At 38.0% G+C, this 288,358-nt stretch overlaps 1 protein-coding gene and 1 long non-coding RNA gene across 5 annotated transcripts; one reads left to right on the top strand and one right to left on the bottom strand.

Moving 5' to 3' along the window:
- Positions 1-54,972: 54,972 nt before the first annotated feature.
- Positions 54,973-259,315, bottom strand: GLRA2 (glycine receptor alpha 2). 4 transcript variants are annotated; one of them, XM_034949729.3, is made up of 10 exons: positions 259,066-259,315; positions 258,460-258,637; positions 256,234-256,367; positions 214,388-214,455; positions 207,378-207,601; positions 184,281-184,363; positions 181,437-181,574; positions 179,510-179,724; positions 95,901-96,050; positions 54,973-56,558 (listed from the first exon to the last, which is right to left on the bottom strand). In XM_034949729.3, exons 2-10 carry the CDS (start codon positions 258,525-258,527, stop codon positions 56,280-56,282), a joined length of 1,359 nt encoding a protein of 452 aa, XP_034805620.1. In that variant the 5' UTR covers positions 258,528-258,637; positions 259,066-259,315; the 3' UTR covers positions 54,973-56,279. The 4 variants fall into 4 exon arrangements, with proteins under 4 accessions (XP_034805620.1, XP_003805749.1, XP_003805750.1 ...); XM_003805701.3 differs by lacking the exon at positions 259,066-259,315 and having other exon boundaries at positions 258,460-259,055; XM_003805702.3 differs by lacking the exons at positions 214,388-214,455; positions 259,066-259,315 and adding an exon at positions 214,229-214,296 and having other exon boundaries at positions 258,460-259,055.
- LOC134729785 (uncharacterized) lies at positions 94,247-96,401 on the top strand. Its single transcript, XR_010111214.1, has 2 exons — positions 94,247-94,540; positions 95,854-96,401. It is a non-coding gene; the product is annotated as an uncharacterized LOC134729785 (long non-coding RNA).
- Positions 259,316-288,358: the final 29,043 nt, after the last annotated feature.

The raw sequence follows: 288,358 nt of genomic DNA, 5'->3' as shown, positions 1-288,358 counted from the left end.
GGTGGTATTGAACTTCTCAACATTAATGGAGGCCTGATAGAGATGATTTTGCTACCTCTTGGACAATTTTACCCCAATCTGCTTCTTGCCTACTAATTATGAGGCTCCTTCTCCTCACTTTCTTATTGTAGACATGGAAAATTTTCTTTTAAGTGCACTTTTCCTCAGCTTCCTTCCCTTGTCATGCAGGCCAAAGAGACACTGAAAGGATAGCATTAGCACAAATAGAGGGTTAAAAATGTTTTATTTCCTTTTGGGGCGTTCATTCATATGTCAGGTTCCATTCTTGGCAAGCAATGATAAAGAGAAGTGTCAGACCCCCACCACTTTTAGATAATGGGTCCACTATGCCACAGTCCTCATCTAGGGGTCAGGAAGAGTCCTCTCAGCATATTTAAGGTGCTGAGACAAAGCTTTTTTCAACTTTTAACCATTGCCCTTATAATAGATGATGCTGTGAATCATCCAGGTTTTCATTTAGGACTGAAGCGCCTATCTCCCCTCCTCCCCCATCTGCTGGGTGCTGCTGGCTGACAGCTCTCAGCAGAGTTCCTCTTTGGGAATTCCCTTTGGCTGAAGAGAGCTACCTGCCTGGTGCATCACACCTGATTTCCCCAGAGAAAGCCACAGCCTTTGACTAGTTGATGTAGGAGTATAAAGGCCCAGCTCCCTTGCTTCAAGGCAGGACAACTGAAAGGACCATCTGAGCTCCAGAGTGCTCCACCTGGGCTCAGCTGAGGCCATGGTGGTGAAGACATTGCAGTTAACTTCTCTCTGCAGTTAACTTCTCTCTCTGCTCAACTGTTTACTCAGACTTTTCTAGGCATTCCCAAGGGCACTCCTGTAGCCATGAGGTTTGGTACCCGGAGTGGTCTGAGAAAGCACACTCTAAAATGGAATCACCCACCAGCTTGCCAGCAATCAGGACCCCATCACTTGGGGGAGGTAAAGGTCAGACAGCATCTGGCATACTGTAGTCCTGTGATTGTTAGAACTGTGATGGGAAGCTTTCATCTCCTGCAGCCAGATAAACGAGGGTCCCATCACAATATAAGCCTGCCAGGGAAGTGCTGGCCTCCCAAGAGAAAGGGGGACTATACCCCAAAGTTGCTGCCAGATCTGGTCAACATATGCTGCTGTTGGGAACCAGAGGAGGATTGTGCTACTGGATTTTGAGGACACTGGATCAAGGAAAGAGCAAAAGTTGGATCAAAGGGAGTGTATTGACTTAGGTGCATCCTCCTCTGATGCAGGATTTAACACTCGGTAAGAATGCAAGGAGAGTATGCTGATACACAATTAGGTTGGCTCATGGAAGCTTGGAGAAAGCAGTTACCTGCACCAAGTCAAGTAAAAATGGCAGAATTGCCATAGCAGGTGGTGTAAGAAGAGGTCAGAAAGCTCAAAGAAATGGGCACTCTAGCATGGATATATTGTAAGGCTGGAAAACCCAGTGTTAATTATATTCCTAATCCCAAGAACCTGTGCATATGTTACCTTACCCGGCAAAAGGGACTTTCTAGATGTGATTAACAATCTGGAGATGGAAAGGTTTTCCTGGATTATCTAGGTGGGCCCACTGTTGTCACAAGATTCTTTTTATTCTTATTCTAAGTTCTGGGGTACATATGCAGGATGCACAGGTTTGTTACATAGGTAAACGTGTGCCATGGTGGTGTGCTGCACTTTCAACCCATCACCTAGGTATTAAACCCAGCATGCATGAGCTATTCTTCCTAATGCTCTCCTTATCCTTTGCCCCACCCCACAGTGGGCCCCAGTGTGTGTTGTTCCCCTCCCTGTGTCCATGTGTTCTCATTGTTAAGCGCCCACTTATAAGTGAGAACATGCGCTGTTTGGTTTTCTGTTCCTGTGTTAATTTGCTAAGGATAAGTGACTTCCAGCTCCATTCATGTCCCTGCAAAGGACATGATCTTGTTTCTTTATATGGCTGCATAGTATTCCATGGTATATATGTACCACATTTTCTTTATCCAGTCTATCATTGATGGCATTTGGGTTGCTTCCATGTCTTTGCTATTGTGAATAGTGCTGCAGTGAACATATGCGTGCATGTGTCTTTATGGTAGAATGATTTATATACCTTTGGGTACATACCCAGTAATGGGATTTCTGGGTCAAATGGTATTTCTGGTTCTAAATCTTTGAGTAATCACCACACCATTTTCCACAATGGTTGAACTAATTTACATTCTCACCAACAGTGTAAAAGTGTTCCTATTTCTCTGCAACCTCGCCAGCACAAAGATCTTACTAAGAAGGAGGCAGGAAATTCAGAGAAGAAGATGAGAGGACAGAAGCAGAGGGTGGGGTGATATGATTGCTGGTTTTGGAGATGGGAGAAGGGAAGGAGTCATGAGCTGAGGAATCCAGGTGGCCTCTGGAAGCTGGAAAAGGCAAGGGAATGAATTATCCTCTAGGACCTCCAGAAAGGAATGCAGCTCTGCTCTGCCCTGCCAACACCTTGACTGTAGCCCAGTGAGACCTGTGTCAGACTTCTGACCTCCAGAAATGTAGGAGAATACATTTGATATATTTTTTTCTTTTTTGAGACAGAGTTTCGCTCTTGTTGCCCAGGCTGGAGGGCAATGGCGCCATCTCTGCTCACCGCAACCTCCGCCTTCCAGGTTCAAGCGATTCTCCTGTCTCAGCCTCCCAAGTAACTGAGACTACAGGCACCCACCACCATGCCCAGCTAATTTTTGTATTTTTAGTAGAGATGGGGTTTCACCATGTTGGCCAGGCTGGTCTCGAGCTCCTGACCTCAGGTGATCCGCCTGCCTCGGCCTCCCAAAGTGCTGGGATTACAGGCATGAGCCACCGCGCCTGGCCTTGCATTGTTTTAAGAAGCCACTGAGTTTGTAGTAATTTGTTGCAGCAACAATGGGAAACGAATAATTAATACAGACATGTATTGCTAACAAGGCACATTTGCATTCCTTGGCATTTATAGCTGTTGCATTCAAGGTAATGGGGCAAGCATCCAAACACTCCTGTCTTTTGTTGTAGTCAGGCTTGAGCCTTTTCATATTGAAATATGTGTTGTTTTATTGTGAATTCCATTCTTTTTATATATTCTTACCTTTTGGGTTCAACATCCTTAAGATCTGTTCCCAGAAATATCCCCAATTTTCTATCTTAAAGCCTCCATTGTATAAGCCTTCTCTTCCCTAGTTTGATTCCACACTCAAACCCTTTCCAGGCATGCTAGAATCTGATTATGGTTATTGACTGAGCGACAATAACTGGTGGGGTACAAATTACTTTGTTCTGCAAGGCAGCATAATCAGGCCAGGAAGTAACAGTTTCTTTAAGCAAGGATGGGAGAACTGCTCTGCAGGCCCAGAAGGCTGTGGGAAGTGCTTCATTGGGAGGTTGGGGATTTAGGGGACTCCTCAGAGTGTTTCAGATATTTCCATTTAAACTGCTGGGATTGTACTCTTTCCAGGTCACTGCCTTTGCTCACATCAAAGACCTAGCAGGGCTATGAATTCAACTGATACTGTGATTCAGCAAGCAAACTTGGATTCGATCAGATTCAAAGTCTGAGTTAGATTTTTGGATATTTCATTCTTTTTGCTATAAGGGATAAAATATTTTTTAAAGCATGGTTATAGAAAATCTTTGATTTTAATCTGTGCCTTGAGGTGAAAATTTAGATATATGAGGTTTTTGTTCTCCAGGCTTTAGGTTTCACACTGCCAATCAGGAGCAGCCATCCAACTTAATCAGCTGTTTCAGCCCTGCCTAATTTGAACTGCTGGGTTCCTGTATCAGATTATGGACATAAGGTTCGGTGCATTTTCCTTCCTTGCTACTCAGAATATGGCCTGCAAACCAGCAGCATGGTCATCCCCTTAGGAGACTGTTAGAAATGCAGCATCTCAGGCTCCATTCTAGACCTGCTAGAATAAGAATCTGCATTTTAAGAAGACCCCCCGACTAATCAAGAACCCAAGGTGGTCTGTATGCACATTAATGTCTGAGAAGCATGTGCCATACTATCTTGGCCAGATAAATATGGCTGGATTCTGAGTCTAGCTTCTTACCATCTCCTGGCTCTGCCTTCTTCCCTGTGGCTTTCAATTTGAGCTTCAGGTGCTGGCTCTAGCCTTAATATACCTCATATCCTCTCGGATTTAGGCCTAGGAAGAAAGGACACTCTCCTGTCTCCAAGAAGCCCTAGAAAAAGACTAATCACCTCTTAATAGTTCTGACTGGGTCACAAATTATTCCTGAACCAATCACTGTGGCCAGAAAAGTAAGATACACTGACAATGGTCAGAGTCTCGTGTTAAAATGAGGGGTGAGGTCTAGTCAGAAACATCTGCTGAACATTGTCCACTATTAGTTGATACGAAGTCCTAAGAGGATACCTAAGGGCTTGATGAGTTTCATTTTACCAGAAAGGTAAATAAATCCCGCAGACAAAACAACAGATATTGACTCTGCCTCCCTTTGGGTTTTTGTGCTAGCTCCCACTGAGAGTGAGTTCTCTTTCCTAGTGGGCTCTGCCCCATCTTTGAATGTCCCCCTGTCCAACTTGATTACAAACAGTGATATTTCTCCTTATTTTCTTCTGAGTGATGGATTAAGACCTCAGGCTAAGAGTCTATCTTAATGCCCTTTCTTCCAGAAAGGGTTGTTAGGACTCATCCTTTGTTGCATGAACAGTGCCCTCTTCACTGCTGGTGACCTTATCTAAAAAGCTACAGACTCACCTACACTTAGTAACTGCTCACAAACATTCTAAATTGGTCCACTTAGACCTGCAGTTGTAAGTTTTGATTTCAGGAGTTTGCTTTCCAATCCATGACCAACATTTCTTTCTGGGTGTGTGGCCAGTTGGATAAGGCCCCTAGGATATTGGCTTTCTTCTGAGTTTTTAACTTTATAGCTTGTGAGTGACCTTGCTTTTAGAATATTAATCTCCTCAAATCTGTGATTTTAGGCTCCCACAGAAATAGAACATTACAGAAATAAATGGTATTACCCTCTGTAGCAAACACTTTTTGTTCCTTGTGCCATATCCCCATGGCCCACTTGTGATGGTGGATGCTGCTCTGGTGGAAAGTTCCCAAGCTGGCCAGCAGTATCTCATCTTGAGTTCTTGAACCACCTCTTTACTTTTTTGCCTGGGGGCTTTTGCCAAAGCAGAGGGAGGTTTAATGACCCACAGGTGGGGGAACCTGAAGTGAAGGGACTGTATTCAGTAGATAATGACTCTAGCCTTCTGCCTCTCATCCTTCAGAGAGGCATTTCTAAAGCACATTCATCTTTTTTTTTTTTAAAGAAATATTTATTTTATTATTTATTTATTTTTTGAGACAGACTCTCATTCCATCACCCAGGCTGGAGTAGAGTGGTGTGATCTCGGCTCACTGCAACCTCTGCCTCCTGGGTTCAAGTGATTCTCGTTCCTCAGCCTCCCAAGTAGCTAGCTGGGATTACAGGCATCCACCACCACACTTGGCTAATTTTTGTATTTTTAATAGACATGGTGTTTCATCATGTTGGTCAGGCTGGTCTCGAACTCCTGACCTCAAATGATCCGCCCACCTGAGCCTCCCAAAGTTTTGGGATTACAGGCATGAGCCACCACGCTCAGCCTACAGCATATGCTACCAGTTTCTCAGAGAGTCTCTAGTGGGATAGAGCCCAACTGCCTGCAGTAACCAACTCAGCAACACATACTTTGTTGGTTTTTTTCTCTTTCTTGATATCTCTTTCTTTCCTTTTCTCTCTCCATGTTACCTCACTCTTGCTTCCTGGGCTGCCTCCCAAATAAACTGTCTGTACCCAAGCCCTTGCCTCAGCCCTGCTTTGGGGAAAAAATTGGGACACCAATTTCTTGGGCCAAATTCGTCCATTACCTGTTTTTATACAGCCTGCTTGTGAACTAGCAATGGTTTTTACATTTTTTTAATGGTTAGAAAAAAAAACAAAAAAAAAAAAACAAGAATATTTTGTGACACATGAGAATTATATGAAAATCAAACTTCAGTGTCCATAAAGTTTTATTGGGACACAGACATACCCATTATTTGTGTAATATCTATGGCTGCTTTTGTACCGCAATGCAGGGTTGAGTAATTGCAACAGAAACCATCTGGCTTGCAAAGCCTAAAATAATTACTATCTTGCTCTTTACGGTAAAATCTGCTGACCCCTGATCTAGGCAATAAATGTTAAATTAAAATTGAATTGTAACATTGTTAATCAAGTATAGACTGAACTCTAACCTTCTATGTTATTCACATCAAAATAATTTCTTTCAGAATGTTTTAGATAGTCATTTAAAAAGTTTAACAGAGTTTCTACTTGACTGTCATTTATAACTTGCTTTTTAGATCTCAAAGATTTAATGTTGTAGGTAACTCTTCTGTTTATATGTACAGAAAAGAGAGATTAAAAACTCAGAAAGTGATTTCAATATTCGACTTTAATATTTCCTTTTAAATAACCTATTCAGCGTTTGACACATAGTAGGGAATATTTAATAATAAACAAATAAAAAACGACCACACTTTTTCTGACATACCGAGTAGTTTTCCTGTTTCATGTTAGAAAATTAGCTTCTTATAGAGGTAAGTGTTGCATTTTGTAAAATAAGTGGTCCCAGGCTTCAGGAACACAAGTTTCCTTTTTATGGTTTGGCTATAATCATAGTTCAAAGTAATTTGGTCTAGTCATGTATTTCTGGAGCACAAAGCCCCTTTGTACAGAGAAAGTAATCAACACCTAAGAATTTTTCATTTTCTTTTATTACATTTTGCTGTACTTTCAGGTTCCCCATTACTTAGTAACACACTTGGAAAATGTCCAATAAATTATGTTTAGTATCAACTAAGGTTTATTAATGTAGCAATTCTGTTTCATGTGGAATGTTCTCTCTTACTGAAAAATTGTTAATAGTTTTCCATTGCTCACAGGATATATCCAAATACATTAGTTTGACTCATTCTGGGTACAGCCCATCTCTTAGACCTTATCTTCCACTATCATCTAGTCCTCACTTCCTTCTCTATCTTCTGATTATTATCGCAATGTTTTAGTCCATTCTGTGCTGCTACAACAAAATACCTGAGACTGGGTAATTTATAAAGAACAGAAATGTATTTTTCACAGTTCTGGAGGGGCTGGGAAGTCCAAGATTAAGGCACTGGCATTTGGTGTCTGCTGAGGGCCTTCTTGCTGTGTCCTCAAATGGTGGGCATGGTGGAAGGTAGAAAGGCAAGAGACAAACACTACTGCTTGAAGCCTCTTTTATGACGACCTTAATCCCAGTCATGAGGGAGGAGCCCTCATGGCTTAATAATCTCTTAAAGATCCCACCTCTTAATACTGTCACATTGGCAATAGCAGAATTTTGAAGGGGTACATTCAAACCATAGCACCCACCAAAGCCCAGTTAAATGTCCTCTTACTCTGAGAAGCACCCCAACCTCCCTGGCCCCGCAAGATATCTCTTCTTATGTGTTGGATTGGGTTCCCCAGAAACAGGCCCAGAGATAAGAATTTGTGTGCAAGTGATTTCTTAAAGAAGTGCTCTCAGGAGAAAATGGTGAAGGAGTTAGGGAAACAGGACAGGGAAGAGTGTGATTTTTGTCTTGCTTGGGTATTTCAACCTGATCATGCAGAGGAACTCTGGAGTGTAAGTTACTTCTCAGCCTTTGTCTTACCTTGAGGAACAGGAGTTGGACTTTTATACTCTCAAAGTCCTGAGTTATTGGTGAAGGACTGCTCAGGGGCAAGTAGAATCCCAGGCATCATGTGCTTTGCCCCATGCATAGGACCAAAGTGGCTTTCAGTGGTATCTTCTGAACAAAGTCACAGGTTATAGACCATTTTAAGCAGAAGCCATGGGAAGGACATACAGAAGTGGTAAAAGAAATCTCAATTTCTGTCACATGATTTCCTCTAGCATATGCTTGGCATGTGTTATGTACCACCTTCCATTTCCAAATTCTGTTGAAAGGAAAATGGTCTGGGATTGAACTCTGTCTCACTACCTAGCTGAGAGACCTTGAACATATGACTAAACTCATAGTCTTAGATTGTGCTTCTTTAAATGAGCATAGTTCTGCCTACTTCAGAGAATTATTCATCGAGTTGAAGGGGTTACCTGGGAAGCTGGCACACAATAGGTCTTCCACATATGTTAAATCTGAAATTGCCTCACTTTGCCAGTCTTTGGCAACCTCTTGCTCTTCTGGCCATCATCTAGGATTAATCTCTATTATATGACACAATGGAATGATTTATGAGCTTCTCTATTTTAGTACAGTTAAGCACCATTGACAAATGATGCATGATGTCTCAGTTGGGTTAGGTGGGAATTCTGAACCTCAGCATTAGTGACATTTTGGACTGGATCATCCTTTATCATGAATGGCTGTCCTGTGCACTGCAGGATGTTTAGCAGCATCCTTGACCTATACCCACTACATCCTAGTAGCACTTTCTGAAGTTAAGACAACCAGAAATATCATCAGACATTGAAACAAAATGTCCCCTAGGAAGCAAAATCACTCTTTGTTGAGAATCACTGGATTAAAGAAATCTCCAGGAGCTGTGCAGAATTTATTTCAACCTCAGAAACCATGTAAGTAGGTTAACAGCAGCACCTGTTAAATGCTAGAAAATGTCCTCCCTTTCCCTCTTTAAATAATAGAATTTTTCATACATGGTGGGTTTTTCATTTTTATTTTCTTTCTTATTATTGGCTATTGTTTTGTTCTGGACATTGAGGAGGAAGGCAGGGAGGAACCTCACATTCCAAATATAAGAATTTGGAGGGCCATGCTGCAAGCAACATGTAGGTCTTAGAGATCCAGAGAACTCACATATATCTTATAACAAGTCTCCAAAGGAGCCATGATTTTTGAATTCATACTGCTTTGCTCACTCCAGCATTTGGGAAGCAGTCATTGAAAGATCGTGATATCGGGTAGTGATTGATTGTTTCCTGTTACATTTTGTTGGGGACAGGAGGAGTAGAATGAATGTTATTGGGTAAGACAGGATGTGCCAATCTTCTTTGTAGAAGGAAAGCTTTGCAACATTTTGTTACTGTGATGCTAATGAGTCATATTTAGGAGTGAATATTTCCATACAAAATGCTGTCCGGTGATCTTACCTTTATATGACCTATGGGTTCTAATTTTACTGTGTTTCAGTCATCCTTGTCAAAGAGAAAGCCAGAGTAATTGAAATCATCAAATTACTATAATTGCAGCTTTATATGAATCCAGTAATTATCCCCTGAATTCCATTTTCAGCACTGAATATTTATCTATTTGGAGCAGATAGAATTTAAAAAAAAATTGAGTAATGCAAATTGTAATCTCAGGAATTTGAACTGGTAGAATAACATTACTTTCCCATCCTAGAAAAATAATATGCTATTTTCAATCTCTCCTGAAGTGATGATAAGTAACTGCCAACTGAGCGATAACTCTCAGCAGGTGTCCTAATAGGTAGACCCCTGTGAAAAATCAGCTAATTTACACTACCGGCAGACCTTCATTTAAGAGAGGCTTTTGAATCTTTGCGAGTTGAGTTTATAAACCTTTAAGTATTTCAGTATTGTAATGATTGGTTTTATTTTGTTAACCTGCTTTTAGACCCAGCAATGCCTGGCAAGGCTTCAGAAACAACACATTCTTACATGTGATAAAGCAGGAATGCCTGTGGAGACCAGTAGATGAGGCCAGTGTTGCCCCACTGTTCCCCTCTAGGCACCCTCCAGTTACTCTGAGCTCATTTCACATGAGTACCCAGTAATCCTCTTTCCTTGATTCCTCTTTCTACTTTATCTTCCAACCCTTCTCTCTAGCTTCAACACCTCGACTGCCTTACAAGCCCACCCAACGTGGCCCAGATGGCATGTCTTCATTTCTTGCATTAGTGAGTTCCATTTTGCCCAGAATCCTTAGGAAGTTCAGAATGGCACACCTGCAAGATAAACACTCCTCTCTCTTGCTAATAGTACCCATTAGTCCTCATAGCTCTACTGTGGTGTTTCCTTTGAATTACTATTTTGGTTAAGTGGTTGTCCAAGTTTATTTTAGCAGTCAAGTTTTTCCCTCAAATAAAAACAACTAAGTAGCTGCAATATGTGAAACTGACATGTATGCTGTTGCTCATGGAGAGGTGGGGCTGGGGGCCTAGGGCCATCTCAGCCAGCCTTCACAGTCCCCTTTTCTCAGCCCAGGCACTCCCTAGACTGGAGTGCTCTATTCAATACTATTTACAAATTGCTGATATAGCACAACCTCTTTATTTTACAAAGAAAAAACAGAGGCCCAGAGAGGTTTGGGCACAAATTCCAAGTCTCATTGCTCATTTCTGACAGAGCCAAGATTTGAACTGTTGCTCTTTCCCCAACAGCCCTCCCAACCATCCTGGCCAAATGTCCAACAGGTATTTTTGACAACCTGAAGCGGGTGGGCATTTTCCCTAGGATCAGAGACCCAAATCAGTCTGAACTACTTGCTTTGTCATTGCTGATGAAACAAAAAGCACTCTGAAAAAATACCACACCCAAGCTGATGATGTATGGCTTCTCAGAGGAAACCTCTTTTTTCTTTATTTCCACCATTCCTGCCATTGCAGGGCTCTCCTCCTCCCCTTCCCCCACCCCCACCCCAGTGATTTCGAGAGCTATCAGGGCATATCAGACGTGCCCATAAACAAATCACGAATTTTTCTTTCCATCAGGCCTGTTGGGCTCAGGCTCTGACTTGTCCCTGTGAGTTTGTAGGTATTGATGACCTGTCCACTGGGCACTGCTGTTCTTTCTTGAGGACTTGGTATGGAGTGGGTGAAGAATTTCCCTTTTCTCTGTCATCCTCTGCATAGCAGCTGCTTATGCCCCAGTGCCTTACAGAGCTCTTATGAATGTGACCAAGGACCCTCCATAAGTATTGGACACACTTGTCCAATTGTGGATGCTGGGTAGGGAGATAACTCTAAATAACTGACTCGATGCTGTACTCAAAATAGCCCCAATCCTCTGATCACTACATCTGGATCAAGCTTGTTGTGCAGGATTTTGTTTTGTATTGTTCTGTCTCAGGAGAACCCTTAAATGCTCAAACAAATAAGCAAAACAGATTTCTGGCACTGAGCCCACAGAGGGGCCCAGACAGCCTCAGTTCTCCTTGGTGACACAGCATAAGCTCAAGCTGAGACTCCACTGGACTATGAAAAGTGATTTCCACAGTTTAGGATTTGGCTACAGCTTGCACCCTTGCCTAGCCGGCCGAGCTCGTCTCGAATAGCTATCCTCCTTCCCTTACTGCTTCCCAGCAGCTACAGGAGTCCTGGCTGTCTTCGCAACACCTTCTCCTGGCTCAGCTAGTTCTTCTGAGTTCTTTTGTCCCACAATGCCTGGCCAAGTATCAATTGTATTGAAAGATACAGGAAGGCAGGCAGGGACACGATCAGCAGCAAGAAAGTCTTCAAGTATAGAAGCGCGAAGATGGGAGCTGGCAAGTCAAAGGAAGGATCCCCCAGAAGGAAGGAGAAATAGAAAGTCAGAATGACGGTACCAAAGTAAAAAAAAAAAAAAGGATTAGAGAAATAGAAATAACAGAGTGGAGGCCCGGCGCAGTGGCTCACGCCTGTAATCCCAGCACTTTGGAAGGCCGAGGCGGGCAGATCATGAGGTCAGGAGATCGAGACCCTCCTGGCTAACACAGTGAAACCCCGTCTCTACTAAGAATACAAAAAATTAGCCAGGCGTTGTGGCAGGCGCCTATAGTCTCAGCTACTTGGGAGGCTGAGGCCGGAGAATGGCAGGAACCCGGGAGGCGGAGCTTGCAGTGAGCCGAGATTGTGCCACTGCACGCTAGCCTGGGCAACAGAGCAAGACTCCATCTCAAAATAAATAAATAAATAAATAAAAATAACAGAGTGGAAATAGAAGGGAGCCTCAAAAAGAAATGTTATCGTTTACAGACAATAAAGAGACATGGCCAGGGCTTTCAGAATCTGACCCTTTGTTACCTGTGAAAAGATAGGAAAGACAATGACTATTAAAACATTTGTACTTTTCCTCTGAGTTATATACTTCACATAAATCATAGGAAAGTTTTTTCTACTTCTAGGAAATTTGTTCATTTTCCTTTCTTTAGTACATTTAAGATTTCAAAGTTTTACCTTTAAAATTGATCCATTTGGAGTTGATGTTGGTGCACACTGTGAAGTATGGAGCCAACTTTTCTTTTTCCAGAAGGCTACCCAATTGTCCCTATGCCATTGATTAAAAAGCCCAACTTTACCAAATAGGTTTGAGATGCCCCCTTCTATCATATGCTAAATCCTCATATGGATTTCTATTTTATATTTCTGGACTATTCAGTTGCATTGGCGTTTCTGGTTGTGTATCAGCTCCATATTTTAAAACAATTTTGACATTACAAATATGTTTTAATATCTAGTAGCACTTGTCATTCTTCATTACTTTTGTTATTCTTCAGGCTTTTGCCTAGCTATTCTTGTATATTTTGTCATTTAACTTTTCAATTAGAATGACTGGTTCTAGACAAAAATGATTGGCACTCATTGGGATCTCATTAAATTTATAAAACAATAATTTAAATTTTTAATAGCTACTTAATATTTTTCATACTCGAATTTATTATGCTGTTTTTGGACATTTAAGTAGTAGGCATTTATTATTTTGTCAGATCTTTATTTGCTCTCCTTCTTTGAGGCAGTTGCTCCTTTCTCAGTCTAATTATATGATTTGGGTGGGTCCTGTGAAATATAGAACCTCACCACACCGTTGTATCTGGTTCACCTAATGGATCTGTGTATCAGGCCAGACAAATTAAGACTCTTCCCCGGGACTTCTTTGAGAGGGAACCTCAATGGGTGTAGAGATGTGAGGTTGTGAACAAAGATGGTTTCACTTCATGGAGAAGGTACCAGGAAAGAAGAAAGTGGACACATACAGAGTGCCCTGGTGATATATATCTCCTGCTTCAGGTATCTCTCACTAGAGTCCCACTCTTGCTGTTTACAAGAGCCAAGCAATCCCATTCTGCTAAAGATAGTTTTATTAAAGGAATACTTAACAATATAAAGGTTCAGTATTCCTTTCCTCCCCTCCTCCATGCCTTTGTTTAGATGTGAGAATCTCATTGAGCATTGAGCATCCTCTAAAATGCAGTCATGGGCTCTGTACCTGTATTTCTCTCTCTTTTTTCTTCCAGCATCCTGCATGTCAGCTAAACTGCTTTATGACTATACTTTTGCCTTGCTTGCCTTTGAAACCTGTTCTAAATCTCCTAGATCCTCCCATTTTCTGATTCCCATAGTAATATTATGACACCTTACTATTCACAAGAGGTATGTTCAGAGCTCTCACAGACCCCTGCCATTGCTGACGTGAAATGTTTATTTAGGCTTTCTTTTTAGCTGCATTTTTGTGCAAGGCATGCATGCATCCTAGAGCCAGCTCTTCAATCATCACTAAAGTTTTAGCTTTCACTTAATTGCTGTTGTTCACAAACACCTTTTAAAAATCTCCGTATAAATTACTATATGCGGTACTAAATTAAAGAAAAATAGATTGGGATCCAAGATGGCTGATTAGAAGCATCTGCAGTCTGTGGCACTCATGGAGAGGAATGAAAAGGGGCGAGTGAATTCAGCACCTTCAACTGAGATATCCAGGTTCTTGCATTGGAACTGACTGGGCAAACAGCTCAACCCATGAAAAACGAAGAAAAGCAAGTGGGATGGTGGTGGGGGAAGGGGTGTGGCCATGACCCACCCGGGAGCAGCACGGAGCCAAAGGAACTCCCACCCCTAGCCAAGGGAAGCAGCGAGTGATTGTGTGACTCTGCCTGGGAAACCATGCTTCTCCCATGATTCTTTGCAACCCTTGAATCAGGAGATCCCCTCCTGAGCCCAGACCACCAGGGCCTTGGGTCTGGTACACAGAGCTATGTGGAGTCTTGGCAGAGCAGCTGCTCAGGCACACACCGAGATCCAGGAGTTTTATATACTCTGGCCCTGGGATCCCCTGCAAGGCAGGAAATCCATTTGTACATATCACTAGGAAGGGGACTGAATCCAGGGAGCCAGGCAGCATCATTCTGCATGCCCCACTTCCATGGAACCTCACAAGTTAAGACCCACTGGCTTGGAATCCCAGCCGTCCAACAGCAGCTGGTTGGAGTCTGCCTGAGATGGGTTCGAGTTCCTAGGAGGAGGGGCGGCTGCCACCTATGCAACTCAGTCAACTCAGCCACTCCAGCCTGCTGGCTGTGGAGAACACAGACAATCCAGATAAGGAAGGGTCCCCAAGAATGAAGCATAGCTGCCTTGCCAGATTGTAGCCAGACTGCTTCTTTAAGCAGGACCCCAATCCATTCTTCCTCACTGGGCAGGAGTTCCCTGTGGGGGCTTCAGCCATTCCAGCCAGGGTTCTATAGACAGAGCTTTGATATCTCCCTGGGATGGAGCTCCCAGGGAGAGAGCGGCCACCATCTCTGCAGTTCAGTGAACTCAACTGTTTCAGTCTGCTAGCTTTGGAGAATACAGGTGGTCTGGACAAGGAAGGCCCCCCAAACCCTCCAGCCCCCAACACAGCACATCTGCAGCCAGTCTGCTTCTTTGGGTAGATCCTTGATCCCATTCCTCCTGACTGACTGAGACTTCTCAATGAGGGTCTCCAGCCACCTCCTACAGGTATGTGGGGGCCAGCAACAGGTCAGTATCCCCCTGAGATGGAGCTTCTAGAGGAAGGAGCTGGCTGCCATCTTTGCTGTTTTGAAGTCTTCACTGGTGATACCTCCAGGTACAGGAGAAACTGAGGCAACTGGAGTCTAGAGCAGACCCCAGCAAACTGCAGCAGCCCTACAGTAGAATGGCATAACTGTTAAACACAAACAAACAGAAAACAACAACAACAACATCAACAACAAAAAATACCTCACAAAAAACTCATTCAAAGGTCAGTGACCTCAAAGATTGAAGGTAGATAACCCCACAAAGATGAGAAAGAATCAACATAAAAACACCAAAAACTCAAAAAGCCAGATTGCCTCTTCTATTCCAAATCACTGCAACACCTCTCCAGCAATGGCACAAAACTGGGGTGAGGCTGAAATGGCTGACTTGACAGAAGCAGGCTTCAGAAAGTGGGTAATAACGAACTACACTGAGCTAAAGGAGCATGTTGTAACCCAATGTAAAGAAGCGAAGAATCATGATAAAACAGTACAGGAGCTGATAGCCAGAATAGCCAGTTTGGAGAGGAACATAACCAACCTGATGGAGCTGAAAAATATGTCGGGAGAGCTTTACAATGCAATCATAAGTATCCATAGCAGAATAGACCAAGCAGAGGAAAGAATCTCAGAGCTTGAAGATGCTCTGTCTGAAATAAGACAGGCAGACAAGAAAAGAGATAAAAGAACAAAAAGGAATGAACAAAACCTCCTAGAAATGTGGGATTATGTAAAGAGACCAAACCTATGACTGATTGGGGTACCTGAGAGAGACAGGGATAATGGAACCAAGTTGGAAAACATACTTCAGGATATCATGCAGGAGAACCTCCCTAACCTAACAAGACAGGCAACAGTCAAATTCAGGAAATGCAGAGAACCCCACTAAGATACTCCGTGAGAATATCAACCCCAAGAAACATAATCATCAGATTCTCCTTGGTCAAAATGAAAGAAAAAATGTTAAGGGCAGCCAGAGAGAAAGGCCAGGTCACCTACAAAGGGAAACCCATCAGACTAACAGCAGACCTCTCAGCAGAAACCCTACAAGCCAGAGGAGATTGGGGGCCAATATTCAACATTCTTAAAGGAAAGAATTTCCAACCCAAAATTTCGTATCTGGCCAAACTAAGCTTCATAAGCAAAGGAGAAATAAGATCATTTTCAGACAAGCAAATGTTTAGGGAATTCATTACCACCAGGCTTGCCTTGAAGAGCTCCTGAAGGAAGCTCTAAATATGGAAAGGAAAAACCATTATCAGTCACTACAAAAACACACTGAAGTACACAGACCAGTGACACTATGAATCTATCACATAAACAAGTCTTCAAAATAACCAGCTAGCATCACAATGACAGGATCAAATTCACACATAACAATACTAACTTTAAATGTAAAACGACTAAATGCCCCAAATAAAACACACAGAATGGCAAGCTGGATAAAGAGCCAAGACCCATCAGTGTGCTGTCTTCAAGAGACCCATCTCGTGCAAAGACACACATAGGCTCAAAATAAAGGGTGGAGGAAAATTTACCAAGCAAATGAAAAACAGAAAAAAAGCAGGGGTTGCAGTCCTAGTTTCTGACAAAACATACTTTAAACCAACAAAGATCAAAAAAGACAAAGAAGGGCATAATGGTAAAGGGTTCAATTCAACAAGAAGAGCTAACTATCCTAAATATATATGCACCCAATATAAGAGCACCCAGATTCGTAAAGCAAGTGATTAAAGACCTACAAAGAGACTTAGACTCCCACACAATAATAGTGGGAGACTTTAACACCCCACTGACAATATTAGACAGATCATCAAGGCAGAATATTAACAAAGATATTCAGGACCTGAACTCAGGTCTGCGTCAAGTGGTCTTGATAGATATCTACAGAACTTTCCAACCAAATTCAACAGAATATACATTCTTCTCATTGCCCACATGGCACTTACTCTAAAATTGATCACATAATCAGAAGTAAAACACTCCTTAGCAAATGCAGAAGAACTGAAATCATAACACACAGTCTCAGTTCACAACATACTCAAGATTAAGAACTTTACTCAAAACAACACAACTACATGGGAATTGAACAACCTGCTCCTGAATGACTCTTGGGTAAACAATGAAATTAACGAAGAAATCAAGAAGTTCTTTGAAACAAATAAGAACAAAGAGACAACATATCACAATCTTTGGGATGCAGCTAAAGGAGTGTTAAGAAGAAAATTTATAGCACTAAATGCTCACATCAAAAAGCTAGAAAGATCTCAAGTTAACCTAATATCTCAACTAAAAGAACTAGAGAACCAAGAGCAAACAAACCCCAAAACTAGCAGAAGACAAGGAATAACCAAGATTAGAGCTGAACTGAAGGAGATAGAGACACTAAAACCCTTCAAAAATCAACGAATCCAGGAGCTGGTTTTCTGAAAAAATTAATAAAACACATGGACCACTAGCTAGACTAATATGGAAGAAAAGAGAGAAGACTCAAATAAACACAATCAGAAATGATAAGGAAGATATCACCAATGACCCCACAGAAATACAAATAACAATCAGAGAACATGACAAACACCTTTATGCACATAAACTAGAAAATCTAGAATAAATAAATTCCTGAACACGTAACCCTTCCAAGACTGAACCAGAAAGAAATTGAATCTCTGAATAGACCAATAACGAGTTCTGAAATTGAGGCGGTGATCAATAGCCTACCAAGCAAAAAAAGCCCAGGACCAGACGGATTCACAGCTGAATTCTACAAGAAGTACAAAGGAGATCTGGTACCATTTCTATTGAAACTACTCCAATAGATTGAAAAGGAGGGGCTCCTCCCTAACTCACTCTATGAGGCCAGCATCATCCTGATACCAAATCCTGGAAGAGATACAACAAAAAAAGAAAACTTCAGGCCAATATCCTTGATGAACATCAGTGCAAAAATCCTCAATAAAACACTGGCAAACTGAGTCCAGCAGCAGGTCAAAAAGTTTATCCACCATGATCTAGTTGGCTTCATCCCTGGGATGCAATGTTGATTCAACATATGCAAATAAATAAATGTGATTAATCACATAAACAGAACTCATGCCAAAAACCACATGACTATCTCAATAGATGCAGAAAAGGCCTTTGATAAAATTCAACATCCCTTCATGTTAAAAACTCAATAAACTAGGTATTGAAGGAAGATAACTCAAAATAATAAGAGCCATATATGACAAACCCACAGCCAATATCATACTAAATGGGCAAAATCTGGAAGCATTCCCCTTGAGAACTGGCACAAAACAAGGATGCCCTCTCTCACCACTCCTATTCAACATCATATTAGAAGTTCTGGCCAGGGCAATCAGGCAAGAGAAAGAAATAAAGCATATTAAAATAGGAAGAGAAGAAGTCAAATTATCTTTATTTGCAGATGACATGATTTTATATTTAGAAAACCCCACTGTCTCAAATCAAAAGCTTCTTAAGCTGTTAAGCAACTTCAGCAAAGTCTCAAGATATAAAATCAATGTGCAAAAATTGCCAACAGTCTTATACACCAACAACAGGCAAGCAGAGAGCCAAATCATGAATGAACGCCCATTCACAATTGCTACAAAAAGAATAAAATACCTATGAATACAGCTAACAAGGGAAGTGAAAGACCTCCTCAAGGAAGACTACAAACCAGTGCTCAAAGAAATCAGAGGGGACACAAACAAATGGAGAAACATTCCATGCTCATGGATAGGAAAAATCAATATAATGAAAATGGCTATACTGCCCAAAGTAATTTATAGATTCAATGCAATTCCCATTAAACTACCACTGACATTCTTCACAGAATTAGAAAAAACTACTTTAAAATTAATATGGAACCAAAAAAGAGCCCAAATAGCCAAGAACAAATCTGGAGGCGTCACACTACCCAACTTCAAACTATACAAGCCTACAGTAACCAAAACAGCATGGTACTGGTATAAGAACAGACATATAGACCAATGGAACAGAATAGAGAACTCAGAAATAAGACTGCACACCTACAACCATCTGATCTTCAACAAAACTGACAAAAACAAGCAATAGGGAAAGGACTGTCTAATAAATGGTGCTGGGAGTGCTGGCTAGCCATATGCAGAAAACTGAAACTGGACTCCTTCCTTGCACCATATACAAAAATTAACTCAAGATGGATTAAAGATTTAAATGTAAAATCCAAAACTATAAAATTCCTGGGAGAAAATCTAGGCAATACCATTCAGGACATAGGCACAGGCAAAGATTTCATGACGAAATTGCCCAAAGCAATAGCAACAAAAGCAAAAATTGACAAATGGGATCTAATTAAACTAAAGAGCTTCTGCACAGCAAAAGAAACTATCAAGAGAGTAAACAGACAACCTACAGAGTGGGAGAAAATTTTTGCAATCTCTCCATCTGACAAAGGTCTAATATCCAGAGTCTACAAAGAACTTAAACAAATTTGCAAGAAAAAAAAACAATAAAAAGTGGACAAAGGATATGAATAGATACTGCTCAAAAGAAGGCGTACATGGGGCCAACAAACATATTAATAAAAGCTCAATGTCACTGATCATTAGAGAAATGAAAAATCAAAACCACAATGAGATACTATCTCACACCAGTCAGAAAGGCTATTATTAAGAAGTCAAAAAAACAACAGATGCTGACAAGGTTGTGGAGAGAAAGGAATGCTTTTACACTGTTGGTGGGAGTGTAAATTAATTCAACCATTATGGAAGACAGTATGGTGATTCATCAAAGACCTAGAGGCAGAAATACCCTTAGACCCAGCAATCCCATTACTGGGCATGGACACAAAGGAATATATATCACTGTATTATAAAGATACATGCACATGTATGTTCATTGCAGCACTATTCTCAACAGCAAAGACATGGCATCAACCCAAATGCCCATCAAGGAAACTAGATAAAGAAAATGTGGTATATATACACCGTGGGGTATGCAGCCATAAAAAGGAAAAAGATCATGTCCTTTGCAGGGACATGGATGGAGTTGGAAGCCATTATCCTCAGAAAACTAATGCAGGAACAGAAATCCAAACACTACATGTTCTCACTTATAAGTGGGAGTTGAATGACAAGAACACGTGGACACATGAGGATGGGGAACAACACACATTAGGGCCTGATTGGGTGGGGAGTGGGGGAGGGAGAACATCAGGAAAAATAGCTAATGAATGCTGGGCTTAATACCTAGGTGATGGGATGATATGTGCAGCAAACCACCATGGCACATGTTTACCTATATAACAAACCTGCACATCCTGCACATGTACCCCTGGACTTATAAGTTGAAGAAAATTTAAAAAAAAAGAAAAATAAAGATGAGTTAATGAAAACACATATATCCAGGTAGTTTTATACATTGGCCTAATGATGTATTCTTCAACTAGCCTACAGTGACAACTGCTCTTCAAATGTTTGCCTTAAGAAAGTTACCCATTATTAGAATTATATTAATACAAAGCTTCGTTGAGTCAGTAGGATTTTGCTTCGCTTTACTATTAACTCTAAATTTTGTATTGTTTTGAAGGAAGAACACATATTTGATTCATCCCTCATTACTTCTGGGTGCTTACTAACTTATTTAATAGCTGAATGAATGAATTTCTTATGCATGTTAGTTTTTCCCAAAACACCTGGCACTCTGAAGCACTCAATAAAATTTTTTTGAATGAACAAATAAATGTATGAATATATGAATGTAGAATGAATAAATCAAAGAGCCATAGACTAGATCAATGAACTAAATATTTTCATAGTAGAAATTTCCTGAATACCAGAGAATTACAGCAATCTGTTTTGTCAGTATAACAAATAGTGTGTTTATACCTCTCTTAAGCAGGGTTTCTCAACCTTGGCACTGATGACATTTTGGGCTGGATAATTATTTGATGTGGGGGCAGTGTAGGATGTTTAGCAGCATCCTTGGTGTCAACCCAATAGCTGCCAGTAATACCTGCCCCTAGTGCTGACAACCAAAAATGTTTTTGTAAGTTGCTAAGTGTCCCCTGGGAGAGAGGGGAGAAACAGCCCCCATTTAAGAACCACTACTCTTGAGATCCTTTGGTTACCCATTTTTCCTTTCTTCTCTCCAGCTACATGTTTAATAATGTGTAAATCATTTTTAAACTTCTTTTCATTTCTCCAGCGGCAGAGTGGACACTGCCTGATCTCTCAGTTGTGTAATGTGCATTTGCCATTTTCATGTTTGCTTGAGGAACTGTGGGACCTTCTATTTACAGCAGACATCACTTGCCTGTCTGTCATCAGCATTTTTAGGCTGAATCAAGCTGTCAGGCTTTGTTATGTTGAAGCTGCTGTTGCCAACTTCAGTAAGTAAGAACAACAAAAAATGCCTTCTGACTTCCCTAACAAGAAGTCCTGTTTGACAGATTTAATTTGATTAAATAGATGCTGAGGCATTTCATTAATAAATGACCAACTTAACTGTCATTTCCGAGCTATCTTCTTACTCTTCAACTGGAGAACGGAGTTTGCTCCTTTAATGGTGGAACTGTTCTTGATGATTGTATCTCATAAAAAAGACAAGCTGGCTGGCCAAGATAATGGGGTAGACAGTTACATATTTTATTAGTCCTCTCTTACTGTGTAACAGATTACTCCCTAAACAAGTGGCCTTAAATAATAAGTATGTGTTATTTCACTCTCTGGGTGGGGCAGGAATTTGGGAGCAGCTTCCATAGGAGGCTGTGATTTAGGGTCTCTCCTAAAGTTGCAATTAAAATGTCAGCTGCAGTTGCAGGTCAGATGATTTGACTGAAGCAGGGCTTAAGGAAGCTTGGTCACTCTCATGGCCCCTGGCAGGTAGGGTTACCAAATTATGGGAAACATACACAAAATCAAAACTCAGGATGCCGAGTTAAATTTGAATTTCAGATAGACAATGAAAAATTTTGTAATATAAGTATGTCCCATGCAATATTTGAGACATACTTATGCTAAATGATTACTCATTGTTTATCTGAAATACAAATTTAACTGGCATTCTGTTTTTTATCTGGCAACCTTATTGGCAGTGGCAGTTGGTCTGAGTTCCTTGCCACATGGGGTGCTCCAAAGGGCTGTTGAAAAGTCCTCATGGCATGGTAGCTAGCCTTCCTGAGAACTAGTGACAAATAGGTGAACGTTGCATTGTCTTTTATGATCTAGCCTCAGAAGTCACATGCCATTACTTCTGCCATACTTTATTGGTCACATAAACCAAACATGATACAGTGTGAGAGGGGATTATACAAAGGTACGATCATTAGGTGCCATCATGGAGGTTGGCTCCCACATCTATGTTGTGGGATTTTTTTTACTCTTTTTGTGGCTGGCAGAATTCTAAGAGAACCCCAAATGAGTTATGCCCTTGTATAATATCCTCCCCTTGAATGTGGGCAGAGCCTTGGATTTGCTTCTTGCTTCTCACATGTCTTATTCTAGCCAATAGAATGTGAAAAAGGTGATGAGATATTTATCCCTTGATTAGGTTAACTTATAGGGCAGAGATGGTAGGATGTCATTTTCATAATTAATTCTGTTACGTAAGTCCCTTTTAGCTGACTAGAGCAACAGACAGTCCCTTGCTGGCCTTGAAGAAGCTACCATGTTGAGAAGCCTGTGAGAGGGCCTGTGAGACGGAATATGAGCAGACTCTACGAGCAGAGAATGGCCCTCAGCTGGCAGCAAGCAAGAAAGCAGGGATCTCAGTCGTACAGCTGCAAGGAACAGTATGGAAAGATAGACCAACAACCACAACCATGTGAGCCTAAGACCCTGAGACTCCTAAAAGAAATGCAGCCCAAGTGACACCTTAATTGCAGCCTTGGGAGACCCCAAAACAGAGGACCCAGCTAATCTGTGCCTGGATTTTTGAAACACAGAAACTATGAGATGATAAATATGTGCTGTATAAAGCTGCTAAATTTGTAGTAATTTGTTACACAGCAATAGATAACTAGTTTACCCTTCTATCTTTTGCACTGCACCAGGGCTGATAGTCTACCCTCGGGGAGTATTATTAAATCTTACTCCCTTCACATGCCCTCTATTAAAAGTTGTGCACTTTCACAATGTGCCTGAAAAGATATATAAAGCCAATTTGCAAAACTTGATTCAACAACTATTTGTAATTAAATATGAAGAGTTGTTAAGATAGGAGAACAACGGGGAACTTTGAACACACAGCATGATGAGCTAAAATAGTCTAAGAGTTTAGAAAAGAACTTCTGGAAGAAGTGATACTGAAAGTTGTAGGAGCAAGCATTAGCTAGGCAAAAGTGGATGCTGAGTAAGAAGGGAGATAATTTTTTAAAGTGTAAACTATCGTGATATGACTTAACAGAATACTGCATAAATTTTAACTGTGCAGCTTGACAAATTTTTACAAAGCAAACACCCATGTAACTATACAGATCAAGAAGCAGAGTTATAAGCTTCCTAGAAGCTCCCTTGTGACCCACCGTGCTTCTCTGCAATGGTAACCCTGCCCTGATTTGCAACACCATAGTTTAGTTTTGACTATTTTTGTACTTTATGTACTTGGAACAATATACTATGATTTCCTCTGTACCTGCTTTTCCCCCGCGATGCTAAGTTTGTGAGATTCATTCATATGGTTGCATATGGCCATATCTACTTTTATTTCATGGCTGTATAGTATTACCTTTTTAGAAGATACCACATTTATTTATGTTATTGTGAGTGATCTGGATTGTTTCCCATTTGGGACTATTATGTATAGTGTTGCTGTGAACATCCTTGTACATTACTTTGGTGAACAACAGCATATTTTGAGTAGATATTTAGGAGTGGAAGTGGATCATAGGATCAAGGCATTGGATTTTTGTAATCAAAGAGGGGGCAATCTAAAATAGCTAATGGAGGACTAAGCAATCTAGCACCAGCCTACCTTTCCAAGCTCAGTCTAGATCACTCTCTGAAGTACAAATATTCAGAGGAGACAGTAGTCTAAAAATAGAGGTTGGAAAGGTAGGTCAGTACTAGATTACTCACTGCCCCACAAGCCACAGTAGAATCTGGACTTTATCCTGATAAGTTATTAAAGGGTTAAAGTAAATAAAATGAAATATCAAAATTCATTTAAAATATATCTACCTGGTTACATTTTGGAAAATGAATTGGAAGGAGGCGAGCCTGATACAGGGAGAAGAGTTGGCTGCTATTATAGTAGTTGTGAACCACAAAAAGATTTGATCTTCTAAAGGTTTATTGAGTCTGGTGTTGATGTTGGTTTCTGAAGTAAAGGACCTTGCATTTAATTGTTGTCTTTTCCTGGATCAGCCAGAGGACTTAGTTGTCATTTCCCTTGGGAGAAATGTGGAGGTTGGTAGATTCAGTGGCTTGCTTTTGTTGGCTATCATGCACACCTGTTGTAGCTGTATGCCTGTTTTCTTTAAACATAAAGAAAACTGTAAAGAAAACAGGAGAAGCACGAGGGCCACAGTGGTCTGACTGTGTCCCTGAAAATTCATATATTAAAATGTAGTTGCCAAGGTAGTAGCATTAAGAGTTGGGGCCTGGCCGGGTACAGTGGCTTATGCTTGTAATCTCAACACTGTGGGAGGCCGAGGTGTGAGGATTGCTTGAGCCCAGGATTCTTAGACCAGCCTGGGAAACATAGGGAGACCCTGTCTCTACAAAAAATAAAATCAAAAAGAGTTGGGGCCTTTAAGAGATGATTAAGTCATAAGGGCAGCACCCTCATGGATGCGATTAGGTCCCTTACCAACAGGCTTGAGGGAGTGGGTTTATTTCCTCCCATCTCTTCTGCCATGTGATGACATAGCATTCTTCCGTTTTGCCCATCTGCCTTCCACCATGTGAGGATGCAACAACAAGGTGCCCTCTTGGAAGAAGGGAACAGGCCCTTAGCAGACAGTGAACCTACTGGCACCTTGATCTTGGACTTGTTAGCCTCTAGAACTGTGAGAAAATAAATTTCTGTTCTTTATAAATGACCCAATCTGTGGTATTTCATTATAGCAGCAGAAATGCACTAAGATGGACTCTACCTAACCTCCATTTTCATTCTCCCTACTCTACTATATTTTTATACATTGAGAAGGCAGTATTTTTTTCCCACTTATGCCTACAACCACTTTCAGGGATCACCCTTAGAGCCTTAGAGTCTCTGAGACTGTTGTCTATTCTATCAAAATTATGATCACCTTTCTGGAAAGTGATGATACTTGTGAGCTGAATGGACCCACTTTCCTTGGGGCTGGTCAAAGAAGCAATTGTTTCTTAGTGTTCTAAAAGTTTAGCCTTTGCCCAGATATCACAATCATACTGCTAATCCATTGTCTGCACCCTTCCCTGATCTGCAGGTGCTCAAGGATTAGGACTCCCCTCAAACCTGTTCCTGGTGCATCACTCAATTTGGGTAACACTGCCATCTACTTCTACCAGTGCTATGTTCCCAGTCCTTTGTAATCTTTCAATCCTATGCCCAATCATGAAATGCTGTACATTCTGTTTGGAGATTCTATCTTATGCCATCCTCTTTTCTCTACCCCCCTGCCTTAATTAAAACTCATCACCTCTGGAATCGTTTGCAACTGACCTCCCTGCCAGTATTCCCCTTGTCCAATTTGTCTTAAAAATATCCAGACTCTTTCTCAAATATTAAACTTTTATGTTGATCTTAAAAATCTTTTAGGTGGGGCATGGTAGCTCATGCCTGTAATCCCAGCACTTTGGGAGGCCAAGGCGGGAGGATTGCTTGAGCCTAGGAATTTGAGATCAGCCTGGGCAACATGGTAAGATCCTATCTCTACAAAATAAAAAATAAAAATAAAATAAACCTTTAAAAATTACCTCTATAGGGATAAAATTCAATCTTTCCTTAGGAGAACTGACCTACATTTTTGTTCTATTTATAGTTTTAATTTGTATTTTTTTGTTGAGGTAAAATTTACACAAGATTTATCATTTTAAAGTATATAATTCAGTGGTTTTTTGTTGTTGTTGTTGTTGTTGTTTTGTTTTTGAGACAGAGACTCACCCTGTCACCCAGGCTGGAGTGCAGCAGTGCAATCTCGGCTCACTGCAACCTCGGCCTCCCGGGTTCAAGCGATTCTCCTGCCTCAGCCTCCTGAGTAGCAGGAATTACAAGCTCACGCCACCACGCCCAGCTAATTTTTTTGTATTTTTAGTAGAGACGGGGTTTCACCATATTGGCCAGGGTGGTCTCGAACTCCTGACCTCAAGTGATCTGCCCACCTCGGCCTCCCAAAGTGCTGGGATTACAGACATGAGCCACCGCACCTGGCTGGCTTTTTTGTTTTTTAAAAATTGGTTTTAAATTGACAAATAGTATTGTATATATTTCTGGAGTACTGTGTGATATTTTGACATGTGTATACATTGTATAATGATCAAATCAGTGGGTTTAGCATATCCATCACCTCATACATTTATCATTTCTTAAGCAATTTTGAAATATACAATAGTGTTAATCATAGTCACTCTACTGCGCACTAGAATGCCAGAACTTATTTCTCCTAACTATGACTTTGAACCTGTTGACCTGTCTCTCCTAATCATCCTTTCCCCACTACCCTCCAAGCCTCTGGTAACCACTATTCTACTCTCTACTTCTATGAGATCAATGTTTTTAGATTCCACATATGAGTGAGATCATGTGGTATTTGTCTTTCTGTGCCTGGTTTATTCCATTTAGCAGTGTCCTAGGTTTATCCATGTTGTTGCAAATGTCAAGATTTCATTGATTTTTATGGCTGAATAGTATTCCATTGTGTTTATTTACCACATTTTCTTTCTTTCTTTAAGGTTAATATTGTTATGTGTGAATTTGATCCTGTCATTTTGATGTTAGCTGGTTATTTTGTCTGTTAGTTGATGCAGTTTCTTCATAGCGTCGATGGTCTTTACAATTTGGTATGTTTTTACAGTGGCTGGTACCGGTTGTTCCTTTCCATGTTTAGTACTTCCTTCAGGAGCTCTTGCAAGGCAGGCCTGGTGGTGACAAAATCTCTCAGCCATTGCTTGTCTGTAAAGGATTTTATTTCTCCTTGGCTTATGAAGCTTAGTTTGGCTGAATATGAGGCCATTTATAGTCAATGTTACTATTGAGATGTGAGGTACTATTCCATTCATCATGCTATTTGTTGCCTGAATACTTTTTTTTTTTTCATTGTGTTTTCGTTTTATAGGTCCTGTGAGATTTATGCTTTAAGGAGGTTCTATTTTGGTGTATTTCAAGGGTTTCTTTCAAGATTTAGAGCTCCTTTTAGCAGTTCTTATAGTGCTGGCTTGGTAGTAGTGAATTCTTTCAGCATTAAAGACTGTATCTTTCCTTTGTTTATGAAGCTTAGTTTCACTGGATACAAAATTCTTGGCTGATAATTATTTTGTTTAAAAACGCTAAAGATCAAACCCCAATCCCTTCTAGTTAGTAGGGTTTCTGCTGAGAAATATGCTGTTAATCTGATAGGTTTTCCTTTATAGGTTACCTGATGCTTTTACCTCACAGCTGTTAAGATTCTTTCCTTCATTTTGACTTTAGATAACTTAATGACCATGTGCCTAGGTGATGATCTTCTTGCGATACATTTCCCAGGTGTTCTTTGAGCTTCTTGTATTTGAATGTCTAGATCTCTAGCAAGACCAGGGAAGTTTTCCTCGATTATTCCCTCAAATATGTTTTCCAAACTTTTACATTTCTCTTCTCCCTCAGGAACTCCAATTATTCTTAGGTTTGGTCATTTAAAATAATCCTAAACTTCTTGGAGACTTTGTTCATTTTTTTAAATTCTTTTTTCTTTGTCTTTGTTGGATTGAGTTAATTTGAAAGCCTTGTCTTCAAGCTGGGAAGTTATTTCTTCTACTTGTTTGATTCTGTTGCTGAGACTTTTCAGTGTATTTTGCATTTCTCTAAGTGTGTTCTTTGTTTCCGGAAGTTGCGATTGTTTTTTATTTATGCTATTTTACTGAAGATTTTTCCCTTCATATCTTGTTTTTTTTTTTTATTTAAGATGGACTTCACATTTCTCTGGTGCCTCCTTGATTAGCTTAATAATCAATCTTCTGAATTCTTTTTCTGGCAATTCAGAGATTTCATCTTGGTTTAGATCTATTGCTGGTGAGCTAGTATGATCTTTTGGGGATGCTAAAGAACTTTGTTTTGTCATATTACCAGAATTGTCTCTCTGCTTCCTTCTCATTTGGGTAGACTATGTCAGAGGGAAGATCTGGGGCTCAAGGGCTGTTGTTCAGATTCTTTTGTCCCCCACAGGGTGCTCCCTTGATATGGTGCTCTCCCCTTTCCCCTAGGAATATGACTTTCTGAGAGCTGAACTGCAGTAATTGATATTTCTCTTTTGGATCTAGCTACCCAGCAGAGCTACCAGGCTCCAGGTCGGTACTGGGGAGTATCTGCACTGAGTCCTCTGATGTGAACTGTCTTTAGGTCTCTCAGCCGTGGATACAAGCACTTGCTCTGGTGGAGGTGGCAGGGGAGTAATGTGGACTCTGTGAGGGTCCTTGGTTGTAGTTTTGTTTATTACGCAAGTTTTTTGTTGGTTGGCCTCCAGCCAGGAGGTGTTGCTTTCAAGAGAGCATCAGCTGTGGTAGTATAGGGAGGATGAGGCGGTGGGTGGAGCCCTAGAGCTCCCAAAAGAATATGTCCTTTGTCTTCTGCTGTCAGCACAGGTAGAGAAAGACCATTAAGAGGGGGAAAGATTAGGCTTGTCTGAGCTCAGAGTCTCTTTGGGCAGGGCTTGCTGTGGCTGCTGTGGGGGATGGGGTGTGGTTCTCAGGCCAATGGAGTTATGTTCCCAGGGGCACTGTGGGTGCCTCTGCTGCGTCATGCAAGGCAGTGGGAAAGCTGTACCACGGAAATGGGGGAAAGCTGGCAGTTATAGGCCTCACCTGGCTCCCAAGCAGCCCAAAAGGCTGGTCTCACTTCCACCGTGCCTCCCCAACAGCACCTAGTTTATTTCCAGTCAGTGGATGAGCAGAGCTGAGAACTTGCCCCAGGCTACTAGCCTCCCAGCTGAGAAAGCAAGTAGGGCTTTCAGGTTTCATGCCTCTCCCTCTGCTGCCTGCCTGCCTGCCGTGGCTTCTGTGCTGTGTCTGCACTCCCGATTTGCCCTCTCCCCCAGGTTCTGTCCAGGAAACTTTGCATTCAGTCAAAAGTGTTACAAAGTTCAGCTGGAAGTTTTCTTCTCCCTGTGGTCTTTTCCCAGTTCCTCTGGCATCCCTCCCCAAGGATCCGCGTGAGACAGAAATGGCTTTCCTGGGGACTGAGAGAGCCCACAGGGCTCTTTTTGCTGCTTCTTCTACCCCGTACTTTGTTCGGCTCTCTAAATTCTTCTCAGCTCCAGGTAAGTTAAGATCCTTTTCCCGTGATCTGGACCTCCAGGTTCCCCAGTGAGGGTCTGTGTTTGGGGGCAGACGATCTCCCTTTCATTATTAGAGCACTCACAGTTTTTTGGCTGTCTTCAGGGGCTTGTAGCAGCAATCCACTTCCTTCAAAGGGTCTGTGGAGTCTCTTGGCTTTCCAGATAACTTTCCTGTGGTAGTTCTTGGAGCAAAAGTTCATGATGTGAGTCTCCACACACTGCTCTGTCCATCCGAGTGACAGCTTAAATTAATCCTCCCATTCAACTGTTGATGGGCATTTAGACTGATCCCATATCTTACCTATTGTAAATCATGCTGGAATAAACATGGAAATGCAGGTAGCACTTTGACATGATTTCCATTCCGTGGGATGTAGATCCAGTAGTGGGATTGCTGATCATATGGTAGTTCTATTTTTAATTTTTTAGACAACTTTTATACTGTTTTTCATAATGGCTATACTAATTTACATTCCCACGATAGTGTATAAGAGTTCCCCTCTCTACATCCACACTAGCATTAATTACTTTGTCTTTTTAATAATAGCTATTCTAATTGGAGTGAGGAGATACCTCAGTATGGTTTTCATTTGCATTTCCATGAAGATTAGTGATGTTAAGCATTTATTCATATCCCTGTTGGCCATTTTTGTGTTATCTTTGGAGAAATGTATATTTGTGGCTGACTGCCACAGCTACTACTTGAGACCATCACTATGACAGTTACTATTGTCACTACTTGAGACCGTCATTACAGCAGTTACTACTGTTACTGCTTGAGACCGTCATTATGACTGAATGAAGGGACAAACGTAGAAATGATAACATAAAACAAAAAACTGTTTTGAGGAAAGGCAACGTGGAGAGAAGAGAAGAGCTCCCTGCTTCTAGTGAGCAAAGACCGCCGCCCGAGCTTCTCAGCCCTTCATATTTATTGGGTAACAAGAGCAAGGAGGAGGAGGTAATGACCGGTCAGCTGCTTAATTGATCACAGGTTCATATTGTTACTGACAGGCTTCTGTTGTGCCTAATCATAAACATTTGTGTGGCCTCCAACATGTATTGAGGTCTTTTGCCCATTTCAAAATCTAAATTATTTGGTTTATTTTGGTATTGTTATTTTTCTATTGAGTTGAGTTGCTTATATATCCTGAATATTAACCCCTTGTCAGGTACATAGTTTGCAAATACTTTCTCCTATCAGTTGTCTCTTCATTTTATTGAGCATTATCTTTGCTGTGGAGATGCTTTTTAGTTTGATGTAATCCTGTTTGTCTATTTTTGCTTTTGTTACCCATGCTTATCAGGTCTTATCCAAAAAGCCTTTGCCCAGACCACTGTCATGATACATTTCCCCTAAGTTTTCTTTTTCTAGTGTTATTATTTCAGGTCTTTTATGTCTTTAGTCCATTTTGGGTTGATTTTTGTATGTGGCTGTAGGTAAAGGTCTAGTTTCATTTTTCTGCATGTGGACATTCAGTTTTCCCAGTGCCATTTATTGAAGAGACTGTCCTTTCTCCAATATGTGTTCTTTGCACTTTTACTGAAAATCAGTTGGCTGTAAGTATGCAAATTTATTTCTCTATTCTGTTCTTTTTTATATTCTGAGTTTTCTTTTCTGTTCCATTGGTCTATATGTCTGTTTTTATGCCAGTACCATGCTCTTTTGGTTGCTATAGCTCTGTAATATATTTTGAAATTACAGAGTGTGATGCTTTTAGCTTTGTTCTTTTTGGTCAAAATTGCTTTGGCTATTCAGGGTCTTTTGTGGTTCTATATGAATTTTAGGATTTTTTTTTCTATTTCTGTGAATAATGTCATTGGTTTTTTGATAGGGATTATATTGAATCCATAGATCACTATGGGTAGTATGGTCACTTTAATGATATTAATTATTCTAATTCATGAACATAGGCATAGCTTTCTGTTTATATGTATCCTCTTCAATTTCTTTCATCAATATTTTATAGTTTTCCTTGTAGAAAGTTTTTCATGTCTTTGATGAAATTTATTCCCATGTATCTTATTTTTATTGTAGCTATTGTAAGTGGGATTGCTTTCTTGGTTTCTTTTCCATTAAGTTTGGTACTGGTACGTAGAAATATTACTGACTTTCGTATGTTGGTTTTATATCCTGCAACTTTACTGAATTTCTTCATTAGTTCTAACAGTTTTTATGTGTGTGGAGTTTTAGGGATTTTTTTAAAATATATAAGATCATGTTATGTACAAACAGAGACAAGCTGATGGCCTCCTTTTCAATTTGTATTATTTTCTTTCTCTTGCATAATTGTTCTATGATCCCTGTACTATGTTGATTGGAAGTGGTGAAAATGAACACTTTTGTCTTATTCTAGATGTTAGAGCAAAAGCTTTCAACTATTTCCCATTTGGTATGATGCTAGCTGTGGGTTTGTCACATGTGGCCTTTATTACGTTGAGGTACATTCCTTGTATACCTAATTTGGTATCATGAAGGGACATTGAATTTTATCAAATGCTTTTTTCTCTATCTAATGAAATGATTATATGGTTTTTGTCTTTGATTCTGTTAACGTGATATGTCACATTTACTGGTTTGTATACGTTAAACCACATGAATGATCTTTTTAATGTGCTGTTGAATTTGGTTTGCTAGTATTTTGTTGAGGATTTTTGCATCTATATTCATCAGGGAGACTGGCCTGTAGTTTTTATTGTTGTTGTGTATTCTTTTCTGGTTTTCGTAACAGGGTAATGCTGGTTTCAGAGAATGAGTTTGCAAGAATTCCCTCTTCTATTTTTTTTGTTGCATCGTTTGAAAATAATTGACATTATTTCTTCTTTAGGTGTTTGGTAGACTATATTAAAAACCTGCATGTGTACCCCTGAACCTTAAATAAACATTAAAAAAACTAAAAATCTCAGAAAAATGGAATAGGGATTCTCCTCCAATGACTGTTATTCTGAGATTGAGTCAGCCCCTCTCATTTTGTGTGTGTGTGATATTGCCCATCAACCCTATTCACAGCAATTTAGCTCCATATTTTTGTTAAGGGCATGAGTCCTTACAATATCAAATATCAGGGTAACATATATACATTTCTGTGAGTTACTGTTAATCAACCAGCTTAGAATTATGTTTTCGTAATAGATTTTCATCTTAAAAGTAACATTCATTGCTTTTAAAAATACGTTTGGTAGAATATAGCACTGTGGCCATCATTCAGTCTCGTTACTTGTTATTGGTCTGTCCAGGATTTCTATTTCTTTGTGCTTCAATATTGGTAGGTTGTGTGTTTACAGTTTATCAATTTTTTCTAGACTTTTCAATTTGTTGGCATATAGTTCATAATAGTCTCCCCTATGATGTTTTTATGTCTTCAATTGTAATGTCTCCTTTTACTTCTCTGAGTTTAACTGCAGCAGTTCAGCTGGGGAACTATTGTATGTGTGTATGGTGTCATGGATGTAAAGCCACAGGGATGGGGAGATGCATTGGCTACCGGATCCTGGAGCAGGACACACTCTCACAATGCGTCTGGTTACAAGATGGCACCATGTTGCAGCAGCTTGGGTCATGGAGGGGGAGGGGGCAAACATTGGCTTCTCTGGAGCAATGCAGCTGTGTAAACTTCTGCCAGCTCCCCAAACTGTGCTCAGAGCCTGTGCATATTCTTTCTAATAGCAAATTCTTTCTTTCTTGAAAAAATATTTTATTTCTGGCTTTTGCCTGCTGTGGTAGATTATAAAAATGGCCACAGATCATTCTACTTCTATCTATGGTCTAGGGAAGTGCTCTGCCACACTGACCCTAGGCTGGCCTTGTGATTTCCTTTGGCGAATAGGACATTAACAAACATGATGCAAGTGAAGGCTTGGGAGGTCTTTGTTCATTGGGGCTTACTCTCTTCCTGAGCTTGGGAACTCGGTAATCACTAGTATGTGAATGAGCCTGAATTAGGCTGCTGAGAGACACATGGCTAAGTCATCCTTGTCACCCAAGCTGATATTCAGCCAACTGCCAGACATGCGAATGAGGTCATCCTAGACCACCCAGCTTTAGCCAACCTGGCCCAACCAGAAGAAGCATCTAGCTGAACCACGGAATAGTGAGAGATGAGAAGTATTTGTTCTAATAAATTTTTGTTTTAAGCCACAGACTTTTGGGATGGTTTATGACATAGCAATAGATAAGTCGTATAACCTAGATAAATAATTCTATTGTAAAAATAATGGCTTGCATTTTTCGAAAATGTCAGTATCATTAAAGAAAAGAAAGACCAAATAACTTTTCCATATTGGAGGAGAGTAAAGAGGCTTGAAAAGAAAATATAAAATGTCATACTGGATTGGATCTTGGATTGAGTGGAGGTAATGCTTTAAAGGACATTGTTGGGACGATTAACAGAATTGGAATGTGAACTGTAGAAAAGATAAAAATATGGTGGCAATATTAATTTTCTCAAATTTTATAATTGTATTGTGGTTATATATGAAAATATCATATTCTTAGGAAATGTACACTAAAGTATTATGAGGTAAAGTGGCATGATTTATGTAATCTCTCAATAGAGAAAAACTAATGTGTGTGTGTGTGTGTGTGTGTGTGTGTGTGTGTGTGTGTGTGTGTGTGTGTCAGAGAGAGAGAGAGAAAGAGAGCCAGAGACAGAGAAGAAGGAAGGAGGGAGGAGGAGAGAATTATAAAGCAGCTGTGGCAAAATGTAAAAATTGAGCAGTCTGGGTAAAGTTTTATGGGAGTTATTTGTACTATTCTTGTATTTTTTAACTTTAAAAAATGTTTCAAAAAAAGTAAAAAGAAAAACCTTGACAATTGAGGAAATAAAGACATAATTGATACAACTTCCTCTAGAAATTTCCTAACAATATTATCTCAGTACATTTGTTTTAGGCAAAAGCCAAGATACTCATTTATGTAGACATCAGACCTGGGGACTTATGATTGAAATGGGAAATGCAGAATGTTGGAATCATATTCATTTCATGTCAACTACATGTGAAGAGAAACAGAAGTCCTTTAAAGGTATGGGGTAGGGAAAGGATGCTAAATAGGGAAGAGAAAAATCTGGATTTCTTTTTCTTGGTCATACTGTATGTCTTAAAACAAGTTATTCAAGTCTCTTGGCCTTAATTTTATCTTAGACTAAATGGAAACGTAACCTCTTAAACTTCCCTTTGATGTTAACATTTATACAATCACTTATAAAAGGAAGCCAAATGTGTTGATCAATGATTGCTAGTGTTGTAATCTTAGTGGCCTTTTGTTATTATGGGATAACTCCACATGACAAGTATTTATGGGTGCCTTGTTCAATATGTAGAAGCATATGAGCATAAGCTTGAGTTATTACCTGTAGTTACCCCTGTGGAAACCAGGCTATCTTGAGGTGATATTAGCAGATAATGATTTTTACATGATTATGATATTGAAAGTCTTATTGGTGATTAGGGTAATATATAAATTGCAAGGACTGGCATTGGTTAGGATGACTCCCTACCCTTACAAAACACAAACATACACAGACACAACCTAACTCCCCCAGCATACCAAAATGACAAAGGAAAAAAGAATCACAATGACAGAAATGACAGGGTGACATATGGAACAGAAAGACACATTATAATCTGGAAGACATGTAGTGGATTGCCCATAGGGAAGACTTGTATTTTCAGCAGTGCTAAAACTTAGCCCAAATAAGAATGCCAGGGTACTGTGAAAAAAGTGACCTGGACCCTTTTGCAATTGTCAGGGTTTAGATATAACAGAAATGGCATGATTTAGAGAAGTGGTAGATATCTCTGGCTGTTGATACCCTGCAGCCTTATTGTGTGTCCTCACCCTCTCCTCCCTCTTTATGGCTTATTTTCACATTTCTCCCTTCTTGCTCCTTTTACCCTTTTATCCCCTTCCGAAGGCTGTGGTACTTGTGAGCAATATTTAAGCCCTTTGGGGGTCTCTCAGGGGAAAGACATTACTTTTAAACACTTTTTATTGATGTAAGTATATAACTTAGTGAATTTTTACAAACTGAGTGTACCCAGTAACTAACACCCCCATCCAAAAAGAGAACATTACCTGCATCCCACAAGCCATGTTCATGTCTATTCCCTTGCAATATCTCCCTCCAAGGGTAACGATCAATCATTCTCTCTCTAACGGTGCAGATTAATTTTGTCTGTTTGGAACTTTATATAAATGGAATCACACGGTAGGTATTCTGTTGTATCTTCTGCTCAATATATGCTTGTGAGATTCATCCATGTTGGTGCACGTAGCTACAGTTTGTTCATTTTCATGCTGTGTAGCATTGTGTGTAAGATATACCACAATCTGTTTATCCATTGTACACTTGGTGAGCATGAGTATATTTCTGCTTTTTAGCTATTTGAACAGTGCTGCTCTGAACATTCTGGTACTTAACTTTTGGCAAATATATGTATTTGTTGGCTGTATACCTGGGAGTGAGTTGCTGGGCTATGGGAGATGTATGTGCTCAACTTCAGGAGATGCCATGAGGGCGCTATTTTACAAGTGCCTTTTATGAGCCAAGCACTTGCCATGTCATTACAGTAATCTTCTTATTGAGGGTATGCTGCTGAAGACATTGAAGTTTGGAAGGGTTAAATAAATTATGCAAGGTCTCTCATTGCTTGGGCTGGAGCAGGGATTAGAACCTAGCCTGGCTTGACTTCAGTGCCTTTTTTTTTTCTTTTTTAAATAATGTCTTCCCATTAGCTTCTGATCTCTGGTTTAGAACTATGAAGGCCTATTTTCATATGATTTAAGGATAAATGTCAGCAGCTTTCTGAGCAAAGCTATTTGTTTTATTGGTAACACTTCTAGCTATAAAAACCTTTGATGTGTGTATTCCCTAGAAATGCTGGCAAGAAGCAAGGATACAAAACAGTAGACATCTGTGTTCTTTCTGTTCCCAAGTGAGGCATAGTGGTTTCCTGTCCCCCAGAGACTTGGGCTCCCCTTTCATAGTGTTGAGTTGTTCCTGGCAAACCAGGAACAACGTTTTCTACCACCCTTGTGCCTAGCAGAATGTATAAAAAGTTCTCACCACAGGAATATGAGTGGAAGTGATGTATGTCATCTCCAAGTATAGGTAGCTGAAAACAGGTGTTCCTCCTTCTCTTTATCTTTTCCTGTACACCAAACAGATACAGAGGATTTGGCAGTAGACTTTGAGCCCATGGTGATGGTGGAGCCATTGAGGGAGTCTGGATCCCAAATCACTGCTTAGAAGAGAGAAAAGCTACCTGCCAATCCGTTGCTTTGAGTGAATGACAGACGTCCGTTGTGTTAAGCCTCTGAGTTTGTGGGCTTATCTGTTAAAGCAGCTAGCATTACCTTAACTAATACACCAGGGAAGTCCCCACACTCATCCCACCATTTCCCCCTGCCTAAATCATTTGGATGCTGGAACTTCTCCCATGGCTGAAACCTGGAAAACATATTTGAGAATCATAGGAATTGAATGCTCTGCTTCACAGAGCCTCAATCTGATTATCTTTGTGAATCGTCTTCAGCCCCATTATTTATTGTACATTCTGTGACAATGTGATGCAATTTTCATGTTATTTTTTCCTTTGAAACTCTTTGCTCTTTGTAAAGGAAGCCATTACACACTGAAAAAGGGTCTTTTCATGGCTGCAATGGAAAACAGTGGAATCTCTTTTTCTGTGTAGCCAAGCATTTGTACAGCCCTTTAACACTTTTCAAACTTCAACCTTCACAGAAGCTTTGTGACATAGGACAGGCAGCTATTATTATCTTTATTGGGCAGTTGAATTACCAATATATGAAATGCAGAGAGGTTAAGTCACACTAGACTAGAATCCAGACTTGTGGCTCCAGTTCATTGCCCTTTTGGCTCCTCTCTGACGTGCCAGTGTCTGTGTCAAGAATCAGAGAATTATCACTGGATTTGCTAAACCAATTATGATAAGATGTTACATTTGGGATTCCTCAGCCTGGGTATGAGGAATCAGTAATTCAAATAAATTATTACTTTTTCAATAATTTATTTAAAGGTGGGTTTTTGTATATGAATTTTATGTATCAATTTCCAAAGCTTTATTAGCCTACCACACGGCTGTAGTGTACATCTGTATAGATTAAACACTACATAACAATATCTGGCAGCCAATATGGTCATATAAGGGAGGATCCTGCCACAAGATCCAGGTAAGGGTTTTGGCATACTCTAAGCACACATCTGAGCCCTACGTCTACAAGTGTGAGCCTTTCCTCTTTCTTTCCTTCTGCTTCAAGATTATGAAACTATAAAGTTTCCCAAATTCTGATGCCTGCCACATTTCCTGCCCACCCATTTATCTTATTTCCACATTCATTCTGCTTCCTGCCATAAAGTCTCACACAAATGTTCCTTGGTTTGTTTATCTACCAAAATTTGTCCTCCTTACCCTGCTCCTTGTAGGTGCCATTTCGCTCCAAGGCCTCTTCATCCTTGCTTTTCATATGAGCTTTAGGATGACTGACTGAATCATGGAGATTTTGATTTTTGGTACCCCTCACATGAGACACAGTCCCATCACTGTTCTTTCTGTCATATAGACTCCTTATGTGAAATGCCTTCCCTAACCCTACCCATTGTTTCAAGCCCTGCTTAAGTCATACTTTCTACATTCAGGGTTCTCCAGCCTTTCTGATCTTCCTGTCTTCTATACACTATCAAGAGATGTTGTGGAAGAGCCTTAGTGTAGGAGTCAGGAGCCCTTGATTCTAAAATGACACTGCCATGGTCCTGGGGAAGTCACTTAGCTCTTCTGAGCCTTAGTTTCCATTTCTGTAAAATGATGGGATTTGGCTAGTGACATCAAAGTTCCTTTCCGGATAGTGATGCTCTAAATTTGGCCTTGATTTAAAGTGATGGGATCCAACCTAGTTTTTGGCAAGTCCCCTATTTAGTTTTCCACAAATACCAGACAATGTTCAGAAAGTCATGGTCTATTTCCAAGAAGGAAGTATCTAAGTATCCAAATCGTGTGAACTCTTCAGGGAATAATTAAGTCATGCATTGTTGTTGTTGTTATCAGCATACATTTACTGAGTGTATTAGTTAGCCATTACTGCATACAAATTGCCTTAGAGTTTAGTGGCTTTAATACAACAAACATTTATTACTGCACAGTTGCTGTGGGTCAGGAATCTGTGCATGGCTTAGCTGGGTCCCCTGTCTCAGAGTCTCTCACAAGGCCACAATCAAAGTGCTGTCCAGGACTGCAGTCACCTCAAGGTTCAATTGGTGGAGAATATGGCTGTTGGCAGGATTCAGTTTTTCACAGGTTACTGGACTGAAGGCCTCAGTTGCTTGCTGGATATTGGCCAGAGGCCTCCCTCAGTTCCTTGCTATGTAGACCTCTCTGTAGGGCCATTCACTACATAGTAGCTTGCTTCTTCTGAGTAAGCAAGCAATAAAAGCCACAGAGAGGACAAGACAGATGTCAAAGTCTTTTGTAACCTGATCTTGGAGGTGACACCCTGTCACACTTGCTGCATTCTAGTTATTAGCTGGGGCCAGCAAATAGCCATCTCCTTTTTTCATTGGGTTGTTAACCAGTTGAAAAAATAAGACAAACAGGTAAGGCAGATGAGAGGCCCAAAATGCAGACATCTCTAGCTTGACATTGGTTTTGTGTTAATGAAATCAGTTGTTCTATATGAAAATACTAAAGGAGCCCTTTTCCAATTATTTTAAATAGGGAAAATTATTGTGCATTACAAATCAACCCCAAACCCCCAACCAACTAAAACACATTAAAATGTCCATGCATGAAGAAGAAACTGTCATATCATGAGATAAATGCTTAAAACATTGTTTCCTTGGTACCAAACCAACCGAAATTAATACGGCTATTGACAAACAGTTGCTTTGTCTGCAGTGATATTTTTCTTAGTGCTAGGAACATCCTAGCCACAAATCCCCTCTGTTGATACTTGGAGCACTTTAAAATAGCTATGTGTACTTCTGATTCATCTAAACTTGATTCATTCTAAATGCCAGTTGTATTTGGAGTGAAACTTCTGGATGTTTTTCACACATTCTTTTGTTAAAAATGTTGTATTGATTTTTAAAGGCATAAATGTAGTTTTTTTAAATGCAACCCTTATTCCACTGAGAAGTACTTACGTAAAGTTTAGTTTTTAAAAACCAAGAGGCATTCTCCTGAGAAAACATTAACCAAGGACAAATTCTGTGTGGTATACCTGTGTCAATTTTGTTGCAAATAGTGCTTATATTGGAAAATGTGGTTTATATCTGTGGACAAGCAGGCTTGAAAATTCTGCACTCTAGAATTAGTTAGAGTTACCTGTTGAGTCATAGATCATGTTGGAGAACTGTAAGCTTTCCCTGGAGGGAAATATTGAAAACATTTTTCTCCGTAGAAAACATTCCCATTATGTTGAAAACATAAGGCAAGACCAGAGCACAATATACCATTTTGGAGGGTAGGCATCTCCCAAGAAAAAGGAAAGAGGAGTGGGGCAGAAAAACACCTTCAAACTCCCTAGTCAGATCCAATCATTCTTTCTGTGGAGGGGCTGACAGAGGCCAGAAAGAATACCCTAGTGAGCTCTCTCCACATGTAAAGAAACCACTGAGTTGGGTAGAAATGACCCTCATCACAAACCATGTAATGTTCCAATTCTTTACATGCATGGATCTCACAATGGCCCATCGTAAATTTGGTGCTGCTATCCTTGTTCCCATTACAGATGGGAGAATTTGAGAGATGAAGCAACACATCAAAGGAACAGGAACAAAAAGGAAGAGAAAGTGGCACATTTGATACTCAAATATAGGTCTCAAATGTACTTAACCACAAAGTGATACAGCCTTACCATTTTGCATACTTTGCTTAACTCCTGATTGTAACTGGAAGTGGAATGTTGCTGAATATTCAGCTGGTAGCACCATGATTTTTGACAAATTTTCACTGGTAAAGTTTTTATTCAAGTTTCTAGGGTCCGCTTTGTTTCTGTCTTTGTCTAGGCTGGAAATTCTCCTTTGTTCAAATGATGTTCATCAGTAGATGGATCTTGTCACGTTTCAACAGGAATATTTAATTTCAAAACTTTAGAGATCACTTAGATCCATCCAAGGCTTTCCTGAAATCAATACCATAATTACATTTATCCTTTCATTCTTCTTTTATCCTTTCATCCCCTTCTGATCTCTTCTATACTTTGTAGTCAGAATTATGTGCTGAAATGCAAAATCACTCTTAAAATCTTGTAATGGCATCCCACTGCTTACAAGATAAATCCCAAGATCCTAAAACAGGCATGTGACTTCATATTTTCATCCCTGCTTTTCTCTCCAGCCTAATTTCTCATTCTCATTCTAGAATGACAAGATTCAATCATTTGAAACTATCTGCAGCTGGCATAGTTTCTCTGAAGAAGGATGTGGAATGCTAAAAGTTTTGACTGAATGATTTAGTGAAACTATAATGATAAAATCAGAGATCTCCAAAAGTTCTCAGACACATCTTCATCTTGCTCCCCTTAACTGCCCCAAAGGGCCCCTAATATATTAATGACAAGTTGTTGTTAGGGCTGTTTCTTTAAAAATCCAGAGTTTCGGCCGGGCGCGGTGGCTCACGCCTGTAATCCCAGCACTTTGGGAGGCCAAGGTGGGCAGATCACGAGGTCAGGAGATCGAGACCATCCTGGCTAACACGGTGAAACCTTGTCTCTACTAAAAAATAGAAAAAATTAGCTGGTCATGGTGGTGGGCACCTGTAGTCCCAGCTACGTGGGAGGCTGAGGCAGGAGAATGGCGTTAACCTGGGAGGCGGAGCTTGCAGTGAGCCAAGATCATGCCACTGCACTCCAGCCTGGGCAACAGAGTGAGACTCTGTCTCAAAAAAAAAAAAAAAAATTCCAGAGTTTCCAGTCATCAGTCTCAAGACTTTTATTCATTTTGGAGGTAGCCAGAGCCTCCCAGTAAAACACTGGGTTATGTGTTTGTCCAACCAAGGAGGGGAAGGTGTTGGTTGCAGGATTCTGAACTGGTTGGAAGGGAAGGGAACTGAGGAGTGTTAAAATAATTAATTGAGAGGCCATTAGATTGAGGTGGCTCCAGCACCCTGGATTCCTGCATAAGCAAACCAAAACCCAAGTCAGAGCAAATGGTCGTATCCTAGGAAATGAAACTTAAGCTTAAATAATAAGAAACAACCAACTAATTTCAAACTAGGGACTCTAAGGCTACTCTTCTACCTTAACCCATCAAATGTTTTCTTTGTTTTGCTTCCAAACTTTTGTTTACAAATGTTTTCTTCTTGCCCTGTGTCAGTGGAGCCCAAACCACTTGTAGTTTGGTGCTGCCTGATTCATGAATCACTGTCTGCTCAAATAAACTCTTTAAAATTTTAATGTGCCTAAGTTTATCTTTTAACAGGGGGAAGTATATCTGGAATTTTTAAAAAATTCATTTCCTTAATGGAGCTAGAGAGGAAAGATGTAAAATCAACTTTAATTCATTTCAATCCTGAGGTTTGGGGTCTTCCTGTTCCTGCAGCCACACCACAGGATGGATGGAACTAGGACACAGTAGCTCTTAGTTTTGCCTTGCTACTTCATTAACAGCTTATTAAATCAGTTACCAAAGCCATTGAGAAAATTAATGAGTGAACCATGCTGACATACATTAAAAGTTACCTTGAGATACCTCCCAGAACCCACTAAGAGGACCTTTTTGCCTGCCTTGATGTGTTCTGTGCAGGTACTTTGTAGTCTGCCGACCCTGACATGTGAGCCCATTTTAATGATAACTGAGACCACAAGAGGAAAAAAAAGATCCATCCAAGGCTTTCCTGAGATCAATACCATAATTACATTTTAGACCTTCCAGGTATTAATCTTCTATTTTCAGAAAAGCAATTCCATTTTCCTGGCATGGTCTCTTAGAAATTATACTGCTTCTCCATGGCTCTTTTTAATTTTTTCCCCTGAGGGGGAAGGGAAGGCAAGCCTTTTCCTTTTCACCTCCTTCCCTCCTACAGCCATTCTCTCTTTTAAATTGAATGTTCATTGATGCTCTAAAAATACTACACACAGAGAAAGGGTTGATGTGAGAATATTTTATAATATTAACAGCTGAATATAGGCTGTTTTAGTGCTTTCTGGAACTCCTTGCTTGCATTATTTCATTTAAAAATATTGTGTTTGCTGTCTAAAAATAATCTTTGTTGAATACTTCTTATGGACTAGTTATTGTTCTAAGCACTTGTTCTGAATTAACTAAGTTCAGTCTCATTAGAACCCTGTGAAATAGGTACTATTTTAAACATTAGGACTCCAAGGCGTAGAGCATTTGGAACCATCGCTTAAAGGCTCACAGTTGGTAGAGGCAGAAAGAATGTTTTTTTCCCAGGGAATTTTACTCCAGCACCTGCATGCTCAGTCACCAAGCTATCTCTGGCTTAATCTGTATGTATTTTACACTAGGGCCAGGGAATCTATAAAAATATTAGACACAGTTGGTGCCTATACTTGGTTGAATAGTGTGTACCCAAAATTCATGTTCACCTAGAACCTCAGAATGTGACCTTACTTGGAAATAGGATCTTTGCAGATATAATTAGTTGAGCTAAAATGAGGTCATACTGGATTAACATGGGCCCTCTAAGGTGTTTTTATAAGGAGAGGGAGTTTTAGAGACAGACATACAGAGAGAATATGGCCATGTAAAGGCAGAGGCAGAAGTTGGAGTGATGCAACTGCAAGCCAAGGAATGCAAAGGATTACCCGAATCACCAGAAGCTAGGAAAAGGCAAGGAAGAGTTCTTTTCCAGAGACTTTGGAGGGAACATGGCCCTGCTGACACCTTGATTTCATACTTCTAGCTTTCAGAATTGTGAGAGAATAAATTCCTGCAGCCCTAGGAAACTAATACAGTGACCTCAAAAGCTCATAGGCTGGTAGGGGAAATGGGTAAGGAAATGAATAATTAAAAATGATATGACAAGAGCTACAAAAAAAAAGAAATACACAAAATGTTACATAGAAGCCCTGGAGGGGAGTATAACTGATGAAGAGGGGAGGGTAATATAGCATTTTTTCCATCATAATAATTTATTTCATTGAAGCAATATGATGTGGTGATTAAGAGTATGGATTCTGTGGAAACATTGCCTGGGTTTGAATCTTGGCTGTGACATTTATGAGCTGTGTGCCCTAGCCAAGTTACTTAACCTCCCTGTGCCCCAGTTTTCTCATCCATGGAATAGTTTTCAGATACCTTTGACATTCATGGTTGAAAGGTGGGGAGGTGGGGCAAATCTCATCATTCTCATCTTATAAACATTGCCAAGAGCCACACAGCTAATACCTGATGGCAGGGCCCGCTTCTGTGACAGTGGACTAGTTTCTTAACCTGTGCTGTTTCAGTTTGCTTATCTGTAAGGTTATGATGATGGTGGTGGTGGTGTTGCTACTTATGGTTTTGATGATGGTTATTATGCACTGAAGGCCTACTCGCCTACTCCGTGCTAGTCTCTCTGATGGGAAACCATTATTCTTCTCCATTTTACAGAATAAACTGAGGCTTTGAGAGAAACTGGCCCAAGGCTGCCATCCCTGTGTTCACAGGATGATTTGGCAGAATTTATGTTAAAGCAATTTATAAATTGTACTGGCGCTACATCAATATTAGTTATATATAGCAAAAGCCCTGCTTATGCCAACATAAGCCTTTTTAACATTTCAATTAGGAAAATGTTTACCTTTCTGTAGTAGGTCAAAATGAAACAGTAAAAACCGTGTTGTCACTGTTTGCTAAAGAAGTTTGTCCAGACTGTCTCTAGATATGGTCTCTTCACTTCCAACCAGCCTTTTTGATGTTTAGGCAATGATTTAAAATTACGGTAGTTATAGTAGACCACAAAGGAATAGACTTCATTTATAGGCGATAGGTTCTGAATGGCATCATTAGCGAAGTAAAACATTATTAATTAACGGTGGGTAGGAAGGGAAATGAGAACTAGTATTTATTTAGTACCCACTAAGTGCAGGTACTAATCAATTTAAACCTCACCTGCAATTGTACAGGTATGTACTATTATATTTTACACTATCTTCTGTCCCAGGGCATTAAAGCTTTGCTCAAGGACACTCAGCAAACAAAAGACAGAGGGATAATTTAAATGCAAATGTGACTTCACAAACTGTGCCTTTAGAACTATGACACTTACCTTCCGAAAGAATGGGCAAATAATCACGAGGAAGTAGAATAACTTAAAGGAGAGGAACTGCCCTTTTAAACTTTCTCTACCTAGAATATATGGAAAAAGGCTCATGGGAATGGTTAGAAAGGAATCAGGATAGAATTCAGGGGACTTTGGTTTTGAGCTCAAAGGCACATTAACATGCTAAGTAATATGGGCCATGTCACTTTAACTCTCTGGGTATTGGTCCTGTTGAGGTATGATATTGATATTCAAATGATAGTTAGGCATTACATTTGAATTGCACTTGTCCTTAAGAAACTTGGAATTAGGCAAAAAAGATTACAGATGCTCTTTTAGTGTAGTGCTGGGCATGGCATGGTATTTTCTAGGCTATTTCACCAATAAGTAGAGGCAGAGATGAACTAGTAGAATTTTATCTAATAGAAACTCAAATAATTTCTGTCCAAAGAACAGATAACCATAAAGGTTACTGTTTATGAACTCTATTGGACATTAGCCCGTTTTTAAAAAAGTCTAACCCAGGAAACTTATCTTAACATTGCTTGTAAATACCTCGCTTCTTAAATGCTCTTTGGTCTGGAACATTTTACTGTTTTTTCATCAATTAATAAGCTAAATTTCGGACTTGTGCTAATTTTATATTTGCCTAAGAGTCATGATTTTATCCTTTTGAATACTATGAGTTAAGAGTATTTGATAGAAAACCTCAAGTGTAAAACCTTTCCTGGAATCTCTGCCTCTGCTTCATTCAGATGACAAAACAGTGATTTCATTGAACTGATACTGCTACCTGGCACTTGGTGCTTCTTGTGCCAGGGAGTCAGTAGGCAAAGAAGGGGGTTGCTGTACTAGCTGGGGCGATTTATTCTGACTATTCAGAGGAAAGTGAGTTACTAGTACATAGTGAGGGTAAGGAGAAATATGTTCAGAATGCAGGAGATCCTCTGGGGTACCTCTTAGAGAGCCCACATTTAGAATACCCATGCCATCTGATAAAAGTCATTGAAACTACAGTGACTCAATCCAGATAGGACTGCTAATGTCCCATACCCTTAAGGATATATAGTAGGGTTTTTCGGAACACACTTTAGTAAATGTTTATCTAGTGCAGTTCCTTCATTGTTATAGACTCAAAACCTACTTAAGTTTTGACAGTGATTTTTATCTAACTGGGTAAAACTGGGTTCCTTAGTTCTATCTCTAAGCCTTCCATACACCCAATTAACTCCCTAATAAATGTTAACTATTCAGTTATTCATTGAACAAATACCATATTGATTAAACATCTACTAAATACCAGGCACAGGTCTAGATCCTGAGAATACAATAATTAACCAGGTTCCAATTTCTCACTTAGAGCTGTCCTTCGTGTGTTCGTGTGTGTGTGTGTGTGTGTGCATGTGTGTGTGTATTAGAGAAAGAGAATAAACACATAAAAATACCAATTGTCAGAAAGTGTCAAATGCTGTGAAAAATATAAGGTAGAAATGGGAAATAGAAATTATTGGGAGGTGCTAATTTATACAAGGTGGTCAGAGAAGGCTTCTCTGATAAGAAGGCATTTGAGCAGAGGCCTGAATTAAATGAGTGAATAAGCCCTGTATGTATCTAGAGCAGAGATTGGCAATGTACTGTCGATAGGCCAAATCTGGTCTGCCACCTGCTTTTGTAAATAAAGTTTTATTGGTGCACAGCCACACCCACTTGTTTATTTAGTGTCTGTGGCTGCTTTCATGCTACAATAGCAGAGCTGAGTAGTTGTAGCAGAGATGGTATGGCTTGTGAAGCCTAAATCATTTACTACCTGGCTGTTTAAAGAAAACTTTTGCCAACCTCCTGGTATTGGAAAAGAGGGTGCCAGGTAGAGGAATTGGCTAGTGCAAAGGACCTGTGGTGGAATTGTGCTTGGCATGTTTAAGCACTGGTAAGGTGGCCACTATGCTTGGAGGGAGAAGGTATGGCCGAGCATGATGGGAGATCATGTAGTTAGATCATGTGGCCAAAGTGAGGACTCTGACTTGTTTGTTCTCTGAGCAATATGGGGAGGCATTGAAGATTAAAACAGTGACATTATCTGGTTTGTGTCTAAAAAACACCTTTCTGGCTGTTGTCTTCCTTTTATCTCTTCTCCCTTCCCTACTACCCTGCCCCTAAATATTTCTCCTCAAGAAGCAGAAATAGTATAAGAAATGATTATTCATTGAATTTGATGAACTCTTGGTTAGTCCTGATCCTTGCACGTGAAGGGTCTCCTTGCCCTTGGTTTCATCATTTTTGAGGACCTGGAGCTACTAATGAGACTTCAGTGTGTATGAGGACTGACCAAATTGTCTGTTCCATGAGCAGCCCTGGGCTCTACTGCAAGAGGGCCAGTGTGGTACACACTTCACAAAGAGCACCCTAGAGCTTTGCACTCCTCTTTGAAGCTACATTTACCTGCTTATGAATCATTTGTGCCAAAGTGATAATGTCCTTTCTAAATGCTAGCTCATAGTCTAAAAACATCCAATACACACTTCCATCATCTTGGGAAACTATATATTACTTGTTATTTTTAAACTGCATTTGCACCCAGAGTAGAAATAGTGCCTCTTTTCTCATGTGGGAGCATGTGTAACAAAGCAAACGTCATTTTCCCTCCTTCAAAAATGAAAATAAACGCCTTTGAAATGGAATTTTGTTGGTCTTTTTTTCAACCCCTGTATCTTTTGGGCCATTCAATCACACAAAATCTTGACTCTGAAGATGTTATTAATGCTGTATGCACAATTTTAAATGATTTCTCTTAAGCATTTTCAACAGAAATATTCTGGGCTCTCTTTTGACATTTATTTCGTCATTCATGAGCATGGATCAGTGGTACCATGACCTTTTACTTTCCAGGTTTTTCTTTTCTTAGTGTGGATATAGTGAAAGTGTATATAGTCTGAGGAGTTAAGAAACAAATTGTGCTGGATGTTCAAACTCTAATATGATAGGTGATCTTGGGCAAGGAGTTTAATTCATGGAGCTTCTGTTTATCTGTTGATCAAAGGGTGTATATTGACTCTTTGTGATCTGGGCACCTTGGATTGTTGTTAGGATCAAATGCTGTCATAGGCATTAAACATGTTGATATTTTGAAAACACTATGTAAATATGAGGTTATAGTGTTATCTTTAATTCTTCTACTTTATAATCTATGAAAAAATATATTGCTTGAATCATTCAAATTATACTTAAAAAACCCTAAATTGGTGAAAATAAGAAAAGGTTTAAAGCAGAGGTTGAAAGATTAAAAAAGAATTTCTGACAGACATATGGTTTAGATTCATCCCACAAATTGGCTTTAGGCTTAAAGTAGGAAATGCATAAACCCTAAAAAAATTCTGAATAGATTTTTTTATTTTCCAAAGCTGTGAATCATATGATATGGAATTTTGTGCTGTGTTTTGGTTAGAACCTTCTTATTTGATATTAATGGAGTAAGTGAAATGTAAAATGATATTCATTTAATCTTTATTGGAAATTTCACTTTTAGAATTTGGCAGTCCTGTTCAGTGGCATAGATGAGGAGCTTAAAGCTAGCGCTGCTTGGAAGGATTTTTAAAAATCTACAGCCAGTCTGGTTTGTAGCATCGGTTTAGGGCCAAGTTATTTGAGAATGCCATAAAGAGTCTCAAGCCTTAAGTCATCCCTATGTGTTTTTAAAACCAAGTGGTAGGAATTGAAAAATGTTTAAAAGACAAATCCTCCAGTAATCCATTATCTGAAAAAATGATGGCAGTAGTTAGTTACCTTCTGTAATTTCTGGGTTGGGGAAAACTTATGTGACTTTTTCAGTAGGCACAGCATATCCTCCTTCACCAATGTTTTTCTAGCAATAGTAATAATATCCGTTGGGAATTTGAGCTTTGGCAGGCATTGCGGATAACCAGTGGAAACATAGCCACTTTCTCCCAAAAGCTTCCAATCTAATGAAAACAGGTAAGAAGGTCTCTTCCTCAGAGCCATAATTGTACTTTTGAACTATTTTCCCTGAAATACTATCACAAAAGAAAAATGTCCAAAATAAAATCCCCAGTAACGTTATAAGGGAATTAATCTGTTTCACCAGCATATGTGGTACTCAAAATATTTTCTCTGAGATTTCATCTTATTTATATAACCCACATTGGTGCATTTAAGAGTTTATTTCACTGAATGTAGTCTAGAATCAGAGAAAAGTCAAGAAGTCCTCTTGCCATCCAAGACGCCTTTGCCTACTTTAGTGGCTGGCAGATATATTTTGGTGTGAATCTCTTCTCAATTTTCTAATGGGAGGACTGTACCTCCCTCCAAAATTATATGGCACACACATTGATTAAACATAATCAATTGTCTTAGGATTTTCTCCCTAAAGTGCCTACCCACTCTGCCATATGCTGCATTGGGGTTCTTCCTGGGATACTTATGGGGTTAGGCCCATCTTTGGGAGGCATGTTAGCCTCAATTTTACTGTTTTGCAGAGAAAGGAAAAGAATTGACAATAAACACTTCACCTTATTTGTCTGGAAAGGAATGACCAATAAGACAGAAACAGTATTTTAAAAATGATGCAAAAAGCATGTCATTGAACTTGACAAGGCTAGACGTTGTGAAGCTTCTTGCCCAATGGATAACCAATGCTATTCATAACAATAATTATTTTATTATCTTTTAGTTATTGAGAATTTAATATGTGTTAGACACCATGCTAATGGCTTTAGCTGCATTACTTCCAGTCAGTTCTCTTGAAACTCTATGAAACAACTATTCAGAAAAGTCAGGTAATTTATCCAAGGTCACACTGTTGATAGTGGCTGAGCTAGTCTCCCTATCTCCAAAGTGGTTAAAGGTGGTAGCTAAAAGCTCTCGTAAAGTTAAAAGTGGTGGCTTCTAACCACTCTGCAATATTCCTCTATATGAAAATTATTCAATATTTGAATAGGTTTAAAAGGCCGTAAACATTGTCTTATGAATCCATATCTTCCTCAGAATACTGATTAATATCTTTGGTTAAGGAAAATCTACAGGAGTCAACACGAATTACCTCTACTTCACAGGGGCTCTCATAATTTTTCTTTCGTCTTGGAACTCCATTGTTGACAAAGTTAGGATGGGTAGCTGAATGGGTTGGTAACTTAAGTTTCGTTTCACCTTAAGATTTTATGGTTCCTCAGTGCTCTTGGCTTTTTTTTGTTGTTGTTGGAGTTTTGCTCTGTTGCCAGGCTGGAGTGCAGTGGTAAGATCTCGGCTCACTGCAACCTCCATCTCCTGGGTTCAAGCAATTCCCTCGCCTCAGCCTCCTGAGTAGCTGGGACTACAGGAGTGTGCCACCACGCCAGCTATTTTTTTTGTATTTTTAGTAGAGACGGGGTTTCACCATGTTGGCCAGGATGGTCTTGATCTGTTGACCTTGTGATCCACCTGCCTTGGCTTCCCAAAATGCTGGGATTACAGGCATAAGCCACCATGCCTGGCCTCACAATGGTCACTAATACTTCCATTTCTCTATTTCTACAACGAGAAAAACATATTTTTTCTTTCTTCATGGAGATACTAATGCATCAATAATATAATAGCTGTACAACTGCTTCAAGCTTACGAGGAAAACCAGATACGAAAATCCAAGTTATCATTGTCATTTAAATAATCTACATTTTGGAAGATGGCCAAATAGGAACAGCTCCAGTCTGCAGCTCCCAGCGAGACCAACATAGAAGGTGGGTGATTTCTGCATTTCCAACTGAGGTACCCGGCTCATCTCACTGGGACTGGTTAGACAGTGGGTGCAGCCCACAGAGGGTGAGCCAAAGCAGGGTGGGGCGTTGCCTCACCTGGGAAGCACAAGGGGTCGGGGAACTCCCTCCCCTAGTCAACGGAAGCTGTGAGGGACTGTGCTGTGAGGAATCATGCATTTCAGCCCAGATACTATGCTTTTCCCATGGTCTTCACAACCCACAGACCAGGAGATTCCCTTGGATGCCTACACCACCAGGGCCCTGGGTTTCAAGCACTAAACTGGGCGGCCATTTGGGCAGACACCAAGCTAGCTGTAGGAGTTTTTTTTTTCATACCCCAGTGGTGCCTGGAATGCCAGCAAGACAGAATAGTTCACTCCACTGGAAAGGGGGCTGAAGCCAGGGAGCCAAGTGGTCTAGCTCAGCAGATCCCACCCCCATGGAGCCCAGCATGCTAAGATCCACCAGCTTGAAATTCTCAATGCCAGCACAGCAGTCTGAAGTTGACCTGGGATGCTCGAGCTTGGTGTGGGGAGGGGTGTCCGCCATTACTGAGGCTTGAGTAGGCGGTTTTCCCCTCACAGTGTAAACAAAGTCACAGGGAAGTTTGAACTGGGTAGAGCCCACCGCACCTCAGCCAAGCCGCTCTAGCCAGACTGCCTCTCTAGATTCCTCCTCTCTGGGCAGGGGATCTCTGAAAGAAAGGCAGCAGCCTCAGTCAGGGGCTTATAGATAAAACTCCCATCTCCCTGGGACACAGTGCCTGGGAGAAGGGGCGGCTGTGGGTGCAGCTTCAGCAGACTTAAATGTTCCTGCCTGCCAGCTCTGAAGAGAGCAGCAGATCTCCCAGCACAGTGCTCTAGCTCTGCTAAGCGACAGACTGCCTCCTCAAGTGGTTCCCTGACCTTTGTGCCTCCTGACTGGGAGATACCTCCCAGCAGGGGTCAACAGACACCTCATGCAGGAGAGCTCCGGCTGGCATCTGGCAGGTGCCCCTCTGGGATGAAGCTTCCAGAGGAAGGAACAGGCAGCAGTCTTTGCTGTTCTGCAGCCTCTGCTGGTGATACCCAGGCAAACAGGGTCTGGAGTGGACCTCCAGGAAACTCCAGCAGACCTGCAGCAGAGGGTCCTGACTGTTAGAAGGACGACTAACAAACAAAAAGGAATAGCATCAACATCAACAAAAAGGACATCCACACAGAAACCCCATCCGAAGGACACCAACATCAAAGACCAAAGGTAGATAAATCCATGAAGATGAGGAAAAAACAGTGCAAAAGGGCTGAAAATTCCGAGAAACAGAATGCCTCTTCTCTGCCAAAGGATCACAACTCCTTGCCAGCAAGGGAACAAAACTGGAGAGAGAATGAGTTTGATGAATTGACAGAAGTAGGCTTCAGAAGGCGGGTAATAACAAACTCCTCTGAGCTAAAGGAGCATGTTCTAACCCAATGCAAGGAAGCTAAGAGCCTTGAAAAAAAGGTTAGAGGAATTGCTAACTAGAATAACCAGTTTAGAGAAGAACATAAATGACCTGATGGAGCTGAAAAACACAGCATGAGAACTTCGTGAAGTATACACAAGCATCAATAGCCAAAGTGATCAAGTAGAAGAAAGGATATCAGAGATTGAAGATCAACTTAATGAAATAAAGGGTGTCAAAAAGATTAGAGAAAAAAGAATGAAAAAAAAAAAAAAACCGAACAAAGCCTCCAAGAAATATGGGACTATGTGAAAACACCAAATCTACGTTTGATTGGTGTACCTGAAATTGATGGGGAGAATGGAACCAAGTTGGAAAACACTCTTCAGGATATCATCCAGGAGAGCTTCCCCAATCTAGCATGACAGGCCAACATTCAAATTCAGGAAATACAGAGAACACCACAAAGATACTCCTCGAGAAGAGCAACCCCAAGACACATAATCATCAGATTCACCAAGGTTGAAATGAAGGAAAAAATGTTAAGGGCAGCCAGAGAGAAAGGTTGGGTTACCCACAAAGGGAAGCCCATCAGACTAACAGTGGATCTCTCTAAAGAAACCCTACAAACCAGAAGAGAGTGGGGGCCAATATTCAGCATGCTTAAAGAAAAGAATTTTCAACCCAGAATTTCGTATCCAGCCAAACTAAGCTTCATAAGTGAAGGAGAAATAAAATACTTTACAGACAAGCAAATGCTGAGAGATTTTGTCACCACCAGGCCTGCCTTACCAGAGCTCCTGAAGGAAGCACTAAATAGGGAAAGGAAAAACCAGTACCAGTCACTGCAAAAACATACCAAATTGTAAAGTTATATAAGTTAATTGGTGGCTTCTGAATGGTTACCCTTAAGTTTCATTTTGTTTCTCTAACATAGGCATTTATAAGAAATAGTCCAAGTTAACTTTTGTTTATGTTTGCAAATCAAGCAAGGTTAAGGTCATTTATGAGGACTAACTGGCTTTGTCTTCCCAAGGATTCTTCAGGCCTGGTCTCCATTTACTTTAACAGGACACATGCTCTAAAGGTAAAATTGTTTGGTTAAAATTTCAGTTTCTCTTTTTGATGAGACAGGTCTTCAGGCAAATTATTGCCTTCTGGTATTTATTTTAAACATTTTTTTGAAATACAGTAGATATACATAAAAGAATATTAAAATACTTTATACTCATTTCTCAAAATAAACATGTTAAAATGTTTAATTAAAAAATAAAACCATGGGTCCTATTCAACATAGTATTGGAAGTTCTGGCCAAGGCAATCAGGCAAGAGAAAGAAATAACGGGTATTCAAACAGGAAGAGAGGAAGTCAAATTGTCTCTGTTTGCAGATGACATGATTGTGTATTTAGAAAACCCCACTGTCTCAGCCCAAAATCTCCTTATGCTGATAAGCAACTTCAGCAAAATCTCAGGATACAAAATCAATGTGCAAAAATCACAAGCATTCCTATACATCAATAATAGATAAACAGAGAGTCAAATGATGAATTAACTCCCATTGACAATTGCTACAAAGAGAACAAGATACCTAGGAATACAACTTACAAGGGATGTGAAGGACCTCTTCAAGGAGAACTATAAACCACTGCTCAAGGAAATGAGAGAGGACACAAATGGAAAAACATTCCATGCTCATTGATTGAAAGAGTCAATATCATGAAAATGGCCATACTGCCCAAAGTAATTCATAGATTCAATACTATCCCCATCAAGCTACCAATGACTTTCTTCACAGAATTAGAAAAAACTACTTTAAATTTCATATGGAACCAAAAAAGAGCCCATATAGCCAAGACAATCCTAAGCAAAAAGAACAAAGCTGGAGGCATCACGCTACCTGACTTCAAACTATACTACAAGGCTACAGTAACCATAACAGCATGGTACTGGTACCAAAACAGAGATCTAGACCAATGGAACAGAACAGAGCCCTCAGAAATAATACCACACATCTACAACCATCTGATCTTTGACAAACCTGCCAAAAACAAGAAATGGGGAAAGGATTCTCTAATAATTGGTGTTCGGAAAACTGGCTAGCCACTTGCAGAAAACTGAAACTGGACCCCTTCTTTACACCTTATAAAAAAATTAAGATGGATTAAAGACTTAAACGTAAGACCTAAAACCATAAAAGCCCTAGAAGAAAATCTAGGCGATACCATTCAGGACATAGGCATGGGCAAAGACTTCATGACTAAAACACCAAAAGCAATGGCAACAAAAGCCAAAATTGACAAACGGGTTCTAATTAAACTAAAGAGCTCCTGCACAGCAAAAGAAAATATCATCAGAATCAACAGGCAACCTACAGAATGGGAGAAAATTTTTGCAATCTAGCCATCTGACAAAGGGCTAATATCCAGAATCTACAAATAACTTAAACAAATTTACAAGAAAAAATCAACCCCATCAAAAAGTGGGCAAAGGATATGAACAGACACTTCTCAAAAGAAGATATTTATGTGGCCAACAAACATGAAAAAAAGCTCATCATCACTGGTCATTAGAGAAATGCAGATCAAAATCACAATGGGATACCATCTCACACCAGTTAAAATAGCGATCATTAAAAAGTCAGGAAACAACAGGTGCTGGAGAAGATGTGGAGAAAAAGGAATGCTTTTACATTGTTGGTGGGAGTGTAAATTAGTTCAACCATTGTGGAAGTCAGCGTGGCAATTCCTCAAGGATCTAGAACCAGAAATACCATTTGACCCAGCAATCCCATTACTGGTATATACCCAAAGGATTATAAATCATTCTGCTATAAAGATACATGCACACATATATTTATTGCAGCACTATTTACAATAGCCAAGACTTGGAACTAACCCAAATGCCCATCAATGATAGACTGGATAAAGAAAATGTGGCACATATACACCATGGAATACTATGCAGCCATAAAAAAGGATGAGTTCATGTCCTTTGCAGGGATATGGCTGAAGCTGGAAACCACCATTCTCAGCAAAGTAACACAGGAACAGAAAAACAAACACCGCATGTTCTCACTCATAAGTGGGAGTCGAACAATGAGAACACATGGAGTCAGGGAGGGGAACATCACACACCAGGGCCTGTCGGGGGGGGTTCGGGGGCTAGGGGAAGGATAGCATTAGGAGAAATGCCTAGTGTAGATGATGGGTTGATGGGTGCAGAAAACCACCATGGCACGTGTATACCTATGTAACAAACCTGCACGTTCTGCAAATGTATCCCAGAACTTAAAGTATAATAAGAAAAATTTTCAAATAAAAAAATGAGATAAAGTAAATATCTACATTTTAATTCAAAAATGAAAACGAAAGCCTCTAGAGAAGTTTGCGGCACACTTAGCTTTATTGAAATGGAACAAATGCTTTTTAAAATAACCCCTTGTACAGCACATGTAAAATTTAATTATTATATTTTTACAGGTTGTCTTTTATCTGAGTAAGCAAAAATACGTCTTTTTTTTTCTTACTTAAAACATGTAGCCAGAATTCAAACCACGTAGCTCTGGTACCAAAAAGGCAACGGGTTATGAAAATCACAGTACAATTTTAAAATTCTTTAAGTTAGTTAAGGATATTTAAAACAATGTTCACTTATATTGACTGACAGTAGAAATCATGGGTCAGTTGACATTAGGACTAGTAGTTACACCTACAATGAGAGCAGAAATGGAAAGTTCAAGCTGACCTGAGCTACACTGTTCAGGACACACCATCTCCATAAATACTGTAGCTGAGTAGCTGCAATGACTAGTCACAGTTGGGCGATTAAAGTCACGTGTAAATATAGCCAAAGCAAAAATATATATATAATGCACTAACTTGGATATAAAATAAAGTGGGCATTTATTAAGAGGGTAGACTATCAAATTAATTACACAATACACAATTTAAGTTTCAAAATTTTATCTTGGAAAGAAAAATATTAAAATGCACACCTATATGGACAGTAAAGTAGAAATTTTTCTGTCATTGGTGTTTATTTTGTCATTGTTATTTACTGGATAAGTAGAAATAATTTACGACCCACAAAAGGCTTTCTCAAGTGAAACACTAATTACAGACATTGTAAAGAACATAGCTTAGGAGGCTTGTTTTAAAAACGAGGCAGCATTTTCCTGAAAAAGTTTGGTCCTCGACTCACTATAGGCTAGTCACTATGGTCAGATGGTTAAGCATTTTTGAAGTTTGTGTGTGTGTGTGTGTGTGTGTGTGTGCGTGTGTGTGTGTGTGTGTGTGTGTGTATATAGCTAACTTTTCAGTACCAGAATTAGTCAAAGCCAAACCAAACCAAAAGGACCAAAAGGCAAACAGCCCTTAAGAACTTGACCCCGCATATCATGTCTGAATGATGCACATATCATGTCTGACTGAAAGAACAATGCTAAAGATTATGGAAGGGAATTATTATGCTCCTGTGATTCTGCAACCCCTTAATTTTGTGCAGTTTTCTTCATCACCCATATAACTTGTCTTTTTTTTCATGTAGGTGCCAGGAAACCCACCCCCATGACCCTCCCTCCCCCCTCCCTCAATCTTCTCCTCTGTCAAAGTGATATAAAGACAATTTCACTGTGTATTTACAAGCACAACACTGAGGCAAGAAGGTCCCAGGGTCTGTAGGGCACATCTATTTCTTGTGGACATCTTCATGCCGAATGATCTTGTATGTGATCCAGTAAAAGATGTTGAAAATGAGGAAGGCCAATGGGAAGGCAGCTCGAGATATCGTGTCAATCCTTTTTGCCCGGTCCACAAACTTCTTCTTGATAGCATCTGCATCTTTTGGCGGTTGTGGGAGTGGGTTGGCAGGTGTGGCCTTGACAGCTGTTCCATCTTTCACTTGGAGGCAGTGACCCATCCCATAACCGCTAAAATTAAAACGACTTTCACGAGTAACGTCTTCTTCCTGACAGAATAAAGACAGAGGAAGCACAGATTGGTTGTCAGTCAAGTTAGATGGAAGATGCTTAAAATTCTTTAGAAGTAAAAGGATAAATCACAGTTAACTGGTGGTGTGGGAGGCTTTTGGAATAGCGAGTTCTCTTTCAAGTTCAACTCAATTATTCATGGAACAGATACAGTTCATTAACTTTTCAGACTGAGAAATTAAGGGTAAGAATAATGACTTTGTGGTCATTTTAATTAATTAACAAACAGAAACACCTACATTATATTCAGTACTGACTTTCCCAAAATCTAGTTTATTAATCCCTAGATAGGAATAGAGATTTTAAAGCAGTTCTCCAAATCCCAGTGTTACACTGTAAGTCTATGAAGAGGACCATTCATTCATTCATTCATTCATTCAGAAAACATTTACTGAGCCTGTGCTGTGTGCCTGGCCCTAAGGAACCTATAGTATTGTGGTTCATTCACAGCGCAATTCCCCCATTAACATTAGGTTTAATGTTGATGTTACATCTAAGGTGAGCCCCTTATATATATACCTATTCCCCCTCCAGCCCTCTAGTTCATCTCATTTATATAGCAGAGAATTAAGTATTCATTAATAATTTAATTTTTCCAGTGTTGATTTTTAACATTGATTATTTGGCTGGTGAATCATTTCTACCATATTTAAATGTGTCATTTTAGCTGATGTCAGTGATATTTGTATGATTATTTCTACATAAATTAGATAAAAGTCTGAAAAATTGTATTTATTCCTTGGTGTAAAGGACAAATAGCCTTAGAGAAAAATGTATGGGATCTGGGTATGTGTTTGGGTCAAAGGAGGGGGTCAAACGGTGGGGTTGAAAAGGTGGGGTTGAAAAGCTGGGATTGAAATGACTTAGCTGTAAACAGCCATCAATTGAATTATCTTCTTCTGTAACTAGATTACTGCCTTCCACAATAACATGCAACTCCTCTGAGTCACCAGAGGCACTAAACTCTTTATCTTGCCAGATAATAATAATGGTTATGTTTCCCAAAAGACAAGGAAACTTGGTATTAACTTTATTTCATTAATGCTTACTGAATGTCAGTAGTGTCTTCATCCACATATAAAAGGTATACTAAATGAAGGACTTAAAATATGAATGACAGCCTAAGTAAAACTCAAATGGTACCACAAGGACAATTTGTACCTTGTGTACTTAAATGAGTTTTGTAAGTTCAACAGCAGATCCCTGGAGAGGTAAGGAAGGTGAGAAGAGCTATTTCAGTTAATTACACTTCATCATGTGCAAAATGGGGAGTGAAAGAGCAGGTAACAGTTTAAAGAGTGGTGCAAGGACTTCAGAATAGGTAGATTAGATTATAGTATACGTGCTCAGAGGGGAAGCTGCAGAACCTGCAAGGCAGAACAGATTTGCTTCTATGTGGCTCATTTAGCTAAATTAGTGTAGTACCCAGGTGCCACCTCCCTTTGTGGGAGATACATGCAGCCTGAAAATGAAGAAGAGTTCAACGCAGTCCTTGAGGCTTTTGATTTATCGACATTGCCCATTGTGATACAGTATCTCTGGTGAAGCCAGCCCTAAACATGGCTGAACATTCCATTGCAACCTGGCAATGACTTGGAATTTGAGCTGGAGAGATAGCAAGTGTGAATAATTGCCAAATATTCCATGTCATCCTTCGCCATGTAAATCTGATCTCTAGGAAAATCAGGTGGGAAAACAGAAACCTCATTTGCTTGATACATTAGTAGGTTTTATTAATGACTGCACCTAGTGCTTCCAATAAAAAATTAATTATAACCTTTATTATTATTATTTTTTGAGACAGTCTCACTCTGTTGCCCAGGCTGGGGTGAACTGGCATGATCACGGCTCACTGCAGTCTCAACCTCCTGGGCTCAAGTGATCCTCCCGCCTCAGACCCCTGAGTAGCTGGGACTACAGGTATGAGCCACCATGCCCAGCTAATTTTTTGTTTAACTTTTTGTAGAGACGGGGTCCCACTATGTTGCTAAGGCTGGTCTTGAACTCCTGGGCTCACGTGATTTTCCTGCCTCGGCCTAGTTGTAACCTTTAATCAGACCATTATATCACAAAAATCAGACCAAATGTCTTTAAAAAGTAACTATAAAACTACTACTTTATAAAGCCATCTTTCCATACTTTTATTTATATGGGATTATCCTACACAAGTTGGCTAAAGGCACTCTGTCTCATTTCTTAACAAAATATAATAAAGGATTTTTAATTCAACCATTAATTGTTGAGTGTTGCCTCTGTGACAAGCATTGTACTAGGTGCTGGGAGACAATTGATGAAGTTGGACAAGGGCTCTATCTGCATGGAACTTTCAGAATCTGGCGGAAGGGGCCAAACTAAAGGTATTATCATATAAGGAAGTCAGCAAACAAAATCCAGCCTAACATCGGAGTACTTCCATGTGCTCAGCTATATAAACTCGATAATGAAGACTTAAAGTGGGACTCAGATTCAAATATTAAACCTGTTTTCTTTGCCTTAAAAATATGAATATTTTATGGATGCAAAAGTTTTAAATAAGTGAAGCCTTTCAAAATGTGGAATAACTGGATATATTAATTATTACAGTGTCATCAGTGTCCTCATAACTATCTGAAGACTTACTCAGTGCTTAGCAAGAAAAGGAAGCACATACAGGTCATTAGGAGGAGGGGACTTGTTATAGGCAGTCTTGGACTTCCCAACTACTACTAATTGGTAATTAGATCTCAACCAGTGTGAAGTAGAAATGATGCCAGTTGGTTTAGTAAAGAGAGATCCGCTCTGGGAATTTGGATATTTCTGTTCTGTGCCTGCTCCAAGGCTTATAAGCTGTGTTGACCTTAGGCAAGCTACTTATTCTTTCAAAGCCTCAGGGACCTCATGCCAATAATGTCAAGGCTGAGCTGGGATCTGCTGGGGAACTTTTACAAATACATGTATGCCTGCCTCCCCTCCCAGCCCTTTCTAGACCAGTCTCTGGGGATGAGAACTTAGGGTCTATTTTTTTTTAAAGATCCAGTGACTCTAATGTAAAATGTTGGAAACCACTGGTCTAGATGAGTTCCGATGTCCATCTCTAAAATGTACAACCTATTCTATATTTTTAAGTCTAAAGTTACTATTCAAATAGAAACAACCCCTCAAAATACCTTTCTCCTTATCTGCTCAAATTTACTGTGCTGTTTTTTTCCTTTGCATATCTGCAGAATCTTGCAAATTACAGCTCTCACCTCTATAAACCTTTAGAAACTCATGATTAAGCATATAGTTCACTGCCTCAGTAAGATAATGTTCTTTTAAATTCTGAAGCCCCTAAAGAAATAGAAAGGGTATGTAGGTAGTAAACTATTTTTAGCACACAAAAGGAAACTTAAATATACATGTCCACGTGTCCTTTCAGACTGACTCATTCATTTAATTTCTATAGTCTTTCATCACATACTGTGAATGGACAGCTAAAAAGATTAACTCATTCAATTAACAGAGCTAGAATAGAAGGATGTCAGGTTAGAATCTCATTATATTGTACATCGTCATGCAAACTGTGGGGGCTTAATAAATGTTTGCTGAATAATGAACAAAAGGGAATTTTAAGAGGGTTTTCCCTATGCTTGAAAATACTTTCCTCATTCATTCAACACTATTTCAAATTATGCTTCTGAGTATAGTTATAGCTAATTTAATCAATTCTTTAAAATTCTCTGCCACAAAAATAAACCTGTTGTGAGTAAAAATTATCCATTTAAGGTTTTATGTGCAGGAGGTATGAATGCTAGTTTAAGGGTCTTCTTATTTACCATTATGATGCATTCAATGCCTTTTAAATATAGAACTTTATGGTATTCACATCAAAGGAGATGGTTTTGATTCTGAAAACATAACTGCAACCAATTTGAATTTTTTTGTGTTATAATAAATGACTAATTGCCTTTCTAGCAGGTTCAGAATAAAATGTTATGGTAATATGACAAGATTCCTATATGAAATGAGCTTGAGTCATGGATAAACTGAAACTAAAATAAAGAACAATCTGTAGCCACAGCTGAGTTGAGCATATTTACAGGTAGACTCAGTTAGGTCCTTCCAGTAAGGAAATAATTAATTTTAGGCATATATCCTCCATTTCTTCTGATTAGCCAGAAACTCAATTAATTATCCATCATCTTCCATCTTTAGTAACTGAGCAATAAGCACTTCTAGCTGACCCTCTTTTGTTATTCACTGATTAGTTAAATTCTCACAGAAAATGAATCATCCAGTCAAGGTTTCAACACATGCAATTTTTATATCGCACTTTGATAAGATCTCCTTAATCCCGTCTGCTGTATAAAGCACTGCCATGGCACTGTGCAATTTGCTTGAAATTTATTATCTAATTTTATGTATTTTATGCATCAGTTTTACTTATTGTAAAATTTGCTCATTCCTGTGTTTAGAATAATTCTTGTCTAGATGGGAAATTGACCTAAAGCTCACTGGAGTTGCATTGTAGTGAATTGTTTGTCATAAGCAAATGATTTCAATATAATTAAAGAACATGGCACTTACAGATGAAAAGATTTTAGCAGAGTCTATATTTGTAATTTTTCTTTTATTCTTGAGAAAGGAGGAAGTAAAAGGACTCCTAAAAATCTTTTCATCGCATTTCTCACCCAGATTTTTTTATTGGACTGAGCCTCCTTTCTGTTGGGACAGGAAATTTCTCAGTTGGAACTGAAGGTTGTAGTGAGTCTCACTCAATGCAAGGACATAATGGACTCTCCAGTCTGTCTTAGGAAGCAATATGTGTCCAAATACAGTGGGTTTTCACTGAAAAAATCTCCCAAGCAAATGATGGTTGAATGATGCTTAATCACAGACCTGGATATAAGAGGAATGGCCTTGGGAAATTTTCTTCAACTGTTAAGGCTTCAATTTCCTCCTTTGTATCACGGGTACTTTGGGAATAGACATGAATAATAAATGGATAGCATTTATTAAGAGTCTGTACCATTCACTTAAAACCATGGTCAGTCCTGTTACTGAATTGATCCTTCAAGTCACATATTTCTTGGGGAAACTGAGGCCAAGAAAAGTTATGTGGCTTCCTATAGTTATAGTGCTAATAAATGTTGAAGCTGAGATTCAAATCCAGGTCTGTCTGATTCTAAAACTGATTCCAAAGTCTCTCGGTTTGATTTGTGTACGTTTTTGCCCCTATCAAATCCCAAATGGCTTCCATTATCAAATCCCAAATGGCTTCCATTCAAGATTATGAATGAAGAATCTGACTGAGCTTTGCAGAACAACAAAGTTGAAATAAACTAAACCAAATATAGCCCCTTGTTGCTTAATGACATGTGCTGAAATGAATTAAAACTGTCAAAGTGTCATTTTGGGCAGATTGTGAAAGGCAATTTTTCCAAAAGAAAAACATGTCAATGTATTATCTCTTTCTCAGTGCAGCATATTTTTATCATTGATTTTTAAAGAAGAAACTTCCAGGATTTATTTATTGAGCAACTGCCATTCTTCTTCTTGTTTTTTTTTTTTTTTTTTTTTTTTTTTTTTGAGACAGAGTTTTGCTTTTGTCACCCAGGTTGGAGTGCAGTGGTGTGATCTCATCTCACTGCAACCTCTGCCTCTTGGGTTCAAGTGATTCTCCTGCTTCAGCCTCCTGAGTAGCTGGGATTACAGGTGCCCACCACCATGTCCAGCTAATTTTTGTATTTTTAGTAGAGACGGGGTTTTACCATTTTGGCCAGGCTGGTCTCAAACTCCTGACTTCCGGTGATGCACCCGCTTCGGCCTCCCAAAGTGCTGGGATTACAGGTGTGAGCCACCATGCCTGGCTTATTTCTCACATTTTTAACAAATATTTATTGAGTACCTATTATGTGCCAGGTACGTGGTAGAGTTACAGCAATGAACAAGAATACAAAAGTCTCTGATTTTTTGGAATTTACATTCTAGAGGGGGAAACAGTAACAAGTAAACAAATTATACACACACACAAACATATTTATACATATACACACATATACATATACGAATGCATATACACACAAGACACACACAGATAATGATGGGTGCTTTGGAAAAAAATAAACAGTTAAGGTAAGAGACTTAGGCAAGTGGCATAGAAGGGAGTGTTTTAGATTGAGTGGTTGGAAAAGGCTTGCAGAGATGCCAGGCACTGTGCTATGTGCCGGGGATCCAGTGGAGAGCAAAATAGATTTGATTCTTGCCTTCAAGGAGTTTGCAACCTTGAGATGAAGGGAAACAATAAAGTAATTACATGAATACATAATTACTAACTATGATAAGGGCTCTGAAGGAAAATTATAAGATGCTATGAGAGCTTACTAAATGGGGTCCTGGTCTAATCTGACAGATAAGAGAAGCTTTTCCCCTAGGAAGTGATATTTCATTAGAGATTTAAAAAATGAGAGGCATTAAAGAGGTGAAGGCAGGGTTTGGCAATGTCTGAGATAGGAGGGTTTGCTGCAGTTGAGGGATGCAACTGAGGCCTGGAATACAGGGGGAGTGTGGAGTGAGACAATGTTTCAGAAATGAACCAGGGGCTACATCATATAGGGCCCTGTAAACCAGTGTCTGATGAAGCTTTATTTTGAGAACCAAGGGGAGCCATAACTGGCTTTTAATGGAGATTGCATGACATAACCAGATCAGCATATTGAAATAAATCACTTTGGTTGCCATGTGGATGACTGCCTAGAGGAACGCAAAAGTGAATCCAAGAAGTTACAAAGCTACAGCAATGGTCCAGATGAGAGATGATAATGATTTGGATTTAATGGGTGGTGGTATAGGTAGAGAGCAATGTGCCAACTAGAGACATAGAGGGGCAATCAACAGGTCTTAGAGATGGATTGGAAATTGTCAAGGTTAACCTCCAGCTTAAACCACTAGATGGATATTAATGCCATTCAATGAGAAAGAAGACACCAAAAGAGGATCACATTAAGTTTGGGGAAAATAATACGATTGAGGTGCACTTGAGACATTCGAATAGATACATGGGGTAGGTGATTGATTGCAATGGACAGTCTGTAACTCAGAGAGATCTCAGCTGGAGGCATACACTTGGTTATATTTTAATGCATGACTGGCAGTCTTTCTTTTCAACCCCAAACTGTTTGCAAGACAAAAAATACTGAAGGTGACTTATGCTAAAATCAGCCATTAGCCAATACAGTTAAAGTTATCTTTTAAATACTTTTCAAGTTTTACCCAGATAAGGCAATACTTGTAAATAATTTTGGATTCAGAATAAATCTTTGCTCTGATGCTGAGGATAAAATGAAATTATAAGTATCATTCTGCATGTCAGCTAAGTATTCCAAAGGAAGCTTTATGGAGTAGCCATGGTTTAGGTCAGCTGGTGGGATCCCCTACACTCATTCTGCAGGGCCCTCTCAAACTGGTCTGTGGATAGCATAGTGGCATGTTGGCAAGGCAAAGAGAAGAGAAGCAGTTCCCACTTCTTTCTCCTCTGCATGCTTCCATATGTCATATAGAAGTCACAGACTGTATTATATTGTGTTTGCCAAAGATAGCCACAACAATATCTCCCATCCCATATGCTTTTTTCTTAACAGTATTATCATTGACACTCTTTCCATTGAGACATGGGGTCTGTATCCCCTCCACTTGAGTCTAAGTGGGCTTGTGACTTGCTCCTAATCAACAGAATTTGGTGGAAGTGACACTAAGTAACTTCTAAGTCTAGGTCATAAAAAGTGATGAAGCTCCAATCCTGGTGTGCTTGGAACCATGAGCCACCATGTCAACTGTCTGACTGCCCTGAGACCACCATGCTATGAAGAACTCAAAGTAGCCCATGTGGAGAAATCACATGGAAAAGCCCTGTGAGTACATGAAGAAAGAATGATGCCTGGCCAACTCCCAGCTGTTGCAGCCCCAGTTACTGTCTGACTGCACCAAGAGGAGAGACCCCGAACCACAACTGCCTAGCTGAGATCTTCCCAAATTCTTAACACACAGAAAGTGTGAGAGATAATGAACTGCTTGTTATCGTTTTAAGCCACTAAGATGTTGGATGATTTATTATGCAGTAATAGATAGCTACACAGATAATTGATGCTGTATCAAAAACTGAAATGTTGTGGCATTATCTTTGGGACCAGGCAGCAGGCAGCAGGCAGAAGCTGGAAGGCCCTCAAGGAGGTTGTTGGAAGACTGGGAGGAAAGAAAGGCAATTGCTGTGGAAAGCTGGAGGATGGGGAAAAGTTTACCAACATTGTTTCCTGTGGTAACATGGAAAATAGAAAATATACTTAATAAACCTCATCATCTACCTAAGGAGATTTCCAGATAGAGCACTGAGGATACTGCTTGGCTTTTAGCTGCTGATACCAAACTGAGAGAGGACAAAGAACTGAAGAACAGGCCATTAAGTGTCCAAGTAGAAGTTGGAGGAAATGTAAAGGATCCAGAATAAGTCTTTTCAGCCCGCGAAGGGTCCTCAAATCAGAACAGGCCTCAGGGGAAAAAATCATATACAGGGTGGGACTGTACGATTCTTTGTTAAAACCTGAGAAATATCTAAAGCAGTACCTGATAAGCTCTTTCAGACAGGCAATAGGTCTTATAAGGATCATAAGAACATGCCTTACAGATTGTCTCCTCTAAACAATAAGCTTCTACGAATATTAAGGGTGTTGGGCCACACAGCACACTCACAGGGAGCCTAAGATAACAAGGGCTTATAATTGATAAATAATAATTGTATATATTTATGGAGTATAATGTAGTGTTTTGTTGTGGAATGATTAACTCAAGGTAATTAACATATCCATTACTTCACATACTAATCATTTTTTTGTGGTGAGAACACTTAAAATCTATTCTTTTAGCAATTTTGAAATGTACATTATTATTAACTATAGTCACCATGCTATGCAATACATCTCTAAAACGTAATCCTCCTGTCTAACTAAAACAGGGTTTATCTTGAAAATATTTGTGAGTATAGCTTTTGTCTAATGAAGTGGATTATAAATTTATATATAAACCCCAACAGTATTTTTTTTTTTTTTGAGACAGGGTCACACTCTGTCACCAAGGCTGGAAGTGCAGTGCCATGATCACAGCTCACTGCAGCCTCGACTACCCAGACTCAAGTGATCCTTCTGCCTTAGCCTCCCAAGGTGGACGGGTCATGTGCCACCATGTCTGGCTAATTTTTTTGTAGAGGTGGGGGTCTCACTATATTGTCCAGGCTGGTCCCAAACTCCTGGACTCAAGCAATCCTCCCATCTTGGTCTCCTAAAATGCTGGAATGACAGGCATGAGCCAACATGCCCAGCCCTGCCCCCAACAGTTTTTAAGGAATTGTATGTTTGGACTGAAAACAACAAAGATAGTATAAAATGAAAGGAGGTCTTTAGACTCCTAATCTTTTAAAGACAATAAATAGACTAAAAAGGTTACTCAGTGGCAAACAAGTGCCCCTTCTTATAGAAAAAGAAAGATGTTTCAAATAGCAGAATAAGAGTCCAGAGAGCAGACCCAAAAGCTAGAGAGGACAACCAAGGAATATATCCCCCAAACAAGGATCTTCCAACATGGACTTTTCTAGGTCTCAGAATTCCTGTTAACCAGTGACTGCTGTGTGCCTCTTGTTCTCCCTATTTTTGAATGGAAGAGTCTATAACAGTTATCCTCTGTATATCTCCATATTGTCTGTTGAGTAAGTGGAGCAGATACCTTGTCTCTTTAGTTCCCAGGTTTTCATTTTTAACTGTATCCAAAATGCTTAACCTGAGATGCTTCATTTGACTTACATGATGAGATCCTGAGTTTTGAGCTACATTTAAATTTTTAAATATATTTTAATGGACACATAATTGTACATGTTTATGAGGTAAGGGTGGTATTTCAATACACGTGTACAATGTGTAATGATCAAATCAAGTTAATTAGTATATAAATCACCTCAAAACTTAATCACTTTGTTGTGTTGATAACATTCAAAATCCTCTCTTCTAGCTCTTTGAAAAAAATACAATAAATTATTGTTTACTGTAGTGCTATAGAATACTGAAACTTGTTCTTCTTATGTAGCTGTACTTCTGTATCTGTTAATCAAACTGTCCCTATTCCTCACTCCTTTCTACCCTTCTCTTCCTCTAGTAACCACTATTCTACCCTCTACCTCTATGAGATCTACTTTTTCAGCTCCCAAAAATGAGAAATTGTAGTATTTCTCTTTTTCTGCCTGACTTATTTCCCTTAACATAATGTCCTCCAGACTCATCCATACTATAAATGACAGGATTTGATTTTTTTAAGACTGAATAGTACTCCATTATGTATGAACACTACATTTTCTTTATCCATTTATCTGTTGATGGATATGTATGTTGATTTTATGTCTTGTCTTTTGTAAATAGTGCTGCAGTAAATATGGGAGTGCAGATATCTCTTTAACATACTGTTTTCCTTTCCTTTGGATATAGAGCCAGTATTGGGATTGCTGGATTATATGGTATTTCTATTTTTAGCCTTTTGAGCTATACTGTTTTCCATAATGGCTGTATTAATGTACATTCCCACCAACAGTATATAAGAGTTCCCTTTCTTCTGTATTTTTGCTAGCATTTGTTATTTTTTGTCTTTTTGATAATAGCTATTCTAACTGGGGTGAGATGATATCTCATTGTGATTTTGATTTGCTTTTCTCTGATGACTAGTGATGTTCAGCATTCTTTCATATAACCTGTTGGTCATTTGTATGTCTTCTTTTGAGAAATGTCTATTCAGATACTTTTTCCATTTTTAAATTGGATTATTTGGATTTTTTGCTGTTGAGTTGTTTGAGCTCCTTGTATATTTTTGATATTGATCCCTTATTGGATGAAGAGTTTGAAAGTATCTTCTCCTATTCTTCAGGTTGAGCTACATTTTAGTTCAATACCTGTAATCAATGTTTCACCCATTGAAGTCTTTTATAGGTCATTAATTATTTCCCCTTACCCAGAAAATAAAATAAAACACCAATAACAAAAAACAGCTTTCTATTTTACTATTCCTGTAGGTGTGCATTTAATATTGGTGGTCTTGGAAAAGGGAGTGAGCATATTTTGCACGTGGGAGGGATGTGAATTGTTGTGGGAAGAGGGTGGACTGTGGCAAAATGTATTTGTCAAAGATGGCCACAACAATATGTCCCATTCACATGGTTTCTTCATTGTGACTTTGAAGCTCTTCCTACTGAGAGTTAGGGGTCTATGTCCCCTCCCTTTGAATCTGGGCAGGCTTATGTTTGCTTGTAAGTAATAGAATGCAGTGAAGATGACACTGTATGACTTCCAATGTTAGTTCATAAAAGGCAATGCAGCCTTGCCATGTTCACTGGTGCACTTGGGCCTGGAGTCTTGGGACACCATATAAAAAATCCAACTACCCTGAGGCTGCCATGCTGTGAGGAAGTCAAGCCACATGGAAAGACTATGTGTAGGCACTCTGATGAGCAGTCTTAGTCTTAGAGTTTTCCTAGCCTAGGCACCAGACATGTGAACAAACAAGTCTACAGATGACTAACTCCTAGCTGTCAAATAACCATGTGTCTTTGAATCGTCTGAGCTAATATGTCAGACATCATGTAGTAGAGACAAGTCATTCCTACTCTGCCTTTTACAAATTCCTGAGCATAGTAAGATGGTTGTTTTGTGCCAATAAGTTTGAAGTGGTTTATTCAGCACAGTAACTGGAACAGGCTATTTGAGTCATCATTGTGCCAAATATTACACTTTCAATAGCTAGTTATCTAAACCTAGAATTCCTGGCATAAAGTAAGATAAATATTACAAATATATGGGATTGAATGTGTTCCTGATTGACCACTGGTTGGCTTTTCAAATTTAAAAGTAGGACTAAAAATGCCAGTCTAAGTATAGTGTTGGTGAAAACTGCTCTGTAAGTCATGCTAGGTAAACTGGCTAGTGGCTCTCCGTGCAGTGAGCTGCCTGTATCTTATCTTAGTCACTTGAGATACAGCATCACTGCCTAAGGCTCCTATATCCACCCTACTATAGGAATCAATCATATCCCTGAAGAACTAGCAGCACTATAATGTAATGTCATATTGATAGAGAATGTGACTTCTGCTTGAAAAATAAACATCTTGACTTCATCTCAGTAATGATACATTAGCAGGAAACCAATGTCGTACCCGATGACATTCTCAGGGGTACCATTTCAGAGAATCACATTTACTCATCAGCCTATCTCTCCTCTGTTATAAAACCAAACACAAGTGTGTTTCCTTTCAAAATAAGTATCTGAACCATATAAAAGCAATAAATCAGTGGATGATTTCTTTGAAATTGGATTCATAACTGAGTAATCTAATGCGTGCTCAAAAAATTCTTGATAAATCCTTGTTTATTGACCGATGGGTTTTTTTTTTTTTTTTTACTTTACAGAAGGATCTTCCAGTTGCTAGTAAATCCAAGCTCACCTAATTCATGATGTACTCCATATAAAGTGATTTATACTTAACCTTTTCTATAATATCTGCATTCCACAGAGTTGAATGTACTCATAACTATATACAACTCTATGACAAAATAAACTTAAGAAAGAAAGATGATCTCTACAAATAAATATTAGAGCAGGCTTATACACAGGTAAAGATTGTGAATGAATGCAATCAAAACCTGACCTGGTTAGAAAAGTGAGCCCGTGTCCTATAAGGTAGTTTAATTATTTCAATTTAAAATGATCAATGAGAGGTAAAACTGTGTGTAGGAGTATATATAAGAATTAAGCCTAGGTAAAGGACTTGATATCTACTTTTTTTTTTTTTTTTTTTTTTTTACTTTCTTAAGTGAAGAAATTGGCAGAAGGATAAAAGAAATGTGAAATGGCAGAAGTATCTCTTGGATGTGGCTGACCCTGCTTCTCTCACCTTGATGCACTGAAAGCTTCTCTCTGTACCCAGGCCCTCCACTTGGAGGGTGCCCCCAGTTACACTGACCTCATCTGTCAATCCATTCAATTTATTGACCATCGGCAGTAATGTTGAATAAAGAAGCTCCTATTATAGGGCAGGCACTGGACTTGGCTCTGGAAGCATATAATTAAGATATACTTCTAAACTTTGGACACCTCAGATTTGTTGTTGCTTTTTTTGAAGGGGGCATAAATAACAAAATAGAGTATAATAGGAGACATATTTTTGAGATATGTACAAAGGTTTATTGGGGTTCAGTTTAGCCTGAAGTCTCCAGAGTTGGTGAAGGTATTGATGGTAACACTGCTGAGACATACAAGGCGATGTGCAAATCATCCATGATTCTCCTATTCTGAAAAAGACTTTCTAGTTACCTATTGGTTTTAGGTATTAATTTCCATTTTTCTTTTTATTATTTTCTTTAATATTGCTTCCCATTCATATTAAAGGATAGATGCCCAAGGACTCTGGGTTTTGATAGCTGATTTCCACTATTATCTTTGCTCACCAGAGGGGTGAGCTCCTGGGAGCATGTCAAAATTAACTCTGTAGCCCTATTCTCTAGAGTACATTGCCTGGTTCCTAATCATTACTCAATAATTGTGTTTGTAGTGATCCTCTTAATTCTAAGTAAGGACACAGAAAAGTCGTGCTCCCTGGGGGAAGGGAGAGGACAGCAGTTGTCTCCTGGCAGATAACTCTCTCTTTACCAATTGTAGTCCTTTCTGCAGCCTCTGGATCAATCTCTTCCCTCAAAGGACTTCCATCCTCTTCTACTCACTTTAAATAGACTGGATATTGCAGAGGAACAGAGGAAATCACTGGGCTAGAATCTGAAAGGCTTTGGTTGAATTCACATCTTTACTATAACCTAGATGTGTGAGGTTGGGACAGTCCCTCAATTTTTTTTTGTTCTTCAATTTCCTCATCTTTAAAATGGAGAGATAGGACATTTGGCCATTTTCTGAATTTGTGGGTATAGGACTATAATGCTGGCTAGTATGTTGCCTTGAGACTAATCTCTAGCTGGTTGATATATTTAAGATTTTTCTTCCCAACCAGGGAGTAGACACATGCAAATAAGGGTTTTATTGTCTTCTTTCAACCCCGGCCCTGAGACCTTCTGACAGGGTCAGCTTCGTGAGTATGCATACTATACAGTCACACAGTGCCCAGTGCTTAGAAGGGTCCTGTGCTTGGCTTAATGCTCTGCTATAGCCATGTTGACATTCATAATAATTTTTAAACAAGGGACCTACATTTTAATTTTGCACTGTGCTACACAGATTATGGAGCTATCCCTGCCTTCTACTTTAGTGGAATAGATGCCGTTGGACCATTGCTTCCATTTCAAGACTTAATACTTTTCAACAGTTTCTCATCTCCTTAATGACCACTCCCAAGCTCCTTTGTGTGACATTCAAGGACCCCCATGTCCTGCCTTACACCTACTTCTCTCATAGGATTACATGACCTTTGACTATAAACTGCTTCCCTTTATATAGAATAATCCTCACCTCTTTTTACCTGGTAAACTCCTTCAAGTCTTTTAAGATTCTACTCTGCCATTATTCCATTCAGAATGCCTTTTCTTGACCCCTGATCCTGAGCCATGGGTTCCTCCTTACCTCCTGTAGTACATGTCTCCATAATGGAATCTACTGCATCATATTAAATTCAACTATTTACATGTCTGCCTCTTTCATGTAACTTTCAAGTGCAGGGGCCCGTTCTGACATATTTTGATATCCCCAGTACCTAGAATAATACTTGGCTGAATCTTCCTACATTGAATGTATATATGTATAAAGTAAAGGCTTAAGTGAATGGTAATATGAAAAAAGTATTTTGTAACTTGAAAAGTCATTTCCTTGCTTATTTACCATATAGCTTATTTTTGCATACTGGATTTATATAAAATTAGGGCAAACCTAAGCTTAACAATGTCACTCAATAACTGAGGTATTCTATTTTTGAAACACCGTCCATTTTTTTGGCCAAGTATTAAGCTCGTGAGCAGCTACATAGTGTGAAAATTAGATTCACCCCGTTAAGAATCTTATAAGAAAGTGCATACTTATTTGCAAGGAAAACAAATGGAATAGACAAAAATTTTAGAATATAAAGACTTTTTTTCATTTGTGTATCTGTTTACAATTCAAAATAATAAAGCTAGTTAAATGAAAAGTCAATACATATTAGATATATTCAAATATTTTACCAAATAAATTTCTATCTTATCAGTTAACACCCATAGCAAAAGACTAAGGAGTATTTGTATAACATTAGGGTATTTGAACTCATATTCTATTCATTTGGGTTTAGCAAGGAAAGCAAAATCCCTGTAAATCTATAGTAATTACCAAACATCCGTTTTTAAGTCTTAAAATTCTAATTAATGGGATATTCTCTTCATAAATCTCTTAAATTAATACCTGCACTGTGGTGCTTTGTACCATTTAGCTATCATTATACAACATCACCTTCATTGCCTTGATCACACATGTTATTTTTACAAGCCTCATACATTTAAAAATGCCAGTAGGGCCTCTTATTCATGACAGACTTCACCCCCAGTAGTGGGGAAAATGTATGGGCAGGGGAGAACAAACAGAACTCAGTTGTGGTATGAGCAGAAATCTTGGAACTGATGTTGCCACAGCCTGTAAATGGCTGGGGTGGCGGCATAGGGAGTTGAGTTGGGCTATACAACTCCTAGTTACCACCAAAACCCATTCTTTATTTCTTCTCATAATGGTGGATCTTTCTTTAGTTCAAGGTTGCTTACCTGCAGGAATATTGATACTTGGGGCTAGATAATTATTTGTTCTTGGGAACTGAGCTTTGCATTTCAGGATGTTTAGCAGCCTACATGGCCTTTACCCACTAGATGCCAGTAGCACCCCGCCCCTGAACTGTGACACCAAAAATGTCTCAAGACATTGCCAAGTGTCTCCTGGATGAGTAAATCAACCCTACTTGAGAACCCCTGTTTTGGCTGGTCATAAATGTGTACGTGGAAAGTCTGAATATTCTAGCCTCCCCTACACCTATGTGGGGCTATGCAATATATCTAGTATCAGGAAATAGAATCAGTTCAAGCTTCAAACCAGGAAATAGAATCAGTTCAAGCTTCAAACCAGAACCTAATAACTTCTTGCCATCTCCAGCACTACATGCTGGTCTGAGCCACCCCTTGGTGGCTCATCAGGATAATTCCCACCAGAATTATTGCAGTAGTCATCTACATGGTCTGCTGGCTTCTAGACCTGTCCTCCCAACAATAGTGTCTATTTTCAACATAGCAAATAAATGGATTCTGTTAAATTTCCAGTCAAATCAGGTCATCTTCAGCTCAAAACTCTCCAGTGGTTCTCCTCATAAGTCCTTGTAACATCCCCTTTACCTCTCAGACCTTAACTCCTGCTGTTCTCCCTCTAGCCCAGGAGTCAGCAAACATTTTCTGTAAAGGGCTAGATAGTCAACTTTTTAGGCTTTGTGGGCCATGCAAACTCTGAAGTCTTTGTCTTTTCAATGTATATTTTGAATAGAATTTTCTATAGTGAAATATATTTTTCACTCTTCTTTGGATCATACCTCACCTACAGCACCACATTTTAAATGGACTAGAAGTAATTGTTTAAAAATAGTTGTTTGGCTTTCTGTTCAAAATCTATCAAGCAGAAATGTTTTCATTTAATGTCATCTGTAGCCTTAGAGAGTAGTTTAGAAATGGATAATATGGCTGTGATATTTCAGTTCCTCATAAGAGAAGCAATGCCTTGCATATGGAAATTCTTTCACAGCAGTTTCTGTCAATTCTGCTCTAGCTAGAGTGCTCAAAAGACACACAAAATTCTAAGAAGCATGAAGGTGAACATCTTCCATCTGGAGTATGAGCTGTTTGATTATTAATATCATTTGCCATCTGTTCAGGGTGCAAGGTGAATGTTGAGACTGGAGGGGTCAGGTGATTAGGGGATGAACCCACTACTAAACTCAAAACAATAATAACAGCATCAGTGACAAATCACATCAAGCATTTGCTTGTTTACTAACTTGGATGATCCTGACTGCCAAATTCTCTAGATCTTTATCGTGCTTCAACTTCTCTCTATATATATATCCACACACTTGGTGCCAAAGTGGTTATTGTATGGGATTATCTGTTGTTTATCTGGCACCACCACTCCTTAGGCATCTGCCTAAGGCTGGGAAGAACTACATTTCCCAGAATTCTCTTCTGGATTGGTTGCAGGTTAGGATTTTTCAGTAAGAGAAACTTGGAAGATCTGGAAAGCAGAAAGGAAGCAGAGGCTATTACTTTTGGGAATCACTGGGGTCAGAAGAGGCTGCTTTGTTAGACACGGTGGCTGGACCTTTCTGTGGACTCCCACTTTATGATCTTACTTTGGTGCCTAGACCTGGTGACTTCTCAGATTTTTCTGTGAACACTTGGTTTTCTACTCAGAACTTCATGTTAAGTCCCATCCTTTGACTATTGCCTTTTAGACCTTAATCTCCCCAGTTACTCCCCCACATTCATATAAAGCCTAATTTCTATATTAAACCCTTGATTTTGGTACTACTTTTAATGTCTTTGTCTTCATGACTATACCCAGATGGATACAGGTATACAGTTACTCCAGACTTTTAACTACAAAACGCCATTTTAATGCAAGTAACTATAGTTTTTTTTTTTCCAATTAAGAGTGATTATCTTAATGTACCAAGCGTTGGACAGAAACAAGGATAAAGAAGACAAAATCCTGCACTTGAAGTCAGTGTGCGATTAGTGGAGGGGATCTAGAACATGTAGACGAGTGATTCTCAACTAGGGTCAGTTTTGCCCCCTAGGGGATATTTGGCAATGTCTGGAGACATTTTGGTTGTCACAACTGGGAGAAGGTGTTTTACTGGCATCTAGTGGATAGAGGCCAGGATACTGCTGAACATCCTGCAATGCACAAGACAGCCCCCACCACAAAGCATGAATTATCTAGCATCAAATCTCAACAGTGCTAAGGTTGGGAAACCCTGATACAGACAAATGACTATAATATAATGTGATATCTGCTCTGGCAAAGGAACAGACCACCAGATACTATGGAAAAGGTAATGTTATGCCAAGGCAATTGAAGGAAAGCTAGATGGCATTTTTTTCTATAATAACATGACAAAATGCACTGCCTCTGCCATTTGGCCATTCGTTGGTATCTTTTAACCATCTGGCATCTTAATCGAGGAAGATTTGTTACAAAGGACAGAAACTCACTCATAGTAGCTTAAATAAATGGGACTGTCTTTAAGGAATTATTATAAGAAAATTATTGTAAGATAATCTCATAAGTTTCCAAGGATAGGGAAGCAATGCCCTGTAAAGGTGAGAAGCCTGGGCTCTGGAGCGAAAACTCTGGTTTCAAATCTTGGCTCTGCCACTAACCATTGTGGGAACTGGGTAAGTCACTTACTACGTGCCTCAGTCTCTTTTGTAGTAAAATAGAGATGGTACCTCCTTCCTTAGAGGGTTTTTTGAGAAGATTCAGAGAAATGTACATTAAAAGTTTACATGCCTGGTATATAGTGTATGCTCAATAAATGTTAGCATGATGGTATATACAGGGCTATCTAGCCCAGGAGCTCCAATGAGCAAGTCAGGAAGTGAGAGTGTTCTCAATTTCTCAGGGCTCATACTCTCTCCAATTTCTGCTCTTCTCTTACCAGGTTCCCATAATCATGCATGTTCCAATCAGGCCACACTGCCTCAGCTCTATGTGAAACTGTTCAACTCAAGTCCTCACTATCATCTAATTAGAGTATCAGAACCTCTGTTTGAATTCTTGAAAGAGAGAATCTCATTGATATTCCAATTTATAAACAGTTGTCCCTGGGTCACTGGATAGAAAAAGGGGTAGGATTATGAGATACAAACAGGACAGATGGAGAATAAGTTTGGGGGCAAGGGAACCCTCCCAGGGTGGTGAATGTTCCTGAAAGTGACAACACATGAGGAAGCATAGAAGGAACAAGAATAGAAGGAACAACAAAAGGCTGGCCTTGAGAAGAGATAAGCCTGGCTGATATGACAAGTATTTTCAAAAGAATGAAGGGCTCTTTTGAGTTCACTCATATTTGTATTAATGGCTCCAAGGAAACTAATCAGAGACTATTGGCTGATATTACAGGGAGACAGAATTCAACTCTATATGAGGATGAACTTTTAACAACTCTGTGACTGAACATGGAACATACCACCTTGGAAGGTAATGAACTCACCATTGCTAGAAATAGTCAAGTATTCAGCCATTTGTTGGAAATGTTGAATGGGTTAGGGGACTAGGTGAAAATTTATATCTCTTCTATTTATGGAGTCTCTGTCTGTAAAAACTGCTAAGTTAAGAAGTCTAAGAGGGTAAACCACATTGAAGGTGCTGACCCAAGTTCAGGAAAGATGTATTTGATAAGCTATGTCCTGCTATGGCCCTCCATAATCTCTCAGAAGTTTCTAGTCCAGTTTTGAGAAACCCTGTTCTAATATAATCAACCGTAACAACAGTTCAATTCAGGCATATTTTCCTCTTTCAATTATCTTTGACTTACATAATATTTTATTTCATCATTTTTAAGGGTTTTAATTAGGCAACAAGTCCCTTTGCTGCTGTTATAATTTTGAAGATGACTCTAATATAGAATATATAAAATATAGAATATAGAATAAGAAAACTCCTGATATAGTAACATGTTACCTCACATTATGTAAATAATGAATGTATGTCCTTTTAGAGGCTGACACATGGTGTTCACAGAGGCCTGTCTTTATTCTATTGTTTTGATAGCCTAGAGGCTTCAAGCAATGATATCAACCTTCCAGATAGCCACTGCTTTCTTTCCCCTCTTCCCTCTTACTGCTCAATTTCTGCTGGAAGTAGCTCAGAGGGATGAAAGTCAATGCTGTTTGCAGTGGAAGTTTGGTGAGTTGTTTGTTTCTGCAGGGGGCTCAGTAAACTCAAGAACTGAGAACTCAATCACTAGGATCAGATCTATATTTGGTCTGGCCCTCGATGTCTTCCTACCAACTTAGAAGAGACAGGTTAGGTTCATGATGAAATCGCCCAGGTGTGACTTGGAGAAGTGTTAGGAGGTTTCTAGCAGAGGGGCAGTGAGGCATGTCCTGAGGAGAGAGACATTTATGGGCCATCATGTCATTGCTTTCCACAGCTGCAGAACAAATGTGTTTCTCCAGGTGAAAAACTATAAACCTGCTTTCTCTGGCCAATCTTATCTCCTGAATATGAATGATGTTGGTAAGCTAGCTCTTCTTTAATGAATATGGACTGTAGGTTCTGGTTTAAAATTAGCAGTTACTGAAGCAGGTGAACACTGTAAACCATCAGGAGGCACTTTCCTATTGCTTCTCTCAAGGACATTCAAAGCAGCAGAGTAAGGAGGGGGTATAGCTCAGAGGTAGAGCATTGGACTGCAGATCAAAGCAGCAGAGTGAACCAGAAACAGTCTATGCTCCATTATTCTGGCTTATGATTTAGCTTTGCAGATCATCTCTGTCCTAGCTCCCTTATGCTTTCCCTGCAACCATTTGTTTGTTCACTGTCGCTTATAGCTTCTTATACGCAACTCTTGCTGGAAAAAAATGGAAAAAGAAAATGGAAAATTATGGATAAAATGAGAGTTTGTTTGGTGGAGTATCTGTAGTGCATTTCCAAGAGTTCCCCTTTTCTCTGCTTCATTATTACGCTTACCAGATTTAATATTTCAGAGAGAAAACTTGTCTATAGGCCCAGAGGGAAGATTGATTGAAGTAAACACAGAAGACAGATTGGTCACTATGGGAAAATAATGCCAGTATCTGTTGATCTAATTGTTGACCAGCTGAGTTGCTAGTTAAGAAAGTGTGCATGAAGGTATGTAACACAGTATTTGGCACATGATGGGGGGTCTGTAGCCCTTCCCTACTCCTTTTTAAAGAGACAGGGTCTTGCTCTGTTGTCCGGGCTGCAGTGCAGTGCCGTGATCATAGCTCACTGCAGCCTTGAACTGCTGGCCTACGTGATCCTCCCATCTCAGCCACTCAAGTAGCGGGGATTACAGGCATGCACCACTGGGCCCAGCTCTCCCTTTCGTTTTCAAAGATGTCAATACAATAGTTATAATCAGAGGCAAAAAGGAAAACCTGATATGGTTCTAAGACGATATATTTTCATAGAAAATGGACTTAACTCCTGAGTTGCTGTCTCTCTCTCTCTCTCTCCTTTTTTTTCTTTTTGTGTGGAGACGGAGTTTCTCTCTTGTTGCCCAGACTAGAGTGCAATGGCGCGATCTCGGCTCACTGCAACCTCCGCCTCCCAGGTTCAAGTGATTCTCCTGCCTCAGCTTCCCGAGTAGCTGGGATTACAGGCATGAGCCACCGTGCCCGGCTAATTTTGTATTTTTAGTAGAGACAGGATTTCTCCATGTTGGTCAGGCTGGTCTCAAACTCCTGACCCCAGGCCATCCGCCCACCTCGGCCTCCCAAAGTGCTGGGATTACAGACGCGAGCCACCGCGCCTGGCCTGATGTCTCTCTTTTCCCCCAGCTGTGTGCTGTATAATTGGGCAGATGTTGTGTCCAGCTGAGGATGACACAGCTTGAACTCTGAAGGCAGGTCACGGAGTGATGAGCCCACTGGGTCATGGGCATCATAATACTCCGGTGGCGTGTGAGTGTAGGCTGGTCAAACAAAAGCGAGGGCTTAGCAAGTTTTAGTGAGGTGCAATATAGTTAGTGCAACATATACCTCCTGTCCCTGTCATCATGGCGACCAAATGACCCCTCCTACTGTGTCTGTGACTGCCTCTTGAGGGTATGTGAGAAGGTTTAAGCCTGAGATGGTCAGGTGAATTTGTTTACCTGGCCTGATCCACCCTGAGAGCACTGGCCTTCAAAACTTTCTGCTGTGAAATACTACAGGTTCTCACTTATATGTGGAATCTAAAATAATCAAACTCACAGAAGCAGAGAGTAGAATGGTGGTTGCCAAGGGATAGAGTGAGGGGAAAGGGGAAGATGTTGGTCAAGGGATACAAAGTTTCAGTTCTGCGAGATGAATAAGCTCTGGAGATCTAATGTACAACAATGTGACTATAGTTAACGATACTGTATTGTAAACTTGAAATTTGCTAAGGGGGTAGATCTTTAGTGTTCTCATGAAAGAAAGAAGGAGGGAGGGAAGGAAAGAAGGTAGAAAGGAAGGAAAAAAAAGAAACTGGTAACAATGTGAGATGATGGACATGTTAATTAGTTTAATCATGGTGATTATTTCACAGTGTATACATATATCAAATCATCAAGTCGTATACCTTAAATATATATGATTTCTAATTGTCAATTATACCTTAGAGCTAGAAAAAATATAAAGACTGTCATCTAACAGTGCATGCAACACGCGCACGTGCACATACACACACACACACACCTTTTTTGCTGTCACTCAAAGTAGGAAAACATATTTTCCATTACTAACCAGGACACACATACACACACTTCCACACACATTAATATATCTAATGGCAACAAAAGTTTCACAAAGTAGTATTTACTTTTACAAAGCAGGATATACCATGATATTTTCTTTGTTGTTGTTGTTTTTTGGTTTTTTTAGAGGGTGGAGGGTCGGGGGTGGGTTAAAAAACTACCTATCAGGTTCTAAGCTCACTACCAGGGTGAAGGGATTCATGCTCCAAACTCTGTATCATGCAATATTCTCATGTCAAAAAGCAGGCGAAAGGAAGAGAAAGGAAATACTTCATAAGTATTGGCTGTATGCAAGGCACTGTTCTTCACGTGCATAATCTTGCTTGCTCCTAACAGCAGCCCATGAGAAAGGACTTTATTAGACTCTTTCTACAGATGAAGAAACTAAGACCCAGAGTGGTTAGGCCATGACTCTAATCACCCAGCAAATAAAGCACCAGCCAGGATTTAGATTCAGCCAGCTGGACTCCTGGCCCTAAGCATGTGTCACTATGTCATGCTTCTCTCTCATATTCTTTTTTGCATGTTTTGGAGAGAAAAAGTATATGTTACTAAGAGGACGGGAATTCAATGGCAGTAATTCCAGGAAATGGTGCTGTAATGAAACATATTGACAGGATAGGGTACTTGGCTGGGATGAAGAAGGCTGACTTTAAGACAGGTATTTTTGTAAGTTTTATTTTAATCAATCTGCCCTAAAAGACAGGAAGTGTGAAAGAACATTCAATGATTCTGTGTTGAATTAAGGCGTCTCAGGTCTGGCAGTCAGGAATTGGCTGTACGACATTCAGCAAACCTTATAAACTCCCTGTGGAGATATCACTGCCAAACTACCATAATTTGAAGCATTTTGTGCTTTCCAGAATGAAGTTGTATGACTATTTAGAATTATTGTTTTACTACAATGCATGTGTGCACTGTTCAATCTTGTTAACAAAGGTGAAGCTCCTCACTCTATCATGGATCCTGTTACATGCCATTTCAGATCATTTCCTCCTTGTGTATGTGAACACAGAGCTGAGAAGGAACCTTCTCAGTTATAGGAAAAGGTCTTTCATGGGGTTCCCATTTGGCTCCTAATACCAGAATGATAATCCTAGGCTACTTAGTGATTACTGTTCTTGAGGGAAACAAAACAACAAGCAACATAGGGTTAAATTACTCTATATGATTGAAATCTTTCACAATTAAAAATAAATAAAATTTAGTGCAAAACACAAGCAGCCATAGTAATAAACTTAATATTTCTTACCAAGTGAAAATAATTCTATTTAAAGCTTTGGAGCTTTTTACCATGTCTTAATAGTATGCCTTGTTTTAGACTGTGCATATTGCAACATGCATACAATTTAAAAGTGGACTCTCTGCGATATATTCCAGAGCAGCACTTCTCAAGCTTTAATGTGCTAGTGAATCTCCTGAGAATCCTGTTATAAAGCATGTTTTGATTCCACAGGTCTGGGGTAGGGCCTGAGAGGCTGCATTTCTAGCAAGCTGTAGGTGATGCTGATGCTGCTGGTCAACAGATGACATTTAAAGAAGCAAGGTTCTCAAACTTGGCTTCACATTGCAACCACCTGGGAAGCCTTATAAAACCAAGATGTCTGGGCTCTATACCTAAATATTCTGATTTAATGGTCCGAGGTGGGGTCTGGGCATTTAGATTTTAAAAAGCTCCCAGGTGTCTCTAGTGTGTAACCAGGATTGAGAACCATGCTGTAATGGGTTACCTTCTTTCTAGAAAATACCAGAGCTCATTTCTGGTATGACTTCTGTTGCTCTTGAACAAATCCTAGCAGCAGCAGATAGAGTGGAATGAAGTGGAGGCATTTAATAACTTAACCTCCTGATGTTTTTACACCCATGTCAACATGTCAACATTTTGAAAAGCAATTAAATCATACAGCCAACAAAATTCATGCCCCTGTTCATTACCAGTACAAAGGACCATATTTTGGATCCCTGATTTGCTATATGATGTAAATAAAAAGAACTTTATGTAGAGTAAAAGAGTTCACTTACAAAAGAGGAAATTCTTAATGAAAGGTTTTTCTGACTATTTTGTCAACTGGGTTATACTAGCTCTAATTAATTACTCCTGACAGGAGTGACATCTTTATTCATAAGCAGATTGCACTCATGAAGCTAAACCTCAGTCCTCTGTGTGCACAGCATGCTTCTGTCCCTTAGATTAGGGTTTTTCAAACTTGACACTATCCATATTCGGGTCAGATGATTCTTTGCTATGGGCACCATCCTGTGCACTGTAGGATGTTTAGCAGCATCCCTGGTCTCTACTCATTAGAGTTCAGCAACACACACAGTCCCCAACCCCAAGTTGTGAGAACTAAAAACGCCTCCATACATTGCCAAATGTCCCCTGGGGTGGGGAAAAATAGCTCCTGGCTGAGAACCACTGCCTTAGATCAAACAAAGCTTCCGTGTCACTGACTCTCACTTTCCTCTTGAAGGTCTTGGAGTGGGAAGCTCTCCAGGTTCATCTGATGTAAATGTGTATCAGCAAGGCAGGATAAGGCTACTTTCTAATGAGCATTAAATGCCACCTTAAAGAATGTAGTTTTCATTACCTATTTAATTATTTAATCTCTGTTTCATTTACTGACAATAACAAGATGAGTTTAGAATAACTTACAGTTAACATTCTAAGATAAAATGAACTTTACAAATGCTGCTTCTTTCTTGAGAATCTCCTCCCTCCTTAAGAGCTGGAAGTACACTATACTCTCCCTTCCTGGGAATTGCCACAGCTCCAACTATAACTCTCTTATGGTTCTTAAAATTCTCTACCTCATATTAGAATATTTTTGTACTTTTTTTCTTATATTGACCTCTAAAATTTTGTGAAAACAGGTTTCAAGCAGTTTTTTTTATCTGCCCCTTATCTAAAACAAAACACTGTACAAGGCAAGCATTCAAAAAATATTTGTTGAAGAAATGAAATCTAGGATTGTCTAGCAGCTTAGAATGAAAACTAAGAAGGCAGGGGTCGTTTGCTTTTACCCACTCCTGCACAGAGCCAAGGTCATTTATTTTATAAACGGTTATACTCGCGTCTGATGCTGCCTCATCAATCAGGTGGGAAATAACTCCATTTAAGCATATTGTCCCCAAATCAGCTTGTTAAAAACAAGAATAACAGTGATAGAGACAAATTACTACTATGATTAGGCAAACCCACATCTCTGATGTAATGCCAAGGAAGCACCAGACTTTTCTGTCATTTAGCTCGATCTTTTTATGAGAGTCCAGTTATGCTGAAATAACTGCAGCTCAAGTTGCCATCAAGAATCTTAAACCATTGTGCAGGATCTGGATTTTAAAGTGGAAAAAAAGAATCTTACACCAATTAAGAGCTAGATAGTGAAAGAAGAAGGTTCAAGGTTTCTGCCATCATAGCCTTTATGAAACACTAGTAAAGCTGAAGGCACAGGCTTGATTTCAGGGACATAAAGCAATAGAATTGTGTTATGAAACCTATTTTAGAAGCTCAGCAGCACAGAAATATTTTAGCAATGCCAACTGTAAGGTACAATAAACCATTGTTTGACACTTGCTGCTCCTAGATTCTCTCTGTTTCCACACTTTAGGCACAAAAAGTCCTCCAGAATCTGTTTGGTGTTTAGTGGGGAGGCCGAGGATGGGGTTCAGTGGGTTGTGATTCTCATGAGGTCCTTGGCCTAGGAGGCATTGCACCTTAGTTTGTTTTTGTTCTCTCCAAAGCAACCCTGAGATGAGGGATTGCATGCAAGAGGTTTACTTGGGAGGCAACAACAGAAGTGTGGTGAGGGAGTGGGGAAGTAGGACAAGGAAAGGAGAAAAGTCAATAAAGGATGTGTGAATAATCAGCAGGTGACCATGGTTGCCAAATGGGGCTCAAACCTCTGAGAGACTGAGACTTGACTTACCAAGGGTTGAGGAAGCTTGGTATTTGGCCACCAACTCCCAGTTCTCATTGGTTGAGGGCCACTCCTGTAGCATTCACCTCCTGGTACTTCTGGACTGCCCTGAGTGTGCATGGAGCATGCTACAGTGCCCAACGGATGCTCTCAGAGTTGCAGTGGAAACCATTGCTGTTTGTGGCAGGCAGGATAATGCCTACCAAAGATGTCTGTGTCCTAATCCTTGGAACCTGTGAATATGTTATCCTACAAAGCAGAGGGGCTTTGCAGATGTGATTAAGAAACTAAGGATGGGGAGAGGGCCCTAGATGATCTAGGTGCTCACAACTTAATCACATGACTCTTAGAAATGGAGAACCTTTCTCAACTGTGGTCAGAGGTAGACATGGCAATGGAAGAAGGGTCAGAGAAATGCAATGTTATGGCTTTGAACAACTTTCCCCTTTGGAGAAAGGGGACTATGAGCCAAGGAATGTAAGTAGCCTCTAGAAGTTGGAAAAGTCAAGAAATCAGATTCTCCCCTAGAACACTGTTATATAAATGAGCCAAAGATGGCCTCTGAGTATTGTCCCCTTGGTTGTTTATTTCCCCACTATAGGTTGAGACCTGTTATCTCCAAAGCTTGCTGGCACCAAACTCAAATTTTACACATTCCATTATTTTAAAAATAGCCTAAACAAGCAGATTTTTAGCCATCTAGACCCTGACTGCTTTGCATAGCCCACAAAACCATGCCTAGCATCTGCTGGCCCTTGCACTTATAAGGCCCCATGGCACTGCTGCTCTTTGAAGCTCTCTGACCCAGAGGCTCCCCCACTGTGCAGCTGAGCAACATCACCTAGACAGGTGAGCCCCCTCTGATTCACCTCCCCACTGGGAGTCCCCTTGTCCTCTCCTCTCTGTATGGTGGCCCCTGTCTCTAAGCCTCTGGATCATTTCATGCTGTGAGGAGCCACCTTTTCACGCAACCCTGTCCAAGTGCCACCCAGTAAACTTTGTTGTGTATTACTGCCTGCGTGGTCATATCTTTTTCTTTGATATGGCCCCCAATCCCTTGAACCCCCGTGACAACCCTCCAGAAGCAATGCAGTCCTGCCAATACCTTGATTTTAACCTAATGAGGCCCATTTTGGACCTACAGAAGTGTAGATAATAAGTTTTTCCTGTTTTAAGCCATTAAGTTTGTAGTGATTTGTTGCAGCAATGATAAGACACCTGTGTTACTGCAAAGAATTCAAACCAGAAAGCCACTTTTGTATTCACACTTAAGACAAGCTTTGGTAAGTTTATAATATACATCCCAGATTTGGAAAGCTAGTTCTAGCAAAATTACAAAAAGGCAAACTAAAATAGTAATAATGATCTATGCTTCTAGGGAGGGGCTTCAGGGAAGTGTAGACTACTTATAAAATTAAGGGTGTTTTTAAGTTGAAATGCTGAAGCAGCATTTTCCTGATCTTGTGCCTTATTCCAATCTGATCCTTTCTATACAGAGTGATATTTCCACAGTTCCAATCTGATTGTAGCATTCTATCATTTACTATCACTTATAAAGCCTTTTGATGGCTCCCAGTTCAAGAGCAACTGAAGTCTTCCTTCCTTTCAGGCCCCATGCTTTAGCACTTTCCCGACTCAACTCTTTATGATGTAGTGAAAGCATCATGTCGTTTCTAACATCTGAACCTCTGCATAACTGTTTCCTCAGCCTGGATATCCTCTTAATTTTCCTTTTGACCTGGCAAATTTCTACTCCTGTGTCAAGACCCAGACAAAGGCTCAACTCCCTGGCACTACCAAGTGGAGAAGATGCTTTGTCCTCAGTCATCACTTTAAATCATACACTTAAACCTTTCCCACAGCACACAACATTCTGCATTGAAATATTTGTCTGAGCCTGTCTACCCCAGTAAACAAAACAACACAAAAAGGACACTAGTTGATACAAGTTTTCTTTCTCATTTAAACATTGAACTCCCTTCAAAAAATCTGTAAAGCAAAACTCCCTTAAGAAGGTCTGTGCAAAACTAGAACTTCAACTAAATTTGGTAACTATAGAAATATAAAGAATCATTGAAATTAAAAGCTAGAGTTAACTGTTTTATTGCAAATAAAGAATAAATGAGTGGGCTAACTGCCACATTTTATTGCTTACATTTATTTCACTTATGTGTAAAATATTCTCCTTTCATTCTCATCTCTTCTTGACAATATCCCCATTTCTCTACCCTGCTTGGACCATCACGTGATTCATATTTTTATCCATTCATCCATCCTGTCTGGCAAAACCCTCAGCTTGGATCCAAGATTGGCTTCACGGGCATGCAACCTGTGCAGACACACAGGGTCCATACACAGAGGGGTGCTAGGCTTAGTTTAATGCTCTGCCGTTGCCATCTTGAAATTCTTAATTGTTTTTGAACCAGGGGTTGCCCATTTTTATTTCAGTCAGTCCTGCCTGGATCAATTGTGGAACCCACCATCTGGTTATTCTAGGCTGCTGAGCTCCTCTGGAGAACCTCACCGAATCCAGCACATTGATGCCCCTACATATCCAATTTCCCCTACGTCCGATGGACCCTAAGCCTGCTTGAGAAAACTTCTGTGGGTTCCTGGTGATGTATTTCGCAATTCACAAACATTTCAAAGTTTTCCCACTGTTCTCACACCTCCTACTCTGTCACCTCCCTCTTTATTCTCTGAAAATGAATGTGTTTCCTGTGTCACAGAAAACAATCAGATGCCATCATGTGGGGATTCCTTCAAAATCCTGTCCGCCTACCCACCCACCCACAAACTTGCCATGTCCTTATTCTTATTCCTTCTTTTGTCTCCCAGTTATCAGAAGGAATACCTTCTACTGGGTATGGCTAGTGGCTCCACCTAAGTATGCTCTCCCACCTTTCCTCAAAACTCCTGTAAGTAATATTATTCTCTCTATAAACAACTCTCTCATCAGCATTTAAATGTACTCAAGTTGCTCATTAAAAAAAACACTAAATAAAAAGCAAAAGAACCAACCAACGAACAAAAAAATCCATGGCCTATATGCCTCCTCAGCCACTTCTGTCTCTTTTTCTTGGATAAAATGGCTGCATTCAATGTCCTCACTTCCTCGCTGTCCACTTCACTACTATACTGCCTAAAATCTTGTGTCTGCCTCCGTCTCTCCACTGAGCCTGCTGTTGTTGAGGTTACCAATGTCCTCTGACTTCCTAAAATCCATGGCTGCTTCTTAGCTTTTATTTTATGTGAACTCCACATCTTTAGATACTATGAATTTTCTTCCTGAATATGTTTCTTTTTCTAGCCTCTGAGTAATTACATAGCCGTCTGACCTTCTCTGTCTCTCTCATGGGCTCCTTTCCCCCTGCCTGTCTCTGATATGCTGGTGCTCACAGGGGTTTGCCCTCAGCCCTCTGCCTTGCCTTACACTGCCTTCCCTTACACTGCCTTCCCCTTCCATTTCCTCTTCCTGCTCCTTCCCTGCCCCTTCCTGCTCTTTCTCAACCTTTCTCCTCCACTTTTCTTCTCACTCTGTACACTCCTGCTGGGTAATCTCATCCACTTCCATAGCTTTAACCTCCATCTATATCCTAATGACTTCTCAGCATGTCTGTCCAACCCAGTCCTCTCTCCTGAGTGCTGGACTGCCTCATGGACATCGCTACCTCCATCTCTCACATTTCACCTATCCCACACCGAGGGTCATGTCTGTAACTGGGGGTCTGTTGTACAGATTATTTCATCACCCCAGGTCTTAAGCCTAGTACCCATTAGTTTTACCTGATCCTCTCTGTCCTTCCACCCTACACCCTCCAAAAGACCCCAGTGTGTGTTCCCCTCTATGTGTCCCTGCGTTCTCATCATTAGCTCCCACTTAGAAGTGAGAATGAGTGGTATTTGGTTTTCTGTTCTTACATTAGTTTGCTGAGGATAATGCCCTGCAGCTCCATCCATGTCCCTGGAAAGGACATGATCTCACTCATATGTGGAATCTAAAAAATTTGATCTCATGGGGGTAGAGAGTATAATAGTGGTTATCAGTGCCTAGAGAAAATGAGGGGGAGGGAGAGATGAGGAGAAGTTAGTCAATGGGTACTATGTTACAGTTAGATAGGAGGAATAAGTTCTGGTCTTCTATTGCACAGTTGGGTGAAAATGGTTAATGATAATGTATTGTATATTTCAAAATATCTAGAAGAGATGATTTGGTGAAGAAATAAGTGTTTCATATGATTGATACAGTAATTATCCTGATTTGATCATAATACAATGTATAAAACCTTAAAACCTCACATTGTACCCCATAAATATATACAACTATTATGTGTCAATTAAAAACAAAATAGAAGAAAAATAAGTAAAAGGCAACTTGTCATTAGGTGGCCCACATGCCATAACCATGTTCTCAAGCAGCCACAATTTCTATTTAGTAGCTGAACAAAAAGAAGTCAGGGCTATCTGGGTAACTGGAAACATCTGAAATTAGGCACAATGCCAGAAGTAAGGTACGGTGCAGCCAGATATAAAATGAAAGTGGGAGATAATTGCAGGTGAGGCTGCATTGTAGAGAAGTTGTTATAACTTCACATGGTGCACATATTTCTTATTGGAGCAGAGGAGATAACATTAAAATAGAGTTTTATTGCATAGACCTGGGGCATCAGCTTCTAATAGACTGGGGTTGGCCAGTTCTGTCAGGGAAGATCTGGGCGTGATTGTTTCTGAGAAACTCTGTTTTGATAAAATTGACAGTGGCTGCTTTACAAAACCTAGAAAAGATAATCAAAGCAAATACACCTAGTTGCACATTGCCCGGCCACTCCTTGAAAGTGACCCCATTTGATAACTTGATTGCTCAGTAAATACCAGACACTCTTCCCATGCATGTAAATATAATCTCAGGTGTTCTCTCAATAAATACCTTCCCTGAATAAAGCTTAATGCCATTGTCTTTTTGGGAGATGATCTGCTCTTGTTTTTTGTTATACCTTCTAAAATATCAACCTGTATGTTATTTCAGAGGTCAGTTTCTCAGTAGGAAATTAAAGAGATGATATATTGCCTTGGGAATATTTACTTTTTTTTTTTTTTTTTTTTTTGAGATAGAGTCTCACTCTGTTGCCCAGGCTGGAGTACAGTGGCGTGATCTCAGCTCACTGCAATCTCCACCTCCCGGGTTCAAGCGATTCTCCTGCCTCAGCCTCATGAGTTCCTGGGACCACAGGTGCATGCCACCATGCCTGGCTGATTTTTGTATTTTTAGTAGAGACAGGGTTTCACATGTTGGCCAGGCTGGTCTCAAACTCTTGCCCTCAGGTGATCCACCCACCTCGGCCTCCCAAAGTGCTGGGATTACAAGTGTGAGCCACTGCTCCCGGCCAAAATATTGAACATTTTTAAATAATTTAAAAAAATTAACTCAGGCCACAATGCATTTCTGTGAAAATTAATTTAGTAGTTCATGACTAGGTGGGCCCCAAACTAGGGGAAAACAAGTGAGGCCTCAGGGGCAAAATCTGAGGGGGTACCCAAAACTCCAGTACTCAAATGATATTTAATGCAATGTTTGAAAATATCATTATTAATACAAAAAATCCATGGTGAACAAAACATTAAATAAAAAATGAAACAGGATCTGACCCTGTACTTGTGTGACTCACTTGCCTCACCCTATTTGCTTCACCTTGCCTCACCCTATTTTCTTTTTGCATTAGTTTCCTCATCTGTAAATTGAGATAAGAACAGTATCTTCATTGTTATTAGGTAATTTACTCACTTAATTTAATCCAAACAAGGACAATTTTGATAGTGGCAAGTGGCACTGACAGACATTACAACTCTATAATGTTGACTATTGCAAAGTAAAAAAAAGTTTTATCAAGCAATAAAACGTAGTTAAAACGGATTTATATCATACAAAAATGAAAAAATCACTCAATTATGAGCATTCAGATGCTCAACAGCAAGACTGCTCAGTTTTTCTTTCCTTTTTGTTTTATGTTTACAGAACCTGTGATTTTCCATGTTTCCCACTGACCCTACGAAGTGATAGCCCGGTGGCTTCATGGATTTTGCATGCCATGCCATGCCATGCCATGCCATAGAACAAGGCTGGTATCCCAAGTGACCAGTAGGGGCAGCAGTGACCCATCACTGATAGAGAGCAACATCTGTCCCCAGCCTCTGGTGTCCAATTGCACTGCATTTTATAAGCAAGCTCCCCTCCCGCAAGCTATCCTGGAAAGGGAGTGTTAGTTATGACACTGCATCTGGAACATATGAAGAAAAGATGCCTGGATAGTAGTGATTATTATTATTTTTTCGATTTCACCATGTGTTAAGGTGAGAACTCGTTCACTGCACATGCATACCCCTATACCGGAGGATCACCCTATGACAGAATCCAGGTCTATAAAGTGGAGGTCAACCAAACCCGTTTCCACTTATTTTAATGCAATTATTAATAAAAAACATTTTGTTTAAAATGAGTAATCCAGGACAAATTCTAAATCACACAAGGTATTGGAAAAATAGGCCTAAATCAAGACTTTCCCAGGTAAACTGGGCTGTATGATTGCATTACTCACACAGTTGTAGTGGTGATTAAATGAATTGCTATATGTAAAGTATCTAGAAGAGTACCTGGCATATAGTAAGCCCTCAATAAATGTTAGCTCTTGTTATCATTTTTTTTTCTAACCATGGTTCAGATTTTTTTAAAAAGCTGAAAAATGCTGCCTTTCCTAAGGGACAAATAATTGGAAATATTTCTTGCCTATTTTTTCAAAATTCAATCATCGGTGATAATTAGGAAACTTGACCGCAAAGCTTAAGCATGATTTGATTTGCTCTTCAACTCCCCCCAAGACTTAACTTAACTTTGGTAATAAAACATTATGTTCTGAATAGCCATACACAAACTTAAGAACATCTCCATGTCAAACATGCAAACTTGCATTTCTCAATAAACATAGCAGGGATTGTAACTGCCAACTGGCATCTCTAAAACATCTTTTAATCTAAGGTATCCTTTTTGCTCCCCACTGCAATGCCCGAACCATATCTTTTTCCTCCTTCCTCAAACCCAGATCCTTTGGCGTCTCTGAAGTTCAGGTCATTAGACTTCACTACTGATTTTCCTTATCACTGCTGTTACCTATCTGTGCTGTTACCCTTTATTAGTTGTACTCCTTTATTAGTTGATGACTTTAGCATCCATTTCCCTGTCAACCCAACACTCATACCAATGTCATCTTTTCTGGGGGATCTTCAATATTCATATGGATAATAGACCCCATCCTCGGCCTTCCAATTCCTGGACTGCCTTGCTGTCAATAATTTTTTCTCAACCCAACCTTAGTCACACATGCTTATTTATGATCATAACCTTATCTTTGTCTTTACTTCCTGTGAAATCTTAATTTTGAGTCTCTCTCTTTCTCTCTCTTGAATACAGTGTCTCTTCCACGTTTTCCCCTCTCTATCCACCTTAGAATTTCTGGTTCATCACTGCAGCTACTGCCATGCAACCTCCCTTAACTTCACTTCCGTCCCTCCCTCCCTCCATCCCATTCTCCCTCCCTCCCACTCTCCCTCCCTTCCTTCTTCTCCTTTCTTGGTTTCTTTCTTCCTTCCTTCTTCCCTTCTACATTCTCTTCTTTCAACTCCTCTATCATCTTCTCTTTGTCTTCCACTCACTTTCCTGCTCATTTGGCAAAACTTCAATTGTAGTTAAACCCAAGTACCTGTTATCTCAGTACCTGAATCTGATCCTGGAAGCTTGCTGGGGGGAAACATACCTCCTGATTTTTCACACTTCAAAGTCATAACCACAGTTCTCATATGGGCACTCCCACTGCCTCTGCCTCAGCATTCTGCCCCATTACTCTTCTTGGAGCAATGGCTTTTTTACCCTCCCAAACTACTATTTAATACTTGATCCTTCTTCCTCAAACCTATGTTTCTTTTTTCCACCATACTCTTAGCTGATAGCCTCAGAATTCATGGACATGATAGGAGCTATTAGTTAGGAGCTCCTACATCCTATCATAATTGGACATACCAATTGACTAGCAACCATAGTCATTCTCCCATTTTGTTTGTACAATGGTGAAGCACACAGACTCTGGGAACACCGTATCTCACTTCAGACCCACTACACCACTTCTTGGCTCATGAGAATGAGCAAGCTATTTAACCTCTTTGTGCTTTAGTATCTTCATCTATGAACTGGCAATAATTTAAGTCATTATTACAATGGATGAAATAGTTGTCTCCATGTAATGCCAACCCTGACCCTTTGCTTTGAATTTTATTTTTTCTCACCTTCTTAAGACATTTGTTCTTGAAATTATGCCCTCCTTTCACTGCAATGTGAATACCTCCCTTTTCCTTTGCCAAATGCATTCTTTTATCTTCCATTTTGGAAAAAATATATCCCCCCCATGAGCACACATTTTATTCCATACCATCTTCTATGTTCCCCTGCACAGTAAAGGCAATTGCAAGTGATATCTAAGGTTTGCCACCATTTCCTTTGTTCCTTTTTCTGCCCAATCCACTCTAGATAGGCTTTCTAAATGATGGAATGCTCCATTCTCAGAGCTTTTTTTGTTTGTTTGTTTCTGTTATCTCAATGTGTAATCTTACTTAGTTTTGTGGATTTAAAACAGTATCTGTTTGCTGGTCACTGCCAAATATACATTTCCAGATTTTATCCCTTTCTTGAACATATATTTCTATCTAATTACTTGCCAACTCTATTGAGATGTCTCATGGGCATCTGAACTTAAGAGCATAAAAATGTGACTCAAGTTCCACTCCAAATCTGCGCTTGTCACAATAGTCCCCATCTTAATAAATAGTAGCACTACTTACCCAGTTGCTTAAGCCAAAAATCTGTGAGTCATATTCAATTCATCTTCTCATCTCTTCACATAAAATGCATCAGCATGACCTATTGGTTTTACCTCCAAAGCATAACCACTAGAATGTAAGTTTCATCAAAAGGCTGCATTTTTTTCTGTCCTGTGAAGCAACGTATTCTAAGGATTTACACAGTGCCTGGCACATAGTAAGAAGTAAATAAATTTTTGTGGAACAAATGAAAGAATCCTGAACCTAACCACTTTCCTTCATTCTCATGACCAATACCATAATCTAAGCCATCAACATTTCCACCTATAGTTCTACAATAGCCTCCTAACTTATCTGCTGCTACTCTTGACACCACAACTATCCACTCAATAGCCTATTTGCTATATTGAAACTAACTAGTGGATTCCAATCACTTAGAATAAAATAAAATCCTTTATACTGGCCTGCAAATAAATCTTGAAATTACCTATTTTTCAACCTCATTTTCTACTTCTTTGTCCCTCTCATTCTCTACTATATTCACAGCTTTCCATGTTTAAGCATAGTAGGTGCTCAATAAACATCTTTTGAATGAATAAATATATATATTTAACCTGTGAGTAGTCTAATGATGACAGGGAGTGAGATTGTGCAGAAATTTGTTTTACCCTCTCTCCCTTTGAGAGCTAAATTTTCAAGTAATCTATACTTGCTTTTTCCATATCCTCACCTACCTTAAACTACTGCAATCTGGTTCTTCCCAAATGCTGATTTGAAAATATTCATGACAAGATAATCAGTAAACTTAATGGACCATTCTTTTATTTTATTAATTTTTGCTCTTTGTGTTTTTTTTCATAGTTTTTCACTCCTTCTACACTCTTTGGATTTAATTTCTTATTCTTCATTTTGTCTCCATGAAATAGATTCTTAGATAATCAGTTTTCAGCTTTCCATCTTTATAAAATATGCATTTGAAGTATACATTTTTCACTAAGCATGGCTTTAGCTCAGTTCATATATTTTGATATGTACAATTTATCTTTCAATTCAAAATATTTTCTAACTTCCAATGTGAATTCTTTTTGATTCCTGAATTATTTCAGAAGTATTTGGTTATTTCCCAATTTATAGAGATGTTCTAGTTATCTTTGTACCATTGATTTTTAGCCTAATTCTATTTAATCAGATAATATTATTTCAGTGTTTTGATATTTGTTATGAGGTGTGTTATAGTCCAACTCATGATAAATATGCCAAAATGTTTCTTCTGACTTGAAAAGTATATGTTTACTGCATTTGAGGATGTAGTTTGTTAATTATGTTGTTAAATGTTTTATATCCTTACTGATCTTTCTGTCTGCTTTTTTTCTATCAGTTGCTGAGAGGTATATTAAAATTCCTCACTATGAGTGTGAGTTTGTCTATTTCTTCTTTATATCTGTCAATTTAAACTTGGTGTATTCTGAGGCCATGTTATTCGTTGTATACATATCTATAGTAATCACATCCCCCTATTGAAGTGATCATTTTGATTATGAAATATCTCTATTTCTAGTAATAATTTTGGTCTTAAAGTCTACTTTATCTAATATTAATGGAGCTAAACTGGCTTTATTTGGTTAGTGTTTGCATGAGATATCTTTATCCACAGTTACTTTGAAGCTTTCTCTATCTTTATATTATAGGTGTGCCTATTGGAGGCTGACTAAAGTTGAGTTTTATTTTTAAATTTCATCCGAAAATGTTTGTCTTTTAATAGAGGTATTTATTCTATTTTTCTTTACTGTATTTATAATATATTTGGGTTTAATCTACCACTTCTCTATTTGCTTTCTCTTTGTCTGTCTTGTTCTGCATTCCCTCTTTCTTTTTTTTTATTATTATACTTTAAGTTTTAGGGTACATGTGCACAATGTGCAGGTTAGTTACATATGTATACATGTGCCATGCTGGTGCTTTAGATTGATTTTGTCTTTTTTATTATTTCATATCCACCCCCCCTTGTTTGCTAGTTATACTTTTTTAAAAATTAGTCTTTAATATCTGTTATTATGTAATGCCAGACATTGCTAATTGATGACAGATCTCATTCCCACAGAGCCCAGGTACAGTCTAAGAATCCTTCACACAGCATTTCAAAAATTCCCTAACAACTATTTAGAATTGGGAAGCAAAATGAAACCCATTTTCCATCTTTGGTCTAGGAGAGTATGCAGTCAGTAAGCCAGGATAGTGTTTCTTAAATTTATCTCATCATAAGAATCACCTAGAGTGCTTATTAAGGGTACAGATTCTTGTATTCCACCCAACTTTATAAATCAACATCTGAAAGGAATTTTGCTGAGAATTAGTATGTTTCACAAGGGTCCTAGGTGAGTCTCATTATGATAAGGTAAGTTTGGGAAACCTGAGCAGTATTACCATATGTAAAGGAAGTTGTTGAAGGACTTAAACCATCCACTGACTAATAGACAGTTGCAGCATGAATTCTTTTAACTCTGTACTGTTTTGTGTTGAAATACCATCATAATGTAAGAATATTTTCTAGGTGGCACAAGTGATCCTGAACTTTTGCTGCTGTGTGCTGGACTTCTGTGAATGTGATTAAAGAAACGTTAGCACCAACAGGGAGGCAGTGAGGAGAAAATTGAGAAAGGCACAACATTAAAAGGTAATGTACAGCAAAGAGGATATTTGTGCTTGTTTACTTGTTTTCCTTATCTATGGCAGGACAAAATGTTCCTGAGAGGTAGCGAAGAGTGAGACAGGGCAGCTAACAGGATAGATTTATCTCTTCCAGCCCAGAGTATGTGCAGGAAACCTTTCAGTGGATGCAGTCAGAACTCAGTGAGCTCATACCCACATAAACTCCTCAATATAAGCAATGTCTCACAACAAATATTCAGCTTTACATCTAGGTATTTGCAGCATTAATAGGGACTGTGAAATATTTTTGTTTTCATTCCAACAGAGTAGCATATAACTATTACTTCACCAGCAGGATTAATTTATCAAATATTTTCTGGAACAGATTTTGAAAAATCTTTCTCTCTCTACTGTACATAAAATGTTAACTTTAGTTCTCAAGCAATATTGTTACAGGAGGTAACATTCTTCATATCAAAGGGTATGTTTCTCTCCCAGAGTTTGAAATGGAAAACAGGTGCAAGCCTTTTGATAGCCTCTATGAGATTGGGTTATAAACCAGAACTGTGCTTTCCAAGCATGTCTGCACACCAGAATTGCCTGGGGAGCTGCAGAAATACAGAGGCTGGTGCCCCTCCTAACATTGAGGTTTAGTTAGTGTAAGGTGTGTCTAAGGCTTGGGATTTTTAAAATATCCCCAGGCGATTCTAATGTGCAGGCAAGTTTGGGAACCACAGGACTGGAGATCTTGAGCTATGCATTTCAAACCTGAAGTCTCTGGACAGTGTAAAGCTTAGAATTCTGCACTAAAGTTTAAGTTGAGATAATGAGACCAGTCTCACTGGATTTATCATGTTGCAGTCTACATGGGTACGGCATAATTTACATAAAGCCAGAGCAATTGATGAAAAAAAGTCAATCAGATCAGTGATGTACACGCACACACACACACACACACACACACACACACACAGTCAATATTTAGAAGAACCAGGATTTTAAAGTAACTTTGTCAAATCAAGTATATATCCCCAATTAGAGTTGCCAGATAAATACAGGGAGCCCAGTTACTTCCGAATTTCAGATAAACAATTTTTAGTATAAGTATGTCCCATGCAATATTTGGTATGTGCTTATACTAAAAATTGTTTCTTGTTATCTGAAATTCCAGTTTAACTCCATGATACGTACTTTTATTTGCTGAATCTGACAATCCTCCCCAATTTTAAAGGCCTAAGCTGAGCACTAAGTCAGTGTAGTAGGACAAATCAGAACAAAAATTAACCTTGGCTTCTTGCTTATTGTGTGCTCTTCTGTTTTCTGAATTACATTGCCTAGCTAACCAACTCAAGCTCTACATTGTCTGAACTGAGGAGCAATCATACCTTATTCTGCCTCTTCTGTCTTCTTCGGAGGCGCAGGAACTCCTTGTGTTGCCTGGAGACGAAGTTCACCGCTGCGTATTCCAGTAAGGCAGCAAACACAAACAGAAGGCACACCGCCATCCAGATGTCAATCGCTTTTACATAGGAGACCTGAGAGAGAGAGAGAGACACACACACACACACACAGAGAGAGAGAGAGAAAGAAAGACTATGAAAGCCTGCCAGGAAACCAGATTCTTAATGGTGTGAGCAGCAAAATAACCTAATTTCCTTGGTCAATGATTTTCCAGCGTTTTCTTAAGAAAGTACTTAAGCCATTGATTCTACTTTGAAGATTCTGGGCAGAGCACTGAAAGTCACATGCCCCTGAACCAGTAGCTTTATTCCTGAGACCAGCTCCAATGACTTCAAGAATTTCCTTAATGACAGATTTTAAGTGTTCTCACTACAAATAAATATGTGAAATAATGCATATGTTAAGTAGCTCAATTTAGACATTCCATGATGTGTACATATATTGAAACATGTTATACACCATAAATATATACAATTTTTACTTATCAATTAAAAATAATTATTCTCTTAATTAGAAAAGAAAAACAAAACTTTGAGGCAAAATAGATGGGTGCTATTATTAAAACTGCTCACTTCTATTTTTTAAATTGACATTTAAAAATCAATATAATTAAGATAATTTCAAAACATGGATGAGAAATAAACTATATATGGCCTTAGGCTCTTCAAAAGCCAATTTGTAATTTTCTTCAATTTACTGATCCTAACTGACATGAAAACACAGTTCTAAATAGTTTTAAATCCTCACAATTAAAGAGTATTCAACCAAAGTAAAATATCAGGAATACAGCCTTGAGAAGGTATCTGGTTAAAAAGAAAACTTTGATAACCCTTCAGTGTTCGCTTAAGTGTTTAGTAAGTCTTATAATTTGACAAAGTAGATTCTGAAAGCAAATACTTTTTGCTTGCAATGGAAAATGCCCCTCATCTCACTCGACTTACAATTATTTTTTCAAGTGTAAAAGGGAAAAATAATTGGAGGAAGCTATAAAATATTGGATCCTAGACCACAAAGAATACTTATTAAACTACCATCTGAATGTGTACTATTCAATTCTAATTTTTAAATAGAGTTTCCTATATTTTGATAGCTGTCAAGTGCTTGCCAGCCAGTAGTTTTAAGCATTTTACATGTGTGAATTTTTTAACCCTTACAACAACTCATCCCAATTTTCTGATGAGAAAACTGGGGTAAAGAGGGATGAAATTATTATCCAAGGTAACAAAAGTAAATGACAGAGTCAAGATTGGAATTGGAACTCAGTCTGACTAATGGATTTCCTTTCTGAACACACACACAAACACATTGCTAGGATCACGGTTTGTATCTTTGCATTTCCCTTTGACCTTTATACTGAGCATTTCCCATGTTACTTATTTTTCTTCTAGATCATAATTTCTAATGCTTGCCTAATGGTCTATACCATGATTAAACATTCTACATTGTAGGACATATAGGTTATTTTCTATCTAATATTTTATGACTGTAAGTTTTGCTGCTATAAACATTCTTCTCCCAAAATATTTGACTGTGTCCCTGATTATTTGTTGGATCAACTTTTAGGTGAGTTACAGAAGTAAAGATATGAAAATAGGCTCTTGAATTAGAAGGTTTGCAGGAGCACAGTGGACATAAAAGCAGAGATTCTGGAGTAAGATGCCCCAATTAAGAAATGCTGCTCTGCTACTATCTGTATAATTCAGTTATGTTATTTAACCTCTCTCCACCTCTATTCCTCATCTCTAAAATAGGAGCAATAATAGTACCTACCTCATAGAGCTGTTAAGTGGATAAAATCACTTAATATACATAAAGATTTTAGAATAGTTTCAGAAAGTAGTTCCAAGATGGCCGAATAGGAACAGCTCCAGTCTACAGCTTCCAGCCTGAGCAACACAGAAGACGAGGGATTTCTGCATTTCCAACTGAGGTACCGGGTTCATCTCACTGGGGCTCATCAGACAGTGGGGGCAGGACAGTGGGTGCAGCCCACCGAGCGTGAGCCAAAGCAGGGCGAGGCATTGCCTCACCCGGGAAGCGCAAGGGGTCAGGGAATTCCCTTTCCTAGCCAAGGGAAGGGGTGACAGATCGCACCTGGAAAATCGGGTCACTCCCACCCTAATACTGCACTTTTGCAATGGTCTTAGCAAGAGGCACACCAGGAGATTATATCCTGCGCATGGCTTGGAGGGTCCCACACCCACGGAGCCTCACTCATTGCTAGCACAGCAATCTGAGATCGAACTGCAAGGCAACAGCGAGGCTGGGGAATGGGCGCCTGTCATTGCTGAGGCTTGAGTAGGTAAACAAAGCAGCCTGGAAGCTCGAACTGGGTGGAGCCCACAGCAGCTCAAGGAGGCCTGCCTGACTCTGTAGACTCCACCTCTGGGGGCAGGGCATAGCCAAACAAAAGGCAGCAGAAACCTCTGCAGACTTAAATGTCCCTGTCTGACAGCTTTGAAGAGAGTAGTGGTTCTCCCAGAATGGAGTTTGAGATCTGAGAACAGACAGACTGCCTCCTCAAGTGGGTCCCTGACCCCCGAGTAGCCTAACTGGGAGGCACCCCTGAGTAGGGGTAGATTGACACCTCACATGGCCGGGTACCTCTCTGAGATGAAGCTTCCAGAGGAAAGATCAGGCAGCAACATTGGCTGTTCAGCAATATTCGGTGTTCTGCAGCCTCTGCTGCTGATACCCAGGCAAACAGGGTCTGGAGTGGACCTCCAGCAAACTCCAACAGACCTGCAGCTGAGGGTCCTCACTGTTAGAAGGAAAACTAACAAACAGAAAGGACATCCACAACAAAACCCCATCTGTATGTCACCATCATCAAAGACCAAAGGTAGATAAAACCACAAAGATGGTGAAAAAACGGCAGAAAAGCTGAAAATCCTAAAAATCAGAGCACCTCTCCCCCTCCAAAGGAACGCAGCTCCACACCAGCAATGGAACAAAGCTGGACGGAGAATGACTTTGACGAGTTGAGAGGAGGCTTCAGATGATCAAACTTCTCCAAGTTAAAGGAGGAAGTTCGAACCCATCACAAAGAAGCTAAAAACCTTCAAAAAAGATTAAATGAATGGCTAAGTAGAATAAACAGTGTAGAGAAGTCCTTAAATGACCTGATAGAGCTGAAAACCATGGCGCAAGAACTACATGACGCATGCACAAGCTTCAGTAGCCGATTCGATCAACTGGAAGAAAGGGTATCAGTGATTCAAGATCAAATTAATGAAATGAAGCGAGAAGAGAAGCTTAGAGAAAAAAGAGTAAAAAGAAATGAACAAAGCCTCCAAGAAATATGAGACTATGTGAAAAGACCAAATCTGCATCTGATTGGTGTACCTGAAAGTGATGAGGATAATGGAACCAAGTTGGAAAACACTCTTCAGGATATTATCCAGGAAAACTTCCCCAACCTAGCAAGGCAGGCCAACATTCAAATTCAGGAAATACAGAGAATGCCACAAAGATACTCCTGGAGAAGAGCAACGCCAAGACAGGTAACTGTCAGATTCACCAAAGCTGAAATGAAGGAAAAAATGTTAAGGGCAACCAAAGAGAAAGGTCGGGTTACCCACAAAGGGAAGCCCATCAGACTAACAGCAGATCTCTTGGCAGAAACTCTACAAGCCAGCAGAGAGTGGGGAACAATATTCACTATTCTTAAAGAAAAGAATTTTTAACCCAGAATTTCATATCCAGCCAAACTAAGCTTCATAAGTAAAGGAGAAATAAAATCCTTTACAGACAAGCAAATGCTGAGAGATTTTGTCACCACCAGGCCTGCCCTAAAAGAGCTCCTGAAGGAAGCACTAAACATGGAAAGGAACAACTTGTACCAGCCACTGCAAAAACAAAGACCATCGAGGCTAGGAAGAAACTGCATCAACTAACGAGCAAAATAACCAGCTAACATCATAATGACAGGATCAAATTCACACATAACAATATTAACCTTAAATGTAAATGGGCTAAATGCTCCAATTAAAAGACAAAGACTGGCAAATTGGATTAAGAGTCAAGACCCATCAGTGTGCTGTATTCAGGAGACCCATCTCACATGCAGAGACACACATAGGCTCAAAATAAAGGGATGGAGGAAGATCTACGAAGCAAATGGAAAACAAAAAAAAGGCAGGACTTGCAACCCTAGTCTCTCATAAAACAGACTTTAAACCAACAAAGATCAAAAGAGAAAAAGAAGGCCATTACATAATGGTAAAGGGATCAATTCAACAAGAAGAGCTAAGTGTCCTAAAGATATATGCACCCAACACAGGAGCACCCAGATTCATAAAGCAAGTCCTTAGAGATCTACAAAGAGACTTAGACTCCCACACAATAATAATGGGAGACTTTAACACCCCACTGTCAACATTAGAAAGGTCAACGAGACAGAAAGTTAACAAGGATATCCAGGAATTGAACTCAGCCCTGCACCAAGCAGACCTAATAGACATCTACAGAACTCTCCACCCCAAATCAAAAGAATATACATTCTTCTCAGCACCACATCACACTTATTCCAAAATTACTTCCACATAGTTGGAAGTAAAGCACTCCTCAGCAAATGTAAAATAACAGAAATCATTACAAACTGTCTCTCAGACCACAGTGCAATCAAACTAGAACTCAGGATTAAGAAACTCACTCAAAACTACACAACTACATGGAAACTGAACAACCTGTTCCTGAATGACTACTGGGTACATAACGAAATGAAGGCAGAAATAAAGATGTTCTTTGAAACCAATGAGAACAAAGACACAACATACCAGAATCTCTGGGACACATTTAAAGCAGTGTGTAGAGGGAAATTTATAGCACTAAATGCCCACAAGAGAAAGCAGGAAAGATCTAAAATTGACAGCCTAACATCAGAATTAAAAGAACTAGAGAAGCAAGAGCAAACACATTCAGAAGGTAGCAGAAGGCAAGAAATAACTGAGATCAGAGCAGAACTGAAGGAGATACACAAAAAACCCTTCGAAAAATCAATGAATCCAGGAGCTGGTTTTTTGAAATGATCAACAAAATTGATAGACCACTAGCAAGACTAAGAAGAAAAGAGAGAAGAATCAAATAGATGCAATAAAAAATGACAAAGGGGATATCACCACCGATCCCACAGAAATACAAACTACCATCAGAGAATACTATAAACACCTCTATGCAAGTAAACTAGAAAATCTAGAAGAAATGGTTAAATTGCTGGACACATACACCCTCCCAAGACAAAACCAGGAAGAAGTTGAATCCCTGAATAGACCAATAACAGGCTCTGAAATTGAGGCAAGAATTAATAGCCTACCAACCAAAAAAAGTCCAGGACCAGATGGATTCACAGCCGAATTCTACCAGAGGTACAAAGAGGAGATAGTACCATTCTTTCTGAAATTATTGCCATTAATAGAAAAAGAGGAAATCCTCCCTAAGTCATTTTATGAGGCCAGCATCGTGCTGATACCAAAGCCTGGCAGAGACACAACAAAAAAAGAGAATTTTAGACCAATATCCCTGATGAACATCGATGCAAAACTCCTCAATTAAATACTGGCAAACCGAATCCAGCAGCACATCAAAAAGCTTATCCACCATGATCAAGTGGGCTTCATCCCTGGGATGCAAGGCTGGTTCAATATACGCAAATCAATAAATGTAATCCAGCATATAAACAGAACCAAAGACAAAAACCACATGATTATCTCAATAGATGCAGAAAAGGCCTTTGACGAAATTCAACAACACTTCATGCTAAAAACTCTCAATAAATTAGGTGTTGATGGGCCATATCTCAAAATAATAAGAGCTATCTATGACAAACCCACAGCCAATATCATACCGAATGGGCAAAAACTGGAAGCATTCCCTTTGAAAACTGGCACAAGACAGGGATGCCCTCTCTCACCACTCCTATTCAACATAGTGTTGGAAGTTCTGGCCAGGGCAATCAGGCAGGAGAAGGAAATAAAGGGTATTCAATAGGAAAAGAGGAAGTCAAATTGTCCCTGTTTGTAGATGAGATGATTTTATCTTTAGAAAACCCCATGGTCTCATCCCAAAATCTCCTTAAGCTGATAAGCAACTTCAGCAAAGTCTCAGGATACAAAATCAATGTGCAAAAATCACAAGCATTCTTATACACCAGTAACAGACAAACAGAGCCAAATCATGAGTGAACTCCCATTCACAATTGCTTCAAAGAGAATAAAATACCTAGGAATCCACTTCACAAGAGATATGAAGGACCTGTTCAAGGAGAACTACAAACCACTGCTCAACAAAATAAAAGAGGACACAAACAAATGGAAGAACATTCCATGCTCATGGATAGGAAGAATCAATATCGTGAAAATGGCCATACTGCCCAAGGTAATTTATAGATTCAATGCCATCCCCATCAAGCTACCAATGCCTTTCTTCACAGAATTGGAAAAAAACTACTTTAAAGTTCATATGGAACCAAAAAAGAGCCTGCATCGCCAAGTCAATCCTAAGCTAAAAGAACAAAGCTGGAGGCATCACGCTACCTGACTTTGAACTATACTACAAGGCTATAGTAACCAAAACAGCATGGTACTGGTACCAAAACAGAGATCTAGACCAATGGAACAGAACAGAGCCCTCAGAAATAATACCACACATCTACAACCATCTGATCTTTGACAAACCTGGCAAAAACAAGAAAAGGGGAAAGGATTCCCTATTTATTTATTTATTTATTTATTTTTATTTTTGAAACCCAAGTTTTACTATTCTGTACATTCACGTAGCAAAATCCCATCAAATTAATGTCATAGACATTATAGGCCCATAATAAAATTCTTAGCTAAGAATTCTCCATGGCCCTACTGATTCTGCTTTTTTTTTATTATTATACTTTAAGTTTTAGGGTACATGTGCACAATGTGCAGGTTAGTTACATATGTATACATGTGCCATGCTGGTCCACTGCATTAAATAGGATTCCCTATTTAATAAATGGTGCTGGGAAAATTGGCTAGCCATATGTAGAAAGCTGAAACTGGATCCCTTCCTTACACCTTATACAAAAATTAATTCAAGATGTATTAAAGACTTAAATGTTAGACCTAAAACCATAAAGACCATAGAAGGAAACCTAGGCAATACCATTAGGACATAGGCATGGGCAAGGACTTCATGTCTACAACACCAAAAGCAATGGCAACAAAAGACAAAATTGACAAATGGGATCTAATTAAACTAAAGAGCTTCTGCACAGCAAAAGAAACTACCATCAGAGTGAACAGGCAACCTACAGAATGGGAGAAAATTTTTGCAATCTACTCATCTGACAAAGGGCTAATATCCAGAATCTACAATGAACTCAAACAAATTTACAAGAAAAAAACAACCCCATCAACAAGTGGGCAAAGGACATGAACAGACACTTCTCAAAAGAAGACATTTATGCAGCCAAAAGACACATGAAAAAATGCTCATCATCACTGGCCATCAGAGAAATGCAAATCAAAACCACAATGAGATACCATCTCACACCAGTTAAAATGGCCATCATTAAAAAGTCAGGAAACAACAGGTGCTGGAGAGGATGTGGAGAAATAGGAACACTTTTACACTGCTGGTGAGACTGTAAGTTAGTTCAACCATTGTGGAAGACAGTGTGGCGATTCCTCAAGGATTTAGAACTAGAAATACCATTTGACCCAGCCACCCCATTACTGGGTATATACCCAAAGGATTATAAATCATGCTTCTATAAAGACACATGCACACGTATGTTTATTGCGGCACTATTCACAATAGCAAAGACTTGGAACCAACTCAAATGTCCATCAATGATAGACTGGATTAAGAAAATGTGGCATATATACACCATGGAATACTATGCAGCCATAAAAAAGGATGAGTTCTTGTCCTTTGTAGGGACATGGATGAAGCTGGAAACCATCATCCTCAGCAAACTGTTGCAAGGACAAAAAACCAAACACCGCATATTCTCACTCATAGGTGGGAATTGAACAATGAGAACGCTTGGACACAGGAAGGGGAACATCACACACCGGGGCCTGTCGTGGGGTGGGGGGAGGGGGAAAGGAAAGCATTAGGAGATATACGTAATGTAAATGATGAGTTATCGGGTGCAGCACACCAACATGGCACATGTACACATATGTAACAAACCCGCACGTTGTGCACAGGTACCCTAGAACTTAAAGTATAATTTAAAAAAATTTTTAAAATAGTTTCAAACACAGAATAAGTCCTTATAAATGTTTGCAATTATTTGGCCATAGAAGGGTGTGATTTTGTTAATGGATAAATTTTGGAAGAGACAAAAATTAATAAGGAACATAAAACTCACCCACAATCATAATATATTCTAAGTATTATTTTTAAGATCACCACCTGCCTTACACTATTTGTCTAAAACAATCTGAAGTACTTGTGTCAGTTCCACATGTGTCGTGATAAAATGATCTAGCACTTTATCTCCAGTCTTTTAAACATATTATTCTTCCTACCTGGGATGGTTATTCCCACTCCTTCTGATTAATAGATGCCTCAGAATTCTTTAGGACTTAGCCAAGATATCAATTCCCCTGGGAATATCCCGACCTTTCCCCTTTCTCTCATCTGAGTTAGGGGCCATGTTTCTTTGTTCCCTTATCACTCTCTATTGAACTTATCTGTTCCTTCTTAGCCCACTTTTTACATGGAAGATGTCCCTCATCTCACTCAACTTACAATTTTATATATATTTATATATATACACACACACACACATACATATATAAATACATATATACACACATAAATATACATATATATACACACACACATATATATACATATACATATATATTTTTTTTTTGAGATGGTGTCTCGCACTGTTGCCCAGGCTGGAGTGCAGTGGCGCGATCTCGGCTCACTGCAACCTCTGCCTCCCAGGATCAAATGATTCTCCTGCCTCAGCCTGCCGAGTAACTGGGATTACAGGCACGTGCCACCACACCTGGCTAACTTTTGTATTTTTTAGTAGAGACAGGGTTTCACCATGTTGCCCAGGCTGGTCTCAAACTGCTGACCTCAAATGATTTGCCCATCTCAGCCTCCTAAAGTGCTGGAATTACAGGCGTGAGCCACTGTGCCCGGCCAGTTACATTTTAAAGTATTCCCTGACCCTACTCTTAGACTGTAGGTTTATTTTTTTGTTTTTGTTTTTAGTTTAGGCCCTGTGCAGTATTACTTTGTATCACCAGCACAGGACCTAGCAAATAGTGCATAGGCAGTAGTTATGTGGGATGGATAGATGGATTGGTGGATAAATACATGGTGGATGGATCTATGATGGATGGACTGATGGTTGAATGAATGAATTGAATGAAAGAAGGAAGGAAGAAAGCAAGGAAGGAAAGGAAGGAAATATCTAGCTATTTTTGCATCTTTGTGCTTTAATTTAAACAGTTATGAATGATATACTGTTACCCACGATTGTATATATTTGATAGTTCTAAGAGTGTACTATTAGTGAGTTTTTATTCTCTCAGCTCGCCTAACATTCCTGGAACATTTGCTTCCTTAATAGTTTGTCTTGTATTTGCTCTTCTGGAACACCAACATGGCACATGTATACATATGTAACAAACCCGCAAGTTGTGCACCTTTACCCTAGAACTTAAAGTATAATTAAGTTATACTATTTTCCTGTAATAATAGAACATTACCAATCACAGCATTTCCAGTTATATATTATTCAGATGGCCCATAAATGTTTTAAGACCCAGTAATGAGAGGAATGTGTTAATGCCCGAGATATGTGCCTACCAAGAGCTAAGTCCAGTAGAGCTGACCATCATTCCTCCTCTTCCTGGTGTTTACAGCATTCAGTAATTTCTACACCTTTTCCCCATCTTCTAGCAATCAGCAGAACAAGCTCATATTTGGCTTCTTTTATAGCTGCTCATAAATGAGTCCTTTCAGTCTCTTAATCATTTTGGTTGCTCTCTGAGTTTCCTCCAAATCATGAACATCTTTCCAGCATTGAAGTGCTGGCATTAAATGCATTATTCACATGGATTTAGAGGGTGTTGTGAGACATCTATCACATATGATGTGATGTTCCTTGGTGCTGGTTTCTCATAACTGAAATGCCTTTTTGTTGCTTTTACCCAGCTCTGATGTCAGATTCTCTTCTTTCAGCTGCTAATCCTTAGATGTTTTGAGCTCACATCTTCCCCTGTTACATTATTTTTATGATTCTTGGGCTTACAAGATTCCTTCTTGAACTACTTTCTACAAACTTGCAAGATAGTTTTAAAAGGTAATGAAGTTCTCAAAATGCTGTTATGATTAAGTTGGTATCTTTTCAGGCATATTTAATTCAGAAAAACAAAAACAAACATTGAGAGCATACTACATGGAAGGCTGTACTAGGTGCTGGTGGGAAATGGGGTAAAAGATACAAAGATGACTAAGAAGTATATTAATTCTCCCCAGGACTTCCCAGATTATATTTCAGGGGACCCCACTCATGCTGTGCTCCAGAAAGTATCATTCACATAGATCATGGAGCAGCATATTATAGTCCATGGATCAAATTCAGTCCACTGCCTGTTTTATAAATAAAGTTTTATTTGAAGACAGCCATATTCATTCATTTACATATTGTCTGTGGATACTTTTGAACTAAAATGGTACAGTTGAGTAGTTGTGACAGAAACCAAATGGCCACAAAGCCTAAAATACCATATGGCTCTTTACAGAAAACATTTTCCAGCCTCTGACCTAGACTTTAGTGTTATCTTGTTTTTCTTGGGGTTGTACATCTTAGTGGCCCTGCTTCACCACTTAAGAATCCCATGGTCTACTGAGGGAAACAGTCACATGAACATATAAGTGATATAAAGTAGATGGTTCCACATGACAAAGTAAAGGAAGGACAAAAAGTCGGTAGAATACAGGGAGGTTAATGTCGATGGAAAAATCAGTAAAGGCTTTATTCCTAGGTGGTGTAGCACTTGTTTTAGGCTTGAGGAGAGCCATGTCTTTGGTGGGTAGAAGAAGCTGTAAAATCAAAGCCATAAAGATGGGAGAGAGTATGGTGGTCTTGCGAATAATGAGCAACCCAGTGACCGGGATATGCTGGGCACCTGGGAGTTAACGATGAGGGGTGGACAGTTAGGCCGGGCTGGCAAAAGAAGGCATTGAAAGCCAAGCTGATAGGTTTGGGGTTTCAAAAATTTGTAAAGATAAGCTAATGGTTTTGAGGTGGAGTATAGATGTATAAGGTGTCTTTCTTTCTTTCTTTTTCTTTTCTTTTTTTTTTTTAACAATTATCATGATGCTCTTTGCCTCTGATGAAAGCAAGAGTCTTAGCAAAGTAGACATTATCCTCCTTATGGAAATTTACCTTCCGTCTTCTTGGCACTTTCACCTCTATATAGGTTGGTTCTCTTCTAGGCTCTCCAACATCTCTGAATCATCTGATCTTCCTTACTCTCTTTGGGACATCTTATTCCATTTGGTATTTCCATTTCTTGAACTCTCCTCCTCAGTTTTCACTCTATCTTCATATCCTCAATGAATTAATCCACTCCTATAGTTTTCTTCTTATTTCTGTGTGTCAGGGTGGAGGTGGTGGTGGTGGTGGTGTGTATGTTGAGCGCTGTAACAGAGACTGGCTATATTCTTCTAAATTTCATTTCCTCTACCAGTAAGCTGGATTTGCCACTTCTTTTGGATCCTCCATGGAATGTAGGCAGAAGTTATACATGTTAGGACCTCTAAAATCTTCCATGAGGCCCTTAAGACTATACCTTCTGCAGCCACCTTAGATGTCACCTGTTTAAGATGGCAGTGCCATAAGATGGAAGAAGCCTGGATCCCCAAAAGACCTAGGGCCACCAACCCCATAGTAGAGTTTAATGTGAGTGAGAAGGAAATTGTTATTTTGTCAGGCTACAGGAATAAGAAGAAAGCTATAGGAGTGGATAAATTCATTGAGGATATGAAGGTTTTGTGTTTCCAAAGCTCTCAAATTATTCCCTCAGCCCTGACCTCACAGCAGCATTCTGTGATAATACTAAAATAGCTAGTTAGTATTTGCAAAATTAAACATATTAAATGCCACCTCCTTCTTATTCATCTCATTTAAATCTTTCTTCTCACTAGCAACCTGGTTTTACCACTGTTTCCCCCTCCATTGTCTTCATCTCTAATACACAATCTATTGCACAGACTCAACATTTCTCTCTGTAAAGCAATCCTGGGTTTACTCTTTACTCTCTCCATTCCAAAGATGTCACTTTAATCCTATCCATCAACACCTAATGCCTGGTTATTATAACAACTTCCTAACCAGTCCCCCTGCATTCAGTTCTTCCCCATAGCACCTAGTCTTTTGCTTCTGTGAAATTAAATTTAAAACACCAATTTCATTTTGAAACACATCTGCTTAGGAATTACTGTGGCTGCCTATTGCAGTCTCTGGTATTCAAGGCCTCGCACAGCATGTGTCTACCCTAGTTAATCAATCTTATTGCACTCTTTCATAACACAAGCTTGGTGTTTTGTTTAAACAATTTTGCTTAGCCCTGAGTAAGCCAAATCCATTCCCACTGATGTCTTTGTCTACACCAGTAGTTCCTAAATGAGGTTGACTTTTCACTCCAGGGGACATTTGGCAATGTCTGGAGATATTTTTGATTGTCACAACCAGGGAGCAGTGCTATTGGCATCTAGTAGTTGAGGTCATGGATGCTTCTAAACATCCTATTATGCACAGGACAGCATCCAAAACAAAGACTTATCCAGTCAAAACGCTAATAATTCTGAGGTTGGAAAACCCTGAGAGAGAGAAAGCAAAAACAAAAACAAACAAACAAAAAACCGAGGTAACTATATCCAGTCCAGTGGTTCTCAACCAGAAGTGATGTTGCTCTGAAGAACATTCAGCAGTGTCAGAAGATGTTTTTGGTTGTTCCATCTGGGAAGTAAAGAGTTGCTCTGGTTTCTAGTGGGTTGAGGCCAGGGATGCTGTTAAATACCCAACAATGCAAAGGACAGCTCTTTATGACAAATAATTACCCCGTCCCAAATGTTAATAGTGTTATAAGGTGGAAAAACCCTGGTCTACACTCTTCTCCCAGCATATAAACATTTCCCACATTTTATATCTGTTTATTTCCAGATAATTCTTCAAGGAGTAGACCAAATTCCATCCCCAAGGTGATAATTTCTTTGCCTATTCTAGCCCACGGTTGTCTTGCCCATCTTTAGAATTTGTAACTCACTTAAAGATAGAATCATCCAGTTTAGTCTTCGCTTCATGCATATGTGTTTTATCCACCCAACTAAAGTATAGGATACTTGGGGGAATATAGATCCAGTAATGTCTTCTGTATCCATGCCACCAAGGACAAGTTTTTGTGCATATAGTAAGTGTCCCTGTAAGTTTTTGTTGACCGTCAAATTTTCCAAGTGCTATATAAATTCAAATTCCTTTCACAATTATTGCTTTATATAAAGGGTAAGCTACAAAAAAAAAGACAACTAAAAAGAAGAAAAATGTACTTTTGGTCTTTTAGAGATGATAGTTGTTTATATCCAAATTACTCTGGATTTATTTTCATTAAGGGAAAGGCGAATACTTATTATTTAGATGACTTTATAACTTATGTAGTTTGCAAATATATCTGGCGGGAAAGTAGAACCAGTCAAGTGGTTTAGGGTTTCATGGTGCTAGATAAGCATTTATCTGTTGTTTGAACAGATAAGTGAGATGGTGGAATTTGGTTAGTTGCTCAGTTGTTTCACATTGTATAGACATTTCTTAGACGTGTTTCCCATTAATATTCTTTTTAATACTGTCTTGGCATTTTTGAAAACTTTGGCAAGTTTTATTGAGTCAATTTTTTTCATGAATTACATCATTAGTTCAGTTTCAAAGTAGAAAATCAAGTCATGAATTTATTTACTTTAGCCCCACAATTTGTTTTGTCGGTGTTCAGACACTATACTGTTTCCTGTGCCATGAAGCCAGTTGATGTTATTGGTTGGGACATTTTCTACATGATGTTTATCCCCAGGACAGAAGAATGAGTCACCATTGTACAAGGATTACTTGAATGTCCTTACAGCTTGGATACCCTCTCCATTCCTCATGGGCAAGGCACTTCCATGTGATAATGTGCCAACTAAAGTATATTCACATTCCCAGCCCCTAGGCTGACCCCAGAGAACTGCGACATTCCTCCAGCAGCTAATCAAGGAGGATTGCTAATGAATGTGTACAGAGAGCAGTTCACTACAGTGGAGAAAAATCACAAATGACTATGATCAAGTGGTGTTTTGTAATAGAAAAGAAACAAAATGGAATTCATAGGGCAATCTCAAAATATTCAGATATTCCTTCTTTAAGTGGAATGATTCCTCATATCCACCTGCTTGAGTCAATGTTTAATTATTCTCCACAATATATCCATGTAACAAAATTGCACTTGTGCCACTTACATTTATACAAATAAAAATGTTTAATTATTCTCAAACTATGCCTGAAAACTATTGGTAAAGCAGAATAGAAGTTTTTTCTTCTGTACAGTACAATTTCATTTTATCTAATTTATATGTGGAAAATATGTAATTAACCTTGATTAATGGAGCTGTTGAAATGAGAGATAGATACCTGTTGGCCACAGTAGCCTGAGATGTGTTTCTATTACATAAAATAGAAGGCTTTTGTAGCTCCAATCAACTTATCTTTTATTGAGTGCTATAAAGTATACCATCATGCTTTCCATTCCCATTTTGGGGGGAAATTAGTTTATTAAATGCATATCTAAACTTTATATAGCTAGTAATTAACAGAGGTGGGAATGAGAATTCTGGCTTTGCTTTTTCTGTTTGATCTCTTACCTATATTCAGTAACTGTATCACGAGAAAAAAATATAGTCAAGTTAATCCTGGTGCCAAAGATTCATGGTGCTGTACAGTTTCATGTTTATAGTTTCACTGCCAAGTTGCCATTTTTATTGCCTAATTAAGGAGCTCACACCTGCCACTTAATGCTGGGGAAATCAGATTTCCTTGGCAGAGATGGATGATGACAGCACTGACTACCTGGCCCATCCCAGTGTCACCACCCTCACCCCATTTTCTCTCCATATCTAATATTGTTGAGTTCTAAACTGAGTAGTTGAGTAAAGAGTTACTTATTAAAGTGCTGTTTGCAGAAATAGACACTGAGTGGCAATGCCTCCAAGCCTGGTATCTGCAGGAACCAACCAATTATAAATGGACCTTTGGGGACCAATTAGTTTGTTGGGCATCGGATGGTACACAGGCCTAGTGAGTTGATATTCTTTCCAAAGATGAATACATTTCTCTCCATTATGGTGGTCAGAAAATTGTTTAAAGTAGCTTGCCAAAACTTACTATCCGTGTGAGTTTCATGAGTGGAGAGGTACAAGAAGAGTAAAACTGCCAGCCCTAGAATACACAAGCAACACCAGGTGATATCCATTGTTAGAGGCACCATAGGGACACTCTGCAGAAAGGCACCTCTAAGTCTCAGCCTCCTGCAAATGTAGGCATCTGAGAGAGTCAAGGTGAAGGAGGGGTTAGCATCTGGAGGAAGTAGGGCAATGCAGCATCTTCTTCCCTGTGCTTATATCTGCCACGTCACTACATTTTTGGCTGATAGACAAGCACATTGATTCCTGCCATAGTCTACTTCCTGTGCCTGCACCTTCAGTGACAAAACAAGTGATGTATGTTTATTATCTAACAAGGGCAGGATTAAGGGGGAAGTGGGGATTCGGAACAAATTGCCCACTGGTGGAAAAACAATCTCAATGAAGAAAAGACCCAATTGGGTGATCTCAGTATTGGAAAGACAACAATGGGCTTTGGGGAGATGATGAGATGATGCTTCACTTAATAAATGTTTGTGTAGTCAGAGAGTGTGTGTGTTTGTGTGTGTGTGCATGGGAGAGAGAGAGAGAAAAGGAGAAAGAGAGAAAGAGAAGAGAAAAACTGGGAGACTATGAAGATATGGAAGAAAGAAAAAAAGGAAAAATAATGAATATTTTTGAAGCTAGACCAACTTGGATTTGAATCCTAGGTGAATGACCAATGAATTTGGAAAAATTACTTAACCTTTTTGAATCTTGATTTCTTCATATCAAAGTAGGGGCCCACACATTCCAGTTTCATGGGGTCATTGAAGGATTGAATAAGATACTTTATATAAAACTTAACACTCATTTGGCAGATTGTAGATTCTCAGACACATTGGCTTGTAAGGGATGAGCCCCTGAAGACATTGCATAATTCAAAACTTGTGTAATTCAAGGCAGTTTTCCCCACAGGAATAATGTAAAGTAAAATATCTTGTATTTCATGTTTTGTGCATGGACTAAGACTTTGTTAGTATTTTTATATTGCTTTGCTTTAAATTCACATAATCTAAGTTCACATAAATGGAACTTCATTGCAGTGAGCACTCCTGTATATCATGGGGACTGATATATGCTGTTACAAAAAGAAAACAGAACAAAATCACCACCACCACTATCATCAACAAAAAGCTTACACCACCACCATTTTATGAGTTATCTCCATTATAAGGATAAGGAAACTGAGTTCACTCATTAACTTTACCAAGATCACACAGCAAAAGAATGGTTGAGCTGCGATTTGCATTAAATCCGGCTTGCCTCCAAATTCTGTGCTTTTCTGCCTCACTGACCCCTGTGGGAACCTCCCTCTCTGGCAATGAGTCAGAAGAATTACTCACAGACTGTGCTTACACCAGATGACAACATCTGATGTGGAAAAGAGGTGAGAAGGTACATGCAGTGGGACTGGCAAGCAAGAAACAGCAGTAGCACTGTCACATCTGCAGCCATGGACATACTGTGAAGATAAGTGTTCATAGATGGCAGATAACCGCAATCTTCATTTGTTTTCTCAGTCAGCAATTAGTGCCTCGACTACTTGTATACTATTTGTGCATTTACTCCCTACCCTAACCCAGGTTCAAAATTCATACTTACAAGCAAGGAAATAAAAGAGGGAAATTTAATAACTGTTATTTGGAAAGGCCTTGGAATGGTGGGTAAGGTTTATAGTGATGGGTAGAGGAATATGGAAGAGCTGACAGGTCTCCACTCCCTGGACTGAGCTTGTTGGTTTATGATTTCCAAGTTGCCTATGCCTCCTATAGTGGGATGAGGAGCCAAATCAGGAAGGAAGCAGTGGCCAAACCTTTCACCCCTGACCATTTCTCAAACTCAGAACCTTACCAGAGTGAGTGGGTGTACCTGTGTTAAGTGACTATGTGCAGATGCGTCATCATCTCATAACAATTATGGATGATGTACTCCTGAGATGAACAGTGGGTAAGATATGTAGGGAATGGGTGATTCTGGAGTACAAAATAGAGGCAGTCTTAGAAGCCCAGTTCAACTTGCGGTGATGGAGAAATCATTTCCCCAGAATACCTAGAATCTTGTGATAACTCCAGGATACAAAGAGGCCCCTTCTGGTGCTGAACTTCTCCACCAATGCACCTGAACCCTCTGAGCACTGTGATGCTACATCCTGGGGATGAGAACAGGGATTCCTTTAGTGGAGGGCCATAGAGTATTTAACATATGAGAGTATAGTGTGAAATATGAATTTCAATTGAATGGTAGAGTCAGTGGTAGCCGAGAAGCTTTCCCACCCAGACTCTGGCTTGTGGACTGATTTAGTGTCAGCTCTGTACTTTAATGTGAGCTCACAGTGGAGGCTGCAGATCATCAAGGATGTCTCGATAGGAGCCAACTTGCCAGACACCTTCCCTTCTTGGCATGGGACTCTGGGCGCTCAAGCCTAGTGTGTTCTAACCTAAAGCTCTTAAAGTTAATCAGCTACCTACTGTTTCATACTATTCAAAGTGAAACGGAAATGGAAAAATTCCAGGCATCCACCACGCTCCAGGTTCCATGTGGGGAGGAGAAAACAAGAAAAGGAGCTACAGGTCAGTCAAAGGTTTGTAATTAATGTGGTTCAAAAGCTTCTGGCTGGGCTGTTGATCTCACTTTTTGTTAGTTATAAATTACTAAAGATTATGTCTCTACTGTATCCACTTCCTATAGTTGAGCAGCATTTTGATACAAGTCAGCTCCATTCCTTTCTCCTTAACAAAAAAACCAGAAGCACAAATCACCCACTAATAGTTAAATACCTATTTGCAATAGCTACTAGCCTACAGGAGTCTGTAATGATTAAAAAGAAATCCTACTGCCTCTTGAGTAAAATGACATAAGTAGATGTGTAAGCTCTTTGAAGAAATAAAAGGCCATGCCATCAGATAGCATTATTATTTTTCAATATGGAAGTGTACAGAATGCTTAAAAGATAAAGTGTAAGTGTGAAAATATTTTGGTTGGGCTCATTGAGTGCCTCAGTTTCTAACATATCAGTTGCATACATCTGCTTCAGAAAGTTTAGATCAATCTCAGCCCCTTGGCAGAAATCAATCCAGTATGACTATCTAAAGTAAGAGAAAGCAGCAAGGCTGTGTTGGAGAGAGCCATGAGAAGATGCCAAAAATGTGGACCTCAGCTTTGCCACTGGCTCACATTGCAAATTTGGGCACACTATCTCACGATTTGGGGTCTCACACTCCCACTTGGGATATAAAAGGATCGGGCTGATAATTTCTAAGGGTTCTGCTATTCTAAGATTCTGTGACTCAAGGGAAATAAAAAGTGATGAGAGAGGAAACCACATCAATAGCAGTATGGGTTCCCAATTTCAAGGTGATCAGAGCTGTGAGTCCCAGTAACAGCCTTCAGGCCCTCTACTCTGCATTCTTAGCACTTTCAGTATCATCTGATAATGTCTATTCATTGAATGCCTCTATGTGCCAGGCAAGACTTGCCTAAAATAGTGAATTCCTTGCTTAGAAGCAAATAGTACTAATTCAGGAAAAACAATTGCATGTACAATACTATGTGCATAGCAGATACACTGAGTTTACTTGCAGATTCAATGGACAATTCTCACATAAACCCTCAGCAACTCACCCCAAGCTCTGCTTTTCTGCCTAAGAGATTTCTCTGGTACCTTGGAAACTTTCTTGACATGCATGCAAGGAAGCCTAGAACACTACCAGGGGCAGTCCTCAACCATGGAAGGATGGGGGTTCGTGGATAAAGACCCTGGATTTCCTGGTACTTGTTGGGGCAAGTCTGAAGAGAATTCTACACAGTTTTTGGAGGATCCCTAGCATAATTGAACACTAGTTGTCCCTCATGGTAACCAACTCAATAATACACTTGTTTGCCTTTTCTCTTTTCACTATTTACATTCCACATTCTCTCTTGTCTTTCTTGTCACCATCTTTCAAATAAACTGCATCCAAATGCTTGTCACAGCATCTGCAGTTTACTGAAACAAATGACTCAAACCCCAAATTAGATCAGGAGAGCCTATCACAAAAATGATGCCTGCCACATCATTGCCATTTAGAACCAGGATAGCAAAGAAACACATCCTGAAAATTTTTTTCTTACTAGCAAATATCCTATGCCTGGCTGGCTTGCCCATCACCAGTAAGAATGGAGTGTTGACATGAATCAAAAAACATTCTTCAAGCAGTAAGTACCAAATCAATTTAGGACCTATATTGCCCATATGATTTAACACCCATCACTTCCCGTTTTGCTCTGCACAGCTAGTTTTAAATTTATAAAATTAGAATAATGGAGCTGAAACAGAAACTAGTATTTCCTGTCTAATACTGTGCGAGAATCATTCAGCATATGCCAACTCTCCTGGGGTCAGATAATGAGAGCACCTTATTTGCAGAAATGTTATATAAATAATCTGTCCCACCCTGAGCTCCTTAAGAGGACAGAGTCACAGTTACATTTTGAGCCTATAAGGATGTGGATATTACGAAAGTACAAATTACTCCTGTTGACAGGACATCAGTTAAAGATTTTAACAGTGATATGGTTTGGCTGTGTCCCCACCCAAATCTTATCTTAAATTTCCATGTGTTATGGGAGGGACCTGGTGGGAGGTAATTGAATCATGGGGGCAGGTCTTTCCCGTGCTGTTGTCATGATAGTGAATAAGTCTCGCGAGATCTGGTGGTTTTAAAAATGAGAGTTTCTCTGCACAAGCTCTCTTTTGCCTGCTGCCATCCACATAAGATGTGACTTGCTTCTCCTTGCCTTCCACCATGATTGTGAGGCCTCCCCAGCCACGTGGGACTATAAGTCCATTAAACCTCTTTCTTTTCTAAATTGCCCAGTCTTAGATATGTCTTTATCAGCAGTGTGAAAACAAACTAATACAGTAAATTGGTACAATAGAGTGGGGTATTGCTGAAAAGATAGCCAAAAATATGGAAGTGACTTTGGAACTGGGTAACAGGCAGAGGTTGGAACAGTTTGGAGGGCTCAGAAGACAGGAAAATATAGGAAAGTTTGGAACTTCCTAGAAACTTGTTGAATGGCTTTGACAAAAATGCCGATAGTGATATGAACAATAAGGTCCAGGCTGAGGTGGTCTCAGGTGGAGATAAGAAACTTGTTGGGAACCAGAGCAAAGGTGACTCTTATTATGTTTTAGCAAAGAGACTGGAGGCATTTTGCCCCTGGCCTAGAGATTTGTGGAACTTTGAACTTGAGAGAGATGATTTAGGGTATCTTGTAGAAGAAATTTCTAAGCAGCAAAGCATTCAAGAGGTGACTTCGGTGTTGTTAAAGGCATTCAGTTTCAAAAGGGAAACAGCATAAAAGTTTGGAAAATTTGCAGCCTGACAATGCAATAGAAAAGTAAATCCCATTTTCTGAGGAGAAATTCAAGCTGTCTGCAGAAATCTGCATAAGTAACGAGGAGCCAAATATTAATCACCAAGACAATGAAGAAAATGTCTCCAGGGCATGTTGGAGACCTTTGCAGCAGCCCCTCCCATCACAGGCCCAGAGGCCTAGGAGGAAAATGTGGTTTCATGGGTTGGGCCTGGGGTCCCTGTGCTGTTTGCAGCGTGCAGTCTCGGGACTTGGTGACCTGCATCCCAGCCATTTCAGCTGTGGCTGAAAGGGGCCAACATAGAGCTCAGGCTGTGGCTTCAGAGGGTGCAAGCCTCAAGCCTTGGCAGCTTCCATGTGGTGTTGAACCTGTGAGTACACAGAAGTCAAGAACTGAGGTTTGGGAACCTAGATTTCAGAAGAGGTATAGAAACACCTGGATGCCCAAGCAGAAGTTTGCTGTAGGGTTGATGTTCTCATGGAGAACCTCTGCTAGGGCAGTGAAGAAGTGAAATGTGGGTTGGGAGCCCCCACACAGAGTCCCTACTGAGACACCACCTAGTGCACCTGTGAGAAGAGGGCCACCATCCTTCCAACCCCAGAATGATAGCTCCACTGACAGCTTGTACTGTACACCTGGAAAAGCTGCAGACATTCAATGCCAGCCTGTGAAAATAGCCAGGAGGGAGGCTGTACCTTGCAAATCCACAGGGGCAGAGCTGCCTGAGACCATGGGAACCCATCTCTTGCATCAGAGTCACCTGGATGTGAGACATGGAGTCAAAGGAGATCATTTTGGAGCTTTAAGATTTGACTGCCCTGCTGAATTTTGGACTTGCATGGGGCCTGTAGCCCCTTTGTTTTGACCAATTTTTCCCATTTGGAATGGCTGTATTTGCCCAATGCCTGTATCCCGATTGTATCTAGGAAGTAACTAACTTGTTTTTGATTTTACAGGCTCATAGGTGGAAGGAACTTGCCTTGTCTCAGATGAGACTTTGGACTGTGGACTTTTGAGTTAATGGTGAAATGAGTTAAGACTTTGGGGGACTGTTGGGAAGGCATGATTGGTTTTGAAATGTGAGGACATGAGATTTAGAGGGGCTAGGGGCAGAATGATATGGTTTGGCTGTCTCCCCACCAAAAATTTCATCTTGAATTTCTACGTGTTGTGGGAGGGACCCAGTGGGAGGTAATTGAATCATGGGGGCAGGTCTTTCCCGTGCTATTCTCATGATAGTAAATAAGTCTCACGACATCTGATGATTTTAAAAATGGGAGTTTCCCTGCACAAGCTCTCTTTTCTTGTCTGCTGCCATGTGAGACGTGCCTTTCATCTTCTGCCATGGCTGTGAAGCCTCCCCTGCCACATGGAACTGTAAGTCGATTAAACCTCTTTCTTTTGTAAATTGCCCAGTCTTCAGTATGTCTTTGTCAGCAGTGTGAAAACGGACTAATACAAACAGCATTACACTAAAAGACCAATGCAGAGTTAGTTTTATTACAATAGTGTGTGGTAGGCAGCCTTCTAAAATGGGCCCCAATGATTCGTGTCTCTTGGTATTCATGTGCTTGGATAATCTGCTCCCCTTGACTATGGGCTGACCTACTGACTTGTTTCTAACAAATACAATGTGTCAAAATTGATGGGATGTTACTTCCACAATTAGGTTATAAAAGACTGCCTTCCATCTTGCTTGCACTTTCTTTGGTGCTGGCACTCTCTTGCTGGCTCTTCTCATGTTGCCTTTGTGGAGAGGGCTACCTAGCAAGGAACTGAGGGTAGCATTCAGCCAATAGCCAGTGAAGAGCTGAGGCCTCAGTCTGACAGCACAGGAGGAACTGAATCTTGCCAACAACTATATGAGTGAGCTTTGGAAGTAGATCCTTCTCTAGTTGAGCCTTCATGTGAGACTACAGCCTCAGCTATGAAATCATGTGAGATTTCAGCCTTGTGGGAGACTCTGAAAGAGAGGTTCCAGCTGAGTTGTGCCTGGATTCCTAACCCACAGAAACTACAAGATAAAAATGCTCATAAAAACTGTAAGATTAAAATATTGTTTAAGCCACTAAAATCTGGCAGAAATTTGTTATGCAGCAATTGACAGTTAATATATGTTATCTTTGTTGTGGAGGAGAGAGAAAGAAATATAGATAGATAAAAAGGATGAGAAAAGGGAGATAAGTTGCTTATTTTGGGCCTCATGAATCCAGAATTTGGAAAAATTTGATTTTTTTTTTCTTTACTATTTAAAGAGAAAAGTTCAGTTTAAAAATAATAAGCAAGGTATCTGGGAGGATAATTAATCAGTATAAGAGAAGAAAAACCATAATATATTCATTTTTAATCTATCCATTCAAGTAGGCTCCATGCTTGAACATGTATAAAAGTAGCTATTCAAAATCAGTTTACCTAAGCTGAAGTCCAGGAGTCATCAAACTACTGTCCATCAGTTAAATCTGTTCTGCTACCTGCTTTTGCAAATACAGTTTAATTAGAACAAAGCCATACCCATTCATTTACATATTCTCTATGGCTCTCTAGTGTCCACTTACAATGGTAGAGTTGAGTAGCTGCAACAGAGAACTTGAAGCCCAGAAAGCCTAAAATGTTATCTATTTATCTCTTTATAGAAAAAAGTATTATGAATTACTGCTTTAATCCTATATTTTAATTCAAGCTAATCATTACCTAATATAGTTTGAATCAACAAATTTTCTCTAATTTTAATGATCATAAAAAGTAAAACTGGATAATTCATATCTTAAAACATTTCATTGTAAGGGTTTATTATGGAATCACTTAAATAAATTCTCATCTCAATTTCCACTTGTCATTGTATACACAGATATGGGGCCCCAAAATGAATTGCATATTTTCAGCAATAAGTCAACAAATCACTGTAGACTGTTCCTTGTGTGTGAAATGCTGAGAAGTATACAAAGATAATTAACATTTGGTTCCTGCCCTTGTGTAATCTGTTTTACAGAGGTAAATAAATACAAGAGAATAGATGATTGACTTGCACTCTATCAGTGCTGAGTTAGAGTGGTGATAAACCCTGTAAGCACTAGTATTGGACTTTGAGGGTCTAAATCCTGTCTTGCCTCTTCCTAGCTGTACAGTTTGGACACAATACTTAATGACTCTGTGCTTCAGTTTTCTCAGCTGAAAAATGAGGATAATAATGGAGCCCACCTAATAGGTTTGCTGTAAGTATTGAGATATCTGTGAAATAACAAGTAGGTAGTGCTTTAGAACTGGGCCTGGTACCTTGTAAATGCTCAAACATGTTAACTCTCATCATCATGGTGGAATTACCTTTTATACTTCTATCCGGCCATTAGAATCAATGCCCTGAGTGCTGCAAATTAGTTAGATTAATTAATAGTTTCATCCAATTTAGGATCTTCATTAAAGTTAAACGTGGGAGTCATTCTTGTGTGACTTCTTCCTGGATAGTAGCACTTAAGAGATATGGGAAAACTGCTGTATCTTGACATCAATGCTATCAGAGAGGGGCTAACTTTCCTGCTACAATTCTTGCTTTAAAATTACTGTTTGGTTTGAAACAGCTCAGTTTTACCTTTACATCTAAAACTATTAATTATTAATTTTCAGAAAGCCAGGCAAAATTATTTCCATGGAATTTTGGATAAACTGTATATCAACTGTATAGTCTCTCAAATGCTAGAGATCCATTTATGCTTTTATAATGCATAATTGAATTTGATCTTTACCATAAACATTTGTTGAGCTTTATCCAATGTTATGACTCATAGTGGTGATAATGAAGGCTTTTCATTAATGAGTAATATTATGAAAATACCAAGTTTGTATCATTTTGACTGATTTTCTCTCACATGAAGCACATTGTCACTGTGAACAATTAATATTATTATGTATTTTGTGTAGGATAAATTAATTTTTCAAAAAGTTAATATATAACTCATTCTATCTCTACATACAATACTTGTGCAAATACTGAGGTCAGAGAGCTTGAGAGATTTTCCCAATCTCAAAGAACTAGTTAAGAGAAAAACCAAGCCTGGAGCTAGATTCTTGGTCCAGCTTTATTTCCACTGTGACATCACATACTCATTCTAGTTTTACCACTTGGAATATCTTTTATTTTACTCTAATTCTTTCAGCATTAGTTTTCTTGGTATCTTGCACCTAGCAATTAATAAGAATATTTGATTAACCTACACTACCTTTTTCCAGGGGATTTATGTCTATGGAAAGGACATGGACCAGATGATCTCTTAGGCCTTTCTCCATTCTTTGTCTTTGATCATTGACAACCTATTTCTGTATTATCCACTGTTAAGATGATTTGTGCCATACCTCAGTGCTGTGGATGGTCAAAGACTGACTATACATCCCCTCCACCATGCCATCTGCCATTTGAGGATTTATTATGAATTCAATATTTGCCTTGCTTACCCTCAGCAGTTCTCCAATGGTGATTGGGGTTATTTAAAATAATTTACAAAGGCTAAATGACAGAACTTCAGAGCTGAGACAACTTTCTAAATCAGCTAATGGAATTTATCATTTTTCAGATGAGGAAACGAAAGGGAAAGAGCAAGATTGTATATGGCCGCCTCCAATAAACTATGCTGATTCCATGCATTCACAAAGTATGATTAGGCATGAAAGTGGAAGAGCTATTCAGAAGATGTATTTAGATTAGCAGGCTCCCATTTGGCAATGAAAATATGCCCTGAAAAATTAAGTCGATAGAGTCAGTCACAACTCCTTGCAAGTTACTTTAATAAAACCAATACTCAACTGAGACTGGCCTAATTGGAATTTTCATTGCAAAAGGGAGAAAAGGACTGAGGAAGTTTCTAAACATTGAAACCAGAATAATAATATGAGATTAGTGGTGTCTTCAGAGGCAGGGTGCAAAATTAGGGAAATAGGTAATGCTGGTGATGAACACTGGCCCATTTGCCATTTTTCCTGTTGCAGTTGGGCTGATGGCGTGCTACTGATCCATATCTGAGTACCAACGTGTTAGGCTGCCAGTGTCTGACTGAGAATTATAGAACTTGTTTGGAAGATTTTCCATTTGCCAGACACCTCCAATGTATCTATAATATTTTCTTCCCAGTGTCTCCTTCCCTGACCCCTCCCCTCCAGCCTTCTCTTTAAAGAGAAATTCTAAATGGGAGAAAGTTATAAAATACTCATCCATTCATTCAACAAATGATTTTGAGGTCATTCTATGTGCTAACAGCTGTCAGGTCCTGTTTTCAAGGACCTTGAATGTATGGACAAGTAAATTATAATGCAATGCAAGAATTGTTAAAGTAGCAGGAAATACAGGTGCTAGAAAAGCAGAGAAAAGGAGATCATCTGGCCTCAGGTTGTGCAAGTTTGAGAAAATATCTGTGGAAATCTCTAGTAAGCTGACAGCTGAAGGGAGATCAAATGGAAGATCTAAGTAACATAAGCAACACGGAAAATCTAACCGGTATTTTCTGAATTCTGTAAATAAAGAATATGCCTTCTTTGCAAGTGCCCATAGAATATTCATAAAAATCAACCATGTACTAGACTGCAAAGACAATCTCAATAAATTTCAAAAATTAAAAACAATATAGCAAATATTTTCCCATAATGTGATAAAACTAAAAATAAAACAACAAAATGTAGGAAATAAAAAGATTTTGCTTTCTGGGGAAAGCATGAATTTCTCAGTCCTTGAACCAAAGAAGAAATACAAGCTGAAATTGCACAGTGTCTAAAAAATAGTAATAAAGCAATTTGTAGCACAATTTATATGACCTATCTAGAGACATACTCAGAATGAGATTTAATATTTTTATCAGTAAACAACAAAATGGACTAGGGAAAAATAGAATAAAGGAATTAATAAAGATAAAAGCAGGAGTTAATGAGTTAAAAAAGAGTATCAGCTGAATAATAAATACAATGAAGAACTAGCTTTTTAAATAAACTAAACTGCTAGACTAATCAAGAAAGAGAGAAAATATAGCTATATAAAATAAGAAACAATAATGGGAAAGAACACAGAAAATTAAAAGACTCGTAAGAGACTACTTTGTTTAACTTATACATATACATTGGAAAATCAGGATGAAATGGACAGTTTTGTAGAAAAATATACTTTACTGAAACTGAGGAGATATTTTTTAAAAATCTAAGTAGCCCATTTCCCTAGAAAAATTTTTTCAAGGGCTACAGTTTTCAGCATTTAGCCATATGATTTTTCTCCTTAGATAAATTAACATGAAATATTTTAGTAATAGATTTTCTTATAATAAATTATCGTTGCATTATTAAATAAATCGTACTTGGTCATAACTTATTATTTTTAAATTTCTAGCTGAATTGTTTGCTACGTAGCATTTTTACATCCATTTTCCTAAGTGAGACTTGTCTTCAGTTATTTTGTGTGTGTGTGTGTGTGTAATCTTTTCTAGTAATTTTGGTATCATTGTTATGCTTGCTTTATGATTTAGAAGTTTTTCTTTCATACATTAGATTCTGGAATTGACAAAACAAATTAGCATCATCTACTTTTTCAAGGTATACTAGAAGTCTTCTATGAATCCATCTGCGCCTGGAATCTAATGCAAAAATTATATGATCAGCTACTGATATGCTAAACAGATTTTGCAACATTCAACCTAAATTCTTCATGAAAATCTTTAATAATACTAATTCAGGGAAAATATATATACAAAAGCCAAAACTATGTTTAATGGGGAAATATAGAATTATGACTAGTACCAGGAACAAGATAGGGATACCTACATTACCATTATTATGCAACATTGTACTCAAGGTAGACATTAAGGCACTTAGGAAAAATAACTAAAGGTATACAAATTAGAAAGGAGATGGTAACATGGTAGCTACTTGTGAATGATATGACAGTCTATCTGGAAAACTCAAGAGAACCAACTGAAAAATCTACTACTACTAGTATAAATATTTAGAGAGTTCAGTAAAGTAGTAAAATACAAAATTAATATATGGAAATTAATAACTTTTATTCATACAAAATATAATGAAAAATAACAGTAGCAACAGAAAAATAATAAAATATTTATGAATAAACTTAACAGGAAATGTGCAAGAACACAAAAGTTGATTTGAACAAATGAAAAGACATTCTGTGCTCTGTCATAGAAAAGTTCAGTATCCTATGTTTTAATCCTTTTATAAGTCAACTTTGTAACTGTAATGTGTTGGTAATAAATATATAAATTGTTTGCCTGTTGACAGAGATGCAAACTTAGGTACTGTGCCCATAGTATATGTGGTCAGGGAAGACTTTAAAACAAATCATATATAGCATTCATGTAAATCTATTCTTGTTCAGAAAATTAAATAAATATTTTTATAACTCATGTGTGCCTAAACCTTTAAAGCCTGAACATTCATATATATTTTGTTTGGAGCCTGGAATGCTTATCAGGATAATTTCTCTGCTTTCTATCATCATTCACATCTGAAATTACAGTTTTAAAAATGAGTTAGCTTAAGAAAATAGTGTTGCTCATCTTTCTGTGCAGTAATATATACTGAAATTAATGTAAAAAAATGTGAGCCAAGCTTTCTGCAACTCTGAAATCAAGTTATATCTGCTCCTTTAAATAAAACTGCCTTGTTGATAATGAATTTTTATTAATAGGTATCTGTGTATATGTAAGAGTGTGTGTGTGTGTTTTATTCTGCTTTATGAATTGCAAAGGAACAGAGATCTGAAAATGTATAATGTATTCTCATTTGTCACAACTCAACAGAAGGAATTATAGTAACAAACTTGGTAATATTCAGGAAAATAATAAATCTCGGTGTCCTGATACATCAGTTCTATCTACCAAACTATTCCATTCCCTTTCTTAAATAGGAGCTGGAAATTAAAATTGATAAAAATATTTATATTAGTATATTTATTTGGACAGAGTTGCTACTTTGAATACATCATAGGCTTGAGATATTATGAACCTCAAAAATTTATTAGTAATCTGCAAAAATATACTTAATTCTTAGACTGTGGATGATATTGGCAAATGTTTTCTACTTTTTTTTTTTTTTTTTTTTTCTGAGACAGAGTCTCACTCTGTCACCCAGGCTGGAGTATAGTGGCACAATCTTGGCTCACTGAAACCTCCACCTCCCAGGTTCAAGCGATTCTCCTGCCTCAGCCTCCCGAGTAGCTAGGATTACAGGCGCCTACCACCACACCCAGCTAATTGTTCATATTTTTAGTAGAGACAGGGTTTTGCCATGTTGCCCAGGCTGGTTTCGAACTCCTGAGCTCAGGCAATCCACCTGCCTTGGCCTCCCAAAGTGCTGGGATTACAGGCCTGAGCCACCACACCCAGCCATTTTCTACTTTTAAATTAAGCTATAATAAAGTTATCTACTTCCTAGAAGTTATTATTTTTCTCTTGTCTTAGTCTGTCAGCTATACATTTTTTTTTTCTCAGATGGATGAATATTCCTGACCTTTTACTTTAGACTTTAGTTACTCTGATCATCCAGCTTGTCTAGAAATTGACAACTCTTCTTTGATCAATATGAGTCATCCTCTTAAAGCAAGAATAACTTGGACTGTCAATATATGTATTATCTCTTCCTACAACTTAAATGATGGAAAAGATAGCACACTGCCAAGTTCAAAGTCCATATTTGATCCTTTACTATGATACCTGCTTAAACATGCAAGCTTTCTAAATACCATTAGAGGTAAATGAAACAACTTGAAGTCTTTTTCCTTCCACAGGAGGAAAATGTCCTTGTCTCAAAGTGCATAAGTTAGCGTCATAAAAGTATGTGTCTGTTCATTCATTCATTCATTCATTCATTCATGTAGCATCTTTGAACATCAGCAAAACACAGTGTTATTCATTATGTTTCTGGCACCATGTTAAGGGCTGGAGATAAATGAATGAGACAGGCTCTTGCCATCAAATAATTTACAGTCTAGTAAACGAAACAAAGAAATGCCAGGAGCTGTATTTCAATCAATCAGTGAAATTTGTATCTTTAGCCAAAAACCTTCTATTAACTCCACACTCCTATATCAAATGCCTATTCACTGACTCTACTTTGATGTCTCATAGCTGTCTACATTAACCTGTTCTAATTGCAGTCTTTCTCATGGTCAAGTAGGCACTAACTCCATCATTCCAGTTACTCCGCAAAACATTTAACTACTTTATTTCATTTAAATCCCATATCCAATCCATCAGGAAGTTCTGTTGGCTCTACTTCAATGTACACGCAGCAAAATCTGACCCTTTCTCATCTCTCCACTGCTAGCCACTGGTCCCAATCTCCATCTCTCGCTTTGATAACTTCAATAATCTCCTAACTGGTATCCTTGCTCCGTCCCTTGTTCACCCAGAGTCTATAATCAACAAAGCAGCTGCAGTATCCTTTTTAAAACCTAAGTCATACCACGCAGCTTCTTTGTCCAAAAACCTCCATGGCCCACATTTCACCTAGTATGTAAGCTGGAATCCTTTCAGTGGTCAACAAGGACCTACATGGTCCATCCACCATAATTACTTTGACCTCATTTTCTAATTATCCCTTTACTTTCTACTCCAGACACACTGTCCTCTTTGTTGCTTTCACCGTAGAGTTTCTGCACTGACTGTTTCCTCTGCCTGGAATGTTCTTTCCCAGACGTCTATGTGCCTTTCTCCTCACTCCATCAAGTCTTTGCTCAAATATTGTCTTCTCAATCAGGCATACCCTGACCATACTATTTAAAATTGTATTCCTCCATTTGTAGTCTCAATCTTCATTACACTGTTGATTCTTTCCTGCCCCCCCACAGCACTTAACTCTTTCTAAAGTGCCATATAATTTGCTTATTTGTTGTATATATTACTTATTATCTGTCTCCCCCTGATGGAATATAACCTATAAGAAGATTACGGAGGTCTTTAAATTTTCACTGGTAAATCCCAAGGGTACTTGGCACATAGTAGATGCCCCATAAACATTTCTTGATGAACTTGTTAACTAAAACGATTTGCCAGAACCCAATTTGCAGCAGATAAATCCACTGAATGATCTGCGTGTCATATTGAACAAATTTATCAAATTACCAAATTATTTTAAAACTATTTGTAGGTTGACAGAAATTAGTATTGGATGTGATAGTAGGACTCACTGATTAATGTTGTGAGTAGCTAGAATCCAGAGTTCTGGGCTGTCATACTCGCCCCCAGCTGCAGGGTCTCCTATCTTCCTGTGCTTGGCCTTTCTCCTTCTTTCTCCCAGGTTCACTCCTCTTGATGGCAGCCCAGGATGTGCTCTAAAATGGCTCTTCTCTCTGCCTTCCCCCAGACTCAGGGTCCCCTTTCTCTACCCCAAACCCTCCAGCTAACTCAGCAGGATGCAAGGGCAATGAGAAACTGAGCATCACTGACATATTAATTAAGAAAACAACATAAGAACCAAGCAAAGAAACCTTTGCAGAATGATTCAAAAGCTGTTAATTTCACCCAACACAAATTGCTTTAAATCCTATAAGTAGTTCAAATAAATATATTTTTGTTAGATTGGTAAATATAGTATGGTAAATGTCATAAATAATCTACAAATAGATATTTGGTGAATTGGCCTGTTTCTGGTTAACTGTAAGAGGTGCTATGAGGGTCTTCTAGAGCTGGAGTCAGCAAACTTTCTGTAAAAAGCCATACAGTAAGCATTTTAAGTTAAGAGAGCAATACAGCCTTTGTCAGAACTACTCAACTCTGCCTTTGTAGTGCAAAAGCAGCCATAGATGTATGTAAATGAATGAGTGTGACTATGTTCCAATAAAACTTTATTTGCAAAAACAGGTAGTAGGCTGGATTTGGCTCATGGGCCATAGCTCACTGACCCCTGCTATAGAGGACACTGGAGCCTTTAAGGCAGAGTGAAGAGATTAGGCAACACATCCAATAACTAGTCTGGCTAAACTCAGGGGCTTTTATTTACTCAGAGTAGGTTCATATTCTGGATTTGTATTCATTTACCCTATCACTTTGGGTAAGAGATAACCGTCTCTGATCCTCAATTTTTCATCTTAAGATGGCAAAAATTTAAAGCCATTTAAGAGTGGTGATGATAGATAAGAATATATATATGACAAGGGGAAAATATAAACATATGAATGGCCATTGCCTTTTCTTTTTTCTTCTAAGGTTCCTTTGTTGCTAGGGCTGCCTCTTTGATGAGGTTGGTTGATTCAGCTTTCATCTCATTGGGTGTGTAGAACTGCCAATGTGAAGAAGCTTAAGACACAGTAGATTTATTTACACTGGAAAGGATACAAAGCTACTGTAGAGAGAAAAAATAAACTAGATTTGGAAAGAAAAAGGAGGAAAGGAGGAAACGAGGAAGAGACAGAGGAGAAAATCAAACCTGGAATGAGTTTTGAGGAAAGATTTTTAGAGTTTGGAAGAAGTGGGATTGGATACAGCTCTCATGCATTGCTTATGATGAGGGAGGATGAGGACAGAGGGAGAGAAAGATTATCAGAAGTGTTCTGTGTTATGAATACTATTATCTTTCTGGACTTTTTAAAGATAATGCAATAAAGACTAAAACAATTTAATTTTACAGTATAGGACTTTGAATAAAACCATTTTATTGCATGGCCAGGAGGCAGCCTAACTTTATAAGGGTTACACAAGCACAACACCAAGCACAGAGCTTGACACAGAATAAGAACTGAAAATGATAATAATATAGTCTTTGTCATAGTGTGTATACCTGATGAGGGGCAGGTAAGAGAAATTTTCATTGAGAGTAGATTCTTGAGCCGAATTTTGTAAAATAAGTGGTTATTTCTCAGGAAGATATGCAATATGACTATGAACTCAAGCTTTGGAATCAGAAATGCTGGGGTTTGAGGCCTGGTTAAGTGTATAACTTTGGACAAGTTGCCTAATGTCTATGTGACTCACTTTCCTGGTAATGAAGACAGTGCCTAATACAGAAGGGGGATCAAATTTGATAACACATATAAGTTAATTAGAAGAGAGATGAAATGGAATTAAAGTTATTTTGTGTAAGTCAATGTTGTTATATTATAAATGTTTAATGTGCATTGCCAGAGTCAAATGACATGTGAAAAAGAGGAGACCCATTATGGTTACATTACTCATAATCATCATCATCACCAATCATCATCATCAAGCATTGTTCCTTTGAGGGCTGATATTTTAACTTCAAGATTTTGCAATTAAGGTTTCTATAATTGGGACACAAATCTATGGACCCTACATGGACTTTGGCAGCTGAAATGTAGAAATAAAACCATGATATCTGAAACAAAATGGTTCAAGAAGCAAGAGAGCAACAAAATTAATGCCACTCAGCCCCTTGGCTGGAACCAGAGACTCAAACAGTTTGGAATCAGAGCCATGCCCCAACACCCAGGACACCATGCCCAGAGGGCTGGCTGTTTGTGCTGATCCTTGTTTTCTGAGCAGTTCACTCAAAGGGGAAGAGACAGAAGCAGGAGGGTGCCTAAATGGACCTTTACATCACACAAGAGAGCAGGAGTTAATTTGCTGAACTCAAGGCACTGCCTAGAGAAGTAAATATTATCTCTGTATGTGTTTGGTCTCACGATCCTGCTGATCCTAAAGTAAAATATTACTATATTGGAAAGTACAGAAGTTGAGCCAATGATGATGACACTCTTGGTTTCTGTTACTTTTGTGCTGCCCCAATATTGGGCATTTATGCCTGCAGGTGATTTATGTTTCCCATAAGTGCTCTAAAACTTTGATACTTTTAAGACTTAAATACGGATCCTTTAAGTCATAGACTAGAGACATCCACAAAGAATGCTACTACAACCACCCTTGCTCTTTGTCTAGCGCTTGACCATCATTAGCTTGTTTCTGACCCAGGACTTTTATTCTTGGAGCCTGTCTGCTTAGAAAGATCTTTCCTGCCCCCAGATCTTTGCCTAGCTTTCCTGTTACACCATTCAAGTCTCTGCTCAAATGTCCCCTCTTCAGAAAGGTCTTCTCTGATAACCTAGTTAAATAAACTCTCCCCACTGTCACCTAACAATTTACCACGCTCCAACACTTAACTGTGCTCTATTTTTCTTCTTAGCACTTATTACTACCTATGCCTCTATCCTGCTTCATATTTTTATTTATTTGCTTGTTATTTATATCTCCCATTATAAGTTCTATGAGGACAAAGGCTTTTTCTGTCTTGGCTGTTGATCACTATCTCCTCAGTGCCTAGAACAGTAGCTGGAAAAGAACAGATGTTCATACACATTTATTATGTGAATGAATGACTGAATAACTACTAGAGTTAGAAGTCATTCACATTTGACTGAACAAAAACATTGACTTCTGAGAGGTTTAACTGATCTGCTCAGGGTCAAAGAGGTCATGGCTTACAGGGCCAGGACATAAATGCTAGTCATCTCCCTCCTGCTTTAGTACCCCATCAACCATGAACATGTCATTGAACAATGATTATACGCTTAACACCATACCAAGGATGATTTGGAGGATTCACAAAACATAGAAAATGTGGAAGTGGCCTTCAAGGATCTTCTAGTCTAACACAGAATATACAACATGTACAGCTAAAAGGGCACAAATTTCACCTAATATTGCTTATTCTAGGGAAGTGTGTTTCAGCTGTGAAATGAAGTAAATATGGAACAAACATAAAACTTGAAAATAATATCCATATTAGGGCCCTGCCTCAAATCAATTAAATTAGAATCCCTAGGAGTGGGACCCAACTTTGATATTTTTTAGAAGTTCTCCACGTGACTACTGTACAACCAGCTTCAAAAACCACCACTGTAGCCCAGCGTATTTCAAATTGTAATATGCACCTGAATCACCTGAGGATCTTGTTAAATTTCATATTGTGATGCAGTAGGTCTGGGACAGGGACTGAGATCCTACATTTCCAGTAAGTTCCCAGGTTATGCCTATGCTGGTTTGTGGATCACACTTTGAATGGGGAGGTTCTAGAGTGTAAGTGACCTGGGTTAGAAAAAAAAAGTATTTGCATAGTTATGAAATAAGTACAGAGAGCCACATTACAACACAGATGGACTCATGGCAAAGACCCCACACTTAATATGGAGGTTACATCATATTTGGGAAAAAAATGGGAAACCAACAATGTACAAATGCAGGCAACGAAGCCCAGTGGAAGCATAGCTCACAAGTGCTGGGAGGATGTGGAGGGAAGCAATTAAGAAAATATTCTAAGAGCTGAGAATAAGTACCAAGCTGTAGAAACATCCTTCTGGGCCTATTCTGAGAATGGAACAAATCCAAAAGTGCAGCTGCAGGAGCCAACTTCACATTTCTCTAGGGAACAGTGGACATCAAAGAGTCAGATAGGGAGTTTGTGCAGGAACCCTCAGTTTGGATTATTTTCATCAAGAATAACAGAGATTTAACATGGAGAACATAATCTGGCCATAACCTTTCCAAGTCTACAGAAGGAAGTAATTCAGGAGTGGCTGAACAAAAATGAAGTTAAGGCTGTTTCAGGTGACCTCGCCCAGAGTACAGTGGGGAACCCACCACTGCAAAGATAATAGAGAACCTTGGCAGACACCCAGCTCTGTGCTCCACAGATGCTCCACACAACCTAGCTTGCCTCCATCTCACCTAGTTTGTTTTTTACCTAACTTCTCCATATTTACAGAATGAAATTTCAGGATTCTGGGATTTACCCAAGTAATCACTTACTTCCATCTTTAGAGAAGTCCCCATGTGCAAGCAGTCTCTGCTCAGTGTCTATATTACACCTGGCTTATTATTATTATTTTCTAATCCAAACAGCTCTCCCTCTCCTCCATTTTGGAATACTGTTGATATGGTTTGGCTGTGTCCCCACTCAAATCTCATCTTGAATTGTAGCTCCCATAATTCCCACATGTTATGGGAGGGACCCAGTGGGAGATAATTGAATCATGGGGGCAGTTTCCCCCATACTGTTCTCGTGGTAGTGAATAAGTCTCACAAGATCTGATAGTTTTATAAGGGGAAACCCCTTTCTCTTGGTTCTCATTCTTTCTCTTGTCTGCTGCCATGTAAGATGTGCCTTTCACCTACTACCATGATTGTGAGGCCTCCCCAGCCATGTGGAACTGTGAGTCCATTAAACCTCTTTTTCTTTATAAATTACCCAGTCTCGGGTATGTCTTTATCAGCAGTGTGAAAATGGACTAATACAACTACTCTGAAAATCCAGGCTACCATGTCCTTCAACCAAAAATATTTCAGTATCCATCATGCTTAGGGCACTGAGTTTAAATGTAAGTTCACTAGAGGTGGATACTGATTTCAGAGAATTAAAATGCATTAGTGATAGAAAACATGCCCACATGCTAACTACAGGCATACCTCAGAAATATTGTGGGTTTGGTTCAGACCACTGCAATAAAGTGAATATTGCAAAAAAGTGAGTCAAACTTTTTGGTACCTTGGTGCATATAAAAGTTATAGTCTAATAAGTGTGCAATAGCAATATGCAATAGCATTATGTCTAAAAATGTCTAAAATTTTAGACATAGCATTATGTCTAAAACATAGCACAATGTAATAACATTATGTCTAAAAAACAATGTACATACCTTAATTTAAAAATACTTCATGGCTAAAAAATACTAACAATCATCTGAGCCTTCAGTGAGTTGTAATCTTTTTGCTGGTAGAGGGTGTGGTGTGGTCTTGTCTTGACATTGATGGCTGCTGACTGCTTAGGGTGGTGGTTGCTGAAGGTTGGGTGACAGTGGTAATTTCAGTGATTTTTGTTTTGTTTTGTTTCTTTAAGAGACAGGGTCTCATTCTGTCACTCAGGGTGGAGTGCAGTGGTACGATCATAGTTCACTGCAGCCTTGACTTCCTGGGCTCAAGCAATCCTTCTGCCTCAGTCTTTCCAGTAGCTAGGAATATAGGGGTACACCACCATGCCTGGCTTATTTTCAAACTTTTTGTAAAGACACAGTCTTGCTATGTTGCCCAGGCTTGTCTCAAACTTCTGGCCTCAAGTGATCCTCCCTACTTAGCCTCCCAATTCGCTGGGATTACAGGCATGAGCCACTGTGCCCAGCTGGCAATTTCTTTAAATAAGACAACCATGTAGTTTGCTGTGTTGATTCATTCTTCCTTTTACGAAAGATTTCTCTGTATCATGTGATGCTGTTTGATAGCATTTTACCCACAGTGGAACTTCTTTCAAAATTGGATTCAATCCTCTCAACTCCTGCCACTGCTTTATCAACTAAGTTTATGGAATATTCTAAATCCTTTGTTGTTGCAACAATGTTCACAGTATCTTCACCAGGATGTAGACTCCATCTTAAGAAACCACTTCCTTTCTTCATCAACTCCTCATCTATTCAGACTTTACTATGAGATTGCAGCAATTCAGTCACACCTTTAGGCTCCACATCTAATTCTAGTTTTCTTGCTATTTCCACCACACCTGCAGTGAATTCCTCCACTGAAGTCTCAGACCCCTCAAAGTCATCCATGAGGGTTAGAATCAACTTTTTCCAAACTCCTGATAATGTGGATATTTTGACCTCCTTCCATGAATCACAGATGTTCTTAATGGCATCTAGAATGGTAAATCCTTTCCAGAAGGTTTTCAATTTACTTTGCCCAGATCCATTGGAAGAATCACTGTCTATGGTAGCTATAGTCTTATGAAATTCATTTTTTAAAAAATAGTAAGAATTGAAAGTTGAAAATACTCTTTGATCCATTGGCTGCAGAATGGATGTTGTATTAGCAGGCATTAAAAAAAATGTTAATCTACTTGTACCTCTCCATAAGAGCTCTTGGGTGACCAGGTACATTGTCAATGACCAGTAATATTTTGAAAAGAATCTTTTTTTTTTCTGAGCAGTGGATCTCAACAGTGAACCTAAATATTCATTTAGGTGTTCCCTGGAGTAGCACTTTTAATTTCTTTCAATAACTTTTTCTTTGTATTCACATCTTGACTGTTTGGCACAAGAGGCCTAGCTTTCAACCTATTCTGAATTTTGACTTACGTTCCTTACTAAGCTTAATCATTTCTAGCTTTTGATTTAAAGTGAGAGATGTGCAACTCTTCCTTTCACTTAAACATGTAGACCATTGTAGGGTTATTAATTGGCCTAATTTCAATATTGCTGTGTCTCAGGGTATAGGGAAGCTTGAGGAGAGGGAGAGAGACTGGGGGACAGCTGGTTCATAGAGAAGTGAGAACACACACAACATTGATCAATTAAGTTACCATCTTATATGGGCATGGTTCCTGGTACCCCCCAAAAATTATAATAGTAAAATCAAAGATCACTGATCACAAATCACCGTAACAGACATAACAATAATGAACAAGTTTGAAATACTGTGAGAATTACTAAAATATGACACAGAGAAAAAGTGAGCACATGCTGTGGGAAAAGGGGTGCTTATAGACTTGCTTGGTGCAGGGTTGCGACAAATCTTCAATTTGTAGAAAATGCAATAGCTGTGAAATGCAATAAAGTTCAGTAAAATGAGATACGCCTATATATGTGGAGAGAAATGCAGAGGGACAACAAAAACAATGTTATTCTGCTGTGTCAAGGACACCAGGATGATTTTCTGCCCTTACTTATGTCCGGTAATCCCCTGACTCAGTTTCTGCTCAGACAAGCAAAGCAGTGGCTAGATGACAGTCTAGGTAAAGCACACTAAGCAAAGTTAGTTGAATATGTTCTAAGTTAGTGCCTTTGTCAGCTCTGACTGCCATAATTAAACACCATAGCTTGTGTGTTAAACAACAGAAAATCATTCTTTTACAGTTCAGGAAGCTGAAAGTCTGGGATCAAGGTCCCAGCACGGTCAGGTTCTGGTGAGGGTCCTCTTCCTGGCTTGTGAATGGCTGCTTTCTCATTGTGTGCTCATATGGGGGGGGGAGAGAAAGACAGCAAGTAAGCTTTCTGGTGTCTTTTCTTACAAAGGCACTAATTCCATTATGAGAGCCCTGCTCTTATGACCTCATCTCAACCTAATTACCTCCCAAAGGGCCCCATCTTCAAATACCGTCGCGTTGGAGGTTAGGGTTTCAACAAGAAATCTTGGTGAGGCACAAACATTTATTTCATAATAGATCTGATTTTACTGGGGGATATCTGGATATAATAACATGGCATTAGGCTATATACAATCACATGTCACCTAACAATGGGGATACATTCTGCAAAATGTGTTGTTAGGCAATTTTGAAGTGCAAGCATTATAGATTGTACTTATAGAAACCTAGACTGTATAGCCTACTACCCATCTAGGCTATATGGCATATCTTATAGTTCTTAGGCTACAAACTTGTACAGCATGTTACTTTACTGAATGCTGTAGGCAACTGTAACATAATGGTAATTATTTGTATATCTAAACATACCTAAACATAGAAAACACATGGTAAAAATACAGTACTATGCTTTTATGGGACCGCCATTGTATATGTGGTTCATCGTTGACCAAAAAGCTCATTGTGTGGTACATGACTGTATATTATAATAATTATATAATAATGTAATATCAATTTTACTTTGAAATTTCTCACAACTCAGATATTTACATCTAAAAAAACTACACTGCTTCCTATCCCCAGCTTTGGAATTACAAAGTATGGGAAAACAGTTTTCTGGAATTATTTAAAGCTCCTGCTTGAATTTTTTATTTATTTATTTATTTATTTATTTATTTATTTTAATTATACTTTAAGTTTTAGGGTACATGTGCACATTGTGCAGGTTCGTTACATATGTATACATGTGCCATGCTGGTGCGCTGCACCCACTAACTCGTCATCTAGCATTAGGTATATCTCCCAATGCTATCCCTCCCCCCCCCCCCCTCCCCACCACAGTCCCCAGAGTGTGATATTCCCCTTCCTGTGTCCATGTGATCTCATTGTTCAATTCCCACCTATGAGTGAGAATATGCGGTGTTTGGTTTTTTGTTCTTGCGATAGTTTACTGAGAATGATGGTTTCCAATTTCATCCATGTCCCTACAAAGGACATGAACTCATCATTTTTTATGGCTGCATAGTATTCCATGGTGTATATGTGCCACATTTTCTTAATCCAGTCTATCATTGTTGGACATTTGGGTTGGTTCCAAGTCTTTGCTATTGTGAATAATGCCGCAATAAACATACGTGTGCATGTGTCTTTATAGCAGCATGATTTATAGTCTTTTGGGTATATACCCAGTAATGGGATGGCTGGGTCAAATGGTATTTCTAGTTCTAGATCCCTGAGGAATCGCCACACTGACTTCCACAATGGTTGAACTAGTTTACAGTCCCACCAACAGTGTAAAAGTGTTCCTATTTCTCCACATCCTCTCCAGCACCTGTTGTTTCATATATAGATCAATGGAACAGAACAGAGCCCTCAGAAATAACGCCACTTACCTACAACTATCTGATCTTTGACAAACCTGAGAAAAACAAGCAATGGGGAAAGGATTCCCTATTTAATAAATGGTGCTGGGAAAACTGGCTAGCCATATGGAGAAAGCTGAAACTGGATCCCTTCCTTACACCTTATACAAAAATCAATTCAAGATGGATTAAAGATTTAAACGTTAGACCTAAAACCATAAGAACCCTAGAAGAAAACCTAGGCATTACCATTCAGGACATAGGCGTGGGCAAGGACTTCATGTCCAAAACACCAAAAGCAATGGCAACAAAAGCCAAAATTGACAAATGGGATCTAATTAAACTAAAGAGCTTCTGCACAGCAAAAGAAACTACCATCAGAGTGAACAGGCAACCTACAACATGGGAGAAAATTTTTGCAACCTACTCATCTGACAAAGGGCTAATATCCAGAATCTACAATGAACTCAAACAAATTTACAAGAAAAAAACAAACAACCCCATCAAAAAGTGGGCGAAGGACATGAACAGACACTTCTCAAAAGAAGACATTTATGCAGCCAAAAAACACATGAAAAAATGCTCATCATCACTGGCCATCAGAGAAATGCAAATCAAAACCACTATGAGATATCATCTCACACCAGTTAGAATGGCAATCATTGAATTTTATGTATTCAAAAATTCTTCCCTCATGAAGCCCTACAAGTTCTTTTGCAAGTGATAAATGTCTTGGTGTGGTTCACATTCAACAAAAGAGTAAAAAATATATTCATGTTTGTACAAAATTATCTCAGAGATGGCACACTCTACAGCAAATACTACACTATGATAGTTGGACTGTTGACATATATATTCTGGACTATAGAGATCTTTACTAATGTCATAATAAGCGAAGGACATAGGAAAATTCCCCTTTTCTACCCTCCAAACAAGAACACATTTCCAGCATCAGAATTCACAAAGGGATATCTTTTGATTTTTATGCATCAAAGCAAAGATCCCTCCATTCACTTATTCCAGATTATATGTGGACATTGATGAATTCCTTAAAACAATAAAATCCCATGTCAGAGAGTTCAAGCTTGGGATGCCGCAGTTAAGCTTTCTCTAGCCTTATAAATACAGGCAAATGTGGATCCTCCTGATTTCTCTTTTGGGATGCAAATGAAAGTAAGACCCTTGTGCACCTGGGAAAGGTGTGGAGATGGGGGAAATTGTGATGAAAGGGAAGACAAAGGAATAGACTGTCTATTATAATTAAAAATTGCAATGCACAAGTTACATTTTTTTTGGTCCATGGTAAATAGATTGCTGCTAGAATTTCTCAATGGGTAGAAAGCCTGGGTGCCCAGGCTTTGTTAGAGAGGAGGCTGGAAGGAGTGGTTGGAAGCTCTCTCTGAGACTAGAGACTTCCCGAAAGTGAAAGGTACAGGGAATATTCAGATGTATTTTCCCTTCCTGCCATATTTATTTGATTAACCTGTCACTAAAGAACAAAAGAGCAGAAGAGAACAAGGAAACAGGGATTTTTTTTTTTTTCTGAACAGAACTTAATTTGCACACCATGAAGAAAAATTGATCGTTTTCTTATGTCTGCTACTCTGTTGAGAGTGTCCTATGTAGAAAATCAATTTCCTTGTCTCAAGTTGGTTTGCCTATTTAATTAACTTAGCAGCTTAATGGAGGCAAATGTGATTAAAACACAGTTTTAAAAAGCTTTCAAAATTGTTATTTATTATATATTATAATATTTCATCAAAGATTTCCCTATAGTAATTATGGTGTGTTTAGATTTTGTTTTCCTCGCACCAATGTTTTATTAATTATTGAAGATGATTAGTTCAGTAGTCCTGTGATAATCAGAAACTAAAATATTCCTATTAAGCTTTAATGTATGCAACACAATACTACCTGGGCTGGAATATTATTTGTCATATGAATCTGTAACTTGGTAGTTTTTTGGCTTACCTAGAATTTTGCATTGAACAATCATTTCATAGTTGTCAACTAATTCAGAACAATGAAGTGTTTTAATGATCAACTTTTAGAAAATCATTTTATATCTGCTTAACATTTTTAAACTCCATGTTTTTTAGAGTAAGCAGTAAAAATCCATGTATCCTGATGAGAGGTAGGGAAGAAGACTTAGGAATATTTGGAGTCAGATTAGGCAGGTCAGAGAAAACTTAAATATTAGGAAGAAATATCATGTATTGCGTCTTGGACTTTATTTACTTTAAAAGTTATTTTAATCTCTCAACATTAAAAATACAATTAATTTAAAGTGGCCTAACTTTTTTAAATTACAAGGTCATGAGTTTATTCTTCTCCGTCTCTAATTCTTGCTAGATGTACTGTATCTGCATTGTCAGAACATAAAGCCATTATCTACTATGTTTTCTTCTTTATAGCCATAATTTAGTTTTAGTTCTATAGGTACACATATATTTAATGATCACCACCAGTCCTTATACTCTTAAAGTTCATAGTATAGATACACTACAGTATTCATACTCATCCTACTACTGATGGAATTTGGGTTGTGTATTTGGGAATATTGTAAAAATTACTACTCTGAACATTCATATACAAGTCTCTGTGTAGATGTATATTTTAATATCTCTTGGGTAAATACCTAGGAATAGGATCATTGTGTTACATGGTAAGTATATTTTAATTTTTTTTTTTTTAAAAAACGGAGTCTCACTCTGTCATCAGGCTGGAGTGCAGTGGCGCGATCTCGGCTCACTGCAACCTCCGCCTCCTGGGTTCAAGCGATTCTCCTGCCTCAGCCTCCCGAATAGTTGGGACTACAGGCACGTGCCACCACGCCCAGCTAATTTTTGTATTTTTAGTAGAGACGGGGTTTCACCGTGTTGGCCAGGATGGTCTCGATCTCTTGACCTTGTGATTCGCCCGCCTCGGCCTTGCAAAGTGCTGGGATTACAGGCATGAGCCACTGCGCCCAGCCACATTTTTTAATTTTATAATTCGCTACCACATTATTTTTAAACATTTTGCATTTCCACCAGAAGTGCATGAGGATTTCAGTTGCTCCACATTCTCACCAACATTAGATTTAATCATTCTTTTAAACTTTAACCATTCTAGTAGGTGTATAATGATATCTCATGATTTTATTTTGCATTAACCTAGTACTAATGATGTTGAGCATTAAATTGTTAAATTTAAGTTAAATTAGGCTAAATTGGCCATTTGTATACCTTCTTTGGCAGGGTCTGTTGAAATTTTTTGGCCCATTGTTTTTAAGAGCTCTTTTTTGTGTTTCGGATATAAGCGTTCTGTTCAGTTATGTGTCTTACAAATATCTTCTCCAAGTATATGGCTTGCTTTTGCATTTTCTTAAATGTTAGTTTAATTTTAATAAAGTCTATTTTATCATTTTTTAATGGTTTGTGTTTTTGTGATCTGAGAAGACTTTCTCTAACCCAATGTCTCAGAGATTTTCCCTGCTGTTTTCTTCTAGAAGTTAATAATTTTAGCTACTTTATTTAGATCTATGTTTATTCAAGATTTATTTCAAATATCATTTCCCATGTGATTCTTCCAGGAAGAGTTCATCAAACCCTCTGTATTTTCATAATATCATATGTACACTTACCTTAGAGTACGTGATTATTTATTTAAATGTTCATTTTCCCCACTAGACTGTAAGCTTCAATGCATAGTGATAAGTCTTATTTGTTTATGTAAAATGCCTAGACCATGCCTAATAAATAACAGACTCTCAATAAGTACTTGTTACATAAACGAATGAATACAATTATATTAATTTATTAAATATTTTTACAAAGCATTTTTGCATCAACTTTTCATTAAAATCTCACAAGAATTTCATGAGGCAGACATTGTGTTACTTCCATGTTGTAAACTAATGTTGGCTTTTCAAAGCCTAATGAATTAAGATCAGACTATTTAGCCTGGCATTTAAAGGATTCTATATTATCCTCCAACCTTTCCAGCTTTGTTTTTCACTATTTCCTTTTACATATCCATTGCAACACTTAAAGTGGACAATTCATTTTTCTTCATCTATGCCCTTAATTTCTACTTTTTTACATTCATTCAAGCTATCTCTTTCACCTTGGAATTCTCTCTACTTCATTTCTCCCTAAGAATATCATAGCCATCTCAAAAGCCACCACTTTTATGTACCTTCCCATGATCTGACTAGATAAATGACCACATAAATGTGAATGCTTCTTCATCTACATAACCACAAATATCCATCCATCTTTACCTTAAATAAAATAAGTGGTGTTTTTCCTTAGCTTCTCACCATTTTTCTCTTAATACCCATTCTCCTGACTTGTAGCATGTTTTCCTCTATTAGCAGGGTCCCATTGGTCTCCTGTTTTCCCTTTCTCCACATTGCCCTGTTCAGCCTTATGTATACACAGACTGGGAGTTATAAGAAATGGATTCCGACTCTGGTACTGCCAAGCACTGGTAGTAGGGCTTGGACCCTTAATTGCCTCCTTTGTAAAGGAGATCTACTCCTGCCTGTCTTTGAAGGCTGCTCTGGAAATTAATAATACAATGGATGGGAAAGTCATTTGTAAATTTAACATGTTATACAAACTCTTATAATCATGATTGAAATCAGTCTTTAGCTTAAATTCATGCATCTGTCAGCCCCACAGCTGAAGACAAATGTTTGGGACAAATGTGTTCTGGGGCACCCACATTGGTGTTACTTCCAATGGCTCTTGGCTCCTGAATCTCCCTGTACCAAGGTGAGCCCTGAGCTTGTAACTCTCCTGGTTCCTTCTGCACTTTTCTCTGTGTTTAATTAGATGCTTTTGGATCCCTCTGTGCACTGCCCAACATCTGTTCATGCTTCCCCGTGTCAGGCTCTGTACAGCTAATGTGAAGGCGGAATGTTGACCTATTTTGCCTGATTTAATCAGGTTTTGCAGTTGTAAAGCCCTGCCCCAAGGTGGTTGTCACTGTCTTTTACAAGGTCCTGGGACACATACGGCAAGAAGGGAAAGTGGAAGCCCAGAGTAAACAGTCACTTCTTATTTTTAACACAATTAAAGGATCGTGCCTCCCTAGGTAAAGCTGTGAAATTATTGCCACTGGGATACATGACTTTCTCCACTAATTGATTCTCTCTACCTTTGTTAAACTCCCACCTCTGGACTATATCACCCTAAGTCTTCTCTATCGTATGTCTACCTGCACATCCCAGTTATCCTCTTTCAAGTCCACTGGACTGGTATGAGACTGAGACTGGCTCCTCAAATTAAGTTTACTTTGCTGACTTCCTATCACAAGAAAGGTTCAAATTAGTTATTTAGTGATACAGGGAGAGGTAGCAGTTAAAAGTGCAGTCTTTGGAGCAAGATTTTCTGAATTCAAATTCTAGTTCTGCCGTACGTCCTTTCTGAAGATAGCAAGTTACTGAGATTCTCTTACCTCAGTTTATGAAACTATAAAATGGGCTAGTAACAGTCCCTGCCTCATTTGTTGTTTGATTAAATTAGTTAATTAAAATATTAATCAGGTAAAGAATTCAAAACAATGCCCAGTACCAAGTAAGCAGTCAATACAAGTACAGTATTTTGTGCCAATTAAAGGAACCTAGAATGGAGCCATAATGCACATGGCTTCAGAATTATAAATCTCTAGGTTCTCATCTTGTCCCTGCCACTTACTGGCTATGCAATCTAAGTCTAGACAATTAATCTCTGTAGGCTTTAATTTCTTCATGTATAATAGCAGTGTCTTCACCATATGGGGTTGTGTTAAGCATTAAATAACATAATATGTAGAAATCGTTTTTAGAAGAGGGCTTGGTACATAATTGGCATGCAATTAAATTGGCTATTTTTATTTCTTAGGATAATGTAATTCCCCTCCCTAACTACTTAATCATGGTCTTCTGGAGCATTGTCCAACTGTCTCCACTTTTTTCAGAGGAAGTGCTTTAATGGTGTATTCATGCAGTCAGGTTGGAAGGTAGAAGAGCTATTTTTTTGTAGACTAAATTTGTGATACTTCTCAGCTCACAGAGGATCAATGGAGGTATTGTACAAGGAAGACAGCAAAGCATGGGAATAGGCAAACAAATGGGCAGTTTTAATTAACCCAACAGATGAAAGCCCTTTAATTGTTGTTCAAGGCACATCTATCTCACTCTGTGGGAAAACAAGTTATCTAATGATGCACCAAGTCCAGCAAGCCCCAGGTGGACTCTACTGAAAGCTGTGGTGTGTTCTTGCTCTGGTTTTTCCTTTAGGTTAATTGCAAAGAGGTGAGATAATGAATTTAGAGTTGTGTTTTGTTTGGATCTATGTTCAAAGTATTTTGCTTTGAAAAATGGCTCTGCCATTTGCACGTATATTTGGGCACGGTGTCTAATTATGAGCTCAGAGGAAAGGAGGGAACATAGAGTTTACTGTCATTTCTCCATAATTTTCTCATTTTCTATTGATAAATAGATGATCCATCCCAGAGGAAGATACTGGGAAGTAGAACCCAATAAAAATATGAACCATGTGCAGCCATAAGGAATGGAGAAGAGAAAAATGAAAGCATCAACTAAATTCTCACCTTTACTAGTATAAGGAAAGGAAGACTATGTATTAGACACTTTGATCTGTATGTAAAGAGGGTTTGTGGCTCAAATCAAGGAAATATATACCCTCCACCCTACAATCATCATTTGTCTACCCAAGTCAATTAATCAAACCATGCACAGAGCAAACATGGAGTTTCTGTTCATCTTTACCTACCTATGCTATTAATATGGATCATGGAAGTCACATCAGTTCTTTAAAACCAACATTTCTCATTAATGGCCATATAGTAAAGTTGTGCAGGCCACAATTTCATTCGTGCTACCATCCAAATTCTTCTTCACATTAAAGATGAAGGCTTAAGTATTATGTTTTCAGAGATCCAACCGTGAACAGCATTTACAACACCCATTAAAGTGCTGTGATTAGTACTAGAGTTCAGCACTAGAAAGGTAGAAGATAAGCAAGTAGGAAAGAAATTGCTTTTATCAAACTGAAAAGCCGGTACTGAACTGAATTATTTTCTTCTGTTTGTCTTTCCCTCAAATCAGCATTTGACTAGCAAGAATGTTTAAGGACAGAGTAATACTTTAGATAATTTAGAACCACTCATTTAGGTAGGGAATAAAATTATTGCTTGGTAGAACAAGCCTTCTAGTTTTATTAAAAGCATGTTAATTTGAAAAAAAAAGCAATAAAATCCATTCTCTAAAATCTTATGTAGGCAAAAGAAACACTGTGAGTAAGGATAATAAAATAAATCACCCTGATTTGACACCCTGGGCTTTTTATTTTGAGATTTTGGCTGTAGAGAATGCCATAGTTCTTATCTCATTTGAAGTAGCAGGTCATGAAAACCACACTTTTTTCTGTAAAGAATATATCTATTATAATATTTAGAAAGCTTAGCATAGTCTCTGAAAGAGGGATTTTCTAAATATCTAGATTGCCCCCTTCATTTATGAAAATCCATGACCCTCAGTTTCCCTCTTCCTAAAAATAACTACTGTATTTCTTCATTCGACTATCCCACTAGTCTATCTAAACTCATCCAACAAAGCAAGAGATGTGACCTCTGTTGAGGAGAGTGCTTTGGAAAACAGCACTATTTGGGCACTCTTATGGAGAAATCTTTCTGAAAAAAATCTTATCCTGAGAACTGAAAGGGCTCTGTTCCTGGCCACAGAAGAAGGGCAAAGGAGGTCAGGAGTGTAGAGAAAATCCAGCAAGATTGGTGGCACATCATGGAAAGCAGAGCCCAAGGTGAGTGGACCACACCAGAGTAGAAGGCCTACACATCTCTTCCCAGGAGCTGCTGGGACAGAGAAGTGTATTCTTCTCTCTCAACAGTTTCTTATTTTAGCTCTGTGTTAGACACACCCAGGACCCATCCTTTCATCCTGTTTCTCTTCCAGGATTTCTGGATCCATATATTATAGTTTCCTGTAATGTAATTCTGGAAATCATTTAATATTTTTAATCACCACTTCCCACCTTCCACTTTTCTAGCACCTTGTGACACCTAGGCTATGTATGTTTTAATAGTGGATTTTGTGACAAAGACATGTAATGTCAACATGTTCCCATTGCATTGATGGAGCTGTCATGGCACTACTGAACCTTGCCTATGTTGTTACAGGAATGGGGAAGCACTCTATACACCAAATATAAAAGGAGAGCTCAAAAAGCAAATAACATTCCTGGTATAATTCAAATTTGAAGGAAAAATGGTTGTCAAACTCAGCACCTGGTGAACTCTTATGATAGCACTGGCAGACTTGATGTTCTTTCTTCCTTGTCTCAATTATATTGCAATAATTATGAGCATGATGGTGTCAATTGGAGTCTCTTTCTAGTGAAATAACCCCATGATTTCAAATAACCCAAACTAACCCCGGGTATTTCTCAGGCCATTTAATTTTTTCTACCCAATTATCATCTACTGGTCAGCCATTTAAAAGAATGCAATGAGAAGAAACCAGGTATGTTCCTTTTCTATTGCTGCCTAACATATCACCACAAATTTAGTGGTGTAAAGCAACACCCATGTATCAGCTCACTTCTGTAGTTTGGAAGTCTGACACATCATGGCTGAGTGTTTTGTGTCTCACAATGCTGAATTCAATGCATCAACCAGCTGTGTTTTCACCTGGAGCTTGGAGTCCTCTTCCAAGGTTATTATTCCTATTATTGGCAGAATTTAGTTCTTTGCAGTTACACAACTAACATACCTGTTTCCCTGATCACTGTCATCCAGGGGCTTCTTTCAATCCCTTAAGGCTGCCAACATTCCTTCTCCTGTGGTTACCTCTATTTTCAAGCCACAGCTGAATCTCTCTTATGCTTCAAATCTCTCTGACTTTCTCTTCTGCCAGAAATATCTCTGTTTTTAGGGGATAGTCTGATTAGATCTGGCCCACCTAGATGATCTTCCTATTTTAGGGTCAACTGTACCATATACCATGATGCAATCATGGAAATGATATCTTATCAGCTCACTGGTTCTAGGGGAAAAGGGCATGTAATCTTGATGGGAAAGGGGATTTTTAGAAATCTGCCTACCATACCTGATCAATAAGAATATGCAAAAGGACTCAAAGTCTATCTTTCCCTTGAGCCAAATAATTCCTGTGTCAATTTCTTAAAATTCAGGAAGTAGAAAGTTGAAAAAAACTAAGCAAAATAAAAACAATTACATGCTACATGGATATATAATAGTAAGAAATTAATATAGCTATAACATGATGTATTGTAAAAAAAAAATCATGACCAGATGCAAATCATTGCACATTTTCACATAAGCATTTATGGGAAGCTAATATCGTGATGGCATAGATTGATAAAGGATGTGATTCCCTTCTGAAATCCAGTGACTCAGCAGAAGAAGGACAGGCAGTCAGCGTTGTTCTCTGTCCTCTGCATCCAATGGCCAAGGAGTTGGGTGACTGAATAATCATACTTAGCTGTGCCTTGAAATGCACAGAAAAATTGTTTCTGACATGCCACTGGCACATGCAAAGAGGTAGAGATGAAGACTTATTTCTTCCAGTATTAGGAAGAGCAGATTCTCATTAGCAGAAGAACTGCCAGGCACCCAGCCCAGGCAGATGGACTTAATGAGAGAAAAACCCCATGGCCCCCTGTAAGTTACTGGCAGAGAGGAGGTTCTCTTATTTAGGCAATTTCCTCTCCTGTCACATTTGACTTGCTTTCTCTGGCCACTTGGATGCCCTGGAATATATAACCTTTATAGGAGTGTTACTGCAGATTTTACAAGATGATTCTTGTGGAACCTAAGTTTCTATTTTATTAAAGTGCTCCTGTGTCTTGGGCTGCCTGTAAAGGGAGCTGCTCTTTTCCTCCTAAATCTTTTAGTTTCTACCCAGAGCCAGACTGAACAATTTACCAGTCACGAATATGTATAATTTGGCATGGGCCCTCCTAACTCATATACCAACAGAGCCATTAGGCATATGGTGGGTCTGAAAAGCCAGATGGACCAGAAAGTACATTTACAACAGGCTTCAGTAATCATTTCAGTGGTCATTTCACACAGCTAGACCTGGAGATTCAGACCCAATCCACCCAGTTTATGTCTGAGTGGTCCAGATCAACACGTGAATGTTTCCCCAGTGTGTTGGATAATGTTCTAACCTTAACGGACACAATGAGGGCCTAATATGACACCCCAAGAATGTTACCAATAGCCAAACTTAATGAGGGCTTTCAATGTACTAGGCATCACCCAAAGAGCTTCATGTAGGTCTATTCCGATGATCTCCTCAACACTGTGAGGCAGGTCCTATTATTATCCTCATTTTATAGATGAGGTATCAGAGGTATGTAAATAAAACTAACTTCATATGGCTTGAACCCAAATATCTCATCTGAACCACTAAACGGTGGGATTTTATCTTACTTCTGATAATATATGCAAGACAGAATTCCTGCCATATAGAATGCTGCTCTTGAAAAAATGGTCCTTTTAAAACCACTGCTTTTGAAAACACCACAGAGAATTTCAAAAAAGGCAAAAATTATTACCTATGACAAACTTAATTAGACTGTTTTATTAAAATCATGTAGAACTCAACATAGAGTACTTGGATAAAGAGTTCAAATCCAGACTTGTGCTTGGGTAAGAAAATAATGAGCAAAAAGTTGGATCAAGCACTTCACAAAAGAAGACAACTAAATGGCTACTGAGCATGTGATAAGGTGTTTTCTTGGTATCATTAGTAGTTAGGAACATGCCAGTTAAAACCACAATGAGCTACCACTAAACATCATCTGAATGGCTACAATGAAAAAAGTAGCAACCTGACAATAATGAGTGTTGACATGGATGTGGAGCAATTGGAACTCTCATATTTTGCTAGGGGACTGTAAATTGTGTCAACCACTTGGGAAAACTGTCAATACACACTGGAGTCAAGCATGTCAATACCTTATAGCCCAGCAACTCTACTCCTATATATATATATTGTCAAGATAAACGTGTGCATATGTCCATCAAATGTATGTACCAAATTTTCATAGAAGATTTAATACATAATAATCTAAAACCTGGAAGTGATGCCCACCAACAGGAGAACGGACAACAAAAGGGAAAAAATTACAGTTATACAAACAACATAGATACATCCCACAGGGATTGAGTTTTGTGAAAGAAGCCAGTTATGAAAGAATACATACTGCAAAATTCCATTTATATGAAGTTCAGTAAGAGGCAAAAGTAACAATAGTTAAACAAGTCAGAACAGTAGTTACCCCTAGGACACTAGAAATATTCCATATCTTGATCTGAAATGTATACATATATAAAAATTTATGAATTGTACCCTTAACATTTTATGGCATTTTAATGTACATGGGCATTTTATGCATTTTAATGTATATGTTTTACTCTGAGAAAAAGGAAAAGAAGACTTTGTGTCTGACAAATGTTTTACTTGCGATAGAACAGGACATTTTAGCTCTTTTTTATTTTCTTTTCATTTGCATGATATTCCTTTGCTCATGGTACAAGCAATATATTTGCTGAGTGATTACGTTTTTTTGTGATGAGTTTACCATGTAATGTTAGGCATCTTCCAAGCAAACATGGTGAGGCATTGCACGTTTCCTTTCTTAAAAGTGCCTGTTGTATATTGCCTATCTCTTGGCAAAGTAGTGGGAAGTTTAAGACTTGCTTTAAAAAAAAAATAAACACAAATCCTTAAGGAAAGCAAACATTAAAAATTATATCAATTTAAAATGTGTATCCACATGCCATGGTTTGGGTTGGGCATTACTGTACTGTGACAATGCAAAGAAGGAGAAACCATGCAATGGCATAGGAACAGAGTTGCAAGGTATTCTTCCAATTGGGAATACTAATTGGATCACCAAATATGTGAAATTCACATATGAAATATACTTGTTCTATATATCATTTAAAAACTTTTTACTATGAATATTTTTAACATCTGTGTAGCAGTTCTTTGTATCATTACAAATATTCTGCCAAGTAATAAAGTTTTTAAATATCTATATGAAAACATTCACAGTAAAAAGAACAAATAAAGCAAGTGAACAAACAGGGATTTATTTAAATGAGAGTAAACTTTCCTCAAGTTTACACCAGTTTCAGTTGTTTTGGTAGGGTCTCCAGGCATTTGTTAGAATTTAGAAATTTTACAAAGGCAACACAAGTCTCAGCATTGCTAATGATGTGCAGTGTTTGAGGGGTAGAAAGCACAGGGCACAGAACTGAAGAGCTGGTTTTGACAGTTGTCCCTGGGGTTCCCACACTGGCACTAAAATAGGGAAGCATTGTCACTGAATAGAGAAAAACATAAGTAATTGCAGTGCAGGAGGGAATTTTCCTCTAAGACTCTTAAGTTGCCTAATTTAACTATTTAAATGTTAAGGATTTCCTTGTCTGATACAGGATTTCCTCCATTGGGAAATTCTTAATTTTCCTCTAGTTATTCATTCAACAAATACATATTGAACACCTGCTTCATACCAAGATGTCTGCTGTGCTGGGTACACAATGGGTCTCTGCCCTCATGAGGGATAAGGTCTACAGTGTCATATTTCTCAGCACTGGGAAGTGGTTCCCATTGAGTCTCCTGGGAAGGAAGTTTGAGTGACTCCTTGAGGAAGATTAGCAGGAATTTGAAGGAAGAGAGAGAAAGATAATTACCTTTTATTGAATATTCCACATTAGACTTTACTTACGGAATATATCATGTAAGACCTTACAGCAGCCTTAAGAGGTAGCAAGTGTAATAATTGGCTTGATCAAGGGTATTTACCAGCAACAAAGGATTCAGATCCAAGGAAGTATGAACCCTGGATGTTTTATCTACTGTAGAAGACTGCCTCACCAAGAATTTGAGTATTTAGGTATTCACTCAACAGGTGTTTATTGAGTGCCTACTTTGTGAGAGGCATTATTCTAAGCACATTATGGTATTTGAATTATATATCAAATATATATTTTAAATTCCATTTACTCTGTTTGGCTTTTAATATTAGTAAATTTTATTAAATTAGTCAAAACAGGAATGGACTATAATACAAGGAGATTTAGACATTTCTAGGAATTCATATTTCCACAACACATTGTGAGTAGAATAAATATTATACTTTCTATTTATATGCTCCTAATTATCAAATGCATATAGGTGCTGGTGTGAATGCACCTGAATTCATAGGAGCTTTTTGTGTTTGCAATTATATTTTCAGGAAGTTGATACCAAACATAAAATTACTTTCATCTAGGAGACATGGCATATTTTGATATTAAAAGGAAGGTCCTCAAACCCGAAAGTAATGGAAATCATTGGTTTATGGAAGGATAAAAATAATATTTCATTATTACCATTAATGTAAAAATAACAAAATAAAATTCCTCATTAGTAAATGGCCACATGTTTATTTGAATGAGAAACAATATTTGAAACTTGGCCTTCATATAAATAATAAAGAAGATCATGAAAGCTGTTAGTTGCAAAAGCAAGGAAAAATACCATGAAAATAGGTTTTTTTGAAGATATGGCAAAAGTTATAATTATAGGTTTTGAAAGTACATTGTGCAGATTCCTATATAGTCGACTCTACTCCATCCTCCCACCACCACCCTCCCCAAAAATCCTTGGCAAACCTTCCTTTTCATACTTCTCCAAATATCAAAGAAGCCACCTATTAAGTTGTTTTGTTACCCTTTTACCTACATGCTAACAATGCCAACTCAATAACCCTTTTTCATCTGAAATGCAGGGTGGCAGTTCAAAGACATTGGATTACTGGTTAGGAGACCTGGTACTCAGACCCTACCCTGTCTCTAGTAAAATCTTCTCTAAGTACCCCTCTTTTATTTCTAAAATGTAATACTAGTATTAGCCTTGCTTATATCCAGGACTTCTTCAGATGGTTTAAAAAAAGAGCATGTTTGTTTTCTTGTATGGTTTTTATTTTTGTGGTTCTTGTTTTCAGAGCTACATAAAAATGGACATTTATTTATGTGATTATGTGTAGTATTATAAATGTATCCCTTATATGAAACCTGTGGGAGCAATTATGCACTGTAACTCAGAGTTATCCAGATTTTATTAAGGTAATACTGTGACGTATACAATGTATTACATGCCCCTTACTCCCAGTGGGGCTTGGGGAAGACCCTGTAATCAAACACATTAATATTTCTTTGGAAAACAGTATGAATATTCACACTAAATGGGATATGCAAAGCCTATAATTAGCCTCCCATCAGTTCAGAACAGGTTTTGCTGCCAAATGAGCTGTGGGAAACCTTTTGGTTTTCAGAGCTTAGGAGATTTCATAAGTGTGGATAGAAGATTTTAGACCTGCATATTTTCAGAAGTGCTAAATATTTATGTTTCATATTAAGTCTACTCCCTCTCTCACTTAGATACTTTATTTTTATTCCTTTAGCTTTATTGGGTGGAACCTGTTCTGTCCTTTCCACCACTTTTCATCCTGGGAGAAGCACCTTTTCTTTCTCATTCCACCTCCCCCATAGTTCCCCACCATCCACAGGGGTGATACACTGGGAAGTCAGGTACATACATGTAACTCTACTCCCTTGATGGCAATTCATTTGTCCAGGGTGATCAGGGGACCTAAGCTAGGCTAATCAGAGTCCCTTCCCTGACCCTACCCCCATCACAGATGATAGGAATCAGAAGTGAACTCCTGCCTCAAAGTGAATGATCCTTTCCTCTGAGAATGTGGAATTGGGTCAAAAGAAAGAGCAGTTCCTCTCCAGGTGTCTAGTATTTTTTTTAACATGAATATCTTGGCACTGTCCATAGCCAGGCTTTCTACCTTTTGTGGATAAGGGACAAGGAAGAATGAGAGAGAGAATAGAACAAATTAGGTCTCTTATTCAGAGACAGAGAAAGAGCATTCCTCCAGATTTTTCCAGCCCTCCAGTCCATTTTGAATGCCTAAGCACACATCCATTCTTAGATTCTGAGATATTTCAGTTGCTTTCAAATACTTATCACTTTTTAAAATAAACTTTAAAAACTTTAGAATAGTTTTAGATTTATAGAAAGTTGTAAAGATAATACAGTTTTCATAAACTGCACACCTAGTTTCCCCTAGTGTTAACATCTTACTATGGCGTGGTACATTTATCACACCTAATAGATCAATACTGATATCTTAGTTTTTATCTAACTTTTTTTCTTACTGTTGTTCAAGGATTCCATCCAGGATACCATGTTACATTTAGTCATCATTCTCTCCTTAGGATCGCTTTAGCTGTGACACTTTATCAGACTTTCTTTAATTTTGATGAACTTAACAGTGCTGAATACCGCTCAGGTATTTTGTAAAATGTCCCTCCATTGGGAACTGTCTGATGTGTTCCTCATGATTAGACTGGGATTATATGTTTTTGGAAGGAAGACCACAGAGATAAAGTGCCCTTCTCATCACATCATACCGAGGTTATATACAATCAATATGACTTATTGTTGATACTGACCTTGATCACCTGACTAAGGTCGTATTTGTCAGGTTTCTCTACTGTAAAGTTACTCTTTTTTCTACTTTCCATACTGTACCCTATGGGAGGAAGTCATTATGGGCAGCCCACATTTAAGTAATAGGGAGTTATGCTCTACCTCCTTGAGGGCAGAATATATCTATATGAGTTATTTGGAATTCTGCATGGGAGATTTGTTTTTTCTACCTCAATTATTTTTATGCAATCATTTATTTATATCAGTATGACCTTATGGATATTTGTTTTACGATGTGGGTAATAATTCAATACTACTTTACTTATTTTGTTGCTTAAATAGTTCCAGCTTTGGTCACTGGGAACTCATTCAGTTGGCTCCTGTGTTTCTTGGACATACCCTATCATATTCATTTGACCCAATCTCAGTTGGTCCAGGAAATACCAGGAGCAGTGATTCTATTAGGGCACAAGGGGAAGCATCTCTTTGCTCTCAATTCAAACTGCAATGTTTGATCCCCATGATTTGGGGATAGGAAATATACAGTACTCAAAATTTCTCCCTAGGAATTGTTTTCAATAGACATAACATGAGACATACATTTCACATGATCTCATTAAATTCACATAAAGAACAAATTAATACTTCTCTGGAGGCCCTTAAAGACAATGACAGAAATTTCCTTGATTTTTCATATTTTGAAGTCTACATTGTATTGTTGCTAAACCGTCCATTTTCTCCTGAATAGTAACACAGTTTTTGGCCTTCATGTTTCTCTTATTTGCTTATTTGGTGACATTTACTAACAAAAGAACATTACTACTCATAAGCTACCACCTACGTAGTCTCAAAGACACACAAGCGTTATAGAAACAGATCCTCATGACGGATGGTGGCACTATTTGCTTCTAGAAAATCTTCATTAAATTATTCTGGGCCTCTTCTTCCCTCAGCCACATGTGTGTGGTCAGATTCCATTTTTGCTGTCTTCATTTTCTCAGTGGACATGACAGCTCATTTATAATTCTGCAGTTATTTACTCTCATTGCAATTCAAAAGATTTATTTAAATGCTAACTGCTTGGTGTTTTTCTTTAAAGAATTGCTTGGAAACTATGTCTGTGAAACATTATACATTTTAAAAAATGATTTCTATGACGATACTAGTGATTCCAGGAGGATTTGAGAATACTTTATTAGCAGCTTTCCTCTCTTCTCAGGTTAAACTTGACATAGACAATTTTGTCTGCTGCTACATAATAGAACGCATAAGCTTTTAACTCATTTCCTAAGCTTTAGTATTCATTTTAATATTATACTGATTTGATTTTAACCCATTTATTTATTCCAAATTCCATGCAAAATGTATTCAAACATAAAGATTAATTCACTTAATTAACCTTTTGATTAAAAACTAAAACCCCAGTACTTATCCATATGGAGTCTCTCCTCGAAACAGACTGTGGAGAATTGCAACTTAGAAGTTGTATTTCAAGTGGCTGCTAATATGGTCAAATCTACATTATGAGGGAATTAGCGCACATAAAGTTGAAAGATCTCTAACCAAAGCCCTTGTTGAAAAATAAAGGTGCTAATATAAGGAATGAACATTTTCATTCCTTGTCAGTAGGCTAGTCTTTAAACATTTCTGTAGGACCTCAATGTCTATTTGATAAGTCCAAATGGTTTGGGCTTGAAGTGGATGTTTTCATTACTAACCATGCAATATTTTTGCTCTGCTGCTGGGTTCTATCTCTGTGCTAGAAACAATGAGAATTCAAAGTTGAATGGGATATAATCACTGCCCTAAATGTGAAGATTGTCTAGTAGAGGAACAAACAGAAGTGCAAAAATAACCATAATATAAGGCAGAATAAAATAAAAGACCAAAGACAGGAGCTTCGCAGGTCTACAAGAGGAAGACATTATTTCTGCCTTGGTTTATCCAAAGACCTTACATTTTCCTTATTTTTCTATTACACTCCTTAGTATAATCAACATACCAGCCAAACAGAACTATGTACCTCTTCCCAAAATCTTCAGTGCTTACTCATCACTGTTAGTTATTTCAGGTTTTCTCCTGTGATATGATCTGGCTCTATATCCTCACTCAAATCTCATCTTGAGGCCAGGTGTGGTGGCTGACGCCTGTAATCCCAGCAATTTGGGAGGCCAAGGCAGGTGGATCACTTGAGGTCAGGTGTTTGAGACCAGCCTGGCCAACATGGTGAAACCCTGTCTCTACTAAAAATACAAAAATTAGTCGGGCATGGTGGTGGGTGCCTGTAATCCCAGCTACTTGGGAGGCTGAGGCATGAGAATCGCTTGAACCAGTGAGGCGGAGGTTGCAGTGAGCCAAGATCGTACTATTGCACTCCAGCCTGGGCGACAGAGTGAGACTCCATCTCAAAAAATTAAATAAATAAAAATAAAATATCATCTTGAATTGTAATCCCCATGTGTTGGGTGATGGACCTTGTGGAAGGTAATTAGATCATGGGGGCAGTTCCCCCATGCTGTTCTCATGATAGTAAGTGAGTTTTCATGCACTATATGGTTTTATAAGGGGTTGTTCCCCTTTTGCTCTGTACTTCTCTCTCCTGCTTCCTTGTGAAGAAGGATGTGTTTGCTTCCCCTTCCATCATGATTTTAAGTCTCCTGAGGCCTCCCCAGCCACGCAGAACTATGAGTCAATTAAACTCTTTGCTTTATAAATTACCCAGTCTCGGGTATTTTATTATAGCAGTGTGAAAATGGACTAATACACCCTGTCATTCCTGCTTTTTGTAATTCTGTCTAAATACATCAGCTTAGATATTGCTGCCTCTCTTAAATCAGTCATTTGTTGTTGTTGTTGTTGTTTTAGAGATACAGTCTCACTCTGTCACTCAGGCTGCAGTGCAGTGGTGCAAGCATAGCTTACTATAACCTTGAACAACTAGGCTCAAGCTATCCTCCTGCCTCAGCCTTTCAAGTAGCTGAGACTACAGGTGTTCACCACCACACCCAGTTAATTTTTTATTTTTTGTGGAGTCAGGGTCTCATCATGTTGCTGAGGCTGGTCTCAAACTCTTGGCCTCAAGCAGTCCTCCCAACTCAGCCTCCCAAAGTGCTGGGATTATAGGCGTGAGGTGCTGCACCTAGCCAATTCATTGTATTTACAAATCAAGTATTAAGATACGAATCTCCCTTCTTTAACATCCCATGACACTTGTTTCTGGTCATCTTTGTGATATATCTATTGTTCTATGTTGTGTTTCTCTGCTTTTTTCCATTGGATCAGGGTTTTATTGGAACATAGCCATGCTCATTTGTTTTCATGTTGTCTATGGCTGTCTTTGTGTAACAACTGCAGAGTTGAATAATTGTGACAGAGACCTTATGGCTTGCAAGCCTAAAATATTTACTATGTGGTCCTTTGCAGATGATGTTTGCTGACTCTTGTACTAGATCATAAATTCCTCATGGGGAAGAAACTATCTTATTATCTTTTTGACCTATTTAATACCTAATACAGTATGTGTACCTTGAATATTTATTAAATTGATTTAAACCAAATTAAAGTGAATATGTGATTTAGTGGCAGCATCCATGGCATTAAGTATGAACCATTAAGAAAAATGGTTCGTTGACATGTAGAAAGAGGTTGCTGGATGGGAGATAAGGTCCCCTACCCCCCAAAGCAGTCTACAGTGTATTATTTAAAAAGAGTTAAGAATCAGCAATTATAAGCCTAAATATGTTGAACGATATTACCTTGAAACAAACCTTTTGATGAAACATTTTGTAGAACAAAACTGATTTCTATTAGAATATTAATATTTATTACTGTACATACCAATTATTAATTCCTTTATAAAAATTTGTTCTCAGTCTTAGAGTTCATGGATGATATATTTAATAAATAGTCTTCATTGATTAGAACAACTGAACTAAGCATTTACAAGCTAATGCTAGTTGTGATAATTATTTCAATTATCTACATTGTCACATTCAATTTATTCACATTCCATGTCAAATTTTAAAAAGAAATCAAGGATTCAAAACCATGGCAGTGATTGCCACTTAACGTCAAGATGGAGTAACAGGGACCACATTTACCCTCCATCCTGAATCAACTAAAAAATTTGGTTAAAATATATTTGGAAAATGGTTTTTAAGGCAACAGACATCAAGTAAAAAAGGGCAGTGATCCCTGAAAGGTAGGAAACAAATGAGGTTAGACCTACTATTGTTCCAGTTTACTGTCTAGAGAAAGTTTCTAGGTCATGATGCAAGGAGGAGGAATCTAAGCAGAGCCCAACCAATTCCCAGAATTGAAAAGATGGATCTGAGGGTCTGTTGAGTCCACAGAAGCTGAAGTTCACAGAGAAGAGTACCAGAATGAAGACACTTGTATATATTGTCTTCATATACATTGTATATACACATATACATATATATGTCTATATATACACATATACATATATATGTCTATATATACACATATACATATATATGTCTATATATACACATATACATATATATGTCTATATATACACATATACATATATATGTCTATATATACACATATACGTATATGTCTATATATACACATATACATATATATGTCTATATATACACATATACGTATATGTCTATATATACACATATACGTATATGTCTATATAGACACATATACGTATATGTCTATATAGACACATATACGTATATGTCTATATAGACACATATACGTATATGTCTATATAGACACATATACGTATATGTCTATATAGACACATATACGTATATGTCTATATAGACACATATACGTATATGTCTATATAGACACATATACGTATATGTGTCTATATAGACATATACGTATATGTCTATATAGACATATACGTATATGTCTATATAGACATATACGTATATGTCTATATAGATATGTCTATATAGACATATACATATATGTCTATATAGATATATGTGTATATAGACATATACATATATGTCTATATAGATATATGTGTATATAGACATATACATATATGTCTATATAGATATATGTGTATATAGACATATACATATGTATGTCTATATATACATATACATATGTATGTCTATATATACATATACATATGTATGTCTATATATACATATACATATGTATGTCTATATATGTCTACACACACAAGACAATATATACACACACATACACTCTTCTCCCTCTCTCTGTCTATAGGGTGTATATGTATGTGTGAACTCCAGAGGTCTGCAGAGGATTCCTCTGGAGCACTCAGCAAAGTACTGATAAGTGCATGCATGTGAGAAGAGTAACTGAGGCTAGGGGAAGAATCTTCAAAAGAATTAGAGAAAACAGAACTTGCAGTTCTCAGTTCTTGTTTCCATAAGCCAGATTGGAAAAGTTGATCATTCATAAGGTATTAAATAGAGTGCTCAAAGGGGTCTTGCCTATCTAAAAAATCCTAAGAGCAAGACAAAAAAAAACCAAATTGTTCCAAGTAACTGTCCCAGAAAGTTTCAATTATATGTATATCTACCACCCAACAAGATAAAAACCACAATGTCTGGAATCTAATAAAAAGTTACCAGGCATACAAAGAAGCAAGAAATTAACACACATGATTAAGAGAAAAAGAAACCAATTGCAGCCAACCCAGAATTGACACAGATATTAGAATTAGCAGACAAGGACATCAAAACCTACTATAACTACATTCTATATGTTCAAAAAGCTAGATAAAAGAATGACTAGGTTAACAAGAGACATGGAAGACATAAAAAAGACCCAAATCAAATTTCTAGAGATGAGTACTATGTCTGAGATGGAAAATATACTGAATTGAGATTAATAGCAAATTAGACATTGCAAAAGAAAAGGTTAATGAATTTGAAAATAAGACAGTAAAAACTAAAATGAAACAGAGTGCTATGATTTGAATGTTTTGTCCTCTCCAAAATTTATGTTGAAACTTAATTTCCAGTGCAACAGTATTGGGAAGTGATTGAGTAATGAGGACCCCACCCTCATGAATGGAATTAGGTGCCCTTATAAAGGGGCTTAATGGAAGGAGTTCATCCTCTTTTGCCATTCTGCATTCTGCCATGTGAGGGCACAGTGTTCCTCCCTTCCAGAGGACACAGTGTGCAAAGCACTATCTTAAAAGCAGAGACCGCCCACACGTTGTGCACATGTACCCTAGAACTTAAGGTATTAAAAAAAAAAAAAAAAAGCAGAGACCGAACCTTCACCAGACGACAAACCTGCCAATGCCATGATCTTGAACTTTGCAGCCTTCATAACTGTGAGCAATACATTTGTGTTCTGTGTAAATTACCCAGTCTGTGGTATTTTGTTATAGCAGCACAAATGGACTAAGAGGAAAAATAAAGGACCAAAAAGAGAACAGATGCTTAGTAAGCTGTATAACAATGTCAAATAGCCTGATGTACATGTAATTTAAGTCTTTGAAGGAGAGGATACAGAAAAGGGTACAGAAAAATTATTTGAGAAACTAATGGATACATTTTTTCCAAATTTGATGAAAACTATAAATCTGCAAATCTAAGAAGCTTGATGAACTCCAAGCACAAGAAACATTAAGAAAATTACACTGAGCCACATCATAATTAAATTGCTCAAAACCAGATAAAAATGAAAATAGTTAAAATTACCAGAGGAAAAAAGACAAATTATGTACACAGGAAGAAATCTAAGATGACAGCAGATTTTTAAATTGGAAACAGTGCAAGTGTGAAGACAATTAGAGAAACATCTTTAAGCTACTTATTAGGGGGAAAAAAGGTCCATCTAGTATTTTATAACCAATAAAAATATCTTTTTAAAACAAACATGAAATAAAAGACTTTTCAGACGTATAAAAGCTGAAATAATTTACAGCCAGCAAACTTGTACTATAAAAAATGTTAAAATAATTCCCATGGGTAAAAGAAAAATGATACCAGATGGAATTATGTATCTACCCAAGAAATGAAGTACATTGGAAATGGTAACTACCAAGGTGAATACAGAAGATTTTTTCAAATTAGTGGAATAATTTAAAAGATAATTGGCTGTTTAGACAAAAATAATAAAAATGAACTGTGGGGTTTATGATATATAAAGAAATAAAATATATGACAACAATTGTACAAAAGCTGGAGGAGAAGAAATAGAAGTTTGCCTTGTAGGGCTCTTATACTATATGAGAAGGGATATAATATTAGTTGAAGGTAGACTGTGATAAGTAAAATATATGTACTATAAACCCTAAAGCATTTAAAAAACACAAAAAGTTATGGACAATAGGCTAACAAAGGCTACATGCATTAAAAAATACGATATCCAAAAGAAGGTAGGAAAAGGTTACAAAGAACAAATGGGACAAATGAAAGACAAATAGCAAAATGGTAGGTTTAAACCTAAACATATCAACAGTCATAGGAAATCGAAATGGTCTAAACATCTCAATTAAAAAACCCCTGAGTGGTGTTTTCTGCCAAAGGCTGATAGTCATGAACCTACGGTGGTGTCACAGAGGTAGGGCTGCAGTTACTGTTTCCTGTTGATGAAAACCACAGGCAATGAATTCTCCCACTACTTTTCTGGTTCAGATGGGCACTACTGAATCACACTGTGCTCCAACAATAGCCCTAAATGGGGAAGTATGCTTCGGTACCTAATGACACTAATTGGTAAGTAAGCTACAAATCAGTGCTTCTTGTGCTCCCAGTGCTTTATGGGGAAGGCTTTTCACTGTTCCTCACAGCCTTCCTTCTCTATTATTCATGCCTGAGTTACAAGACACCAGGTTGTACTCAAAGCCCCAATTCCTTCCAACCCTGATGTGTTGTCCTTCGGTCAAGCCTATGAGTCTTCATTTTTTCATCCCTTATGATGTGTCTTCAGTAGTTGGCTTTGGCCCCATTTCTGTCTCCACCAATTCCTTATATATAATCAATTGCTATGTCCCATTAATTCTACCTTCAATATTTATCTTGAATCCATTCACTTATCTTCATTCCGACAGCCAGTATCTCGCCTAAGCTACCTCTCCCTTGTTATAGCTGTAGCTCCCCAACTAGTTTTCCTACATCCACCCTATCCCCTCTCAAATCTTACTCTACACAGTAATCAGTGCAGCCCTTTTAAACAAATTAATTGGATTATGTTACATCCCCATAATGAGGAAACTCAAACTTCCTGCTAGGGCCCATGAGGTCCTGTGTGACCTATGTGCCTCCCTGTTTGCCATTTCCCCTTTTGTCCTCTACATTCCAGCCACACAGTCTTTCTTTCTAATTCTCTGAAGTTTACTAGCTCATTCCAACTTCAAATCCTACAGACCAGTTTCCCTTTCTGGGGTCGTCCTCTGCCACCTTTATATAGGTACCTATTATTAAGCCTTAAAATCCCACTTAGCCTTCACTTCCTTGGGAAAACTGGAAAAGCACCAGTTTCCTTCTTACATGTTCTCATGACACACAGAGTTACTTCTTAATAAGTATTATCTATTAATTTGTGCTTAATATTTCTCTCTACAGTGGGATGTGAGCTCTCTGAGGGCTGAGAACATGTCTGTTTTACTCACTTCTGTATGCCCAGTGCCAAGCACTGTGGCTGGCTCTAGAAGCTTAGGATAGTAGTTCATTAAATCTAAGATGCCAGCAATCATAAGATGCACCATTATTTTACATACCACTAAGGCAAACATCTCTAATTAAATTCTATTTTGCCTTCAATTTTAAGACGCAACCCAAACTCAGAAATGTGAAAATGTGAAAAAGTATGTCTTAGAATTCAGAATATATTGTAAATATTTTAAAAACTAAATAAATGAGTAAAAGAATCATCTTTGTCCTCATGTAATCCCCATTATGCCTGGCCCAACAAGCAATCCCCAATATGCCTGGACATTAGTATACCCCAAAATGAATTTACATCTTGGTGCTGTCAAACCACGATACCCTCACTATACTTGAAAGTCTGGACTGCTGTGTCTATGACCATTACCTAATTCTTGCCTGTTGAAATTATATTAGACTAATCCTATAATCAATGCTATTTCCGTATTTGTCCAGCATACTTTCTACAGAGTCCCACAAAAAGAGAAATCTACACATACGGTTTGGAACTAACAAAGTTCATTGTAAAATGAAATGGTCTTCCATATGAGCCAATTACAAAATATTAATTCATTTTTTAAGAACTCTTTTACTTAGGGTTACATAGGGCAAGAAACATTATTAGGTGCCAATTTCTGTTTAATATCTTGTACCTACCTTCAGATTCTCTCCAATGACAGAAAGCTCTTAATAACCCTTTCCATACGAAAGAGTTGTTCAGGAAGTGAGTAGGAAACAGTAATGGGAAGCTAAAGATAAAAGGTGGGACTGTTCCAGTGAGAATTCAGAACTAGATGGAGGATTTACTGTGATTACTCAAAATTGTGAACTTAAATATGGAAAGAATCTCTAGGCTGCCAAAACCCTCCAGTCCCATCAATCAACCCTTAAGCGTACAAGCTGTAACTGGCATGGAGGACATACATGTTAAAGGTTGAAGGGATATTAGTCACTATAAAATGAGAAGGAGAGCAGCATAGTGAAAAAGGAATAGGGTTTAGGGTCCAGTGAAGTTTGGATTCTGGCTTTGGCACTTATTAGTTGTAAAGTTTAGACTCAATTTACTTATCTAAGACCAATAATGTCTATCTTATAGGGTTGAGAAGATTAAATAATATATGAATAAAAAGCACTTAGAAGCAGGTCTGGCACATAGAGTGAATAAATATCAGCTTGTATTATTTTTATTCTGGAAAAGGAAAAAGAGGAAACTTCCTAAATTATGTGAGTGTTCTCTATTTGGATTCATTATTGTTGCAATCCGTTTTTAACTTTTTTTTTTAAATATTGAGAAGTACCCAGATCACAAGTGTGTAGTTTAATGAATCACCACAAAATGAACATAACCATGTAACCACTACCCAGGTCAAGAGATAGAACATTACTTGCTCCTGAAAAGCTAGCTCTTCATGGTCCCTCTCAATCGCTACTTTCCATAATTTCCAAATCCAATCATAATTCTGGTTTGAGTACCATAGATTAACTTTCCCTGCTCTTTTTCAACTGAATAAACATAAAATTATGCAGCAAATATTCTTTTGTTCTTGGTAACTTTTCCCCAACATTAGATTTGAGAGATTCATCTCTTGTTATGTGTGACTGCAGTTCCTTCATTTTTATTTACATCTAGTATTTTATTGAATGAATAGGCTACAATCTTTTTAACCATTTTATTGTCAATGATCATCCAATGTGCTTTCCTTCAACCTTTTAGTTGCCACTGAATGACAGTTAATGTCTTATACCTGGTTGGGCTCTTAACATAATCTCACATGCTGTGAATTGATGAAAATGATGGTTAAAATGGCTACAGCTGATAGAGGCAATAAACAGCAACTGAGTTAAACTGAGAAAGTGTGCTGAGGAGGAATGTGCTTGTCAACAAATCCAGGGTGCATACTGGAAGCCTCAGGAACCATTATAAAGTATTCCTAATATGAAAGAGAAAGGGCAATCAGGCAAGCATTGCCTCTTCAATAAAATGATAAACAATATGTGAACTGCATGTAATATACAGTGAATTCAGTATGCATAGCCAAAAGACAGGGATTTCACAGTCTAGAAAATAACTTATTTCACAAATAAGGGCTACCGCCTATAATTAGCATAGTATGGACAATGTGATGGGACTTAAAATTCTTAGTTCTTCCTTTTAGAGGATTTGAATTGACTACTGATTTAAATCTGGGTTCTTCACTTGCTACAAATGTAACTGTCTGCAAACTGCTTAAGCTATTTATGTTTTAGTTTCCCTACATATAAATTGGTGATGCAAAATACTACTTACCTCATATGGATGTCATGAGATAATCTATGTAAAGGGTTTAGCACAATGAAAGGCATCTAAAAGGAGCTCAATAATTGTTCACTATGAAAAGTGGTATGGCATAATGATTAAACACACCAACTTGGAGCCAGACTGCCTGGGTTCAAGATCTAGCTCTAGTTTAAGGTCTAGCTCTGTATGACCTTGAGCAAGGTATTTAACCCTTCTGTGCCTTAGTATCCTCATCTATAAAGTAGGGATAATAATAGTACCTACTTCGTTGGGTTGATGTGAACTTTAAATGACACATAGTAAACATAGTGAAAACACTTCCCCACATAACAGTAAAATTTAGAGTTACAGTTCTCAGCCCTGGCTACACATTAGAATCACTTGAGCAGCTTTAAAAAATGTTGATGTCTGGCAGTTCTCTCAGCAGAAACTCTACAAGCCAGAAGAGAGTGGGGGACAATATTCAACATTCTTAAAGAAAAGAATTTTCAACCCAGAATTTCATATCCAGCCAAACTAAGCTTCATAAGTGAAGGAGAAATAAAATCTACTTTACAGACAAGCAAATGCTGAGATTTTGTCACCACCAGGCCTGCCTTACAAGAGCTCCTGAAGGAAGCACTAAACATGGAAAGGAACAACCAGTACCAGCCACTGCAAAAACACGCCAAATTATAAAGACCATCGATGCTAGGAAGAAACTGCCTCAACTAACGAGCAAAATAACCAGCTAGCATCATAATGACAGGATCAAATTCACACATAACAATATTAACCTTAAATGTAAATGGGCTAAATGCGCCAATTAAAAGACACACACTGGCAAATTGGATAGAGTCAAGACCCATCAGTGTGCTGTATTCAGGAGACCCATCTCACATGCAGAGACACACATAGGCTCAAAATAAAGGGATAGAGGAAGATCTACCAAGCAAATGGAAAACAAAAAAAAGCAGGGGTTGCAATCCTAGTCTCTGATAAAACAAAATTTCAACCAACAAATATTAAAAGAGACAAAGAAGGCCATTACATAATGGTAAAGGGATCAATTCAACAAGAGCTAACTATCCTAAAGATACATGCAGCCAATACAGGAGCACACAGATTCATAAAGCAAGTCTTTAGAGACCTACAAAGAGACTTAGACTTGCACACAATAATAATGGGAGACTTTAACACCCCTCTGTCAACTTTAGACAGATCAACGAGAAAGAAAGTTAACAAGGATATCCAGGACTTGAACTCAGCTCTGCACCAAGCAGACCTAATAGACATCTACAGAACTCTCCACCCCAAATCAGCAGAATATACATTCTTCTTAGCACCACATCACACTTATTCCAAAATTCACCACATAGTTGGAAGTAAGCACTCCTCAGCAAATGTAAAAGAACAGAAATCATTACAAACTATCTCTCAGACCACAGTGCAATCAAATTAGAACTCAGGATAAAGAAACTCACTCAGAACCGCACAACTACATGGAAACTGAGCAACCTGCTTCTGAATGACTACTGGGTAAATAATGAAATGAAGGCAGAAATAAAGATGTCCTTTGAAACCAATGAGAACAAAGACACAACGTACCAGAATCTCTGGGACACATTTAGAGCAGTGTGTGGAGGGAAATTTATAGCACTAAATGCCCCAAGAGAAAGCAGGAAAGATCTAAAATTGACAACCTAACAACACAATTAAAAGAACTAGAGAAGCAAGAGCAAACACATTCAAAAGCTAGCAGAAGGCAAGAAATAACTTAAGATCAGAGCAGAACTGAAGGAGATAGAGACACAAAATACCCCTTCAAAAAACCAGTGAATCCAGGAGCTGGTTTTTTGAAAAGATCAACAAAACAGATAGACCACTAGCAAGAATAATAAAGAAGAAAAGAAAGAAGAATCAAATAGATGCAATAAAAAATGATAAAGGGGATATCACCACTGATCCCACAGAAATACAAACTACCATCAGAGAATACTATAAACACCTCTACACAAATAAACTAGAAAATCTAGAAGAAATGGATAAATTACTCAACACATACACCCTCCCAAGACGAAACCAGGAAGAAGTTGAATCCCTGAATAGACCAATAACAGGCTCTGAAATCGAGGCAATGATAGCCTACTAACCAAAAAAAGTCCAGGACCAGACAGATTCACAGCCGAATTCTACTAGAGGTACAAAGAGGAGCTGGTACCATTCCTTCTGAAACTATTCCAATCAATAGAAAAAGAGGGAATCCTCTCTAACTCATTTTATGAGGCGAGCATCATCCTGATACCAAAGCCTGGCAGAGACACAACAAAAAAAGAGAATTTTAGACCAATATCCCTGATGGACATCGATGCAAAAATCCTCAATAAAATACTGGCAAACTGAATCCAGCAGCACATCAAAAAGCTTATCCACCATGATCAAGTGGGCTTCATCCCTGGGATGCAAGGCTGGTTCAACAGACGCAAATCGATAAATGTAATCCACCATATAAACAGAACCAATGACAAAAACACATGATTATCTCAATAGATGCAGAAAAGGCCTCTGACAAAATTCAATGGCCCTTCATGCTAAAAACTCTCAATAAAGTAGGTATTGATGGGACGTATCTCAAAATAATAAGAGCTATTTATGACAAACCCACAGTCAGTATCATACTGAATGGGCAAAAACTGGAAGCATTCCCTTTGAAAACTGGCACAAGACAGGGATGCCCTCTCTCACCACTCCTATTCAACATAGTGTTGGAAGTTCTGGCCAGGGCAATCAGGCAGGAGAAAGAAATAAAGGGTATTCAATTAGGAAAAGAGGAAATCAAATTGTCCCTCTTTGCAGATGACATGATTGTATATATAGAAAACCCCATTGTCTCAGCCCAAAATCTCCTTAAGCTGATAAGCAACTTCAGCAAAGTCTCAGGATACAAAATCAACGTGCAAAAATCACAAGCTTTCCTATACACCAATAACAGACAAATAGAGAGCAAAATCGTGAGTGAACTCCAATTCACAATTGCTTCAAAGAGAATGAAATGCCTAGGAATCCAACTTACCAGGGATGTGAGGGACCTGTTCAAGGAGAACTACAAACCACTGCTCAACGAAATAAAAGAGGACACAAACAAATAGAAGAACATTCCATGCTCATGGATAGGAAGAATCGATATTGTGAAAATGGCCATACTGCCCAAGGTAATTTATAGATTCAATGCCATCCCCTTCAAGCTACCAATGACTTTCTTCACAGAATTGGAAACAACTAAAGTTCATATGGAACCAAAAAAGAGCCTGCATTGCTAAGACAATCCTAAGCAAAAAGAATAAAGCTGGAGGCATCACGCTACCTGACTTCAAACTATACTACAAGGCTACAGTAACCAAAACAGCATGGTACTGGTACTAAAACAGATATATAGACCAATGGAACAGAACAGAGCCCTCAGAAATAATACCACACATCTATAACCATCTGATCTTTGACAAACCTAACGAGAACAAGAAATGGGGAAAGGATTCCCTATTTAATAAATGGTGCTGAGAAAACTTGCTAGCCATATGTAGAAAGCTGAAACTGGATCCCTTCCTTACACCTTATACAAAAATTAATTCAAGATGGATTAAAGACTTAAATGTTAGACCTAAAACCCCAGAAGAAAACCTAGGCAATACCATTCAGGACATAGGCATGGGCAAGGTCTTCATGACTAAAACACCAAAAGCAATGGCAACAAAAGCCAAAATTGACAAATGGGATCTAATTAAACTAAAGAGCTTCTGCACAGCAAAAGAAACTACCATCAGAGTGAACAGGAAACCTACAGAATGGGAGAAAATTTTTGCAGTCTACCCATCTGACAAAGTTCTAATATCCAGAATCTACAAAAAACTTAAACAAATTTACAAGAAAAAAATCAAACAAACCCATCAACAAGTGGGCGAAGGATATGAACAGACACTTCTCAAAAGAAGACATTTATGCAGCCAAAAGACACATGAAAAAATGCTCATCATCACTGGCCATCAGAGAAATGCAAATCAAAAGCACAATGAGATACCATCTCACACCAGTTAGAATGGTGATCATTAAAAAGTCAGGAAACAACAGGTGCTGGAGAGAATGTGGAGAAATAGGAACACTTTTACACTGTTGTTGGGACTGTAAACTAGTACAGCCATTGTGGAAGACAGTGTGGCGATTCCTCAAGGATCTAGAACTAGAAATACCATTTGACCCAGCCATCCCATTACTGGGTATATACCCAAAGGATTATAAATCATGCTGCTATAAAGACACATGCACACATGTTTATTGTGGCACTATTCACAATAGCAAAGACTTGCAACCAACCCAAATGTCTACTTATGATAGATTGGATTAAGAAAATGTGGCACCTATACACCATGGAATACTATGCAGCCATAAAAAAGGATGAGTTCATTTCCTTTGTAGGGACATGGATGAAGCTGGAAACCATCATTCTGAGCAAAGTATCGTAAGGAAAGAAAACCAAACACCACATGTTCTCACTCATAGGTGGGAATTGAACAATGAGAACACTTGGACACAGGATGGGGAACATCACACACCGGGGCCTGTCGGGGGCTGGGGGGCAGGGGGAGGGATAGCATTCGGAGAAATACCTAATGTAAATGACGAGTTAATGGGTGCAGCACACCAACATGGCACATGTATAAATGTGTAACAAACCTGCACATTGTGCACATGCACCCTAGAACTTAAAGTGTTAAAAAAAAAAAAGAACAAATAATCAGAACAAACTTTTAGTTTTAAAAAAAAATGCTGATGTCTGGACCCTATGCCCAGATAGTTTGGTTTAATTTGTGGTAGGGTCTGGGAAACCTGTGAAATCTCCTCAACTGATTCTAATGTATAGCAAAGTTTGAGGTCCCTGCTTTAGAGACCCTTCCTTATTAAGACAAACTCCAACACTAATTCTTACCTTGATCACAGAGAATCAGGAGCCACTGAACACTGTCTCTTTACAGTACTTCCACAATAACTACTTACGGGCTCTTCTGTTTAAGTCATACGGGTCATGCAAAGTTGAAAAACATATGGCCTTCTCCAAAAGGAATTTATAGTACAGTTTGTTAGAGCAAGTACACATGGGCCCTGATCACTAAGCCCCATGTCAGAATGCAATGATTGAAAGTGGCATGGAAGCAAGAAAGTGTCGTGGAAGTAAGGAAGAGAGGCCATTTACACCTAATGGCAAACCATAAGGGGTTCATGTAAGAAGTGACATCTACTTCAAGTGGCTCTTGAAAAGTGGATTAATCTTCATCAACATCAGTTTTCTGATCTCTAACAAGATTGCTGAGGCCCCATGCTCTACTAACGCAGAAGTCTAAGATTTTATGAGACCAATCCATGTGTAATCTGGAATATATTTGATATTCCAGTTTCTTTAAGGTATAGTCATTTTTGGAAAGCAAACTGGAGTCCCAGTCCCCATTTTGTGATAAAGGATGGAAAATGGTTTGCTTTAGTTTGTAGTTTGTTTCAGATTGGAGTTCATGGCCTCTTAAGTCCTAGATGAAGTTCAAAGCAATCCTTAGATTCAAATGCACAGATAGTCTTTAATGACACCTTAAGATCAAGGAAAATAAAACCTTACTCAGTTCTTGCTAGATAAAGAAAAAGGTGCTAATTTTCTGGCATTTGGGCTCCTGTGGAAGAGTGTAGGACTGTACCTTTGGTCCAGAGCTGCTGTGTAGAGTCCAGATGAGAAGATCTTTAGCCACCTTTATCAGAATTCAGAGAATAAGCCTGCATCCTAAGAAACTGGAGAAGCGAGAAGGGACAATGGAGGCTTGCGTCAGCACACCGAGAAACCCCCAAATTAGTTGTGACAGTGCTGAGGAAGCAAAGCTGAGGTAAAAATAGTCTGTCTTGATGCCCTCTTATCTAAACCACTATTTTATTTTATTATTATATCTTTGATTAGATTACTCTGTAAGAAATATATATCAAAGAAAAAGAAATGTAACACTACTTGATACTATCAGAGAAGTGAAACTTATAAAATGTTATTATATTAGAATAACATACTATATGCAGCCGGATTCTCTGTGGTAAAGAATAACCAGTAAAAAAAAAAAAAGGGGGGGGAGCCTGGCTAGGTAGGTTCCCTTTTATTCTTTTCATATCTTAGATAAAGGTTAGATGGATAGTTCTCAGTGACCCAACTCTAGAGATGTAGATGTTCGTTCATTATTCAATCAACAAATATTTATTGAGAATATACTGTGAGCTAGATGCTATTGAAGGGAGCAAGCCAGATAAAGAACCCTGCCTTCATGGAGCTTATAATCAAGCTAAGGGAAACAGATAATATACAATAAACATAATCCATAATAGAGTTTGATATAAATGATAGTGTTGCTATAAGGTAATAAAGTACTGCGGGGAAACAAAAAAAAAATTAGAAAGTTGAATCAGGTCAGGGTATTGATGAGAGCCTAGGTCAGAGTGGTAATGACCAGGCTTTGCTGAGAAGATAAGATTTGAATAAGGATTTAGAGAAGGTAGAGAAGGTAGTCAAGTGGCTATCTGAGGGCAGAACATTCCAGTCACAGAAAACAATCATTGCAGGGGCCCAGAGCACATGCCCTCTATATTTGGGAAACAGCAAGAAGGTCAGTGTGCCTGAAGCAGTGAGCTAGGGGGTAGGTTAGTGGGATATGAGATCAAGAGGAAATAGGGGATAGATTATGAATGACATTGTTCACCATAGTGAGGACACTGGCTTTTGCTCTGAGTGGGATGGGGAGCTATGGCAAGATGTTCAACAGGGAGGTGCTAAATAGGACTTTTCTGGCTGTTGTGTTGAAAATACAATATAGAAGGCAAAATGGAATCAGGGAGACTATCCAAAGAATATTCCAGTACAAAGGTGTGGTAGGGAGAATTCTAAATCCCAAGACCCCAAGAGTTCCAGTCCTGGCTGTGCATAATCCTGCTAGTTATTCCATCAAACACTGATCTAGAGACTGTTATGGAGGGGTTTTACAGATATAATTAAGATCCCAAATTAGTTGACCTTAAAACACAGAGATTATTAGATGTGTCCGATCTAATTAACAAGCCCTTTGAATCTGGGTATAGAGGAAGTCAAAGATTTGAAATATACGAAGGAACTAATGTGCTGTTTCTGACTTGAAAATGGAAGGCACCACGTGTAATGAAATGTGTACAGTCGTGTAAAGAAATGTGTACAGCCTCTAGAAACTAAGAGCAGCCCCTGGCTAACAGCCAGCAGCAAGGAACGGGGGCCTCATCTCTACTGCTGCAAGGAGCTGAATTCTGCCAGCAACAAAAATGATCTTGGAAACATATTTTTCTTCAGAACCTCCAAAGAAAACCTCATCCCAGCTGACACTTTGATTTCAGCCTTATAAGACCCTGGGCAGAGAACCCAGTCATGCTAAGCCAGGCTTTTGACTTACAGAATTAGAAGCTAATAAATGGGTATTTTAAGTAGCAAAGTTTGTTATACAGCAACAGAAAATTACTGCATCAGCTGAAAGCTTTCTAATATTCCTTATTATGCTATATATATGTTTATTTTAATTCATAAACATAATGCCCTTTACATAAACATTACCATACTATATCTATGTTTAATTCATAAACATAATACCCTTTACATAAATGACTACATTATCATGCATGTATACAAACACATAATTCTGTCTCATGAAATGAGCATATTTAGTATAAGGATATGTACAAAAACGGAAACTTGCCCAATTGTTAGTGAGTGCTCAAATTGGTGTGTTTATCATCAGCATCCTGCTCCTTCCTGGGCCATGAGAGATATTTTATAAAGAGAGGTAGGCACATAACAATTGCCTAATTGAGGCTTCTTCTTATGGAAAGCTATGAGGAAACTTTTCCAAAGAATTTGAGAAAGCTTCCTGGAAGAAATGGTAAATTTTAAGAGTGGTTTCAAAATTAGAAAGAACATCACCAGACTAAATGGCGATATTCTTATATTCTTATCCTATATTCTTATTATAGACTTGTTCCAAGGACACTAAAGTTAATATCAGTCATTTTATTTAAAACATGGTGGTGGTAAGAATTTGTGTCCAAATAAAAACTTCATCTATTTTCAAAAAAATTTAGTTCAGGTGCTGCTTCCTCATGTCCCTTCTTCCAGGAAGTTCCAGACTAGACCAAGGATCCTTCTTAGCAGCCATAACTTTTGCTGTGTAACAAACTACCCCAAGATGTAGTAGCTTAAAATGACAGCTATTTATTTGTTCACCATTCTTTGGTTCAACTATTTGGTCTGGGCTCATCTGGGATGGATTGTCTCTGTTCCACATGGCAGTGGCTGGACACCCTCATGTGTTTGCATGGCCTCACCTGGTGGTTGAGATAACTGGGCCATGTGTCTCTTATCACTCAATAGGTTAGCCGGTCTTAGTCACATAGTAGTGGTCACAGCATCCCAAGAGTAGCAGGAGAGAGCTAGCTTCAATATGCAAGCAGTTTTTAAGCCTCTAGTTTTGCTGCATTTGCCATTGTCCCATTGACCAGGACAAGTCACATGGTCAAGTTTACAGTCAATGTAAGAGGAAGCTATTACCCAAGGGTGTAGACACAGGGAGGGAAATTATTATAGCCATTTTGTAAAAAAATCTGCCTTTACTGCACTGAATTATAATCTTCTATTTTATGTTTATGTCTTAAGGACAGAAGTTCTGTTTCTTCTTGTCTGTAATGTGATCATGTATTATAACATAGTGCCTGACACTGTGTTGCATGCTCCACAATAGTTCATTTTTTTCCTCACTGTGTGGTGTTTATAAGAACCCAAGCCATTTGGACCCATAGTTACCCATTTTAGTGAAATGGAAAGAGAAAGAGTTCAAAATAATCCTGAATTTCCATATGCCATCCCCAAAGGCTTACGAGCCTCACCAGGACTTGAGCAAAAGCCTAGCTTGGATAGCTTCTCTCACTGTCAGCTTCCCTGCAAAGGCTGCCAACAACATTCTTAAACTAAAGTACCAATGGTGCTTCAGCTCTCTCCCCAGAGAATTCTCACGTGTCATCTCTTTGCATATTTTTTTCACACACTCACTACATCAACGACTCTTCAATTTGCTGTGGCTTGGGAAATGTCGGGAGGGAAAGTTTATGACGTCTCCTACATATGCAGACATCTGGCTAAAGCAAGCAGGCCTGCAGATCAATTTGCTTGGCTTTCTTACTTTTTAATCTTTATCCAAGAACTTCATAAGATCCTGATTATGTACAAAAAATAATTGTTTCCAACTTCTTTCAGAAATACTGGGAAAGTCGTTTAAATTAGCTGGGGATATACCTGATTCAAGGAGCAATCATCTTTATTTTTTAGAGCTAAAACAGATATCCAAACAAATCTTTAAAAACTCCTACAGGTATCAGTCTTACTGTTTTCGTAGTTCTCTTACTGCAATCTCTAGTTAGAAGCATTCTGGTAGGGGGAATAAAGCAAGACCAAATGTGGCAAAACTATGTATGGCCTCTTTCGTTTTAAATTCCAAGCATGTCCTGGGTTTGTCAGCTGCTTGAAATGGTCCAGCTGGTCTTAGTTGACCAGATGGCTGAAAAGTAAGGAGAAATTTCCTTATATAGGAAATAGGCCATCCCAGTTAATAATGGCGAAAGACAATGCCTCTGGATCCTTGCTTCAAAGAGACAGTTCTGGACCTGTCAGAGTCGTCTGCACACCTAGGTCATTCTAGCTATCCCAGTGTTTGCTTTCACTTCTATAGTCTCTGGGCTTCAGCCACAAATGAGGACTCAAGACACACTTAGGAGTGGCTATAACTCATCTAGCTATGATAACAAACATGGAGTAAAGGAAAATAATCGTTTAATCTTATTTTGCCATGTGCAAAGCCTGCCTGATGTCTCAGTCTTCCATCTTCCATTCAATTCATCCTCATACTTTTCTGAGGGTGGGAAAGACAACATGCAGCCTTTAGTCTGCCACTAGAGGCTTTATGCTCTAAACGGTTAAAAGAAGTATTGCCAGCACAATAGCTTCTTGGGGGTTGGCAGAGATGTATGTTTAAAAACCAATTTTATAGCTTCAAAGGGAAAGATACCGATGAAATACATATCATGCTGGTATTTGATTTTCCTGTATTTAGAGAAGGGATTGAACTTCTGAAAAACAAAAAATCAAGAACAAAAACACAAAAAGTATTGGTTGGCAGGAAGATAGGAAATTAACTTGGAATCAATAAACACAAGTTTCTTACTTGAAACGTGTTTAAAATGTGTGAAGCATGTTTGAAATGTACCCAGATTTTTTTCTAGAAAGCCTTATTTTAAAAGTGTAGCCCAAATATTATGAGTAGAAGGTCCTCATTGCCTGGAATGCCTTTTACCTCCTCCTACTTCACCTACTTAATATGCCTCGTAGATTCAGCTCAGGCTTCCTCCTTCAGGACATTTTCCTAGGTCTGCTCCTGCTCTCTCTACTTCCTTTGCTCCTTCCCCCTCTCTTCTCTCCCTTCTTCACCCACCCATTCTTCCCTCCTCCACTTAATAGGTTAGGCATCTTACTTCATATATCTTTTTATTCTACATTGTTAAATAATCACCATTCCAAATGCCTATCTCTGGTCTAGCAGATTACAAGCCCCTGAGGGTAGGGGCTGTGTTTTATCTTTGACCCCTAGAAGAATGCATGGCACAGATAAAACATTCAATAAGTGTTAGTTGAATAAATAAATGGATGGATGAATCATCAATTGAATTATACTGGGAATACCCCTTGATTACAAGTATTTTCAACACTGTTCATTTATTCACTGATTTACTCTTTACTGAGCACCTACTGTGAACCAGGTGTTGTGCTGAGGGGTGGGTACACGAACATTTCCAAGAGCAATGAAGTCCTTGCCCTCATAGGGATAAAAGTCTAAAATTAAGAGTGTATATTTATATGTGTAACAGTATGGGAACAGGATATTCTTATTGCCTCAGCATTTTTACTAAAGCCTTACACTAAAGGGAGACGCTGCACATATACATGCCAGATACAGTCTAGAAGACAGAAAATGCTGTCTAGAGACTCTTATACCCAACATCCTGTATTATTACAGAAAACCAGACATTCGAAAACATTAATTGAAGTAATGGAATTTGTGGACGTTGACAGTGCTGTGGCATTCTCCCTGTTCTCCTAAAGATGGATAGAAGGTGGTTTATACCCACCCCTGTAAGAAAAGAGACTGGTATCTCTTCCATATGCCATATATTTGGTAAGCTGCTGAAATTCCAACAAGTTGCCCCTGGATCAGAGTTCTTAAGAGAATCTCTCATTTGTCTTTAGTATTTGGGTTTTATATGAAAATGTGAACACCAATATCTTCCTTACCTGAGTGAATTTTGAAGGCAGTAGGTTAGCTGGAATACCCATGATAGTAGGGTGAAAGCAGAAAGATTAGCAGTTGGTTAAGTTGCATTTCTATCATTTAGCAAGGCAATAATGCACAAGTTCTTAGTGAGCCTAATAAATGGTGTGGAAGATAGCCAAAGGTGAGTCATCTGGAAAATACATCAACCAGGAGGGCTATCTTATTAAGGAAGGGGACCTGAGGAGTAAGAAGTTGTATGGGATATACTGCTAGGAGGTGATAGCTAAGAGGAGATGGTAAGGCATCACCCAGAGAATACATTATTCATCTGGAAATGGTGTAGTATGTTGGATGCCCTGGGAACTCCAAAGAACTCAAGTTCACCTCACAAGAAATCCAGCATTTGGGGGCTTGCCATTAGAGAAGGCACTAATAGTATACCACAGCTTCGGTCACATGAGACTTTCCTCCATCTTTCCCATTACTCTCAGCCCTCAACAATGGTGAAGTCAGCAACATGAGTGAGGAAAAAAGTTGGAAATACAGGGGAGGAACTGTGAAGGAACAGACAAAGTGCTCCACATCGCTGTACATTTTCAAGGCACAAGTCAGGCCTGAGCATGCGGCAAGGGAAGAAAAGAGCATTGAATTGTACATGAGACTGAAGTTTTGTTTCAGACTAGATAATTTTTTAAAAGTCTGATAATAGACTATCCTAAAATATCTATTTTGTCACTGATACTTTAGCTGTCTATTAAATTGAAAAATACACGTTTGTACATTCCAGGTCTAATAGCATAGCATATAGTACTGAGAATCTATAGAATCCTCCAGGGGCAGAGAAGACATAGCCAAGTGAGGGTATTTAATGGTAGTGAGTGGGGAAAAATTGACTCATATCTTATTCAGACCCTCTGGAACTGAACCCATTTAATCAACTATCTGTAAAAAAACACACACGTGTATTTGTGCATACGTACATAGTTGCCCCCTTGGTATCCACAGGGGATTGGTTCCAGGATCTTTGCAAATACGAAAATCTGTGGATGCTCAAGTCCCTTATATGAAATGGGGTAATATTTGCATATAACCTATGCACATCCTCCCATATACTTTAAATCATCTCTAGATTACTTATAATACCCAATACAATGCAAATATTGTATAGTTGTTATGCTGTATTGGTTATTTTAGTTGTATTATTTTTATTGTTGTTTTGCTTTGTTTTTTAAAAATATTTTTGATCCATGGTTTGTTGAATCTGCAGATGCAGAGCCTGCAGATATGGAGGACTAATTGTATCTTGTACACACATACATATGACAAACTTTGGTTAATCTCATTGACAGTACAACTATAAGTGAATAGTGAGCCATCCAAAGAACAGGACATCTTCTATTCATAAGGCCCTTTATGCATTTTCTAATATAACCTCTCATGCCATGGAGCAGTCTTTTCTACTACATTATGGACAGGGAACAGTAAGAATAAAAATAACCAGAATGAGATGAATACCGACGATGTAGAAAAACTGGGCTAAACAATTTATATAAGTACTGCTTCATCTCATCCTCATTTAATTTTTTTAAGGGGTAGATAATAATGTTCTCATTTTATAAATGATGAAACAAACTTAGAGAGGTTGAGTGAAGTAAAGGCTCTAAGATTTAGATCAAGGCCTATGTTTCAAAATATGTCTTTGTTCATATTTTTATTATTATTATACTTTAAGTTCTGGGTTACCTGTGCAAAACGTGCAGTTGTGTTACATAGATATACACATGCCATGGTGGTTTGCTGCACCCATCAACCCATCATCTACACTAGGTATTTCTCCTAATGCTATCCCTCCCCTAGCCCCCCCACCCTCCGACAGGCCCCAGTATGTGATGTTCCCCTCCCCGTGTCCATGTATTCTCATTGTTCAACCCCCACTTGTGAGTGAGAACATGCAGTGTTTGGTTTTCTGTTCTTGTGTTAGTTTGCTGAGAATGATGGTTTCCAGCTTCATCCATGTCCCTGCAAAGGATATGAACTCATCCTTTTTCATGGCTGCATAGTATTCCATGGTGTATATGTACCACATTTTCTTAATCCAGTCTATCATTGACAGACATTTGGGTTGGTTCCAAGTCTTTGGTATTGTGAATAGTGCCGCAATAAACATACCTGTGCATGTGTCTTTATCATAGAATGATTTATAATCCTTTGGTTGTATGCCCAGTAATGGGTTCGCTAGGTCAAATGATATTTCCAGTTCTAGATCCTTGAGGAATTGTCACACTGTCTTCCACAATGGTTGAACTAATTTACTCTCCCACCAACAGTGTAAAAGCATTCCTATTTTTCCACAACCTCTCTAGCATCTGTTGTTTCCTGACTTTTTAATGATCGCCATTCTAACTGGCATGAGATGGTATCTCATTGTGGTTTTGATTTGCATTTCTCTAATGACCAGTGATGATGGGCATTTTTTCATATGTCTGTTGGTTGCATAAATCTCTTCTTTTGAGAAGTGTCTGTTCTGTCCTTTGCCCATTTTTTGATGGGGTTGTTTGTTTTCTTGTAAATTTGTTCATATATTCTTAACTTCGCAAAGTCTGCTTGAGAATTTTTGGAAAGGGAGACGTACTCTAGAGAAATTCCAGTCCTTTATAGTACATGTAATATTATTATGAGATTCTTCTGTATTAAAACTCAAATACTTTTCTGTGTAACTTTCACCCATGGATTCTGCTTCAAGTCTGATCTACTAGGTTGGTACAAAAGTAATTGCGATATTTGCCATTACTGTTAATGACAAAAGCCACAATTACTTTTGCACCAACTTAATATCTTCAACATGGCCTCACATGGGAGAACATGGCTGATCATTAATTTATCCATTCGATGAGAATTTATTGGTCATCTAGTCTAAGCCACATACTGTTCTAGGTGTTGAAGTTAACAGAATGAACAAGACAAAGTTGTTGCCTGCATAGAACATATATCCCATCAAATATCTTCTCATAGATCTTCCCTCATTCACTCTAAACATGCTCAGTACCTTCTTTTTTCTCATTGAAAGTTTTTAAAAATTAAAAACTATATATATGTTATCTAGAACACAGTGGGCTACAAACACTCTTATGCAAATGTATTTATAATTATCATACTTACAAAAGCAAAAAAGAAAACTCTAAATATCTAAGATGGTGTAAAAGTTTGATCTCAATTTTCTGTGTGTGCATGTGCGTGGGCTTGCCCATAAATGCACATGGGAAAAAGACTGAAAGAAAATACACCAAAGTCTTAACAACAGTTATTTAATGGTTGGTTAACATTAATCATGTTTTCTGTGTTTTCTGTCTTTTCTATAACAAACATCTTACTTTTAAAGTGTAATGTGCATGTGTACTCCATACGGGGCATTGAAGGAGGCCCTGAAGTAAATGTACAATCACCACAGTGGAGCATCTGGTCAGGGATTGCAGTGTTTATAAATTAAAATGAGTATTTACATGCATGTGCATGTATAAGTAACTGTATGACCAATTCTTCATTTTCCATGACTCACTTTTTATCCCATGTGTTTCACACCATCATCCACATAAGTTACATTTCCTCATGGTCAGTTGAAAGCCAACCATGTTTAATAACAGCATAAGAAAAGTACACAGAAGAAGATAAACCTAATGGTGGCAAAAGGATAACCACCATGAGTTCAGAGCCAAGTGTAAAATGATTTTTGATTTTACTCTCTTTTGGTTTATCTGAGTTCCTCATTGCCTTTACATACAAAGATCCCTGATCAGTGAACATTTATTTAGCAATAGTTTTGACCATTGATGCAGAATCATAACAGCTTTATAAAATGAATAACAAATTTATAAAAACTCTAACTCCCATTTTGAAGATAAATGACTACTCTTTTCACAGCAATGAGCAGTTGGAGGCTAAATGTCTTATATTTTGACATTATATGCTTACAGTTTGTCACCAGTACTTTAGCTGTCTATTAAATTGTAAAATATATGTTTGTACATCCTGAGGTTTAATGCCATGGCATGCAGTGATGGCAATAGCTAATGACTAAGAAGAAATAAGCAAATGAACCTGTTTGGGAGGGGCACAGAGTGGATTAAAAGTGCTATTAGGTAAAATTGATTTTTGATTATACAGGTTAAAAAAGCTGTTAGTATTTCTGACATCTGTATTCCAGTAGAAAAATAATACAGGTACATTATACTATTTGTTATTCTAGAAGATAAAAAACTATTAGAGATACCTCTATTCCTTTCTCTATGACCATATAAAACCTAATGTTTATCTTTGGAGGCATGGGACTTAATAAGTTGTGTAAATATTTCTCCAGTATTCAGCCCACCTCTATTATAACCACAGACCTCCTCCATATGTCATCTTATCTTCTGGACATGGGAGATAATGTGGAACATGATCTAACATTTCTCATTATGTCAAATTCAGCACAACCAAACATAAACTCAAGCCAGCAAAAACATGGAATTACATCTTCATTATTTTCCGGAAATGCATTTTGGAGAGACTGCTCAACCAGTATGAGACAATGTACACTGAATCCTAAATTGAACTCATATTCTGGAAAATTGAAGCCAATGGCTCAGTGTACTCAGTGAAATGGGGAAGCACACAAAGGCACACTTCTGGGGTGCTAGAGCATTTCAAAAGTGGGACATTCATCATTACTTGCTTAAGCAATATTTACAAATGCAGATGGCCTGCTTTTTATAAAAATAGATACACAGCCACTTATGGATTATTATTTGAGGTGCTATAAACTCTCTATATGTCCCTGATATCGATCCCACACTCCTCTGTCACCATGCCACATTTCTAGGAATTTTCACCATTTTAGATGACTCTACTGTTCCTTCTCTGGGTAACTGTGTCACTCAAAAATAGTAGCATATCAGCCATTAAAGGAAATTAAGGCATAGCAATGTTTCATATATCAGATTGCTGTACCCTAATATTGTACATTAATTTCTTACATATATTTATTGATATGGCTCTTCTGTGATTTCCAGGAGCCTAATTCAAATTTTTATTACTATAAATGACTTCACTAAACATATGAATTGCAATAGTTTCACCAATAAATACTTGAAAATATGGCATAAATTGCATCAGTCTTACTCCGATTCTTGCAAGCTTTATGTCTTATAAACAACCGAGATCAAAAGCACTCAGGGGCTTCCTAGAGTCTCTAAGCCATGTTTCTGCCTCTACTCATTTCTCTTCCCTCTCAATACTAATTTCCCTTTCCTCTAAATGATATGATTTTGAGGGTTCCCCATGTTCCCAGATCCCTGATTCTCTCAAACTCAGCTTCTTGTCCTCTTATTGCATTCATATCTATGACAGTGTCATAGGGTGGCCAACATTTCTGTCCTCACAGAACTCTCCAGCCCACAAGACCTTTGGGAAGCTTTCATGTCATCTGTTATCAAGCAAGATTTCTTACCTTTGGCAGAGATGCCCTGGAGCCTGAACTCTGGGTGGTCATCGTTAAGACTGTGGTGATGCCCAGTGCGACCCTGGCAGGGGCTGCATCCATATTTATCCAAAAGGAAACCCAGGACAAAATTACTATAAGCAGGCTTGGGATGTACATCTGGATCAAATAATATCCCATTTGGCGTTCCAGATGAAACTTGACCTCAATGCAGGTAAACTTTCCTAGAAGGAGGAAATGATCATTTAAAGTCCAGCCTGAATTTATATTTCCAATTCCATTATCCCATGTTGTTTAAAAAAAAAAAAAAAAAGACTACTGCAGATGGATTTGGAAGATTGCACAAAATGTTCACCCTACGTAACCAATTCAACTCTTCTCCAACTGAACCAGTAATAGAAATAATTACTGTGGAATAATAGTGATAATAATAGTGTGAGAATGTGTGATCTAAAGAGTCACTGGACCAAAACCATAAAGCATATTTAATTTTTAAAATCTGTGCTTGCTGCAGCTTGATTGTTTTAGACAGAGCTTCAGAATTTACAAGACCGACAGAAAATGACCAGTGGAAATAAAATATTCAAATTTTGGGGGGTTATAATATGTAATATATAGTATATTATATATTAATAGCATATACTATATAGCATATAATATGTAACACATGACATACACTGTGTAATAGTTGAAGCCATTTCCTCCAAAGTAGTACAGTTTACATAAAACTACAAAGTATTTAAAGAACTGTGTATTTATCATTGTGTTATTAATGGCAAGAGAAAAATGTACATTTGTATAAGCCAGTGTATAATCTAGTCATTGTAAAAATTTCCTAGCCTTCTGGGTAATTGCTTCAGGACATTTAGCATATGCTTAGGAACTACGTACAGTGTTTCTTTACCTGTAAAAAGGAGTTCATATAAAGGTATTAAAACTTCTAACATTTAAGAGATAGATATTCCTACCCCTTCCCACTTTTTTTCTCCTTAATTGACTTGGAGTTAGAACTCCAGAAGGTAATTTTGCTTAGTCCATACAGATTACAAGATATAGGGTTGAATTCTTCTTGGTCGGAAAAAAAACATCCTTGGAATCAGGTTTTGGTTACTTCATAAGTATCACTGTTGGCTGTTGGAACAAGTGTGCATAAACTGTTTTCCTCAGCAAGGGACCTAGACCAGTTACTGGACAAACCATCATGTCTTGATTGTCTCTCCATGATCAGCTTGCATAGTATTGAATGAACACCATGGTTTTTCTTAAGAAAAACCATCAACTTTTCTGGACAGGTAAAATCTTCCAGAAAACAACGGATGCCTATTTGTTGCTACCACCTCAAGTTCTTCCTTCACCACCTGCCCCCCAACCCCATGTGTCTGTCAGCACTACTGATAACACATGACTTTAGAGCCAGCTGAATTCCTGCCAGCTGACTTTCATCCAAACTTCTATTGCTATCCAGGACTGAAGAACACAACAGCTCTATTTCTGGGTTTACAAAGACCTGTGTTATTGTCCCTCTTTTCCACTAAGGCAGTAAGACAGTGGGTGCAAATTGACCTAAGCATCCAATGGCAAGAGCGGATGCCAGAAAGGAGCCAGAATTTATGTTTTCTGCACCACTAATGAGGTTTTCTACATCTTTCCTCAGACTCATTCGACAACAGATGGTCAGCTAGGAACAGCAAAAGATCCTAAATCCTCTCTCCTTCTCTCTATGTTCTGGAGAAATTAACTCTTGTGTTTGCTGACCTATTCCAGAGAGTATAGGAATCTTATCTGTTGAGGGAGTTTTGAGCCAAATCAGGTCCGTGCCACATAGGTCTATTTGCCTGGTAAATATGCAGCAATTAGAGTAATGAGATGTATACTCCAAACTGCAAATGGCGCTCACTTGTGTTTAACAGCTGAAAAAAAAAAAAAAGAAACTTACCAGTGTTGTAGTGCTTTGTACAGTAGCCAAGTTCCTTCTCTTCTTTCAAAATAAACTGGGGCAGGGTCAATCCTTCAGCAACTTGCACTGGACCATCACTTAACCACTCAAATATCAGGTCATTCATCGTGTACCCAACTGAGGTAAAGAAATCATAGTGAAAATTGAATATGGCTTTCCAAGAAAGCTTGAAAGTCTACCCATGTAAAGAAACAAACAAAGAAACTGTCTAAAGCAGACATACGCTCAGTCAATTCAAGAGCATTCTTAATAAAAGAGCTGCAATCATCACTACAACTCTGTGTCATTGGAGCCAAAGAAATTTAAGACAGAAAGCTACTTATGGATGGATTTTTTTTCTGTGTAATGAAAGAATGGAATCTAAAAAGTCTATTGATTTCTGCCTTTTTATTCACTAACTCTTTCTGAAGAACAAACAAGTGAACAAACATAAAAATCCTTTGAAGATTGTCTTTACTTGCAAGAGCTGAGGCTTTAGCAATCCAATAAGACAATCCAATCCACAGTGCCAGTCTTAGTACTTTAAATGAAAACCATTCTTTTTTTAAATGAGAATGAATTAATCACGGGCCTGCCTAAAACATTCCCATTACAGACTTGGCCCTCCTCCTAGGGTCTATTAGCTTTGCATTCAGAAAGCTTATGTTAAAGTCCTTCTACTTTAGCAAATGGGGAAGACTATTGGCAGGTAATCTAAGAGGAAATTATGGAATATGCAAATTAAGAATATTCATTTGTGCTAGTGTCTTGCTAAATGGGCCCACTCATCACAATTATTAATACGAAGTAAAACAGATTACCTATTATGAAATATCATATTTTTATATGACTTGAACCATCCAAAGTAAAATTGTTATCAGTTTGGTAATCCAAAGTTAGCTCTTAGTCTCCAAGCTAGGTCATCATCTGTCAATTTTTTCTGGATCTTTCTCTACCCTAGAAATGAAGCCTACTCTTCTTTCATGCACCATTTCTCTACCTTTTCCCTTTGTTTGTAATATTTGAACTTTTCAAATAAGAGTGATGAGGACAGAGGATATTATGTGAGGTCTCGGCTGGCCAAAATCCTCAGCATGTTTTTTTTTTTTTTTTAAGTTTATGGATTCTTATTCTTATTTACTGCAAGATAGTGACTCACCAGAGCTACCCAGAAATCAATGGCAAGTTTAATTGTAATCTACTTTCCTGTTTCTTTGGACTACCTTTTCAACATAAAGCCAAAAAAAAAAAATAATAAGAACATGGAAAGCAAGGAGATACAAAGAGGCCCTATACAAGCATTGGTGGTCCACAAAGAGAATGGCAAACCCTATCTGTGTGAGTACACCTTGGAAACCTCCAGCAAATACTACTCTAAGCTCACAAAATACCCCACGTTCTTGTCTGGTGAGCTTCTCGTTGGCCACCACAATAAAAGTTCTTGTCAGTCACCCTGAAGCCCCAGCATGGGGAAGACAGCAGAGGTAAAGAGGTGGGGATGAAGAAAGTAATATTGGGATAGAAAAGGAAAAAAAAAATAATTCCCACCCTTCACATCCAAAGTTAGTGGTAAACATGATGTTTCTTTGATTTCATTATTCATGCCAGGACTGAGCTTATTTACTAATTCAAATTTTCTAAGCCTTGGATGAACATCAGTTGACAGCTACGGCTACTGTTTTACAGAAAAAATAAAAGTGTTGGGTTGAGTCAGGGGAGATTTTGGAGCAGTAGAGAAAACAGAAAGAAGGAATCATGTAAGAAAATGTTTTTCTCAGCTTTTTTCTCAAGAGAAGGAGCGATAAGGAAAAAAATGAATACATAAGGCCTATTTTAAATCAGAAATTTTCATTTTATCTATGACAACTTCTTAAAATAAAGAGGTTTCATCATTTTGTTTATTTCTCTGGGATGTTTCAAGGGAAATCCATAGTGATTTTAGATGATCAGAATGAAATCAACCCTGTCACTACCTCTTTTTAAATAATAGATAAGTCTTTTTACACATATTCTTTTTCTAAACCAAGAAGTTAAAAGTATTTCCTTGCCCATGCCTCATTAAATCTCCTAACGTCCATGTAGGTCAGTGGCACTTATTATTCTCTGCATTTTACAAACAGAGAAACTGATAGACCAAGCCAGAAAGAAATTCATATCTCTTAACTGAAAATCCTGTTACTTTGGAGGCATCAGCAACTTATGGTGACACATGTCAAAGACTTTAGTGGCATCAGGGTTAGGTCATAAAGGGGACAAAGTAGATGGCCTTTTTCTACTTGCTTCACCATGCTTTTGTGTATCCACTGCTTATCTAAGAGAAATGCCTCTTATTCTGTCTTATTCCATCTCATCTCATGCCCCTCATTCTTACATCCTCCTCTGGCCAAGGTCCTTATGTCTTGTTCTCAAAGCAATTATCCCTTCCTGCCAGAATTCCTTTTGGGGAGATGGTCTATATGGGCATAAGATGGAAAGAAATTCAATTTTCTGATTAAAGAGTGATTCACTATAAAGATTTAATGACTAATAATTTTAATTTTCTCAGGAGACATTTTCATTTCAATGAAAAGCTTACCAAGTCAGGCTATTTTTTGGGCGGGGGGAGAAAGGCAAGTTATTTGGCATTTTACTTTGAAAGGTTGTCTATGCTGTATTGATAATGAGATTTTGTATGACACACACACACACACACACACACTTTGGTTTGTCTTTCCATTAGGATGTTGGGGGTTGGTCAGTATATAGGGAATGAGTGGTAAGGGTCCTTTCTCTTTAATGACATACTAAAAGAACCAGGTCATTGGTTAAAACAAGCAGGGAGTCATTTCAACAGTGGTGACTTACAACTCTCCAGCTGCATTGTACAGGTCTGGACATCCATCGGAAAGTTCTTCAAGTCCATGGGACAGGATAAGGTCAAGGTGAGTCTTAGCAAACAAAAAAAAATTAAAAACCATTTTTAAATCTATGAAGTCCAGTTGTTGAGAAACAAACAAAATACACTTGGCATTAAGCAAAGTGACATTGATTCAAATAATGAAATCTAAGCTCCAACTCAGGGCAGTGCTTTTTGTTTTTAAAATGAAGAACAGTCACTGATAAATTTTTTAAATATTGTAGTATTTCACCATAACCTCTTACTCTCTATTTTTCATCTTCCAGCCTCTGATTCTCCCTCCTTCCCCCAAAATGGTGCTGTTCTCAGCTTTGTACTAGAATAAACAAGACCACTGAGATATAACATAACAAAAACAATAGGCTCTTACCCACACCAATGTCCAAAAGATATAAAGTTTATACTATTTTAGAATTACACCTTGGACTTTGCTTCAAGGACAGAAATGATGTAATAAGTATAATTGATCATGGTAAGTGCTAGTTCTTCTTACATCAAATGGGCAAATGCTTAACTCCACAGTCTTCTCATTTACTGCATGTATGGGTTAACAATATATTGTAGCATTTATTCTAGAATTTTGATAATTCTGGAGCAAGTAGTTCTTGAGCTAGAAAAACCCATTTAAAGATCATGGTTTATTTCATTAAGTCCCACATATTATCTTTGTTTTTATTGCATTTGTTTTTGGGTTCTTGGTCATGAAATCCTTGCCTAAGCCAGTGTCTAGAAGGGTTTTTTCCAATGTTATCTTCTAGAATTTTTATAGTTTTAGGTCTTAGATTTAAGTCCTTGATCCATCTTGAATTGATTTTTGTATAAGGCGAGAGATGAGGATCCAGTTTCATTCTCCTACATGTGGCTTGCCAATTATCCCAGCACCATTTGTTGAATAGGGTGTCCTTCCCCTACTTTATGTTTTTGTTTATTTTGCATGGCAAAAGGAACAGTCAGCAGAGTAAACAGACAACCCACAGAGTGGGAGAAAATCTTCACAATCTACACATCTGACAAAGGACTAATATCCAGAATCTACAATAAACTCAAACAAATTAGCAAGAAAAAAACCAAACAATCCCATCAAAAAGTGGGCTATGGACATGAATAGACAATTCTCAAAAGAAGATATACAAATGGCCAAAAAAGATGTGAAAAAATGCTCAACATCACTAATGATCAGGGTAATGCAAATCAAAACCACAATGCGATACCACCTTACTCCTGCAATAATGACCGTAATCAAAAAAGTCAAAAAAAAAAAATAGATGTTGGCATGGATGTGGTGAAAAGGGAACCTTTCTACAGGGAATGTAAACTAGTACAACCACTATGGAAAACAATGTGGAGATCCCTTAAAGAAAGAAAAGTAGAACTATTATTTGTTCCAGCGATCCCACTACTGGGTATCTACCCAGAGAAAAAGAAGTTATTATATGAAAAAGATACTTGCACACACGTTTATAGCAGTACAATTCGCAGTTGCAAAAATGTGGAACCAACCCAAATGCCCATTAGTCAACAAGTGGATAATGAAACTGTGGTACATATATGTGATAGAATACTACTCAGCCATAAAAAGGAATGAATTAATGGCATTCACAGCAACCTGGATGGGACTGGAGACCATTATTCTAAGTGAGGTAACTCAGGAACGGAAAACCAAATATCACATGTTCTCACTCATAAGTGGGAGCTAAGCTATGAGGATGCAAAGGCATAAGAATGACACAGTGGACTTCGGGGACTCAAGGGGAAAGGGTGGGAAGGAGGTGAGGGATAAAAGATTACAAATTGGGTTCAGTGTATACTGCTCAGGTGCTGGGTGCACCAAAATCTCACAAATCACCACTAAAGAACTTAAGTCATGTAACCAAATGGGACCTTTTCCCCAAAAACCTATGGAAATAAAAAAATTGAAAAAAAAAAAAGGAAAAACAAACTACTCATTATCTTACAAAACAAACAAACAAACAAACAAACAATGGTTTGTACATAGTCTTCAGCTCTCTGCACTCAGAAGGTGTTACTCTGCTCCACTTTCCTCTTTCCTTAACTTTTTTGAACTCCAGTCAGCTCTGGCTGATCCTTATATCAGGATATTCGTTGAGCTACCATCTCATTTCCACCATTTCCCTTTTTAATCCTTAAGGGAATGATGCACACCTCTTGCTCCCCCACTTTTCTGTATCTCCAAGATTCAAGGAAGGAAATTAGGATTGAGAATTAGTAAATCTTGGTTCCCTTCCTAGTACTGCCTCAAACTATCTCTTCCCCCAAACAAGACCTTAAACTTGCTAAACATTTGTTTTGTCATCAACCAAATGATGAGGTAGGTAAGATGATGCTTATTCTCATTTGATCCTAATACTACAATCCGTATTTTTCTAAAGTTGACTGCTTCAAATTCTGTTCATCGTATCTCAAACACCTTTTATATCCAAAGACCCCTCGAATTCTCACACTGTTGCCTAAACTCTCCCTTGCTGTCATGCTCATTCTTGCTCTGCCTTCCTGCTTCCTTTATTTTTCCTTTCTCTGCTTCATTTTTACAATCTATTCAAGTAAAAGCAAACAAAACAAAATTTAGCACATGTATTTTAAAGAAAGGAAAGGGTTGCGATTTGAAGTCAGATTAGACAAAGAATCCACGCTGACAATCATCAAAATTATTAAAATATAATGATTGGAAAAAGAAAGATATAAAACAGTGCAATGTAAAAACATGTTTTAAATCTTGGAAATAAGCACACCATTATATTAAGATTAGATATTTTTGGTTAGTGGGATGATTCATATTTTGTTTTTATTCTTTATCTTGCATTATCTGAATTGAGCAGTATAAATTATTTGAAAATGTCCATAAAAACTATTCATATAACAGCTTTCCCATCTTTGTGTAATTAGCTGTGCCTTTCTTCAAACAATAACTGAAAGGTAAAATTACAAAATTCCATTTCGTTCAGTAATTTTTTGCTATTACAATCATATCATGATTATTAAAAATTTGCCACAAACCTACAGCATTTCACATTCATTGCTAAATAAATTAGCTACCTTCCGTGGGCTATTCTGAGAACCCAAACATGTCTCTAAAGGAAAAAATGTGGCTTATAGTTCTAAACAACTGACTTAAAAATAACATTTTAGGCAGGAAAAATTGTTGTCAATTATGGAGTTCATTTACAGATATAGCTATAGATATACAGATATTTAGTTTTTGGTTCCCAGCACAAAGACTTTGTTTTTTTGAAAACACAATTTTGTGTAGATTAATGCCATGAACTCTTTGAAATAAGGACAGAATGTAAGAACCAAAAAAAGTAAACAAACAAACAAAAAAAACAACAACAAAGCTGACACCTTATTAAAGGTGAAAAAAATTCAAAAGGATCCATGAGCTTAAAATTATTATTACCATAATGAGAATCTATTTTTTTTTCTATTTTCAAAGAAGAAATATTTTCATCATACAAAAATATGTTCATTCATAACTTGTCTATTATGAATAGTGCTGCAAAAGGAAACAAAGCCTCAATTAGACAGAAGGAATAAATTTTTCTTTCATGGAGATATATTGCATAGCATGGTGAAAATAGTAAATAATAATGCATTGTATATTTCAGGATTGCTAAGAGAGTAAATTTCAAGTGTTCTCACCATAAAAAAATAATAAGTATTTGAGGGAATGGATATGCTAATTTGCTTGATTTAATAACTCCACATTCTATTCTTAAATCATAACATCACTTTGTGCCCCATAAACATATACAACTATAATTTGTCCATTTACAATTCAAAAAATTAAAATTTAAATTAAAAAAATGTTCATTATATGAAAATAATTAGATGGCATATGGATAATTGGTTTCAGTGAATCAAAACCAAAAAATCTGGAAATTTCATTATAGTTTTGAAAAGTTTAAAGAAATTAATAATAATGAAGATGAACACAGCTTAAAAGAACATGTTCTTTTAAGAATGTCACAGAATTCAACTATATATTGGTTTGTTACTGGAAACAACCCAACTTTAATATTCCTAATCATAGGCTTGCTGAATTTGACTGTTTTGCAAAATGACCTTTTCACATTTCTTCAGGAAGCAGAGATCTCACACACAATTATTGCTGCCTTTGTGGCAGATCTAACTATCCTAGAGGGGCTCAGCATTTTGGGAGCCAAAACTATTAACAGCATGGGAGACCCCACTGAGAGAAATACCTAACAAGCATGACCCTATCCCTGAATCTTGTCTCAGCTGAGAACTCAGTGGGTTTTTTTTTCTTCTTTGTTTTTCTAATTTCCTTTCTAGATAGGTTTTGTATTGGAACCCAATGGGTGCCAATAATAAGGAGGAGAGTTAACAGTTCCGCAGTTTGTTAAATCATGAGCAAATAGAAAGATATTGTAAAGATCTAATAAGTCCCTGCCTGAGCCTCAGAGCTCATCATTTATGACATCCAGTTTACCGTGCATCTAAAGGCCTAAGATCTAGGTTTTTCCCTCTACTTATTTTTTCCTTTTTTTCTACTGAAGTGTACATTAAATACAGTAAAAAAACACAAATCTTAAGATACAGTGCAATTACTTTTTACATCTGTATTCACCTATTTAACAAGCTTTCAGATCCAGATTTAGAGCATTCCCATCACCCTAGAATATTTCATTATGCTCCCAGACAAGAATCTACAAAAGTGCCACCCCATTTGCTATTTAAAAAGGCTATTTTATGATTTTTTAAATATGAGTTTGGGGGAAAAAAAGAACTTGATATTATTTTGTACAGACATGCAGAAATTGCACCAAATAAGGCTGATATGTCTATATACCAATATATTAAAATGTGAACAATTTTTATCTCCTTTGCTCTGGCTTTTCACCCACTTTGGGTGGGTCTCACAGAATTAACTATTTTAGTCGGGAAGCCAGTAGTCTTCCGAACTTGCCTGGACACTCAGACTTCTCACTGGCAGACACTGACCAGCATGTCAGATTTGTCCTCTTCCCCGATAATCTGAAATATTAAGGCCATTGCACATGAAGGCATTGAGCTGAGGCTGCCCCTCTTCCTTTTGATTTTTGTTAAATAACTCATTTCCTGAAGCATTATTGTCCGTTCCTCCACTGTGCATTCAGGGCACCCCTGCTCCTGTTTGCACAAGGGAAGAAGTAAAGTTCCTTCACAGAGGCCCTGCTTCTTTACTGAAAGTAAGAAGGCTGAGCAAGCATTCCTATTTTAAAGGCAAAGAATAGAACAAAGCAAAGAAAGTCCGTCTCCCAAAATCTCACCTTTCCTGCCCTTTCCCTTTCTTACTACTTTCCTATTGAGTTCACCTTGCTCATAAAACCATCTCTTGGGTTTATACCTCACTTAAAATTTAAATGACTGATAGATGCAGACACTGTAAACTATTTCAGTTACCTTTACAGTTGTTAAATCAAATATTGTAATTTTTATATTTTTTATTTATTTTTCTTCCCTACTACAATGCAAGATTTATGAAGGCTGAACCCCTGTCTCTGCTTAGACCAGAGTAGGTATCCAAGAAATATTTATTGAACAAATTAATGAATCAGTATCCTAAAATTTGTGTGAGAATTTCAGGCTTTTATTCTGTGGAAATGGGAAAGGTTAAAGGATTTAGAAGGGACGAGGCCAGTCATCAGAGTCCACAGGATGCTGCTAAATTACAGGACTGTCAAAGCTTGCCTGGTGCCTCCGCTAAGTTGCTGGCAGATTCTCACTAGAAATAAAACAAATCAAGTTAAAGGAATGCCAGGAAGCCTGGCTGACTTGTCCTGGAACCTTGGTCAACTAGTTAGGGCCATGGCTGGGGCTATTTTCACATTGCTAGAAGAATGTAAATTAATCATTTAACATTACAATGTTATGGCAGACAGAAGGCTGCTTGACTCATAAAGCAAATACTGGTTCATAAGGAACTTAGAATTAGAACTCGGAGTTCATTCCCAGTGAAACTCTTGAGGGAAAAATACCATTTGAAGAGAAGATGAATTTTCAGGTACAAATACAAATTTTAATGAGTGATCTGCTTCCCTAAAGCAAGGATTGACAACATGCTATTTTTGGAGAGTTAATTCTAATGATTACAATAGTTTCTCTTGTTTAGAGAGGAAGGACAAGAGGATGTTTCTGTGTCTTTCAGGACGAACAAGAGAGTCTTGGGGGTATTGCTGTTCCTCTGTTGAGACCACATTTATCTCTCTTTATGCAGCACACCACAAACTTTCAGTGGCACATGGACACATCTGGGGGCTGGAACCTATGGTGCTCCTTTAGGATGAAAATACTTAGGCAAACTAAAAATTAAAGTGATGGTGATAATAGTATTAATAATCATAATTCTCAGAACACCTGCTGTGGGTCAAGCATTCTTATTATTTTATAATCACTGAGTATTATCACACAAGGCAGACAGTGTTACCTCCATTTTTGAGATAAGCAAATTGAAGCTCACAGAGTTTAAGCTTTGTTCCCAAAGTCATAAAACCAGTAAGCAACCGAAGTTAGATTTGAATACAGCTTTAACCGACATCAAATTCCCTTTATTATTTCCCACTCTATCACATTTCACATTTCCTCCTTAGGAAAATAATCTGTTACCAATTTATTATCCTCTTTTGTCTATGAAGCCAGCAGAGTTGGTCATAGACACCTTAGTTGCCTTGTACCTGCTCAGGGATACCCCTTTCATTTTTCCTCAGACACCCAGAATTCTCATGGCTTGTTGTTTTAAAAACTCCTCCAGCCTCTCCCGGCAACCCAGAAACCTGGGTGATAGACCTGGCTTACCCATAAAGAGCTATTTGATCTTGACTAAATCTCTGGGCCTCCCCCAGCAAACATCCCCATCCTGCTCAACATCTCTGTGATTATAAACTATAAGTGAAGGCAACCAGCTTGAAGGATTTCCTCTTATAGGTAAATTTACCCTCTTGAATATGATGAAAACTTTAAGTGCAAGTAACACTTCTTAAAATAGGAACTTCTTGGCAATCTGGGCAGATAGGTGAGACATTTATTGCTTCCATAGGGCTTTGTCATCCAACATCCTAGAACACTATTCACTCTTTCACTGAGAACATAAGGAAGGCCTTCCTGTACCATGTTGATCCGTTGAATCTTTCCTCCCAGTTGTACCTTGAAATTTCTGAACCATGTGACATTCTAGTGTCAGGGAGATTTGACAGGATGCATCAAGTATCAAACAAGAGTGTCATCTTAACCCACCTAGACCTTAAGTGAAATTAGCCTGGGGGCAAGTTAGAAGTCAAGTTAAAAGTGCATCATTAATACAGCCCACACATGGAGAGAGGGAGGGAAGATTAGGAAATCACTGGGATAAAAAAACACCGCTAGGCTGGTTGTCTGATCAAACATCTTTTAGTATAGTGGGTTTCAGTCTATGGTGGGCATAAGCATTGTCTTATGGGCTTGGTTAGAATGCAGATTATCAGGCCCTCTTGATAAGCAGCCCAGGTTACACCAATGCTGGTTTCCTGGAGCACACTTTAAGGAGTACTACTTCAGCATATCCCGAGGGATGACTTTGATTTCTGTCAATGTGATAGACAAAAAGGAGAAGGTTTTAAGAAAGAGGTCTATAATTTTTCAGTAACAGTAGCACTCCTTTGGGAAATATTATTATTATTTTTTTTTTCTTTTTGAGACAGAGTCTCGCTCTGTCACCCAGGCTGGAGTGCAGTGGCATGATCTCGGCTCACAGCAACCTCCACCTCCCGAGTTCAAGCGATTCTCCTCCCTCAGCCTCTCGACATTAGGGTAGGACAGTTAGCCTCAAGTAGGCTGCTAAGTGATTGGACTAGGGGTAATGATACAAGTTGGGGGTGTTAATCATGGGCTTCAGTCACATTGGAGAGGTATACTGGTTAAGTCAGGGCAGTGAAGCCAAAATCAGTCCACTGGCAACCAAGAATATGGTAGATGTGGCTAGGAAACTGGGAGAGCTGCTAAGAGGGTTAGGAGGACAGTTTCTAGGTAAGATAGAGAAGAAGCCAAGACCATCATGCCTTTTAACACATGCCAGTGTGCAAAGGCCAAAAGTAGGCAGTGAACTCTACTCAGGGCGATGGCAGCATATCAGATTACTGTCTCTGATGTCTGGAAAATAGGCCACCAAGAAATTTCAAAAGAAGTTAGGGAGGTGGCTGCAACCTGCATTGAATGAACCACAACAAAAATTTTAGGAAATCTCATGGTACTGGTCATAAAGAACAGAGTACATGGGAAGACTAGCTCTAGGTCCTATTGTGGAGGGATTGGTGTTAAGCAGGACTGCATCTGGGCTGTAACTTAGTATTATACATCCATTCAGCAATATTTTGGCAAATATTTATTGGGCACCAGGCACCAGACACTTAAAATAAGACAGTGTGTCTCTTGAAGGAGATCACAACTTAATATCAGAATTGCAGATTTGTATCCTAATAGTTTCAATTTATTATTGAACTTTTCGAAGTTGTTTCCAACTCTCCCACTTAAACAATACTTTTGATGATGTGAATCAGACACATGTGAACAGAATCAAGTAAAGGACCTTTAATTACTCCCTTGGGGCCCAGATAAGCACTCACAGTGATCGGGTAGAGCAGGTTATCTATTCTTACATACCTGGATCCTTAGAGGGCCCTTTTGGTCTATCAGAGAAGCATGCCTTGATGCTCCTGAATTGAACCTGAGGTACCCACATGAGGATCTTTATTCACAGAAAACAAAAGGAATTGGTCCAAGTCTGGTTAGGCAGGCAAGGAATGAAATTTTTTAACTTACCATTTCTGAAAGCTCTGTGATTAAATGGCTACTTTGAACTTACATCATGTAATGCATAGAGAGAGTCCTGCCTACTCCAGCCCTGAGCTTGGCACCTGGGAAGACTTTCCACCTAATCAAAGTTTGAAAAATTAATGGTGTATAAATTGTTGGGAGTTCCACAAAGGTCCCAATATATCCTTGCTCAAACACCTTCCAACTCTTAGCTGCTATATATAATAAATAAATACACATTTAGCTAAAGGCTTCTTTGACTATTAAGATGCAAAGGTAGGAAGAGAAATGTGTTTCAAGTACTGTTACTCATTTCCTTCTTTGTGTAAATAAATTGATAGATTCCCAGATTCCGTATTGATATCTCCAAGGGCAGACTGTCATACTAAGAAAATCAAAGGGAAAGATGAAACTAGATGAAAAACAGGGCTCAGAACAGTGTGGCTGGGCACCAGAGACACATCATTTTTTCAATATTGTCTAAGGCTGGACCTAAATCCCAGGTTGTTTCTAAGCTGTATGGTTAGACTCTTTCCTCTCTATTAATTCCAAATAAGCACTTTTGCTGTTTTTTCTTTTTTTCTTTTTTTTTTTTTCCTGTTGACCTTGGGATGTAGAGGAGATAAATGGCAACACTGCTTGGCTCATTAGCTGTTCTCCTCTCCCCTGACTAAAATCCCAGTGGCTGAGTAGGAAGGTCCATGTTTACCAAATATTATAAAGGCATCATAAAAAATACCCATATGCATTGAGCAATAGTAGCTGGGAAGGACAAAAATACAATATCTGTTCCCATCTGTGTGTGGTCTTTTCAGAAAGTGTGCACACATATGGTTGGCCCATGTTAATTAAGTCCAAATGTGGATTGGATTCAACTTGGAGAGCAACTGATAAATCTGCAGCTAAAGTTTTCCCAAATGCTTTGATATTTCCTGGATGAAAATGTTTTGAAGGTGTTGAATAAAAGAGGGATAAATTGAACACCATCAGAGGAAGGAACTCAAATTACCAAAGATTTAAATAATCAATACTCCCCCACATCTTAGTTACATTTTACATTTCGAAGTCATTTCACATCTAGTATTTATATATCCAAACATTGGTGAAGGTAAAATGTAGCCTGCACATTGAAATAATGAGAACTGCCTTTTTCATTGTTACTATGCGTCTAGTATTACAGCTATTTAATCGTGGCATTGAGGTGAAGAAAGGGAGAAAGTTACTGTACAGTGTAGCAATTTTTAAAATGTTTTGAGTTCATTTTACTTTAAAAAAAAAGGGGGAAGAGAACACGTGTAAGCATGCTTATGAACTGCAGATACCGTTTTGAGAAAACCAAAGTAACCTTGTACCTGTTGACAACTGAGGGCAAAATTGTGTTACCTGGCTGATATTTTACTGTGTTAAAAAGACTTCCACTGTGGTAACTGATGGAGACTTACTGACCACTGTTTCTGGTGGCAAAGGTTGGAGAGAGAATGGAGTTCTGGTCAGTTGATAGGATGGTCCATCCTTGACTGGATAACACTTTGAAACCAAGCATAATTCCTCAGTTTACTTTTAACAAGCAGCTAAAGGGGAGGAACAGCATCAGCTAAACTATTATCTGAAAGTAGATGCAACTGTCACCTCTGTTGTGAGCTACATGTCTCCCAAAAAGAGGAAACTCAAGGCAAGGAGAGTATCCATCTGCTTTGGACTAAGTGTGGAAAGTGAGTGGAGCCTGAATGGTACAAGTATGTCCATACGTATGTGTTAAGGAAGGTAAGGGGCGTTGTCGCCCTTACTTCCACCCTTTTATCCTACAGCCAACTCAGGGATAATTAAGACATTCATTGAACATTTATTGTGAATCTGGAACTGAGAAAAACTGCAGGTCAAAGAAAGGTTAAATGACTTTTTATGGTCATTTAGTAAAATTGGATTTGAATCCAAGTATTCCTGACCCTCAGAACTGACATTTGTCCCACCCCAATAGAATTCTGTCTTTAATCCCCTAGTGTACTTTTTGCTTTCTATCCTTCATCTGACTGCTCAAGTTTAGCAAAATATCCATACTAAAATGAAACATCAAATAAAACCTTTATTTTATCGTCATTTGAAATAACCAATCAATCAGAAATGAGATGGCTTTGCTCTGAGAGTATGTCTCATGTGGAACTTCACATAATTGTATTAATATACGTACTTAATAATCTTTTAATGACTGTCCAATGATAAATATCGTATCCTCTTTGATACAGATGTTGGTTTGTAATTTTAAACACCACAAGCGAGAAGAAACTTGTTGGAGAGACTGCTGAGATACGCAGATGGACACATTTTTTTTTCCATTTTAAAATAAAGTACCTTTTCCTTTGGATTATGTGCTGTGAGAATGCACTAAAGTAATTCATATGTTTCATAAGAGCCATGGTGATATTATGCATGTTTATTTTGGTATTAATGTCATCCAGGGAGCCTTTCAAAGCAGCAGTGTGGACCAGGTAGAAGCCCACATTAATGTAAGTTGAGCACCCTCACCAGAACCTCTGGTTTTCCTTTGGCTTTCTGCCATGAGAAAGTTCAGGTGATGAGTAATAATAGCAGACTAGCTCTTCAACTCTGCTGGCTCAAATCTACCACATGATTCCTTTAGTCTACATATTCAGTCAATTATTTTCCCAGCCAACCATCTTTGTGTAATTGTCTAAAAGTATATAAACCTATGTTTCATGAACATATTCTAAAATAATAGTTCACAGATATTCCTGGTGATTGAATCAGAGGGTACAAATGATCTAGTTTACGACTGGGAAGTTTCTCAGGGCACTTGATACTGAGTATTTGTCATTGTGTAAACTATATGTTGAATTTTTCTTTTTTTGAGACAGAGTCTCACTTTGTCATCAAGGCCGGAGTGCAGTGGCATGATCTTGGCTCACTACAGCCTCGACTTCCTGGGCTCAAGCTATCCTCCTGCCTCAGCCCCCTAAGTAGCTGGGACTACAAACACACGCCACCAAGCCCAGCTAGTTTTTTTGTATTTTTTGTAGGGATGGGGTTTTGCCATGTTGCTCAGGCTTGTCTTGAACTCCTGAGCTAAAGTGATACACCCTCCTCAGCCTCCCAAGTGCTAAGATTGCAGGTGTGAGCCACTGTGCCCGGCCATGTTGAATGTTTTAACGCTGCCTCTTAAATTACAGGTAGTCCAAACCTCCCTAACCTACTCCAAAATCAGGTTCCTCTTCTCAGGAGTTGTATATTTAATTCAGGAGAAAAGGGTTCAAAGATCCAAGTAGTTTAAGACAGGCATCTTGAAATTCTGAATCTCCTCTGCTGACTCAAGCCCTAAGGGACATGAAGAATGCACTCTTATTTACTCATCAGGAAAGTGTTTTGTGGTTTGGGAAGGAGAGGGACGTTATTTTGAGTTACAGACTTATAATAGTGCTAGAAGGAGCCTCATACTTGGTCTAAGTGTCTGGTTCAGTCTCATTTTATAGAGGAAACTGAGACCCAGAATGATAAACTTATGGAGCTGGAAATGCTGTTCTATGATCCTGGGAGATACAGTAAATGATGAAAGGAAGTGTGGAGATCACAATGCCCTGAGCCATCTTCTCAATATTCTGTTCTTTGTACCATTGCCTGAAGAGCAAACTGATGAATGTTAATGAAATGTAAGGTTACCTCTAAATGGAAGAAAACCTACTGGTTGCTATTGCTAGTCCAGTCATGTAAACAGTTAAGGACAAGTGGTCATGCTAGCTGCCATGTATTTCACTGATCAAGTCTCTCCTTTCCTCCAAACAAGCATAAGATCTGTAATGGTTAATATTGAGTGTCAAATTGATTGGATTGAAGGATGCAAAGTATTGTTCCTGGGTATGTCTATGAGGGTGTTGCCAAAAGAGATTAACATTTGAGTCAGTGGACTGGGAGAGGCAGACCCACCCTCAATCTGGCTAGGCACATCATCTAATCAGCTGCCAGCATGGCTAGAATAAAGCAGGCAGGAGAAGATGGAAGAGCCAACTTGCTGAGTCTTCCGGTCTTCATCTTTCTCCTGTGCTAGATGTTTCCTGCCTTCGAACATCAGACTCCAAGTCTTCAGCTTTTGGACTCTTGGGCTCACACCAGTGGTTTGCCAGGGGCTCTTGGGCCTTTGGCCACAGGCTAAAGGCTGCACTGTCGGCTTCCCTACTTTTGAGGTTTTGGGACTCAGACTGATCCACCACTGGCTTCCTTGTTCCTCAACTTGCAGACAGCCTATCATGGGACTCTACCTTGTGATGGTGTGAGTCAGTCAGTTCTCCTTAATAAACTCCCTTTCATAAATATATGTAATATGTAACTTGTAGTTCTGTCCCTCTAGGGAACCCTGACTAATACAAGATCCTTACTCTGTTGTGTCTGAATCAATATTAGGTCCCATAGTGTTTGTGTATTTCTAACCTGAGCAGGAGCTCAACAAAGCTTTCCATACTTTATGAGAGTCTGTCATACATACAACACACTTTCTGGACCTTCATATTTCTACCCTCAGCTATACCTTTTTAAAGAGCCCCTCTCCAAAAATAGCCCCTCCACACCACAGCTCCTGCTGAATCCACTAGCATATGTGCATGCCAGTGCTTCCCACCCTCCCGACCTTGCTCTCCTCTAGGAAGAATGGAATCATTGTGGTTTCCATGGCATTTCCCAGCACTTCTCTGAAGACTGCTTAATTCTGATGTGGACGCTTATGTTACAGACATTAATTACTTAAGTCACAATACTAATGAGGATTTGGACACAGAGTTAGAAAATGAGAATGTAATTTTGCCTGGATTATAGAACATAAAGATAAATAATGGTCCAAATATGCACAGCGAAAAGAAATCATAGTTTTTCATAGCTGCCTTCTAATAGAAAATACGGGCTTATGTGTCTCATCAAAATTGAGAGTAAGGTAATCAAAGCAACACCACTGGCAACATTTAAGGCAGGTCTCAGTTCATTGTACATTTTATTTTTGGCTCTGACATCTAAATAGAGAATGTCCTTATTCCCTATGCCATAAAAAAATATATAACTAAAGTTAGAATCTTTTGAAGTTCTTGCATCAGACTATAGGATGAGTCAAGGATGGGAGGCCATGTGAGAAAAGCTAGCCTTTTATGTATGTGGGTAGAGTTGGTCATTAGACAAGATTGTTTGGAGGAACACCGTTGGATGTCTGTCTAGAAATCTGCACTATACCTACTCTCAGTGGTGCCTGTAATCTATCATCAGAGGGAAAAGCATGTCAATCCCCAAGAGTTCTCTATTACAACTCAAGTACTACTGGGAAGGCAGAATACTGAATTATCAACACCCAGAATTGCAAATAGAATCAAAAGGGATTAACAAGCAAATCACCTCCAATGCCATAAAGTTTTAGGTGCCAATAAGTTTTAGGTCAGATAAAGGTTGATGATGAAGTAAACAGATGCTTTGGTGATATGGGGTGCTATTGTTGAGGGGCAATTTTATAATTATTTATGGTTTATTAGACGGTAGTATGAGGCCCCCAGATAACTGGTCAGTTTAATAACACACTGAAAGCAAACAATATTTCCTTAATCACTTCACCTTTAGGCATACCCATTCTGGAGGCATGCAGTAAATCTGGAAACAAAGCTCAAGCTCTTAACAGTTGGAGGGTCATAGCTTCTTTAATAAAGATAAGGACCTCTTCCTCTAAACAAACAAACAAAAAATAGCTTAAATAACCTAATGCACAAAATATGCATATATATATACATATATATACATATATACACATATATATACACATATATACACACATATATACACACACATATATGTGTATATATATATGTGTGTATATATATACACGTGTATATATATACATATATATGTGTATATATATACACGTGTATATATATACATATATATGTGTATATATATACACGTGTATATATATACATATATATGTGTATATATATACACACATATATATATATATATTTTTTTTTGAGATAGAGTCTCGCTCTGTTGCCCAGGCTGGAGTGCAGTGGCACAATCTCTGCTCACTGCAGCCTCCGCCTCCTGAGTTCCAGTGATTCTCCTGTCTCAGCCTCCTGAGTAGCTGGGACTACAGGCACCCGACAACATGCCCGGCTAATTTTTGTACTTTTTTCTTTTTTTTTAGTAGAGATGGGGTTTCACCATGTTGGCCAGGATGGTCTCGATCTCCTGACCTCGTGATCCACCCATCTCGGCCTCCCAAAGTGCTGGGATTACAGGCATGAGCCACCACGCCCTGCCAAAATATGTATATATTTTGAGGAAGGTTCAAGCAAAACCATATGATCATCCCAATAGACACAGAAAAATCTTTTGATAAAATTCAAAATCCTTTCATGGTAACAACCATCAACAGACTAGGAATCAAAGGAACATCGCTCAAAATAATAAGAGCAATCTATGACAAACCCACAGTCAACGTTATACTGGATGGCAAAAGCTGGAAGCATTCCCCTTGAGAACTGGAACAAGACAAGGATGTCCTCTGTCACCACTCCTATTAAACATAATACTGGAAGTCCTAGCCAGAGCAATCAGGCAAGAGAAAGAAATAAAAGGCATCTAAATAGGAAGAGAGGAACTGAAACTATTTCTCTTAGCTAATGATATGATTCTATACCTAGAAAACCCTAAAGACTCAGCCAAAAGGCTCCTAAATTGATAAATGACTTTAGTACAATTTTAGGACACAAAATCAATGTACAAAAATCAGTAGCATTTCTATACACCAATAACATTCCAGCTGAGAGTAAAATTAAGAACACAATACCATTTGCAATAACTACAAAAAAAATGAAATACTTAGGAATACAGCTAACCAAGGAGGAGAAAGATCTCTACAAGAACTACAAAACACTGCTGAAGGAAATCAGAGATGACACAACTAAATGGAAAAACAACCCATGCTCATACATTTGAAGAATATCATTAAAATAGTCATACTGCCCAAAGCAATTTACAGATTCAATGCTATTCCTATCAAACTAACAATGTCATTTTTCACACAATTAGAAAAAAAAACTATTCTAAAATTCATACAGAACCAAAAAAGAGCCCAGATAACCAAAGCAATCCTAAGCAAAAAGAAGAAAGCTGGAGGCATCACACTACCCAAGTTCAAACTGTACTATAAGGCTACAGTAATAAAAACAACATGGTACTGGTACAAAAACAGACACATAGACCAATGGAACAGAATAGAGAACCCAGAAATAAAGCCACACACAACCAGCTGATCTTTGACAAAACAAGCTGGGGAAAGGACTCCTTTTCCCAAAAAATGGTGCTGGAATGACTAGCTAGCCATATGCAGAAGAATGAAACTGGACTACCACCTTTTACTATATACAAAAATTAAATCTAGATGGATTAAAGATTTAAGTGTATGGCCTCAAACTATAAAAATCCTAGACAGGGCTGAGCATAGTGGCTCATGCCTGTAATCCCAACACTTTGGGAGGCTGAGGTGGGCAGATCACTTGTCGGGAGTTCGAGACCAGCCTGGCCAACATGGAGAAACCCTGTCTCTACTAAAACTACAAAAATTAGTTGGGCATGGTGGCATGCACATATAATCCAAGCTACTTGGCAGGCTGAGGCAAGAAAATCACTTGAACCCAGGAATGGAGTTGTCAGTGAGCCAAGATCACACCACTGCACTCCAGCCTGGGTGACAGAGTGAGATGTTGTCTCAAAAGAAAAAAAAAAATCCTAGACAGAAGCTAGGAAACACCATTCTTGACACTGGCCTTGGAAAATTATTTTTAGACAAGTCCCCAAAAGCAATTATAACAAAAACAAAAGTTGCCAAATGGGACTTAATTAAACCAAAGAGCTTCTTCACAGCAAAAGAAATTATCAATAGAGTAAACAGACAAGTTACAGAATAGAAGAAAATGTTCACAAACTATGCATCTGATAAAAGCCTAATATCCAGAATCTATAGGGAACTTAAGCCAATCAATAAGCAAAAAACAAATAGCCCCATTAAAAATGGGCAAAAGACATGAACAGACACTTCTCAAAAGAAGACATACACATGGTCAACAAACATAGGAGAAAATGTTCATCATTACTGGTCATTAGAGAAATGCAAATCAAAACCACAATGAGATACCATCTCACACCAGTCAGAATGGCTATTATCAAAAAGTCAAAAAGCAACAGATACTGCAAGGCTGCAGAGAAAAGCAAACACAAACTGTTGGTGGGAATGTAAATCAGTTCAGGCACTGTGGAAAGTAGTTTGGAGATGTCTCAAATAACTTAAAACAGAGATACTATTCGACCCAGCAATCCCATTCCTGGGTGTGTACCCCAAAGAAAATAAATTGTTCTACAAAAGACACATGAAATTGTATGTTCATCACAGCACTATCCACAATAGCAGACATGGAACCAGCCTAGCTGCCCATCAATGGTAGATTAAAGAAAATGTGATACATATATACCATAGAATACTACGCAGCCATAAAAAAGCATGAAATGATGCCCTTTGCTGCAACATGAATTGTGTGTGTTTGTGTCTTTGGACTTGGGTTGAAGTAAATGAGGAATTAATGTGGGGGTAGGAAATGACAGCACTGAAACAGAAGTTAAGAGCTCTGATTCTTGTCCTAGCTTTCCTACTTACTAGCTCCATTGTGACGTCCTTATCAACAAAACAAGGGTGTTGGATTAGATATTTTACAAGGTAACTTCAAATTTAAAAAAAATCCTTCTATAAAAGTCATATTTCTGACTAAATTCTCAGAAGCAATGGGATTTTTAAAAAGAAGACAATATCAGCAAAGATACTGTGGGCACGTGAGACGAGCTGTTCTTCAAAAACGCTACCTTCTCCTTTTTTCTTTCATGTTGTCCACCATATCCCATGATGTCCTGACCTTTATTCCAACTCATAATATTAAATTCAACAAATATTGTTTAAACAATAATATGTACAACCTTCAAGACTCACCTCACTATTTCAGTATGGATTCAAGTATGGATTCATTGTAAGTAATGTGAATTTAGAATTTGACTCTCTCTGAATTTAGAATTTGACTCTTTCCCCATCCCAGATGAAGGACCACATCTTACTCAGTACTTGATCTTTATTCTCTGGATTATTGACTTTCTCTGAAGAAGGTTTACAAATCAAAATGTATACTCTTGTCAGAGATGATCAATAATTAATGGGGCAGGTCAACAAACAACTTAGGAAAAAACAGAGAGTAAGATAAAACATTAGAGAATGAATATTAAAGAAAAATGGACAGAAATGGATTTGGTACTTTTTCATCAACAAAGATTGTGTCCTACATCACTGGATAAAAGGTTTATTAACACTGAGATAAGGCCTTTCCTTCCTATTTAAAAGATTTGTTTGAATTTTAGTCAAGGTACCCCAAGTGTTCATAAGGATGACACTTACGGAGTTCTGGTCTACTGCCTTCTCTTTTTTTTTAGACCCCTACCTTTTGGAATACAAATATATGAAGTATTAGGAAAGGTGATCTTGCTTGTTATGAAATCAGTGGACTGTATATTTCTATATTTGTTTTGTTTGACAATCAAAACCTTGGGCTTTGGTGTCCATATAGAGTTAATTCTACCCCTACACCTACAAAGCCAAGAAAAGCATGAAATTTTTCCCAGATTAAATGCAATTGATATTTGCTTTAGGTTTCAGGAAAATGCAAATACAGAGTATCAAGACAGAACATTACTTTTTAAAATGTGGACCACATGCTTACATAATTAAATAATTGCTTAAGTATTTACTGTGTATGTGGAGACAGTTTTAGGGTTTTTATTTGGTACTTCTAGCCCCTTCCTTGTATCTTTCCCAACCTTTCTTCATTCTATCCCATTTCTCCTCTTAGGAATCCAGTATGTTCATCCTCAGAAATAAATTTTATATAAGCTCTTTAGAGTTTAGTATGGATTTAAGCCAGTGGATTTCCTCTCCTGGGAGTATTTGTGTTGTAAACCTGAGTATGCAGGGAAATTACTTTCTAATGGAACTTCAGCAGGAACTTTTCAGCACCTTTAAGACATGGACACAACTGTACCCCCCTTGGCCTTAAATTTGAGTCAAACCTGCAGCTGGGCATATATTAGCATTAGTTACTCCTTGACCTCTAGTTAAATTGAGCCCACTGACAAACAGGACTGTGGATGCCAACTGCCAAATTCTGACAATATTTTGATCACATACTTCATTTGCAAAATTAGAGCCACTTTTGTTTTCCTTGTTTCCTATTTATTCCTATTACTTAATTTATCATGCATCCACCTGCCTTGTTAGACTGAAGTCATTCCAGGGGAAAGACCACATCTTACTTAGTTCTGGATCTCTAGACCCAGTACAGTATCTGGTTCATCAAAAGCCCTTCTAGGCAAATAATTAGATTCTTGCAGTTCAAATCTCCGAACAGCTTGTATTTTCTTAAAATGATATCCCCAATTCTCCTTTACCAAGGTTTTTTATTTTGATTTCAGAAAATACTCACAATGAAAGAAAAGTATAAAATAGCCTGCCACAGGACAATCGCCACCTAATCCAAAACAGTTGTTAGGGCATTTCAGGGCCTGTAATGTGCTATGCTTGGGAACCAGAGATACAAGAATTGCCTCTGGGTCTAGGCTTGGGAGCATCATATTCTTCATGATTCTAGAATGTAAAGACCTTCACAAAACAGCAAGAAAGCAACAACAGCAACTACAATCTGATTTTATTTCAGCAGTGTGTGATGCCTGGTATTCATTAGAGCAAATGCCACCCAAGGCCTGGAGGATTAGCTGGGGCAGCTGATGCTCTGTGCTGCTTTTTATAACTCTCCTTCCTAGCACCACACTCCACATATGTCCCATTTTCTCAGGTCCGATCAATTTATGTTGTGCTCAGTACTGCATTTTACACCAACCAAACACATCACCATGGAGAACGTTTTGTGTTTCCTTAAAAATGAATGGTCATTGGGGGAAGTTTCCTGGTTTTCTGTGCAAGCAGTGACTTTGCCGCTTTTTACAAATGAGCAGCTTCTCTTATTCCACAAGACATTGGGGCTGTCAGCCATCAGCATGCTGTGAAATTACTAGGTATAAGAATGGAATTTACAATACAGAACCAAATCATATATAGAGTTGTCAAATAAGGTGATGATGGTGAGTCTGCAAACTTGGAAAAATTATTTGCAAGGAGACTAGCTGTGTACTTTTTTGGTAATAAATTTATATAGCGAAAGGGGGCATTCTGTTAAGGACCTTTAAATGCCAATACTTTATTCAATGTACTGTCTCTCATATACAGTACATTGTCCTAGACATTTGGTAGATGTTACAAAAAAGGCAAAAACCAAATATCTTGAATTGAAAGAGCTAAGAGCTTACTACTGAAAAGGAACATTAATTTTTCTAAACGCTGATTTTAGGTTCAGGGATACATGTGCAGGTTTCTTGTATAGGTAAATTGCATGTCATCGGGGTTTGGTGTACAGATTATTTCACCACCCAGGCAATAAGCGTAGTACCCTATAAGGCAGTTTTTTGATTCTCGTCCTCCTCTTTCCCTCTACCCTCAAGTAGGCCCCAGTGTCTGTTGTTCCCTTCTTTGTGTCCATATATATTCAATGCTTAGTTCCCACTTATAAGTAAGAACATGCAGCGTTCGTACTGCATGTTCAATTGAACAGTACTGTACTATTCTATACTATTCACTGAACAGTATTCTTCTGTTCCTGTGTTAGTTCACTTAGGATAATGCCCTCCAGTTCCAACCATGTTGCTGCAAAGGATATGATCTCATTCTTTTTTATGTCTGTGTAGTATTCCATGGTGTATAGTGCCAGTTTTTGTTTTGTTTTGTTTTTTGTTTTTGTTTGTTGAGACAGAGTCTCACTCTGTCACCCAGGCTGGAGTGCAGTGGCACTATCTCGGCTCACTGCAACCTCCGCCTCCCAGGTTCAAGCGATTCTCCTGCCTTAGCCTCCTGAGTAGTTGGGACTACAGGCACGTACCACCATGCCCGGCTAATTTTTTATATTTTTTAGTAGAGACGGGGTTTCACCATATTGGCCAGGCTGGTCTTGAACTCCTGACCTCGTGATCCACCCATTTCGGCCTCCCAAAGTGCTGGGATTACAGGCGTGACCCACGGCGCCCAGCCGCCACATTTTCTTTATCTAGTCTACCACTGATGGACATTTAGGTTGATTCTGTGTCTTTGCTATTGTGAATAGTGCTGCAATGAGCATACATACACGTGCATGTGTCTTTATGGTAGAATGATTTATATTCCTTTGGGTATATATCCAATAATGGGATTGCCTGTTCAAATGGTAATTCTGCTTTGTTTGAGAAATTGCCAAACTGCTTTCCACAATGGCTGAACTAATTTACATTCCCACCAGCAGTGTATAAGTGTTCCGTTTTCTCTGTGACCTCACCAGCATGTGTTATTTTTTGACTTTTTAATAATAGCCATTCTGACTGGTGTGAGATGGTGTCTCATTGTGGTTTTTATTTGCATTTTTCTAATGATTAGAGATGTTGAGCATTAAAAAAAAGAACTTATTTTAAAATACAGATAGCCATTATTTTATTTATCAAACATTTACTCTGTGTCAGGCACTGCAGCAAGTATTTTTAATATATCTTATATCAAGGGTTGGCAAACTACAGCCAAAGGGCCAAATCCAGTCCACCATCTATTTTTGTAAATAATATTTTATTGAGACACAGCCATGTCCAATTGTTTGCATATTACCTATGGCTGCTTTTGAGCTATAATGATAGAGTTGAGTAGTTGCAACAGAGGCAATCTGGTCTGCAACATTTAAGATAATATCTGGCCCTTTACAGAAAATATTTGCTGACCACTACATTACTCATTCACACAAGAATATACAGAGATAAACATGGAGTTTCCCGTTTTAAAATTAAGGTAACTGAGGGTTATAGATTACATAACTTAGTAAGTGGCAAAGCTTGGATTTGATTCTAGATTTGTCTAATTCCAGAAATCCATGTTTTTATGCTATACTCATGAACAGCAGTAACCAAAATAATAAGGCAGGAAAAAATAAGAGCCTTACAGAGTCACAGATAAACTGCTATTAGATAGCAAAGACTTGGAACCAACCCAAATGTCCAACAATGATAGACTGGATTAAGAAAATGTGGCACATATACACCATGGAATACTATGCAGCCATAAAAAATGATGAGTTCACGTCCTCTGTAGGGACATGGATGAAATTGGAAATCATCATTCTCAGTAAACTATCGCAAGAAGAAAAAACCAAACACCGCATATTCTCACTCATAGGTGGGAATTCAACAATGAGAACACATGGACACAGGAAGGGGAACATCACACTCTGGGGACTGTTGTGGGGGGGGAGGGGGAGGGATAGCATTGGGAGATATACCTAATGCTAGATGACAAGTTAGTGGGTGCAGCGCACCAGCATGGCACATGTATACATATGTAACTAACCTGCACAATGTGCACATGTACCCTAAAACTTAAAGTATAATAAAAAAAAATATGGAAAAAAAAAGAAACTGCTATTAGAGTTCAGAAAAGGGGGAGATTATTTTGAGCCTAGAGTGATAACACTTCTGGAGAAGATCATATTTGAATATAAAAGCAAAAATGGATCTCAGGAATTGTCTGTCCCAGGCCCAAGTCCAAGAAAAGTTAAGAGATCAAGGTCACGTGTTTACTTAGAAGCAAAGCTGACATTGGAACCAGGTTTCCATGTATCCAGCTATAAGTATGTTGTTAATGACTATGCTGAGCTATTGAATTTGTGTGTGTGTGTGTGTGTGTGTGTGTGCATGCTTGAATGTTACAGAATGGCAGAATTATTGAAATGAGATTTTGTATATTATGCTTAATTGCAATTGAACGGAATAGCCTGTACTTCCTTTACTGAAGCAATCAGGAACACATTTGTGCAGGTGATTACACAATACCATTAACCATGTACCATCCTACCAAATACATTTTTGTTATGGAGAATCACATTTATGAGACCAAAGGGACTTCTGACACTCTCCACCAACTTTAAGATTCAAATGATAAACAAGAAACCACAAAAGTCAAATATTCATATACATCCCACCCTGCAGAATCAGGCAGCTCTACATTAGCGGAGAAATGGAGATGCGAACATGTGCAGCCCATGGAGGCTTACCTGATACTGTAGAGCACTTTGCCATTTTTCGAAATCCGTAGCAATTTGTTGTCAGTGGTGACATCGTGGAAGTTGGCACCCTTCTCATTGGCAAAGAACAAATCTGGTTTCCAAATGGAGTCTAGCATGGATGGGTCCAAGTCCAGGGAGTCATCTGGGTACTCACTGTACGCCAGCCGTGAATCATTCCACTGTTGTCTCAGAAAAATATTCACTCGGTAGTCCTACAGAAATGCCGTGGACAAGTGTTACTGATTACCCTGGCACAGGAGTTCTATTTGCATTTCTCTCTCATTCTTCTCCCTGATTTGATACAGCTTTGGTGTCCGAGTAAACCAAACTGTGTATACCTTGGTCAAAATAAACCATTTAGTTCTATTAGGAGAGGGGACAAAAGGGAGAAAGAAAAAGGAAGATTCAACCAAACCAGAACACCAATAAAACGGGTTGACTTGGTTGAATTTTTTAGTGTTTGAATTATTCATTTTGGGATGAAATAATACTAAAGCTGATTTTGCTACAGAAAAAGGTAAACAATGAACACGGAAATCAGTCTGTCATGGCAGATTGTCAAATAAAACTGATTTATTTTCCAAATCAGAAATCACATGATCTCTGATCCCTTTCTGCTGAGATGCTCTGGGCAGAAGGAAACCCACTGCATAATTTGAGTAGTGAAAATCTTATAAAACTATGACATGATGGGGCAATATTTTAAAATTTATCAACGTAAACATTAAGATCTTTCATGTTGACAAAATATTTTCCTTGCAGCTACTTACTTTTGAAATTCTTATCATTTTGTCTGAATGTGTTGTATCTACACTAGCCAACTTGACGCTTTATCCAGAGATGTTTCACGTTCTCAATCAGAACACTGTGGGAGACTTAGGTACACCCCTGGCATTCCCATTTGGTCTGGGAATTTTCTTCTGTTAATGAATAGCTTGGGTGCAGTGACTGCTCTCCTGGGGACTTCTACTCAAAGACCTTAGGTTCATTGAAAGTACTACTTCACTTGATAATCTGGACTCCGATTGAGGCTTCAACAGTATTCCCTAACCAAGCCAGTCTGTGGTTTCAGAGCTAGTAGTTATCCACTATTGCTACGTGTGACCACAAGTGTGATATATACTAATTCATTATTACTCTCTTTCCTTTACATTTTTTACCCTTACTTGCTCCATCTCCACATATTTGGCAACTGGATTTTTGGTCATTGTTTACGTTACTCTAATGGTGACTAACTTGTCCTGGTTTGCCTGAGAACTTCCCAATTTTGGCCCCAAAACTCTCACATCCAGGGAACTTCCTCAGTTTAGGCAAATTGGGATAGTTGGTCACTCTACTGGGAGTCACTCTACTCTGGAGACCATTTCAGGATGGCAAGTTTGGGCGAATTCCCCCAGGATCAAAAGGGAAAAAAATAATTAAGTTGTAAAGGGTGTATGGGTGTATGGAAAAAAGCTTCAATACAGTTTTTGTTTTTGTTTTTCTTTTTTACCTATTTACTAAACTACACAAATTCCCATGACTTATTTTCAAATACATTCATCCTGATGATCAAGTTCATAGAGCATTTTGGAGGCAGTAGCTCTTGGGAAGAGTGCCCAAAGTAGGCCTAATCTCAAGTCTGTGCGAGCTTTAATATGGGAAAGCTAACCTTGAGTTTGAAGTTATAGGGGGCAGTTACTTTATGATAAATTGAGGCTTTACCATTGCACTGCTAATTTAGAGACCAAGGTCACCTTATATATTTGTTTAAAAAATGTCAGACTTGGCCCAGGTGCTGTGGCTCATGCCTGTAATCCCAGCACTTTGGGAGGCTGAAGTGGGTGCATCACCTGAGGTCAGGTGTTCGAGACCAGCCGGGCCAGCATGGTGAAACACCGTCTCTACTAAAAATACAAAAATTAGCCAGGTGTGCTGGTGCATGCCTGTAGACCCAGCTACTCAGGAGGCTGAAGTGGGAGAATTGCTTGAACCCAGGAGGCGCAGGTTGCGGTGAGTGGAGATTGCACCACTGCACTCCAGCCTGGGCAACAGAGGGAGACTCCATTTAAAAAAAAAAAAAAAGTCAGGCTTGTAATAGATTCTTGATTCTTCCTTAGGAAGTCAGAAATAAGAAATGTAGCTACCTGCTATCCCTGATAAGTTAGCATCTTCTTATAACTTGTTTACGCAGCTATAGAATGAAAGGCGACCCATAGTCTCATTTCAGCAGTTATAGCACAACATGCATTCTAATAAGGGGCTGTCTATCTTCTTAATCTGAGTTCTTCAGGAATGTGATTTCAGATTGGAGATAAAACAACTCTTCATTCTGCAGAAGTAACCAGCAAAGCATGTGAAATGTCTGTTGTGGGGAAGGATTTGAGGGAGCTAGAATTATATTCTGGAGATGTTCTCTGAGCAGACACATTTTGTACACTTTGAGTTCACCCTCCTATCTGTTAAATAAGGAGCAGACTAGGATCCACTGCTGTAGCGTGGATAGTGTTCCAGCATCCATATGTCCAAATCACACACTATCTACCTACATCCTTCCAGGCAGTCATTTGGAAGCTGGGAAGAGAGCATCTTTTCTCTATTTTCTGATGGCCCAAACTTGTGGGAAAGCTATATACAGATGGTATGAAAGCACCCTTGACCCTTACTGACATTACTAAAATTCTCAAACGATGCCTTTATATCAGGAAATAGGGGTTGCAAATATACTCCCCATCCTGTAAATTCACTTGCCGTCAGAAACTAAAGAAAAGAGAAAAATAAAAGAAAACGGTAAACTCACATTTCAAAAACAGAATATAACCTATCTTATCATTTTCTCCTTATGAGTCATCTAAGTCTTTGGGACCACACAAAATTTGTTCCACTGAATACTCTTAATGCTGGGGCAACTAGCAATGAACACTAACAGATTTCTGTGTGTCTTAATGAACAAAAATGCATTTTTGAATAATATATCCATAAAAATAATGATACATAAAAATACTTCTTAGAGTAACACAAATGTGTTGTCCTGTGAGTACACATCTCTGACACTAACATATCAGAGTGAGAATTGGTATTGGGTCTGTAAGCAGGCCTCTACTTTGTGGGCAGGCAACACCTACAATAAATTAGTGGGACTTCATTAACCATAGGAAGGGCAGACTGGATAGCAACAAAGAAAGCCATCTTGACTTCTTGAAATATATAATCATTGCCTTTGATTTGGGAACAAATAACCCAAACTAAAACTTTTAATAATGCTATTTGGATAATGGGGTGAGAGTGAAGTGTAAGGGAAGAGAGGAAAGTCAACAGGTTTAGAAACTCAAAATTCTGAGGCATTCTTTGACATAATTTATTCCAGAAAATGTAGAGAAATCAAAACTATTACCCCAGAAAATAGCACCAAACAATGTCCTCAATGACCTCATCACTGTGCATAAAGCTAAGGATTCTGACTACAACTTAAGACAGTTCAGGGAAGAATCTGTTTCTGTTTAATTTTTTTGACCAATTTTTCTGAGTCAAATTTTGTGAAACTATCAGTAAATTCATGGATGGTAAAATCTTAGCGGTATGGTAAAGAAAGCTTGGGCTGTGATGACACTTTGGGTGTGCAATGGACTGAATGTTTGTGTCCTCTCAAAATTCATATGTTGAAATTCTAACCTCCAATGTGATAGTATTGGAGGGTAGAAGCGGGACCTTTGGGTGGTGATGAGGTCGTAAGGGTAGAGCACTCATGAAGGGGATTACTGCCCCAGATAATTTTCTTTCTACCATGCGAGAATACCAGAGGAAGTCAGCAGTCTGTAACCCAAATAGACTTCTCATCAGAACCTGACCATGCTAGTACCCTGATCTCACACTTCCAGCCTCCAGAACTGTTAGAAATAAATTTCTGTTGTTTATAAGCCAACCAATCAATCCTTTGTTATCACAGCCTGAGCTAATTAAGACTGGTGTACCAGGTGGAGTCCCAGGCAGGGCCTCAATTATCTTGGAAGATGAGGCCCTTTCTTGTTGGAGCAATTCTCACATTCTTATTATGCATCCACTTAAATATTGATGCCCTAAATCTGGGGCTGGCAACCTATGGCCTGTGGCCCAAATTTGGCCTCAGCCTGTTTTTGTAAATAAAACTTTATTGGTACACAACCACACCTATTTGCTAACTTGGGCCTTGGCCTGTTTTTGTAAGTAAAGCTTTATTGGTGCACCACCACAATTATTTGCTTACTATTGTTTATGGCTGCTTTCATGCCAAAGGGCAGAATCACATAGTTGTGACAGAGACTATCTGGCTCTCAAAGTCTTAGGTATACTGTCTGGCCTTTTACAGAAAAAGTTTGCCAATCCCTACCCTCGGTGGCCTGAGGATTTCTTCTTTGACAAGCATGATAGAGTTCCAAAAAATATTTTCTGTAGTTTTGCACCAAAGCCAAAATTGAATAAAACAAAAAATATTTTTAAAGCAAATGAAGTTTGTCATTATATCAAAGCTAAGAAGTAAAACAAAAGAAGCACAATATACATCAGTCTTCTAACCATGCAATTCAATCTGTGTTTTACAGCAGAATAGACAGGCTGTGTATGTTACCCTTGAGCAACAGTTTCCAAATTTTCTGGCAGGAAGCATGACAAAGGTCACTAAATAAGTGGCCAGGAAGTACCTGAGCAGCCCATTTATTAAACTTTCAGTAGCTGTTAAAGATAGCAGAAAACAAGGATATCCATAGCTTCCATTTTAATCTCTTTAAATGTTTAGCTTTTTTTTGCATTAATGAACATCGAAAAAGTGCACATTTACATTTTTGATTGAGAATACGATGCAATGAGGAGATTTAATCAAAGCAACATGGGAATCTAATTAATGCAATCAGCATTAGGTCGTGCAAATATTGTCATTGAATGCCATCGTGTAAAGCTGGTGACAGTGATTTGGGCTACTGGAAGCTTTGCCCCCTCTCTTATTACGATAAAGCCAAGAGGGGAGAGACAGAAACTGAATGTCAACCTGGGAGTTGATATACTCTTTCTATGTTTAGCTTTTATTATGAGTCATTTAATAGCCCTATCAAAACTATCCTATTTAGGTAAATTTTTAAATGCACTACATCCTGTCAAAGCCTCACAAGTCTCATTTCTGGGTAATAATGTTTCAGAATAATATCAAAATGGGTAATGGAGTTGAATTATGTCTAATTTTGCCAGTGGAAAAAAAGTGGTAAAGGTAAATTAATTCTTCCTAACATGAAGGACACCACAAAGAACAGTAATTTATTAAACATGATGTTAGTTGCCAAAAAGAGAAAATTCATATAAACAAGGAAACCTTTTTTTTTTTTTTTTACTTCTCAATGGCATTATGCTTATTATTTTTAGGACATCAGGCACCATAATACTTAGTCAAACTCAATTACACTTGATTTTGGTTTTATCAAATAAATGGTTGTAAACTTTACATAGTAATGCAAATTAGACTCAGCCAATTGATTTAGGACTTAAAGTAAATAATATGGGGACCAAGAAAATATCTCACCCAAAATGCAACCTCCATGCTGTAGCCAAGAACTCTGTGGGGGTAAGACTAATGATCCAATAGGCTATGTCACAGGTAACATGACCATGACATTTATGAAGAGTGTTGGTAGAAGCCTGGGTGTAGTAGTTAATGCCTTTAATGCTGGTGCTTTGGGAGGCTGAGGCAGGAGGATTGCTCGAGGCCAGGAATTTGAGACCAGCCTGGGCAATATAGTGAGATCCTGTCTCCACAATTTTTTTTTTAATTAACCAGATGTGGTGGTGTGCACCTGTAGTCCTAGCTACTTGGGAGGCTGAGGCAGGAATATCGTTTGAGCCCAGGAGTTTGAAGTTTCAGTGTGCCATGATCTGCACTCCAACCTGGGCAGAAGAGTGAGATCCTGTGGTGGCTCACGCCTGTAATCCCAGCACTTTGGTAGGCCGAGGCAGGTGGATCACCTGAGGTCAAGAGTTCAAGACCAGCCTGGCCAAAATAGTGAAACCCTGTCTCTACAAAAATACAAAAGTTAGCTGGGCATGGTGGCGTGCACCTGTAATCCCAGCTACTCAGGAGGCTGAGGTGGAAGAATCGCTTGAACCTGGGAGCCAGAGGTTGCAGTAAGCCGAGATCGTGCCACTGCACTCCAGCCCGGGTGACAGAGAGAGACTCCATCTCAAAAAAAAAAATGCACTGGTAGATTTTATAGTACCTGAAATCTTTTTCACATATATGAAACATGTTTACTCATACTGTATAATGAGCCTCTAATTAGCTTTAAGTTTATGGGGTTTTTTTTTTTTGGAAAAGGCATTCATATGGTATAATTGTTATGGACTTGGGACTACTTTCTCTTGTCAACAAAATTGTGTGTGTGTGTGTGTATTTTTCTAAGTTCAGCCCTTTGGAATATATCTTGAATGTGGCATCAAAGGGAGGCTCAACTATCTTAAAAATTCCATTACATGTAAAAAACTGGCTATACTATTACATCTCTCAAACTTTGAAATTTGTACTTCTGAAGCATTGGAGATGCACCTATTTAAATATCCATAACTATGCATCATGTTTATTGTGGATAATTCTACAGAAAACCATTAAAACATCAAATGTTTTAAAAATTTCTCTGGCATGATAGATATAAGATCACTGAATATTAAGTAATGAACACTTGACAAATGACTTTACAAAATAAAGAAGTATAAATTATTGCTTTTCAGAGGCGAGCAAAGTTGGAAATTGGCACTCAGTAAATGTCTCACAAATATGCCACAGTGCACTTCAATCCCACATCCCATTCCTTCACACGATGGCTTCAATGCTCAGTCCCACTCACCATTGTAGTTTCTGCTATTGACCCAAAGCTGTTGATAAATATGTTGCAGGTAACATTTACAGGAGGCCCTGCAAGTTGAACAATAGAAAATTTGACAGTTTGTGTTCACAGCATAATTGAGTTGTGTCTTTCTCTTGCCAGTGGCATTGCAGCACTTACCATGGTCGTTTCTGTGACTGATCCAAAACTGTTGATAAAAATATTGCAAGTAACGTTTACTGGAGGACCTGCAGAATGCAATGAGAATATTGCAATAGACATTGAAGCAAAAATACAGCTCCATTAACATCTGTGCAATTGGCTAGAGATTTGAATAAAATTAAAATGATGGTGAGATTGCCAAAAAAAAAGTTTTACCCAGAGGTGCATAATGATAACATTCCCACTTGTATTTTGGATAATGGCTGTTAAGCAATGGCAACTTACCCTGAAGAGTTTTGGATTTGGAAAATATAAGCTGAAAACCATTGAACTGGATTCATTGTCATAAGTTTCTATTAAAATAGCCTTTTGGGTGGTGGCTTTTTTATTTTTGACCTTAGGATCATCAACATTGTAGACATCAACAGCGGTTGCCTCGTAGTGATGAAATAGCCTGGTCATGAGGTCAAAATGGAGCTGCATTTTGAGTTATGGATGAGTCAGAAACACCCACCTCCTTTTGTATGACATTCTTTAAATCAGCAGGTTACTTTGATTTTCTTGACACCTCTGAATTTACCCCACTCCTTCTTTATATCCTCTGACCACCAATGAGAAATGGTGTACAGAAATATAACAAATAAAATTAACTTAAGACATAAACACATACAGTAATGTCAATTTACGTCCATATTGTTACCTTAGTAAATATGGTGTAAAGCAAGGATTATTGCATCCTAGATGTGCTTTGGACACAATAAGAGTCCATTGTTATCTCCAGAGATCCAGTGACTAGCCTGACTGCAGTTCTCTTTTTCTCTTACCTTTTGTCAGTAGGTAAATCACTGTCTGATGATTCTCTGCTTCACATTTTGCTGGGGAAGATATTTATTGCCTTTGTGAAATTTTCTCCTAATGCTTTCTGAGCTAATATTGCCATGAACTATCTATTTACTTGCTGCCTTCTCCTGTAGAAATGTGTATGTCTTCATGCAACAAAGGATCAGCAGCCCAGTGCAAGAAACACCCTAGTTGGCTCAGTACCCAACAAATCTGTAGGATCTGAAAGAAGAGGAATTTGGCTTGAGGCCTCCCTCAAAGGCAGTGAAAACACAAGTTATGGCAGCACTTAAACACTGCATTTTTAAACCTCTTCAGAAGTCCGTGTGGGGTTCTAGAAATGAGGAAATTTGGGGCACAATGGCTAATTTAACTCCCCAGGCAAAATCTTTTGGTAAAAGAAGGAGCAAGGAGTTGTGGTAAAAGAGATGTGTTGTTATTCTTTGAAACATAACTAATTTTTCTATTTTTAATGAAACAGTAATTGTGATTGTTTTTCATGTGTTTGCTCATGTCTGTGTAATCTTCTGCAGTGGGGATGTGAAAAGAAATGTACTGAGTTCTGTGACCCTTGAAAAACACCTTATACCCCTCAGAACTCTCTTTTCCTAATGAAAGTACAAGTGTGTTCTTATGCACACTTTTGTATAACAGGATTTATATTTAAAATAGTTTGGATACTTATTACTAATGAATTTTGATAGATGCAAACCAGGACTATCAATGTGTTTTTCTCTTCTTTCACCTCTTTAACTCATTCATTTGAGAGGGCCCCTTGTAGCCCTCCTTAAGTCTACCTTTTGAAACGTAATTGTGATTTTAAAAAATATATTTGTAGGCACAGAATAACAGGCACCACCATATTACCAAAACAATTTTCGGTAGACATCTTTGAAATGCTCCAACTATTTTTAATTTGTCCCGGCCCCTCTTATGTCAGCATCTGCCATGATGAATTCTTCTCCATGGTCACTTTCTACTCTGCTTGATTTTGTTTTTCTTTTTTGATTACTCAAAACAAAGCAAAATAGATACTTTCTCTTTCTTGGCTATAAAATTCTATTTTTAACAAACATTTTTCTGCTAATGAGAAATAAATTAGACAAGGCAGAGGCAAGTCACAAGAAATTATATATGTTTGCTTTTTCCCTTTCTCTCCACAATGAAATATTTCCTTCGAGATCATCCAGTTCAAGGTGGAAAACTTTCCTGAATTCTTATATGCAAGATAGATAGAAAAATGAATGATGGGAAAAATAAACAGGAAAAAGAGAAATGTCATTTAAAAGCATAAATTTGAAAATTTAAACATTGGTTGTCTTGTACATTTTCTGCTTCTCTAGCCTACCCAACTGGCTTGGAAGCATTTAGAAAGCTGGGTCATACCATTATATATTCGTTTTTATCTTTCCTGATAAGTGGCATTATGAGTATGTTGCTGGAAGTCAAAATAATTTTTAAGTTACCATATATTGCTGCACTGTGCTAAGTGCATATAAAAATTATCTAGTGTAATCCTCACAAAAGAAGAATCTGTTTATTGCTCTAGTAAATGTTTACAGATGAGGAAACATGGTGTTAGAGAGGTTAAACTGCTTGAAGTCCCATCACAGTAATTAGAAAAGCTGAGACTCAGTGTCTCATCATTCTGATTCCAAAAACCTAAACTTTCAACCTTTTTGTTGCACTTCCCTCATTTCATAATATCCTGTTGCCCTCCTGGCCTGCTAACCATGGTATTTTACATTGGTTTGTACCTTTCTTAATCCTTTACATCTGACTTTTTCAATTTTGGGCATTTTTTTTGCTTCAAGGTTCATTTGCATTTCTATATAAAACCTTAGAAAGAAAAAAAGTTTTTTGATGAGGGATTAGCACATGCATATACTAAGAACTGACATATATTTGAACCTTGCTGTGTGCCAGTGAATGTATTATTTCATTCTTCAATAATTATCGTCACCTCCATTTCTCAGATAAGAAAAATTGAGGCATAAAGATCATTAATTTTCTCAAGGTCGCAGAGTTTATAAGAGGCAGAAATTGCCTAACTTTAAGGATATTTTTCTTAACTGCAGGGGTAAAATGCCTGAGGCCAATACAATTATCCTAGTGATATAAGCTACCTAAATATGGAAGTTGACCTGCAAGTTCTTTGGGTTGAATTGTAGATAACTGTTTTTTTCCCCACTTTTAGGAGTTATCCTAGCATGTGTCAGCACAACCTTTCATCTGAATTTAGCACAATAGTCTGCTCAGGTGTTCTGATTGACAGGGACATGTTCTTAGATGTGATCACCAGTGAATGAATGTGCTCTGTAAACTATAGAAGGAAACATTTTACACTAGTTAACCCCATCTAATTGATTTATCAGCAAAGTGATGATATTCAAAAATGAGTTGAATGAGAATCTGACTGTTGAAAAGAATTATGTAAACATCTAGTTTTTCATGGCACTATCATTCCTATCCTTCGTTCCTTCCTTGTCTCCTATCTCCCTTCTTCCCTCTTCTTCCTGCTCCCCCCTTCCCTTTCTCTCTTGCTCTCATTTTTCCTTTTTCTCTTATTCTTATGAGAAAGAGTGACCTGGCCATAATTCAAGTATGCAATCCAAATATAAATGGAAGTAAGATATAGATCTGGCATACTTTAAATGTATTTGAAAAAATAATTCCACCTCATCTGCCCCCAGCACCAAGTATGACAATCCCCATCCCATATTGATCTTCTTTGTTGCTATATATCACTTTCTCAGAGTATCTTCTTTGGAATAAGGTATTTGTCTTAGAAACCCATGTAAAATTATAACTATGCTACATTGGAGACATAATAAATTATTGATTATTATCCATTAACATCTTTGCTTTCAGATCAGTTGATCAAATTGGCTATGGTAGGGAACAGGATCATGAAGAATAGTGCTATTCTTCATATATAGTACTATTATATCCCCTGCTACTCAAACTGTGGGCTGAGGACCAGCAGCATCAGCATCACCCAGGAGTTTGTTGGAAATGCCAAATCTCAGGCCCCATCTGAGCCCTGCTGAAGCAGTCTGCACTTTAACAAGGGGGACTTGTTACTGCAGACCATCTTTCTCCCTTTCAAAATTATGATCACTTGTACTTTGTTTCTATCTTTCATAAATGTCCTTGGAAATGTTAACTGTAGTCCATTTGTAAAACTTCCAAGGTCAAACAAGTTTGGAAAGCACTGTTGAATAGTTATGTAGTTTCTTTAATGTAGATTTTCCCAAAGCATTTTATTGTTTTTAAATCGTGGTGTTTTATATAGATATGTGTGTGTATTATGTATTATAACACATGTTATTTGTTTTATATAAATATATACTTAAACTATATTCAGTGGCATTAACTGCATTCACAATATTGTGCAACCATTACCAGTCTGTTTCCAAAACTTTTCAATCACACCAAATAACAACTCTGTAACCATTAAGAGATAACTTTTCCTTTCCCCTCCCTGCCACTTCTGGTAACCTCTAATCTACTTTATGTCCCTATGAATTTCTCTATTTAGGATATTTAATGTAAGTGGAACCGTATAATATTTGTCCTTTGTGACTGATTTCTTTTATAGCATAATATTTTCAAGGTTCATCCATGTTGTAGCATGTATCAGAATTTCTTTCCTTTTCATGGTGGAAAAATATTCCATTGTATGTATGTATAAAACATTATTCATCTGTTAATGAACACTTCAGATTGTTCTCATCTTTTTGACTATTATGAATAATGCTGCAATGAATATTTACACACAAGTAGGTTTGAGTCCCTGCTTTTAATTCTTTTGGATATATACTAAGAAGTGGAATTGCTGGGTCATAAGATAATTTCACGTTTAGCACTTTGAAGAACTGCCAAACTGTTTACCATAGCATCTGCACCATTTTGTCACAAGCAATGTGTGAGAGTTCCAATTTCTCCACATCTGTGTCAACACTTATTTTCCATTTTTAAAATTATTGCCATCTTAGGAGGTGTGAAATGGTATATCATTGTGGTTTTGATTTACATTCCCCTAATGAGTAATAACATTGAGCATCTTTTCATGTACTTACTGGCTATTTGTATATTTTCTTTGGATAAATATCTCTTCAAGCCCTTTACCCGTTTTTGAATTGGGTATTTTGTCATTTTATTGAATTGTAGTTCTTTACATGTTCTGGATATTAAACCCTCCTCAGACATGATTTACAAATATTTTCTTTATTGTTTTTTCACTTTCTTCATAATGTCCTTTGATGCATAAAAGTTTTTAGGGTTGTGGTTTTGTTTGTTTGTTTGTTTGTTTTTTTCTTTTTTGAGATGGGGTCTTACTCTTTCACCCAAGCTGGAGTGCAGTGGCACAGTCTTGGCTCACTGCAACCTCTGCCTCCCAGGTTCAAGTGATTCTCCTACCTCAGCCTCCTGAGTAGCTGGGATTACAGGCACCCACCATCATGCCTGGCTAATTTTTGTATTTTTAGTAGGGGCAGGGTTTTACCATGTTGGCCAGGCTGGTCTGAAACTCCTGACCTCAAGGGATCTGCCTGCCTCGGCCTCCCAAAGTGCTGGGATTACAGGCATGAGCCACCACACTTGGCCTTTAGTTTTGATAAAGTTTAATTTACCTATTTTTTCTTTTGTTTCTTATGCTTTGGTTTCATATCCAAGGATCAATTGCCAAATCCAAGGTAATGAACGTTTACCCCTATATTTTAAAAAGTAGCTTTTTGGTTTTAATGCTTACATTTAGGTAATTTATTCATTTTGAGATAATTTTTGTCTATGGTATGAGAGAGGTCCAACTTCATTGTTTTGCATGTGGAAATTCAGTTGTGCCAGCACTATTTCTTTTTTTTCTTTTTTTTTTTTTTTTGAGACAGAGTCTTGCTCTGTTGGCCAGGCTGGAGTGCAGTGGCACAATCTCAGCTCACTGCAACCTCCGCCTCCCAGGCTCAAGCAATTCTCTTCCCTCAGCCCCCCGAGTAGCTGGGATTACAGGCATGTGCCACCACGCCCGGCTAATTTTTGTATTTTTAGTAGAGATGGGGTTTCACCATGTTGGCCAGGTTGGTCTCGAACTCCTGACTTCAGGTAATCTGCCCGACTCGGCCTCCCAAAGTGCTGGGATTACAGGCATGAGCCACCATGCCCGGCTGAGTCCCAGCACTATTTCTTGAGGAGACTGGTTTTTCCTCATTAAATGGGCTTGCCAACCCTGTCAAAATCAACTGGCCATAGGTGTGTGGGTTTATTTCTGAACTATCAATTTTATTCTATTGGTCAACATATTTATCCTTATGTCAGTATGACACTGTTTTGATAATGTGGTTTTGTATTAAGTTTTGAAGTTAGGAATTGTGAGTCCTTCCGCTTTGTTCTTCATTTTCAGGGTTATTTTGACTATTCAGGGCCCCTTGCAATTTAATATGAAGTTGAGGATTGAGTTTTCCACTTCTGCCAAAAAAGGCTGTTGGAATTTTGATAGGGATTGCATTGAATCTGTAGATAACTTTGGGTAGTATTGACACCTTAAATATATTGTCTTCCTACTCATGACTTAATAAGGGATGTCTTTCCATTTATTTAGGTCTTCTTTGATTTTTTTCAGCAATGTTTTGTAGTTTTCAGTGTACAAAACTTTCACATGTTTGGTAAACTTATTTTTAGGTATTTTATTCTTTTACATACTATTATAAATGGAGGTACTTTTTTTCTAACTTTCTTGTCAAATTGTTTATTGCAGGTGTACAGAAACAACTGATTTTTGTGTGTTCATTTTGTATGCTACAACTTCACTGAATTTATTAGCTCTAGTAATTTTCTTTTGGATTCTTTGGGGTTTTCTATACGTAGGACTGTGTCATTTGTGAGTAAAGATATACTTCCTCCTTTCAAGTTTGGATGCCTTTCATTTATTTTTCTTGTCTAATTGCTCTGGATAAAACTTCCAATACAATGCCAAATAGCAGTGGTGAAGGCAGGTATTGTCTTATTTCTGATCTTCTTAGAAGGAAAAGCTTTCAATCTTTCACCCTTCAGTATGCCTGTTGTAGATGGCCTATAGTTGGATCTTGTTGTTAATTGTGAGTTTTAATAAATTCCCTTTATCATATTGAGGAAGTGTTCTTCTATTTCTAGTTTTCTGAGTGTTTTTAAAAATCATTAAAGGATGTTGGAATTTTGCCAAATGCCTTTTCTGCATCAGTTGAGGTGATCGTGTGTTTTTCTCCTTCATTCTATTAATGTGGTATATTACTTTAATTTGTTTCCTTATATTGAACCATCTTTGCATTTCTGGAATAAATCTCAATTGGTCATGATGTGTAATCCTTTTACTGTGCTGTTGGATATGGTTTGCTAATATTTTGTCAAGGATTTTTAAATACATCTTCATAAGGGTGTTTTGAATGAAACTCTATCAACCTAGCTGTTAACTACTGTCCCCCAGCAGCTAAGAGACTTGGACAAAAGAGCACCAGCAGAGGCAATCCACATCTGTACGCTTTGGGGCTGCCTCACTGTCAGGGGTCAGATTGCAAGAACAGCTTTAATGACACAACCACAACGTGAAAGTTTAAGAGTTTTTACTACTTATGTACCCTGGAGGGTACACAGCATGCCCAGAGACTGCACACATGTAGAGGTCAGGGTGCGCAGGCAGAGAGAGAGAGAAGGGACCCATGGGCCAATGCTTTTATTCAGTCTAGGGTGTTATCTAAACAGGCTTCCCACTGGGGGGCTTTAATTGGTGGTTTTAAAGTGAGCAGGTAATCGTTTCAAGCGGTCATTTTGTAACTGAGAGGTGATCACTTTAAGTTTGCAGGCAAATGTCTGAATGGTCTCTTTAAAGGACGTAGCAGGAAAGCAGGGAGTCCTCCCTGCTAGGCAGGAGAGATGCCTCTAAGTTTTACCTCTGGCTACCATTCAGGTGGGAAGAAGAATATGAGACTATGTCAAGGGTGACTGAGCCCTGTTTCTGGCATGAGAGAGTTAAACTTACATATAAAATGGATGCCAAGACAACATACAATTACAAGCACTCACTACAAAGGGATATTGGTCTGTGATTTTCTTTTCTTGTGGTGATTTTATCTGACTTTGGTATTAGAGTAATGCTGGACTCATAGAATGAGTTAACAAGTGTTTCCTCCTTGCCTACTTCTTAGAAGAGTTTGAAGATTCATGTTAATTTTTCTTTAAAATGTGTGCTAGAATTCACCAGTGAAGCCATCTGGTCTTGAACTTTTCTTTGTTGTGAGGTTTCTGATTGCTGATTCAATCTCTTTACTTGTTATATGTTTGTTGAGATTTTTAATTTCATCTTCAATCAGTGTAGGTAAATTGTGTGTTTTTACTTATTTGTTCATTTCATCTAGGTTATCTAAATTATTCGTAATCTTCTCTTAAAGTTATTTTTATTTCTGTAAGGTCAATAGCAATGACTCCATTTTCATTTCTGATTTTGGTTGAGTCCTCTTTTTTTCTTCGTCGGTCTAGGTAAATGTTTATCAATTTGGCTGATATTTGAAAGAACAAACTTCTGGTTTTGTTTATTCTGCAACTCTTTTTCTATTCTCTGTCTTCCTCCCCTCTAATCTTTATTATTTACTTTCTCTGATAACTTTGGGTTTAGTTTGCTCTTCTTATTCTAGTTCTTCAAGGTGTAAATTTATGTTGATTTGAGATTGTTCTTAAGTGTAGGCATTTATATTATACATTTTCCTCTAAGCACTGCCTTCACTGTATCCCATAAGTTTTGGTATGTTGTGTTTTTGTTTTCATTCATCTCTTATGTCCCTTGTGATTTCTTCTTTGATTTATTAAGACGGTATTATTTCCAAATATTTCTGAATTTTCCAGTTTTTCTTCTGTTATTGATTTTAGCTTCATTCCACTATAGTGGGAAAAGATACATTTTATTATTTTAATACTTTAAAACTTACTGAGGCTTGTTTAGTGGCCTGAAAACAATTATATTATATATTGATAAAATGGTCAACTCATTAAGATATAATAATTCTAAACACATATGCACCAAACAGAGCTCCAAAATATATAAAGCAGATATTGACAAAAATGATGAGAGAAATAAACATTTCTACAGTAATAGTTGGAGACTTCAACACACCATTTTTAATAATAAATAGAACATCTTTAGAGATCTCTCTCCATATATAATGTCATTCTTTGTCTCTTTTAACAATTTTTGACTTAAAGTCTATTTTGTCTGACATTAGTATACCACCTCAGCTTTCTTTTGGTTACTATTTCATGGAATATCTTTTTCAATTCTTCTGCTGTTAGCCTACTTGTGACTTTGAAACTAAAGTGAGTCTCTTGTAGATAGCATATAGTTGAACCATGGTTTGTTTTATCCATTCTGCCAATATATGTCTTTTGATTAGGGTGTTTAATCCATTTACATTTAAAGTAATTACTGATAAGCAAGGACTTACTTCTATCATTTTGTTTTTTGAATATCTCATAGCTTTTTATGTCCTACATTTCCTCTATTATGACCTCTTTTATGTTTAGTTCATTTTTTTTGTAGTGAACCATTTGGATTTTCTTTTCATTTCCTTTTGTGTTAACTTTCCACATATTTTCTTTGTGATTACCATGGGAATTACATTTAACAACCTAGATTTATAACAACCTAGTCAGAAATGATACCAACTTAACTTCAATAACATACGATAGCTCCACTCTTATACAACACCATTCTCTCTCCTTTATGTTTTTGTTGTTGCAGATTATATCTTTTTATTGAATGCACAATAAAATCAACTAATAATTTTTTATGCATTTGTCTTTCCAAGTCCTGTAGGAGATAAAAGTGCAGTTATAAACTCCAAATACAATAATAGTGTTTTTATATTTGCCCACACATTTACCTTTACTGGAGATCTTTATTTATTCATAAGACTTCTACTTACTGTTTAGCATCCTTTTATTTCAGCTTGAAGGACTCCCTTTATCATTTCTCGTAGGCCAAGTGGGAATGAACTCCCTCAGCTTTTGCTGGTCTAGTAATGTCTTAATTTCTCCCTCATTTGTTGAGGACAGTTTCGCTGGATATAAACTTTCAGTTACAGTTTTTTTTTTCTCTCAGCACTTTAAATATATCATCCCATTGTCTTCTGGCCCTTAAGGTTTCCACTGAGAAACCATTTGATAGTCTTACTAGGGATCCCATGTATGTAATGAGTTGTTTTTCTCTTGCTGTTATTACAGTGTCCTCATTGTTTTTGGCTTTCGACAGTTTGATTATAATATGTCTCAGTGTGGATCTCTTTGGGTTTACCCTACTTGGAACTTATTGTGCTTCTTGGATTAGTAGATTTACATATTTCATAAAATGTGGGAACCGTTATTTCTCAAAAATTTTTTATTCATATATTCTTTCCACTCTTTATTCTTCTGGAACTTCCAGAATGTGTATATTGGTCTATTTGATGGGTTCCCATTGGTATCCTAGGCTCTGTTTACTTTCATTTATTCTTTTTTCTTTCTGCTCCTCAGAATTGACAATTTCAGTTTTCCTATCTTCATTAACTGATTCTTTCTTCTGCCTGCTCAAACCTACTGTTAAACTACCCTAGTGAATTTTCAATTTCTGTTTTACCTTTCAGATACAGAATTTTTTTACAATTTATATTTCTTTATTGATATTCTCATTTTATTCCTACATAATATTCCTGATTTCCTTTCATTCTTTGTCTTTGTTTTCCTTTAGATCTTTGAGCATATTTAAGACAGTTGTTTTAAAGTCCTTGTTTAGTAAGCCCAGTGTCTGAACTTCCTCAGGGATAATTTCTATCAATTTATTTTGTTCCTTTGAATTGGCCAATACTTTCTTGTTACTTTTTATGCATTGTGATTTTTGTTGAGAACTGTATATTTATCATAATGTAGTAACTGAAAATTATCTACCTTCTCTAGAATTTGCTGAATGTTTTGACTGTTGAAGGGTATAGTAGGCCATTTGCTTAGTGACTTTCCAAAACTATTTCTGCAAAGACTGTAATATTCCTTCTCATGTGTGGTCACTATAGTCTTTGTTTCTCAGCCTGTGTTCAACTAGAATTTTATGAGAGATTTTCTTGAGTATCTGGGGCCAAAATACAAAGCAACCAATCAACCAACCAACCAACCAAGCAAACAAAACATAACTCTCCCAGTCTTTGCAGATTGGCTCTATGCCAGAGCCCTTCAACAACTAGCTGGGCTTGAACTGAATCTAGGGATCAGCCCAAGGTGAAAGCTAAGGGTTTGCTCGGGTCTTTTCTGAGCACACATATTTCCCTGAAAATGCAGTGGCTTTCTAAATTTGCCATATGCGTGGTCGATTTTGAATGTCCTAATTTCCCTAAGAAACTCTAAGTTTCACTTCCAAGCTTTTAGATGGTCTATTGTATATTTCAATTGTAATATTTTGCCCTTTAAGATTTTTAGTTTGACTTGCAGTATTTTTTTAATTAATACTCACTGCCTTTCCATCCTGAGTTAGGTAAAAACAGAGATGAGCATTGTCATAGGCTGAATTGTGTCCCCCCCACATTCATATGCCTTAACCCTCAGTACCTCAAAATGTAACCATATTTGGAGATAAGGTCTATAAAGGGTTAGTTAAGTTTAAGTGAGGGTTGGCCCCTAATCTGATATGACTGGTGTCCTTATGAGAAAAGGAGAAAAGAGACACCAGGGATGTGTTTACACAGAGGAAAGACCATGTGAAAATGCAGTGAGAAGGCAGATATCTACAAGCCAGGGAGAGAAGTCTCAAAAGAAAGCAAACCTGTCAACATCTGGATTTTGGACTTCTGGCCTTCAGAACTGTGAGAAAGTACATTTCTGTTGTTTAAACCACTCAGTCTGTGGTATTTTGTTATGGTAGCCCTAGAAAACAAATATAAACTCCTTGCATTTGTCCTTCTGGTAGCCTATAGAAAGGTTAGAACAGACACACAAAATAATTTGTGAATAAGGTTTGGTCTACTCCTTCCAGATCAAGGGACCAGGGCCCCATACTAGGAGTGTAGGCTGCTACCAATTTTAAACCAAAACTACTGCCATACTAGGGAGGGAATGGGACAAGGGCAAGTGGGAATACCACAAAACTTTCCTACCATTTCGAAGTTACCTTTTTCTTGATTTTGTTGACATTTGGTTGCTGTAAACTTTTGACTGTTTTCCAGAGTTCTGACAAAATTGGTTCTGACAGTTTCTACTCTTTTTGAGAGCTTGAGCTGTCTACTGTGCCGTTTTGTTGATGTCACCCTCCCTTTCTCCAAAACTTTAATACACCTATGTGAACTATGGTGTTCCTGAAAAAAAATAGTGTGTGTCATTATTTCCCAAACTTATTTGACTATAGATTTTTTGTTTTTTAGATAGACCATCCTTTTCGTGGAACACATTTCAAAGATAGCAAGCATTCTGCAAAACATAGCTTTGAAAATGCTGATCCACATTTTTTCATTTATTAATTCAATTAAAACATTCTTATTGAACAATATATATGTTAGATGATAACAATAGAACTATTAAAAGGACTAAAGGCAATCAAAGGGCTATTATAAAACTCTGTGCTCCTGCCAAGGAAGAAATGTTCTATTTGGGCTGCAGAGTAGGTACCTAGGATAGAGAGGCAATAGAAGAGGAAAATCAGTAAAGTCAGCTTAACTTTTCCCAGTTATCTATAAGTTTAAGACTAAATTTATGATTCTCTAGTCTGCAGATATAACTTATGGATGTGATTGAAAAGCTCTATTTGTAACTGGATTTGACAAAGTTATTAATTCCTGGCTGAGCTGTCTTAAAAACTCAGTGCCCTAGTCAACATCATTTTTTTAAGGGGCCAGATATTAAATAGTTCAGCCTTTGTGGGCCACAAGGCCTCTGTCATAACTACTCAATTCTGCTTTTGTAGTGAAAATAGCTGTAGACAATATGTAAATAAATGAGTGTGGCTGTGTTCCAGTAAAACTTTATTTACAAAACAGGTGGTAGGCCAGATTCGGTCTGTAAGCCAACTTTGCCTGGCCCTGCTCCTAATCAGACTAGGAGGCTAGAGAACAACAGGAATTATTATAAATTCCATGGTCTTTCCATAGATGAAATGAGGACTGACCATGGACATGGAAGAGCATAGGGACTGCCTGTAGGACTATCTACAATGAGTTTGATATTGTGCTCTGTAGCATGAACAAAGTCATAGCAGAAAGAATGGATGGGAAATGATGGCCTCAGAGCCAGATGCACTGGAGTGGGCTCAGGTGAAAAACCATCAAGCCTGAATCAGAACACTATTTATCACAAGCATTAGGAGGTAGTATGGAAGTGAAACAGGGCTAAGCCAGATAATATGGACAACAAATACTTAATATATACGACTCAGTTATTATAATGACTTACATCGCTCATAAACATACATGAGACTTCTGTATTTTGCATATTCAAAACCTAGATAACAAAAATGTTTTCTATTATTCATAATGACTATATTTTAAAACACTTGTTAATGTTATGTGTGTGTATGTATATATATATATGTTTGTATTTACCACAGATTTCTAAGTTAACAATAAATGTTACTATTATTCTTTTTTTTTTTTTTTTTTTTTTGAGACAGGGTCTCTCTCTGTCCCCCAGGCTAGAGTGCAGTGGCACTATCACAGCTCACTGCAGCCTTGCTCTTTTACCTCAGGCTCCCAAGTAGCTAGGACCACAGATATGCACCACCACGCCCAGCTAATTTTTAAATTTGTATTGTTTGTAGAGACAGGGGTCTCACCGTGTTGCCCAGGCTGGTCTTGAACTCCTGGGCTCAAGCAGTCCTCCCACCTCAGCCTCCTGAAGTGCTGGGATTATAGGCATGAACCACCACACCTGGCCAAATATTATTTTTTGAAAAGCATTGTGATGGATTCTATTTAAAAATAAACATTGGGAAATAATAGGGTATCCTGTGTAACACCAAGACGATTAGTCACTATTTGTTAGTTCTCCTTAGTTATTTCCCAGCATCCTTTTAAGGTAAAAGCCTACTTGAGAACAGAGGGAAATCTTTGAGTTCTAAGATGGAAATGATATTATTTTTCTCTCTTGTCACAAATAGAAAAAAGTGGCATTTTCACTTTGCAATTTCACATAAATAACTTAATGTGTCTTCAAGTACCACAATTGTTTTAATGTGTGGCCCTTGGATGGGAATAGAATATTAAATATATGGGCTTGACATACACAGAAATTAAATTTCCTTTAGAATAAAAAGATTTTGTCTAGCATAAAGATTCTTGCCATTAGCTCAATAGACAAAGGGGGAAAATAAAGCACACAGAAGAAGCAGGAAGATGTAGAGTTAAGGGTCAGAGCCTTGATATCTGAACATGAGTAAGCACTGTTTCTTATTATGGCTTCCTGCGTTGCATGGTGCTTTGATGCCCATGAAAGAGAGAGCCTTGGAGGATAGGAGGATCACAAGGGAGAGGGAATGACTTTTCTTCATGGCACTCCCTTTATGAGGGAGAATTTAAGTCATTTAATCTGAAAGAATAGAGAAATTTTTTAAATGTCATGATTGTAATTAGAAATGGCCCCACAATCGAGGCGGAGGTTGCTGTGAGTTGAGATCGTGCCATTGCAATCCAGCATGGGCAACAAGAGTGAAACTCCATCTCAAACAAAAACAAACAAACAAAAAAAGCTGGGTGCGGTGGCTCATGTCTATAATCCCAGCACTTTGGGAGGCCAAGGTGGGTGGATCACCTGAGGACAGGAGTTTGAGACCAGCCTGGTCAACATGGCAAAACTCCGTCTCTACTAAAAAAATACAACATTAGCCAGGCGTGGTGGCGGGCGCTTGTAGTCCCAGCTACTCGGGAGGCTGAGGCAGGAGAATTGCTTGAACCCAGTGGGGTGGAGGTTGCAGCCACTGCACTCTAGCCTGGTGACAGAGCAAGACTCCATCTCAAAAAAAAAAAAAAAAAAAGAAATGGCCCCACAATCTAACCCACTGCCACTGTGCTGTTTTAATCTCCTTGAAAATTCACCGTAAATTATGTATCGATTCTTCTGCTCAACTCATACGCAAATGGTTTTACCAGTCTTACTGCATTCAGCTTGTTTGCTGACATTCCAGGTTTGTGCAAAGGGTAAAACATTCAGAGAAGTAAACATGCTGGATGTTTACAGATTCCCACAGCCTGATGAGACTGCTTTGGACTCAGCAAAAACCATTTGCTTTGGACAAGCCATGTTGATAGAAATTAGAAAATTGCCATACAGATGGGTTGTGGTGGCTCACGCCTGTAATCCCAGCACTTTGAGAGGCAGAGGTGGGCAGATCACCTGAAGTCAGGAGTTCGAGACCAGCCTGGCCAACATGGCGAAACCCCGTCTCTACTAAAAATACAAAAATTAGCCTGGCATGGTGGTGGGCACCTGTAATCCCAGCTACTTGGGAAGCTGAGGCAGGAGAATCACTTGAGCTTGGGAGGTGGAGTTTGCAGTGAGCTGAGATCATGCCACCGCACTCCAACCTGGACAAAAGAGTGAGACTCTGTCTCAGAAAAAAAAAAAAAAATTCTAGACAAAGCAATTAATTAACACCTAAGGTAGCTTAAATATCAAGAACCAAATAGCATCTTCTGTGAGTCCTTCCCACAAATGGCCACCAGTTGTCAACTGCTCCCACACAAGGATAAGTAAATGGGCAAATAAACACATGGCTCAGATACATGTCAAAGGGCTTTGAGAATGCCAGCAAGTTTCTATATTTGCCTGATGTGGATTTCTCCAGTTTAAAGAGAAAAGAGAGAATCCATCATCTCATAAAGAGTGATCACTTTTAAGAGAAAGTGAGTGCTATTAATAATTATACAGGAAAATCAGGCAGAAACCAGGGCAGTCCTGAGAAAACCTGGAATTTGGGTCATACTACTTAAAGATATATTTGAAGTATGGTGGCTACTAGTCTGTTTTATCTTTAACACTAACTCTGATTATTACCACCTGTCAACTTTAAACAGCTGCCAAAAATTCTCTGAGCCTGTTAATTCTGCAGAATAGAAATAATGATGCTTACTTTGATGGTAATTGTGATAATTAGTAATAATGTATGGAAGGCATGTAATGGTTCCTTAATAGATCGTAGTTACTGTTATTTATAGTAATGGTAGTAGTATTACTATCATTATTGTGCGTTCATTGGATTGTAAAAATATGCCTGTGTAGGAAATACATTGTCAAACCCATTTTAATATAAACTGAAATCTTGGAGACTACAACTTAGATCTTCCAATATCCTCTATGCCAATCTTTACTGAAATAATGCCCATCTTATCCTATTTCCATTCTCTTTTCTCTGTAAACTTTGTTTTGTTTTGTTTTTTCTTCTTAGCTTTACAGGACTTCTTGGCAGGACCCAACCACCTTTTACACCTTTCTTGTTTCTGGGAATTATGCATAAACATTCTTCATGTCTGGAAAACCCATGTAGCCATCATGAATTTGAGATTATTGCAGCCAGCTTCTTTTTTTAAAATAGGCTTTCTCTACCTTGGGACTATTGGCATTTTGGACTAAATCATTCTCTTTTGTTAGGAGTTGTTCTGTGCGTTGCAGGGTGTGTAGCAGCATCCCCCTCCTCTACCCACTAGATGCCAGTAGCACCACTTCTCCCACACTCCCTGTTGTGACAATCAGAAATGTGTCTAAACATTGCCAAATGTCCTCTGTGAGACAAAATCTCCCCAGTTGATAACCACTAAATTATAAAAAGAAGGTAAAATTGCAGGATGAGTAGAAAGTTTATTTAACAAAGATCACATTTTATGTAATAACGAAATGAGCTTCAGTTTACTCTTCTGCTTCACCAAACAAATGCTAGTATCATATTAAAATATTTCTTGGTCATATGGCTTTCTTATGAGAAAGTCTCACATGTTTCAGCAAAGAGTATGGATTTTAAAAAATATTTAGAAATACTTTAGGTGGGCCGGGCGTGGTGGCTTATGCCTGTAATCCCAGCACTTTGGGAGGCCGAGGCGGGCGGATCACGAGGTCAGGAGATCAAGACCACCCTGGCTAACACGGTGAAATCCCATCTCTACTAAAAATACAAAAAATTAGCCGGGCGTGGTGGTGGGCGCCTGTAGTCCCAGCTACTCGGGAGGCTGAGGCAGGAGAATGGCGTGAACCTGGGAGGCGGAGCTTGCAGTGAGCCGAGATCGCGCCACTGCACTCCAGCCTGGGCGACAGAGCGAGACTTCGTCTCAAAAAAAAAAAAAAAAAAAAAGAAATACTTTAGGTGAAGACATGGCAGTATAATAGAACTTATACTCGTTTGTTGAGTTTGTTAATCAGAAAATTGAATTTGCAGACATTTGCTGAATTCTGTGTATTTTCATGTTACAAATCCTCAGTCGCTTATTAAATCAACAAATATTTATTGAGTACCCATTATGTGTCTAGTATATACTTGGTCTTCTACTACTTATGACCTACAAGTAGATGGTAAATTGTGGTGCTAAATAAAAGAAAATCAGGCATTAAGGACAAGTCAGAAACAATTTGCTGAAAAGCTCTTGAGTCACTCTGCAAGAAATGTCAGATGAAACAAAACGTGTCTGCCCAACCAAGCATCACAGAGAGGGCATTTTTACTAAGCCTTTTCTAATACAAGTGAACTGCTGCTTTTTTGTTCATTGCGGGATCATAGTGACCTTAAAGTGAACAGTTTATGTTTTGGGAGATTCAGAACACTTTGCTTGCGGTAACAAGCTTCATTTCCTATTTTAAAGATCTCAGAGGCTAAATGGAACCTTCAGGTTGAGAACAATTTGTAAGAATAATTTACATATATTTCTATTTATGCTATAATAAAATGTCATCAAAGAATTGCTGGAAAACATGGGATTCTTGCTATTTGGGATTGGGGTGAATAATAAATAAAGAGCCATTTAGCCTTAGAAGAAAATGATTTTGAATGCCATTTGGAATTAGTTTTGAAATATAAAGACCTGAGAATTTTTCATGAACCTAAATGACATATCCTTTCCTTTTAGGAAGTAACAAAAATAGAATTAAAGATGACTTTCTCTCATGTTAATTGAATCCTCTACTACTTTGTGAAATGAATAACAAGTTCACCAACTTGTTAGGCCCTGACAAATTGGAAATAGAATTTTTTGCATTAATCATTTTTAAGAAGAAACTATACTATGTTTAGAGTTATGATCATGGAATTGGCTGATAGGATACACACACATATACACATTTGTTTCCAAGTTAAAAACTTATCCTCCAAAGCCAAATGATACCTAATTGATGAAATTTTGCATGATTCTCCCTATATGAATATCATCTTTCCTAGCATTCCTATAACCCTATAACCCTTATCTTATTGTATTATGGTCGACTTTTATATGTGTCTAATCTTTTCTAGTTTGCTCTGGACAGGGCATGGATTTTATCCGATTCACTGTAGTGTTCCCTTGGCACTTAATATAGTACTGAGCACATAGTAGGCATTCAGTAAATGTTCAATAAATGCTATTAATAAGAATATAAGCCATTTTTATGTAAGGAACTTTTAGTGGCATCCCAGGAAATCTGATTCAGAACAACTTTTAAGGCATTTTAACCCAGTTAATCGGCCTTCATTTCTTCAGCTTCAAAAAGTAATTCATTTAAATCAAATGTTTAAGCTAAGCCTATGAGATCAGAAGCCAATTCTGTTTATCTCTCCAGAGCACTCAACAGAATGAGAAAATTATGACAAAAATATGACAATCACCGATGAGAAACACTGCTACATGCTTCTTCGATACCACTGCTGAACTGCCCTGTTTGAGGTGGGGATCAGGAAAGTCTTAACCGTTGCCCTCCATCCTAACATCATCCTTTACCAGTACAGTATGGCATAATGGAAAAAAATCATAAACTTCAGGGCTAAAAGACTGGGTTTAAATCCTGGCTCTACTATATACTATTTGTATGACCCTATGTAGGCTACTTAATTACTCTGGGCTCCCATTTCCTCATCTTATAAAAGGAGAAATATCTTCACCTAACTCTCAAGTTCATTGGGAGAACTGAATGAGATAATGTAAATGTGAAATATCAGCTACTTCTTTTCTGTTACCATCTCTTTCCTTCCCCTATCAAGGAAGGATCTTCCTCCTAAACCTTGAGATCTTTTTCTTAACAATCAGATGTACTTTTCTCAAGCATAGTATCTCTGCCCTGCATTTGATTACTCTCATCCCTATACACAGTGTTAAGAAAATGAGCTGGATTTTAAAAGTATAAGTAAGCTCTAGTAAAAAGTCTAATTCCCCCTTATTGGAGAAATATTGCATTATTAAATCTAACGATCGTGAGTGTAGGGAAAAATTATGCTTCAGTAAAAAACTATACATTGTCCATACAGCATACCTTTCAGTGTTATCAGACTCTGATTCTATGGGAGCTATTTTAAAACTCTGCAAATTATATAACTAATAGTAATACAAAATATCCCTTGCTTATAGGTATGGAAATTCTGTCCTGTAGAGGTTCAAGTGACTTCCTTCCCCCACTGTGGAAGAGGCTAATTTTGCCTCCATTTGCACATTTATTTCAATATTTTTATCTATAGATGTGTCTGTTCTTTGAGGTTTTTTTTGAACTGATTATACCATCTGCCTGGTTCCCTCATTGACTAATGAGTTAAATAAAATCTTTAACATGTATTAATTATATAACTGTATAAGAGTCATGATTTTACCTTATTTTGGAAAATTATTTTTTCATGTGAGGTTTTAAAAAAAGAAAGAGATTATTGCTCTTTGGACATCTTGGGCTCAGAGCCAAGCTTTAGCAGCTTGGAGACCTAAATCCTGTTCAAGGCCACTGCACTGCCAGGCAACCCAGCACTTTCTATTTAGCTGTCAAAAGAGATCTTAAAGCACCATGTCTGCCAACGAATAGTACCTAAGCTCTCATTTCCCTCCTCTGTTCCTCTGTGGCTTCCACAAATGGGGACTTGTTTCTTCCTTAGGCATTCTGCACCATTTCTCTGAGGGTGGGAAGGTCACTACAGTACTGTTAGGAAACAGGTTTTCTATGTCAGCAAGACGTCTAAAAATAGAAGCCAGAGCTTCCGATAATGTACTCTTCTCTACTAACAACTAGGACAGCCGCCTTCCCACTGCAAAGGGAAATCCTGAAATCATGGTGCTTGTTGTGTTTACAAGTGCTCAGATTTGACTGATAGGCTCCCAGCACTTACGTAGCATAGCACTTCCATGTTTTATCTCATGCTACACTATGCATCTTTGTAATTCAATTTTATTAAAAGGACATTTATTGAAGTCCTTCTGTATATTGGGTGCTTACGTAGTTTGTGTTCTCCTCGAGTCAAGGATTTAGGTGAAAGTCATTTGTTAGGGATGTAAGTAATATGCTGGATGAGACGTGGGGAAGTAAGACAGGTTAGGCAAACAATAAAAGGTGTGTTAATAAGTCCATTATTTTCTGATGGCAAATGAAGCCTTGTCCCATGAGCAACTCTGGAAGCCAGTATAGAAGGACTCCTCAGAGCTATTCTGCCCAAGGGGAGAAGGAGCTGGTGTATGTTAAATTGATTTCCATCAGTCATTGGATGAGAGTACTCTCAGGAGACACTAATTCACCTTTAATTCTGGTCTGCCACAAGGGTGGGCAAAATGGCTTGGATCAGAGAATGCCCTCAACAAAGAAATGCGGCTGCTACCATGTAGAAGTCAGGTTGATGTGGTAAGGGACTGGGGATATGGGAAAGACACAGACACTGATGCCTTGTAAGCTCCTGGGAATACCAAAATGTACTGAATCTTTGCATTAAAAAAAAGCCATAATCTATCAAGGCAGAAAGACATGGATTAGACTAATTACAATGTCATGTGATAATAACAATAGTGTTTAAGGGAACATGGCAGAGGAGGCAACAAATTGTGCATGAGAAAAAGAGAAAGGGAAAGGAGAGCAGAGGTTCTTTGCAAGGGATTGATGTATCTCTTCATGTGCAGAGGAGGGGGAAGATATGGCTCTATTTCATAGTGAGTATATATCACTAGCCAAAGTATAATCAGCAATTGAAGGCTGAATCTGCATAATTGCTCTTTATTGCATATCCTTTCTCTGATTTGAAGGCCACCACATTTTGTATTGTTAGACAGTCTTAAGGTGATGGGGAAACTGTTCTATGTCTGGATTTTGATATTACATATTTCTACCTCCATCTCAATGTGAGACAATCTCTGATAATGAGCCGAATACGGTTGTCCCTCCAAGATTGAAGAAGCCACACGGCCTCCTCTCATTCATCATAGTTGAGTTCACACTTGAAATTGAGGAGGTCATTCTCCCACTAGACACCATCATTGCCTGTGTGCTCATGATAATAGACAGTGACATCACCTTGGGACCTTGAGAGGGTTATAATTTGAGGACATGAGAGTTGCTAATGAAACAGAATAGGGTTTTTACCCATGATCTTTTCATGCTAGAGACAAGGTTTGTTGAGGCTTTAAAGAGTCTCTAATTTTGTGTGTTGTACCAGACACAATAGAGCAGTACTATAGAAAAGCAAGTCCTCTGATGAGAAATGGCCTCATTCTCCTACCCTCAGGCAATGGAGGTAGAAGGTCTGCCAGGTCAAAGGGGAAGAATCCTACTAAGAGTCTTTTGGGGTATTGGCTTGGGTTGATGCATACCTCTCAAAACATTCATCTCCAGTCATATGATCTGTATATTTGCAAACGCAGACACGATTAGCCTGCCTAGGCCACCATAAGGTGTAGTACAGTTGCTGAGTATGTGGGCCTCAGCACCAGACTGCCTAGATTTGACCAGCTTCTCTGTCTCTCACAGCTTGCCAGCTCTAAGGATTCTGAACATTAGCTTCTGGATTTGGAAAAAGGATATCGTTAACAGTAGTACTTATCAATTTTGTAGAGAACAAATGAGAGCATGCATATGACACACTTAACATGTTGTTGGGCACATCATGAGGAACACATTGCCTTTGCATACCCCACCCATACTCCAAGTCTTCACGTCATTTTCCACCTCTTCCTTACACTTCGGCCATTATCAATTCCCCTTATTCAGAACTTCTAATCTCCATGACATAATTCCATAGATAGCTGTACAATTATATAGAGAGGAGTTGGCTTCTGTTGCTCAGACTTGTTTTATGTCTGTTATTTCATTTGCTGAGGAAGATGATGCATTGCTAAAGGACAAAAGTTGCCTGTCACTGCTTCTATAAGTTCTCAAAGTTGCTATACGTTAGGCACATCATAAATGTCCCTCATAAATACTTTGTAATTAATTTGTACCTTACTACAAAGTTAACTTGAATTTGTACATAAGCAGCAAGTACTTCCTCTGCTTAAGAAAAGAACAAGTAAATTATTTCAGAGAGCAGTCTCCTTAGTTCTGAAGGAACATCATCCCAGCAAGCAGCCCCCAAACTTTTCCCTTTCCTATTCCCTGAGCAAGCTTGGGCTCTTCATGTGTGTTGGAAAGTAATAATAAAGAGAATAAATTATAGACTTCATGTCTCAGACTTACGGTTTTCTCTCACTATGCCCAAATGATTTGAGATTGTTAAATGAAAACATTCCTAGGGTCTGGAGAAAAACTCTATTTAGAAGCAAACTATAGGACTAGATAAAATCTCATATGAAAGGGCATGTTTTTGGTATATCATAGCATTTTCTTGAAATATGTTTAAGTACATCACAAATTTGCACTCAAAGATGTAAAAAAAAGTTTACAAAATGCCGTTAGTCAGAGACAAAGTCATGTAATGTGTAGCCCATGGAGGCAGTAGTCCCTGTATCTCTTCTGTTTTCCTTAGCCACCAACTGTTCTCTACCATACCTCCACCCCACGATCTACAATCTAGTTCCAATACATCCCAAGCAGAAAGCTGTTGGGTGATTGGAGAGAAATCATCTTTGCTCATTCATTTGATTATTCATCAAATATTTATGGAGGATTATTAATGTGCTCAAATCTGAGGATGTAAAGTTAAATAATAAACACATCCTTAGGCACGCCTCCAGATTCACAAGCCCCTAGCATGGCTGTAATTAAGAAATGATTATAGGCTTGGTGTATAACAACACAAATCTTTAAGGTTTTTACTATCCCACTAATAGCACTGAGGGCAGACTCATGCTAGACTGCCTGGAATCAAAAGCCATTTCTGCACTCTTACTAGCTGTATGACCATAAGCAACCAAATACAATTTCTATTCTATTTTATTATCTGTAAAATAGGGATGATAATAACCTTCTCTGTAAGGTTATTGGAAGGATTAAATGAGTTAATATGCAAAGTGCTTAAATGCTTGACACATAGTAAGGACTCATTAATATAAACCAACAATGTTATTATTAACAATTTCTAAGTTCCTACAATGAAAATGGTGTGAAATATATGCATGGGTGCAGTGAGGAATAAAGCACTGGCTAAGAAGTGAGCTGATGGATAACTTGGACACTAAGTCCCTTTACTTCTGTTCATCTTTTGTCTGAGAATTGTGCATAATACCTTCTGGCTTGATCTTCTGGGACATATGTTTGAAATACATAAAATATCTTCCTACTCAATAAGCCAACTGAGAAGTATAAATTTTTTTTTAGAAAAGTCTGTTTTCATGATGTGTTTAAAATTTTTAAATGCTTTTTGAATCTTTGTGGTCTGTCCTGGCGGCAAAGATGGCAGGTATCAAAGCATCAAGGGCCGGATGCTCTTTTTTAGCTTCATGGTGACTGTGCCCAGGACCAGCCCATGCTTGTGGCAGCAGCCCTTCTATGGCAGATGACAGAATACTACTTCACCAAGAAAATACAGATCACTGGATGTGAACTTATCTGACTACCTTCCCCTCCACCTGTAAAACTTATTATCAGAGTAAGGAAATGGTATTCCTCCTTCAGTGCAAAGGTAATCTCTTCATCTTCCTTATGAGATTGATTCCTCCTGCTCCTTCCAGAACTCTCCTCCATCAATTATCCTCTATCTCACTCGTACTTTCAGTCTCCCTTTCCTTTATTCTACAAATGTACCCTTCTCATCTTAATTTAAAAAAAAAAAAAACCTCCTTTCCCTCAAATTCTGTAATCTAGTATTCAATCCCTCTCTTTCTCTTTGGCACCAATCTTTTAAACGATAAATCTACAGACTTACTTTTCCCCACTTTCTCAAATCTCATTTACTCTACCAACTCAGTATGGGCTTTTGTATCACCACTCTAGGGAAATTGGCCTTGCTAAGGTCAAAAATGTCCCAGTGGTCAAATCCAATGACCTCTCTTGTTCTTTCTACTCAACATTCCTGCTGCACTTGTCGTGGTTGCTTTCCTCATCTGCAAAACTCTCTCTTCCCTTAATATCAATGACTGCATCTCTTTCTGGTTCTCCTCCAGATTTTCTAACCACTCTTTCTCTGTATCCCTTGTTGAGTCCTTCTCTTCCTCTTATTCTTTCAATGTTCATGCTCATGGAAATCCTATTCTTATTCATCTTCTATATTTATTCTACACATTCTCACTGGGTGATCTTAGCAATACTGTCATTATATGATGACTACTATTCCTATATTTATAGCTCTGGTATCTGTTCTTGGCTCCAGATTAACATTTTCAACTGTAGATTAGATATCCTCGTGTGTCCCTGACATGAATAAACAAAATCACTGTCTGCTCAGTTGCTCAAAATGGAACCTTGAGTCAAACATTACTCTTTCTATTGTACCCGCTACATCTTGTCTGATGCAATTTTACCTTATCTTGTGAATCTTGCCCCTGTTTTCTAACCCATTGCCACTCCCTAAGCCCAAACCTTCATCATCTCTCTTTTGTGGATGATTGTCCTGGAACCCTGGTCCCTTACCTTTTTCGTATATCCTTTGAAAGGTATCTTGAGTTATCTTCTTAGAAATCATATGTAATTATGCTCCTCTTCTGCTTAAAAACCTTGAATGCCTTCCTGTTACCTGTGGTTAAATCTATGTTTCAATAATCTTCTTTACATTCTGGCCTTAACTAACTTTATTCTGTAGGCTTATCTTCTATGATTTATCCCTTTCACTTCCTCTAGATATACTCATCTTTTATTATCCCCCAAACTAGCAATGTTCTTTCCAGACATGGACAGTTCTCTATCTGAAATTCCCCTTTTCATTCATTGAACACCTATTTGCTCTCAATACCAAATTCAAGTACCTCCTCTTTTATAAAGCCTAGAGCTACTTCTTTTTCCTCCTCAGTGAACTGAGTTCTCCTGTACCAAGGGCCCTCTAGAGAAAAATAAAGGTCATCACTATTAGTGGATACCTTAGTTAGCCCCCCTAGTCTTTTGTAAAGATTTTTGGTTCACTGCCTCATAATCTGGGAGAATCCTGTACTTGAGAACTACTCTTCAATTTTTTTGTAAAGCTGGAAGATGAAGCTCAAGAGGAGAATTTCAGAAGATGCCCAACCACAGACTCACTGGTTGGAAGGAAGTATGGGCCATAACCATGAAGTGAACCTGAAATTACTTTAGCAGTCAGAACTCCCTGGCAATTCAGGTATATCCAATATTATCAACATGTATGATTTATGCGCCTTTGGTTTTATTTACTGAACACTGCAGACACTGAGTAGGAGAGTGCCTTAGGCCAGGGATTCTATTTGGATAAGTTAGATGTCACTATCCATCCATGTTCGGTATTAGGCATGGAAAAGAAAACTTTTTATAAATGGGATATTGGTACTGAAATAGTGGTAAAGTAGAAGAAGGTGGGATAGTAAAGTTGCAGGTTAGAATGCTGATAAGTTAACAATTCTTCTTTGAATCACCCTCTACTTTGTACTTAGCGCAGTGTCCTATGCATAATAAATGCGTGATACATGTCTACATGTAAATAAATCCACTTACTCAACATTAAATATTTATTAAGCTCCTAGATAAACAGAAAGTGCACAAAAACCTGGGGCTTCAAAGATAAATTCAATTCAACCTGTAATAGAAAGGGCAGCAGCTGTGTTACAAATATATTCAATAAAGTATTGCAGATGGGGAATGAGTGTCCCTGTTGTCATTTTCTAATGACTTATACTCCCCTCCATCCTAGGTTATATATAAGGAAAGGTAGTGTTTGTCCAAGTCCTATTTGGCAGCAGGATAACTTTTTCTTCCCCTAAATAACAAGAATGATAAAATTCTGGCTGTTTTCTATTCAAGAAAATGCAGTGAGGAGTCAAATGAGATGATACATATGAAAGGACTTCATGAATTTTAAGTGAATCACAATAATTAGCAGATAATAATAACTTAGTTCAGTTCTTAATATTCAAGTTTGCATTGGTACAGATTCTGAGATTAAGGATTAGTATTATCAATTTTTAAATTTACTTGATAAATGTCTATCGACAACCTACCTACTGTTACATGTTGGAGATACAATGTAGAATGAGATAAGCTCAATCCTAACCTTCTTGAACTAGTCTAGGATGGAAAGAAATAGAGAAGCAACTAATCACAAGACAGACTCTAGACTGAGCACGTAGGAAAGGTTGGGATTTGTAGTTTAAGAGAGGCTTTCTAGAGGAAATGACATTAACCTGAAGTCTGAGTAGAGAGTAAGCTGTTGGAAAGGCAGGGATGGTAGAGAGAAATGCAAGTGCCAAGCACCAGAAATAAAAGGTTTGAGGAATGGCAAATGGGGCATCGAGGCTGGAACATAGAGTGGGAAGGTGTGGCTTGAGATGTGGAATGAAGATGTTGAAATTGACAATATAGATGCTTGGCTTTCCTACTTCCTTGTCTCATTTCCTCACTCTCTTATATGTCTCCCCTGATTGCTTATTCTTAATAAATCTCTTTTGCACAGGGTCTGCTTCTTGGAAACTCAACCTCAGACAGATGTAGTAAAGAACCTAAACACAGAGATCTTTGTGAGACATGTACAAGTGCATGCACTTTATCCAAAAATGATGAGAAGGCCTAGGAGAGTTTCAAGGGTCATGAGAGACCTAGAATATCAAGGATACTAGTATTTTGAGCTCTGCACTCCCTTGGGTGACAGCTCAGCTTCCTTTTTCTGTGCATTCAGATAAAGATATAGGCAATCAGGCACCCCAGAGCAGCTGCACTATGGATTTTCTAAAAAAAGTACAGGAGTTTATTTTTGATGTTAGCTTTCCTTTAGGATCTATTTATTATGCCATCTTTATTTCTTTGCCTTCTTTGCACCTGCCACATCACCCATCTAAAGTCAATACTATTTTTTAAAGGTGTCATTCTGTGATGTATATAGCATATTACATGATGTCACTGATGGACACTTTTTGTTAATACCCTCAAGTGCTTTGCTCTATCACTGAAGCAGATAATTTATTCTGGCATTTATATGAAAAGTTAGACACTGAGAGGGTACCTGCTTATTTGAGACTTTATGTATGCATGGTTTATTATGGCACATATTGTTAGCACATGGCTCCAAATTTTTATGTAATAATTATATTCTTTTCAATATGTGGGGGAATGAGAGAGGCCCCATGATTAAGGAATAACTCAATCATGAAAGCTTCACATGTCAATCCACTCTTACTGAGCGTCACAAAGATTCCTTCAGCCAAACTACAGTGCTGTTAACTATAAATTGGCACCTCTTAAATGAACTCATTCTGGGAGATGGAGGTGCTATAGAATACTTTTTACCCAGGAGCCATTTTCAAACCCAGTTTCAACTGTAGGCAGAAAAAAAAAAATCCCACGTGTGTAATTATCCTATTTGCAGAGCTGGTTGACAAGTAGAATCGTGGAGTTTTCTCCTTGAGATAAGTGTATTCTTTTGCCAAGGAAATCTTTTTTTTAATGGGGTTTAGGATATTTGCCCCAAGTCACAAATTCATACACTCTGCGGAAAGCCCTGCGTGTTATAAACTTTGTTGGCATTCAGATCTATGGAACAGGAAGCCGCCTGCTGGGTTTTAAGTGGGAATATTTGCTCAGAATATTTGATTAAAGGATGCACTTAAATGAGGCATATGTGCATGATAAACAAACGTGAGTCAGAAACTTGGGGGAAATAAAAGGAACACATATTCCAGACTGTGGATAATTCCTTTTATGTTGGGAGAGCTAGAGAAATACATCTGATAATATAGGATTAGTTTGATAAAGATCAGGTTAAGCATGCCACTGGTTACAGAGTGGGCACGGATTCTAGGAAATGAAATGGTAATATTTCAGATAAAATAAATACTGAATAGTATGGCAACCTTATTAACAAACTGTGACCTTAGATTTTGGAGAGAACAGGTAGCCTGGCATTCATCTATTTAAAAAGGCCTCTGAAAAAAGTGAAATTTTCAGTGCCAGGGCTTCCTATTCACAAGGCATGACCCTGGGCATATGTAACATTTCCTTTCAAACAGGGATGATGTCTTAAATTTTTATATTTTGGGAAGACACTGTATATACTTCCTTTGGAAAGCAAATCTCAGGATTCCAAAGAAAATCTTATCCTCTTGTTCATATTCCTTGACATCTATAACTAATAATTCAGCAAAGCCACCTTCTCATACCCCAATATCTAATGACACCGTCTGTCCCTTGGAAATGGAGAAGCTGTGACCCTGGAAGCAAATGATAGCAAAGGATCTAAGTCAGGCACTCAGATTATATAAAACAAAATTTGAACTCAAAGTAAGCAAATGTGTGCATGCCCAAATAACTTCTTTATAGTTAACCTTTATTCAGTTCTTCTTCAAGATGCAGTGTATCTAAGACTGCCAACCTCAATCAAAAGACAAACTTAATCAGTGCTGTGGTTTTAATGTGTCCCCCAAAGCTCATGTGTTGAAAATTTAATCCCCAATTCAATAATGTTGAGAGGTGATGCCTCTAAGAGATGATTAGGTCATGAGGGCTGTGCCCTCATGAATGGATTAATGTCATTGTCATAGGAGTGGGTTAGTTCTCACTGGAATGGCTTCCTGATAAAAGGATGAATTCAGTCCCCTTCCCCTTCTTCCTTATGCCCTCTTGCCCTTCTGCTTTCTACCGTGGGATGATGCAGCAAGAAGACCCTCGCCAGATGCAGACTCCTCAGCCTTGGACTCCCAAGCCTCCAGAACTGTAAGAAATAAATCTCGAATCTTCAAAATTACCCAGTCTATGGTATTCTGTCATAGCAACACAAAATGCACTAAGACAATTGGTATCCCATTATCTGTGGGCTGTACAGTGGAATACTAGCAATGCTAATGTCATCACTGTGGATACTTTGTCTCAAATAAAGGATTAGTTTGATATAGAATGTGTAGGGGCTCCATCACCAATGTGTTTTCACCTAGTGTGTAAAATAAATGACATGAATCAGGAGCCATTGATTAAGTCTGAGGTGGCATCACTATTTCCCTACCCCTACTCTGTTATTTATCTCTTCCTAAGAGCTTGGATTGAGAAGAAGGAAGAAAAAAAATCATGCTTGCTTACTTGACAAACACTCTCAGAGAAAGCATGGAGGAGGAACTAGTAATTTAAAAGTATATATTATATTTAAGAATATCTATATATAATCATCCTTTCCCCAAGACATTTAGTGATATTTCAAAGACATTTCATTTTCTGCATCCATCTTCATTGCAAACAATTTTCAATAGTTTTTCCTTGGAATTTATATATTGAAGTATATGAAACATTATCATTTTTAAACAGAGAAACTTAGAATGATTTAATACTAATAAATAGGAAGTTAATCTTAAATCTGCACAAGTTAAGATAAATATTGCATAATTTCAATTTTAAATAAGATTTTTGGTATAGATTTAAATTTTTAAATTTCATTGCAAGGAAGTGATGGAAAAACTATTCTCAGCAAATGAGTGGAAATTGCACAACTACAAGATTTACCCATTTTTGAAAGCTGCCTGAAAAAGAAGATAGCAATCCAAAAGAAAATTCTTCATACAGGTATGAAACTTTGTCATATACTGCTGAAGAAATATCTCTAATTCAAGGTTAAAGGTCACTTGTTTAAATGTATATATTTGTCAGCTTTTGTAAATCATAAAGACTAAAACAGTAGGTGATTATTAGATCCAAGTATTTTGATGTATTGACTAATTTCTTTTCTCTAAGCTTTTCAAAATACCACTGTTTGTTTATTTATTCATGTAGATGAAGCAGGAGAAAAATAGACTGCAATAATATTCTAACTTGTAGAGTAATTCTCTTGTGGCATCATAATGCTAATGTTGACCATGAATCAAAATGAAAGGCTCATTTACTGAATGCCGGGCCCTTCTCACTCTTATGAATATTCTCTTTCTGGCAAATTATTATATTTTATGTATATTTAAGTTCCCCATCATCTATTTTCATGGCAAAATTTGTTTAGGTTTCTGGATTTTACCAAAACTACATTTTCCAAAATATTCCATAAAACACTGGTTCTCCAGGATGTTACTCATGATAAGGAATCTGTGATCAAGTGAATATCAAGCAAACCCCTGTGTAAAAAAAAGTTTTTAAAATATTTATTTGTGTATTTATTTTTACTACATATTTTCTCACAACTTTTTAATATGCTAATGGATATTAAGTCTCTCTCAGAGGATGTTTTGCAGAATTTCCTATACTTATTTTACATTTAAAAACTTAGAGAACATTTCATGGACTACAGTTTTGGGAAACATCTTTGGCCAGATGCTGAATTAAAGAAACTTGGTAGCTACATTTCCCAGAAGCAGCCTTTGTACATGAATTTGCTACCTCTAAACCAAGAGCAAGGCAAAAATTGTAATAGCTTATTTCTTCAGTAATCTCCTCATAAGTTTCCAGGGTCTTCCCTGCAATAACAATTCTGAATGAAATACTGGGACTTGAAATAAGGTAGAGATAACTGTTAAAAATGCTGGACAGAATTAATAATTTCCAAGAAAGGAAACATTATCTAGGAAGATTGGGTGCATCCAAGTTCTCTGGGTGAGTCAACAATTTACAAAAGGATATACCCAAAGATATTAATTTAGACTATTAGAACCAGGGACCATCAAAGTTAGAAATGAAGTAGAGAGACATCTTGTTCTAAGTCCTTTTTTTTTTTTTTTTTTTTTTTTTTTTTTTTTTTTTTGCAGATGACAAGAGTGACTCCCAAAGAGGTTAAGTGGCATGCTCCAGGTCATAATTGTCAAAACTGGAGTTAAAATCAGGCCTCATGAGTCTCGATTTAGATATTTTTTTCTCTTGTGGGATTTTCCCCCTTCATTTCGTAAAACAATATAGGCACATAGGATCTTGGGAAAAATACTATAAAGAAGGTATCATCCTTCTGATATAAGGGCAAAAATGTCTTATTCTAGTCCTGTAGGTCTTAACCTGTAGGGAGTAATGACTTTGTTAAAGTTGTAAACTTAAAATCCTAAGCCCCTACTGACTGAATGGGCCCTCTTGTAGCCAAGGGGACTCCAGAAAAATCTTAAAATTGAGTTCCCAGCCACAATGGGACAGGAGGTTAGACACAACTCATTATACCTCCTCTCTTTTGGCGTTTAGACACAACAACTGACCAGCACTAATGTTAAAGTAGAGATCATAAGACTGACAGAACAGACTCTTTATGGCAATGAGATATGAAATTATATACAGGACCTAAAACCATGCTGGGCAAGGGGTAAATCATGCACCCCTACACTTAAAGAATAAACTATGTTCTAACTGCCACAGGGTTTTTTTTTTTTCTTCTCTAGCAGTTAAATAAGGACTGGTCTCAAGATAAGCAATATTAAAACAATTACAACTCATCCAGTTCACAGATGCTAACTGATCCCCTGTTCCATCAACCATAACTACAGCTTTGACCGGACAAGAGACTGATGTCAGTAACTTTCTCCTAATAAGAAGACCACCAACCATGGACTGATGATTCTGGCTGGTTTAAAGAGATCACTCTTGCATGCCCCTGTGTCCTAAAAAGGCCTTTTGACATACAGGCCCTAATTGTAAGACATTTAAATGTTAAGTCTCCACCTCAAAGTGAACATGGGTTGTATGTTACATGCATGTTTGCTTTATGCACATGCATCAGAACCACCTTTGTGAATATTCGTAGCCTTCTATAACCTGTTGAATATGTATGTTTAGCCAACCTGTTCAACATAAAGCTGCTATCCCAACCGTTTCTCCTTTGAAGTGCCTGTCTCTGGTCTTGTCCAAAGACATGCTTCCCAGGCTGCAGGATGGTCACTTTGCAGACTATAACCCTTTACAAGAAATAAAGTCTCCTTTCCTTTTCCAAATTTATAGATTTAAGTTGACAAAATGAATACTCCAAGATCCCATAATCCATATATTCTGTAGATGGAGAGGTGTGGGGCCCAGGATTTGCCTTTTTAACCAGACTCTCAGGTGGCTTTGAATCAGGTCTTCTGAAAAACATGGCTTGAGAAACACATCTGGTTGGTTGCTAATTTGTTTTAGTATTAAATCCTAAATCCTTTGATTTCGCATACTATATACAAACTTATGTAATAAACCAGAGTTAATTCAAAGGAAAAAGTAGAATATGAGAAATCCATTGTCAGCACCGTACATTATATTTATAAATTTTCCTGAATCACATAATCTAACTTAAGTTTGGTTTGCCAAATGTGTGCCTCATTCACTTTTCAGAGACTCTGAGATTCAAATATAAATAAACGGATCCCTTGTTTTCTGAATACATTTATTTGGGTGGTGGGAAATGGGCAAAATGCTTTTTCTAATAGAAAGCCTGATAAAAGAAATCTTGACTGTCTTGTTGGTCATGAAGTGGTTATTAGAAATCAACATCTTGAAGTATTTAAATGCAAATAAATTAGAAGAAGATACATTGTATTACCTTCTGTGTATGTTTGGTTTAAAAATGAAGTAAAAATTGTGTGGTAAAGTAGTCCTGGGCTTTTCCTAACATAGGAGAATTGCCAAGATGAGTAGCTGTATTTCAAGTGTGATAATCAAACCAGCCAAGGAGTGGGAAATGAGCAACTGTTCCCAGAACTCTCCATTTCCTGGAAATGCACACTACTCTGCCCCTGGTCTTCATGCCTTTTTAACCCCTTACCCAATCTTTTCTTCTAACACCCTTTCTCAAGGTCTATGCAGAGCAGAAGAGCATGAAGGGAAAGAATTTATCTCAAAAATGCTTCCCCAGAGAGACTTGGCATTAAATCTTCTGCTCAAATCCAAACCCACAACACATCCCAGCATGGGGAGCCTGGAGGGAATTACTGTAGGGACAAGCACATTAATATTAGCAAATATATTAAATCAGACAGAAAGGAAACTGTATTAATTATTTTCGTATGCTCCACAGGAAGATCTCTCTTTTTTTTCTCCCTCCGCGTCTCTCTCTATCCCTTGCTCTCTTTTTCCTTTCTCTCTTTCTCTCCCCCCGTCTCTTCCTGTCTCTCTCCCTTTATTTCTAGTGCCCCCCTCCCTTTCCTCCCCACCGTGCACCCTCCCCAGTTCCGTCCTTCTTTCTCTTTCTCTCGCACACACATATACACCAATCCATTTATTGCACCTCTTCCTGTTTTCTATTTAGGAGACAGAACAATCACATTACACTATATTTATCTCTCTTCTCTGCTTTTGGGGATAGCACTTATCTATTGGGATAATATATCCAAATGGTCTCCAGACTGATCAAAGAAGGCTTACTAAATTTGTCATCAGTGTTGGAGATGTCTGCTCAACCACCTGAATGGTAAGGGGTGAGTTTGCTCTTAAGTTGACATTTGTGCTGGTTGTCTTCCATTTCCCCACCCCAACCCCTCTCTTCTCTTCTATTCTCTGTAACCTAGGAAACTGTCCTTCAGGGTTTGTATCAATGGGCTCCCTTGCTCTCTGACTGTTAGTTGAATCTGGCTAATGAAAGGCTTCCACAGGAGAATGGAAAACAGGAGGAGGGCAAGGTCTGGATATTTATTCCCAGGCTTACTTCCTGCTAGGATAGCACAAATTGACTACATTCCTCCACAGGTTTCATTAGGTGACCCTTCTGTATAGCTGCCTTCACCAGGTTCTGGTAATCACTCCCTCCCTTGCTTCTTCAGTTCTGTTGATAGTCCCAGAATACTACAGTCTCCCTTTAAGGGTTGTTTTTTTCTCTCACACCATTGAAATGTGTGGTCTCTTTCCTGCAAATATCCTGGATAATAAGCATTCAACCTACAAATTATATTCCAGTTTTTATTTAAGTGAGATAGTAATAGTAAGAACTGACATTTAAAAGCTTAAATTTCTATTTACCACTCTATACTTAGCACCTAACAATGGTACCTGGCACATGGTGACTAGTCACTAATTATTTATTAAAATAATTAACAAATTAACTGTGTTTTTAGATTCAACTATAAAGATGTAAAACCATTACATGTAATTCTTTGTGCCTACATTTATGCTCCCTTGCCACAAATTTATTCTATTGCTTTGACAGTGCATAGGCAAGTGTGGCTTTTCTTCCCCACAAGAAAATATGTTCCACCATCATCAGAAAAAAAGAAAAAATAGAAAACAAGACTTATCCAGTCATATACATACTTCACAGATAGGTGAAGATGCCTTTTCTCAAATGATAATTGCCTATGGACTTTTCATACTTTTACTGAATCCAGAATTCATTTTGCCCTTTGGATGAGTATACAGAGCCACTATTTGGTGTATCATATTAATAATGGAATGGTGGATACACAAACCATAGCATGAGTCAAAGAAAGGGTCCAGCTTCTCTCTTGTATTTACCTCATAACCACTTTGGTTGGCTGGCCAAACTAGACTCCAAGTGAGTAACCTGGTGACTTTGTTCTTACATGTACTGCACACATTAGAATATCCATTTGAGGCCTATGCCTTTTGCTCATATGCTCCCTTTAGTGGCTTCTGCATGGCTGAAAGTGTCTGTAGTCAGTCATAAGTGTGCAGAGTAGCTCTCTCAGGAAAGAAATCAATGAGCAAACGCTTCATACAACGGTCAGGGCAGCATCCTAGGCGTTAATTCCAAAGGAAGCCCAGAATGCTTCCAAAGACCTTGTTATTGAGGCTTCGTCAAACATAGTTCCATTTTTAAGACCCTGTTCCACAGTGTCTGAGCAACACACCAAGAAAAATATCCAACACCATCAAGAACAAACTAATGACTTATTTTTTTTCTCACTCTAAACCTAACTGCCCCAACTGAACACATTATACTGTCCATTCATTGAGCACAAAGAGACCTGAATATTGATGCCATTTAAGTCTCAGATTATCAGCAAAATTGACTGAATTATCCTTCAGGACGTGGAGGACCAGCAAGCTCTATAAACTAAGGATAAAATATTTAAGTTCATTCAATAATGAAAATTAAGGATATGGGGTCGCCCAGAATCAACCAAGGAGCAATGCAGTACTTTCTCAAAGACTAAATTATGGGCTTCCATTTCTGGTACGCTTAACCTGCCATGTTGTGAGACCAAATGCTCTCTTTTAAATACTTATTCTAAAATAGGAAATCATCTCAGTACTATTGTGCAGTGAACCTTGCAACTATAGTAACTGGACAAGAAAATACATCAGAAATGGCAGTCATATTATCTTCAGTTAAATTTAAGGTCCTCCTTTATAGGACTAAGTTAAATTTGTTCTACTTCTCTTATTTGGTTTATTTTTTAAAATGAGTCCAAGAAAATAATCGGAGATGGGATTTGAATGGGTAAAGATAATTCCTTCCCACAAATGGCTCCCTCATTGTTTTATATTTAGGAATATGAAATAGCCGTTTCAGGTTGGAAATTTCCCCACTGAACTAATATAAGGAAAACCAACTGAGGCTTATGACCTCTACATTATGGTTACTCTGGTAGGAATCTAAGATGCCCGAATTTCTCTAACTTGTTTCTTTCCATTTAGAAAATCAAGCAGCTGTTTTCACAATACACAGTAAGTGTTGGCTATGAAAGAAAAATGGTGGAATTGCAATAATAACTCAAATTATCTGTATAATAGTAACAGTTGAAAACAAATAATTCATGCTCATGATATCATTTGATCCTCAGTACAACCCAAGTGAGGTAGGTAAAGGCAGAAGAAAACCTGAGGCACAGATAGGTGAAGACATCTTTTCTCAAAAATGGCTGAACCAGGACTTGAACCTAGGTCTTCTGGATCCAAGTTCAGGGCTCTTTCCACTATACTACCCTGTCACCATGGAATGAAAGACATGCTGACAAACTTATTGCAATATGCTTTACCAGGGTGCATTAGAATGCTGTAGATGCCCTCTTGATGCCACTTCAAATCCCTGAAAAACCTTGTGGGTCCATAGTAGGAGCCTAGTATATACAAATGTGTTGTTTGGTGTTCATACAGCACACAAAAGCTGTATGAACACCAACCAACACGTTTGTATAATAAATTGTGACACAGCCAGTGATTTTTGATGTTCAAAAATCTTCATCAATATTGTCTCTGAATGAAACTATCATATATGTTTCCCTTTGTTACTCCCAGCCTTTCCTTTCAATAAGGAAACAATATTTTATTTCCTTATTGATAATGTTTTATAATGCCTTGTTTTATAATGCCTTGCACCATCAATATTCTTCCCCAGTGCCAGACTACAACCAAATACTCTCATTCAAATTATGGAGTAAAATACTAATTGGGCTTACTGTCATTTCCATCAAGTAGTTTTAATATGAAATAAAATATTTAATCCAAGAACAGAAGCAACAGTGCTGTAATTTTAGCCATTATAATAGCAAGCTAGGTTAGAATAGTTATTGGACAACAGATTTCTTTCAAGGGCTTGGGTACTATTGAAATCAGGCCACGTGCATGTTACTGCACTTAAAGTAAGAGTGACACTGACTCTAATCTGCCACCATGGACCATACTACCCAAGAGAGGCGCTCCCTTGAGCTTTACCTCTCTAGAAGTGCTTAACAATTAATTACCCTTTTGAATTGGAAATACATATAATGATGAGCATTCAAGAAGCATGCAGAGAAAAGTAACTTTTCTTCCTACCCATCTCCCTGGCATCCAGTCACCTTTCTCAGAAGCACCTGATATTTCCACTCTCTTGTGTATCTTTTAGGGACATTCTATTGCATATACAAACACAACATTTGTGCATATATATAGACATACTAATATATACATAGTCCCCCATGCTATATGTACTTTGCAAGGTAATTTTATAATAATTTGTCCTAAAATAAATCTATTCTTCCTTTCCTTCTTTCTATTCTCCCTTAGTTGTCCTTTAATTTCTTCAATGAATGGTTCCCACTGATAACTATAGCCTATGTATTTAGCCAAGAGTAATTGCCCTAATGGGAGTGTCAACTGTCTCGGAATTGGGCTTAGTTCTAGGCCATTTTAAAATGACTGCTTTCATAATTAAAAGATAATGTCTCAAAAAATCATATGCTGTATTCTTATCATTTTAAAAGTTTTATAATTGACAACTCTGACTCATACTTGACATTCGTAGACACCTGAAAACTCTTTTTTTCTGTATACTTTTTAACAATGACTCTCATATTTTTTAATGTGGGCTTAGTGCCATTAGGGCTTTTTTTCATCTCAGCCATTAAAGAGTGATTTACCTCAGGCCTCTTGATTAATTAAGGGAGACCTAGAATTAAGGGAGAATAAGAATTCTTCTGTGAGGAAGGTAACTGTCAAGCAGATAATCCAGATAATTCCATAATCACTTCCAAGGTGATTTATAATTGAACCAATTACTGTCTGTATTTCCTAATAAAACCACAATGTCAGCATGGCCATGAAGTTACTTTTTCAGGTGCCTGTAGGCTTCTGCTACTTTCTGCACTCAGGCACAATGCTTCTGATACTTGCAAGCATTTTGGTCTTCTTTCTCAGGTTCCATAGTAATGTCTGATGCCAACCAGGCTGATCAAAGAAATGGTGATGCTGGGGTTGCATTGTCACTAACTTAAAGAAGCACCCTTTCCAAGTGTCCCTGCTGGACGCTTGTGCTCAAGCACCTTCTACAGGGGTTGGTATTCACAACATTTGAACTTTAGCTCCACTTGACTACAGACATGATCATTTTCCAGGGGCAAAATCTGAAAACCTCTGGTTTCATGGAAGTGGATCTATGATACTTGAAACACCTCTTGAGCTGCTAGCTCTTTGGAAATTGCAGAAAAACATATTTCAGGCAAATGTAGGTTTTAATGTCACACATTACACTTTCTAACTTAGGTCTCTAGATGTGGGAAAAAAATAGTGTGCATGGCAGGCACAAAGAAGTGGAATGAATAATTATCTCCTGGCATTATCTACTCTAGATTCTATCCCAAAAAGAATGTTTTAGTGAAATGTATTTATTCACATTGGGATGAAAACTAGAATGTAACGCTAAGTTAATTTTATTTTCAAAGAAAATTTCATTAAAATAGATAAAGGCTTCGTTTCAAAAAGAAAGAAACGGAACTAATGCATTTTGCCCAGATTTGAACATTTCATTAAAAGCCTAATGTTTAAAGTGCATTTTCAAGATACAATAATACTGACAGAAGAATATCTGATAGGATGATGGAATAACACCATGATAAATCAACTGAAAATGAGACAAATCACCTAAGTGGGGAAAGAGGTTCATCTCTTGATATAGAATCAACATTTACCATGGTTTCAGAACCAGGTAATTGTGAATGGATATAGCTTGTGTTTTTATCTGAATTGAGGATTTTCATTAAATGTATGTTTTGACAAGATCTGAAACACGTGTCTATGGATCTTATAGATAAAATTCAATTGACAACTCTGACTCATGACTTTGTTTATACACTTGTGCTTCAACACATCAGAAAAGCTATTTTTTCCCTATAGTTTCCAAGAATGTCTCTCAATTACAGAGTCTAAGTCTGAATCATTTCTGGTGGTTATCTTTTCTAGCTTACATCCATTTTTCCTTCTTATATATATGCCCATTATGACATCTTTCAAAGCCCATCAGGAATATGGAATAGACATGCAATATTTTACTGACTTGAAAGTATACAGGAAAAATTCTTTCCAATAAGAAAAATTATACTTATGCATTTCTTTTTCCCTTGCCAATGCAGGGCAGCAAGGAAAACAGAGAAATATGCTAATATTTAATAAGAATTCTAGAATAACCATTCTGTTTACCTCAGTGGCCCATATTTGGCTCTTGGTTTTATTCTGGTGGTCAAATTTTGCCCTTCTATCTTCTTAACAGTCACCGTTATTTTAATTGTCAACATCATCATCACTATCATGTTTATAGTTATCACAGAAAATTGCTTTTTCACATTTACAGGGAGACCGTTACTATTCTGTATGCATTCACATTTCCTAATCTCCCTTCATTTCTACTGACTATATTAAATTCCTCGTTGATACATTGCTAATCAACTATGGTAAGTATTATAGTGTTTATCTAAGCCTCCTCCTTGTTACAAGTTCCCTATTTTCTCTGTCTTTTCTTTCCTTCTCTTCACCTCAGCTAAGATCATCTTTGCTTGCCACTATGACTACTGGCTGGTCTCTCAAAAGTTACCACCCTCACATTCTACTACAACAACCAGTTGGAAGCACTAATCTTCATTAATTGATCTACCTTTTCCTCTCTGTCTTGGTTCTAATTTCCTTATCCTGGAGAAAAGGATCACTTATTTTCCCTACACTACCAATATTTTATGTATGTGTGTATATATAAAATAAGGTACTTCCCTGCCCTCTCAGATGTGGTGTGAGAATGGATCAATAAAATATACATATGTAGAAGGATCATATTAGACATATAAAATTCCATGGGAACATCAAGAAAAAATTATTGTAGTCTAAAATAATGGGGAGTGTTTTAAATCCAGGAATAATCAAGCTCCCCCAAGTGAAGAGAACTTTGGGAGATGTCAGATAATTGATCTGATATAAATGGTCTATGTAAATAAATTTTATGAAAAGGTAGCAGTGTTCATTGAATTGGAGAGTTAAAGGGAGAGGGAGATAAAACTCAATGAATCCCACTAATGTTAGAGTCTTCTGTGATATCCACCCCATTTCTTTTTTATAAGTCATTAAAATATCCTGTACTTAGACTTTTAAGTAGTAGATAGATCAAAAAAAAACATGGCCACACTTTGCTGAACCTGACATTCTCCTCATCTATTTATCCTTTGGAACCATGATAAATATCATTTCCCAAAGGTAATATCCCCGGAAGAACCAGGAAAAAATTGGATGTGGAAATGATGGCTCAGTCTTGTGTGGTCACTTAAAGTAGCAATGTCAACATGGGTGTGTTTTATTACTCTTTGTACTTTCCTGCCCTTTTGAAAAAGTATTTCTAGAAAGAAATGAATAACAGCTATGAAAGAAGATGCTTGTAAACTGGAAACAATTTTCCATCTCTGGACCTTCTCTATAAAGCTTTCCATTAATATCTTAATAGGAAATTATCTTTCCATTTCTTAGAATCCTGTAGTGATTTACCTATATTTCCTAATGGTACTTTCCTATTTCCATCTAATAGTAAAAGTATTCATGTAACATCTCCTCCCTCCACTAAAATTTTTGATAGAAGCACCTAAACTGTTTCATCTCCCAATTTTACAAAGCACCCAACAGTTAGTATTTTGCAGATAGTCCAGACTCAAAAGTTGTTCAATGACTTAGTGGATAAATATATGAATGAGCAATCCCATTGAAAGCTGGTTCTCAGTTTGTTACTCACAAGATTTTATTTCAAATATTGACTTCCAAAGCAATGACCACAAAATTAAGAAATGGGATGAACATGACCATATTTTTTTTTTTTTCAGAAAAATTTATCTCTGAATGTAGTTCAGTTATCTCTCTTGGAGATACTTAAAAAATACTATTTCACCATATTTCTTTGTAAAATATGCCCATACCTGGGTATATTCAGAGGTGTAACATTTAAAGAAGAAATGAATTTAAAATTTAGTTTTCATGCTTATATTTGCCAATAATAAAAATCAACACTGAAGAAAAGTGTGCCATTAAATTGCTAATAAACAAAAGTAAGCAATGCATGAATTGCTACATAATATCCAGAACATTATAGGTTTCTCCTTTTACAAAATGTTATAAACACTTCACAATGCATTATGTTAAATTTCATTACAAGAAAAAGACAACATCACTTAAACTATGTATTTAAAAATTAAAGCATCAACATGATTCAGTTATTAGTAATTGATTCTTATTCTTTTTTTCTGATTCAGAATAAAAATAAACTAAATATATTTAAAAAGCATTTCTGCAGACTATTTAGTATATTTTTGTAATGTTCAACAAATAAAAACAAAAAATATTGGTTTGCTTCTAATTGAACAAAGAAAGTATCCACCATCTTTGACATGTGCACTTTAAAATTCTGTGATCTTTGTTGATTTCAAATAAACAATTTCAAATAAACAATGAGAATGCTTAAACAAAAAGGAACAAAAAATTAGAACCTCTTCTTACGAAGTCTAAAAATTAAAGAGGCCTGAAAGTATGTAAAGTGGCATATTTTATAGAGATTTAAACTCTACTTTGATGTAGGTATTTAAAATCAAAACCAAATATTTTGGAGTAACCACTGAATCTTGCATGCATCCTGGTAGATATTCAAGCAAGTCAAGTCTATCACTTGCTCTTGTATTCACTTTCAGCCACACTCCCACTTAAGAAGAAATAAGGACTGTGGCCATAATTTGTGACACTAGTTTTATTTGTGAAATAGAACACAAACAAGGAAAGTTTTCAAATGTGGGAAGTGACAGGTAAAATGAAAATATCAGTAACTAATGCAAAAGAATACCAAAATAAAATGAACACTATACTTGTCATTTTCATTTTATAATTAAAAGCCCTGAAAATGTTTTTCAGTTAACTATTCAAACATCTAGAAGATTTCTCAAAGGCTTAACGTAAGTTTAAGTGGAACCTACCTTTAAAATTTGGCCTGATTCTTGCATCATATCCTGATGTCCTTCCCATTAACTTGTCCAAGAAATCTGAAGGAGATAGGGTCTGTGAAGGTTGTTTTCCAGACCTGGAGTCATGGTCTTTGCAGAAAGCCGTCCTAAACACATCATTAACTCTTTTAGCAACAATTTCATTTGCATCCCTTGAGAGCTAATGCTCACTGCATTTTTAACTTTACATTTTGGTAAAGATATTTGATATGTTAGTATGAAGAAAACTAGAAAAATCCAAACTCTTTGGCCAACTTCTGAACTTGTACATGTTCTAAAGTTAACTTTAAATGATGAGAACTATAAATCCTGAGTCGTGTCACCCAGGTTTCCAAACTTTAACCATAAGATGTTTGAGAACAGACAATGTATTTAGTTTTAGGTTGTAGATTTTATGTATATATAGTTAAAACTATTCAGAGAAATTAGATGATATTTTTTAAAATTCATGTGATTGTCTTAAAATCATTTCTATCTGACTTAAAAAAATTTTTTCAGCATTTCAGCCCTAAATATAAGTCATCTACCTTTTATAAGAAATATATAATAAGATGGGCAGAACAAATTTATTATTTCATTGCTTATTTTTCCCATCTGCTAGTTCTAATCCAACTATCAACTATTAATATTTTTCAATGTGATATCTAAAAGAGAACCTTCATTTGGACATTTCATTTCTTTTTAAAATAGGTCAACAATGAGCATGTATATGACTTCTATTATTTTATCAGTTATTTATATATAAGCATTTAAATTGTTGACTCTCTAAAAAATATTGATGAAAACACACTTCTAAATCATTTTGACTTTTTATCACCAAAACACTGAAAGTTGGTGAAAAATTTCTCAGATTTTCATTTTCCTGTTAAAAGTAATAAAGAGCTTATTAAACATAGCATATTTGGTTTGTAGCAAAATTAATTATTTCACAATACATAGTGGTTAACTGAAATTTCTTCCCTAAAGTATACATTTTATAAGCTTTGTTTTCAATAGTTTAACAAATAGTGTCTTATGAATTCTATCACTAAGAAAATACCACATTCTTGCCAGCTTTTCAAAGAAGGGGTATTCAAAATAAGTGCAAAGATGATATAAATATTTTGTAGGAGTTAAAAATTGATATGAGCATGCATAAATACTCACATTCTCATATGCAGATTCATCTGATTAATCAAGTATTATTTGATTATGATGGTGGTGGTGGTGAGGATGATGATGATGATGATGATTCTAATAAAAACCAGCCTATATTTTTTCTTAATCATAGTAGGAGGTGTAAACCTGAAAGGAACATAGTGGGTTTTCCCAGTATTCATAGCATTATTACTATGTGTTCCATTTATCTTGGTTCTGTGAAAAAATGCCATAAAATTTAATGAAAATTAAATTTAGAGTCCTATACTTTGTTGTAAGAGCATCTCCTGTCTCTGCTAAGTCTTCCACTCTCTGTTATTAGGTGACTATTTCACTTACTGGTAATGATTTGATATTTTGAGGTATCAATTGATTTGACAACTATTCGTAAACCATGTAGAAAATGCAAGCATGAAAATAGTAATTTCTCACTTTTTAAAATTATGCATGCTCCACTTCTCATATGTACATAAATACAATTATGTCATATTAACTAAATTTTGGTAGGCAATCCATTTCCAAACAGATTGAATAGTAGAATATAGTAGTAAAAAGAAATTTTTGATATTTCAAGAAAATTCCTGAATTGTAGTCCTCATAGTATGCTTCTAGTTTCTGAAATATAACAGAAGTCCCAAGTTGGCTGAGAATTAGGGATCTTTTATATTTTATCTAAAATGAGCATGCTCCTGCCAAATTAATACAATCATCTTATATGAAAAACACTGCACCCAATAATCTCTTTAAATTACTTTCAGAAAAATAATTACCCTTATATAGAAATGTAAAGAGCATGCAACTCATCAGACTACCTTAATATCACGTTGGCTGTGAAAATGTGTGTTGAATTGCATAGAGTGCGGCTATGCATCATAAAACTTGCTTTTGTGAAAAATTTACCACCCTCCCACAATTATTAGGCTTTTTAAATGAACAAAAGATATCTAACTTTCCTCTATAAAATTAAAATAATATAGTCCAGGGCACAGATAAATACACAATTACATGACACATTCTCTTTTAAACAATTTAAATATCAACATGCAAAGTCGTTTCACCTACCTGAAGTGGTTTGTCTCTAAGAAAAATGCAAACAAGGCTGTCAAAATGTTCACTAGCTGCCGGTTCATTCCTGTTTCTGTGTTGCTTGTGGAAAATATCCCAAAATGATTCCAGAAAGATGCTAGGACAAAGTGTCTATTTATTGTCCAGATTCAAAATTTGGCAGGAACCTAGTTTCCTTGAAAATCAAAAAGAGATTTGGTTTTGTACAGTTTGCTGAGAAAAAAGAAAAAGTGCCAGTCCTGGGCATCATGGTCAGGTCAAACCGAGGCTTGGGACCATCAGTTAACCCAGAAAGACAAAGCCTCAGAACTGATGAATCCCCCAGCTGCTTTTCCTGAATAATAAAAATGCTGCTACCTTAATCGCATCACCATGCAAAGGGAGTTGGTGACAATGCCATGCTAGATAGCTGTGGCTTTTGTTTTATATCTTTTCTGTTTAGCAAAGCCCTTTTTCTAGAAAATGTTTTCTTTTAAAAAGAAGTTGTAAATGAGAGAGAAGAAAGGACTCTGCGCGCTGGAGTGGGTGGGGGGAAGAGGGAAAAATTGCTGAGATCCTGTGCTGGAATGAGGGCTATAGAATGAGACGGAGACGTGATCTTACCCAGCCTATAAATTTCAGCACTCGGACAGCTCCAAGCTCTGAAGTGCGCATGTTTCCTTTTTCAGTTGCTTGGGGCGGGGGTCGGGGAAAAGCATTCAAGAGGGGACGTGCCTGCTGTTCGAAGGCAAAGAGTGACTGGCCGTTCAGCGAGGGGATACTGAAGGGGGTACGATGACAGCAAGAGGAGAAGAGAGGTCGGGAGACGGAGAGGGTGAGGGAAGTGGGGTCTGAGCTCCTGGAAATGCTAGGCTGTCGGTGGGTGGGCGGGACGGGAGTTTGAAGCAGAAAAGGGAAGGGAATAAGGTTTAATCGTGGGAAAACGAAATTGGGGGAAACAGAGAACAGGATTCAGAGTACTGAAATTATAATAAGGGTGTGGACAGTTCACTCTTTGTCAGTGCAAGCCGGAGGCAAAGAGGAGTCCTGTGCCGAAGAGAAGGGAACATTTCCTTGGCACAGAGAAGCCCGCGTGCAGAAGAAGGTTCATGAAGATCGATAATTTAATTTAGAAGTCCTTTATGCCTTCCTCGCCTTTTTAATGTTTTCATTTGATTTTAGCCGCCTAGTCCCAAAGGATCTCTCTACCTCTGTACTAGGGAAAGCCCCTTCCAACTGAGCTTTCTTCAGTGGCTCAAAATCCTTGGGCATCCGCAAGTCACAGATTTGTAGAAAAGGAAATGAGACAATGGGCCGGCAGGGGGCAGTAGCAATCTTTTCTTGCCATGGTTAAAGGTTAGAGCAGGGCTCCATGTTAGAAATGGAGCAAGGAAAAGTGCAACTGGGAGTTTAGTTCATCTGCCCATTCCAGATGTTAATCACTAGGAACAGTCATGTAATAAAGTGCATATGCTATTCTCCTAAATTGGCTAAAGGGACTGAAAATAGTGGAAGTTCATAAATCTGTACAAAAGTCTGACGGGTAACCCTGCTATTTCAAATCAAAATTACAAATATTATTATTAATAAAAAAGAGGAAGGGTAGATAGTCCAATGCGGATAATTAGCAGCTTCTGGGAAGGGGGAATGAAAAATGCATGTCCTACCATAAGCTAGGAGAGTAACCTACTTTTTGTGGAATATTCCTTGTTAGTCACCTATGTGCTTTACTGGAGGTCTTAATTTTAAAACAAAATAATATGATTAATTTTTACTCCGTAAATGACTAACTTTGGATCAGTTTAAATATCATAGTAGAGTAACAATGAATTCTATGTTTTTAAGAAGTAGATTCAGAGAAAAAAGATGGCAAGTTCTTTTTACCTTTTAATGTTAATATAAATCACCAGAGGATCTTATTGAAATGCAGATTATGATCCAGTAGGTCTGGGGTGGGGCCTGAGATTCTGCATTTCTAAGAAGTTCCTAGCTGAAGTTGATGCTGCTTGTCCACAGATCACACTTTGAATAGCAAGAGTCTATATGCCCTTTCATAAGATTTCTATCCCAGTAAGACAGTGAAAATATAGGAATCTCTTTTTAGATGAAATGCAGTAGTGCCCAAGCATTCTATTTACATACAAAATCAATTCTTCAAATATGTTTTCTTAACTTTCAAAGCCTAGAGAAAATGATTCAATTTAAAAGAAAAACAGTATGGTGTAGTGTGAGACATCCCTGGACTGCAGCTTCAAATCTGTTCACTTCCAAATTCATCCACATGGAAACTCTAGACCTGATTTTATCCCTGCTGTCCTGACCCAAAAAAATATATAAAATCAATTCCTGGAAATATTTCTTCAATTGGTTCTACATGGAAAAATAGCACAGATTTTTTTGTGTTCAAGATTCTTTCCAAAAGAAAATATAGGTATAAAGATAGAAGAAAATTATTTCTCTCAAATTTAAGGTTGTAACGATGCTTAAAATAATATAGTCTTTGTAAATCATTTCTCTTTTTTTTTTTTTTTTCCCCCCGAGATGGAGTCTCACTCTGTCACTGGGCTGGAGTGCAGTGGCGTCATCTCAGCTCACTGCAACCTCCACCTCCCAGGTTCAAGCGATTCTCCTGTCTCAGCCTCCTGAGTAGCTGGGACTACAATCACATGCCACCATACCCAGCTAATTTTTGTATTTTTAATAGAGACAGGGTTTCACCATGTTGGCCAGAATGGTCTTGATCTCTTGACCTTGTGATTCGCCCACCTCAGCCTCCCATAGTGCTGGGATTACAGGCGTGAGCCACCGCGCCCAGCCAAATCATTTCTTTTAACAAGAGTTGTGTTATTAACCAGGAATAGGATGAGTAAGGAAATCTGTGACAAAGGAGACTCAGGCCAGCAGCATGAAATCACAGCATTATATTATTGTAGAGTTGTAAGGGACAGTAGAGAGGATCTAGTTTAGCCTCCTCATTTTATTTCTCAGCTCTCCTAAATTTGGATTCCAGCCCTATCAATCCACAGAAACAGCTCTCACTAAGTCTGCCAGTGAATTTCTTGTAACTAAGTCCAAAAGACATTTTTCTGTTCTCATCTTACTTGACATTTCCATGGTACCTAATGTCATTGGCCTTTTCTTCCTCCTCGAAACACTTCCCTCTATTGACCCTGTGACACAGTGCACTCCTGGATTACCTCCTATTCTGTCTTCTTGGCAGGCATATCCTCCTCTACCTGGCCTATAAAAGTTGGATTTCCTAAAGGCTATATTCTAGGCTGTTTCCTCTTCTTGCAGTACACTCGCTTAGAAAATATTATGGTAATATAATTTCCATTATCATTTTATGTACATGACACAGAAATGTATATTTCTACCCAGACCTATACATCCAACTGCTTTCTAAACAATTCCTAATGTATGTCTCAAAAGCTGCTTAAACTCTTCATGTCAAAACCGAACTTCTGATAATTCCTCCAACTCCTACTCCTATTCTACTGTGTCTGTTTCATTGTTACCAACCAAAGGCCAAGGCATCATCTCCATCATCCACTATATCTAGTTCTTCACCAAGCCCTATTGATTTTTTTCTCCTAAATCTTCTCACTTCCCTCCATCTCAACCTCCATGACCCCAGTTGAGATATCTTTATCTCTTGCCTGTACTGCTGCAGCCATCCTCTTACTAATCTACCTGAATCAACAGCTGGTCTTCTACTACCTCATCCTGTATGCTGAAACCAGAGTGATTTGTTCAGAATCAGAATCTGATTATGTCACAGCCCCTGGTTAATACTATGGTTCTCCATTGATATTTGTGTAGAACAAGGAAACTACTCAATGACCTAAAGGTTCCACATGGTTTGGCCCATGCCTACATTGTTCCTCATCTCATCCACTAATCATCTCATTTCTTCCCCTGTAGCCATATTGGTCTTTTTTCTTACTCCCTAATGCTTACCGTACTGTTCATGAAGTATATCATGTCCCCCATCTTTGTCTGGTTAACACCAGCCTATTTTTCAAATCTCTGGAAGGCCTTTCCTGACCTGCATTACTCTAACAATTCTATTACAGGCCTTCATAGTGCTCTCCAACTCTGACTCAAGGAGCTCGTCATCATTGTATGTATACATGTGTATGACTGTTTGCTTATGTAGCAAGCTTTGCAATGGACAGAGACAGTACATGTTTTGGTCGACCATTATATCCCCATACATTCAATGATAATGACAATCATCATAATGGTATTGATGATAACTAGTATATAATTTTAAATATATACCAGAAATTTGTGGCTTAAACAAAATAAGTACATATGTATAGTCCACAAATAGTTCTTTCAAAAAACTACTTGTTAGGGAATTAACAAGTTAAGATCTGTGATTATTTGAAAGGAAACCAAGTTCAGTGGCGCAGCAGTCTAAAGCATAAAATTAAATTCAAAGTAAGAGATTATTAATTCAATATCCTTGATTCGAGTTCTACCTCTAATACTCATTGGTTATGTGACTGGACAAGTCATTTAATCCCTCTCAGTGTCATTCTCATAATATATAAAATTTATATAACATAAAGTGTTACATAATTACATAAACACATATGTTACATAAAATATTTCCATGTAGAATACTCTTGAAAATCACGTGAAATCAGACCTGAGGATGTGTTTTCAGAGTCTTAATCTCATTTACTTAATTTATTTAATCTCATCTACTTACTGTTAAAATTCATATTTTAACTTTGTTCATTGGACAATTCCACTTTCAAGGACAGTAAGATTTAGGAGCTTTGAAAAGGTTTTATTTGCAATGCAATGGAAACTGAAGTCTAATTCTCCTGTGCCTCTAACTTACCAAACTATAACTGGTTGAGGTATGTGGAAACTTTATTCTGTACTCTTTTTACAAGAGAAATGAAAAGATTGTGACCCATCCTATGTCATAAGGACCAACACACAATATTTGGTCTATATCATGCTACATATTAAACTTTAAAAAATAGATATAAAAAATAAAAACACTTTTCTTAACATCAGTATCATTTACTGATACTGATAAACCTTAAGAACTCTAACATATACATAATGCTTTATAGTTTTCAAAATACCCACATTATATGGCAGAAAAATAATTGATATCTATATATTTTAATGAGGAATCTATAGTTTGTGTAAGTTTATCAATTTTCTCAGGTCTATATGATTAAGTGACAGTCATACTTTTTATATTTACTACCCATCAACAAAATTATTTCTCATTATGTGTGATTGCTGTTATTTTTTAAGTCACTGAAAGCCTACTATATGCCCACAACTACTTTAATAATTATGTTTTTGTGATTCCATTCCATTAAACTTTGGTTACTATTATATTAAGATACACACACACACACACACAAATATGTTGAATGGAATGCCCACATTAAGAGTCTTAGAGTCAATTTCCTCAAAGAAAGAGTCAAAAGATATCCAATATATCAATATCCTGTGTCAGGACTTTTACTGAACGGGTTTCCTACAGAAAAAACATCCTCCTCAAGTACAGACATTCTTTCCTCCACTTGAAAATATGAAGAAGTTAAGAAAAGACTATTAATTTACAATAGACACCCACCAAATAGAGGTTTGAGGCAAATTAGAGAAGGCAAGAAGTTGTTTTTACCAAATCTTTCGTTGTTAGAGATGCTTTCCCAGAGAACAATAAAGACAATTTCACCTTGATAAAATGCACCTCCTGAATTTTAGAAGAGATTTATTTGTCTCAAATAGACTCTCTTCTCACTATAGGGCCATAGATTAAAATAGATTTCTAGATGAGAAGACCTCTGGCATGAGGATGCATGGCCATTATGATATTTACTAAGCCATATGGCTTGTGATATCAATATTAACGATTGCCATTTCTCAACTACCTATAATATTGTATTAGAGCTCTCCAGAGAGACAGAACCAATAGGATATGTATATATAGGCATACCTTGTTTTATTGCAATTTGCTTTATTGTGCTTCACAGATATTGCATTTTTTACAAACTGAAGATTTATGGTAATCCTGCATTGAGCAAGTCTGTTGGCACCATTTTTCCAACAGCATGTGCTCACTTTGTGTCTTTGTGTCACATTATGTGACTGAATTGCTGCAATCTCATGATAAAACTTGAATGGATGACGAGTTGCTTCTTACGGACAAGCAAAGAAAGTGGTTTCTTGATATGGAATCTACAGCTGCTAAGGATGTTATGAACATTGTTGAAATGACAACATTCTCACAATCTTTCAAACTTTTTCATTATTATATCTATTATGGTGACCTGTGAATGGTGATCCTTGATGTTACTACTGTAATTGTTTGGGGGCACCATGAACCACACCCGTATAGGATGGCAAACTTAATCGATCAATGTTGTATGTGTTCCGACTACTCTACTGACTGGCCATTCTCATTTCTCTCCCTGTTTTGGGGCCTCCCTATTCCCTGAGACACAACAATATTGAAATTAGGACAATTAATAACCCTACAATGGCCTTCAACTATTCAAATGAAAGGAAGAGTCATATGTCTCTCACTTGAAATCAAGCTAGAAATGATTAGGCATAATGAGGAAAGCATATGGAAAGCTGAGATAGGCCAAAAGTTAGGCCTCTTGCACAGAGAGCCAAGTCATGAATGCAAAGGAAAAGTTCGTGAAGAAAAATAAAAGTGCTACTTCTGGGAACACATAAATGTTAAGAAAGTGAAACTGCGTTATCGCTGATATGGAGAAAGCTCAAGTGGCCTGGATTGGAGATCAAAGCAGTCACAACATACCCTTAAGCCAAAGTCCAATCCAGAGCAAGGCCCCCAACAACTCTTTTCAATTCTATAAGGCTGAAAGAGGTGAGGAAGCTGCAGAAGAAAAGTTTGAAGCTGACAGAGGTTGGTTCATGAGTTTTCAGTAAAGAAGCCACCTCCATAACATAAAAATGCAACGTGCTCGAGTAAGTCCTGATGTAGAAGCTACAACGAGTTATTCAGAAGATCTGACTAAGATCATTGATGAAGGGGGTTAGCGTAAACAACAGATTTTCAATGTAGATGAAACAGCCTTCTATTGGAAGTAGATGCCATCTAGGACTTTCATAGCTAGAGAGAAGTCAATGCCTGGCTTCAGTGCTTCAAAAGACAGGTTGACTCTTTCATTAGGAGGTAATGCAGCTGGTGACTTTCTGTTGAAGACAATGCCCATTTACCATTCTTAAAATCCTAGGGTCCTTAAAAAGTATGCAAACTCTACTGTGCATCTGCTTTATAAATGGAACAACAAAGGCTGGATGACAGCTAATCTGAACATTTAGGTCCACTCTTGAGACCTACTGCTCTGAAAAAATATTCCTTTCAAAATATTACTGCTCATTGACAATGCACCCAAGGGTTCTGGTCACCCAAGACCTCTGATGGAGATGTAAAAGGAGATTAATGTTTTTCTCATGCCTGCTAACACAACATCCATTCTGCAGTCCACAGATCAAGGAATAATTTTGACTTTCAAGTCTTATTATTTAAGAAATACATTTTGTAAATCTATAGCTGCCATAGACAGTGATTCCTCTAATGGAGCTGGGAAAAGTAAATCGAAAACCTTCTGGAAAGGATTCACCATTCTAGATACCATTAAGAACATTTGTGATTCATGAGAGGATGTCAAAATGTCAACAAGAGTTTGGAAGAAGTTGATGCCAACCATCATGGATGACTTTGAGAGGGGTTCCAGACTTCACTGGAGGAAGTAACTGCAGATGTGGTGAAAATAGCAAGAGAACTAGAATTAGAAGTGGATCCTGAAGATGTCACTGAATTGCTGCAAACCCATGATAAAACTTAAACGTATGAGGAGTTGTTACTTATGGATAAGCAAAGCAAGTGGTTTCTTGAGTTAGAATCAACTCCTGGTGAAGATGCTGTGAACACTGCTGAAATGACAACAAAGGATTCAGGATATTCCATAAACTTAGTTGATAAAGCAGCAGCAGGGTTTGAGAGGATTTACTTCAATTTTGAAAGAAGTTCTACTGGGGGCAAAATGTTATCAAACATCATTGCACCCTATAGAGAAATATTTCATGAAAAGAGGAGTCGATCTATGTGGCAAACTTCAATATTGTCTTATTTTAAGAAACTGTCACAGCCAACCCAACCTTCAGCAACCACCACCCTGTTTAGTCAGCAGCCATCAACATAGAGGCAAAACTCTTTACCAGAAAAAAGATTACAATTCACTGAAGGCTCAGATGATAGTTAGCATTTTTTAGCAATAATGTATTTTTTAAATTAAGGTATGTGCATTATTTTTAGACATAATATTGCACACTTTAATACACTAAACATAACTTTTATATGCACTGGGAAACCAAAAAATTTGTATGACTCACTTTATTATGATATTCACTTTATCGCAATGGTCTGGAACCAAATCTACAATATCTCTGAGGTATGCCTGTATAGATATATGACAGAGATTTATTGGGGTAATGGCTCATGCACTTATGGAGACTAAGTCCTATGACCATCTGCAAGCTGGACCATCTGCAAGCTGGACACCCTGATGCTGGTGGATGGCTCAGTCCATGTCCAAAAACCTCAGAACCAAGGAAGCAAATGGTGTAATTCTCAATCTGAAATTAAAGGCCTAAGAATCTGGGAGAGGGCACTGATGCAAGTCTTGGAGTCCGAAGGATGGAGAGCCTGGAACCCTGATGTTCAATGAAAGGAGAAGTGTGTCCTATCTTCGAGAGAGAGAGAGAGAGAAATGAATTTGCCTTTCCTCTGCCTTTTTGTCCTATCCAGGACCCCAGCCTATGGAATGGTGCCCACAACATTGAGGATGGATTTTTCCCACTCACTCCACTGACTCATATGCCAATCTCCTCTGGAAACACCCTCCCTCACAGACACACCCACAAATAATGCTTTACCAATTCTCTAGGTATTTCTTAATCCAGTCAAGGTGACACCTTAAATTAAGCATCACAAATATCTCAGGGATCAGATAGAGAGTCTCTCTCTCAAAGTGAGACCTCTGAGTTACCACTGCAGAGTCCACAATGGCTCTTGACTTTCATGGCCAGTGATTGGCCCATATGTCCTTTATTTCCTTGCATTGGTTATATTGGAAATCAAAGGCATATTAAAGAGCCCACTCTGTTGGATTAGATAAGTTGTTAGAAGCATAGTAATAAAAAATGATGAAAACAAAGCATAGTTTCTGTACATTGATTTGTGCAGGCTGCTACAAGCATTGGTACTGATGAATTTAAAGCTGTTTTCAATGGCCAGCAATGTCCATGGAGCAAGAACACTTAGAGCTGATGTCACTCTGCATTTACTCTCTCTAATTTTCAAAAGTCCAGCTTGCTTCTCTCCTTTTTATTTTGCAGAAGGCATAAAGATGCCCATCATGCAGAGAGACAAGCTTCAAGGACATGAAGCCTAAATGGGAAATCACTGCTCTTCCAGGCTCCATGCAGGCAATTGGATGTCTGTCCAGAACATTTCTGGATTAAATTGTTTGGAAGTCAGAAAAATTATTTTAGGACTGGAGTTCTGCTTATTAGTGTTCAATGTTCACAGGCCATAAATGTGTCAAATGCTTGAAACAATTTATATTTCCAGTGATGATTCATGGCAAGTGATTGCTTCCCTGTTGGCTAATGTGAGAAATGCAGCGTTTCTTTTCACAAACATTAACAGGACAAACAGTAATTTGGAGAATAAATAAAATGTAATTCCACTTGGATGCATTAGAAAGATTTCTCCTTTGCTACAATTCTAAAGATGATAATAATGAATAACAATGAGATTGATTGTTGCAGTAGCACTTGTCTTAGAATCTTCTAGGTTTTGTTCTGCCACTGATGTGAAAAATCCCTTGACATCACCTTCGTTATCATGATACCCTCGCTGAAAATGTATTTTGGGGAGTTCTCACATTTGAAATTTTTGTTGTTGACTTCATGAGTATCTAACCCCCATTCCATAAAATGTCTCTTCTGGATTGCCTTGGATTCAGAGAATGCTGAAAAGAAGCTGAATTTGGAAAGAGTGAATTATTTGAAGTTGAACAATAGCAATATTTTTATATTTGCAAGTAAGTTAGCATTTTGTAGCTGACATGGAATTACATTCATTATAGACAATGATGACTTTATTATTTTGAAGCATAATATAGATGCTAACTCATTAGTGCATGTGTACCCAACAGTCCTATACCAATCAACCAGTCAACGAATATTAGTTAGGCATTTACTTTATGCAAAATACTGTTATTTCTTTGAAGATTAGACAAAGTAATATGAAGCATTATTTCTTCTTTGTAGGGACTTAAGACCTATCTATATGTGAAAATAAGGAAAATAAATATTATGAAAGCGGGGCTCTAGGTTACAGTATCTAGGGAGATCAGCTTACTGATACCCAAGACGTTTCAAAATGTGGCATTCATCCATGTATTCTTCACAGTCTAAATCCTGGTTCTTAGCCTTGCAGGTTTATAAAATTAATCTTGTTAGAGCCTCAAATATGTTATTAATCAGGAATGTGACATACTAATTCTATAATACCTAATAACCTGACATATAAGCCAGAATGAAAATATAGCCACTGGGCTGCCAAGTAACCCATAGGCCTGGGCAGTGTGTAAGCTTCCTAGGTACATGCTGCCTTGGAAGGTTTCATGATAAATATGACATTAGAATAATGGGATCTGACTATAGTTGAAATGTGAAAAAGCTGTGTGAAACCTATATAAAGTAGACTGAGGATGTCACCTCTAACTTTTAAATACTCATTTGAGAAACTGAATATTTACATCTGTTCCCATTACTCATTTCTTGGATTGGGATTTATCTCTCAGACTTCTTTTTAAGCTTCATTTTTGATTAAGTTCACCACTAATTGAAATATTCATTGCATTTTGAAAATGGCATATGATGAAATATTATACACTTACACAACTGTGTATAATACATATAAATTATACATAATAATAAAATAAATTGCCTTGTAGCCACAGATAACATAAGACACAAAAAATCACCAACACTTCTGAATCCTACTGAATGGTAATCTATTACCTGATCTCTTTTTTTTTTTTTTTTTTTTTTTTTGAGACCGAGTCTGGCTCTGTTGCCCAGGCTGGAGTGCAGTGGCGCAATCTCGACTCACTTCAAGCTCCGCCTCCTGGGTTCACGCCATTCTCCTGCCTCAGCCTCCCAAGTAGCTGGGACTACAGGCACCCACCACCACACCTGGCTAATTTTTTTTTTTTTTTCAGTAGAGACGGGGTTTCACTGTGTTAGCCAGGATGGTCTCGATCTCCTGACCTCGTGATCGGCCCGCCGTGGCCTCCCAAAGTGCTGGGATTACAGGCATGAGCCACCGCACCTGGCCACCTGATGTCTTATGTCAGCTTTCCTACTGAAAAATTTTCTTAGCATTTTGTTTTCACACACACACACACACACACACACACACACAGTTTAATTTCTCATGTTTTAGACAGTACATAAATTGAATGAGAATGTATTCTGTGATTTAGGTCAATATTATGTAATTGTACATATCAAGGATTCATTCCTTTTCATGCTGTATTTCTCCATCCTTTGAACATTACACAATTTCTTTATCTGTTTCACTGCTGATGGGCTTTGGATCATTTCCAGTTTTGTGTGTTTTTTGCTATAATAATGCTGCATAATATTCTTATACATTTCTTCTGTTGTACATGTGCAAAGTTTCTCTAGCATGCATATTTAGAGGAAGAACCATTGGGTCCTAATATATGCACAGCTTCCATTTTATTAGAGGATGCCAAGTTGTTTTCTGAAGTGTTATAAAATTTATGCTCTTGCCATAATGTAAAAAGGTTATAACTAAGTAAAAAAGATATAACTTTATATCTTTACCAACACTTGGCCTCTTCAGACTTTAATTTTTGCCAACCTGGACAATGTTAAATAGTATCTCACTGTGATTTTGGTGTACATTTATCTGATTACTAAGGGTTCAGTACCATTTCAACATGTTTACTGACCATTTGTGTTCCATCTGTGAAATACCTGTTAATTTTTTTGAAAACTATTCAATTAAGTTGTTTCCTTTGTCTTCTATATGTATAAAGACTATTTTATAACAATGCTTTGCCAGTTTATGTCTTACAAATATTTCCTGGTTTGTGGCTTTTCACTTTCTTGATATTATTAAAATAAATTTTATAAATCAAATATTAATAAATTTATAAACGTTATAAATAAAATATTATTGGTAACATTTGTCAATCTTTCCCCTTATGGTTTTTACTGTTTTTATCTTGGTAACATTTATTCATCTTTTTCCTTATGGTTTTTACTGTTTTTATCTTAGAATAGAAATATTTTTCAATACTGAGATTATGAAGATGTGTTCTTATATGATCTTTGATATGGTTTGGCTGTGTCCCCACCCAAATCTCATCTTGAATGGTAGTTCCCATAATCCCCACATGTCATGGGAGGCACCCGGTGGGAGGTAATTCAATCACGAAGGTGGTTATTACCCCATGCTCACTCATGATAGTGAGTTCTCACAAGATCTGATGGTTGTATAGGGGGCTGTCCCCTCTTTGCTTGGCACTCAGTCTCTCTTCTGCCACCATGTGAAGAAAGACATGTTTGCTTCCCCTTCTGCCATGATTGTAAGTTTCCTGAGGCTTCCCCAGCCATGCATAACTGTGAGTCAACTAAACCTCTTTCCTTTATAAATTACCCAGTCTTGGGCAGTTCTTTATAGCAGCATGAGAATGGACTAATACAATCTTCTAATGTTTTTTAAATGGCACATATTTAAATAATTAATACCTAGAGTAAATAGTATCTCTATTAGTTATCTATCTTCATATACTCATAGTTGTTAATTGATGTGCATAGATTATATATGATGCAAAAATTAGGTGCTCTTGTTCAAAGAGTTTGAAAATTAAAATGCCTTATAATATCAACATAGCATGTTAGACTACAGATTTGCAAAGAGATACAAGGGCTACTAATTCAAAACGTCTTGACTGTTGATCTGGTAATGTATGGTTGTGTAATAAACGATCCAAAAACTTACTGGCTTAAAGCAATAATTTGTTAATATCTTTCATGATCCAGTAGATTGAGTGGGTTCATCCAGAGATTCTTGTTTGGAATCTCTCTAGCTGTTACATGGAAGCTGAGGCTTGAGTCATCTGAAGTTTCAACTGGACCAAACTTCCAAGATGGCTTGCTTATATGACTGGTATTTGGTACTGGCTGTTGGATACTGAATAGGAGTTCACCTGGGACAGTTACAAGAGGACCTACATGTGGCCTCTTTCTGGAGGTTGGGCTCCTTATACCATGGTGCCTGGGTACAAGAAGGTACATCCCAACAGTGAGCATTCCAAAAAAACAAGGAAGATGCTGCTACAAGGCTTCATATGACCTAGCCTTGGGAGTCATGTAATGTCACAGTTTCTTGCATTTTACTAGTTATGTATGGCCGGCTCAGTTTCAACATAAGAGGAGACTTCTCTAGGGTGTGAATTCCAGAAGGTACGGTTCACTGGGGCATCGTCTCTGAAGATTAGTTACAACAGTTAGGTAAAGGGATGGCCAGTATTAATATTTGCAGAGAGAGTTCTATGACATCATCTAATTCAAGCAAGAAATAAGATTAAATAGATTGAAAAACCTCTCACTACAAAACATCTAAATTTTATGGATAAAATGTATGTTTTTAAAAACAAAGGTGAATTGGCCATGAAGAAAAATTCTCAGAGGTCCAAAACAAGAAAGCATAGATTTAGAGTAAAATTTAAATGCTAAAGACAGATTAGCTTAGAGTACCTTTTGATCCCAGACACCTATGACTTTAGTTTTAATGCACATTGGTGTGGGAGGGAGGGGATAATAGAGAAACGCTAGAGCCAAGGTAAGGTGGATAATCTATTTGAAGACCCTCTACTATATGAGCCATGAAGTGTGCTATACAAAAGGAGGGATAGCAGGCAACATGCATATTCAAAACTTGACTCTAAATGGAACTTAAAAGCCTCTGAGAGTTTGTGAACAAGGGAAAACATCATGTAGGTTTGTGACTATAATTAGTAGTAACTCTATGATCAAAACACCTCAAACCAAAAATTTATTTAAAGTTATTTTAAGTTGGTGATCCCAAGTATCTCTGATAGAAGCAATGAAAATTCAGTTGGGGGAAACAAATTTCAACACACATCTCAAGGTTTTTCTTCAGCTAAAGTTCTAATGGATATGATTTGCAAACACAAATCTCAAGACACATGGCATAACAAGGACCTCATGAGTAAGAGCCAGGAGAATTTTTAATACATGTATTAAATATGTCTAATAATTACAAAGGCAAAGAATGAGTAAGAAACAAGTGACTCAAAAATAACCAAATAGAATATCTAGAAATGAAAAGCATAATAATTAACATTTAGAAGTCTAACTATTTAAAATAATATTAGATTTAACTTGTAAGTATTGACTTGGAAGATAGACCAAAAGTTCTATTCAGAAAATAGCAGACAGAGACAAATAATTTGGAAACATCAAAGAGAAGTTAAGAAACACCGGGGATAGAAAGACAAGATCTAACACGTATCAAGTGGGTGATTCAAAGAAATAACAGCAGAATTGATTTTTAAAGAGGCAATGGCTAAAATTTTTCAAAATTGATTTAAAAAAACTGGGATCATCAGGATTAGGAATTCCAATGAAATTCAGGAAAAATTCTGAATATCCACACCTAAATACATTGTACTGAACGTGAAACTTAAAAGCTAAAGACAAAGAAAAAACCTTCAGATCAGTTGGAAATAGATTTTTTTAAATTACTAGGTGACAGTTGAATGGCTGAATTATCAGCAATAATAACAGGACAAGAAGACAGTGAAATGACTTCATATACTCAGGGAAGGTAACTGCCAACATAGGATTATATATCTGCAAAGTTATTTTAAAAAACAAAACAAGAGTGAAATAAATATACTTAACAGACAAAACTGAAATGCTTGCTACCATTAGAACTCGAGGAAGGGAATAAAAGAAAAATAAAATAAGAGTAAAAGACTATTTCAGGAAGAAGAAAAACGCTCTCAAAATGAAAGTATAAGATGCAAAAAAAAGTGGTAAACATAGAAATTGCTATACAAATGGGTAAATATAAACAGTATATAGCATATTAATGGGTTTTAAGGCAAAAAATGAGATTTTATTAGGAAAGGCAAGGATTGTACACAGATTAATCTGATTAAAACTATACTATGACACCACACTGGAATAAAGCAGAAAGAAAAACCAAGGAAGATGAAGACAAGTAAAGAGAAAAATAAAGGGAGTAAAAAGTTGAAGGGGCCTCCTGAGAAGTTTTCAAACGCTAAAAAAAATTGTTGACCAGAATTAACATTTTTAACTGGAGAATTAAAGAATCTTTCTTTCTCTGGCTTTTCTCCCTAACCCAAGGCTTGCCTGGTATTAATCCTACTCCAAAACTCTCTACCACTTTAAAAAGGTGTTGCCAAATAGAGAAACAGGTTCTCAGAGTCCAAGATACTGGAATTATTTTACCTTATATGAAAATGTTAAATGACAATTTAAATGTTGTCTTCAGCAATTTAAGCTCCATTTCCTTTTTCTTTTTTGTGCCTTTAATGTTTCTTTCTCTTTTCTTTTTTTAAAAAACTTACTTTTTATTTCCATAGGTTTTTTTGGGGAACAGGAGGTGTTTGGTTACATCGGTTCTTTAGTGGTGATTTCTGAGATTTGGTGCACCCGTCACCCAAGCAGTATATACTGTACCAATTTGTAGTCTTTTTTGCCCTCACCCCCTCCCACCCTTTCCCCCGAGTCCCCAAAGTCCACTGTATTATTCTTAAGCCTTTGCATCCTCATAGCTTGGCTCCCACTTATGAGTGAGAACATATGATGTTTGGTTTTCCATTCCTGAGTTAATTCATTTAAAATAATGGTCTCCAACTCCATCCAGGTTGCTGCAAATGCCATTATTTTGTGCTGAGTAGTATTCCATGGTGTATATATATACCACAATTTATCTACTCATTTACTGATGGGCATTTGAGCAGCTTCCATATTTTTGAAACTGCAAATTGTGCTGCTATAAACATGCATGTGCAAGTATCCTTTTTGTATAATAACTTTTTTTTCCTCTGGGTAGATGCCCAGTAAGGGGATTGCTGGATCAAATGGTAATTCTACTTTTCGTTCCTTAGGGAATCTCCACACTGTTTTCCATAGTGGTTGTATCAGTTTAAATTCCCACCAGCAGTGTATAAGGGTTCCCTTTTCACCACATCCATGCCAACATCTATTATTTTTTGATTTTTTGATTATGGCCATTCTTGCAGGAGTAAGGTGGTATTGCATTGTGTTTTTGATTTTAATTTCCCTGATCATTAGTGATGTTGAGCATTTTTTCATATGGTTGTTGGCCATTTGTATATCTTCTTTTGAGAATTGTCTATTCATGTTCTTAGCCCACTTTTTGATGGGATTGTTCGGTTTTTTTATGCTAATTTTTTTTAGTTCCTTGTGCATTCTGAATATTAATCCTTTGTCAGATGTATAGATTGCAAAGATTTTCTCTCACTCTGTGGGTTGTCTGTTTACTCTGCTGATTATTTTGCTGTGCAGAAGCTTTTTAGTTTAATTAAGTCCCATCTATTTATCTTTGTTTTTGTTGCATTTGCTTTTGGGTTCTTGGTCATGAAGTCTTTGCCTAAGCCAATGTCTAGAAGGGTTTTTCTGATGTTATCTTCTAGAGTTTTTATGGTTTCGGGTCTTAGATTTAAGTCTTTGATCCATCTTGAGTTGATTTTTGTATAAGTTGAGAGATGAGGATCCAATTTCATTCTTCTACATGTGGCTTGCCAATTATCCCAGCACCATTTGTTGAATAGGGCAGGCGTTCTTTCCCCCACTTTATGTTTTTATTTGCTTTGTTGAAGATCAGTTGGCTATATTTAGCTTTATTTCTGGGTTCTCTATTCTGTTGCATTGGTCTATGTGCCTAGTTTTAGACCAGTGCCATACTGTTTTGGTGACTATGGCCTTATAGTATAGTTTGAAGTCACATAATGTGATGCCTCTAGATCTGCTCTTTTGGCTTAGTCTTTCTTTGACTATGCAGGCTCTTTCTTGGTTCCATATGAATTTTAGGATTTTTTTTCTAGTTCTGTTCTGAGAATGATGGTGGTATTTTTATGGGAATTGCATTGAATGTGTACATTGCTTTTGGTAGTATGGTCATTTTCATAATATTGATTCTACCCATTCATGAACGTGGGATGTGTTTCCATTTGTTTGTGTCATCTATGATTTCTTTCAGCAGCGTTTTGTAGTTTTCCTTGTAGAGGTCTTTCACCTCCTTGGTTAGGTATATTCCTAAGTTTTTTTTGCAGCTACTGTAAAAAGGGTTGAGTTACTGATTTGATTCTCAGCTTGTTCACTGTTGGTGTATAGCAGAGTTACTGATTTGTGTACATTAATTTTGTATCCTGAAACTTTGCTGAATTCATATTTCAGTTCTAGGAGTTTTTTGAAGAAGTCTTCAGGGTTTTCTAGGTATGTGATCATATCATCAGCAAACAGTGACACTTTGACTTCCTCTTTACTGATTTGGATGCCCTTTATTTCTATCTCTTGTCTGATTGCTCTGGCTAGGAATTTCAGTACTATGTTGAATAGAAGCGGTGAAAGTGGGCATCTTTGTCTTGTTCTAGTTTTCAGGGGAAATGCTTTCAACTTTTCCCCATTCAGTATTATGATGGCTGTGGATTTGTCATAGGTGGCTTTTATTACCTTAAGGTATGTCCCTTCTATGCTTGTTTTGCTGAGGGTTTTAATCATAAAGGGATATCAGCTTCATTTTCTAAAATATGACAAACCAGCGTATCTCTATCTCCTTTCTGGACAGCCATATAGGGGCCATAATTCTAAAATACATAAATGGTAGGAATTCTTGCCAAATGGTTGATGGCTGTACTAGCAAAGAAATGGGTGGAATCTCCATCAACAGTGCTTTTCAAAAAACATGTATATCTTTCATAAACCCACTTATCCTCTTACAGGCCTGTGCGGCTGTGGCACGTGGTATTAATTGGAACATTCAGAAGATATATATTAAAGTTCTACCTCTTCTGCTTACTAGCTATGCAGTCTTACACAAATTAACTCTCTGAGCCCCAGTTTAGTAGAATGGGAAATAATACCACTTTTCTTCTTGACCATCCTGGTTGTAGCAAGGATGCAATGACATGGATTGTAGGGCTATATAAACTTCAAAGACTCCAATAAATATAAGTTGTTATTCTTGAATAAATACTTTTCATTATCACAATCACATGAAGCTATTTATGTAATAACCTCCTTAATTCTAAAGAGATGATTACAATTTGTTTTCAACTTTCACATTAATTTAGGAAAATAGATAAAAAGAGATGCATTTTCAGTGATGATGAATAGTACATGCAAAATATATGTGAATGAAGAAAACAAGATTCTATTATTTTTCAGCTGAGCAATTATCATATGAGCCTCTGGAGAGAAAATCTAATTCAACTTTTAAGTTACTAACTTTAGTAATTCTAAGCATGTTTAACAGTCATGACAAATGACTTAGATAAATTGCTAAATATGAATAAAGGGGAGAATTCTATTGATACAAAGGAAAGGTATTCTAGTCAGAGAAAAAATTTAAAGGGGGCTTCAGATAATTTAATGTAAATATAAGACTAAGTCTGTGGAAAATATTGAATTGTGTTTGCTTCTTGACTAGCACACCAAAAACATAATCAACTAAAGAGATTGAAACAAGTGAGTAATCATTTCTCTTTCTCCTTTTAAGGAAAACTATTTCTGTTAGAGTTTTGAAAGCCTTAAAGATAAGGCCAAATAATATTACAAAACTAAATCAAGTTTTTGCTAAATACTAGACAAATCCAGTTGTATAGGCTTTTATCATATAGTTAGAAAATAAGCTTTTCTATTTATTTACACTCTGGGGAGGGATAGCATTGGGAGATATACCTAATGCTAGATGATGAGTTAGTGGGTGCAGCGCACCAGCATGGCACATGTATACATATGTAACTAACCTGCACATTGTGCACATGTACCCTAAAACTTAAAGTATAATAATAAAAAAATAAATAAATAAATAAAAAACCAAAGTGTTATAAAGGAGGGATGAATGTAATTCTCAGTGTCTTGTCTACAAAGTAGCATTGATACTAATAAGAATGAGAAATGGGATATGAACAATGGATGACAAATGATTTTCTTGAGTCTCCAGAAGCCACTTAAGTATTAAAATAAAATGATGCCATAATTCATATTTTGTGCCATGAGGATATCAAAAACAATGTGACTGTGGACTTCAGACTTTTTTATTCTGTTTTGTTGAATAGACTCATTTTCCCCAGGAATATGTCCCTTCACCATGGAGTTCCAGCTCCTTGCATCAGGATGGTACACTCTTACTTTCCAGTTATGTCCTACAGTCTATTTTGTTTCTGGTATTTTTTCATCACCAAGGGCCCATGACTCCTGAGCACTCTGTTTTCCCCCTTTGTCCCTCCAGATTCCCTCTCCACCTTTCATCCTGCTCTATACCTCTGGGGGCCAATGTTAATGGACTGCAAAAATTAGGCTTCATTGACATTTGGCTTACAATTCAGCTCAGCCAATATAAGGTACCAGCAGGAGTTGAGAAGGAAAGATAAATTGGGGTGTTTATTTCACCAGCTTCCTCCCAGCTCAGCAGAAATTTGGTGGTGGCTTTGTCCTTCTGTTGAAGGCCACAGTTCCTGAAAGATGACTCTCTTCTATCGCTACAGCTCTTCCTAGTTTTCAGTGATGGTTTTCTACTCCTGTGCTTTTAGACCTAGGACAGTAACGGCTCCCTGCTATTGTTGGTCCCCGGGTGTTTTACCATCCCTAGTTTTCTTCCCTTAATTTTAACCACAAACTTTTATATATAGTCCCTTTAATAAATCCTCTCTAATTTACCCTATTGGGTCCATCTTGTTTCCTGCCAGGACCCTTTCCCACATAAGCCTACCACTGCCTATGAGATAATCTTTAAACTCTTCTCTCTGATTTTAACTCACTTTGCTATTTGTCACCTTCTATTTTTGCTAGCTGTGAGCAAACATTACTTTCCCCTCTTCTAAATGGAATCACCTCTAGCACACATTTTTTCTGCTCTATTATGCCTTTGCACTTTACTATAAACTCAGGTATAATCATTAACTTAGGTGTAAGATACATTTCATCCAAAAGATGACAAAGAAATTCATTCTTCACACTTCTCATAGCATCTAATCCAGGAAGAGACACTAGTTAGGAGCTGGATTTGAAATTTTAATTCATTATTCCTTGATTTGTTTCTCTTCCTTTCCAGCCTTCGTTAATTTCTTTCCATTTTAACCCACGCCTTCATCCCTATTTTTCTCTTGGCCTCAATTTTTACAACACTTTAAGCCCTAAGCCCCACTTTATGAAGCCACTACATTAGATTATTGATGTCAAATCAAGGAACTCTGAGTTTATGAGTCTGAAAGTCCTTTTCTTCCTCAATATAACAAAGTCTGAGTCTTCCACGCCTCAGGGCACAATACAGAGCTCATCTAATTTTTGGTTGTTTTTGCTGATCAATGAAAGGTGGTCCGTTTTCTTGGAAAATGTTATCATGTTTACTTAAACTAAACACCGTTGTTAGTTCTGTTACTGTATTACAAATATTCAAGTGAAGGAAGCTCAAGGGTAATAATATAGTACATGAAGCTGTTGGAACAGGGAAGATAAAGATAAGACTAGAAAGAATTTTTAGAATCAAATTTCACTTTGGCTTTTTTCTTCAATCTATTACAGTAATCTCTACTTTTGTATCCCTAAGGGCTAGCTTAGGTTATTTAAGACAAAGCCAGAACACATTCCATAGATGAAGACAGAGAAATGGAAGCCTTCTTGCCCACAGTAAAAGCATCCAACTTTATCTTCCTAGTAGTAAGTTTAAGAAGTGCCACTATACATTCCTTTTTAGAGAGGAGTGAGAGAAGTGAGGGGTAACACAGCCTCAGTGAAATCTGGGGAGTGGGTGGCCTAGATTAGATATCCTAGGGCCACTCTAATGTGAAAACCATGACATTTGTTTCTGGTGTCATCTCTGCAGCAGGCTGTAGTAGGATGAGCATGAACTCTGGAGTTAGACAGCTTTGTGTTTGAATCCTGGTTCTACCATTTAGCAGAACCAGGTATCCTGGACCAAACCAATGACAAAACCATGTTTCTAGAGGTATTCTATAATTGGTGACCTTGAAATTCATTTTTTTCATTCAACAAATATTTGATTGAATGCCTACTGTGTTCCAGGCCCTATTCTAGGCATGAAGTGTATTAAAAATGGAAGTAATATGAAGTCCCTAATCTCAAACAATTTATCATGATTTTGCAGGTTGGCCTTCTCTTCAGCCATCAATTGACCCTAAAAGTGCTAGATGGCACAATGTCCCTCCTGTGTCTATAGGCACTCATGCAAAATGCACTAATTAAATGTCTCCATAAGGACTGTGTGCTGCAGGAATGGCCCAGTGCCAATGCCTTGAAGTCTGTGCTCCAAATGCCACTCTTGTCCTCAAGCTAATGGATAAAGTGACCACAGCATACATTTAGAATTGATTGTTTTCTTTAGATTTAATCAAGCCCTCCTCTCCTCCGCCAATGAAAATGTTAACGTTTTCTTTCTACTACAGTCACTATACCTTAACATGAAAAGAATTAAAGTTTCCTCTCTGACTTTTAATTATCCCCTGACAGCTTTGAGAAATGGCATGAGTAATACAAACCAGAAATGCCAGTTGGCTTTGGAATGCATCCCGTGTGCTTTTGAAACAGATTTTCTGAGCTATGTTTTGAACAAGTGTTAATGTTAATTTGTGTTTCTTTAACAGACACCAACAGATGAGCAAAAAAGAGAAAGAGGTCCTTCACAAATGTAATAGTATGACAGGAGGGCTTTCCAGGATTGACAATACCGTGAAGACAATCAGCAGCAAAAAAAGGAGAAGTCATTGAATATCCTTAAGAATGTCTCGCAGTGGCTCACGCCTGTAATCCCAGCACTTTGGGAGACCGAGGCGGGTGGATCACTTGAGGTCAGGAGTTCAAGACCACCCTGGCCAACATGGTGAAACCCCCTTTCTTCTAAAAATACAAAAATTAGCTTGGTGTGGTGGCACGTGCCTATAATCCCAGATACTTGAGAGGATGAGGCAGGAGAATCGCTTAAACCCAGGAGGCGGAGGTTGCAGTGAGCTGATTGTGCCAGTGCACTCCAGCCTGGGAGACAGAGTGAGACTCTGTCTCCAAAAAAAAAAGAATGTCTTTCGTAGTGATATATTTAAGTGGTCGGACATTTTCTCAACTGAGGTTTCAACTACATTGGTGCTTCTCAAAGTATCTGTGAGGAAAGAACCAGTTTTTTAAAAAGAAAATTTTCCAATCTAAAAGTTTCTAAGGGCTGACTCTCAATTTCTGTACTTTTTCATCACAGACCAGTAACAAACAAGCATCACTGCTCCATGAACCACATTTAGAGTAGTCCTGTTTTATATAAATAACGATTGCTGTTTATGGGGCAGATAGCGTGCCAAACATTTGATAAATATAATTTAACGTTCACAACGATCTTATGTGGCAAATCTTTCCCACTTAACGGCTAAAAAAGTGAGATTTAGAGAGTTTAGGTAATTTGCAAAGACTCATAAAATTAATCAGTGGTAGAACATTTCATCCTAACTTAAATCTATTCATTATCATCTTTTAAGAATCAGGAGCAGCAAGGTTGGATAGTTCAAAATATGCAGAATTATTGACAGAAGAATGACATTGCAAAGAGTCAGATCTGATAGTCCAAGGACACAAATTAATGAGGAAGCAAAAGACCAGGAAAATCTAGTTGGGCATGAGTCAAGTACTAGGTAATTGAAGAAAAGAATGGTTGAAACTGGGTTGACTGCTGGAATGTAGAGTGTAGCTTGTGAGCAATTACTCAAATAAAGATTTTTCCTTTTGTTTAGTGTCCTTTCTTCCTAAGGTAACAAAACATATTCTTATTAATAGCTGTCACCTGATTCTTCCACCACCTTCCAATGTACTGTGTCTGGGGCTTGCTGTACCTCTCTGGTCCTGATCCTTTTAAGGTGACATGGTCATCAATATCTATCCATAGAGTTTGATTACACCCAGCAAAGGGAGGGATACATCCCTTGGCAAGATCTGAGGCTCAATTAGAGGGTCTTCATCCTCTGGGAGACCAAATGGTGCACCATCTAGGATTGTCAAATTCAAGGACTTGGCTCCTCTTTATTAGAACATCCTTTTCACAGGGAAGCATAGCCTGTGAGGCCTAATGAAGTGGGAATGGATCACCCCTTAAGTCTTAGAGGTGTGTACAGCATGATTACTAAGCTATTTGCAAGGAGAAAAGAGGCCTTTGGCCGGGGAATTAGCTTGTAGGGAGACCCACTGGAAACAGTGTGGCATGTTCAGTCCCCTAGGAACAGGGGACGTAAACACTAATTTATGAAATTAAATTATGAAACTCACATTGGAAGCCAACATGGCAAAGGGAGTCCAAATGCAGGGTGGAAAATGATGTAGGAGAAACTGAAAACGTGCACTGTGAAAGCAAGGATGCAAGGCAAAAAGGAGGAACCAAGAAAAAAAAGTCTCTGGGGAGGAGGAGGTAAGTAGATCAAATAAAGTAGATGAGGCCAAACCTTGTCCAAGCTCCAGGGTTTTGCATAAGATCAAGTAAATAAATATATTCAGATTGTAGATAATACAGAAACATAGGCACACACATTTTTATGCAACCACAAGAAAAAATCCATTACCCATATTCATACCACCCAGAGATGATGATTTAATTATGTTTTCTATGCATTGTTTGACTTTGAGAGTAAGCAAAGCCCAACCAAGCTTGTTGCCTGACTGTATTCTGATAGTGTGTGTGCTAGAGGGAGGGAGAGATAATTGAGGCAGGGACAGTTAATTCACTTCTGAAAAAATCGGTGTAATGTTGCAGATGGCCAAGGCATCATGGGATTTCTGACCCAGAGAGAACTTGAAGATCATCCAGCTGATGGTTTTAAAACTGTATTTTTCAGAGCCATATAGGTCCAGCACAGATGCCTCAGGGGCTGTCTGGGGGCAGAATTGGGTGTACAGCCATGTGGTCAGGGTTATAGGTCTCCCAGCCTGGCTTCAACCCAGCAACTCTGCTTTATCTGGTTTTTATATTCATTTCTGGGTAAGGTTTTATTTGAAAAAAATGTTCTGCTGCTTTCAAAGGAGAACAATAAAAAGATTTAAAGTCATTGCCCTAATCCCAAGTATTCATTTTGCAGCTAAGGAAATGGAAACTGAAATCCCAAGAAATAAAAGGACATTCAGAAGAATGTCTAACCCATGGCCAGATGTGTTAGCTATAAGGTACATTCTTGATTCCCTATTTATTCTCTGACATTCCCCTCAAATTGTCTGTATCTCTTTATAGTCTTCCTTAGAATAGGCCTCCTCTTACTCAGAAAATGTTCAGTCTTGGCTCAGGATTATATAACAACAGAATAATCAACTGTTTCTGTTTTCCCAGGACTGAGAGGCTGTCTTTGCGTACAGGACTTTCAGTGCTAAAGCCAAGAAAGTGCCACAAAAACCAGAAGGGTTGGTCTACCTATCAGGAAGCCTCCAGTTCCCAGATCTTTTCTTACTAACAGCTCTGTATTTGTTTCTGAAATTCTAGGTAAGTTTGTCTCACTTTAGATTTCTGACTCATAGAATCCTTCAGCCTTTGGAACTCAATATTTGAGTTTGGCTTCCTAATTTCTGCTTCCTGACCTCACTTCTGATTCATGCCTGTGTAGACACATTCTACCTGCTTACTTCTCTGTGTCATGGACAACACACTCTACCCAGTCTTTATTTTTTCTCCCTGGGATCTGATTGTGTGTAGTCTTTGAATATGTCACTGTCAGAGTGTCATTTGCCATTCATGTGAATTGAAGTAACTGCTGACACCTTACTAATCAATCAATACTGCCCAACTTCTGGTACATTCTAGAAGTTCCTAGACCCATACTCAGACTTTTCTCAGAGCTTCTTTCCATCATCTTTTCCCTTTACTGCCAACAGGCTTGAAAAACATCATATCTTGGCTGCTGGACATCAACAATATATTTTATGCCCCATGTGGTTCATGAACTGAGTGTCCCAACCTAACAGATTAGTACCAGATAATTTTTTAAACTGCATTCATTAATAGTTAGCATCTCTTTGGATCACTGCTGATTAGAGTATCTAAATTATTCTCACAATTTTGTTTTACCTTAGGAAGACTTGCTGTATATAATTCAAAGAGGGTTTTATTAAGTAACTCAAGCATGGGATTTTAGTGTCTCATTTGATGAGAACTCTGCCAAAGTGTCCCTGTTACTTCACTCATCATTTGGCCTGTGGGGAGAGCCTTGTGGACTTTGCTCTGCTCATCTGCCCACTCAAATTTATTCTAGGTTTACTTTGTAGATTTTGATCTGAACTATTTTTCAGAATCCCAGACAGGTTCTTTTTCAAAAACAAAAACAAAAACAAAAAAAAAACCTGTTTGGCTAAACTCAGTGTCTCTTTTGCTCTTTCTAACCACAGTGATGGCACTCAGATCTCAGTGCTCAAGGGATGTGATTAGAGACAGAAAATGGCATTGAAATTCATGTCACAGAGCATTTAAGTTCAGCTATCATGTGAAAGATCATAGTGTTTTTGTTCCCATTCAGTATACACTGAGTTATATTTTTGCCTCTTTTGTTTTTGTTTCTTTGGAAGGAAAAACATCACTTTATTTTCTTCCAAACTTGTGAATAGGGAGACAGACATCAATGATGTCGTAAACATACTGTGGGGAAGAAAATCTATTAATTAGCATATTTCTTATAGTAGCTATATTAGTAGAAAAAAAGACTGGAGGAGGAAGTGTCCCGGTAGTTTTGAAATGGAATTTAGGATTGTAGCTTACAGCATATTTTCTTGGGACTCATCAGATGCCAACATCTTTTTCTATATATGAGTAAATTGAAACACAAATAAATCAAAGTGGTGGTTCTCCACTCTGGATACACATGACATTCATCTGGGAATTTTTTAAAAATAATTTAAATTTAAGATGCCTGGGACCCACCCTCAGAGCTGATCTGATTGGTCAGGGATAGAGCTTGGCATTATTGGTTTTTGAAAACCCTCCTGGAGGTTCTCATGCGCAGAGGAAATTCAGAATCCTTGTATTAAAGTTCAGTGGCAGAGTGCGGAGTAGAACAAGTCCATATGAGTCCCCAACAGAGATCTGCTCACTGCCCTCATGCCCTCACCTTGAAGAATGCTGGCTGTTGGCATTGAAGAGAGCACCAAAAGGTTAGCGACACACGCTGAAGAGGGCAAGTATTGCAGCCAGGGACTATTTGAGTAAAAGAGATAATGCTATTTCCATATCAAGTCAAGTGCAAGCATTTCCCAGGAGACAGAGGACACACAAAAACATGCTGACATACTACATAACTCAGTTTGAACTTCACTAGGGTCTTCCCCAATTGTGGTACCCTCTGGAAATAGAAACTAATCATCAGAAAGTGGAGTGACAGCAGAGCTCCTTCAGGAGGCAGATACTTGGAATCCTCTTCCTCCCCAGAGGATTCAAAGAATCAGAACATTTCTGTAAACTCCTTAAATCAGCAAGTCACTCATTAAGTCCCTCTTTTGCCACCCTACTGCTCTGTCCTCTGCTAGACAGTAAGCAACACTAAAGCAACTGCCTTGTTCTGTAGTGTGCCCTAGAACCTAATACAGTGATTGACATTACTCTAGGATTCTCCTTACTCTAGGATTCTGTATTTGTGAACTAACTTACTTGCCAAAAATTATTTGCAACCCCCAAAATCAATAGTAGCAGCAGTTTCATGGTCATTAATGGATATGTGCTAAGCAATGAAAAATTTTAGTCTCTCAATATGCATGCATGCTCCCAGCTGAGGTTGAACAAGGTGACACTCTGCCTTCTTATTTCTGCTCTCAGACTCTAAACAAGTGTCCTTTTGTAGTCTATTTACTGCCATGGTTTTTTTTTTTTTTTTGCATTTTTGTGCTTCTTCTTGGTAATTTCACTGTTTAAAATGTAGCATAGTGCTGGAGTGCTGTCTAATGTTGCTAAGTACAAAAACGCCATGATATGCGTTACAGAGAAAACACATATGTTAGACAAGCTTTGTTCAGGTATGAGTGATGTGCTGTTGGCCATGAGTTCAATGTTAATGAATTAACTATATATTAGATAAAGTGTTTTGAAACAGAAATACACATAAAACAAAGTTATATATTGATCAGTTATTGAAAATATTGTGGCTAGAGGCTTATAGGAACCTAATCCTGTGTTTCTTCTAGGAGCAATGGTTCGGTATTAAATAATTCAGTGTTCACAGTGACTTTAGAGAACATAACCAACACAAATCATAAGAATTGACTGTATACAGTAAATACTCGATAAATACCTGTTAAGCAAATGAGCAACTGAATAAAAATCTCACATTTGCATATTTTTACATATATCAATATGTATTATGTGTATTTGTATTGGATTCTGTATTGGTGCTGGAATGTCAAAGATGCTAATAATAGTTAACCTTTATGGAGTGCTAACTATGAGTCAGGCACTTTGGACATCCATTTTTATTTAGTCTTCACAACAGTTCTGTGAGGCAAATACTTCATTTAATGGAGAAGGTAACTGAGGCCAAAAGAAATGAAGGAACTTGCTCAGATTCCCTTAGTTAGAAAGTAGTGAATATATGTTTGATCCAGGCAGCCAAACTTCTGTTGTGGGCTCAACTGTGGGTTCTCACAAATTCATATGTTGACATTCTAACCCCAGTACCTCAGAATGTGACTATATTTGGAGATAGGGTTTTTAAAAAGTACTTAAGGCTAAATGAGGTTATTGGAGTGGGCCTTAGTTCAATATGACAGGTATCCTTATAAGAAAAGATTAGGACACTGACACATGCAGAGGGAAGATGTATAAAGACATAGGAGGAAGACGGTCATCTGCAATCCAAGAGGAGAGACCTCAGGAGAAACCAACCCCAACTACACCTTGATCTCAGACTTCTAGCTTCCAGAACTTTCAGAAAAAAAAAAAACATTTCTATTGCTTAAGCCACCTAGACTGTGGTACTTTGCTATGGCAGCTTGAGCAAACTAATACAACTATAATTACGATTCCTGGCTGATAAATAAAACATGCCCAGAGCCTCCAAATTTCTTAAGTATAGCCACTTGCTATAATCCACTTGAGATATTTTTCTTCAAAGGGAGAGCAGTATGCTGTGAATGAGGCTGTGAATAAATTTGAAATTCTGGAACTGCTCGTAGGATAGAGCAAGTGAAAAAAAGTTGCTGGATCTTGAGCCAAAGCCAAGTGGAGCATAAATGTGGCCAAGCCAGAACAAAGCACAAGGAGGGGTGCCAAATCACAGAAGTACAAGCGAAGCAGGGAGGGGTTGTACTGGATGGAACATAAGCCAAACGATCCAGTCAAGGAGGAGGACCAGGTCACAAAAGCAAAAGTTTAAAAAGCGAAGCACAAAAGGCATAAGACAATAGGAGATGGATCATGAGGACTATTTTATGGATGCGTAGCCCACCTGAGACCCAACTGGCCACAATATGTAGGTTTAAAAAGTTTAAATACACTTTCCTTTCATGTTCCTTCATCTGAATAAAAAACGGTGTTGAAATTAAATTTTGACATTCCCATCAAAATATGGTTGAGTGATAGATCATTACTGTGTCATGGTGGGTTCCGCAGAAACAAATGCTGAGAGGGAGATTCTGGAATACAGCAGCCTTTAATTTTAATAGCAGGTAGGATAAATCTTTTTTTTTTTTTTTACTACTTTTTCGAAAACATTCTTGGCAATTTTTGCATACTTTGTTTTCTTATGAAAAATCATTTTATCAATTTTATAAAGAAACCTTGTTGGGTTTCTGATTGAAATGATATTAAATGTATTTATTTGAAAAGAAATCACATTTTTATTATATTAAGACTTTCTGAGGACTTCCAGTTCCAAAATGGTGGTGTAGATATAAGCTGGCTTCATTCCTCCCATCACTACAGAGAATCAAAAACATATACAGTGTCAAGATGATCACCAGCAATGTCTAATAATTAAAATATGAGGATGAGACCATTTCTGGGGCCACAGGAAAGTGAAAAAACTCTGAGCAGATGGGAAGAGAATTGGACTTGTACATCTGTGACACCCTTCCCTGCAATCTGTCCATCACTAAATGCACAGAAAACTTTTCCCTGACCCATGGTTTCCACACTGGTGAAAGTAAGACAAAGGTGGACAACCAGCTTCCCCACCATCTTGGATTCCCTGTCAGGAGACCTGTCCCTACCTCAACCCACAGGAAGCATCAAGAGTACCTGAAAGGAGAAATATCCCTGAGCATAGCCAGAGACAAAGGGGTGAGGTAGGACTACCATCCAAAGTGGCTGTTTAGCATCACCATGCTATAGTCTGGGTTTTGTTTGTTTCAGGTTTGTTTCAGGTCCCCAGGGCATGAACCTCTAACAGGACTTTCCATGCTACTGGGATATCCCCTTTGGAACTTTCCCATTTGGGTTGGATGGCACTCTAATTGTGTATTAGAACCAAGGCAAACCTGGGCCTCAGCAAACCTGGCAGCCATCTAGTGCTGAAAAAGAGACAGTGACTTAGCTGAGAAAAAA

The sequence above is a fragment of the Pan paniscus genome, chromosome X (genome assembly GCF_029289425.2).
Source record: "Pan paniscus chromosome X, NHGRI_mPanPan1-v2.0_pri, whole genome shotgun sequence".
Lineage (NCBI taxonomy): Eukaryota > Metazoa > Chordata > Mammalia > Primates > Hominidae > Pan > Pan paniscus.
This window is presented reverse-complemented; position numbering and strand designations above follow the sequence as displayed.

Coding starts and splice junctions, on each gene's coding strand:
- GLRA2 (XM_034949729.3), bottom strand. CDS start 258,527: ATGAACCGGCAGCTAGTGAACATTTTGACAGCCTTGTTTGCATTTTTC. Junction 256,368..258,459: donor TTAGAGACAAACCACTTCAG/GTAGGTGAAACG, acceptor TGATGTGTTTAG/GACGGCTTTCTGCAAAGACC. Junction 207,602..214,387: donor CAGTCACAGAAACGACCATG/GTAAGTGCTGCA, acceptor GCATTTCTGTAG/GACTACCGAGTGAATATTTT.